Source organism: Zootoca vivipara, chromosome 2 (genome assembly GCF_963506605.1).
Source record: "Zootoca vivipara chromosome 2, rZooViv1.1, whole genome shotgun sequence".
Classification (NCBI taxonomy): Eukaryota; Metazoa; Chordata; class Lepidosauria; order Squamata; family Lacertidae; genus Zootoca; species Zootoca vivipara.
Genome location: NC_083277.1, coordinates 71,191,793 through 71,425,774, shown reverse-complemented (window position 1 = coordinate 71,425,774; position 233,982 = coordinate 71,191,793). Strand labels below are relative to the sequence as shown.

Sequence of the window (233,982 nt, the reverse complement as noted above, 5' to 3'; positions counted from 1 at the left end):
ATCCGGGGACTGTTCCCAGGAAACAGGGAAGTCTGGTAACCTTACTTTAAAAGTCTCCACCCAGCCATTCCTATTAGCACATTAATAACCAGCAGCCATTAGGAGCCAGATATACTGCTTCATCTCTTTCCCAAGGTCTCCCCACTCTGTTAATCGTTCTGTGCAGTGTGCAGAGGGAGTTGAGGGAGTGGAACAACTTGCCTCATGAATTCTCTCATTGCATGAAGCCTTATTGCACCACCAACATGCACAAATGCACAAATACAGGATGGGAGACACCTGGCTTGAGAGCAATACATGTGAAAATGATCTAGGAGTCTTGGTAGACCACAAACTTGACATGAGACAACAGTGTGATGTAGCAGCTAAAAAAGCCAATGCAATTCTGGGCTGCATCAATAGGAGTATAGCATCTAGATCAAGGGAAGTAATAGTACCACTGTATTCTGCTCTGGTCAGACCTCACCTGGAGTACTGTGCCCAGTTCTGGGCACCAGAAGAAGGATACTGACAAGCTGGAACGTGTCCAGAAGAGGGCAACCAAAATAGTCAAAGGCCTGGAAACAATGCCTTATGAGGAACGGCTTAAGGAGCTGGGTATGTTTAGCCTGGAGAAGAGAAGGTTAAGGGGTGATATGATAGCCATGTTCAAATACGGTATATAAAAGGATGTCATACAGAGGAGGGAGAAAGGTTGTTTTCTGCTGCTCCAGAGAAGCGGGCACAGAGCAATGGATTCAAACTACAAGAAAGAAGATTTTACCTAAACATTAGGAAGAACTTCCTGACAGTAAGAGCTGTTCGGCAGTGGAATTTGCTACCAAGGAGTGTGGTGGAGTCTCCTTCTTTGGAGGTCTTTAAGCAGAGGCTTGACAGCCATATGTCAGGAATGCTTTGATGGTGTTTCCTGCTTGGCAGGGGGTTGGACTGGATAGTCCTTGTGGTCTCTTCCAACTCTATGATTCTATGATTCTAACATCCCCTAGAAACCTCTGGATGTGAGGAACAAACTCCATGTGAAGCAGATGTATCTATTCTAAGCCATGCTATAGTACACCAGCAGTATGCAGATGTTGCTATGCAGAATCTATTTCAGTTGTGGCTGGGCTACACTTTACATCAGTCCAACAGACACACACACACAACTAAATACTAATTAAAAGGTTATCACAATTCTTGGAAAGCACATGCTTATACAGTCATACCTCGGTTTAAGTACGCCTCGGTTTGAGTATTTTCAGTTTAAGTACTCCGCGGACCCGTCTGGAACGGATTAATCCACTTTCCATTACTTTCAATGGGAAAGGTTAAGTACAGACTTGCGGAACCAATTGTGTTTGTAAACCGAGGTACCACTGTATATTAAAACCAATCATGTTGATTGAATTCATGGAAGAACCTATGAACCTACATTGAGCTGTAAATTCCTAGCCATTATGAGAACGAGATCTGACCCCAGGAGTGAGCTGTGCTTTGATAAGCAACAGAATGCAATTTCAGCAAAATTCAGGGTGACAAACCTATGGGCTGCCATGTTATTGAACTCCAGCTCCCATCAGCCCCAGTCACATGTTCAATGATCAAGGATGATGAGGGCTGTAGTCCAGAAACATCTGGTGGGTAAGGAGTCACCCTGGGATAGATAAAACTACTGGATCTGACGAAATAAAAATTATGGACACTTTGGAATTTGAGAAAGGCAATTATCAAGCAGTAGGTAGGATTGGAGTGGTGTTATTTTATGATAAGACTAGCCACCAGCCAGAATCTCTATTGTCAATTTGTGGGCGATTTGCATGCTATATTAGCAAAGCAAAAGCCACAACATGGATGATCATTATTCACTGACCGCATGTGTGAAGGACCTATCACAAATTGATATTTCAATATAGAAGTTCCGTATCATCATCCAAGAAAGAGCTCACATTTAGCTGAGCATTGGCTGACCAACTGATGTACAGGTGCCTTGTTGTGTACATAAACTTTCTTTATATATAATGTGTATATAATGACCAACCCCTTTTCCCTTTGTCTGCTGTACCAGATTTGAACACTAGTAAACCTGAACACTAGAAAACCTGGGATGCGAGTGGCGCTGTGGTCTAAACCACTGAGCCTAGGGCTTGCCAATCGGAAGGTTGGCAGTTCGAATCCCCGCAACGGAGTGAACTCCTGTTGTTCGGTCCTAGCTCCTGCCAACCTAGCAGTTCGAAAGCACGTCAAAATGCAAGTAGATAAATAGGTGCCGCTCCAGCAGGAAGGTAAACTGTGTTTCCGTGCGCTGCTCTGGTTCACCAGAAGCGGCTTAGTCATGCTGGCCACATAACCCGGAAGCTGTCTGCGGACAAACACCAGCTCCCTCAGCCAGTAAAGTGAGATGAGCACCGTCAACTCAAGTTGTCCATAACTGGACTTAACAGTCATGGGTCCCTTTACATTTAAACCTGAATAATTTTAAAGCTAGTGAGCTGGACTCCATGCCCAGGGCACCCAACTAGTCCATTTACATTGCCTCTATAATCATCAGGGAGAAGTCAGTACCAGCCACAAAGCGCTCTTTGCATGCACTTGGGCCTTAGGCATAATGTATCATCACACCTAGGAATAATTTACTATGAAATATAACTTAAGTAACAATGGATTTGCATGGGTGCTTTAACATATCTATCTTTTCCAGTATAAACCTAGTCTTCAGGACTATGCCATGTAACAGCCTAGACACCACAAGTAACATGGATGGGGTGAAAAGTAACTGGTTTTTCTTTTTAAAAAAATGATTTAAAAAAGCTTGTCCTCACCTCCCCTTCCTTCACAGTTCTCAGAAAAAGTGCTTCATGAAACCTGAGCAGTTAGGAATTGTGGTCTCATTATTTTATTCCATTTGTGAACCACTTCCTATGAAACATCTAAAAGTGATCAGCAACAATATTGTTATGAGTTGTAGGTGCCAGATTCCCCATCATTCCTGGGTCTGATAGGTAATGTAATCGATGTTTGGGGTGTTAACATTGCCTGCCAGACACTGGATTTAGCAAAGTGTTAAAATACAGGCCAAATCAGTTTCTGGTGTTCAGGAGATCGCCTGAGAGACAGAACAGACAACAAATACAGGGGAGATGGGGCATCAGCAAAGTCTTTGTGCCAGCCAGGAAATGTATGGATCCTGTCTCTGAACGACAAAGCAGAGTGGAGAGTTTTAGGATTACACTTCGGAATGATGTGGGCTGGAGGAAAATAGTAGCAATCTTTAAAACACAGCAGGCTTGAAAATAGTTTCAGACAGCAATGGCAGATTTCTGTTTGGCTCCAATGTATTGGGAGAGTTAATGCTGTGAACCCCACCGTTGTAGGCTCAGGTTGTATATGTGTGTGTAAATAAACCATGTATCAGAAAGACCCTGCAGTCTCCACTGTGCCTTATTTTCCAAAAGGAAACAGACTCAGGCAGGGCAAAGCGCTCCTGGAGATTGGGGGTGGTGTGTAACAATATCAACAGCTTTATACAGCACGCCACAGGTCAGGCCTGAAATTGTTGTTGCTCTAATACAAAACATAGGGACCCTTGTGGATTGCACCAAGCAGGTAGTGGTGCAGCTTGGACACACAGACCAGAGTGTGAGCCTGAGTCTGTGCCAACAAACTGTCTAGTTGTGCCAGCACAGCCCACGCTAGTTGCACAATTTGTGGTGCATGTGGCGCAGGATGCTCTCTGCCAAGTCATGGATAAATCGCTACGCACAGCTCACCTTAGCCAGGCTTGCCTTCACCACCTCCTGCTTCCGTGGCTGGGAACTCAGGAAAAATGAGGGGCCGCCCCAGTGAATGGCACTCAACTACAGGGGAGTCTAGGGGTGCTACAGTTGTGCAGAATGATCCCAAGATGGTGCCCCCATGCCTCGTCACAGCAATCCTATCCCAGAGGAACTCGGCAACAAAAACAGACCGCTGAATAAGCGCAAGGGTTCTGCACCCATTTTTACGGGACATTATTAACAGCAAGCATAAGAAGCTGTAAATGGGCATATTTAAAACATTTACAGTACAGTGGTACCTCGGTTTATGAACACAATTGGTTCCGGAAGTCTGTTCATAAACTGAAGCGTTCATAAACTGAAGTGAACTTTCCCATTGAAAGTAATGGAAAGTGGATTAATCCGTTCCAGATGGGTCTGCGGCATTCGTAAACCAAAAATTCGTAAACCGAGGTGTTCGTAAACCGAGGTTCCACTGTATTTAACAATCAAATGAAGAAGTGAGTAAGCACATTATTCTTCCATTTCTATACACAGTTTAATATATCTAGTGTTTTGCAGAAGGCTGGATGACCCAGCACTACAAAAATGCTCAATTCCTCAAAAGAGATGTACTCGCTAGTTCAAAGAATGTGTTCTTTCTTGGAATTACTTTAGATAACCAATATTGACAATTCTAGAAGAGAGGGTCATGGTGCCTCAGAACCAGAGGCTTGGGGAAAAGGGAGGGAGAAAGAGATTTAAAAAGAATCATCTCTTTAGAAACCAGCCTTGAAGCTTGAGCATTTCTGGCATGTTTTTGCATTCAGGAAAGCACATTAAGTATTTTTTTTTCAGAATTCACAACTTGGAGATATAAATGTGTGTTCTTATACATCTCTGGATCACATCCGAAAAATAAATTTCTAGATGCATTTTATTCAAAGCAGATTAAATTTGTATTTTAGAAGATTTCTGGCTCTCTGCCTATCCTCTTCTTTGCAAAGAAACAGTGGACACATACACTGCCTCGCCATGCCTCATGCACAGAAGTAATCCCTACTGAATTCCATGGGGACTGCTTCCTGTTATGGACAGGATTGAAGCATGAATCGGTTACGTCTTAAAGGTGCCACACAGAGCTGTTAACAAGGACCCTATAAATTTCTGGAACTATGGAAAAATATTTCTCATTTGTACCATTCTCTGCACTGTCCTACTTTTTTGCAATAGCATTTTAAGTTCACCAAACTTTTATAGTAGTTTTGGCGTCACAACAACCCATGATGCCTGCTACTAACTACTCTCTCGTCAACCTCAGTCCACAAGGTCAGATAATGGGAGTTTGGGTTCAAAAACATCTGTAGATCTACCTCTATACTAGAGGGTGCTGATGAATGAATCATAAATTATTTCTATGACTCTAATTATCATCTTCATAATTGGTGTAGAATGTGTTGTTACAATAAAGTCACGATCCAGGTCAAAACTACATTCTAAACATCAAGTAGTTATTTCCTACAGCATATTTTCAGTCAGTTTCAAAGTTTGCTATCTAAAAATTCAGAGGGAATAAAAACAGCTTCACATCCACATTTATATGTGCGTGATTTATATATCAGATGCGTATGTGTGTGCATTTTAACGATACAGATATGGGTTAAGTCATAATGGAATCACTAGCAACATTGTTCAGCAGCGCAATTTTTTCCTTATCCAGCTTTTGGCATTTGATGTGTGGCCAATTCGTATAGAAAGCCAGTGGAATTTAATCATGCAAGGGGAAAAACCTCTCCAAGGTTGAAGAATGAAGCACAACAACAGGGAAAAGATAGCCAGTATGTTTAAAAGCCAATTGCAAGCAACAGATTGGAAATAAATGGAGATTCCTAGCTTTTCCATAATATTCTCATTTCCTTTAGGTGCTAAACTGCATAATGTTCACACCAAGCTTCTTTTACTTGGCCTCATAATTTCTTATTCATGCTGTACAATGCACAGTGGGCACTAACTACCATCCTACAAGTTGTCCACTGGGGTCATTTGATTGTATTTTAACATATTTTTAAAACAATACTATTGGTTCACGAGAGCCAGGCAAGGCCTTCACTTCTCCACTGGCCTGATGCTTACATCAGCAAAAGAATGTCACCAGGCCTTGTTGACCCTTATGGCAGTACTAGCATGATGGAAGATTCAACTGCCCCTTCTTCCCAAGCCCAGATCATCTTCTTTTAAGTGCCCCCAGGAATTCTCCCTCATAATTCAAAAGCTGATTGTGATTATTCCCTGCATCTGACAACTCCTTCGATTGCTTCTCTGATTACTGTAGGTTTTTCAGTTTAGAAGTTTGGGAGATTATTGAATTCACATCACAAAATTAATATGAACAGGTAAGCATTTGGGCTGGGGGTTCATCCAGATGAAAGCAATGTCTAATAAATTTCTGGTTAAAATTGCCCAGTGCATACTGCAATGCTAATATTTCTTAGATTCCTCAGAAAAGGCTGGTATTTGCAGCTTAAATCAGAAAATAATTTATTTGTATACCCCACCCATATGACTGGGTTACCCCAGCCACTCAGGGTGGCTTCCAACATACATAAAAGGTAAAGGGACCCCTGACCATTAGGTCCAGTCGTGACCGACTCTGGGGCTGTGGCGCTCATCTCACGGTATTGGCCGAGGGAGCCGGCGTACAGCTTCCAGGTCATGTGGCCAGCATGACTAAGCCACTTCTGGCGAACCAGAGCAGCACACAGAAACACCGTTTACCTTCCCACTGTAGTGGTACCTATTTATCCACTTGCACTTTGACATGCTTTCGAACTGCTAGGTTGGAAGGAGCAGGGACTGAGCAACGGGAGCTCACCCCGTTGCAGGGATTCGAACCGCTGACCTTCTGATCAGCAAGCCCTACGCTCTGTGGTTTAACCCACAGCGCCACCTGCGTCCCCCAACATACATAAAAAACATAATAAAACATTATAAATGCCTTGTATAATGGTTGTTTGGGGGTTGTTTTTAGGATATCCTGATTCTTTGAAGGGCAGAGAGGGAGTAGAATCCCAGAAAGAAAGCACTGAGAGACCACACTTTATCAGGCTTTTCTGAGAGACCATAGCATTTAGAAACTAGTTTATTAAGCTCTACTGAACACATGGAAACTGGATACTTGGTCTGCAAAACCACAGAAGCCCCAAACACTTTGATGGTATTTATATCAAATGAAAATAGAATAGCTGCTTGAAGCTTGCTTCCGCGAAACAAATCTGAGGGAACAGTTTCATTTAAGCAAAAACAAAACAGACACAAAAAGACAACCAGCCCCTATCCTGGCAAAAAGTCAAAAATCCCAAACCACTCTGATTTGATAGTTCTAAATTCAGTATTTTGGCTTTCATGAGGAGTCTCCTTGTAAAGAGAGGGGTTTCTATCAGATATGACAGTCCTAAAAAAAAGCTATTTTATCAGAGCACCTGGGAAGGATTTAAACAGAAGAAATGCCATTCTCCTTGCCTTTTTCCAGACGAAGAGAAATAGCCTGCCTAGCAGTAGACACCTCCCTCCAACAGTTTATACTTCCTTAGTGCACCAGTGAGTTTTAGAGCATAGTTGCTGTTTCCATGCCATTTTTATGTGATGTTTATAAGCTAGTAAAAACTTCATTAGCTGAAGGGAGGATTTGCAACAGGCAATTGCTGGGTCCTGCCTGCGAGTCTCCAGACGGTGTGTGTTAAATTACAAGCTCCTTTGTCAGATTTTGCTTCAGTATCCAGGGAGTAGAATGAAAAGCACAGGTTTAAAACAGAGAAAGGATTTGCCTGCTAGTTGTCAAAATTAATTTCTAATTAGCACAAGCCTATTAAGATATAATTGCCTGAAGTGTTCTGATTTCACTCATTAAAGTAATTAACGCACAATGCACTTTCTAATCATAACACTGGGTTAGGATTTGGGGGGAGTTATTATTTGCCACCATTTGAAGCTGATGGTTAAAAAAAAATCAGTGTTATACTGCCCGTGTTGGGATTTTGTGAAATGAACACTTTTTGTAGGCTAAGTCTGAGTTTCTTCCCCACCCCTCCAGAGAATTGCTGTGGATGAAAACATGCAAGAGCACATTCTCAAAACCCATCTCGAGTGAAGTGAGGTTGCATTAAGAGGCCCAGAAGCACCTCCTGTTACCTAGAAAATCATTCAACATCTGATCCTCTGTGCTGCTGGGTAGTGGTGGCAAGGGCAGCCTTGGGCTTCTGCTCAGTCAGACCTTATGCAGGGGGGAAAAACCCTGCCCCATCCTTGGTTTAGGATCAATAATAGCCACAAGCAGCCTCCCACAACCTGACGCTCTCCAGGTGTCCAACTGAAAAGCCCCTCAGCCCCATCTGGCATGGCTACTGGCCACAGATGGGGGGGGATATGAAGGTCATCAGGTGGGGGAAGTCTGGCCTAAAGTGCTGGGGTGGGAACTTATATACTTCTGAAAATGATTGAGAATAGAGTGTGCTGGTTGCTCCTGGTTCCTGGCATGGGGCCACAAAGTGCTCATTTGAGTAGATAAAGAGGTACCGCTACAGCGGGAAGGTAAACGGCGTTTCCGTGTGCTGCTCTGGTTTGCCAGAAGCGGCTTTGTCATGCTGGCCACATGACCTGGAAGCTGTCTGCAGACAAATGCCGGCTCCCTCGGCCAGTAAAGTGAGATGAGCGCCGCAACCCCAGAGTTGTCTGCGACTGGACCTAAAGGTCAGGGGTCCCTTTACCTTTATGTTGTTGTTGTTGTTGTTGTTGTTGTTGTTGTTGTTGTTGTTGTTGTTGTTGTTGTTAAGGGAGGTTTTTAATGTTTGATGTTTTATTGTGATTCAATTCTGTTGGGAGCTGCCCAGAGTGCCTGAGGAAACCCAGCCAAATGGGTGGGGTATAAATAAATTGTTTAATTTGTTGTCATTATTATCATTATCATCATCTACCCACTTGCCTCACACAGAATGCTCAGGACCAAAGGCAGGCCCTGGCTGAGGTATTTCCCCAGCTGTTAAGCCAAGTTAGCAATCATCAGTTCGAAACGAGGACACGTCTCCAAAGAGAAAGTATCAGCAAGCAAAACACCTTGTTGCAAAACACCAAGTCCCTTTGGAGTTATCGGTTGCAAAGTCCACACAATACCTGTGGTCAGCATTTAGGGTGATAAGCTTCTTACACAAAACAAACTCGCCATTGGAGCAGCCAGGCAGAACACAAGTTGCCATTTACACGAACAAGCAGAAGTGAAGCAAATTGATCACCCAAATTTTCCCACCTGTTAAGGTACACCGAAGCAAACCCTTATGTCGCCTGGGTTGCGTCAGCTTATTTCATTTCTCTTTTATCAGCAGTTATCACAACCCAAACAACCATTTAAAGGGAGAGGCTGGCTAGACAGCTGGACTTTGACATGGTTAATTTTAGTTACGGTATTATCACTGGGAGATCGACAAGCAGCCACACTCTCTCTGGGTGGCTAATTCCCTCTCAGCTGCTCCCCTCTGAAAGAATCCAAGTGCTTCCTCAGCCTGGATACATCATCTCTAAACTATTCCCATGCACTGTATATTTCTTAGTAAGGTGTGCTTGCATTCTGTGCTGAGAAACCTTTTCTAAATGGAGAGGGAGGAAACGGGGGGGGGGGGGGGGCACCACTGCCTAGTGCAATACTACAGCGGACCCGTTTGCCAGAATGTAAAATGGATGCACTGCTGAGCAAACCAAGAGGTATTGTTCTTGCACAAACACCAGAGGTCCAGGAAGGTCCAGGCCACTTTCAGGTTTTAAGTCCCTTAGGCATAACCAAAAATAAATTACTATTTTATATATATATATATATAAAATTGACAGCACAGGAAAACAAGACAACAAAAAAGAAAAGCACACAGTTTTATTTTTAATTATTGACTGAATGCTTTTCTAGCTCTCCTGTGCAAATACACTAATTACTGAAGCAAAAGCATGTATTTTTATGAAGTCAAATCTTATTTGCTTCAAGGTGTGGCTCCGAGCTAAAAGATTGTGCCACATTATGTGCACAAAAACAAGCTGCAAAACTTATCGAATCATCTCTCCCCCCCCCCCCCCGTTCAAATGGAGGCCCTGGTAAAATGGCCGCTCTGCCCCACACCCCACAAACATGCCTCTCCTGCCACTGCAACATAACGGAGAAAGCCTCAAACAGCAGGCAAGTTAGCCACACCACACTCTCGAATTCTCACAGCAATAATAATGGATTATGCAGATCAGCATAATCTGAGCCTCCAGTGCTCTTGTCTGGGAAACAGCAGATGGCCAAGGACCTTGCTGCCCTCATCATTTAGCACAGTTCCCCTTAAGGTCCTGATCAATGTGGCATTAGAGAGAGGGAGCGGGAGAGAGGCTGTGGGCTTGGAAAGGTCACTGGCTCAACTGTTTGCTTTATGCTCTGCACTTTCTGCTTTGTGCGCCGTCACCTCTTTCCCTTTCCCTTTTTGATAAGCAATTAATAACGCAAATCAAACCAGAACGTGGTGCTGGCGTAAGTTCAATGAAGACTCACATACGGCTGGTTTAAAGAGCCCCTCACAGGAATACCTAAAGTGCCCTTTAGGAGAGGTACATAAAATACATCTAAGAACAGAAGCAAAAGTAACAACTCAAGAGGCGGCTGCTCACACACAGCCTGGGTGGCTCAGTTTATCCAGCTGCACATCACTCAGCTATCACCCCAAAGGATTTTCAGGTTTCCACGTTTTTTAGTCAATGCAGTAGAGAGGACTCAAATGTTGTTTCTCTGCATGAACATGCAGAAAAGGAGGGTGGGGAGGGAAAGAGGTCGGGATGACTCCAAATATTTGTTTACACCTACTGCCCACATAGCTAAGCTCTCTCCAGATGAATTTCTGGAGGAAGAAAATGTCGTTGGAGTTTGTTTAAAATATTTCCATAGCTGGGTAAACAGACGATGTCACAGACAGAAAGCTGCCAGACGTCACTTGCAAGGAATGACCTGACCAAAAGTGGAGCAATGAAGTCATTCATATCACAGGGGAGACACTTCTCTCGCAAGCCCTTAGCAGGCAGCACTATGCGAATGACATTCATTCCACACAGATTCACCACACGATTCTCATGATGAGCAAATGGAAAGGTAGCAGGAAATAAGGAGCACAGGTTAGCATTTACGCTTGGTCTGGCTAGAGGGCTCCTGCCAACTTCCTTTTCAGTTTCACAAAGGCTGGCTGTGGGGCCAACGCAGATAATTTTACAATCCCAACTTTTGTTTGTAAAAGGACAGTTGCAACCCGGAAAGCTCTATAGCCCTACTAAGGGCAAATATTAGCATTGCTAGCATAGGAGCTGAGGGGGCTCCGCCCGCCCCAATATAACATTTGAGGGTGCCAGGAACCAGAAAGTTAATGGATATTGCCATTCAAATGATGTGTGCGCACTGTGTCATGGGAAGGGCTTACCTGCCCCCACTCCACCCCCATTGTTTTATTCAAGTTGGCACCCCTGATTTCTAGTGAAAACCTCCCTTGAGAATATTTCTCCTGATTCTTCAAACTCTGCTGTGTCTTCACCCACTCCTTCCCCAAACAGGATTGTCTCACACCTGCAGGAGACGCTGCAATTATATTCAGGATATTCCAGGTTTATGGGAAGTGCCACAAGGCCTTCTGCTCTTTGGGAAAAAAATCTCTTGTGTGGAAAGTGATTGATGGCTCAACTTTCTTTTGTTGTATTTCCACGGCCAACATTATGCAAAGGCAACACAAGGAATCTCTGTCTTGTTTTAAGCTTTTGGCAGTCACAGCTACAGAGAAGCACATTATAGGGTGCTTCCAGATGCGAGTTTATTGTGAAATCTGTGCTGTTCGTACACACAAGATTTTGCAGCATCCACATGCCAGCATCAAAATGCCAACCTGTGTAATTTTAATTCGGATTTCTCCATAACAATCTGCAATCACTGCAGGGTCATGACACTGCATGTCTGTTTCCACGTACAGTACAGTTGCATGCAGAAAGCATGTCTGAACCTCAACAGGAGCTGTTCTCTCAAAATCTTCATATAGTGCATATGGGGATTACCTCATAAACAGTGATCAGAGTACATAATTAACTTTAATTAACAACAACAATTCTGCAATGGTTTTGCGCTACACTTCTGTATCATTATTATTCATTATGATCCAAATGGAAATGGCTATTCCTCCATATCCCCCAAACACAAGTCTCCATTTTATCCATTGTAAAATATATGTATGTGAGGGGTTTTTATATATAAAAAATAAGGTGCAGCTGCACAGGTACAAACATACCTATGCACATGCCCAGAACAGAACAAGGCAGCAGAGTGTGGAAGAACAGTGATTGAGGGGAAAGGAGGAGGGAACACAAACCTCCATCCACTATAGGAACCAATTCCTATATTGTAGGGGCTTTGGCCTCCACAATAAAATATTTGAAGTGGCTGGGCTCCAACAAAGCTCCCACAAAGCATTCCCATTCAAATGAGGTGTGTGCACTGGGTCATGCGATTGATTATGTGGGGTGGGGATTACCTGGGCCCCCACAATTTTATTCAAGTTGGCATCCCTGCCCCCCAACTGATGTGCAATAGTAATGAATATCTGAAAGCACAACTATTGAGTTCCAGGCCCAAGCATTTTTGTAGGCCTTTTACATAAGCGTACCTTCCTTCTAGACATACACAGTACCATGTTCTCATCCCAAATACTCTCTCTCATGAGTCATTAAAGAAAAGCAAGCTACACAAGGATACAGAATCCCTCCTTTACACAAGGACAGGCACGAATAGAATAGACTAACCTACCAGGACAATAATAGGATAGACTAACATATCAGGTCCTCCTTTACACAAGGGTACCAGGCCTTTACAGAATCCTTCATTTGCACAAGGATAGAATAGACCAACATACTGAACAAGCAACAATACCTCATTTCAGCAGTTGGGAGCCCCAGGGATGTTGCAGCAGAGTAGATCTCAGTCTGGCCAAGTTATACTGCAGCTACAGCATTTTAAGCCTTCCTCAAAGTTCACCCCCCTCCACTCCAGCTCAAGCCCTGTGTTTTTTAAGCTACCTTCACCTGTCTTGATTGTTACTACCTTCACCTGGCTTTGGGATTTCTAGGCCAACAGGCAAGCAAGGTAATTAACCTACAGCTGGGCTCTCTCTACACAAGAAGTGCTCCTGCAAGCAACCAAGTCAGCATTAGAATCACTGCTGTTGAGTTCATGGTGACAGGAAGGGTTAATTGTGCAAGGCCAGCTACACCTCCTTGATAACAATTCATTTTTCACATTGCTATAAGAACACACTCTCATGGGTCAGGGAAAGCCTGAGCAAGTTAGTGTATGTATGTCTTTACAAGCCATGTGAAGCAGTAGGCTGTGTAATATGAAGAGATTTTGTTGCCACCCATTGCCGTTTCTCACATTTTCAATTTAATTTACACTCCCTTCAACAGTAGAGAGATGGTTGTGAAGGGAAATTCTTACACTCTCAATGAAACAGCATATTGTATATGGTCGTGGCGTACAGTGAGTGTTGAAAACTCTCAAGGCAAAGAGCTCCTTTGGGTGTTTATCTGAAATTAAGATTTTACAATTTGCCTAACACTAACCATTTGTGCTTCTTGGGCCTCTAGCATTCTTCCACACCTGTTTTGTAAGCATATCAGCTTTGCGTTGACAGATAATTTCTTATACAGAAAATATTTCATGGGGAAAGAGTTACTCTCTTGTTTCGAATTGAAAGTCCACATGAGCTCTGGTGTACTTGTTTTCTGTAACTCATATTTAGTCAACAATCCTAAACACACTTACTTAGAAGTAAATCCCACTGAAATCAATGGAACTTCCTTCAAAGATCATGGTTCGTCTGGCAGTTGTATCTACATTCAGGCAGGACCTGTTTATTAGCATCACCAGGCAGTGCTACTTGAGCTCTCTGTGTTGATAACAGGTACCTCTGGTGTGATGATTCACGTTCAGGGATGCTGGCATGGTAACACATTCCAATTCACTGCTCTAGGAAAGATGGCAAATTTGTTGATGCTGTATCTTGGGATCGTTTAAGCAACTGGGACCATATTCTTGCCCTCATCTCCTGCAAGGATGGGTACAGCTGAACCTCAGCTTGTTGTACAGGTGGCTTTGTGAGGATTTGAGATCATGAATAAATTGTAGTCTTTGAAGAAAACCCCTGGAGAACCACTTTTATTGACCAGGGATTATGATTCATTATAACAATTTGCAGCGGGGTAGCCGAGACCACTACTGCACCACCCCAACAAAGTGTCTTTGTGGCGCCTTAAAGACTAACTCATTCATTAGAGGAAAGTCCATAGTTCCGTGGTACATTATCTCCTTTTATGCAGATGTACCCATGTCAATCCCTGGAATCGACAGGTAGAGTTGGGAAAGATTCCTAGATTCCTGCCTGAAGTCTTGGGGAATGAGTCAGAAATGCATGATGCTACTTCTAAATGGAAGTTGGCCTCTCTTTGCATGCATGGCGTAAGCCCTTTCCCAATCCATATAACTCTTTCCTTCCTGACAGCATTGTGAAAGAGAAAGAGAAGGAAGAGGGAGGCGGCTGGGCTCCCCCCCCCTTTTCAGTGCACTGATTCCATGCTACTTTGCTTCATGAAGACTTGTGTATCAGCCAGACAAAAGTAAAATAAAAAAACTGCTGGGACCACTAATGTTTATGATCAGCTCATGGTTATGGTTTGAGAAAGTCAGACTGCAAAAAATAAAGTCTGCTTAACAGCAACAACTTTACAAGCACGGTAATGTATTGGAAGTACTAAAGAAAACCAAATCTGAACTTTCACACACTGGTACTTCCTTGCAAATGTGTTCAAAACGAGGATTTCTGTGTTAGAATAGGCATGTATTAATCTGAGCATTTATGGCATTTTAATGAGAACTGAATACAGATTTCTAGGACTTGTATCTATTAGAAGTTCTTAGGAATTATGGAACATGCACCTTAAGTTATTTAATGTAATTTTATACTGTAATTATGTGATATAAAAATTAATGGTTTTAAATTACCAATTTGTTATTTAGCCAGTAGGATTTTCTCTGGATACCTCCCTCGTCTAAAACTGCAAGATAATGAAGGCAAAGTTATGATTAGTCATACTGTTACACATAAATATTTGCATTTTGGGGAAACTGCTGTGAAGAACCACAAAATATCTACTCAACTTGCAAAAATAAATCCTCAGTAACTTACTTACCAAACTGCCGATTGTGTTGATTTTGGTATGGTGTTAGCATTAATCCGCAAAAATATGTCCACATGAAAAGGTGAAACAGCCGAGGCTGCCATAAAAATTTTACCTGGAAAAATATTTGCTCAGACAGTAATGCTTCCAGTCATAACTCATGTTGCTGGTTCATATTTTTATCAGGACACAAACGGCTGAAAACATTTACCACCTTGGTTGTGTGTGTTGCCCTTCCTTAGTAGGATCCAGGTGCGGAACTATTTAAAAATCTGAGGGAGAAATAGTACATTCCTTACCATGAATTTCCTGTTCTCTGTGGTTACAGGAGACTATGTCCCCTCAGAACAGGAGACAAGGCCAAACTCTTGCATTTCAGCCACTCTTGCATTTTGTCCTCCAAAGGATCTTTGCTGCCAGCACAGACCAGGCTGAAAAGAGCAGAAGAAACCCCTCAGCCAGCTACCTCTCTCTCTCTCTGTGTGTGTGTGTGTTTGTATGTATGTATGTATGTATGTATGTATGTATGTATGTATGTATGTGTAGAGACCACTCAGCCAAAAGAAAAAAAGAGGGCAGGAGAGAAGGGAAAGGAGCCTCCTGAGTCTTCCTCTCTCTTTACATGCATAACGAGGCAGAAGTTTGAAGATGTGTTGGCCCAACATCAAAATCAGTGCTGAGGAGAACCCTCAGGGATTCAGAGAGGACAGCAATTAATAGCAATATATTACTTTTTCCTCACTAGGCGGCATTCTAAATTCTTGGTGATCTCCAAGCAGCCATGAGTGGGGCAGGCATAGTTGTAGATGGATGCGAGGAAAGATGCCTCCGGCAGTTGAAATGAAAATAAGAAAGCCGTATCTTGATTTAACTCCTGATAATATAATGCGTTGCTCTTTCGCTGCTCAGCAAACGATGAGGCAGAGGGAGAGAGGGAGGCATTTAACACATGAACATCTCACTAAGAGGAGCTACCTTTCAGTCAGGACTAATTTTCCCCAATTTCTATCACATTAGCCAAATAAAATGCCTGCCTTGGGTGTCGAAACCCAAACATTGGAATGTTAACTGTGTTCAGCTTTGTTTTCAAAGTGCTTTCTCCCAAATGTTATATTTCAGTAAACATGTGTCATACAGTATCTGGGGGTGGAGGGAGAGGGAGAGAAGAAATGCCAGAACTACCATAATAGTGTGGCTGTCAGAGCTTAATTTCCAGTTGTGTGTGTGTATGTCTGGCTGCCAAGAACCTAAGCTATCTTCCCCAAATATAAGATTGATGCTTAAGGAGCTGCCATTCTGAATTAATTTTCCTAAGGGCTCTTGTGATCTATAGACTTGAAAGGGAAAGAGGCACATTTGAGTTTTTGCTACCTAATACATCTTATTTTATATTTCTCTGTCCTGTGCCATTTAATCCGAGGGCCAGATTTACCTCAAGTCCCTGACTGTGAAATCTGGGATCTGATGAATAGATGGTTTGCAAGGCCATTCCATTATTATTTCTTTAACAAGCCCATGGGCTTTTCATTCTTCACTTGGTTTCAATGTGCATTGTGTATCATCCCCCAAAGCAGGCATCTCCAAACTTTGGCCCTCCAGATGTTTTGGACTACAATTCCCATCATCCCTGACCACTGGTCCTCTCAGCTAGGGATCATGGGAGTTGTAGGCCAAAACATCTGGAAGGCCGCAGTTTGGGGATGCCTGCCCCAAGGGCTTCATAGTCTTGGTTTTCAGGCTGGATCGCTGACAGGGAATTCTGCTGGAATATTTCATAGGTTTCTTGGACATCTTCTGCATATGAAGAATGAGGCATTGGAATTCTGAGGTGTTAGAATGGATGGCACCTCTTTAGGTTACAGGTAGAGGGTGTCACACCTTTGAATGCTCACCTGCATGCGGAGCCCCCATCACCCCACCTTATCTTTCAGGGGTTTAAAAGGAGGACTACATTCTCTCTCCTGGATATGCTAATTCTCTACTAGTGGACTTGTTGTTGTTTACATTGGAAGCCTAAAGCGGTACCATCAATTCTACCATGTCAGGATTCTACTACCTCATTTTCCTTTAACCACTGACCACACATGAGTTCCTCTTTTGAAAACCCTCTGCACCGGACCTGCCAAGCACCTCTGCAGTTTCAAGTAAGGACTCTTGATTTACTATGCGCCAAGAACATCTTAAAAAGAAAAGTTCAAAATGCTGTTGCTTGAAAACATAAGGTATGCTAGTAACTTGTAAGAGAGAAGAAATTTCTTACTTATTAAAAAAAATGTAGGAACCAATACGTTTCTATGTAAAAAAGAAGGCAGTCTGTGGTAGGATGGCATTCTGAGGTGGAACAGTATATTATATGTTGTTCTAAGGGTTTGGTTTTTTTAAAACTTAACATATACACAAACCAGCTTCTGAGGCCGCACTGAGTCCTTAAATCATCCCCACTTGTGCTGTTTTGTTATTGAGAGTACCTGATCCCATCAAACTGCTTTTACCCCCAATGCATAGTGTTTGAAGTGTGTGTGTGTGTGTGGGGGGGAGGAATCAGAATCATAGGGATAATAAAGGCAGTCTCTCAATTATGTCCACCTGAAAATAAGTGGGCTGATGTATTGGGAGCAGAGAATGCAAGTACCTGCACTTATCTCCCAGCAGCAATAAAAGCAGCTTGGTAGAGAATTTCAAAAAAATTAAAAAAAACAAATACACCAGTTATAGCATCAGAGATTGCATGGGTATGTGCTTGCTTATTAAAAGAGCACAAGAGAGAGTCTTAGCTGGCTCAGATGTCGCAAGAAACCATGGATAGGAGGAGCAGGTGAATGGGGGCCTCAGACACTTGTGCTGCCCCCTCCTCCTGCAGTACAGAAACAAGAAATTCAACAATTCTCTCTTCTGCCTTTGATTAACTACAGCTTGTCATGTTGTCAAATCAAACAAACTGTGATTAATCATAATTATGGTTTGGTAGAAACAAGCCAGTGTCAAGCAACGGAGCTGGCTTGTTTCAATAATGTTAAGATTAACCACAGTTTAGTGTTCAGATGAAATCTTAAGGAAAACCCCAGAGATGAAATATTGCATACAATACGTATATTATTTGTTCAATAAACACTAGAGCTTTGAAATGAACAAAACACAATAGAAAAATACACTTACTACTCTCCTTCAAAGATGCCTAAAAATATTTACAAAAATGGAAGATGTGCAAAAGCTGCTGCCAGCTATAGGTGCCAAAATGAAGGAGACCAGGAAAAATCATTTTCTCTAATGTTGGTGTGTAGATTTGTGCTTGCCTCTGCATCCCTTGTTAAATATGCTTAAATGCTGACTGAATACCTAGTTTATTACACTTCTGTTAAAAAAATCAGAATATATAAAAACTTTACTTCACAATATTTCAAATCATCATATTTACATCTCGAATTCAAAACAGTCAGTGAAACATACAGCAATGTGAACACTCAAGAATTTAAGATTAAATTAAAAAAAGCATACAAACATTTTAAAGCAGAAGAAGTCTATGGCCACTGAAATATGATAGCACAGCAGCTGGGGCAGGGGGCAGGGGAGCCACAATTCTTCAGGAAGTGCCAGTTTTTCCACTTCTGTAAGTGGGCCAACTTTTCAGTTTCAACTAAACACAGTCAAAACTTTCAATTTCTTTTTAAAGCAAAGCATGGTATCTGAAAAGTTTGGCTTTTAAATCATGTCATTAAGTGTAAATTATACAGCTATGCAGACAATATGCAAAACAACTTGAGAGCAATTTAGAACAAGGGTGCATCTTCCCCAAAACAGGTATTTCACTGAGAAAGGCATTACTGAAAGGCATCAATGAATAGGTGAAAACATCAATCCTAATACTTCATATATGTGTGTTTTCCAGCTTTTTCACTCAGCTGCACAATAAATACAATATTCTAAGACAGGTGACTGTGTAGAGGAGGGGAAGGGAACCTGCGGCTCTTGAGATGTTGCCAATGGGCAGGGATGATAGTTGTAATTCAGTGGGATCGTTAATGCTAAAGGTTCCCTGCCCCTGCAGTGTGTATCACACACACACACACACACACACACACACACACACACACACCAGGATACAAAGCAAGCAAGGGACATAATGACAGAAAGTATTGCTGTGAATGACAGAAGCTGCCCACATCAAAGATAGGCCCAAGTGCACAATAGGTTTTGGATGCTTGTTTCTACAAATTTGTGCTAGAGAAGGACAAGAGAAGGACAGCAAGTCTCTCAATTCTGTGCTATTCTACAAAAGCCACTCCTTGTCACCCAATAAGGAAATTCCTGTTTGAAGAGATTGCAGATATTTTAGTCTTAGCTCCTCTGTTGTTGTGTGGTTTTTTTTAAAAAAGCCTTTATGAACTTTGGTCCAAAACATTATATTCTTCATATTGCTGATGGATTTCTCTTTTTTGGGGGGGGGGAATCACAGTTGCTACACACACTCTGAAAAAACAGTCAGATTCTGCTGTGTGTCTTGCTTGGACATTAAAAAGTTAAAAGCATTACTGTAATGCAACTGCTGTATTGTTTTTGGTCTATGTAGTGAAGCAGTTCTCATTATTGGAATTATTTATGCGTTGATTGTCCAGGATGGCTAATCTCTGCAGAAGAAAGCCATTAGTGTCTTGATGTATATATAAACATTATTTTCACCTTCTGGAGATAAAAGGAACAGACATGGTTTCCTCCAAGCAAACCGGAGGTTTATTTTGGCCAGCTAGAGGAAAGCGCAGGGGGTCTAATTTTTGTTTATCTAGCATTCCCTGGATGTTACCTGAGAGGGCACCAACAGATCAGTCCCGCAATGACTTTTGTGATTTTGTGCAAGTAATTCCAGTTAAATGGGGCTTGGTATCAAGCAATCATTTTAAACCACCTTTACACACACACACCTTGCTAATATCGTGCCCTCTAAAACAAAACACAATTTAGAAAGTGGGTGCACACCTTTTGTAGAAGAGCGGAACAATCTCTGCTGAAGTTCCTCCCCCTTTCACATCCACCATTTCCTGCAGTGTCTTTGTACAAACATTGCATTACATAAGGAGCAACATACATTATTTACATAAACATTCATCTGAACAGGCACCAGAGTCCTTCACCTTTCTTTTCACAGTGGCAAACAGCAAAAGATCTACAATACTCTAATCGGCAGTTGTCATGGATACCATGTAAAGCTCAGCAATGTTGTGTGTGAATGGGTCCATAGTTATAGAAACTCCACATAGTTCTCAGGGATCAATCCTGTTTTTCCATTCAAGGTTCCTTCCAACCAGCCAGGCTCTTGAGATGGATGAACTGAGAAGAGAGTTGAAGGTTATTAAGTCTATAAATCCCAGACTTTAAAATAGAACTAGAATGTTGACTAACTTTTATATTTCCTGTTCTTCCTGGCTGTAGGAGAGTTTCCTCACCAGGATCGACCCTCCTCCTGGCCACAGACAGACAGGGTTATCCTCCAATTAAGTCTTTCTCTGAGAGGAGGGGCTCCACATAACATGCCTGAGCAGTGTATTTTCCAACCCAAAACAGCAACTTAGCAAACCTATTACCTGTATGTCTAAATAGCAAAGAGTTAAGAAAGAGTGAGGAAGATAGTTGAGAGACATCCCTGGATGTCTCTGCCTAACACCCTAAATCAGCTAACAGAGAGAAGAGTGTACTGCTGAAGAATGAACCAGACGACCCTGAATCTACCAGGAAGAACAGAATGTTTATTGGTCAGACAACATTCCAGTTTCTACCCCTAGTGTCCAGAGAGACTTCTATAGAGTTTACAATCACTGTTGTGATTGCAGATTACACAGGAGGAAAAGGAAAGTAGTAGTGAGGGTGACAATGGATATGATCAAACATACATATGCATTTACACTTTGCTTCAGTAGGAAGCAAGGACTAAGGGGTTAAAGTCTCTGGCAGCATCTCTCTCCATTCTCTTGCTGAAGAGCCTAAATGTTTATGGTTCCCCTTGCTCATTTCCCTTTTCTGTAGTGCTGAGGTTTCAAATTCCATCTTTCTTCCCTTGTGGCCTATTCCTCAGCCTAAAATTTCCTTCCATATTATCTTGCCTAGAATTCATTCCCACAATCTCCTTGTCCCCACCCTCCCCACCCTTTTCTTTTTTTAAGCTTTCTATGTTTATGTAGTTAACAGACATTAGGAAACTATATTCCTGTTTGTGAAAGCCATCGTGATGACAACAGGGTTACATAAGCCTGGTCATACATTCCAGCTCACAGGAGGAGGAAGGAAGGAGGAAGGAAGTATTATCAAGAGGCCATTGCTGTTTCTGTGCAGATAATGCTAAAAGCCACTCTTGGGACTGAACAGGGCTTTATGGGGAGAAAAAATCTGGAAAGATAACCTTCTATACTTAAGAAAATTAAAGCACTTATTCTCTTTCTGGCTTGCTCATTAATGGGATTTCCTATGCTCGACCTGGTAAATAGTTTCCTTTACTGATTTAAACTCTAAGATGGCAATAGACACGAGGACAGCCAAGCAGCATGAAGCATGCCCCGAGATAACTCCTCCCCCCTGCAAAAAGATGTTTAGGGTAGCGTGGGTTCCATGCCAAACTTCCACAAAAGAATGCTACCAATATATATATACTTTGGAGCAAGTAAAAAGTTAACAGCAGAAGTGTGGCAGTTGAACTTGAGTTGCGCACCAGCGTGCAATTTTGTGCAATTGAAACACCCCATTCTGCTCCCTGCCCCGCCCTTTTAGTGACATCTTTTATGACGTTTCTGGGTCAATTCCAGGTTTGGTGCTGTGCGCGTTTGCACAACTGTACACATATTGGTCATGCCTAAAACAGGGGTTGGCTGCAAACCTAAACCTGTGTTTGGGAATTAGGTTAATCTATCAAATGAAACACAAAACTTCCAGAGTAGATTTGAACATGATTTTATGCCAAGAGATGAGAGGTCAGCAAAGTAATAGTACTCTTCTTCCTCCTTACTTTTTTATCTTGCCCTTCCTTGAAGGAACTGAAGGCAGCAACCATGGTAGGAATCCCACCATATTATTTCCTCCTCACCCGATTGATAGGTTTTCAAAATGTTATCAAAATTTAACACAAACAGCAACCTTACAATGGCAATGGATTTATTATAACTAGAATGGTTAGTATGAAGGTTGCTTTTACTTATTCATACTCTATACTGCTCTCTCATTTTGTTCTAGCCCACTAATGTATATGAGGACAAGAAAAATGCTTTTATATTTATTGGGTGAGGGAGCAGGAAGAGGAATTTGAGTAAGTATACTTTTTCGTACAAAATTCAAGACATTTTATTTCAAAACTGAACATCGAAGTCCTTCTAATGGTTAAACAAGCAAAACAATGAGGCACTTGGGAACAATAGATCTCTAGGTTGGTTTGGAACAGACTTCCTCAAACTGCGGCCCTCCAGATTTTTTGGCCTACAACTCCCATGATCCCTAGCTAGCAGGACCAGTGGTCAGGGATGATGAGAACTATAGTCCCAAAACATCTGGAGGGCTGAGTTTGAAATTCCTGGTCTGGAATTTCTTTCTCAGACTTGGAATACAAATTTACTTTTTAAGAGGAAACTGTGTACATATCTTAGGAAAGGTTTTTAAAATGTCAGCATTAAGGAAATTCTTACAGTCTCTTCTTACAGCCTTAGTCAAATTTACATGTTTATATTAAAATGATTAATGCAATTGGTTTTTTTATTATCCTTTCAATTGATTTCCACATTGTTCCATTATTATATTTAGATCAGAACAGGATAATGTATAGGAGAAGGCCACCTGTATAATCCTTGTTAGTATTCTCAACATGTAAGGTTTTTTGGGGTTTTTAAAACAGTATTTAGCTTTAATGTCCCCCACCACAGTCGGAAAACTTCAGCTTCTAAAGAAGATGGTAAGAGGGGCGGATGAAATTTTGCAGTTAAACCAAGGAAGGCAGAGAAACATTTGGAAGGGAGCATGAGGGTAATCTCATAAACCCCCCTGCGATGCAGAAATATTTTGTACAGGGCTCAAACCCATGACCCTGATATTTAGAGTTTCATGCTCTGTTGACTGAGCTACACTTGGTCTATGGTATCGAAACAAGTGGCTGTGAAATTATATTGTGTGATATCCTGTTGTGACCATCTGCTAGTGCAGTAAAGTCCTGCTTCCTTTCTACAGTAATGGTTGATTGTGCCTGAATTGAGAAAAGTAGTCACACCACCTACTTACCCTTATGTTCCTCCAGTCAGTAAATGTTGGAGTTATGGAGACAGACCTTTCATGGCTTTTGGGGTGTGTGCCTGGATTTAATGCCTACTATTCTGGGATTCTACTCTTGTTGGAGTATAGAAGATTAAGAAGAACTACATGTTTGCCTGAGCTATGGAAAACCTTACTATTATGATGATTTTTTCCCCTGCAGCTAATGGTTGCTGCCATGGACAGTACCACCATCTCTATCTGCCATATCTTTACCCTGAATTCACCTCACAAACTGGAAGTTCCCATTCATTGTAGGGGTGTGGCATGACCCTGATGTCTCTCAAACCACCTCCAACCCCTCCTACTCAGAAACTGGGATGCCACACAAATGAAAAAACAACAACAACATTTGTTTGTTACATTATACTAGCTGAATAATGACCATGTTAATTGGCAGCATGCCAAAAACGGGGGGGCATCAACTATAAATGATAAGTGCTGAAAGGCCCTCAATGCTGACATTTATAAACCGCCTCTCCAACAATAAAATATACAGTATAAAGTATACAGCCCCCTACAGAGTTATTTAAACGCGGGAAGCAACACTAAATAGTCTGCCCATCTTTGCTGTGATCATATGGCAGGCTTAAATAAATAAATAAAACTGAACTGAAAGAATGGAAGGAAATTCTGTTGCACCTTTCACTGCATTAAAAAGATAAGGAGGTTTCCAAATACTTCACTGGTGTTATACAGTTAATAACTTTTGCAAAAATTAGAGATGTAAGTTAATCAACTCTGTAGTTGGCAAATTGTCGTTCTACATGCAAATGTAGCTATTATTATTATTATTATTAAGGAACCTAGGGAGGGAAAGGTACTCCTACGCATGATGATTTGAGCAAATGAATAAAAGAGCATGAAATAACGAACCACTGTTACAACTGAATGTGAAAAAGGTGAGCAATTGGCTGCTTTTCTCCGGGCCAGAGACGGGATTCTCATAGACCATACTTTTGCTACATACGGTCAGTTTGACTAATGAGAAGCAGACTAACATAGCTAGTTTGACTTGCTAACTCTCACGCACGATTATAGCTCCAAGTTGAAAAAGTATGGCAAATAAAAAATGTGCTTCATTTGACATGATATTTGTCTTGTTAAAAACTATTTTTAAAGTGTTTTCTCTTAATGCAGCAATTATAAAATGCACTTGGTCACATTCAGTAGGTCGACTGCAACATAGTCCTAAGTGAGGTAACTAGGCACGGAATAAGATCCATTAGCACAAGAAGACTCATTCTCCTCTCATCCCCCAACCTGTTCTGGGTTTCCCCCAACCTTTCACAGCATATTTAGGAGGCATGGGGACAGAAGAGGGGGGAAAGTCCCATTGCGCTGAGCGGACCTCATTCTGTGTACACAACAACCTATCTGAATCTAGTGAATATTATGCAAGTTGTCTCTCAGTGTGGCCCAGCTGATTTTTATCTAGCAACCACTGTTTGTTCAATATAAACAGCCTTTCTCCATTTGTTCTGCTTTTCTGTATGCCTAAGAGCCAGGAGAGAGCAGGCTACTAATCAGCAGAAAGTTCCAAGAATTCTATCTGAAGCTTGCAGTCTTATAAATAGATTTATTCTCTTCTTCAGCATCTTTCGTTTTTGAAAAAATGGTAAATTATGGCCACTTCTTCTCTCCCACTCTTCCTCACTTAAACCTGTTAAGAGTCTCTGTCCTCAAACTCACAGGTTTGTCCACCTGCCATTTGGTAATTTTCAGTGAGTCTTTTACTCCTGACCAACTGACCCATTAGCAGGTATGGATAAAGATGACACTGCTAACGTACCCATGTTGAATGAACTGGGCTGGTATTTCTAGTATATTATTATCAATCCAACTGAAATCTCTTCAATAGTAACTGAACTGACAACCTGCAGTTAGAAATACAGCCAAATACTTATGTGGTTGAATAGAGTTTTGCAAATTTCAACATCCAGAAATTAGCCATGTTTTCTCCTGTTAATTATTCCTCATTTTCCCACCATAACTGCCCTATGCCAGCAGCTCTCTCTCCTCATTGGGTTCAATTGAGTATTTACCTTTGCAACCCCAAAGATGCACAAACTGGTGTGCAACATATAGATTTTAGCCCATATGTTCCCAATTAGTAAACATCAGGCGGTCAGAAAGATGTAGTCTGTATCACCATTTGTAACAGGATGAAGTCTTAAGATTACTCAGTGGGAAACACAAGCCTTCTCTCTTGAGAAATCACCATTCACTCTTCTTTGTATTATGTAGGACTGGCCACACATGGATACTCACCATTATCAAATATGGTGCCTGCAGTGAAGGAGAGTTCTGAGTCGTGCTCTGCTTTGCAAGCATAGAGTGCTCTGGCTCTGCGGAATGGAGAACTGCAAAAATAATAACAAAAGAATCAGCACGCAGGAAGGTTTGACATGTTTTGTGTGTGTGTGTGCAGACTTGAGAATTTCTAAAGTATTTTCTCCTGAAGAATCCTTGAAACGTGGATCAAAACTGCCAGATGGCAAAATGTGGAGGAAAAGAGGAAACACAGGTCAAGGGAAAGATAAAAGGAATAATATTCAAGATAACAGCAAGCATATTTAGAGGAAGAGAGAGAGGGGGGGGGAGGGATGTAACATTTCCTCTCCAAAACCAAGTTTCGTTATTTTGGATTATTTCAACATTAACTGCTGCATTTGGGACCAAGGGAAGCCCATGGTTGCCCAATGGAATGAGCAATACTATGTCAGGGAGTGATGGGCATTTAAAAGAAAAAAAGAATTATAGGCAGAGAAAATGAATCAACTCTAAAGAGTCAGCTGGAAAAACTTTGTGTGTGAGTTTCTGATAAGAAACATAATCCAGAGGCCTGGCTCCTGGTTGAGGCTGACGTAACCAAACTCTGCTAGCAATCTTTCCTTGGCATTGTAAATCATTTGAACTGAGGTTTCGTTGGTAATTTTTCTCTCTAGCTCAGTTCCAAGGCTCCCATCTGCTTGAACAGTACAATGCAAATTTCCAACCCCGAGGAAGCCTTTCCTATAGTGATTTACCTGCAGTGGAACCTCCATGCCACAAACCACAGTCCTGCCTACTCACATGTTACAGAGGCTTGAGAAATAAAGCACCATCAAACTGGAGTGGCAGCTGCTAGTAAGCCCTGGACATGCTGCCCCATGAGTGATCTCTTTGCCTCTGGGGAAGAGTGGCAGAATGAGACACATTTTCCCCAACAAAGCTCCTGGTCCTGCAGCAGTCAACTGTTGCTGCTGTGACAATTCTTGGATTTCACCCAGTCAAAAAAGCTTGAGTGAAAGAGATGGAGCCTAGGTGAGGCACTCTGATTGGTAGAGCTATGGCAGCTTCCTAACTGTAACTGGAAACTAGCAGAAGGTGACACCTTTTAAGAAGAGGCCTTTAAGCCCTGCTTTCTCAGTCACTTTAGAGAGACCTTAAAACCCAAAGCATTAAATGTCCTTTTGCTTAGAGGGCATTCACCAGTATGATTAATCTGCATTTTAAAGGACAACTGGACAGCTAAACAGCAAGTAATGTAATCCACCAGAGAGCTCAGAGGCATCATCATCATTATTAGGTTGGATTGATTTTATTAGTTTTTTTGGACTGACAAATGTCCCATACTCCCCCCCCCCAAAAAAAAAATTCATTGAAAAACCTTTTGGTCTGGAATTTGGATACACACAAATCCTTCCACTGGTTTCTCATATTTATTTTTTTTCCTCCTTGCAGATTAGCCATATGCCTGACTGACTGTGTTAACACAGCATTTTTTCCCCATTAGCAAAAAGCACATTTGTTAAATTTGAGCGACTTTACAGTCTTTGAACATCCTCTGCTGACAAATGCATACAGGGAAAAACAGATCACCTGGACAGCAGCATAATTAATGTCAGAAAATGGTAGAGAAGTTTCATTCCATTCCAGATCAGGAGATCTACAATGGAAGTTTGTTAAAGCAGCCAACGATTATTGCATATTAACTGTAGTTAAGCAGAACCTCCATCTAATCATCTATCAAGTGTTTCAACTAGAAGGAAGGCCAATGGGGGATCTCCTAATGCAAATAATATCTTTCAGGCAAGATTGTCATCTGAGAATATGGTTAAATTCTCCCTCCTTCCCTGCTGTGATCACAATAATTATCACCACTAGTGGATGCTTTAAAAAAGAAGAAGTGTATGTTAACAACACATCTTGTTTGGTTCTTGTCTAAATTGAGATTAAACTATGAAAAAATCCTAGTCTTTTTCTGGCACTAATTAGTGATCCTTTATCTTTGTAAACATTATCAAGATGGTTAAGAGAGTTAAATTCAACTGCTGCAGTTTCCCATTGATTAGATATAAAAACTGACATTTAATGCACACAATCACTCTAGCATATGGCATAACAGCAGAGTAAAAATATATTAGTGTGAATGAATGGTAGGAACAGAAAGCTACACACTGAACATACCCAGTGATCGTTACAAAGTCTGTAAATCCAAACCTAATGAATGGAAGACCAACCCACCCAGCACTACTTAATGACTAGGACCAAATCATTCAGTGCCTCACAACTGGGTATAGAATTCACAAGGAGGCAATTTCAGAAGGAGGCACTTTACTAAAAACATTTCCAAGGAAAACATTTAGTTATGTAAAGAGATTGTGACAATTGCAGGCTTCCTACTTGTTTCCTGTTCAAAGCTTTGAGACCAGGAACAAGACACACTTATTTAGAATTTTTCCTCATCCCACAAAATCTCTAATTGAATCGTACTCACCACACCTTGGCAACAACAAAAGTCTTACATTCAATTTAGGATTCCTGTTTGAAGACCACATTAACAGGAATATGATAATCAAAAGCAATATTTTGCATTCAGATGGATTCAATGAATAATGGGAAAACATAACACCTGAAAACATTTCTATTGCAATATGTTTGTGTGTGGAAATTAATTAATACGAACCTTGCATTCAAGAGTCTTGCATGAAGGGTCCCTCCCCAAAAATGTTCAGAATACAACATTTTACTTAAGTCACTATGACCAATTATGGCTTATGTGCTCCATGAAACCAACATGTTGGGTCAAGTGGTCTGTCTGGATTTGTAGAACACCCGCAGGAACGAAAACAAATGAGAAGGGGAACTCCACAGAGACATTAAACACAGTTTAGGGAGATGGGAAGCAAAGCCGGCAGGGTGGGGGTCCACAGGGGAAGACCGTTCATTAATTGGTAATTAATACAAGTTACAAGAACAGCTTTGAACAATAAATTGCCACTGCCTTGTTCTTTTTTTTTTTACTGGTTTCTTTTCTTTGCTGTTATCTCAGTGTATGGTGCTGCAATGCCCTCCCTTTCCTGCTGCAGTGCCCTTCATAGCCCAGCCTGGATTACCAAGGGCATTAATGAGCCCTAGATATTTCTGATCAAGCTGCTTCTTCTTTTTTTAATTTCTGCCTCTGAGCATGGCACATGGCCAGAAAAGCACTCAGTCGAGTTTTGCCCATGTGACCTTGTACAGTTTATGGGAAGAGTGAGAGATTCCCTTGTGTGTGCACACACCCCAGACTCATAATGACAGCAATTCTGATTTTGTTACACTACACGCAGCATTGTATCAAAACTAAAATGTGACATAGCCACCTTGTAGGGGTATTTAAATTTGCAGATTTAAGGCTTGTGAGTGGCTTCCAATTAAAATTACCATACCCTGGCCAGAATGCATGTGTCTTTTCTGTGCCCTGTTAATAAACTATAATGTCTAGCATGCATCCCTGTAAAAAGCAAGCGAGAGAGAGAGAGAGAGATAAGGAAAAAGAACAAGGTTATTAGCTGATTGCATAGAGCTCCTACTCAAGGTTAACCCTGAAGAATTTTAAGACATCATGTTAACTTCACTGCTTAGCAAACATCTGAAGGAATGCAGAAGTCTTCATCATATTGTGTTCCAGAGTAAGGACGGGTGTTGCCATTTCAAGGTTACATACAGCAATGAATTTCCTTTGACCAATACAGTACCAGGCACCAAGGCTGCCCAGAAGTTCTGTCCCTGATCCAAAGATATATCTGTGGTTGCTTAGTAGTCAATTGCATCCTGCACATTCTCAGAAGAACAGATACTGAAATCAGGTTTCAGAATGAATCCTAGATACACATTACAGCACCACAAGCAAGTACTGTAACAATTTTTACACAGGTGGCAGACACACGATACACATTGTATGTGGATTTCCATCGCTGTCACAGAGCATCCTGCCACGGTTACTTGTAAAGAAAACTGTTTTCTGTCCAGTGTAACTTCATGATCATGAACCCTACGCTATGCCACTTAGTAAAGGGGTTTTAACTCCAGTTACAGTGGTGCCTCGCTAGACGAATTTAATTCGTTCCACGGGTCTTTTCTTATAATGAAAAATTCGTCTAGCTAATCCCATAGGAATGCATTGAATTTTTTTTGATATTTTTTTTTTTGCCCATAGGAACACATTAATTGAATTTCAATGCATTCCTATGGGAAACCGTGATTCGCTAGATGAATTTTTCGTAAAACGAATTCGTCTAGCGAGGCAACCTCCGCTCGAAAAATCCTTTCGTTAAGCGGAAATTTCGTTAAGCAGGGCATTCGTTAAGCGAGGCACCACTGTATTGTCAATGTAAGCTAAGCAAGCTATATAACAAAATATATTTTGAATATAATATACAAACAAGCTCAAAGAATCAAACCTACTTTGGGCTCAACTTGTTGAGTGGAAGCTAATCAATATAGGGTTGGATGGATTCGTACATTTCTGCTCTATGTAACTTTCACATGTGTTTATTCGCTGGTTCATCTCATCTGTCATGTAAGAATTAGTAACACAGCTCCAGAAGTGGTGCTTGCTTGTATTGATTTGAAAAAGAGAAAAATGTTCCTAGTAAAGGTAAAGGTAAAGGTACCCCTGACCATTAGGTCCAGTTGCGGACGACTCTGGGGTTGCGCGCTTATCTTGCCCTATAGGCCGAGGGAGCTGGCATTTGTCCACAGACCGCTTCTGGGTCATGTGGCCAGCATGACTAAGCTGCTTCTGGCGAACTGGAGCAGTGCGCGGAAACGCCGTTTACCTTCCGGCCGGAGCGGTACCTATTTATCTACTTGCATTTGACGTGCTTTCGAACTGCTAGGTTGGCAGGATCAGGGACGAACAACGGGAGCTCACCCCGTCGCGGGGATTTGAACCGCCGACCTTCTGATCAGCAAGCCCTAGGCTCAGTGGTTTAGACCAAAGCGCCACCTGCGCTGTGCAGAGTAAACTAATGCATGGATGCAGGCATCTTAATCAAGGCACACATCTTGCCATCATGGAGACCATGCATTAGCTGAGTTTGTCCTTGTGATTGCTCTTGCATTTTCTGCAGTTGTCCCCCAAAGTGGATCAGGACCCAGGTTCATTTGCAACTTGGGATTCCCTTCCTCTGGACTGTTTTGCACAATTTTTTAAAATTGGGGGTGGGATGCTTTCTCCTGTGCATTTTGTACACCTGAAAAATTCTCCTTGAGTATATTGCTGGATTAAAACTGCTAGAAAAACTGCAGCCAATGGAAATAATTAGTAAACCATGTTTCTAGCATGGGCTACCCAACTGTTGTTGAAATATAAGGTTAGCTTGTAAATGAGAAGAGGACACTATCTCACATAAAGATAGTCCAAGTCCTGGGAACCAATGCTGGGCAAACATTTGTGGCTGCCATTCTGTACTTACTTACCTGGGAGTAAGCCCCACAGAACTCAGTAGACATGTATAGGACCACTCTTGGAAATAAATGAAGACTGTAATACTATTGGTCTTTTGCAACTATATCCATTCTTTGGCTGAATGGGCCTGAATTTTAAGAGGTCAATTAGTTTTTGAATGTCTGTAAATGGTTGGTATATATTTACCCATATTAAATGTTCCAGTTCTCATAAATGTCACAACCTCACTGCCTCCGAAACCCTCTATTCTCACTGACACAACTGAATCTGAAAAAAGGAGAACTGGACTGTAGTTAAATGTCAGGTTTAAAAGAGATATAATGCATTTTTTATCTGAAACTATTCATATTTGGGGAATGGAAATGAAAGCTTACCTACTGCAGAGATGGTTTTAGTCAGTATCAAGCAATTCCAGCAATTTGGCAAATATAAAACAAAGTCAAACACAACTAAAGGGGATTCTCCAAAGCTGCGTTAAGAAGAAAGCTAAGGTTGACAGTGCTTAGATCACTCAACCAATCACTCCTCTGGAGGTCATGGAATGTTTAAAAGTTTCCTTTTCTGATGCCTGATGGCAGCTGAGGGATTGTGACAATCTGGTAACTAAAACAAGCTGGGCTGCAGTGAGGAAGCAACGTAGGGGAAAAAAAGCTTGTAAACATAAAATATGATAGCAGCAGTGGCAACTTAATTGAGCAAAACAAAACCCTCAAACCTGCAACAGACCTGATGGGGGATGAGTCGCTGGACGTAGAGGAGGTGGGCATAGGGCTGGATGGTGCGGAGAACATAGGCCAGGACGGTGAAAGGGGTGACGTTGGACTTGGATTCTGAGGGCTGCAAGACAGAACCGGATAACTCATCAAGACACAGGAAACCACAACACAGACAGGTACACACACTTAAGGTGCTTGGGAAATTTTTGTAGCATCAGAGGAAAGTACAAATGGAAATGTTGGGAACTCTGGAAAATTGTTCCAAGACTGGAGGTTTGTTTATCCACATGCAAACACCTGTGCACACAGCCACGCCTCCCCATTACACCTGGTTTGTCATTACCTGGCTGGCAATGACAAACCTTACCTTACCTTGCCTCATTCAGTAATAGTATTCCAAACTACAGAGGCCACCTCACTGCATACAGCTGCTTACGTTTTAATATTTCCAAACAACTAACAACATTTCCAAACAACTAATGCCCACAACTTTTGTTTCAGTTTGTTCTGGTGCTATGTGTGTGCATCGTGAAAAATGATATCCTGTTTACATTTAGGAGTAAATGAGCATGCTAGAAAGCCAAGGGAGCATACTGTTAAAAGGATGGCAAGGAAGGTGTGCTGCCTCTTCCACTCCATATGGAATGCTAGTAAGACAAGACAAAAACAAAAAACAAAACCTGCCACCCTGCCCCCACAATAAATCATGTAGAAATGAAAAACTGAATTTCCACTGAGATGGTGTTAATAAAAAGTACATTTAACATGCCCTCCGTCAGTAGCAATGAGCAGGCCTGTGTTGCTGACCTTGCTTCCCAAAGCTATGCACTGCTGCCGGTTACTGAAAGAAGGGGGGAGCAAGGCAGTAGAGAGCTCGGCACGGTGCAGGCGGAGTGTCAAGATCACTTGATACTGTATCCCACTGCTGTACCCGCACCATCCCAAGCTGCCTGCCACTTTGGTCCTCCCTCTCTCCCTCATGGCAACCAGCAGTAGTAGACTGTCTTCTTTGATTATCCAGTTTAGATAGTATAGTGGGCTTCTCATATAGAAGAAAAAAGGCACATATTTGAGTACATTTTCTAAATACACTTATCACTTCAGTACACAGCTTAGCAAATTTCTCTCAGTGCAGATATCTACCACCGGTCCTAAAGGATCTTCATTGGCTCCCAGTACTTTTCTGAGGACAATTCCAAGTGTTGGTGCTGACCTTTAAAGCCTAAACGGCCTCGGCCCAGTATACCTGAAGGAGTGTCTCCACCCCACCATTCAGCCCGGACATGGAAGTCCAGCTCTGAGGCCCTTCTAGCAGTTCCCTCACTGCGAGAAGTGAGGTTACAGGGAACCAGGCAGAGGGTTACCCTGTGTAATGCAATCCCGTCAGACATCAAGGAGATAAATAACTACCTGACTTTTAGAAGATGTCTGAAGGCAGCCCCTTTTAATGTTTGATGTCTCACTTTGTTTTGTTGGGAGCTGCCCAGAGTGGCTGGGGCAACCCAGTCAGATGGGCGGGGCATTATAATTATAATTACCACTAGAAACCAAGTTTAAAAGGTAAAGGGACCCCTGACTGTTAAGTCCAGTCGTGGACGGCTCTGGGGTTGTGGCGCTCATCTTGCTTTACTGGCCGAGGGAGCCGGCGTTTGTCCGCAGACAGCTTCCAGGTCATGTGGCCAGCATGACTAAACCGCTTCTGGCAAACCAGAGCAGCACACGGAAATGCCGTTTACCTTCCCGCCGGAGCGGTACCTATTTATCTACTTGCACTTGATATGCTTTTGAACTGCTAGGTTGGCAGGAGCAGGGACCGAACAATGGGAGCTCACCCCGTCGTGGGGATTCGAACTGCCAACCTTCTGATCGGCAAGCCTAAGAGGCCCAGTGGTTTAAACCTAGTTTAGGAGGTTCCAATAAGGACCAATCTACTACAGTACCATCAGTTTGCAGTTGAGGATAATATGGGTAACATCCAAGTAACTAAGACTGCTTGTCACTAATGGCCAGAATGTTGTGAAGAAATTTTTGAAGTCCCCTTCTCTTAAACATATCACCCCACTTGGGGGGGGGTCTGAATTACCTGGTTCTGGTTGAAGAGCAGCACCAATGGATTAGTTTCCTGTCATTCATTCAATTTGGATTTCAGAATTTTGTAAAGACTGCTGCACATGCTCAGTATGGTCTAAATATGGTTTCCTGCTGCTACTACTCATCTGTGCTATCTTTTTCCCTTGCAGATAAACCACACACAGGGGACAATTATGTACGATAACACACCATTTATTTTTATTCTATGGAAAACACACCAGTTGAATTGTAGCTTGTATATGGGCCTTGCAAATTCCCTGCTGAGGGACACAAGGATAAACAGATCAATTAGAAAGATCATGCCAGAAAAAGACAAACCTGGCTTCCACCTTTTCATGATGAAAAGATGTGTGAAATGTTTGTGAAAGGTGAAAGTGGGGAACATTTTCCCTTTAAATAAAAGGTTAAAAAAATACTCAGAAATGTTATCTTTCACACACACACAGTACCATCCATTTGGCATGCCCGCCTATGTCTACTTCTTTTCAGAGTGTATGGATAATATATATAAGACAAAGTATACAGAATGGTCTTCTATTACAGGAGCTGCATAAAAAGCTTTTTTTCAGTCAGTCTATTATGACAAGCATTTGGATGAAGATTTTCCTTACTTGGAGTTGAATGGAACTGTGCAACTGGTCTTGCTTTTCTGGCCAGAATTACTCATGGGTGTGGTTTACTTGCAAAGGCGAAAAAAGTAACACGAAGTGGAAGGAGCTGTATATACCTCATTCTGAAATTAATTGTAGAAATTCTCAGAGAATCGGGTGTTAAACAGTGCTGAACATGGGAAAACAGAGAACTGTCTAACACGAAGTCATATCATTAGCCCGCCGAGAACAGCATGGAGTGTCAGCAGCTTTCCAGTGTTTCTTCACAGCGGTTTTCTCCAGCCTGACCTGGCAATGCTGGGGATTAGATCTGCATATGAAGCCTGTGCTCTACCAATGCGTGTGGCTAGCCCTTCTCCTGGTGCATGGAGAAGTGAATATGAATAAGAAAAATGTACCGGTATTTACTCCTTAGGCTAGTGGCCTTCCAGCATACAAAGAAATGTTTTGTTGCTTCTTGAAAATAAGTTTGCTTTATTGGCATTAAATCAGGCACCAACATAATATATTGAGTTCTTTGGGTATCAGTATCATTTAAGCTCTTTGATTTTTCTCACATAATGTGAGATTGGTTTACAGCACATACTGGTAGAGTGATTAAGCTCCTACAAGGAAGAGAAACGCAGTATTTTCTTTCACTGTTAGAACCGAAGACAGAGATTGTGCACTGTACTGAATTCAGATAATTTTACAGTGTTGCTACATACTTGTGGTTTATAATGCTAGAGCTCCAATAGAAAAAGGAGGCAAAAAAAGCATGCTGTCATGCTGTTGAAGATCTACCAAATAATCTGACTGGGCAATTAGAAACCTTTTAAAAAAAATTGGGGAAGCTAGCACTCCAAATCACTGGTTGGCACATACACTTCCTCAACCTAGAGCCCTCTCATCAGCTCCAGGCAGTGATCATGGAATCAGTTCATAGGTGTTTGAGTTGGAAGGTCTTTCCCCACAAAACAGTTTGTGCATTTTCCATATGGATATTCAAGTGCAGCAGGAATGTAGCTCTACAAGTGCCATTGGTCTACAACTCCCATCATCCTCAGCATGGCTGTTTGTTAGGGAAAATTGAGTACTTAGTCCCAATCCCTGGAGGGCACAAAGTTGGTGAAGGCTAGTCGAGAACCTAAGTTTTACTACAGGTTTGCAAGGAAGATACGTGCCATAGTGTGAAGATGGAGGAAGAGTTTGCCCCTCCCGAATGCCACAAAGGCATTTGATTAGAGTTAACCTTCTAGTTGTTCTAGCTGGCTGTGTTGAGAAAGCTACCAGGAAGTAAAGTTTATGGGAAGTCAGCACTGCAAAGCACATATTAACGCAATAATTTAAGGTGCACTTCCAGTTGATTATTGTCACCAGCTGATAATAAATTTAAGAAAGTTTATTTAAAAAACAAAAACAAATGACAAACAGAAATTTACAAATATTGCACATCCCTGTTAACAGAGGCCAGAAACTGCAGTCTTTTGCTTATCACAGCTTTTGGTTTGGCCTGTATTCAAATACATCGCTGTGAAAGCAATATGTAAATAAGCTATTTAAGTCTGAATAGTTATTTAAGTCCGAATAGTTTAACCGAAAAAAATTATTATCACAGGAAAATATACAGTTACTTAGAAACATATTATGGTTAAAGTATATAATTAAGATATTTTCCCCTTTTCAAACCCTTGGATTTTTCTACTGTATAGAATCATTATTATGTTGAGGGAATAATGCAACTTTCTGTATTCACAGAGCACAGCCACACATTCACACATTACCATTCAGCCAACTTTCCTTCTGTACATGAAGATCAGTAACCAAACCAATGCTGGAATTCTCATTTACTCACAGTAAGGGCTACATCTTACTATATGGTAACTAAAATTGCATCCAGGGCTAAGCAGGACACATGTACCAGATTTCTAAGAAAATGAGTCTCCAGCGTATCTCCACATCACCACAAGCACTCACTAGGTGTGCCAGTTGTTGACAAGCCATTCACTGAGAACCAAATCTGGGTGGGAAGCCTAATCCCTAGGAAGACACAGGTAGGTAGCCGTGTTGGTCTGACGTAGTCGAAACAAAATAAAAAAAATCCTTCCAGCAGCACCTTAGAGACCAACTAAGTTTGTCATTGGTATGAGCTTTCGTGAGCATGCACACGTCTTCAGATACACTGAAACAGAAGTCACCAGACACTTATATATAGTGAGAGGGTGGGGAGGGGTATTACTCAGAAGGGTGGTGGGAAAGTCCTAATAAACTGCTGCTGTGATTGACTGACTGATAGCTGTTGACGGCTGTTAACGACTACAATTGGTCAATCACCCTTTCCCACCGCCCTTCACTATATATAAACTAGAATCATAGAATCATAGAGTTGGAAGAGACCACAAGGGCAATCCAGTCCAACCCCCTGCCAAGCAGGAAACACCATCAAAGCATTCTTGACATATGGCTGTCAAGCCTCTGCTTAAAGACCTCCGAAGAAGGAGACTCCACCACACTTCTTGGCAAAACTATATTTTGTTTCCTTAGGAAGATAGTTGCAGATATGTCTAGGTCAAGCCTACTTACCTTCACTGCATGTTGGCTTTTTGACTGTTAAAATGTGTTTCAATACCCAACTATTCTGCATTGTTTCATTGCTATTTTCTTTTTCAGTGCAATTTCCCTCCTCTCGTTTTGTCCTCACAGGCATCGACCTCATTTGTGACAAGCTGCCATTTAATTGTAGTGGCTATGATGACCTTACTGGTGTGATCACTTCATGAGTGCTTGTAAACACAATCCAAGGGGATCCAACTGAATTGAATGGCAGTGTGGGCAAATGAGACTAATGACTGCACAAACAAAGAAGAAACAAAATGGTTATCGAGCATGGAGCACAAAATGCTAGAAAACAAAAACTAGATATGCTGATGGCTTTTTCAGTAATGTGTGGCTACATCCAATCAGATGTACTGTCTCTTGAGCAAATGTATGATTTAATTTATACCATGCCCCACCTTCCCAAGAAGCCCAGTAATATTAACATATTTACTTGCACTGGAAACCCATTCCCCTCAAATTTGGTAACACTTGGGAGTAAAATTCAAAGACAGATTTCCCAAGAGCTTCAAATGCTCTTAGCGGAGGCTTGACAGCCATATGTCAAGAATGCTTTGATGGTGTTTCCTGCTAGGCAGGTGGTTGGACTGGATGGCCCTTGTGGTCTCTTCCAATTCTATGATTCTATGATTCTATGAAATGAAGCCAGAATTTTGTCCATAGTTTTCTACAAAATACTTGCAATGTAAGTAATGGCATTGCTTCACTCCCAACTGCCTGGGCATCATTTTGCTTGCATTTCTTAAGAACTGGAAGCCAATGTGTTGCCATTGTTTCCAATATTACATCAGATTCATGTGTCCTACATTGGAGTCCAAAAAAAAAAAAAAAAAAAGACAAGACAAGAAAACCCACAGTGGGTCGTGTATAAGGAGCTGGTGGCTTCATTCCAATTTTCTTGTGGGAAAATATCCCCATCATAAGAATCAACATCATAATTTGGCACAAAGACAACATTCTTGACCAGATTAGAACAGTTTTTAATGGAGGTCAGTTGTTGAGTTTTGTTGTTGTTTTTTTGGCTGCAACTGTCTGGGTTTATTCTAGGCAGCCTTAATATTTGTTTTATACAAATATAATGTAGACAAAAGGTAGTGGGGGGATGAACACTGCACTGAATTTTCACAAACACTTAATGTGAAGGGGTGACAAAAATATTTCCCCAAATGTCTACGTCTTTTGTTTCTTACAGAAAGTCTTCACAGTCCCAATAAACTGCTGCTCTGACACCTTTTTTTAAAAAAAGTATTTTCCCCGGTTTGAACAAATAAGTTAACCACAGCCAGAAAGACTTAGCAATATGTCACCCATTCCCATCACCCCCACCCTCTGAATATACATAAGGGTCTGGTGGATTCTGTTTCAGTGTATCTGACGAAGTGTGCATGCACACGAAAGCTCATACCAAAATAAAAACTTAGTTGGTCTTTAAGGTGCTACTGAAGGAATTTTTTTGATTTTGCTTCGACTCAGACCAACACGGCTACCTACCTGTAACTAGAATTATGTTCAAGAGGATATTGTTTCTTTGCTAATTATACCGCTTTAAATGTGGATCTTGACTGAATTTTGCAAATTTGATTTTCATCTGCAATGTTTCGATATTTTATAATGCTGTGTTTATGATGCCTTAAGATCTGCTGCAGTCTGCATAGAGATATTCCCAAAAATATAAATCAGTATAGAAATTATATCTAAATATAACTGTGGTTTATGGGATGGGGAGTCTTTGTGGCCTACAGATAAGGCTTTGAAGATGAGGACATTTAAGCTCAGTCTTAGTTAAAACCAAGTAGAGCTCACTTATTTCTAAACTGTTAACTCACAGAACAGTATACAGTGGTACCTCGGTTTACAAACACAATTGGTTCCGGAAGTCTGTACTTAACCTGAAGCGTACTTACCCTGAAGTGAACTTAACCTGAAGCAAACTTTCCAATTGAAAGTAATGGAAAGTGGATTAATCTGTTCCAGACGGGTCCGCGGAGTACTCAACCTGAAGCGTACTTAACCCGAGGTATGAGTGTAATTGGTTCCGGAAGTCTGTACTTAACCTGAAGTGTACTTAACCTGAAGCGAACTTTCCCATTGAAAGTAATGGAAAGTGGATTAATCCGTTCCAGACAGGTCCGTGGAGTACTTAAACTGAAAATACTCAAACCGAGGCGTACTTAAACCAAGGTATGACTGTACAACTGTAGCAGTGTATATTTATGAGAAGTGAGCATAGTGGGGGAAAAATAACAATTCCCTCCAACATAATGAGACATTGACTCCTGTCCAGGATCCTTTGCTTTGTGATGTGTAATTAGCAGCAGGTTAGAGACACATCTACATAGCAAGTTGGCCCATGCTTCACGTTGTGTATTGAGCTGCTTAACTACAAGGACAGGGTTTCACAAATCCTCTTGCCAGGGCGCCCGTTATTTGTAAACTGCAGAGAACACAGGGCTACTGGTTTTATGATTAGCAGATCAATGCATGAGAATCACACTGCTTCTGCTTCCTACAAAAGGGAAATGAAACAAGATCCTCTCCCCCGAGTTCTCTCACGTACATAGAGTGTTTGAGAGAAGGTCAGGAGGGTGTGTGGGGCTGCAGAGGACACACAAAGCTATACAAGTTTCTGGAGATGAAGAACCCTCTCCTACAGCAAGTCCTCTGCACATGATGCCAGATAACTCAGGGAAGGAATTGAGTCTTTTGCAGAAGGCAGAAATAACAAGTGCTTTTTAATATATGTTGCCCCGACCATTAAAAAAAAAAGAAGTGCTATAATGTGAAAAAATGACGCCAAAGTGTGAGAGAATGAATGCCATGCCAGCAATGTTCCATAGTCTCCATGAGCTGTAGGATGATTGTAGCATGGGCATCCTCATCTGCATTATAGTTAGGTGGAGTGGACCACCCTTGGCTAGAACACCAGCACCCAAATAGCTTGTGGGAGGAACTGTGTCCTTGATCCCACCAAAAGAAAACAGGTGGGTACATACACTTTGGGGAAGTTATGAGTCACAGATTCACTGCACTGATAAGTTCATTTTCTTGCAATACTAAGGCACATTCTCATCAGTGAATAAGAATAAACAACATCACTTAAAAATGCAAAGTCTGCAACCTCTTTACTTTGAAGAATGAACCAACCTATGTGTGTGCTTCCTAGAAGTACACGTAATCCTGTAGAAACATGATGTGTAAACAAGTCCTCAGGAATTCATGTGCAAGTTAACTTTTTCAGATTATGACTATGTCTACCTCAGCTTTGATCTGCCGCTGATGTGGAACTGACAAAGAGTGTGCAAGTCTGCACTGCATGCCTCTGGTTTTGTGTCACTGTTTGTGCTTCGACATTGTCACTGAAAAAGCACAAGGGCTTGCTGTGACTGGTCTGGGTGATTCCTGGCTATTGTCCCGTATTCTACTCCTTTCCTTTTTCATGTGTACCAATGTACCAATGCATCTGTGACCCCATTCGCCTGAATACTTTGCTAATTTCATATTCCAAGAGAAATGAAAGTCAGCACGTTTACTAGGGTAGGTTTGGATCACAGGTGCAGTTTTTAAAATATAGTACTTAATTGCTTTTAGGTGTGTGTGTGTGTGTGTGTGTGTGTGTATGACACAAACCTGATTGTGCAATTTATGAGAAGTAGAGAACATATACCGTGTATATATATATACATACACGAGATAACTGTGTTTTCTGGGACAGTGACTGACCAAAGTCAAATTAGATTAACTGTGACAGTGTTGAAGCATATTGAGTGAATATGCAAACAGAACCCTTTGAGAGTGGAAATTCTCATTATGTTCAGGAATAATCTTTTTACTTAGAACCCTGCTGGATCAGACAAAAGGCCCATGTAGCACAACATCCTGTTTTCCCCACAGTGGCTCAACCAGACGCCTCCAGGGAAGCCACAACAAGCAAGATGTGACGGCAAATAGCCCTAATCCAAATGGTTCACTTCTCCAGCATCTGGTATGAGTACAAAGCTCTTCCATTAAAAAACAACCCTACGTTAGTGCATTTGAATTGTCACCGGAATCAAAGTCAGAGAAATACACTTCAGGGGTGTTTCTGTAAAGAATATTTCCTTTGGCTATTATCTTATCAAAAAAAAAGACATTATGGGGGGAAATAGATGTCATATTAAAATTTGGTGATAAGATTCTGATTTTTTTAAATTGTTTTAAAAAGACACACATACGCACACACCCTCCAATAGCCATTGGCTTACTTGAACTTAGCACTGAACACATCGGCACTTTTAAAAGTCCAAAGTAAATAAGAGACCTGCACATTCTGTGCAGTGCCTGGACATGAGTAACTGCATAGTTGTTTTAATCTCAGTGTATCCTATGGGCCACACCATCCTTTCCCATAAGATACCAAAGGTAGAGAGCACGTAAGGCATGCACACATAGCTATAGAAGCCTATTTCTGCCCTCTAATGGAAAGAACATAACATTTCCACTCAAGTGCACATCCCCTTTATCAAATGAGAACGCAATGGCCTTTCTGCTTCTACCTTAATTTCATTTATAAGCTGAAGTATCTACTGGTATGTTTCTCTGTTCCTTGGACAGGAAGGATATTGCGGGAGGGGGCTAGTTGCACTGAGGCCTACACAACATAGAGCAACAACAACAGGGAGGGGCTGCCACAAAGGCAGAAATGGGTACATTACTGGGAGAGGAGCCTTTGAAGACAGGCGGCCTCCTCCTGACAACAGTTGCAAGACAAGTTAAAGTGACAAATTTGTTGGCTCTAAAATGTCCTGGAGGGGAAAAAATACTTGCTGGTCCAGTTTAGAGTCTTAACCTATATTATTAGCTCAAAGGGCAGATAAGGCTAGTAGGGAACTCCCAAGCTTAGTGTATAAACCTAACCATGCTAAGGATTATGGGGAGCAAGTGAGGCTTTTCAGCTGTTTCTCATTACCACCTTGATCCAGAGAATACTAGAGAGAAACCTGTACTCATGTAAGGTAGACAATCTGATTTTAAGAAGCAGAATGAATGAAGTTCTCTCTGTGATTATTTAACCAAGCAAACTGGTCAGGAACAAGGATAAAAACATATAAATTTATAGCACATTTCCCTTGGATTTTCACATATATTATATCAGTCATCCTTATACAGAGCCCTGTAAAGTAGGACAAGCGTTATGCACATGGAGCTGTTCCAGCACTTCAGTGACTGGAGAAGCTCATGCTTGCCAGGAACTCCCTCTCTATGCTAGTCCACTTACAGAGGTTTAGTCTGGGATCTCGTAGGCGTCCTATTAAGGTTGACAGTTTGAAGTTTTGGCAAACAGCATGATCTTATCTGGTGGACAATTCTATGGTACGCATGTGCTGTACAGGATTTATGAGACAACATGTGACAGATGCATCTGGAACAACAGAACTATACATTTCACAATTTTTAAAGCAAAGCACTACCTTCTAAAGTTAATTAGATACTTAATTATATGAAAGTCTAGACTGGTAAATTTATTGTGTACTGTGTGTAGTTTTACAAGAATGGGTGGCTATAGGTGGGAACTGATTGAGAGGCAATTTAGGACAGTGGATGTGCTTGGTAAGGTGGCTATGTATTGTGAGGGAAATGGGACCAGTCCTTTTTTCCCTTTAATTCCTGAGCAGGGGTGCTTATGTGGTAAAATTCTCCTTACCATTTGGCAGGCTAATATGGATTATAAATTTGCAATATACAATCTGGTGAACTGCTGCTTAGCCATCTTATCAAACTAAATGTGTTTATATATAGATATAGATAGCTATAGATATAGATATAAAGTACTGCCCTCTGAGCTGTCTTGATAAACATGATAGCAGGGAGTGTTGATTTTTTCAACTTCCAAAAATGGGGGGGGGGGGGGTTTTAAAAAGTTGTAACATGACTTGGAAATTTTGGTTACATGACTATAATTTAGTGTGATATATTATTTCTCCTTCTTAAACTTAACAATGCAATGCTATATTTATACCATCCGTTTTGTATCCTATTATGCGAAAGGAAACTGACCAGTTAAGCATGGCTTTAGGATATATTTTTATTAAACACTGTTTATTTGGAATAAATATTCTCCCAACCATGGAAGTGACAAAAGCACATTGCTTACATTTAGACAATGGTGTATAGTTTTACTTTACCTACATAAAAAGAAAGAAAGAAAAAGGAATATAAAGCATATGGAGTCCAGTCTCACTTTCCTATCTGTTGTTGCAGGAGATACTTCTTATGTGAAGCAGAGTGGGAAGACAGATATGAAAGATTACTTTTGACACAAAGATGCCAAAAGCAGGAAACAAAAAAACCCCAGCTAAAATTAGATTTGTTGAGTTAGGACATTAATCTCTCACAAATGGCAAACACTGTGAAGAGGGAATACGATGAGTCAGCAGCCCAAAATATCCCACGGCTTTAGAACAGGCTCATGTACATCACAGCCTATGGTTCCCAAGCAAACAAATCAGAGATGATTTCCAGAGGAATAAAGCCATGTTAGTCTGTTGTAGCAAAAAACAACAAAAATTTCATATGGCACCTTAAAGACTAACAAATTTATTAGAGGATAGGCTTTCACAAACTAAAGAAATCCATTTCATCAGATGTATGAAGTGCTACCCTGAGTTACAGGTGTGTATATATATACATATAGTGATGGGGACTGTAAACAGTGAGGTGAGAAGGAAAGGAAATACAGAAAGTACAGATGGTAACACAAGTAACCCACAGCTGTACAAGTCAATGGCAAAATAGTAAAGCAAAACTGCTGGTGTTTGGAATTAACATGCAACAGGGAAGCATGTATTTCTATCTTGTGAACTGTCCTGAGATCTTCTGATGAAGGGCAGTAGAATAATAATAATAATAATAATAATAATAATAATAATACTTCTCGGTAGTGGCACCCGCCCTGTGGAACGCCCTCCCACCAGATGTCAAAGAGAAAAACAACTACCAGACTTTTAGAAGACCTCTGAAGGCCGCCCTGTTTAGGGAAGCGTTTAATGTTTAATAGATTACTGTATTGCATTTCAATCTTCTGTTCTGTTGGAAGCCGCCCAGAGTGGCTGGGGAAACTCAGCCAGATGGGCAGAGTATAAATAATATATTGTTGTTGTTGTTATTATTATTATTATTATTATTATTATTATTATTATTATTATTATTATCATTATTATTATTGAAAAGCCTCAAATGTGATGGTGGAACAGGACTGATCTATACTTAAGGAGGAGGGCCTGCTTTTGGCCTAAATGTTAAGAACACATTCAGAATAACCTAAATCTTTCAGGATTTAGGCTGCCCAGTTGCACTCTGCAGGCAAATCTGTCTTTGACGGATAGTAAAAACTTTTTAATATAAAAATATAGGCTAGCTTTTAATCAGTAACCTGCTATTTTCAAGTTTTAGTTATGTTGTCCCTTATGAATATTTTGTTAATAATGTCTTATTTTTTCATTTTCATGTGTTATTTTATTATTATAAGCCACTTCAGTTATTATTTTAATAGAGTGCAACATAAACAGTAAATAACATAATGAAATGAAGTGAACAGAGATAACAAATGTAGCGTCACAGGTGATTTCTACCGTACTTCTGTTACACAGGAAAGTCCTGTGCTCCTTATCAGAGACAGAAGAGGAAGGCAGTCTCATTCTTGGGTAGCTTTTTTCCTCTGAATCAAACCAAATTGCCCTCCCCATTCTCAGGGTGCCCTTCTGACACCAACTGGGAAATGAAAGCAGCAAGAGCATCTCCCACAGCAACAGCTATTAAGACAATGAAAAACTGGCAAAGTATTCTGTGCATTCATGCTGAGCCAGAAGAAGCTACATTACTAACTTGCCAGGGACATAATTGCTAAAAAGCACAAAATGCTGTCCTAAATGTTTGTGAGGAAACACAGCCTCTGTGGAACACAAATTCAAGTATGCTGCTTATTAAGAACTTTCACAGTTCCTAAAGATAACTTATTTTATGGAGGATATATTTTGTAAGTTTTCTGCACCATCATGGGGGCATATACAGATCCATAGTCAGAGATGGAGGGGTTTCAAAGGCTACATTGCTATTGATTTCTAAGCCTACGCTGTGACTAGAGAGGAGGGTTCTTTACTATCATATACACACAAGTGTACATTTTCTACAAAGGAAAAAGATGGCAAAATATGTCTGTACGTACAAAATGCAAAGTGTCAAGGTTGATTACTTCCTGGAGAGAGTGCTGTTCTATACTCTCATCAAGAACAAAAAAAGCAAAAAGGGGATGTTTAAAAACTGATTAATAAGGATAGCTCCTACAGGGTCCTTTGAAGCAGTGGCATAACTTTATTTGGTGAGATATCCTCCTATGATTCAGGTATTATACTTACTAGATTTGTATAATCTGCTTAATAACATCTGTTATCTGGGTGGCTCACAGAAATAAAAGAATATAACATTAATATAGAAAATCATTAAAAATGCAGCAGGAAAAAAATCCCCACTGAAGAAAAGATTAAGGGTTGTATCCAGTGGTGGCCTCACCAGCAGAAAGCACCTGTTTCTGTGGGATCTGGCATTATTCAGCAACAACACGCCCTACACACACATTGTAGCTGTTCACACCATACTTCATACTTCTCCAGAGGCTTCCCTAACCCCTGAGAACAACCTGTGGGTAGAGTGGGGGGGGGGACACACAACAACAAAACCTGAGTTTCTCACACCGCACAAAGCCACCACCTAATAAATACCAGTATCATTAAGAAGGAACTGAATGGCAAGGTGACTTTGCTCAATATACCACATGTGAACAAAAGAAGGTGTCTCATGGCAAGCTTCACTGTTGGTCCATCCATTTATTTAAGCAGATTTCTATCTCAGCCTTCTGTTGTAATCAAATATTCAGGGCAATCCATTACTGTCTGCTCCAATAGCTCTTCAATGTTTTAGACGATGATATTTTCCAAGATTGTTCTTCAAGATTCTCTTAACTGAAATTGAACCTGGGGTCTTCTGCATGCAAAGCATCTGGTCTATCCCTGAGCTGTGAGCCCTTCCAAATTTTTAATTATTTTAACAATGCATTCAATGAACATACATACCATGCTGTATCCAACTAAGTTCTACTCAGAACAGACGCACTTAAATAAATGGGCCCAAGTTAGTCCTGTCCATTAATGGATGAACTCAGAGTATGACTAACATTGGGATACAACCCACAATCATCAATGTGCATAACTGTATTGTTAAACTAGAAAAATGTTAAGAAAACAACAACCCAACCCTAAAAACAGCTACTTTGCTGCCCATAGTTGTCTTTGTAGTTACAAAAGTTGTGAAAGGTTTCATGAAAATAAATGGAAGCACTCAAGAGTAAGTGCCTGGAGAATTATGGCCACAGTAATCTTAACTAGCTGCTTTCATGTGCTGGGCAGAAGCCAACATTAATACCCCAGCAATGTGCGGACACCTTGAAAACAAGATTGGCATAACCTTCTGTCAGAGTGGTTTACCAGTGATTGTTCCAGGATTTTCAGTGGAGTTTTTTTTCTGTAAACCAGATCATGTTTTGGAAGGGAGAATAAAAAACAGGACTACACATTAGTCTTCATATTATCTCTCCTCCTGGCCTCTTCCTTTAGTTCTGGCACTCAGTGCACCAGTTCTATGTTACTGGTGCTTCTGTATGCCTACACCTTAGCCAAGAGCCCATCTTCCTGAGTGTTAGCTGTGCAACTGATAAATGTTTGTATCTTCTTTCCCATATTCTTGACTCCTTCACTCAAAATTACAACAGTCAATGCTTGGAAAAAGAAAAAGAGGCAAAAATGTAGGTCTACCTAGCAATATAATGAACAAGTTTAGTAATTAGATCCTTAAAAGATATTAACAGCCAACCAAACCACAAAGTCTATGAAGGTGTATATAACAAATGTGGATAGGTAACTGGGAAGCAAACAAAATCACTGATGAGAGAGATGCTATTTCACCTTTTGATTGCCCTTGCACCCCCACCCCATCATCAACTTGAAATCAACTCACTGGATGAAGAGCATGTATTTATAATAAAAATGCTGCCTCTTCCATCTACTTTTGAGATGAAGGGGGATAAAATGTAGAAAAATAAAATAAACGATTCTTCAAAATGTAAAGTGTGCTAATTTGTGTGTGTGTTTTCTGGGTATGGTACTCTCATGGACACAGTATAACTCCCAGTCAGTCCACTTCAAAAGCAGTTGATCAACATCACTTGTCAATGCTGCCACCTTCCACAGATGTTTGGCTTGAAGTAGGCACATCTTCAAAGGCTTCAGTTGGATCAGGGGGGATTCTAAATATGAGAACATGGGTGAAAAAAATAGAGCATAACCAGAAAAAAAAGACAAGCAACCTGCTAGAATTCTTAGGCTATTGATAATTTCACAGCTTAGCACTCCTTTGACAACTCTGTCTGCACATCAGCTTCCTCACGACCATAATGCTGCCAAATGGAAAGGCTCAAGGGCATGTTAATTGATGGTTGGGATCCATTACAATGGCAGAAAGGATCAGAGAGATTATATTACCTCCATTTGGTGGTAAAGTGGTGGTGCTATAGCTACAGCTAATTTATGAAGTTAATTAAGCAGAGGGATCTCCTTTCAGAATGAGACAGGATGTCTTTATGACTTAAGGGTTCTATTTTTCTCTCTGGATCATTAGGAAAAATCTACAATTAATGCAGAAATGTGAGCCAATTGAATGACAAGGTGTCTTGACAAAGCCAATAGGAGGAGGTTAAGGCAGACAAATTCCCGTGATTGTAGTGACTGCTTCAGGTATATTTATTCACTGATGAATATGCATGAAGTATACTCATGATAAATATCAAAAGAGAATAAAGAACCCTCTAGGTTTGTCAGATTAAAAACAACAACAACAACTGTATCCAAAATCCCTGATATTCATAGCTGCCAAGTTTTCCCTTTTCTCGCGAGGAAGCCTATTCAGCATAAGGGAAAATCCCTTAAAATAAGGGATAACTTGGCAGCTATGGATATTGCTGACTCTGGGCCATAGAACATCTCCAAAATCCACATCAGTTCAAACTATAACATCTCTTATGTAGCCTATTAGACTATCTGGAAAATTATTGTAAACACATTGAAAAGTTAACAGTAATAGAGTAAATTCAGCAGTAACAATTAATGGTATATAAAACTGAGAAAGTGAAAATATGGGGAGAAAAATTAGAATATGTATTGGAAAAGAAAATATTGAAATGACCCATGCGGAATGAGAAGGGAAGTGGAAACCAAATGTGTGTTTTACATTTGGATTAGTGTTCATTGCTTTAATTGAAAATATGAAATTTGTTTTTAAAAAGTAAATGAGACGTTTTCAAGGGTGTAACCTGATTAAAGCATGAAGAAAAAATAAATGAGTGGAAGAGTTAAGACAGTAGACTAAGTTGAGAGGTGAGGCCAAGGCCACCCGTGAATAAAACATCATAGTAGTCAATACAAGGCCTTAAACAAATGCCTAAATAAGAGATTTAGAAGAATCAGCATGAATATTGTGTTTGTGTGTGTGTGAGTGTGTGTGTGTGTGTGAGAGAGAGAGAGCGGAGGGAGCGATTTAAGAATAATGCTCAAGTTTGTAAAAAATTGTTACCTATTAAAAGAGAAGAGGAAAACGAATCATTTGAGGAAAACACAATACATACTGATTCTGCATATTAAATCTGAGATAATGATTCGATATTCAGGTAAATATAGCAATAAGAAAGATACACAGTGGCTTATCAGTGTAACATCAATGTTGCAATCCAGAACAAGAAACCAAAGGAAGCAGGTAAAGACCAAAGAGGAGGGAGCCAATAAATGAAACCAGGTTGGATTGGGGGAGAGGCAGGACTAGAAGAGGAAACCTGAGAAGAAAAGCCATTGGCAGAAACTATAAACCAAGATGGGGAACTTATGTTGTTGGACTACTTTTGCATCAGCACTGGCCAGTCTGATCAATAAACAGGAACGATGGGAGCTGTAGTTCTGCAACATCTAGAGGGAGTTACATTGACTGACTGTCTTAGCTATTCCTGGGACTTCTTGACAATTTTTATTCTATCGCATAAGGCCATTGTTGCACCTGGGTCCTGTGTTGATGTTTTAAGCCTGTCAAAAGTGAGAACTTTCCCTTACTGGATTGCAAACATCTTGACAGCTTGTTACATGAACATTTGGACAATTTGTGAACATTTGGTGTCTTCACACCAACTCAGTCAATTGTCACACAGACTCCATTGAACAATAAAATATCAAATGTGTAGATTTCAAACCTTGTGGTATCTGTCACCTTGCAGTTGGTAAATTAAAAACAAAACGAAATTGAAATCTGAGACTGGACATGCTATAAATATGGAAGCCCTGTTCTGTCCTGCCTGTCTCTCTCACACACAGTAAGTTCTGCTGCTATGGAGCTCAAAGTTGTAAACACTCCATTAAAAGCTTCCCTTCAGAAAAATAATATCTAAACTAAAGCCACTGGGTCCTCTTTCAAATCCAAAGTGTGAAGATACCACTTATTTTGAGGAGGTGAAGGCAAGCGGCTGCTGTATTTGGCAGCAGACACACAATTCCCATAACGTTGTGCTCTGGACTCGGAGTAAGACATGTAGAAAAATGAATGGTTTGAACAGTGAATCTCTGTGGATTTTAGAGAAAAGTTCTATGACTCAGAGTTTTTCACTAAGAGAATATTTTGTTATAAATTCCCACATGTCAAATGTTACCCCCACAAAACCCCAAACCCCTGCCCCAAATAAAAACAAACTCAGAATGCTTCTCACTGAAATGTTGGGATTCAGTTTGGGGTTTATAACATGGAGAAGAGATATTGAAAGGCAAATGCAACTATGGAATTAAGAACAGCAAAAGCTTTCCAAAGCCTGCACGGCAAGTTAACAAGAACAAGAAAGGCCTATGCAACAGGACAACATATGCACAATATTTTTTGCATTAAAAGCAGAAATAGCCACAGAAAGTAGCCACAACACGTTTACATTCCCCCCCCCCGATATTGAATAGGATTCCCTTTTGACCAAGCAGGCTAAAATACTTGCAGTCTCCTCAAATTATGGATTGTAATTTTCCTTTTATGTGTACCCAAACAAGCCTGTTTCACTGATCCTGTGGTTTAGAATGATTGTTCTCCATTGTCAGTTCACGGCAAAATAAAAATCTTCAAGGATTAGGAAATACTCTGAAAACAGAGCCAAATGTTTGCAGAAGCCCTAACTGACATATATCTCACTAGATATTTCTTGTCCATATAGAAATCATTAGCAGAAATCATGCAGCAGCTGGTATGTACAGAGATCTGGATAGAAGAGGTAACACGAGTTTCAAAAATTCATACAATAAAGCATATAGCAGAGAACTGGCATGGGATGCAATCTGAGTTTCAAGACACACTCTGTGATACTGAACAATATGTGGTGCTCTTTTTCTACAGATGAAATTATTTTGATTTGCTGGTAAGCAGCAAGTGAAAAACAAGAAAATCAGTTGTGAATCTTGCCTGCCACCACTTTACCCTTTTCTCCCTATACTATATTTGCACTAGTCTGTCACTCTGCTGTTTTCTTTGGCTATTTTCCAACATTATTAAGGAAGGGGCAGCAAAAGGAAGGTCTGGAAGAAAAAGGTGGGGACTCGTGTCTGCAATAAACGACTTGGAAGAGTTAAGAGAAGGCCTTGGTGGGGGGGAAGAAGGATTTCTCTGTGTGTAACAGTTTTAGTCCTTTGGTGACACAGGGGAAGAGAAAGGAGGAATTGGTAAAGAAGCAGGTGGCATTGGACAGGGGTAAAGATGGCAATTAGAGGAATGAGGAGGAATATGAAAGGTAGTGAGGAAAGTAAATGTGTGTGTGAGAGAGTTTTATGCATAGCTGTCAAGTTTTCCCTTTTCTCGCAAGGAAGCCTATTCAGCATAAGGGAATTTCCCTTAAAAAAAAGGGAGAACTTGACAGCTATGGTTATGGCTCTGGAGACTGGGGAGAATAAAGCTGGGGAGGAGGAAGGAATTGGGATGGGGTGGATGTAGGTAGATGGGGTTCAAGGGTGCATTAGGAGAAATGAATATGTCAGTGTCCCTCCTTTCTTGCTGTACTCAAACTTCTGCCTCTTCCATTCTTCATTTGGCTCATGAGAGAGAGATAAAGGATGCAGAGCCATTAAATATTCCACAGTACCTTCACACAATACATTCCACTCTTGGTACCGTGTGATGTCTTCAACAACAAGTTGAACATAACCTTATTTAATTTAGTGACTTAAGTGGGTTGGTAAGATAAAAGGGGGGACTAGTAGTTGCATGTGCTGGGTGGGAAGGTGAAGCTCTAGGGGGTTAACATGAGGAAGTGGGGATGTTGATGAGAAGAAAGCAGGAGGACAAATCTCCCCTAGTAATAAATACAACTGTGCTGTATGCAGTACCATTCCTGAAAATCCAACCTGAATAAAGGTAGTCATAGAAACAGATGTAAGACTTCTGCCAGACCTCAAATCCTCAAAACAAGAAGAGGCAAATGTGAGGATTTGATGGAGGACAATGCTAGTAGACTATATTCTTGACCTAAAAAGGAAGAGAACCAAGGGGCTTAATTCCCTTCTGTCAGGGGGACTCCCTATAGGGAGCCTCCCCCCATCATCCTGACCAGCACTTCGCCTAGCAACAGCGCTAGCAGCGGGTCAGGGGAAAGTGGAATGGAAGGGGGAAGGCTCAGCGAGGCATCAGAGCCCTGGCAACACTCTGGGGAACAGACGGTGGAAGAAGGGCTCAGCAACGTATCAGAGCCCCTGCACCACTCTGACCATCTAGGGGAGGAGGGACGGCTCAGGGAGGCGTCGGAGCCCAGGCACTGTCCCAGCCAGCAAGGGGAAAAAGGGACACCGCTCCTTCCAGCGCCCGAAATGAGGCACACGCCCAAACGCAGGACAAAGGGGTGGCGTTTCGGGGTGCCCAGGTTATTATGCTGGCCCCGAAGCTGACAGGCGCCATTGCCGGGTTCTGAGAGTGACTAGGTGGTCATGTTTTCTGCTATCTCTGCACTGTAAATAGCATGCACAATAAAACCTTTAAAGACACAACGAACTGGAGCGTCTTTACTCAGGAGTAGCTGCAACAACTCCCTGACACCTTCAATTCAGTGTGAGACACAAGATATAAGACACCCACAAGAGACATTTAATTTAAGAGAAAAATGAGTCGTGAGTGTCTGAAAACCACATCAAAGGGGGGTGGGAGGAATCAATGCTTGACCATCAACCCAGATGTTCTAGATATAAAAAAAGACACTAAAACTATTATGAACAGTATTACACACTTAGGGATGCATCCTGAGAAAGAAGAAAGCCGCACGCTAAGTTCTTACAATAACCACTTTTACACATCGATCCATGATTAATGTCCTCTCTAGTTCAATTTCTATAGCAAAAAACTGAACCCTCATTATCCTTTCTAAGAGCTTCTTTCATTGCTGCAAGAGTACAGCATTGCACATGAACTGCAAAAGATTAAAATGAAATTGAGGACACATGACCTCACAACACAAAAGCTGTGTTCTTTCAACAGTTTCCATTAAAAAGGGTCATTAATGTTTCAACTTGGTATACAGATTTGTTCCCCTACCTCTCATTTGAGCAAGTGAATGGACAGCAAATACCTCTCAGCTTGATTCATAATAGATCAAAGCTGGATAAAACAGGAAATAAAAGTCAACTTTTAGTATCCAGCAGACTCATGCTGTATTTTAATCTTTGGTAAACAGTATATATTTGAAAAGTCACACTATTTTCTGTGGCTTCCTAAATTGAAAAACCAGGTAGAGAAAAAAATGAAGGCATACATAGAATCAAAGAAGGTGTTGTTTAACCCCTCTTAGCAGGGACTAATATGACAAATCACAGCTCACTTCAGAGTTTCTCAACAATGAGTAGGTGATTACTCTTATCTGAACCAAAATCTGACAATTCATGCTCCCATTTGTCACATTGCGTGATTTGTCACTATAGGGCCTGTAATTTGCTATGAATTAAGACGATTAAGGACCATGCATACAGCTATAACTCAGACTTAGGATCCTGCTGGCTGTGAGATATGTATGATTCAACTACATTTCTGTTTCTGAATTCAGAGTTATAATTCTAGATTTCCAATCATTTGTGATATTGGTAACAGGACATCAGCCATTTGCTAAGCCATGCTGGGTGCAAACGCTATGACTATATCATTCAGTACACATCAAAACAACAACAAATCCATCCCGAGGGGAACACACACACACAATATTAAGATGTAGTGAATCAATTTCCTATACAAACAATCTATCTGTAGAGAATCAAGTTCCAATACAAACAGTAGCTGCTTGGGCAGTTACCAAGAACCTTCAAGCTTACATGTTAGAGCATACTTACATATTACTTTGGGCCAGGGTTAAGGGTTTCATTCAAGAGAGTAACCTAAAATTGTACACCTGGACACCCATAGCTGTCAAGTTTTCCCTTTTCTCGCGAGGAAGCCTATTCAGCATAAGGGAATTTCCCTTAAAAAGGGGGAGAACTTGACAGCTATGACATCACTTCAGAAATCCTCTGCAGGATTTATTGTTCTGCCTGAATAAGAGCTCTGCGAAGAGTAAAAGCTTGCACATTCTCAAATAAGAAATTAGCAACATGCAATCTCTCACTTCTGATGTATGACATTGTGTTCAATGGCTGTTTTCTTAAAAAAGAGAAAATGTGTTAACACAAATACTTGATGCAGGGAATGCTCAACCACTAAGCTGAATTTGTGAACAGGCCCAACAGGAAACTAGGAACAGCTTAATATTTCTTTGTAGACTAAATATACCTTAAGGAACTGTCTGGAATCCCAAGACTGCACTCCCATAGTTGAGAGAAATTCAACATGGACTTGTTCTAATTATATAAAGGAGGCTAAAGCAACTACTGGGCACATAACCAGGAGACCAGAATCACAGGGAAGCTGTCTCTCAAAAGGAAAACTGCAAAGTTGAGAATGTTTTTATTTCAAATCCTCAACATCCTACTTAGGAAACAGAAACCTCTCATGCACATTGTCCCATTCCCAGCCCAGATACTTGGGCCAGCCAAAGGTATCCTTACTCCCACCCAAGAACTAGCAAAAAAGAAGTTGATATTGGAAATAGCCCCCTTGGAAACAGCAAAAACCAAGTCTTTTATCTAAAGTAGATCTTAGTAACTGTTTGGTGTACACACCACTGAATGCATACATAGTTTTTTAATGCTCTGCTGATACACACACCTTCTCTTGACCTACTTTCGTTATGACTGGATGCTGATAATGGCCAGACAGGATGCTAACAAATTATACATTCACGCACGAACAGTAATAAAATGCTTCTACTTACCAAAAGATGCACCTATCCTTTTCTATATAATATTTTCACATTGTTTCTTCCCCACTTCCTTGTTCTTTTTTGAAAACAATCAAGCTTTATTCTCTTAGATTTCTATAATGGTTCACTGTAATGTTTGCAATGTATGCTATAGAAAGTCAGAAGAATTTACGAACCTCCTTCTCTAGTACACCCAAGAAGTGCATCTTAGAATTCCAGTACATCATACAACTGAGCTTTTCTATCATGAACGAAATTTCTAGCCCCTAAGAAAATGCTGCAAATTCCCTTCAAATAAGAATTGCTTCACTGGGTGTAGGGAACTTTGCCCCAGATGTTGTTGAACTACCATTTCTGTCACCACTACCCTACCCTGGGTTTCAAGAAGATAAGCTTGCTGCAGTCAAAACTTCTTTAAAAATTCATTTTTAAAGTGATTTTCAAAAAGATAGCCACTATTTGAATAAGATTATGATCTTATAATACTGAACTACATTCACTTAAAATTAGTCATGAAGTATAGGCTAGTGTTAAACTATGTCCAGAAATGTTAGTTAATGTCTCCATCTTAAAAGGAACTTCAAGTGTTTTGTGATGGCAACAAAAACAACTATGTAAAACAGCATTTCAAAACAAACACAAACACAAACACACACACACACACACACACACACACTTCTTCCCAAGGCTGCTTATAGGTCAACATCAGTTTGACTATAACTCCTTCCTGAGCAATACTGACAAGTATCTGACAGCAGGCAAATCCTGTTGAATTGAAGAGCAGCTTCTGCCCAGACCTTCTCTGTATAAAACCAAACCCCAAGCCTAATAAATAAAATGCATTCACATAATAATCCAATCAGTTGCTAGACAGGAAATATATTTGCCCTTTAGCAAAATTACTTCTGAGAACTTCCTGACTTGCAATTGTCTACGTAGACAGGCAAAGCAAAAAATCTGAAAATTTCCCTGTAAGACAAAAGCCAGTGATTACAAAAACAAGAAGTAGGAACAAATATAAAATAAAATGCAGCAGATAAGTGCAGACCTATCAGAAAGTTTATATTTCATATTTTGTTTAAGTTGCCTGACCTTTCTAATGCGGCAAAGAATGTTGGTAAACTTTATAGTCAAAAGCAGCATGAATAACTCTTCTTGCAATATATGTGTGCAGAGAATGTGTTATTTATGTAGAACAGAAAGTGCAAAATACCACTTTTCATCCTATATACAGCACATTTATGCCAAGGTAGATTTTAAATTCATTTTACAGACACAAGAAAAGCATAAAATGCCTTTAGTGGTGAGTGCATTTGCAGACCCCCTGGTATTATTGCGTTATAGCCATGGGTCCACAGATGCAGCTGCCGACACACATCACCACACACTACTCTCCTTTGCATATGCCCTGGTTTCCCAGCTCAAAGTTCTTTGCAAACTTCATTGAACTAGGAGGGACTGGAGGCTTTTACGGTGCCAAGTTTGAGACACCAACTTTGCTCCCATCATATCCCCTGGAATGCACATAAAAACTCAAATGGCTTCTGCCTTCTTCTAAACCAAGGGTGAAGTGAGAGACTGTCTCTGCCCTTCCCTTGAATTATCTGCACATGTGATATGGGATGGGGGGGGGGAATCTATTGCATATTGAGCCAAGTTAATGTTTGTATTCCCTTGTTTATAACCTGTACATTGTTAGAAACAACATTTAAGGAACAGGAAATTGGATAAAATACAAAGGTTCTAAACTCTTGTTCTATTTAAAATTCACTCAAATTATTTCCTAGGAGAACATTTTCCTCCCTTTGGATGACATCCTCAACTCAGGCACAAAGCTGGGTGGCTCAGGGTCAATTATCACCTGTCAGCTTAATCTCCCTCTCAGGTTTGTTGTACAGCTTAAAACACTGGTGTAAGCTTCTTTGTTGAATGGGTGGGTGGGATATACATGCAACACATACAGGTGTACCCTAACAAGAGGCAGGTGACTAGCCACAATCTTGAGAAAAACAGCTGGGGTGAAAAAGAGTGGATGAAATCAAATGTCACAGATATACCTTAATAGTCTAGCTGTCAATTCTATTTGTTGTTGTTTAGTCGTTTAGTTGTGTCTGACTCTTCGTGACCCCATGGACCAGAGCACGCCAGGCACTCCTGTCTTCCACTGCCTCCCGCAGTTTGGTCAGACTCATGTTGGTAGCTTCAAAAACACTGTCAAACCATCTCGTCCTCTGTCGTCCCCTTCTCCTTGTGCCCTCCATCTTTCCCAACATCAGGGTCTCTTCTAGGGAGTCTTCTCTTCTCGTGAGGTGGCCAAAGTATTGGAGCCTCAGCTTCACGATCTGTCCTTCCAGTGAGCACTCAGGGCTGATTTCCTTCAGAATGGATAGGTTTGATCTTCTTGCAGTCCATGGGACTCTCAAGAGTCTCCTCCAGCACCATAATTCAAAAGCATCAATTCTTCGGCGATCAGCCTTCTTTATGGTCCAGCTCTCACGTCCATACATCACTACTGGGAAAACCATAGCTTTACGTATACGGACCTTTGTTGGCAAGGTGATGTCTCTGCTTTTTAAGATGCTGTCTAGGTTTGTCATTGCTTTTCTCCCAAGAAGCAGGCATCTTTTAATTTCGTGACTGCTGTCACCACCTGCAGTGATCATGGAACCCAAGAAAGTAAAATCTCTCATTGCCTCCATTTCTTCCCCTTCTATTTGCCAGCAGGCGACGGGACCAGTGGCCATGATCTTAGTTTTTTTGATGTTGAGCTTCAGACCATATTTTGCACTCTCCTCTTTCACCTTCATTAAAAGGTTCTTTAATTCCTCCTCACTTTCTGCCACCAAGGTTGTGTCATCAGCATATCTGAGGTTGTTGATATCTCTTCCAGCAATCTTAATTCCGGGTTGGGATTCATCCAGTCCAGCCTTTCTCATGATGAATTCAGCATATAAGTTAAATAAGCAGGGGGGAAATATACAGCCTTGTCGTACTCCTTTCCCAATTTTGAACCAATCAGTTATTCCATGTCCAGTTCTAACTGTAGCTTCTTGTCCCACATAGAGATTTCTCAGGAGACAGATGAGATGATCAGGCACTCCCATTTCTTTAAGAACTTGCCAGAGTTTGCTGTGGTCGACACAGTCAAATGCTTTTGCGTAGTCAATGAAGCAGAAGTAGATGTTTTTCTGGAACTTTCTAGCTGAAACTACCGTGTTTCCCACATTTTAAGACACCGTCTTATATTTATTTTACTCAAGAAAATAAGCCTATGGCTTATTTTCAGGGGGTGTCTTGGTTCTTTTATTAAGCAATCTATTTTTTATTAAGCAATCTTAGTTTTTAAAATAGCAATCCTTCCACGCGGAAGGAGGGTACCGAGCCAGCAGCAGCAACGCTGGCCGCTGCAATAGGAGGCAGGCCCCCAGAACCAGCGGCTGCTGCAGCCCCGACAAAGCGCACAGCAGCGCCGCTCGGTTCGAGGCAGCGGAACCCAGCAGCAGCGCCACCCTCGTCCTCCCAGTGCTATTGCTGCTGCTGTTGCTGTCAGGCCAGGCGGAGGCAAGGCTGCTGCTAGCCCCTGGGGGCCGTGGAGGCGGCTGGGCAGCGACAGCCAGAGCCCAGCCGGGCAGCAGCAGCAGGAGGAGGACGGAGGCAGGCGCTCGGAAGCGGTGGTGAGGCTGGGCAGGGACAGCCAGGGTCCAGCCGGGCTGACCCCGCCAGGGTCTTCGGGCTGCTGCTGCTGCTGAATCGGAGGTGGCTGGTGCGGCTGTGGCTCGTCTGCCATCACTGCCTCCATCTCTCTGGAGAACAATAATCCCATATTCTCCCTGCTTTGGGACATGTCTGGGGAAGGCAGAAAAATGGATGGCAGGCAGGCAAGAGTCCCACCAGTGGAAAGCTCCACAATAGGCCCTTGGAAGTAACTGGCTGGCTGGTGGAGGAGGAGGTAGAGGCGGAAAAAGGGAGGCGGGCGGAGAGGGCGCGCAGCTCACTCGCTTGGCTAGGCCTTCCCCGTCGCCGCACCACCAGCCACCACTGCAGCCCTCGCGGGAGCCGCCTGACTCGGCTGCTGGCTAGAGGGGCGCATACCCGAGCGGGAGCCGCCGACGCCGGAGAAGGAGGAGCCTACCACTGCCGTTGCTATGCCAGAGGAGGAGGAGGAGGGAGGCGCATCGCGGCCAGGCGTACACAAGGAAGGCCGGCCAATGGGAGCCCGCAGCCGCGCAGCAGCACCTCAGCTCTGCTGGGCTTAGCTTCTCCGCCTTGCAGCCGCCTGTGTCTGCCGCCATCACCGCTGCCGCCTCGGTCAGTCAGCCGGCCGGATAGCCTGCTGTGCGCGCAGCCTCAGTTGGCACGACTGCCCTCCTGTTGTCGCGGGAGAGGCAGGGAGCAAGCGAAATAGGGCGCGCTCAGCCCAGGAGGAGGAGTAAAGGCGTAGCCGCCTCCCCGCCTCCTCTTGTGCTCGGCCCGGAGCCCCTTGACGGGGAGAGATGGGCGCCCCCAAAGCGCCCCAACCGTTAGAGGTGTTCGCTGCCTCCCAGGCTTTTTCCCCCCCACCCCTCTCCCTGTGCGCTCAGCAGGCGGTGAAGAAATCAGCTGAGAGGCGCGTTTCCCCCCCCCACACCTGTCGCTGGTTCGCTGGCTCCCTGAGCATACAGGAGGGGCTGAGGAGGTGACAGGAACAATGGTGGCTTACTTCTCTTACTTCTAGAAAAACCCTCCCATGGCTTACTTTATGACTACGTATTAAAAAAGGGGAAACACAGTATTAGTCTACCGTAATAGCCCTCAGCAGTCAACCGTCCCCTTCTCCCATGGAGACAAACTACATTTCAATCATCCTGAATCTTTCTGAATCTTTCCAATTAGTGGCAAATCTGTAAATGACTTCTGCTTGCACTACTTAGGCCTGACCTGGTGATAACAAAATAAATTATGCAAGGTATGAAGCAGGACAGAAAAAGATATGGCAAGGGATCACCTATCTACTTTAAATTTTCAAATATCCTGGGCCTGATTTTTTATTTATTGAATTTATTTATTGAATTTATATACCACTCTATACCCAGAGGTGTCAGGGCGGTTCCCAGAAAAGACCATATGAAGTTGGTAAAAAAAATGCTTCTAATCACTGGCCATCCAGAAGCAGTGCTAGAGCAAGGAATGCTCCTAAGCTCCAAAACTACAAAGCTGACCTGACCCCATTTAAGGGAAACAAATCACCCACACATTTGATAAGCACATGCTACATTCACCCAAAAAACAAAGCAATTGACTCTTAAGGACACCTTGTTCTAATCTATTCAAAAACACCCTGCTCTCTTTATCACATCTCAATGGTAAGCTACTGCAGAAATGGGATCAACTGGCATTGTACAATGAAGAACAAAATTCAGAAGGTGGTGGCTATAATTCTGCTGTTATATTTCAGAAGCCGATAATGAATCTGTTCTAATTTAAAGGACAAATAAAAATTGACAGCCCAACAACCTTCAATGGCAAGCTCTAAAGATAGCAGTGATCATGAAAATAAATCAGAGAGCAGATTGAAAATGGCAAGTACTGGCTGAAAGCAATATTGTTTTATGGGTGATTTTTGTACTTTAACATTTAACTGATTCCCACTGTTTATTGACAGTGAAATGAATGAAGCAAGTAATCCAACGAAGGAGCTATGCTTGTTTGATTTGTAATTGAGAGTGCTTGCTTATTTCTCAAGTCACAATTCAAAAAGTAGTGACAGTAGACTTTTAGCTGATGCACACAAAATGCCAACATGACAGGAGTTTGTTGTTGTTTTTTTTAAAAAAAATGGAATAAAAATTGTTTTGCTTCATCCCATTAAAAAAAAAACCCAACATTCCCACTCTAGAAACTCTACTTGGGTGCTTCAAAAATGAGCGGAAACTATGTTTATGACAGCCATCAATTTCAGTGTTTTGCCAGCACTCATTCATTCTGATGATTTTTTTACTATAAAGTAGGCTGTGCTAGGAAAATATTTGCTTTCCTACAAAGAAACCAGAATTCAAAGCAGAATGTAGGGCGAAACATAATTATGTGCTCAGATATTTTATCAAAGTTGTCTGCACACTTTGGTGTAGCTTCCATCTCTCAAAGTTTTGACTGGGTTAAGATCCTTATTCTCTTCTTAACTTAAAGGCTATCTGGTAATATAACCAGTCTTCTTACCTTAAAGGCTACCTGGTAATAAAACCAGTCTTCCCACCATTTCTACAGTAAATGGAAAAAGACCACTTTATTGATTAAGGACTTATTCCTGGCACATTTCAAAAGGAATGTGATGTCAAGTTCAATGGCTGAACACCTTTTGAGCCAACATTCTATCATTCTTTTGATACATCTCCTCTTTATGCTTGTGTGTTTTTAATTTCACATATCACAAGAACCATCAGGCAGTCTATAGTTTAGGAATTAGAAAGAAGGGAATAAATTACTAAACAGACACACACAGAGAGTTTAGAAACTCAAACACCAGTAAGCCAATGAACACAACCTTCTGTGCCATCTGAGTTTCTGGGACGCCTTGACATAAGGAACATATTTGAATGATGGCAACATCCACTTGGTCAACTTGATGCCTGTAAGAATTCTGGAACAACAGCCACTGTCTTAACAGGAAAGCTTGCCACAGAGTCCAGAATTTGACACTGAAGAGGCTGCATAGCTGCCACCAAAAGCAACAACCTTTTTTCCTCTTCCATCTCTTTTCTCTGGTAATGTCTACTTATAAACTTTTTAATTTCTCCACCCTGTCTCAAGGAAGCAATGCAAGGATAAGAAAAACTCACAACACACTGATGTCATGTCAATGTCTTTTACAATGTAGACCTCATCAGGGGACAAAGGAGGAGGCCTCTGATGACAGCTGCAGGTGTTCTAAAACATTTAGTTACTACCACAGTTTGGAGTGGATTCTGTCTGTGCAGAAAGGAAGCTCAAGTGTGGTGAGGAACTTCTGCTGAACTTTGTTGCCAGACACAACAGAGCCTAGGGAAATGACTGATTTTTTTTTTTACCACACCAGAAGTCTGCTGCTACTCATGTGAGAAATCAGCTGTGAGAGATTAGGAACAATTCCTAGTAGAACTGGACCATTCCTCTGAGATTTAGGATTAGGCATTTCATTGAAACGTTGACAATGCACAAACAGCAAAAAGACAGGCACACAGTTAGCTGGTGAAGAACTGTGCCAAAAGCACTTTTTCAGTTTTAGCTACATAGGAAATCCTCTCTCTGATTCTGGGAGTGAATGAAACTAGGAAACACCCCTGTGTAGCCAACACAAAACACAAGACATGTGCACAAATGAGCAAGCTGGAGTGTAAAGACATAAAAAAAACCTAGATCCAAAGCCACCCCACTTATTCAGAATAATGGAAGGTAAATTAACAAACCCAAAACATATTGAACTTATGTACATTTCTCTTCAGAGTTTGAAAATATAAAGTACATATTGTAGCTTGTGGTTACAGTAGTATTAAACATTACTGAATCAACAGTCTTTATTCCTAATAAGCAGAACAGTGGGTCAGCAGAAAGGAAATACTGACATATTAATCAGGATTGTACTCACAGTGAGTTTGGCCTGTTGGGTTTAATAACTTCTAAGTCAGGGTCACTGGAGTTCATGTTAGACTGAGGAGTGCTGTTGGAATGGAGGAAACTGTTGATGTTCGATGATGTCACTGATTCCAGGCTGGAGTTGATGATACTGTTCCTGTTCTCCTCTGGAAAAAAAAGAACAAAATAATGAACGATAGAGATACATGTACTAAAATTCATTAAACTAGAGAGAATGCATTTGTCGTATTTTTTTGTATGGAGAGAGGATTTTTTGTACCAGTTAGCATCAGAAGATGATTCATATCCTATGCCCAAAAATTCTAATTCTAATTCTACAGTAAAGAGGTTCCATTTTTGTTCATACCTCTATGGCTATTCAGCTAAAGCTCAGATTTATGCTCAAAATATTTTCTTCTTTTGTCTGCTTAAGGGGCTAATTTTTTTGTCCTTTGTGACATGACAATGTCTCTTGATGTGGGGGCAGGTGCATATCTGCAAGTGAAATTATTAAGTATAATATAGAACTGACAGTAGTGAGCTCAGCATAATTCCACATGACTACTTCCCAGGGCTTTTGCTCAGCCGGAACTCAGTTCTGGCACGTCTCAGGTGGGGTCCATTGCCATTAGAAGAGAACAAGGGAGGCATTTGTGGTGAGTTCCAGCACCAATTTTTCTAGTAAAATAGCACTGCTGTTTCCTTGTACATTTTGAAAGCCCAATAATATATTCTCATGCAGTGAAGAGGTTAAATATTTGTCTTCATAACCATACTGGAGAACAGGCATTAGACCTCTTTTTCTTAAAAACTTTATTTGAGTTCTATTAATCAATCTGATCTCTGTTTTTAATTTCCTTTTCTCGATAAGGGATTTGTAGTTGAATAACCAAGATTAAGATTTTCTATCACACAGTTGTTTCTTTTTATGTTATTTTTTAAGATGGGAACTGTCAGATGGGACTCCCTACAGGGAGCCTCCCCCCCCCCCCCGTCATCCTGACCAGCACTTCACCCAGCGAGAGTAGTAGCAGCAGGTCAGGCAGGGGGAATGAGGAGGGGAGCGGAATGGAGGGAAGGCTCAGTGAGGTATCAGAGCCCTTGCACCGCCCAAGCCAACTAGTGGAGGAAGGAAGGCTCAGCGATGTATCAGAGCCCCTGCACTGCGCTAGCCCACAAGTGAAAGAGCTGCTTCCGGTGCCCAAATTGAGGCGTGCGCCCAAACACAGGGTGAGAGGGCGGTGTTTCGGGGTGCCCAAGCTATTATGCTGGCCCCGGATTCTGCGAGTGACTAGGAGGTCATGTTTTCTGCTATCTCTGCACTGCAAATAGTATGCAAAATAAAACCTGTAAAGACAGAACGGACTGGAGCGTCTTTACTTGAGAGTAGCCGCAACAATCCCCTGACAGGAACTATATGAATTTCTTATGTAAATGTTACCACAAATCTTAACTACATGTTCTAAAAACTGTCTTTCACCACTACAATCACAAGCAATATCAGATCTGAAAGAACTACTATATGCTTTCCTCAACTGCTTCAGTGCCATTTTGATGCATTAAGTATCATACAAATAGAAAACAGCTATTCTTCAGGATTCCTTGCAACTACAATGTTTCTTAAAAAAATTCCTTCAGTAGCACCTTAAAGACCAACTAAGTTTTTATTTTGGTATGAGCTTTCATGTGCATGCACACTTAAGAAGTGTGCATGCACACGAAAGCTCATACCAAAATAAGTGTGCATGCACACGAAAGCTCATACCAAAATAAAAACTTAGTTGGTCTTTAAGGTGCTACTGAAGGAATTTTTTTATTTTACTTCGATCCAGACCAACACGGCTACCTACCTGTAACCAGAATGTTTCTTAAGATTTCTTAGGTAATTCCTTCTTAAGATCATCCACATACCACAGAGAATCCCCAACAGAAAATGTTCTTGGCTGTCTGTTGCAAATCACAATTCTACGTTCAGAGCCAATATCATATTTTTTCTGGAGTTAATGCAGCTGTGTCTCTGCTTTCTATGTCCTGTCACTTAAATGAAATTCACATTACAAGAAACAGTTGACTCCCAAGTAATGGGTATCTCTGCCATGAAAGCATGGGCTCTCTCTACAAAAATGTAACTATATGACTATGACATCCACACTATCCTTTGAGAAGATTCTTCCAAGATGAGCGAGTACTTGATTCTACTGCACATTTTTTGTAGGACAGGCATTATCAGAGGGACCAGAGATCAGTGGGATCTCCTAAGGCAGAAAACACTTTTCATTATTAAGTCTCTCACTTATTTCCCAGCTTGTAACATTCAGATTGCAGAAGACAAACAGAAAAGAGGAAGAGACCTCTTCAGTGAACACTACTGTCCATTATTTATTCATTGAAGGATAGTTTAGATTAGAAGGACCACATACGAGTTGCAATGAATGCCTGGAGATCAGCAAAGATTGGGTTGCACGTGAAAACACAATGAACTGAACTGAGATTGCTTTGATAAAACAAAATTTGTACAAAACAACACAGAAAGTTTTAATTCTTCAAAGCTGAACAGAAAAGCCTGAGAATAGGGGAAATGTCTCTAAACACAAAGGAACAAGAGGGAGTCTCCCAATGGCAAAACCTTTTAATGGTGATTAAGTTTGACGTCTATTGTTTGCCTGGTTCTCCTTGCATGCTTTTCTTTTTAACTCACAAAAACTGCCATCCAGGGAATGTAAATTATTTTGGCATCAAGTCTGTGAAGCTCTAATGGAAATTAGACAAAAGAGCTACTTACCTATGAGCAAAGCTGTAACAAGGGTATCCTATCTACTGCTATGGGTAGGATTACATGACCATGGTCACAGACTGGGGTGGGGAAATGAATCTAGGGAGAATAGAGTGTAGTTGCTGCTTTTATTTTGTGCTGGACAATATAGGGCTAGGAAAACAACAAAGACATTAGAAACTTGAAGCCTTACACTTACAGGTGTGTCTCCTTCTTACTGCTGCTGAGAACCAAGTCTCTTGACCATCCTGAGACAAAGCAATATAATATGACAGCACAACCAATTGCACAGAGGATTAAGATACTTACGCTTTTCACTGGGTTGCACAGTATGGAAGAGAGTTAAGGGTCTCTCACTGCATGATGGTGGCTTGGAATCTGTACTCTTCTTTCGAGACAAAAGCAGCTGAGAATTTGATTGTGGTGTATCTGGAACGGTGTTGAATATCTATTGTGGTGGTGGTGTTTTAGGGGCGGGAAAAAGAGAGTCAGGAATGCTGAGGTGTTCAGTTGCTCCCAAGCTTTGCAATAGTAGAGGACAAGTATCATAGATTTAATGCCAATTCAACATGAAATAAAATGTGTGGTGGAGAGGAGTTCTCAACAATGGCTGTAAAGATTAGTCTAAGAATTTTGATAGGAAAAAGGAAACAAGTATTTCTTGGTTTATTCACCACTAACATTTCAAATGATTCCACTCCTGATTTGGATGAGCATCTACTAATGCTATTAAATTGCTCAGAAATCATTTAAATTTTCTGATTGCACAGACAATTTAATGGCCTGCATACGAGATAACTTGGCAATCCACATCAGACTGTAATTCAACCAGATGTTCCAGGAAGCGCCTAGCTGCAATTTCTTTGCATAAATCAATAACAGATTCAAACACTGCACACTGATCTTAAGATGCATGGATGCAAGTTCAGACTGAGGGCATGCATTGACTCATCAGAAATTTATTGATGACAACTTGACAGGTTAATCAATGACCTCATTGAACTGTCACTATTCCAAAACACCCATCTTCTTCCTCTGTTAAGGCCACAGAAACTGGATTATTATCAAAACACTTAAGTCAGAGCTTGGAAATTAACCAAAATTGTAGTTGCTGCACATCACGGAAAAGCAGGAGCCGATCCTTTTGAGGCTAGCACGTGCCTTTTCCAGTAATCTATATCTAGATGCAGTGTTGCAGTGGGCTTAATGGCCTTAGTGTGGGCTCTCTTTTAAGCTTTGCCACCCTCAATCCTTCCCTTTCCCCATCTCTTGGGGGGCACTCACATTTCACTGCCTTATCCGGAACATAAGATGGTACCTCATACCAAGTTAAATTGGTGGTCTGTCTAGATTAGTGTTGTCAGCACTGGTTGGCAGCGGCTCTCCAGGGTTTCAGGCAGCCCTGCCAGCCCTACCTGGAGATGCTGGGGACTAGAGACGCTGGGGACATTCTGCAAATTTCCCTGCCTTTAGGCAGGTCCACAACATACATTAAAAGCACATTCAACACGCAGTTAATTCAGATTATTTTCCTCAAAGTATATTATAGCAGATTAAGAGTGCTAAGAATTGTAGCTATATAAGGAGGAAACTACAGTTCCCAGGATCCTCTATGCTTCAAATATGCTTCCCTCTTTTCTACTTTCTCCCTCCCTGCTTAGCTGTAAACTTCTACTCTGATGCTGGAGGATAATGGAGTGTCCTTTGTGGTATCAGCAGCTATTACACTTTTTAACTTAGGCTTCTGTCACCCTTTCTCTGATGTACTGGCTCCTGGGCACACAAATCTAGCTTGAGTTAGAAGTGAGTATTAGTGTAATAATTATGATTTCCAAAGGCATCACTTTCCCGCCAAAGCACAGTGAATGTCCAGCAGCATTTGAGGCGCCAGAGGTTCCACACCTTGGTCTAAAGGCTTTAAAGGAGCATTAGGAGTAGGACATTGCCTAGTGAAAGGCTATAAGATTCCCAAACATTTTATTACCTTTCTCTAATTCAGCTAAAACCCCTTCCCCAAAATCAGTAAAATGGTTCCATATGTGGAAAGGCTCATGGAGATATGAATATTAAAGTTATTGTCTCTTCCTGTAACTCTGTGGATAAGGACAGCTGGGAAATATGCATTAGATTAGAAAGCATTTGCAAACAATAAAAAAGATTGGAAGATGTACAAATTCAAGCAAATTACCTTGTCATGGTTTTCAATTAAAATCTCAACCACAATATTTTGGAATTTGATGTCCATAATCGCAGCAACCGTTTCTTCTTGTGGCCGCATTAACGTTGGTCCAAAAACAACCCCCAGGTTTGCGACAGTCATTAGATTCTGTTTGTGGTTCTGAGCAACGCTGTAATGAAGCAAATAACGATTATATTAAACGGGCTATAAATAGTCTGGGCTTGCCCATTTCTCTAGGATAAAAATCCTACCAAATATTTGTGTGCTATTTGGAAACCTGCAAAGCTCAGCAGTGTGGAACAGCAATAACCCTGCTGGTAAAAGATAAATGAGTTATTCTACCATTTTCTAGATACTGGAAGCGGAGGTGGTGCATACACTGATCGCAAAAGGACTAGGGATGAGTAGAAATCTTCAATCACTCAATATGTGTCTTGATTGTCCATGCCCTACTCTGCATGCTTTCCAATTTAAGTGGGTGAATTGTTAGATTTTATTTCAGAATTCCTACACATAGTTCCATTTTTACCACGTAGCATTTTATACTTTCTTCTCAAATTCAACCCATAGTTAAGCTTGTGGGGATTCAGTTAGATAACATTATCATTCCCCAATTCTCATAGCCATTCATTCACACACACACACACACTTAAAAGAGCCACTATACAAAACCAAACCAAATGTCAGGTTGCAATATTTCTTGGCTCAATGATTTCAGAGGCTCACTGATATTGACCTTTTTCAGGGAAAAAATATATTGAGAAAAGAATTATTTTGGTATAAGCATTCACCTTCTAGAGGCTTACTTGTTAGATATATTGAGCAAAACAGCAAGCAAGGTGTGGCCAGAGAGTAGACTGTGACATTTCCATGCAAAATCCAAATGTTAGAGAAGCAGTTAGTGATGAAAATACTTTTTCTAGCTGGGCTACACTGATCTACATTCAGAAAGGAACCCAGGATTCCAATTAAGTCCAAATTAAATAGAATGAATTTGCTGGCAAATTCTAGATCATGGGTTGGCAACGTGCGGCCCATGGGCCAGATGCAGCCCATGAATACCATTTTACCAGCCCACAAGCCGCCCCCGAACCGAGCCGCCCGCTCAGTGAGTCCCCTGCGCGCTGTGCTAAACCGAAGCAGCGTGGCGCGGGGACTTGCAAAGTGGAGCCGGAAATTGTGTCTGCGCGCATGCAGATACCATCTGGGCATGTGTAGAAGCGATTTCCGGGATTGCACTGCGCCGGTCCTGCCCACGAACGATCTCCATGGGAGTGATCCGGCCCATGGCCGGTAAGCCTTGCCAAACCCCGTTCTAGATGGTGATTTTACACTGGAGCAATAACAGCAGCACAGAGCACCTGCTGGTTTGCAGTGAAGATTGATGTCATACCTATACAGTATGGGAAAATGCACTGGAAAATGTTCTAGGATAAGTAGTCAGATCTGTGGGCTGATAACAGTGTTATTTACTGTGCCCGAGCATGGTTCTTCTAGTACATGATGTTGATTTAAGGCATGTCTCTGACTCACCCAGGTCAGGGGTGAGACAGACAATTTCCTTTGATCTCACCAACAAAACATATCACAGTGAGAGAGACTATAACTCAAAACGAAAGCGTTATTCGGCTATGTACCTACTGGTCTCTGCAAACTGAAACCTCCAGTGAATGAAGAAATGACTCAGGTCCAGATTTTTCTTAACTGAAAGTTGTTTTAGTGATTGGGGAGGCAGTATAAAATTGTAGGTCAGAGAGGTAGAGAAGAGGTCAGTTCCAAAAGACACTCCAAGCAAATAAGGTAGATATAGAAAGAGAGGCAGATAGCAGAGACTTGCAGCGCCAGTTAATCAGAGAAAGAACAACAGGGTTATTTTGTGAGGTACACATAGGCGGGGATTTGTTACACACAGTCTGCTAACAAGAAGGAATTTATATAAGGAAGGGACAGACTAGCATTGTATTACAGAGAGGAGAAAATGCACAGTGGGGATTGCTGGTAAAAGCTACTTTGACCGTAAGAAATCTATTCCAGACACAGATGCAACAATGGCTAAGCACAGCTCCCAAGACGCACAAGGAAAGACAATTTTCCACCAGCAAATATGCAGTGAACATATGACTTTAATACACTTTCCATGTTTGAATGTGCAGTTTATTAGACAATAGCTTCCAGACACCTATAGCAGATTTGGGTAGCATAAACTGATGTTTATTATGAAGGTACTGATGAAGCTTCTCAAAGCTGGACTTTTCTGCAAAATACCTCTAGATTTTTAATCTCCCCCCCCCCCCCCCCGCACCCCCACACTCCTCTGCAAAACACATTTCTCTGCACACAGCAATATAGAATATCAGGAGGGGATACATGTTAGGTTTCTACAAGCACAACAGTAGTTTAATGTTGCAGTGTGGTGAGTTATGCAATGCCCCTATCTGCAACTTGGAAGTGCTACACTGCAGTCACATGGGATGGGATCAAGCGATATTTTTAAAAATATGCCTTGCCCCCAGTCTTTCTTTCCCATGGTCCCACAATATGTCATCTAGACTGGGAGCACCCTGTCAAGTTACACATGGACTTTGGCTTCTAAGACCAAGTTCTGATCTCTTAACTCCTTATGTCTGAGTAACGAAGTTCCAAAGAGCTATCTTGACAGAGACTGCCAAAAGATTATGATGAACTACACTGTGCCCCGAATTACATTAGCAGCTTTTGATCTACCAGAAAAATCACTGTCACGTTTTGTATGTACTGGAAGGGGCCCCAGACTTTGAGCTTTCATTTTTTTTAAAAAAGCCAGTCTCCAGCCCTCCTATAAAGTTATGCAGCTATTGCTAAAAGAGGTGCTTGGACAGCAGGAAATAGGAAGAGCTGCCATTTCCCCTTCCCCTTTGGTGCACTTTTCCTGCTTCTGTCTTATTTTCTAGTAGTCCTTGGGATCTCCACAGTTTGCCTTTCCTTTTTCCCTAGCAACCAGGAGGCATCTTTTTTGTGGTGGTATCACAACGATTTTCTGATTTTGTGTTATGCCATGGCTCCTACAGCAACCATTTTGAGACTGACTAAAAAGGTTGGCAACCCTAGTGATGTTAAATTCTCGAGAATATTCTCAAGAATATTCTCGATTAATGAGGTGTGTACATTTAAAGCAGCTGTGTAGACACAGAATTTACAGTTTGTGGAGAATATTCTCCTGAGAATTTTCTAGCAGAGAATATTCTCTGGAGAATATTCTCACCTCACATCACTAGGCAACCCATTGTAAAATATTCCAGTTGTCTAGCACCTCCAACACTTTATCAACCTCATATATCAGCAAAAGCTTTTTCCCCAAACCAGAACTCAGTTCCGGCATCTCTCAGGTGGGTGCCATTGCCATTATAAGAGAATAAGGGAGGTATTTGTGGTGAGTTTTCTAGAAAGATAGCACTGAGTAAAAGCCAAATTCATGCAATGTCAACAATGGTCCAGTTCAACAGGTAAAGCTGAACTGTGCAAAGGTGCCGGTATTCAAAAGAAAAAAAATGTACCCATTTCACTCCTCCCCCGGTCTCCCTACTGTCATGCTACCATGGTTCAGCTGGCTGTTAACATTTGAATTTGGGCTTGTAATTATCATCAACATCAGCTTCCTCAAGCAAAACCCAAGTGGTAAGCAAATGACAAACCTTGCCTATAGCTTGTGGTTTGTCTGGAGTGAGACAAAACATGAGCTCAGATTCAAACTATGCTTCAGCTCTGGGTAAAAGCAGGACTCAGAGCATCAAAGAGACTACATTTTTTCCGATGAGTGGTGAGTTTAGTGTTTGTTGTCAACCAGGCCAAGATGTCTATTCCATTTAGTAAAGGGTGGAATTTTGTGTTGTTTTACCTTCATATACTGATATTAGATGTCATTTTGCTCCTGCATAAAGCTTGATCGCAGTCTGAAGACCTACATTCTTTGTACATTCTGTTTACAAATGCTGGACAAAAATGTCTGCAATTTTTTATTATTCAGCCAAAGTGTTTTGATTCTCTCCTTTAGCTGTATAATTTAAATATAAAGTATACTGGCACCTGCTTTTGTTGACTGAAAAGGAACAAAAACCACATTGGAAACAGCTTGTCGAGCCTCACAAATTTCTCAGTCGTATAATGAAAGGTAACTGAAAGCTCCTTATCTGTTCTACAAAAACATATATTAGTTTGGCCAGCACACATCATTGAGTAGTGTTGCTTAACAAGCATTCTGTATGTACCAAAATATTTAAAATAACCAAGGAGAACAGGATAACTACATGCAAAATCTCAGACGTTGTGAATGCTGGCTGGTGGTGTACCAGAAACATCACTCTAAAACAGGGTAGTCCATCATGCAGCCCGTGGGTCGCATGCAGCCCTCAAGGCCCTCAGCAACAATGTCCTTATCTGCCTCCACACAGCCTGAGTAACAGTAAGCTCACCTCTCCTTCTTTGCCTCTGAGGGGTGGGGGGGGGGAACTGCCTTACACCACTAGCGCAGCAGCCTGCCATGCAAAGGGGGGGGGGAAGTGAGGGGAGAGAGAAGGTGGGTGAGGTAAAAAGTGGAGGAGAAAGAGAGCATGAAATATGAATATGAAGTGTATATAAATAAGGGCAAAGGCTGAGATTAACAATAACAATAATAACAAATTGAGTGAGCCAAGAGACATGGAGGCAAAAACAAGTGAAGTGTGGGTGCTGAGGTAAAAAGCCAAGGGGAGGAATGGACTAAAAAAACAGGAGGGGACTGAGGGGAAATGGAGTTTGGCAAAGGTGTGAAGAGGGAGGCTGAGGTAGAGAAAAGTGTTTGATAGATGCACAAGCCTGTAAAAATGGGAGATGCTGAGGCAGGAGGTGCTGAGAGGTTAAAAAGAAAAACCCAGGTGTGAGAGGGAAGGCTAGTCAGCAAGAATGGACAAGTGGGCTAAAAAGTGTTGGTCAGCAAATGTTTTACAAATGTGCAGGAGGAGTGAGGTGATTGCTTCAAATACGCTGATCAGAGGCCTTCTTTTCATCATGAATGAGTGTTGGCAATGAAAAAGGTTAGTGACATTTCGAATTACTGTATAAATCCTTATAAATCTCTGGTGTTTCTTTTTCTCAATTATTTTGTGATTTCTCTTTTGAATAAATTTATACTTTACTCATTAATTGAGTATTTAATTATATATATATTTAATTAAATATATTGTATACATTAAATAATATTAGCTATGTTGCGAACACTTTAATTTACAAGATGGAAATTTAATTCAGTGTGTGGCCCACAGGTTCTGTTTCAAAGTACTCTTGCAGTCCACTTGGTCTTAGAGGTTGGACCGCCCTGCTCTAAAAGGTAAACATTTTCCATTTTCATAAATGCCATGAAATGCAAATTTTAAAAGGGCACAGAAGAGGCTGAGATAAATATGTTTCACAGTGTATGACACTGAACTACAAAGGATATTGTGTGGTTTAGTGCCTATTTATAAAGTAACTGTGGAGGAAGGCTTGAGGTTTCTGTAATATGGAACAGATTGTCTCATGCAGGGGTGGGAAACGTTTGAACCTCTCAGATGTTGTGGACTCCTACTCTCATCAGCCCCAGTGAACAGGGCCAACAGTCAGGTATGATAGACTACAATTCCTAACAACTCCTGGGAGTGTCACATAGGGGTGGCCTGCCCCATTTCGCAACCTGAAACAGGCAGGTGCCACACGCCCCCAAAGCCTTGATTACTGGGTGATGGCTTCTGGGAAGATCTTGAGAGATCTCATGGGAGTTCCATGAGACCTTGCTGGAAAAGTTGCCAGTGCACAACCCCAGTGGTGGCAGGGCAGCCCGTGGGGACACCGCTGCATGCAATTCCTCCACCCAAGGTGGCTGCTTCAGTCTGCCTCATGGGTGGGCCAGCTCTGGTGTCACAAGTTCGCCATCTCTGGTCTAAAGGTTCTACAAGACTACCGTACTTGCAGGTCAGCTTCCTTGTTGTGTGACTGAGGGCCAAGCTGCATGTTGCAGTCCCAACCAAGAAACCGTAAGAAATATTACGAAGTGTGGAAACATGTAGCACAGATTCTCCACGTTATATTAGCAGATCCATTTGCTAATGTGGAAACTTTCAATGTGGGAGAGAATCTGTGCCATAACTGCTCAGTAGCAGTGCCACTGAAAGGAAAAGCCTGATACAGACAGTATCTGAAGTGGTTCTTACCATTTTGTAAAGCATTTTGAGAGCACAAAACACCTTAGGTGACTCCATTCAGAATCTTGCAATTTATTTTTATTTTTATGACAAGTGTAGGTTTCAAATCATGACACCTTCCAGAGATACCTGGAAAAACCTATATTTCACAATTCATCTACTATTAGTCTAACAACATGGGAAACCCTTTTCCAACTTCCCCTAATCTAGTAAATGGTTATCCGTTGTACTATGAAGGATTTAGTCATCGCTGCCAGAGGAGCGGGAGGAAATCGCATGAAACAAGCAGCAGCTCTTGTTCTCTATTTCTGTAAAGGGTCACTCTCTTCATATCAATTGCAAACAATCTGGGCATATATACGGTAATTGCTTTGAGTCATTGTTACATCCTTGGCCCAGGAAAAGGACACTTGTATAAGAGGAGCAGATGTCTTTCAGAATACACTTTATAGGAAAACAGATGAGAACATGACATGTACAAGTAATAGTACAAAACAAATACTAGCATAGATTCTCGCCACTTTTGCAATACAGTATTTGGCGTAAGGTGTTCCACTATTCCAAGGGAGAAAGTTCCCAGAAAGCCAAAGAGGCAATTAAGAGCGGCTAATGCATATCGCATCCAAACTTTGAAAACTAGTTATGCTATAAATGGCCACATTTAAGAAATATGTATATAGAAATATCAATAGAAGATGCAGCTTTAGACATAAAACCCACCTTACATTTAAATTCATTTCAGAAACCTTAATAAGGTACTTATTTTAAAAGTTATTAATATGTTGTAATATATTTAAATATAAATCACCATAATGGTTATTCATTATTCAGCCACATCATTACAAACAATATTAAGGTAGACACAGAATGAAATACAATAACAGCTGCCACAGCAGCAGACCCTTCCTTTCTGCCCTATACAGTACTGGAAAGTCATGGCAAAGTGAAAAAGATTTTGTCATGTGACAATCCTCTTCCTTAACTTCCTTTCTTAAACTACATACTGCATGCACATATGTGCCACAGGAAGAAAAGCAACACTTGGACTGTATTCTCTTAGGAGGCTGCAAACAAAAATCATTTATGCTTGCTTAGTCCCACTAACTTCAACACCCTAAGCCAGCTAAGTTGGAAAGTACAACAGCTTATCTGACTGTAGACTGGCCTACAACACAGGTAAAGGAGGAGTCAAAATCTAGGTAGAAGACAAGAAAATAGAGGTTTTGCAACTAAAAAGATTTTCAGAAAACAAATACAATGATTCAGCACACTCCATTAACTATGGGGGATGCTGTTCCTATAGGTTCCCAGTTATACCCAACCTGCTTTTAATAAGGGCAATGACAAAAACTGGACAATATATTCTGTCATATCTTCTGCATGACATTCTGTAAAAAGGCCAAGATAACTATCAACATTGCAACATCAAATGCACCATTCCTCAATGTCCTGGATTAATTATCTTGAAATTAATTATCATGGAATTATCTTCCGCGAGTTAGGCAACCATGAGTTGGGGGGGGGAATCTTGTTTTCAAAAAATGTAGGTGTGCATATCTCAGTTTAAAAAAATAATGCAGGTGTGACAGTGATCCAAATTTAACAGAACTAACATTAAGTGCAATTAATTTTCAGAGGCTTGCAAACTATGACATGGAAAGACTATATATAATTATAAATCACAGAGCCTAATAGGCTGCTGTACATTCCAACATAACAACATTGTCTACATATAATTATATGATTCTTTTACAGTAGTATTTTCAGGTACCAAAAAGAACCCTCAGTATTCTTAGGGAATACAAATCAACCTGGACTTATTTCTTACATTCTGGGCATCCTAGCCTCTTTTTTTTATTGTGTGTGTGTGTGTGTGTGTGTGTGTGTGTCAGAAGTGAACATATATGGAATATGGTTTTATCATCCTCTTTGTATGTTCTAGTACAGGCATCCCCAAACTGCGGCCCTCCAGATGTTTTGGCCTACAACTCCCATGATCCCTAGCTAACAGGACCAGAGGTCGGGGAAGATGGGAATTATAGTCCAAAACTTCTGGAGGGCCGGAGTTTGGGGATGCCTGTTCTAGTATCTATCCGTTAGTATCTGGCCCTTAGTGGAGACAGGATAGCTAAACTGGATGGGCCATTCCTTTTTGGCCGACAAAAACAGTTTGCATAATCCAACAAGACCCTTTCTCACAAGCGCTAATAAAAATACAGTTGTTTACTGTAAACGTTATCGTCTGAACGCTATTTTTCACTTTATACTTTGTATTTATATACAGGCATGTGATGTTGACAGAGCAATTTACCCAACTGTCAGGTGAGCAGCTTTCAAGGGAGCTGGTGATTATGAGATCAAAGTTCTTCCTTTGCAGCGCATGTAGGCAACTGCTAGAATAGGTGCACCTGATTCGCAGGGCGCACATGCAAACATTGAATCAACTCCTTTAGACAGAAATGGTTGCCCGAAAAATGTTTCCTAAAAGAGGGCATGTGATAAATTTTACATGGATACATATTTTCAGTTGAAGAGGGATATCAGCCTGTATTCTGTTTATGTATCTACCATTTTTATTTACTTTATTTATTAAATTTGTTTACTGCCCTTCATCCAAAGAGCACAGGGTGGTTCACAACATAAAAATAAAAAATAAAAACACATAATACATCCTCAAACCTAACTAAATGAAGCTCATCCAACACAACAGGACTAGACAATGCTCTAGACACCCCTTGAGATTCAGCTGCTGTACTGGATGCGAGCAATTTTATCCTCAAAATGCTATGCAAACAAGGCACAGTGAGTTATCATCGGTTCTGCCACTTCCTTCTTTGCTGCCTTCACTGCCACTTGATACTGAACTGCCGGGCTCGATACTGAACCCTCACCAATGATTGATTGCATATGACCAGGGTTTTCCTTTATTCACGTTTGAGCTGTCTCCCAACTTGTTTCCTTACCCTAACTCTGAATTATACCAGGCATATCCCATGTCTTTCCATTCAAAATCAACAGAAACCCCTGAATTTAAAAACACACAAGTTAAAAACAATTTAAAACTATACAACTGGGGCAATAATAACAGCAACAAAAGCCGCTTTGCAATAACTCAACCCAAAAGTCTGTTCAGATGCCTCAGCTTTTGTAACTGGAATAAGTCAGGGCCCCGCCCTCCTGGGCCAGGTGGAAAAGGACTGCAGGTCAGGGAGCAGGTCCCCCAAGATTCACAGCCAATATATATAACATGCAAAAAGAGAACCGCCCTTAACATTCTGTATGCAGCCACACATTTCAAGCCTTGGGTGCAAAGGGTACAGTGCAATTAGTATGCATTTTATCTCATTAATGTCATATGATCAGATTCATATGATAGTTTTCAGGTTATCAGAGAAGCTTGTCAGGCAGGTGCTTGCAGTTTTCCTCTTCAACCCTATCAGACGTAAGATATGTCATCATATTGTGAAGTTCTATCCAATGATGTGGAGCAAACACACAAACACACACACCATGATGACATCACAATGCACAGCATGCACCTCTATCAGTTAAGAGAATGGTCTTTTCACTGGCATCCCCATGCCACTTGTCATGCGTAGTGCTGGCTTAAATGACAGAGTTCAGCTCATAAATATAGGCTGCATTTTCACTCTTATTGCCTTTGCTTATATCCTACTCATTTCAATGGAAACTGTGTCCATGTACCTGAATAAAGTGCTCCAGTAAATGTTTGCAGAGATAACTGGTTTAGATGTCATATTTTCTTCGGATGCTGTTACTTTTCAAAAACAGGAACCAGGCTTTCACTGTGCTTCTACTTTTACTTTTGTTAAGGCTTATCTTTTTTTTCATACAGACTTAACTACATTTATTAACTTTCTGAGACTATAACACAGTTATATCGGTTTTCCTTCATAAATCACTGCAAGAACAAGCTGTGCACAAAACTCTTAAAGACAATCTCATTTCCAATAGCTTCCAGGAATGATAGATTTTTTTTAGTAGTGGCCTAGTAATTGCTGAAATAAGTACACTTGCTTTTAAACACACACACCAAATTTCTATACACGGTGGAAAACAAAAAACGATTTTGTGTACTTCAACTAGAAAAACATTATATTCTTGCAAACGTAAAATATGTTCAACTAACCATCTGGTATTCAGTTTAGTCCTGGAGTTGAGAAACTACAGGTGGTGATATGAATACAGAAACACAGGAAGCAGCCTTTTATCAAGTCAAACCATTGGTCCATCTAACTCATGATTGTCTATAGTTGGTTGCATTGGCTCCCCAAGGCTTCAAGACAGGAGTCTCTTCCAGACCTACCTGGAGATGACAGGGATTGAAGCCCACATCTTCTGCATATTTTGTATGCAGAAGATAGTGGCTTCAATCCCTATCATCTTTAGGTAGGGCTGGGAGAGAGCTCTGTCTTGAAACCTTGGGAGAGCCACTGTCACTCATTATAGACAGGCTTGTGCCACAGTAGAATATACGTGCACTTGGTGCTTAGACGTGTAAATAAAATGTCAAGTACATTGAAGGAGAGGAGGAGTTAGGACAGACAAAAAGGGGACAAGGGCCAGTCCAAATCAGCATGTTATGCTTAAAAACAGCTGGCCCATTGTAATGGGATTACACAAGTGCTAGGTTGCACAAGTGCTAGGTTGCACAAACCAATACTTAAAAGCAAGGGCAGTTCAACTACAGCTCTAATCAACGTGACCAATGGTCAAGGATGATGTGAGTTATTTACTATTATTAATTTACAGCATTTATATTCTACCATTTATGCAAAAAAGGCTCTCAGAGCAGCTTACAAAAATCAGCTCCAAGACAACCCATGACCCTGGGGCTCACTATCTACAAAGGCATGACACACTGCAACATTTGGAGAGCACCACAGTATGCTACAGTTCATTTCAACATGAGGAGGTCCTTCCTATGAACTTTGTTAGATTTCTTAAAATATGAAGGGTGGTATATAAATTTAATAATTATAATAAAAAGCACCCAACAGCAATTTAATGGAGGAATAGCATTGACAGGTGTGGACAGTGGCCTTGTTGGAGAAAGTGACCTGACAAAGGAGAATGAAGCAAAACCTAGCATTTTTCATGATTTTTGTTTTGTTTTGTTTGTTTTATCTCACATATAGCACAGAGAGAATATGACTGGAATCCATGATCAACTCATGCATCTACTTGACTGACTTACAAAGTCTTAATGCAAATCACTGAAAGGAAGTGACAAGAAATGGAAGTCCTTACAGTATATGACAGAAACCACCAAGAATGAATGGATGCCAATTACATATGTATGTTCCTTATTTTTAATTTTTATTTTCATGTGCAATCTTTTGTTAACTTCTCATCATGTATTATAGCTTTAAAAAAGAGGAAAAATTCAATAAAGCAGTTGCCGTTTTAAAAAAGATTTCATAACGTACCTCCCCATCCCTTCCCCCAACATTTCCTCTTCCTTGGCAGAAAGGCTTGATGTACAAACAATAGCCTTTTGAATTTTCATTAGCATTTGCCTGTTGCATAATGCTGGACAAACCAAGGAGAGTTCACTGAATGGAAACTGGTTCACAATGTATTTCCAGTGCTGTAGTTTGCTTCTCAGTTTTGGGGGGTGGGGTGCATAAGAATTAAAGAAATTGGTGTAAACTAGCTGTCCGTCCCCTGTCCCCCATTCATTTAAACACAATCTGGTAATGCTTTGAATAAAATTAAGTAACTGGCTGAAGCAGCTTCAGACCATCAGACCGAAAGGGGGGAAAGCAGAAAAGAAACAAACCTTATACTGTTGGTTAACTGTTGTTTCTTGCTAATTTATAGGATTAATACACAAAGGAATGAGCCCACAGCACAAGATGTATCATCTCACTTGAAGGAACACACACAACTCTTTTTCTGTGAACTGTCCTGCAAGGATCCTTTTACTTTGTCCATGATAAAAAGAATGTGTTGCAGAAAACTCTTCCAGCAGAGATTCAGCAGGCCTCCTCACTTTTGACCCTCAGGCATACCTTGAAGATTTTTTTCTGTCAATGGGCCTATGCAGTTGTTCAAGGTTTTCCAGTCATTTTATTGATTGTTTTATATAGCTTTTAATGGGTTTTTAATGTTGCTGTACCCTTCCCTGATGTTTCATGAGAAGGTGGTATATAAAAAACATCTATAAACAGACATAAAAACTTAGCCAACTGAGTTGGCTGAAGCCTCTGCACCAACCCTCAACACACTGAAAACAGTGTTACCCATATTCAAGAATACAAAACAGATTAGCTCATATAATCCAAATTACCCCCATAAAGAAAGGTTACCAAGTTTTGGGGGCCCATAAACACATCTGAAAACCAGATAAACGGTTCTGAGTAACACACATACACATTAGCAGCCAATCACACTCCACAACTCACCCTATAGGCTACAATAGAATGCTTCTTTCAAACCTAATTTTGAGGGAGGGGAACCCTGTGCGCACCAGGGAAGGCCTTTACAGCATCATGTGCACCCATGGGCAGTACATTGACAACCCCTGCCAAACATAAGGTAAAAATTGTGTGGTACATCAGAGCTTTTCACACGGGATAAATTTAGTTGCCCAAACAAGCTACTGCTTGAAGGGGGGAATCAATTAAACAAGACCTAGCAAGCTTTACAAAACACAGCTCATTTGAGGCATCAAAGATTCCAGTAAAAATATGATTACCAGCTTTAATGGAAAAACATTATGCAAAGTCAAAACAGAGTACTCATCACACTCTATTTAAGTCATATTGCAAGATGTATAAGAATTACCAGGCCAACAGGGCACGATTAAAAGAAAAGAAAAGCAGCAATCTATAAGAATCTTCTCAACAGTCAATCATGTAAATTGTTAATTATAATTACTACTACATATTTCATTTGACCTCTTACCTACCCTTCACCATGAGGTCTCAGTCCACAGCAATTTACATATAAAGTATTAAAAACAGTAAAAATAGATTACAATCAAAAGAATAGGATGGGTTCAAAAATATGTATTTCAGGGGTTGGAAGCTAAGTTAAAGAGGTACACACACATACACACCAAACTTGTGAAGGCGGTAGAACTATGAAGCGGGTTCCCTCTGCAAATCTAAACACCCAAGAGGGTCTGTAGGGAAGTAGGTGGTGTTTCATATATTTAGGCCTAAGTTACTTTAGGATATAAATGGTAATGTGGGCATTTTGCATTCAGCCCAGAAACAAAGCAGTAACAACAGCAACTGTTTTAAACCGGGGGCTATGTTGGTTCTAAATGGAATCCCAGCAAGTAAACTGGAAGCTGCATTTTCTGAATCATCTTCAAGAGCAGTCCTCTCCAGGGAAAAAGTAGCCTGCCATCAAGAATTATGGCTTCATGGCTGCTGAGGCCATGGAGATGACAGGTGATAGACAGGTGGGCAAACCGGGCAGACTCACCTACCTGTCAAAATGGCTCTTTGGGGATAAGAGTGGGCCTGGTCCTGTTCCCCACCCTGATTTGGGCTCTCCTCCATAACAGGCCTAAAATGGTTCCATATTGTTTAACTTATAATAGTGGTAAACAATAACGAAGTGACCTATTTTAATTCCAACCATCTGTGTCCGACACCTTTGTAAATGGTCAATGGCTGCGCCAAGGTGGCTGCACCAGTTCTTTCTACAAGAACACTGCCTATGAGTTTGAGAAGATGTTTCTTGGGTGTTATTTGACAAAGATTCAAGTAATTTAATAGATGCAACATGGAGGGGATTAGGGTGGGAGGGGGTGGCAGGTAATGCCAATGACAAATTAGAAACATGTGTGGCATGTGTGGCAACCTCCAGACAGCCTAAAGCAAGGCCCCAGCCCTCCAAAGTCTTAGAACAAAAATGAAGAAGCTTAAGAAAATAATGGTAGCTTTGGACAGTTCACAAATGGAAACATGACAATAAATTTAGGGGCTCTGAAGCGTCCGCTCTTCAAACGGCAGTTACGGTTTCAGTTAGGCACAATCAAAACTAGGCAAGCAGATTGGTTGCACAAGGATTTTGGGTAATTGACAGTATGCTCTTTCAAGCATTGCCCTAGTTTAACTTTGAAGCAAAACAAACACCACAGAAACTCAGGGCAACTGAGAAAAACATTCAAAAAAGTGTCATACCTCCAATATCAGAAACCAAGGGATGATTAAATCTGAGGTAAAAGCCTTCACTTCCACAAATATTATTACTCAAATTATATTAACTGTCATTGCGGCCTTTCCCTTTAGTTCATACCATGCATTATTTTATTATTTTATTATTGTACTAATTATTTTTTAAAACACCTTTATTGCTACCATCAATTCTTTTCTGTGGTTTAATATGGGCCGTGTTTACTCAGCTTCATGCTAAGGATATGCCCTTTAAAATAATCCAAAACTTCTCATTTATCAGATCCGGGTTGTTTTTGTTTGTTTTTCTACCTCTGGAACTCAGCATTCTTAATCCAACAAAGTGGTGCCACTACTCTTCAGATACTGTCCTGCTTCAACAGCTATAGTCTGTGAGTAGACCTTAAAACCTATACCCTCAAATACACTAAGGCCTCCTTACCTCATAAGCAATCCCTTACTCTGGAGATACTCAGCAACTTTGAACTCAGGTGCATACTTTGTTGTGGGCATACGGCTCAAGCTTGAATATTTAGAAGTGCCTGACCTCTCAAGGGCTGGGGAGTGGATCAGCCTCTCCTTCAGACTCTCCAGGTGTTCATCTGATGGCACTTGGACTGAAGCACCAAGAAACCCACAGCAGAATCCCTTGAAACAGCCCTGAAGAGGCTTCCTTACACCAACACTCAAGATCTCCAAGACTGGCGATGGGGGAACTTATGAGCTTTCTGATATCTTCAGTCAGTGTGTAGTCTGGGTGGTCTTCCACAGAATTTAGCACTCCTGGGATTATTTCTTAATCACCATGCAAGGATGACTATCCGGGAATTGACCTAATTCCCTAATTGTAGGGAATTGACCTAATTCCTAGTATTCTCCTCTTTCATTGCCACCTTTAATTCCCCTGTGCAGCAGCCACAGATTGCTCTATGAAATTATTCCAACCATTATTTAGCAATAACTTTTGGACATCCCAACCACCTACCATTTAGCAAAACCTTTCAAGGAATAAATTATATAAATTGCAGGGTGTGCACATGGGATAGTCATGGCTCTGCACTAATACACAGAAGAAGGGAATTCCAAGTGTGAGGTGGGATCATGATGGGGCAAGGGAATTCCCTTGTGTGGAGATTCTCTAGACACTGGAATCAGAACATATTCTCACAAACACAAAATGCACAGTGGCAGGAGAGGGTGTGGCTGTTAGGTGAATTGGCATGATAGGAGAATACTAGCCCATCAGGCTCCTCTCACACGTCCCCTCTGGGGCTTGTCTGAAGCCCTCTTCCTGTTGTACAGTCACTAAACTTAGGCCTCAAGATTAATATATCTTTATTACAGGCAACTCAAAATATGAGTGTGGGGTAAAGCTGCTCTTGCAGCTCACATTGTGGGGGAATATTCTCACTCAGTTGTGAATACTACTCTTTGAAAAAGTTGTTTTCTGGCCAGAGGTACACATTTTTTCCACGCAAGGTCAAAGCACCCAATTTGCTTTTAGGAAGGTGGGGAAGGCAATGTTTATGTAGCAAAGCCCAGAGAATTAATGTGAAGCCTTTTAAAGACTTTGGAGTTCAGTGGAAATTCCCAGACAATATTGGATTCAAACAGTTTCCTGGAAACACAAATTAGTCAAATAGCAACATAAACAGCCACCATAAGAGTGAACGCAGTAGGGCCTCATCCAGAACCACGAGCCTAGTGGGAAGAATGGTGGAGACATGGGGCAAGCAGTAACACTGCAGAACCTGGCGGACAGAGCTGAGGTAATTGCTTCTAACTTTGGAGTGGTCTCGGTTACTCCCAATAAGTCGTAGCAAAATCGCACCCCATTATCAGTCCAGTTGCTTGCTCTGCTTTCCAAAATCAAAAGGATGCCCTGCCAATAATACATTTGTGCTGACTGTCCATTAAGCAGGTGCCTTGTGTGGAGCTGCAGAAACACTATCTTTACTTTTTTGGGGGCTGTGAATCCAAAGGAAACACTGGATAGGAAGCAAGACTGCTTCTCTCAGGTCACAATGACTTTTTTAAAATTAGAGTCATGTGGTTTATTTTTATTTTTGTGTGCCAGTGGAAGGGTGGAGGTGAGAGGAAGTAGGAAGGGAGGGAGGGAGCAGGCTTGCTATCCAAACCAAGGCAAAGACAACAACCGAAAACAGAAGTAAATGCTATGACACAGTGCCATTGAGGGTTTTGTAACCTTCAATCTTGGCTGTAAATAACTAGCTATTGTTTTACAGAACCAGTAGGAACCATTTAGAACAAGAAGGAAACAACCTGTGCAAGAGATTAATTAAGAGATTGTTTGCTACAAATGTCTTTATTTATAAAAGCACCATTCCATTTATATAGCGAATATCATAGACAAAAGATTGAACAGCCCTTTTCCTAGAGGAGATTGCAATCTAAATTTGAGGGGGAAAGGAGCAAAAATAAGTAAATAAAAATTGATGAATATGATCAGTTACTTTGTAAACACACACACAAAAAATCAAACTCTTCAACCCTAGAAAGGGTTTCTGGAGCAGCTAGTAATTTTAAAAAGTGAACTTAAATATACATTTATATATATTATAAGCAAGTGGGAAATCATTTGTGGGAATGAGGGTAACTTTTCTTGAAATTGTGTGTGTGTTTAAACCCACTCTGACCCCTCCTAAAAACACCAGTAGGATTTAACACTTAACAACTTCTCAAAAGGATAAGGCAGGGGGGAGAAAGATTTTCACTAGAGCTTCTCTGAGTAAGGCATGTGAAACACAGCATACAACTCTTAATAAAGCCTGATGGCCACATTAATCCCAGAAAATAAGAGATTTAAAAACCTGTAAGATGATATTTTTTTTCTGACTGGGCCAACCTCTCTCGATGCTAAGTGTGTGCAAGTGTTTGAGTTACACAGAACTCTGGCAGAAGAGCTGCAGAAAATTCTGAAGAGAACGTTCTATATAAGGCAATGCATTTCACTAACCAACACGTACCAGTGAATCATTATGCAAAGCTCTGAATCCCATAAAGCTCTTCTAGCAAAGCCCTTGCTTCTGGGTGGGGGGTGGGGAATCTATTGGATTAACCAGGTGGTTGAGAAGGTATTATTGCACCAAAACAGGAGCTGTGCCACACTGTATGAGAATGAATGCTGCTGGCCATGAATCCACGTGTGTGTAGAGGATGCGGGGGGGGGGGGAGAGAGAGAGAGAGAGAGAGAGAGAGCTCACCCTACCCCTAGTTCAGATGTTCAACATTATTATTTTTTGGCCTTGCAAGAAAAATAAACCAATAGTTCGGGTGAGACTGCTATAAAACAAGCGCTCTGCATGTAAGGTGATAAGAAGCAGGATGAAGTAATGGCAACCCAAAAGCACATCCAAGAACCACTGGTGAACAGCAGCTGTACAAACTATTTAGAAACAACTGAAGACATTTTTTAAAGTGCGGTCACCATTTCAGAATAACTAAGGCCAAGCTAGAAACTAAAGATAACTATTTTGTTCCCTCATTACAAACAATTATGCTGAATATTCTGCTGCTGCCCTCATATGCCTCTTAGAAGACGGTTACATTATTGTATATTTATTACTTCTCTGCCTCATCCTGTCTTACATTTATATTCAATATGTAGTGAAAACTGTTGTACTCAAGAGAGTACAGTCAGAAAACCGAAGTGCCTATGAAATCATATTGACAAATTCAACAAGTGAATCAGGTGAGATGCAGAGATCAGCTTAATGCCAAAAAATGAACATCTTCACAATCTATAACTTTGATAATATAGGGTTATTTGCACAAGAACATTAACTTGAAAATATGGATTTAAATAATGATTTCCCACTATATAGCACTGTATATTTAATATGGCAAAACCTTTTCCCCTTGAACCTCACTTATGTTACAGAATTGCTGATTATCTCCTTTCTCTGCAATAATTCACAAGCAATTATCCAGATACCATGTCATGGCTAGTCATGAAATTTAGACTGCAATCTCACTTACCTGAGACTAAGCACCATTGAACTCAGTGCAATCCTATACTTGAATAGACATATATGGACTAATACTATTAATCCATTTACAGCTTTACTTGGACAAGTTTTGTTTCATGGACAGCAATATGTTGACTCAGTCACTTCTTACTTTGCTAGGGGCTGGGTATTGTTTAGGGCTTTTGTTTGGCAGGGGTTGTTACTAGGGCTGGGTGATAGCAATATTTCAACATCATGGTGTATCGCCAGCCAAACATCGTGGTTTGGCGATATACGGCGATATTGGAAAAAACAAGATGATTTGACTCTGCCCGAGAGACACCGGGTGAAACTGCCCCAACTCTCATCTCGAGAGCTGAGGCGGTTTCGCCCAGGCTCGTGGGTTGGGACAATGCAGCTTGTTTGTGCCGCTCAGCTGGAGGGAAGGATCATCCCCCCCAACTGAGACAGCATCGGGGATCCTTTAACTGTTTGTTGCAGGGAATGGCAACCGCACTCCCCTCAACTGAGCAGTTACATAGAGCCCCTACCCCACCGCTGGCTTGCAGAGCCAGCACCGGGCTGGGGGCTCCTTTAACTGTTCAACTGAGGCAAGGGCAGCTGCACACTCCTCAGTCGAGCAGTTTAAAGATGCAGAGGGAGGAACAAGCTGTATCGGCGCCTCGCCATCATATTAGGGCACAGTGGGGTTGCAGTTTCACTCAGTGATGTATTGCTGGTGTATCGCTGGTGAAACCGCCGCCACTCCTGAGTCCCTCTGCTAGCAGCACCCACTGGAGAAAGGAACTCTTGACTCCCTCCAGCAGATGCTGGTAGCAGGGGGACTCAGGAGCGCTGGCGGTTTCACCAGCGATACACCACTGAGTGAAGCCGACATCGTGGTATGCTCCTCATATCAATATATCACCCAGGCCTAGTTGTTGTTGTTATTTTTGGAATCTTTATTATGTATCTTATGAGTTGTGTCAAAATTGTTCAATTTGGTTGTGTACTTTTTGATATTTTGTTTATTGTTTATGACAACTTTTGTTATGTTTGTTGTGTGATTTTTATATGTTGTAAGCCACCTTCAGCATGGTTTTAACTTTGGAAAGATAGATAGATAGATAGATAGATAGATAGATAGTAGATGATTTTAGATAGATAGATAGATAGATAGATAGATAGATAGATAGATAGATAGATAGATGATGATTTTAGATAGATAGATGATAGAGAGATGACAGATAGATGATAGATAGATAGAATCTTGTAACATTCTGATACAAAATAAATGCTTGTGTAAACAGAGACATAAATAAAGATATTCAGAATAAATTGTGTACAGTATACTCAATTTTTGTTTAAGTATGCTTTTCTCTAGGTATTATTTTGTTGTTTCACAGTATATCAAATTCTTCTTTAAAAGATAATCAAGCTCTATTATACAAGTCCATTTCATGCCAAAAGACAATGGGTTTTTAAAAACTTTTAACAGAGGAAGAAAATTTTATTCATACTAGTCAATACTACCCCCCCCCAACATGCTGGTCATGAAACATTCCAGAGCTCCTACTTCAAGTATCCAACACTCAACTCCTGGCATCAGTCCAACACTACAGTGACCTACTTTGCAAAGCAGAAGTGCTTCTATTCAATTTCGGAGAAAACAAATATTTCTGGCCTTCGAGATGTGAAATTCCTACACTCACTTTATAGTGAAGCAATTTGTCCACACTGCAAGTCATGTAACAGCCATAAAATATGAAGGAGAGGCCAACTTTGTCTATGAAGAACAGGTTCAAGGTGCAACCAGTTTAAAAAACAATCAAGAATTTCCATTTTGGAAACTCCCCTATACAAACCTTATTCTCCAGAATATATCTTGAAATAATATTGGCTTAGAATGGTTTCATAAAATGGCAAGCCCAGGGTCACTAGACATGACCTAGATGTTGTTGGGCAACATTCATAAAGTCAAGACGTCATTCTTTGAGGCCTTTCTTGGCAATGTTTGGGCTATCTCTAGTGGCTCTTGGTAGTCTTCCATAATGTCAGATGTTCCAACTGCTCCCATCCTCCTCCACAGCATAAACCAGAGCCATTTTAATGCAGTGGTTAAGAGTGTTGGACTGGACCTGGGAGACTAGGGTTCAAATCCTCACTCAGCCATCTAGCTCCCTGGCTGACCTTGGACCAGTCACAGTCTCTCCGCTTAACCTATCTCACAGGGTTGTTGTGAGGATAAAAATGGAAAGGAGGAAAATCTTGCATATCCCTTCCAGCTCCTTGGAAGAAAGGTGGCATAGAAATGTAATACACGGCCCCCACAAAATGGTAATAAATGAGCAGGAATAAATATTTTTCTGATTTTTAAAATGTGTCATATTCAATAAAATGCTTTGACTCTGATTAAACTCAATCTCTTGATGCAAGCTATAGAGGGATTGAAACAGAAACAACAGGTACTTCAACTAGGTGAAGGCTGACAGAGGCCTTTAATGTGATAATTGTTCAAAATTGTGTGGGTTAATATCTATGCCAGCTTCATATCTGGTCTCCTTGGAGAGCTACATCAAACATCACCCCTTCCTGTCCAATCACAACAAATGTTAAATACATACCTCATACTATATTATCCTTCTCTCCTATTGACAAAAGAACTCACATTGGCCATTCACCTTGCAAAGTCTATATCTGGAATTTATTGAGGGATAGTGAAGAGAGACATTTTGTTCATCCTAAATTACCAGTACTGTACTTTTTTTCAAAATTTCCCCAGATCTAGGATTATGTTTGTTGATCTCGGTCACACCAAACAACAACAAAACCAGTCACCCTGTTTTGAACACTGAATAATTTCAAAGTTGCCCTTTAAAACAGATGGATAAGCAAGCTTTACAAAAACTTCCTAGATATTTATGACAGCTAGGGCATCAACTTGGCCAGATCTGTACAGTCCATTGGAGGGAACTATCATAATACTACATTTTATCTTTCCTGTTTTCACTACTCAGATGTGCATACAAATTCTATCTTACACACACATCAGAATGGATGAATCTGAATTTGTTTGAATCTGTGAAGTCTATTATGAGGAAATGTCTTTATAATAATATTTTAAAATCTTCTAGTATTCTGCTTTAATAGCCTGACCGATAAACTAATTCCAGGAAAACTTAGAATGAAGGTAAATAATGGCATGGAAACACTCCATGCAATGAGGACAGCCAATATGCCAGCGTTTCTCAACCGCTGTTCCGCGGCACACTAGTGTGCCGCGAGACGCTGGCTGGTGTGCCGCGACGTGCGGCGACGAGAAGGGCGATTTTGCAGCTGCAAACTCCACCTCCCTGGGTGTCCTATTTCTTCGCCCCTTCTAGTCTCCACAGACCAATCAGCTTTCATTATTTCCATTTTCCCCATGCCTCACGTGACAGGATCATCCCAGAATCCTTTAGCCAAGATGGCAGCCCCCAGCTAATAGTGTGTCTCTTTTTTGGAAAATCGAGCGGACTTCAAATAGCTACTTTTAAAATATTCAATCTCCATCATTCAAAAGGTAGTTTGTTGCTAATTCACGGAGGCATGAAGACCAAATCGTCCTCTCACAAGTCCGAGAACACGCACAGGGTAAGATACGGGACGGCAGGGTCGGGTGGGGTGGATCAGAAACCCGGATCTTTTAAGAACTCGGCAGCGCTGACCCGCCGGAAAGCAATATTTGGCAAGTGTTTCTTACAGTCATAATTATAATATAGGGCGGCACAGAGTTAATTTTTTAAACTTTTTTAATGGTGGTGTGCCTCGTGATTTTTTTCACAGAACAAGTGTGCCGTGGCCCAAAAAAGGTTGAGAAACACTGCAATATGCTATCTAGCTTTTCAAATTAAAGGTGTTGCTTGGCTAAGTTGCCATGCAGCGGCACCTGAAGGAATTATTCTGTCAACACAAACACATTAAAGCATTCTTTGTCATATTATCTATATACACCTGTGGTTCCACCTCTTCCCCTTCCTTCACATCCCTTCTGAAAACTCACTGATCCATTGGATTTGCAAAGCTCAATCCCCAACAAGCATCAAGAACCTTTGACAATATTTCACACATTTTACTGCACTGCCCTCACCCCTCCTTCTATTGCTTTGCTATTGCATGTTCCACAGTATGATCTCCTTGGTAGCAGGAACCTGTGTACACCACATATAAAATTGTGTAAGCATCACAAACACTGGTGGTGGGGTATAAATAACAAATACCATTACTTTTTTATGTGCAACAGTACAAAACCCTTCTGCTCTCTCTCTCTTTGCAACAAACAAATGGGATAGATACCACTCTTCCCACTTGACTTGCAGAGAACTACGGCAGCATGTGATCCAAGGGAACTCAGCAAATCTATAGCTATGCAGGGATCTGAACAAAGCAATTTTGGGATGCTTTTAGGCCAGGGGTACCCAAACTAAGGCCCGGGGGCCGGATGCGGCCCAATCGCCTTCTAAATCTGGCCCGCGGACGGTCCAGGAATCAGCATGTTTTTATATGAGTAGAATGTGTCCTTTTATTTAAAATGTATCTCTGGGTTATTTCTGGGGCCTGCCTGGTGTTTTTACATGAGTAGAATGTGTCCTTTTATTTAAAATGCATATCTGGGTTATTTGTGGGGCATAGAAATTTGTTCATTTCCCCCCAAAAAATATAGTCTGGCCCCCCACAAGATCTGAGGGACAGTGGACCGGCCCCCTGCTGAAAAAGTTTGCTGACCCCTGTTTTAAGCTTTGCCAAAATGCAGGGGCAGGGGAGCACTTAGTGAACATTTCCACTCCCCATGATGCCCCACGCTGTTCCATTGATACTAAAGACCTATTTGTGAAAGAGAAAAACTTCTCACAGGGAAATGGATATTAGAGGGAAATGATATGCATCCCTTTTTGGTGAGACAACTAAATTGATGCTTCCTTGTCACCAATCTAGCCAAGGAGATGCCATCTATTCACATTTCGCTACTTTCAACTCACCAGGCTTGTCATCCATTCAAATTCTGCCCCAACTAAGTCATGCATTAAGTGCACATACCCAAAACTAGTTTGGAGCAAACATTTGCTGCACAGTACTAGCAAGCAAAAAAATACTGCCAGAAACAAGATAGGAAGTGTCTGCCTGGTTACCTGAGTTACAAGCAGCTGTCTTCTTCCTCCCCAGCCCCCCACCCACACATTCAAAGTAGGCACTTGCTCTCAGCAATAATGTTAAGTATCTAAAAAAGATGACATTGTGACCATGTGGCCAATCCCTTTCACCCAGTGATCTCTGATTAACTGGATCGCAAAGTGAACAAGTTTTCCCCCCCAAGAAAATGACAATGAAGCTGAAGTTGAAGCAAGGAAAGAACATGCACAAACAGGTGTGGGAAAACACTCAAAATAGGAGGAGAGAGACTCTTTCACTTCCCCACAAATGGCAATATTTACATGAACAACTGAACCTCACAGTGCAAAATTACATTTGATCATGTGTTAGGCCTAGACAGCCCTATCTGTAAAGTCAAACACATTCTTTTCTTAATAAGATTTCATGTTTCTCCTTAAACTGCTTATCAATGACGCGTATGGTAAAAGAGAACACATCTTGAAGCAGCCACCCTCTCACACTCCTCCTTTTCCAAGTGTAACAAAAATCTTCTCTCGCTTTTGAATTTTCTTTTTTCAAATGAACTCATCATCACAACATTCCAGAAAAAGGTTTGGCTGCTAGAACTATCTGGAATTCCATATACTTTTAGGGAAAGCTTTCAAAAAAAATTTTTTTTATTACTAAGATCCAAACCAGCTTTCTGGTTTTAAAAGCCATGCTCTTCATTGCATGAACACATAGTCAAAACAGCATCTGGACTCTGTCTTCTTAAAGCACATTTCAAAGTTTGTTTGTTTTCCCTGTTTTATATTGCTATCTGTGTGCTGTTCCAGAAAGGTATTTATAGCCTAACTCATTCCAGCATTTTCCAAAGCCCTCTATGTTATTCCTGTACACATATTCCTCTGATACAGAGAGGAGGATGGCAAGTCACAGCCTACTAACTCTTGTAACTGACACATAAAGCTGCTTAGTCATTCCAGATGTTTTCCCCTTCAAATGCTAAGGAGTGTTTTGGCAGTTGAAGCAGGGGGAAGTAATTTGAATGAGTCATGCAGCTCTGTTTTGCCACTATAACCCACATGTCTACCATCGCCATGGCAGAGACGAATTTTCATGACTGTAAAAACAGATGACGAAAATGAAGGTGGATTAAAAGGTAGAAAGTGGAACAGCACTGTGCAGTGAGAGCTTTTATTAACAGTAGAATTTGCTGAGTAAATGCAACAAATTAAATTCCCTTTCAGACTCCTATGGCATCTATTATGACTACAAAAGTCCAGTTTATTAACAAATGCATAAGCTCAAATTGCAATGAAATGTTATGCAAGGGTTAACTGAAAGCAGCACCATGAAACCGTCCACGTGTTTCCTAACATTTTGGTTTGAGTTTCTCATTTTAAAAAATAGGTTTTGGAATATGCTTAGATTATTGTACTAAATTATAATTTCGCCTAAATGTGCATATGATAAGCAAATTAGTTATGATGTTGGGGGAGCATAAATGCATCTCTGGGATATGGGTGGGGGGCTAAAACCAGCCACAGGAGAGTCAGGACTGTGACACAGGTTTTAAATCACATGCACACATGTACACAGAAACAGAGGGGGGGGAAAGAAATTTTCCAATAGATAGTTTCTCCCCCCCCCAAGTGCGTCACAATCTGGGTAAACTGCAGAGGGGACAACAAAATTGAACAGTGTGGGAACGCCCCCCTCCCCCAGTGGCCAATAGCAGCTTTTAGGGGTGGTCTGCACCGGAGAACTGACAGAGGAAGGAAGGGCTCCCACATTCAAGTCTGGTGTTTGTTCTCGTTTGACCCCCTGAAAGAACAAGAAAGAGAACTCCTCATCAGGACCAGCCACTTCTTCTTTTTCTTATGATCTGCCAGAAGTTTGTCAAATATATGTATCACATAAAATGTCACGTAAACAAAGTGGGCTTTGCGACTGCATTACAACTGGGGCAGAGCAGCTATATCTTGGATTTTCCACACTGAACAAATGTACAGTTCCTCGTGCATTTTCACTCCCTGTTTCAATCTTGTTCCCCAATCTCAAACTTACATTTCTTGCAAGAGCAACGTGTTCCAAAACAGGGAACAGATCCTTGACCTCATATGCCCTAGTCACAAACCAACCGCCCAGTACCACAAATATGCAGTGCAGAGATTGTGAAAAGGCTGGGCAGGTATCAGCTGGGGATTCTTTAGATTAGGGGTGTCCAATTTTGGTATTGAGGGAGGCAGTTTATTCTCCAATGAGTGGGCCAGGAGACAGAAGTATATCCTTCATGGAGGGTCATGCTTTAATAAAATCAGTGACACACACTCATAGTTATGGAGCACATGCACCCAAGGCATGACTAAAAGCTCTGGTAGGGCTGTTGGTTGGCCACCTCTGCTTTTGATGCACAGAATCCTGTTCCAAAGCATGGCTTTAAACAAGATGCAGGGGGGCAGAAGAGCTATCCATACTATTGGAACAGCCTTCACCAACCTGCCACCCTCCAGATGTTTTGGACTACAATTTTCATCAGCCCCAGACAGCATGACCATAGTCAAAAATATTTGGAGGTTGGCAAAGGCTGGATGGTTATTCCATTTTTCCACTTTGAAGGCTGTAGAGAAGCAGCCAACCATTTCTTAAAGCCAATGCACTTACTTTGCCAAGTGATTCATGAGCAAATGGAGCATCTGCCTATTTTTCTCAGGGAGCCTGTGTACTAAGGTATGGATCTCCGAGGTTCGAGATTCTTGATTCTCCAGTTCTGCAACATGATAAGATATTTCTCAGAATAGATCTCTATGCAACAACAAACAACTTTACAATACAACTCTAAATCCCCGGATTTCCTTTAATTATATTTTTATAGCATGCACTAAAAATAGAAAGATACATGCAGAGCTGGTGTAACGATTACAATACAACAATGCATGCAGAACACTTACACTGTTCAAAATGCTAGGTACTACCATATTATCATTCATTCTGTCAGAATGCAGCAGAGGAACAGATGCAGAGCCACTCCATCAGTGCAACTGAGAGACCAGTAACTTTTGACCAGTAACCTCCTTTCCTTGAACTTTCCTAAACCCCAGCTGGTCAACTAGGAACTTGCAACTGGGAACATGTCTTTTGCTTATTTCCTCCTCTCTCCCAATCCTTTTGTGCTGTGTATTTTAAAACAGGATGCCTGAGGGCAGGGACTGTCTTTTTTAGTGATCTGTAAGCTGCTCTAGGAGATTTTAAAAATAAAATTAAAAATACATTGAAATAAATTAATACCACTATAACATTGTACTATTAATACCTCTATAACCAACTCCCAAACCTCCTGCCTAGATCTTTGTTCCCCATAAAAGAGGTGGGGAACTTTTGAGCATAACAAGGTGCTGAAGGAAGTCCTTTTTTCAACCTGAAAACATGTATAAAAGCCTCAAGTTCACTCACAGCTGCATGCAGATTTCTGCAGACCACTCAGCATTGTGTGGAAAAGCTGTCTGCTTAGTTAGAAGCCTGTAAAGGGCTCTGTGCTGCCGTGAATGAGTGTGGTCTTCTCATAAATGCTTTCAGGAGTAAAGAAACACCCGTCAACCATCTTGTTGTGTTAAAGGAGTAATCTCTTTCTCACTCATACACACACACCCCTGCCAAGCCTTTTGAAATGAAATTGACCTTCATTGACTCCCAGTATGTTTCCGAACACAATTCAGAGTGTCAGTACTGACCTTTAAAGCTCTAAATGACCTTGGCACTGTATACCTGATGGAGCATCTTCACTCCCATTGTTCAGCCCAGACACTGAGGTCCAGCTCTGAAGGCCTTCTGGTGGTTCCCTCACTGCAAGAAGTGAGGTTACGGGGAACCAAGCAGAGGGCCATCTCGGTAGTGGCACCCGCCCAGTGGAACACCCTTCCATCAGATGTCATGGAGATAAGTAACTATACAACCTTTAGAAGACATCTAAAGACAGCCCTGTATAAAGAAGTTTTTTAAACTTTCGATGTTTTATTCTGTTTTTATATGTGTGGGAAGTCACCCAGAGTGGCTGTTGCATCCAAGTCAGATGGGCAGGGTACAAATAACATCAACATCATTAAATTTTAAATTGAAACTTTTCACCCACTGCCTGCCCTTTGCCTTGCCCCAGCACTGTTGCCACAGTCTGCCACAGCAGCACTCTAATTACAGAAACTCTTATTATCTGGATAGGTGGACTCTTATTATCTGGATAGGTGGACCACTAGGAATTTGGAATATACAGTTGTTCTAGATCTCCACGCATCTTTTCCCAGATTTATGCACTTGGCTTCACATGTGCACCACCACAATCCGTTTCTACATACAAGTGTCCTTGTCACAATAGCCAAGTGACTAGTGGACAGTGGACAGAGTGTTGCGACTTTGGAGACTTGGCTGCAGATCCCTGCTCAGCCATAAAGCTCACTGGGAGGCTGTAGGGTAGCCTCTCCCTCTTAGCCTAACCTACTTTACTGGTTTGTTGAGACTGACTTAGGAGGGCCCCATGCAGAAGCAATAATAGTAGTATGTACTCTCCAACTATGTAACCCAACTATGTAACCCACACACATGACTTAGCCTACCTTCTCCTCCCACTTGCCAGTCTCATGAGAAGAGCTGGATAAGCACGAGGATTATTTTAAAAACCTGGTGCTTGAATGAAATCAGTTCACTGCCCATTCAAGGCAGGGACAGGGTGGTTTTCAGCTGTCTCAGTAAGTCTTAATGCAACATTCAAATTCTACTCTTTGGTCTGAAATACATGACATCAAACTTCAGTGAAAAAGCCAGAATGTCTTCCAGGGTGCCTGAGTCATGACACCACCCTGAAATTAAATGGATGCATTGTCCCTATTGTGGCACTCAGCTCCCAGATGAAATGATTTGATCATAGAATCATAGAGTTGGAAGAGACCACAAGGGCCATCCAGTCCAACCCCCTGCCAAGCAGGAAACACAATCAAAGCATTCTTGACATATGGCTGTCAAGCCTCTGCTTAAAGACCTCCAAAGAAGGAGACTCCACCATACTCCTTGGTAGCAAATTCCACTCCCGAACAGCTCTTACTGTCAGGAAGTTCTTCCTAATGTTCTCCTTGGTAGCAAATTCTACTGCCGAACAGCTCTTACTGTCAGGAAGTTCTTCCTAATGTTTAGGTGGAACTAAATTCCGAGAACTAAATTCCACGGAGAAACTCCATGAGCATAGAGGGCTCCCTGAGGCAGGCATTGGTGCTCTGGTGCTTGGCTTATTGCTACACCCTGGCGACAAGAATCCTATGAAGGTGTGGCAGGGCTAGTAAGCTCATCCTGCCTCCCTGGCTCTCTCACCCATGTAATTCTAATTATGTGGGGGAAGTGAATAAGTCTCGTCTCCCCAACAGGTACTGGAATCATGGAAAGTGGCACAGATCCATGTGGCCATGCAAGTGCTTCCAGAAAGTTCTGGCACATTTTTATTGAAGCAAGCTCATGGCAGGCAAGTTCTCTTGCACCACAGTACTATTCCTATCTGCAAATCTTACTTTACAAGCTGATGTGCCCCCCTAAAAAAAGTTTTGTCTCCTTCAAGAGGTTCTGACAAAAGACTTACTTGCTGCTTTGATGAAGCTTCTTTGAAACTGATACATCATGAGTGGTCCAGGGAGCATTCTAGGATACGGAGTGGAGCATAGACAAATCACAGCAACAGAACACAAAACAGAATGCCTTGATATGCAGTTGGGAGAATGGCATCACCATAAATTCATTCTTAATCATTTATTGATTATTCAATTATTTGAGTTCTATACCACTTAATTTTATTTTATTTTAATCTCTAAGCGGTGTACAAAATTGAAGCAACACAGGCAACTTAAACAAAATATTACAAAAATACAGAGTTGCATAAATACAAAGATACTAATATATATATATTTCATTATTTTTCCTGACATACCTTCCCTCTCAACCTGCAGGTTCTCACCCAGGGTCCAACAAAATCCCAGCTCACCCACAAAAGTCTAAAACTGAGTTCCTGGAAGCAGTGGACATCACCCTAGTCTCTCACTCTAGACTTGCATTTTATGGGCAGGTGGGTGGTACTTCTTCAGGCTGCCCACAGCTGAGTCCCATTCAGCAGCACTCTCCACACCCAGTTCTAGGTGCAGCAAGTTTGCTGAGTTTCCCAGGGGATCCAAAGGATGGGGGAAGGTCCCTCCTCTCCACTCACAGCTTTTTCGTCACTCTCTGTCCCTCCTCCTTCTCCAGCTGCTTTTATAATCAATACGGCTGAACATTGCCAGCTGTATTCAAAAATAAAAATAATAAATAGGGGAGGGGAGGGGGTAAGGCTTTTATTACTTTCTCTTCTAAAACCAAGCAACACTTCAGCATTAACAGATTGGGCAGCATGCCATAATTAAGATTTTTTAATACACACACTGCAAATACTTCCAAATGCAGTCAAAATACAATAACCCCAAAGGTAATGTGGTTATCATCTCCATAAAGTTTTCTTATCTTTGTCCATTTTGATACTTAAAGCTTTGGTTGGTCAGCTACAGACAAGCCAAGCATGAATCAGATCAACACTGAAGAACTGAGAGCAGACAGGATCAGATGTGTAACTAGCCCTCCCAGTGAGGTTCACATGCCCCAAACACTATGATCCTCCACCAATGGGTGTTTTAATCACCCAGGCCTTTTAAACTATATCAATTTCACAATCTGAGCCTCTCCTGATGGGAGAGAGGGGGGTGATGGGGTCTAAATACCTCCCCAGGGTCTGGAAATATTCTCTGCCTTCTCTCCTAAAGTTCAGTAGGAATACACAATGCTTGCTACCAACAAACGAATAGCTCTGTGTGGATAATCCTGCACTTTGGATAGATAACAGCAGCTCTAGAAAGACCTATCAAAATATATAGCGGGGGAAAGAAAGAGAGTTAGAAGCTGGTGCTGAGATTGGATATCCCTCATCATGCTTGTGGTTTATGACCTGCTGCCAAATAAATTCTCACATTATCTTTATTGCTGCATGATTAATAGTAATGAATTTCATTTGTTTTGAGAAAGTGCCAAAGGAAATAGTGTATGTCTGGCATAATGTCGCCCTCCACAGCTCCCTGAATTTCCTGGACAGGAGCGCCATTAAATGACATTAGCCACTCCTGCTTTATTGGCAAGCCAAGTTTTAAAGGAATGTTATTCATTTATTTTAAAATACAGCCACATGGAGAACTCTATGCTGAAATGTCAAGTGAGGTTTATTATCTGCTAGGAAATACTGAAAATAAGATGGGTCAGGGTTATTTTCCAACAGCAAAACGTCATAGTATGCTTTGGAATAGCACAGTCAAAAATGCAGAGTGCCTTTAGTGACTGGGTAAAATGTGGCAGAGTCTGTCAAGACTAACAGACTTGTACCATATACAAGATTCTCCATAGTAATGATTAAGTGTTAAAGTACTTCTTTTACCAGGTAGCACCAAAAGACATGTGAACTGGTTAATGCCAACGCTACCTGAGTGAGTAGGATGTGCAGGGCTGGATCAGGGACAGCTGTGAAAGGGCTGCTTAACTTTTCTCATGTCCACGGTTCCTGTCTCAAGTGTCCTCTCCAAAATAAATAATATTTTCCCTGAAGCCAGGCTTCTTCTGGTATTTCAGCATGGCTGGTAGGGAATGAACTATTAATGAGACAGCCCACAGCATTTGTAGGGGAGAATTGGGTGGTTGGGGAAATGTTTGGGGAAAGGCTGCAGCAGAAGGCCTTGGGTTTGATCCCTGTCATCTCCATGCAGCTCTGTCAGAAACCCTGGCCAGCTGCGGCCAGGCACTGTAGGAAATACTGAGCTAGATGGATCAAATTATCTGACTTGTCATAAGGCAGCCACCAGCATTAGGAGGGAAATGCAAGGTTGGGAACGCCATGGACTTCTGCTCTACTCAGATCATGGCACAAGCATGTAAGGAGGGAATCAGCCAGGGAAGCAAATCCTGAGCAGGGAGACTAAGGGCTCCTACTCATGGAAAGTAAAAAAGATAAAGTCGAGCAGGAGATAGGTATGGCTGTGTAGAAGCCACCAGAAAACTTCCACACGCACCTTAAGTATGTTTTCAGTGCACTGGTGATTGTTTTAATCTCCCACTCAGCACAGATGTCATCTTCTGTTTCGGCGGTTTTGGGATCTAAGGAGAGAGAAATGGAAAGGTAGGAAAAACAACAACATTCATTATCCACCATGGACTTAAACTGATTTTCTGCACTGCCCACAGTGTCTTCCTGCTGCAACTTCACAATGGGATAGTGCTGCTCTGCTGCCCCTAGGGGCAAACAGATGCAATTGAAAGGATGGCAATGGTTACCACGCAAATTCTGCTGCTTTGCAGGATGAGAGGCGGGGTGGACTGATTTGACTGTTTCCTCATCTGTCTGGGCATTGCCAAAGAAAGATACTGGGCAAGAGGGGATCATGAATCTCTTCTTGAAGAGGCTGATAAAACCACAGTATGTCATTGCCAAATGAGCAAAATTACCACTATCTGGCATCAATGGTTTGCAGATGCTCAGCAACAAGGGGAAGTGCTGCCATCAGTTTGAGGATGCGAATCACAGAAATGTAGAGTTGGAAGGCACCCCATAGGTCATCTAGTCCAACCCCTGCAATGCTGGAATCTCAACAAGCGGTTCCCCAACCAATTTGAGACCATACCGAACCCTGCTTAGCTTTGCAAACTGCTTGCAGTTTTATTGCTGCACCAGAAAAGCAGGAGCAACATCATTTTGGGTGTGCAACATGCATATATGTGCCACACATACCAATTAAGGGCTTGTAAAACTTAACACAGACATAATAAATCACATAAGTGGAATCAGTCAGTCACTTTTGTGAAAACCCTACTGCCCTACCTCTCAATAAATAGGATGCAGTGCAATACCAAATTGTATAGTACTTGTGGGATATTGTGATACATGGGTAAACAAAGAAAACCCTGACCAGTGCCTTGGTCCTTGGAATGGTGAGGTTTACGTCATGAAAATCTGTATCTGATACACCAGCCTTCCCTAGCATGCTGCCCCAAACCCCAGTGTTGGTGGACTACAACTCTCATCATTCCAGACCACTGGCCATGATAACTGGGGCTCAAGGGATTTAGAGTTCAAAAACATATGGAGGGCACCAGACTAGGGAAGGCTGAATACAACCAGTATATGCACAGATATAGAAAGGGGTGTGTGGTTACACGTTACAGGGACTACACATGATTCAAGATTTTTTTAGAACTCATTTTAGGCAGACAATGGATTTAAGCAATATTGTGGTCTAATGAAAACACTTATCAGGCACTAAAGAGGCATGCATATAAATAACTGTTGAGTAGCGTAGATATGGATACAGATTTTTGTTAAAATGACTGCCCATAGCTGCTGGAAGCAAATGAAGCACTGTGCTTGGGGGATTACACTGCAGTAGTAGCAAAGAGTGCTCTCATCATGCCTCCGGCTTGATGGTCCAGCAGCCCCCACTGGCAGGGAATCCCTGGGAGCTGAGAGTGTGAAATACAAGCTCACTCTCCACATATGCCCTGCCTGTCATAATGACAGGCATTTTTTTTCTACTAATAATTATAGGTAGCATGGCTGCACTGTGTCGACTTATGTGAAATAGCTTGTGGGTGACTCACTTCTGGCAGACTGGCATGTGTACTTGTATGCTTGCCCAGTGCAGAAACCACGCTAGACTCATCTTTGCTAAAAACAAATAAAAAACAAAGATAGACATACACACACACTCTATAGCCACTACATCCAGCAGCTACATTTTGTTTGGATTGCAAAGGAGAAAATGAAGTTCTCACACAGTGCCGTATAATGGGACTTTGGCACAGCAGTGTGTCAGCAAATTATCCGCTGAGCTGCTTGACCCGGTAGACCTTAAGCTCACAACTTCAGAAACCTTTCGCCAGATAAGCACTCGTGCCAGACTGACATTTGCTGCTAGAAGGCAAGGAAATTCTGCTCATGAGGTTCCCACTGGCTTGCAAAACAGAAACAGCTGCAAAGAGCCTCGGGAGACCTGCTAAGCAGCGTTCAAGAGCAAGGAGGATTGAGGCCAAATGACTTTATCTTGGCCAGTCATGATGAAGTATACGCAAAGGAAGGAGAGAAAACCTATATTTTAGTGGTGAATTTTAGCAGAGAGCTAAATACTTACCTAAATAAATTCAGTTAGCCTGTTTCAACTTATTGCACAATACACTCTAAAAAGCCAGAATGGGCTGGGCCGCTGTTGGCTTCTAGATGTCTAATTTAACTTTATTTTTCTCCTCCTTGCCTTTCGATGCCCTTGCATTCTGTGGTGTTCTTTCTTTTTGCCAGTTTATATCCTTGGAGCCTGTCCGTGGCTTCTTTATTTTTAAAGTTCTTCTCCACTGCAAAGTCAGGTTAGCTCTTCCAACCATGAATGTGGAAAAGTTTGGGGGCAATGCCAAATCTCAGTTAAAAGTGCCAAAATTTCAGAGAAATCTAATTTCATGAGCTCCAAACAGCTTCAAGGAAGTGTTATGAACTAGAGGAGCCAAAACAGGGGAAGCTCTCATAAGAGACTTGCCATTTTGCCTGTAAGTCAGCTTTTCAGATTCACAAAACAGCCATATACAAGTAGAGGGAGAGAGAGGGAGAAATTACTCAAAGCTGCTGGAAAACACAACTATTTGTGTGTGTTTAAACCTATCCATTTAAAATAGATTTTTTCTTCTTGCTCCCAGTCTCATGGAATCTCCTAACAATCTCGTTTTCAGCACAGCCTGCCAGTCACCACACCTCAGAACAGATCTTCCCAATAGGCTGAGCACTTGGCTATTCTCATTCTCAAGCATTTCGGAAAACAAATAAAACCTGAAGTCATTGGGTGGATAGAAACTTAGTAAGAATTTCCTTACCCATGCTGGCTTCCATTGCCAACACAAACACTCACGCCATCACACAAATATATTGATTAAGGAACATATCAGTGCTTTGAATGGGTAAACAAATATTAAGACCAAAACTAACATTATTTTCGTGGTGTTTAATGGCACACACAAAAATCACAGAATCCTGTTTTAAAACAGAGGATTGCAAACCAACAAGAAATATACTTGGTCCAAGAAATTCATTTCACACTTTGTGCATTGTAATATAAAAATGGGAATGCAAGTTTCTGATTCAGTATCAGTTTATCTATTGGATAAGGTATTACAAAAGATCCTGAGCCTTGAACTAGAATACTAGAATCCACAGCAGTTGTATTATTTTTATCTCTACCCTTTTTCTACACTCACCTTCCCCTCCAATCACTGTATGTTCTGAACCCAAACACCTCCTGGGTGAAGCAAAATAAAAATTCCTTCAGTAGCACCTTAAAGACCAACTAAGTTTATATTTTGGTATGAGCTTTCGTGTGCATGCACACTTCTTCAGATATCTGTATCTGAAGAAGTGTGCATGCACACGAAAGCTCATACCAAAATATAAACTTAGTTGGTCTTTAAGGTGCTACTGAAGGAATTTTTATTTTGCTTCGACTCAGACCAACACGGCTACCTACCTGTAACCTCCTGGGTGGTTTGCTAACCCTTTCTGCCTTGCCCTTCTCAGTAATACATGTAACACAAAGCTGTCTTAAATCAGAAATTTGTCCATTGTGCCCAGTATGTTCTACTCCATAGCTGTCAACTTTCGGAATTGAAAATAAGGGATCAGCAGCCTCACCTGTCCCTGGGACAGTCTACAGTATATCTAACAATCCAGGATAGCAGCAGGGAAACGGCGCTGGAATCAGGGAGTTTCCCGCAAAAAAAGGGAGGGTTGACAGCTATGTTCTACTCTGATGGCAGTGGCTCTCCAGGGACAAAGGCAGAAAAGGTATTTTGCATCACCTGCTAACTCTCAATTGGAGTTATTAGGGATGGAACCTGGTACCTTCTACAGGCAAAGCATGTGCTCTACCACCGAGCAATAGGCCTTACTCTCAATGAAAGCACACTGAAGTCTTCCGATCTTCTCTTTTGGCTCCAGTGTTTTGCTGGGGGGCAGGGGAGAGGTAAGGTGCAAATCTATGTTGTGTTCCAAAATATGTAGGGGCTAGTCACTTGCGTCCACATATTAGTTCAGCTCAGGTGTTGAATAAGCTTCACAAGCCAAGGTTTAGCACCATGCTGTGGCTCTCAATTGAGTTATCTCTGTGTTATAGTTGTAACCACACATACACCATCTTTAGGGAGTGGTTAGATTATTGGTTTGGGTAGGAGAGACATAGGTTAAACTCCCCAAGCAGTTATAAAGCTACAGATTGAATTCCCTTCTCTTCTCTGCCTCACAAATGTGCATTGATTCTATTTTTTATTTTATTTTTGAAATGCTGTTCAGTTTCTCTTGCACATGCACTTCCTCTTGGCAAGTTCTTCTCTTTTGGACTCATGCCTGAACCTCTATTTTCTATTTATCTGATTATCTTAAATAAAAATTCTCACCTCTCTTGCCTGATTTAGATGCTAAGTCTGGGCACAGGGACTATCTATATGACTTTGGCACAGTACTTTCCACACTGCCACAGCAGCTCAGAGCCAATCGAAGGCAACCAAAGTTCTGTAAGCTCAGGCGCAGAAATGAGCTTCAAAGGCTTGATTATGTTTGTCTCAAAGGTGAAAAGGGATTTAATAGCCCTTGCATATTTCTCCATCTGGAATTAAAATCAACCTGGAGAAGACTTCCTGGCTTACCTATTTTGAAAGGCTGTAACTGGAAAAACTACAGCTAGAGGAATAAAATCCACTCCATCCCAAGGTATTCCTTTTACCCAAAGGGTCCTCTACAGGAAGTGGGTTTTTGCTCCCCAGCTGTGGTTTTCAGAATGCAGCCTAAGAAGCAGCCCCTGTGCAAAAGAAATTAGAGTATTATCTGCATCCATTTACACAGGAGCATGCATTTTGAGGCTGCATCCACAGAAAATGATGCTGGGAGACAGGACTAATTTTTCCAGCCTCAGATAGGCTTGGAACTCATCTGAGTTAAGCAAACAGTCATTGGATTCCCTCCACCAAGTTTCCAAAACTAAAGGCCATATCTCCTGTGGGGCAGTGCCAAGAGCCAGTCAACAGGCTGCCCCCCCCCCACCCAGTTTTATTTTTAAGTGTTTACGAGGACGAAGTACAAACGTTCTTAAACAAGCCACCATGAAAGAACAGGCATTCAGAGGTTCCACTAAAGTAGTTAGGAAAGAGTGGACAAACTACTTCAGAACCAAACCTTTGACCAAATCACAGAGACCTAAGTCTTTCAAATGAGCATGCATATTTTCCCTGATGATCCCTTCCTAGCTGTGCTGTGATGAATGGCCACCTTCCAGCGCTTCCCTTCAGGCAGAAGAGAAACAGAAATGCCGCTTGGTCTAACTGGCACAAACACAGCCAGAGGGAATCCATAGCTTACAAATGTCTGCATAGCTGCAGCATGGAATAGCTTGAGTTTCCCTTTAAGGTTAACCTGAATAAGAAGCAATGATGGAAATGGATGGGGCACATAAACATGCATTAACCAATATTCTCACATTTCCTTTCTGTCCCTTTGATCAATTTCACATGGGTAATTTAAAGAACTTTTTAGTCATACTGGAATACATGTGTGAAAGACAGAAACAAAAGGTTTTAATGCCCCCCCCTCTAGCTGTGTGTGTGTGTGTCTCCATGCGGAGAGGTGGATTTCCAATTACATACAGGCTTTCAGTGGTTGTATCATTGTGAGCAGTTTGATTTAAAGTTCATTTTCAGTCGTCCACTTGCCTTTCCTCCTCGTAGCACACATTTCAGAATACCTCTCTCCCCCCCTCTCCTCTCCTCTCACGTATATATGAGCATGCCTCTTTACAGAGATTGCTCTTCCATTAATGGACATGTCTCTTTGGTCACTATTAACAAGGATCATATTATTTAAAACACGATGTTTTAAATAACACGCCAGCGGGACTACATCTAGAGCCGGGGCTGTCTGCAGCCTGATGAATCAGGGGATTTTTAAAAATTATTAATCTAACCGATTTATCAAATAAATATCATAGATACATGCCTTAGGGCAGTGTTTCTCAACCTTTTTTGGGCCACGGCACACTTGTTCCATGAAAAAAATCACGAGGCACACCAACTCTGTGCCGCCCTATAGGTACGCGACGCCTTTTCCTCGGGAGGAGACCGTTGCCTATTGTTCTTGCCTTCCTGCCCCCCTCTTCCCACCACCACTGAAGTTGTGCGACAGACACCCTCGCTGCTTTGTGTGTGAACCTGGGCAACTGGCGTGTGTGTGTGGATGTGAGTGTGCACGCACACGAAGGGGAGGGGGCAGCTGGAGCGCAATGCGCGCTGCTGACGCCGGGCCGGCTTGGGCCCACCGGGGAGCGACCGGCTTGGGCCCACCGGGGAGCAGCCGCCGCTTCTTCTCTGAGCCCCGCAGCCTCCGCAAGGCGATGGGCCTCGAAGCGCAGCCCCCTCCGCCGTCACCACCACCACCGAGCTCCCGCCGCCTGAGGCGAGGGAGCGACAGCCGCAGACGAGGCTGAGGAAAGCCAGGCGAGAGAAGGGATGGGATCTCGGCCGCCGCAACTGCCGCCTTGCCGGGGACGCTGAGAGGGGGAGCTGCGGGAGGAGGGGCTGCGGCGAGGCGGGCGGGCGGCTGGCCCCCGCCTGCCTGCCATTGATCGCCCCTTCCCGTCCGATCGCGCTGGAGACTCGAGCTCTGCTGGAGATCTGGGGGGAGGCGGACGTGCAGAGCGCCCTGGACGGCAACTTTCGCAACAGCCATACCGGGACGTGGCTTGCCGCCTGGCCGAGCTGCAAATCGCCCTTCTCATCGCCGCACGTGGCGGCACAGCAGCCCGCGTCTCGCGGCACAGTAGTGTGCCGCGGAACAGCGGTTGAGAAACGCTGCCTTAGGGAACATGGCTCTTTTGAAGGTTTTTCCAGGTTCACTCAAGATGGATAGAGATTCCTTATCCAGCTCTGTTATATAATCCTAAAACTACCCACCTGCACTAACTAACATGACTGTGGAAGTCCACTCAGACAAAAAAGAATTAGAATTATGCAAGATCGTGTAAGCAAACAAACTGTGATTACAGAGTGTTTGAGACACTGAAATGATTAAACCAAATATATTATCTACCTATTTATTTTTCCATCCATCTACTGTATACACATTCATTCATTCATACCTATATACACACACTCCGGTCATAAAGAGAGTACTTTAAACAAGGGCCATGCCAAATGTTTTATCTGTCTATAGAAACCTACATCACTAAAGTTTATTATTTACTGATAATAAAAATATGAAGAAAGGGGATGTTTTCAGTTGATATGAAGAGAGTAAAATGGCCCCTAACTGAAAGATATGGAATTGAAGAAGTGCCTTGAAAACAGCATACAGACCTTATATTAGCTACCACACACAGCCATGCACTGGTAGGGAAGATAATTTTACTACACACTGGCAATAAAATCAAAGCAGATCACAGCTCAATGGCTCATTTTCCAGGTGGTATCAATGAATTGAGAAACAGTCACTTAGCAGCTAATTAACATATATATTAACAATTAGGAGTGTAGAAAATATTTTACACAAGCATAAAGAAATGAATCTATATCCATTACACCAGGGATTCTCAAACTTAAGATGGCTGAATATTTTGAGTCACAAAATGGTGGTGTAGGGGCAGAGGCAGAGCCAGTCAGAAAATGGTGGCAGATGGAGACAGAATTTGACATAATTTGATAGAATTTACTGATTAAAAAAACAAACTGTTATCTAATCCAAATTTGGAAATTGTTAAATTCTTTGCCACAACATTTTCCTCATGGTTCGAAATTCCATAGTTCAGTTTTCCTCATGCCAAGTACAGACATTTGCTCTGGTGTCACTGCGATTCAGCCTCCCCATTTTAGGAAGAATTTGCTCATCCAGAGGCTCTAAGTGGAGGCAGCTTTCTCTTTTATATTTTCCGCTTTCCTCCACCATCCTGCACATCCCTCTCAAATGATTGTTTTCCTCTTGCAGTCACTTTTTCTTTGTACAACAGCTTTCTTCTCTTAGCTACTTCCTTTCTAGCTGTGGCTTATTTTATTAATAATAATATAATAACTGAAATGAAATATGAAGCATTTATCGTTCTAATTTCCTTCGACATCTCCTCTGCCCCTTCCCCCCAGAGGAGGGAGACCTATCTTCCTCCCCGTCCCCAAATTCCTCTGTATCCCAGTCACCTTTGCTCAGCATGCAAGGAGTTGCTATGGCATGGCCGTGGGGCAGGACAGGTGAGTTAGGAGGCACTGGGCAGGCTGTGACATCAAGAGAGAAATAGTGTATTGCACTGTACACTTAACAAGGTGCACCACACATCCATCAGGCAAATATTGTCTAGCCCTCCCCTTAGAAAAATGTGTTCCAAACATCTCACTGTCTTGTAAAAAGTTTTACTTTTTTATGTCAAACATTCAGCAAAGTTTCAGCTACAGTGACACTATTGTTTAACTCTTTTCTATCTTGTCCTGCTTCCCTGCTCATGTTACTGCCCTTCATTCTTACTCTTAACTCCCTGCATTCAACCTTGCTTCTCCTAAACAAAAAACTGAACCTACACAAAACACATTTTCTAAGCCACCTAGTATGTTTCTCAGAAGGTACCAGCCAATCTAATGTTGTGGTTTCTTGGCTCACTAGTGGTTTATGGATTCCGATTTGGAATGTTAGCTTAACCATGATGGAGGTGAAGACTGCTTAAAGCTGACTACAGAGCACAATAAAATGTCTTCCGCGTGCTCTAAGCTAAAAACAAGAGTTGTCTTTGTCAGAGTAAAACACTTAGTTTAAAAAAGAGGACACATTCATTGCCTTTATTCCTAAGCAAGACAGTGCTATCTAAATAGTTGAAGAACTGGACTTTCTAATTTAATTCATTACATGGCTGGTAATGCAATTTTACATGTCAACTCAAAAGTCCTTGTGTTCAGTGGGATTTACTCCCATGTAAGTGTGCACAGGATTTCAGCCTAAAACTTCTAAGCTACTGAAAGTCCATGGGATGCTTCCTTTATAAGACTGTGTTCTGTTCTGCGGCACATTGACAGTCCTCATTCCATGGCAAAACAACTGAAGGAACAGGTTCTTACGAGAATGAGCTGGATTATGACTCACTCCACATACTAAGCAACTGTCCTTCAAGCATACACCTGGTGAAGATGGCTGTAGAAAGGATTGCTTTTGTTTAGTTCCAAGGGAAAATTTACAGACTAGACACTGAACAAGGAAAGTCTCACAGGGAATAATAATTCTGCGTTTTGCAGCAGGGAAGCTGACACCAACTTTCAAAATCGCACAGGATATCTGCAGCAAGCCCTCTCACAGCTGCTGCTCATGCAACACTATCCACAGAGGGCTCCAGGTTCAAGCCACATCAACTGAATAGTGCTTCCTGTTTAATAAAGAAACGTCACTCCATAAACTCCTATGGCACTGTCACTTTCAATATTAGCCGTAGTTTGCTGAAACCTGATCCAGCTGCCATTTAAACTATATGTGAACCTGTCATGCTAACCACATCTGTTTCTAAATATAGGCCTGAAGTTGTGAGTAAAAATCTGTCTCATTTGCTCCCAGATTCTGACGTGAACAGTGGAAAAACTTGAAGAGGAGGTGGGTAGTCACTTTCCAGACCCCATAGTAATTATAGCACAGGTACACTGAAATGCAATACTGAACACAGGAAGCTGCTTTATTGCATGTCAGATCACTGGGTCTGTCTAGTCCAGTGTAATCTACTCCAGAGACAGGCAAACCTCAGGTTTGTGGAATCTACTTTGTTGGGTTGTGGGTTTTTTTTTACCAGAGCCCCGAGCTCTACGTCAGATGCAAAATGGCAGCTTTGGCATTGCCAATTTGCGATTTAGTACAAGTCACCCAGAGATCTACCAATTTACCTTCTAGCCACTCCTGATCAACTCTGACTGGTAGCAACTCCCTAGGTCTCTTTTGTTTGTGCTACTCATGTGACAAGATCTTCCCACATCCATGTAATGACCTATTCCTGCCACTTCTGGCTCTTCAACATCCCCAGGGCCCAATGTTAAAAACCATTGTCCATCATCTCAGACTCCTGCAAGGCCACTGAAACCTTCTATTTTCACATTTCCCACTCATCAGCAGATTCATGAGCCTCTGCTAAAGCAATCAGTATAATTTCCTAAACATCTGTATAGGATGTTGACACTGTCCATCAACTGAAGTCCTGAACCTTGCAACCTCTGATTTTTCCCCAGTGCAAAAGAAAGAACAATTATTTTGTGTCAAGTTATTTTGAAGTGACAGACCAGTATTTTTCTATTTCTCACTTTTAAAGCTTCTCTACTGACTGTATCTCCACCTACATCTTCCTTTATTTCCTCCTCTTGCCTTCTTCTCAGTTAAGGTCATCTGTTGTCAGCCTACTCTGCCTCCATCCTTGATGCTTTGCTATATCTTGAACTCCTTATCTCCATCAAAACACTTCCTTCCCAATACCTCCTTTGCACAGCTTTTCTTCTCTGGACCTCCACAATCAATATTACCTAAAACAGTCAGTAAGCCTTCAGTTTTAAAGAACCATTGGTCATAACAAATCCAGTTGAGACAGGGATAATCCAGTTGAGAGATACATTTTAGCATAGGTGATTCTCAGCACACTGAACCCCATTTGGGGTGCTAAAATTTTGTCTAATGTGCTGGGTTGCTAGGGCAAACATATTAACCTTATATGGCCGAACCTAAGCAGGTCTGAATCAGTACTTGGATGGGTGACCATATGGGAACCACATTTATGCTGCCTTGGGTCCCAGGGCAGAAGAAAGCAGGATGTAATTGTAAGAATTTTGCTAGATTTTTGTAAGGCTTCAAATAGAAAGAAAGGGATTTCAATACAAACAACACAATACAATACACAACACAAACACAGTTAAGCACAAAATGAGGAAGGAAACATGGAAAAGGAAATACTAAATCCAAAAGCTCAGAAGCCTGAGAACATGCATAGTTCTCAGTTCAGGAATAAATACTAATACTAATTTCTTATTTATACCCCGCCCATCTGGCCGGGTTCCCCCAACCACTCTGGGCGGCTTCCAACAAAATATTAAAATACAGAAATCCATCAAACATTAAAAGCTTCCCTAAACAGGGCTGCCTTGAGATGCCTTCTAAAGGTCTGGTAATTGTTGTTCTCTTTGACCCCTTGTGGGAGGGCATTCCACAGGGTGGGTGCCACTACCGAGAAGGCCCTCTGCCTGGTTCCCTGTAACTTGGCTTCTCATAGCGAGGGAACTGCCAGAAGGCCCTCGGCGCTGGACCTCAGTGTCCAGGCAGAACGATGGGAGAGGGAATCCAAAGGTTTGATTTGGGGATGCAGACATATATGTAAACTTAAGCAGAAACCGTAGTGATTAATTTGCAAGTTAATAGATTTACATGATTTCTATGACTGAAAATTCCACTCCAGTGAGAGCTTCAAGCGATACTAAAATAAATAAATAAATCACCATTTCTTTTCACAGCAGATGGTCTCAGTTCCTCATTAAAAGCATCTACCATCACACTTGGTGTCAAAGAAAAACAGCAAACTGCTTTCTTCCAAATGTACTTACCCATTAAGATACTCAATAGCTTTTGAACTCTGGAGTTGACACCAACCACTCTATAGAGTCCTTGCTCATGGATCCCTAAGAGGGAGAACATATTTTATTTAAATTAGTAAAATGGTAAAAATAAATTTAATATTTATTTTAAAATAAAGTATCTTCAATAGTAACATGAATTAAATTGCCTTCACAGGTCCACATTCACTTTCAAGGCTGCTTGTTGGGGAGGAAATAGTTCACGGGGTTCCCCACCCCTTTAATGTATAGGTTTTCTACACAGGGGAGAAGTTCTGCATACCATCAGAGAGTTTCAAGAAGAATTTAGTCTCTCATATCAGTCAGCAGCAGGAGAATGTGAAGAATGGGACACATCCCATCAAGTTAAAATCTAATGGGGGTGAGGAGTGATCTCATGCACCCACAATCGTATAGGGGACATCTCAACTTTTTTAATAGTCACAAGTTTGGTTACATAGCTGAATAACAAAGATTCAGAGAATAGGCATTTCCTATTTAACATATTCATTTAATGAAGACCAATGTTGTTAAGACAATTTTTGTTAAGGACATCGGATACCTAGTTACAAGTAGGTAGCAGCCGTGTTGGTCTGTCGTAATCGAAACAAACAAACAAACAAAATACCTTCCAGTAGCACCTTAGAGACCAACTAAGTTTGTCATTGGTATGAGCTTTCGTGTGCATGCACACGTCTTCAGATACACTGAAACAGAAGTCACCAGACCCTTATATATAGTGAGAGGGTGGGGAGGGGTATTACTCAGAAGGGTGGTGGGAATGGTGATTGGCTGATAGGTGTGGTAAACCTGTTGACAACTGTTAACGACTGCAATTGGTCTTACAGGAAAAAGCAAGGGGTGAGATAGCTAAAAATAGCTTTATCGTGTATAATGAGATACCTGTGTATCAAATATGAATGTGGCCTTCTAGTAATACATTATTTAAACTATGGATTAACAAGTCCTTTAAAAACCTATAGAAGATTATGAATACATACAAATCTGGGAGCAGCAGATCAGAAAACATAACAAAGATGCATGTATATAAATAAGTAGGTTCTGGATCCTAGCAAGATACAAACAATCATGAAAATGTGTATGTAAAATAGGCAACTGTCAAAACTGAGCAAGCTAAGGATGGAGAGAAATCTAAGAAAGGCGACTTCTTTATACAAGTGCTAGAAAGGCTGATATTTGGGAACAGGACTTCAAACTATATGTATAAAGAAGAACATCTGGTGGTCCCCATTACCTCTTGTTTCAACAGCATGAATGCATTTCTTGACAATACTGAAGCCCATAATATCCAACTGGGCAGCTGAAATGAGAGAAAACAACTAAGAATATACAAGGTCATAAAATGGAAATAAAATACCAATGTTCTCAATAAAATATAAAATCAGATTTAAAGTGGATCCCAACACTCCACCAACACGTTCTTTTAAAATCTGGAAAAGGTAAAGGATCAGTCAAATGTTTCTGTTGTGCTTGCAACCAAAAAGTTCCTTCTCGACACCTGTAAGGTTATGGGACTGTTTCCAATATGCATGTTGATCACTCACACATGAACATCAAATACCACTTATAGAATTTTCATATCATCTCATAAAACTTACAGAACTTTCATATCACCTCATACCACCGAAAACTTTATGATATGCTGAATAACTGTGTGACAAAATATCAAGTGGAATTTGCACTTCAGGAAACCTTGTTGACATTGGTATTAAGTAATCAGATACAGTACTTTTAAAATGGCTCAAAAAAGACATAAATTATTCTCATGTAGCCCAGTAACCATGATTCATAATATGTAAAACTTGTAGTAGGACATGGAAAACAAGTAGACATTGTATTCAGGAGAGAAGTGAAAAGGGGATCTGGGTGGGAAAGTTTGCATTAAATCATAGTTAAACATTAACATGTCGTGCTAACCAGGCCAGTGATTATGGATGGTTCTACAAATTAGACTGGCTCCTTCAAGAAATTCCCATGTATCTCATGCTGTGTAAACATATTGAGGCTATTTACTTCCCTGTAAGGACACCAGATACACAGCTGGAGCTCTCTCTCTGTCATTTTCAAAACAAAAACTCCCACAGCTGATAAACAAACCACTTTTAAAACTGTAGCTGATCTTCTATTTATGAACAGTTGGAATACAAGGTAGAAAGACCACAGACAATCTTCTGTATTATTTCCATTTATATACCGGTAATTAATATATGTTGTTTATGAAGTCCCCCCCCCCCATTATTACTACAATGAGAATTGGTTGTTCTCTGTCTCTCTCCACCCTCCCAAATAAATCACTGTTTACATTATTTAGGGGATTTTTAAACGTATTCTTGTTGTTCCTTTTATGTTGAATTTTATTGTATGGCTTCGGGCACCAGTCCCATTGGCAGACCAACTCTTGTGTTACAAGGATTTCTGCAAACAAGACATGAAGGCTGACAACATAAACCTTCCCCACCATGGTGGAATCCCTTGTAGATGAAAGGAGAGCCTGGAGACAGATTTTTCCAAAGCGACGGAAGCCTACAGAAGCATGGGGTGGGGGAATATCAATGTACAAATCCAGAATTAGCAGCCAGTGACTAACAAGGGAGATCACAATGGTGTGCCTCTCCAAAGGTAAGCACATTTAATAATAATAATAATAATAATAATAATAATAATAATAATAATAATAATATTTATACCCCGCCCTCCCCAGTGAGAGCCGGACTCAGGGCAGCTGACATCAATAGAATTACAATAAAATGTAAAAGAAAGAAAAACAATTGATTAAAATGCAGATTAAAATACAATTTAGATTTAAAAATTGTTTTAAAATGCAGCCTCATTTTTAAATGGCCCAAATCAAAACCCAAAGGCCAGGCGGAACAGCTCTGTCTTGCAGGCCCTGCATAAAGATGTCAAATCCCGCAGGGCCCTGGTCTCCTGTGAGAGAGCGTTCCACCAAGTCGGGGCCAATACTGAAAAGGCCCTGGCCCTAGTTTAATATTATGTGCCAAATTACTGGTAAACAAAGGCTGCTCAAAAATCCCATAACTATTTCAAAAAAAATATGCTTTTCAGATTTATTATTCTGAGCAGGAACTATTCCACAAAGATTCAGGATTCTGCCCACATGGTCAACGTACTTAAAGCAAAATCATCAGGTGACATTCTTGTAGCTTTCATGTCCTGAAAATCTCTCTCCAATCTGAAAGATCTGCAATCCTGGGTGATGGAACCTTTCCCACCTCATCTGTAGTATCCTTCAGTTGCCTAGGTAGATATTCTCTAAATACCATTTTCCTCCAAGGAAGGCTCCTTAAAGGGCACCAACAAGGCTTCCTTCTTCATCATGTCTGATGAGATTTCTAATAAAAACTGCAAGGCTCATCTAAAATCTATATGATACCTGTCCCTTTTGGGGGGATGAATTAGGAGGACAAACATTTGGCAAGTGAAATTCTGAAACCTGTAAAACAAGTTCAATTTCAGATTGAGTGCTGGATCACATCCAGAAGAGCAAAGCCACATCCAACAGGGCAAGGGCAAGTCCAAAACGGCAGAGGCAATATGAGCTACGGAGAATCATAACAGGCAAGGCAAATCATGGTCTGTCAGGAACCCAGACAGATCACTGTGGCTGGATGGCTTTACTAAAGAAGAAGAAGAACTGTTGTCTCAGCAGCATGTTGAGGCCTTTCAAAGCCTAGCTGGTCTTTTTCTTAAAAGGTAATTACCTAATTCTGTAGCCACCGTATCCTAGAGCACCAGTGGTCCATCTAACTCAGTACTGTCAACACTGACTGGTAACGTCTCTCCAGATTGAATTTCAAGTAGACGGTGTCTCCAGTCATACCTGGTGATGAAGGTGATTGAACAAGAGACCTTCCACATGAAAAGTGTGTGCACTACCACTGAGGGGCAGCCCTAAATATTAGGGAAGTGATATGACAATACATTTGCTGCATCCCGAGGGCGTGATCAAACCTCTTCAACCATGTATGCCTTCCCCCTTAGGGTCCAACTATATTATGTGGGAGACATACAGTCCTTGGCAACTAAGACAAAATCTCATCATCATAGGTAGTATAGAACTCTGCATGGGGATGCTAAGGAAAATGAGGAACCTTGACTGAAATCACTGACATGCCATGTTAATGAGCTTCTAGAGCAGGCATCCCCAAACTGCGGCCCTCCAGATGTTTTGGCCTACAACTCCCATGATCCCTAGCTAACAGGACCAGTGGTTGGGGAAGATGGGAATTGTAGTCCAAAACATCTGGAGGGCCGAAGTTTGGGGATGCCTGTTCTAGAGGCATCTGGCTGGTTGCTGTTCCAGTCCAGAAGGATCCCAAGTATAAGCCAATGAAGAGTAGGAACTCCTTTCACTCTTATGCATTCACAAGCAGGACCAGTCTGCCTGTTAGCCACACCAAGACCTCTGTCTCAGGCAGCAGATTTGAATACCTTCTCTAAGCCTGCCTGCTTGATGCCATTTATTATTCTAGGAGTGCGGTAAAGTAGTCAGTGGCACTCCTACTAGGCTCTCCAGTAGCAGTGGGTCACCCAGGATTTGCTAAGAGGCATCTCATGTGAGGCGGCCCCGTAGATTACTTGCACCACGGCTGCTCTGCCATAGCAAATAGTACTTACATTTTAATAGTAGTAACCAGTCTTTAAAGTCTAACTAGTACTTACTGCCACCTCACCCTGAATATCTCACTCTAGAAGAACCCTACATTCACTAGGACCTTTTGTCAGAGCCAAGCACTGTTGAGACAGCCTTGGAGAGCCTCAGCGTTCAATTGCTACTAAGGCAACAGCAAAAGCAACAATAAAAGGGTAGTGAGAATGCCAGTGTTTGGGAGCAGTGAATGGATCAGCAATAGTTCTGCCTCAGGCAGCTGAAAATCTTGCACCATCCCTGAACACAAGTAACTTGACAGTTAATAGATCATGAAAGACTAGTGGGAATGGGGTGAGAGAGGAGAAAGAAGGTGGCTGGACAAGATTTCCAAGGCTCCAATATACCCTTTGGAATTCCTTGACCCCTCTCTATGGTTATGATAAGGAGATTTACAAAGTTAAAGGAACACCAGACATTTTAAACATTTGCATAACATATATAAGGGCCCAGCACCCAGTTTTTATTTCAATAGAGTTTAAGTCATTTAGGTTCATTTCGGGCACATAATATGTTCAGAGCTAAGACTGTTTTGATGTTGCATAAATACTTTACAGCACTTTGGAAAGAGATAGATCAATCACCTCAATAAATGAGTCGTGGTAGTGTTGTACGGACAGGAAGTAGATGAGCAATCCCAACAGTGTTTAAACAGACAAAAAATTAGGAGACATTAACTGTGGCAATGTACAAATTAATATTGGCAAGAGCTCTGATGCTTAGCTAATCTATTTTTCATCAAACTATATTTATCAACATTTCGCAAGCACCTCTGTTTTTATTACTTATGATGTTTATGCACTTAGGACTATAGCTTCTCTGTGTCAAAACCCCTAACTGGATCAGTTGTATCCAGTTTGCTTTTTTTTTTTTTTTTTGGTCAAGAGCTTCTTAAAAAGTAACTTGCCGGTAATCGGTCATTTAATGATTTTGCAACTAAGAAACTGATGCACTAAACAGTATAGGATGATGCCATTGCATCAAAATGTATGATTCAGTAAACCAAAGTTGTGGAATCAAAAGTGGTTCCTCTGCAGAATCATGTATCCAGTTTTTGCCCCTTTAGAAACTTTAGTAATCTTTGGAGAGTTTGAAAGAGAACGACCACTAAAAATGTTATGCAAGCATTATGAGACAACAAGTTATTGTTTGAATCTATCACTGACACAATGTAAAAGCCTTGAACTTTTCTACTGCACAGAAAAATATCTGAGCCAACAGGAATGCTTTATTCCTTCCATGATGACAAGAATACATTGCCTGTGTGTGAATGTGGATGCAGCAATACAGACACACATCAAGTTTTAGGCTAAAAACCAGTTCTGCTGCAGATTCTGAACATTCCAATTATGGTACACTGGGGCTTCAGAACTGAACACAGGCAATTGTGGGTCATTCTATATGTTTGCACTGTTGGTGCAGGAATACAGAGTAAAAAATACATTTGCTAAGCATCAGATGGTAAGGATGGCTTCTGCATACAAGAATGCTACTTGGCAAAGACTAAGCATTTTGGGATCCATGTTGCCAGCAAGTAGCTCAGAACAACTGGAAGCCTGCAAGTGCTCCAGAACTGTGTTTGTGATTTTACTTTGCTCTGAGCAATGACAGCATCATTGTGCTAAGTCAGGGAATACCCTTATGGAGCAAGCCAGTGCAAGCAACAGTTTGCAAATGCCCTAATTAATTTTGGAATCAGTTTCTTGTCTGATGCAGACAACACCTATTATTTCATCATAAATCCATCTCTTATGAATGAACGGGGGCCAACTGGCAAGGATATCCCATCTTAATTAAAACAATTTTTGCATTTCCTGAGAAGTACATCCTCTTCCCAGCAAGGGCAAAAGCACATTATTTAAATAAATATTTGAGTTGTGGAGACACTCCACAATGCTTGGGCTTCAGAGGTATATTATGACACTTTGCTGGTCTGCCTCAGGATATTCCAAGCCCAGACCTTCAATAAAAAGTCCTTTCAGATTCAGGATAAATCTTATATTGTGTAATGTGGTGACTAGGCAGACATTATGGGAAGCTAGTCACTAAACTGCCTTATCAAAAAATATACTACTGTATAACAGATATTAAGCAAGACTATTCCATTTCCTCAGCCTTTGGGCCTCCTTAAATTGTCACCTAGAGGCAGCCATTGCATCAGGCTATCTGACTTGTTCATCTTAAAGGTAAAGGTAAAAGGACCCCTGACCATTAGGTCCAGTCGTGACTGACTCTGGGGTTGCGGCACTCATCTCGCGTTATTGGCAGAGGGAGCCGGCGTACAGCTTCCAGGTCATGTGACCAGCATGACAAAGCCACTTCTGGCGAACCAGAGCAGCAAACGGAAATGCCGTTTACCTTCCTGCTGGAGCGGTACCTATTTATCTACTTGCACTTTGGCGTGCTTTCGAACTGCTAGGTTGGCAGGAGCTGGGACCGAGCAACAGGAGCTCACCCCATCCGGGATTCAAACCGCCGACCTTCTGATCGGCAAGCCCTAGGCTCAGTGGTTTAACCCACAGTGCCACCCGTTGGTTTTAGCTGGTCCTTATTTTTTTAAAAAAACCTATAACTTTAGAAACTGATGCTTGAGCTTGCTTTTCCTCCTTCCGAGAACAAGGACCACCTTACTACCGCTTTTTTTAAAGCTACTCTGTGAGCCTTTTTGGCCACAGAGTGGTGGTGGGGAATGTTTTATGTGAAATAAATGCCAAGCATGGCACTTTCTATGTGTTTATATGTTTATGAGAGGAGCAGATCTCTACGTAGAGGAAGAAATCACAATGCTTCTACATTCTTCCTCTTTTTTAAAGAAAACCCATTGGTAATATGTTTCATATCAAATCCCTCTATTATATCTAATTCAGCATTCTTAGTCAATACAAGCAGCAGTGAATAGATCACTTTGCGGGGGGGGGGGGAGACTAAGTTGACAGAATCTCACAGCCTACAAAGATGTAATTGCCTCTAATTGCAGCATCTTGTATCACTCACTGGTTCTATTAAAGAGATGACAGGTATGTAAATCTTGTGCTGAGGAGGAGTGAAGAAATCTAGGGGAGGAAAGTGCGGATTTAAAATTATGTGCCATTTATCAATAGCAGATAAGAAGGGAAGCTGAGCTACTGTATAGTGTTCCGCCAGCCAGAGTGACCTAACAGCTGAAGAAGTTATGCTGCCTCTCAAATTTACTGGGGACAACATTCTATTTATAAATAGACACACCACCAGTCGGGATCCCTTAGAAAGAAAAGGAAAGATGAGCTCACAAGGGTTTTGACTGGGTGCTGCCTGCCTTAAAAAAAAATTTAAAAAGACAAGAGGACTCCCCCTCTTGTTGGTCTTTCCAAATATTCCTGAACTTCATGTTTAAAAAGAGGAACATCACTCTTCAAATATCCCAAAGCTGAACACATACATATATAAGAATGAAAAACCAAAACAACTTTGTAATTCACTTGTAGGGTAAACAAGAGCTTTGCTGCAGCATCATTGCACATAGTAATGCAGGGTGGGGAAAGGCAGAGAGAGAGACTGGGCCAAGCAGACATTTGCAAGCAGGTTGGGCTGCTTAGAAACATGCTGGATTTTGAACAGCAGTGGGAAGAGGCTGGGGACAGCCAGCAAAAGTGCTCCAGGCACTTTGCTTTGTCCAACCACTTGGAGTCAAAGGATGAAAATATTTAAATAGTGCTACTTCAGTGTACAAAAGAGTCTTTCATCCCAACAGTTCATCTCCTTGACAAAAATCCTGGGGCTGGCTGGAGGTTTTGACCAATTCCTTTTAGCACAAAATACTGAATTTCTATTAATTATCGTTTAAGGAAGGTAAAACAAGGAACTGAGATTCAGAAATTCTTTTAGTTCTCCTTCTCGCTTCCCTTCTGCAAAACTTCTGCGCCTGGGTTGTGTACACCAAGACAAAAGGCCGTTAAGTAACTTGCCAAAGGAAACAAAGAATTTGCCACAGAGCCAGCTCCAGAATGACTCTGCAGCTCTTGGGCTCCATCCAGTACTCAAAGTGCCTCACAACATCTTAAACCATATTGCTCTTGGGTTTGATATTTAAGCATTTCACTATGTTATAAGCCACACAATAATTGTAACTTTTTAGCGTTTTTGTATTGCTTTAAAAAACTGCTAAATGACCAGAACTTTTAAAGTTTCAACATATGTGATGGCCAAAATCTGTCTGATGACTAAAGCAATATACAGTAATCACTTGTTGCTTTTACTACTTGGGAGAGCCACCTACTGGGTTATAAGAGACAGGGATGCAGTTCTACAAACCACTTCCTCAAACACACAGTCTTGGATGAAAAATAAGCTACTTACTGCCTTCACTTTGGCTGTCTTTGTTTGAGTTATAGACCTAGAAAGTAAAGAAGAAAGCATTTAAACTTTTGCAATATTTGTACCCTAGATATACCCTAATATAGTACCAAACACTCATCATAAAATCACCTATGCAGCATGCCTAGAAAAGTCTTGCAACCAGAAGTATGGATTGTTATCTCCCATTTAGACAAGAAATATAGAGAGATTAAAAGGGGGGTGTCTCTTATACCACTTTACAACAAAACATAATTAAATGGCAACTGTGGCGATGAATTAACACAAACAATCCACACTGTTTACATAAAACAAAACTTGCAGCTATTAGGAAAAGCGGTGAAAAGTGGTTTGGTGAATGCAGTATGGTGTGTAGGATGACATTGTGAACAGTGGACTTTTCCCACATTGATGGGGGGAACAATCTTTAACCGCGGCTCCTCAAATAGGCTGCTGATTTAGGGCTTACTTACCAATAACACATAATGAAATTAACAGACTGGGTACTAGAAAAAATTATTCAGCATCTGGCTCATTAAGTGAATAAAGACTGTCCCTTTTTTGAGCCACAGCAGTTGCCTATGAAGATGCTGGACACAGCAAACCAGTAGGAAAAATACTATTTCCAAATGTTTGCAGTGGTGTGTTAAACTAGTGCACGGGCATGAGGTGGGACACTCCAGAGATTTCAACAGCTCTCTCTAAATATGGATGAGAGAAAAAACTGAGTCACCCAAGATGGAATCTAAGCCCAGGAAGTAATCACAGGAACTAGCCTTTGGTGAAAAATAAATGTAAGGCTAATTGCTTTTGTTCTAAGAATTCTAAGCGTGCAGTTGCAGTTATATTTTCGAGTGCCGCAAGTTTCCAAAAAACATGAATAAAGTAGGTCCCTTGAGAAGCATCATTCCTAATGAAACTAGGAGCACATGGCAAGTGCCACTAGACCACATGCAGCACCCTGAAAGCCATCTTTCCCATCTGAACAGTTTGATGTGGCTATTTCGACCACAATCACATTTTATGGCTCAGAGCACTAAAAAAATCACAAGGCCTATAAAAGTTCAGCTGCCTCTCAGAGTGAACAGCAGTGTTTTTCAAGTTACAACATTTCGCCATCACAAAGGCACTTTTGCAAAGCAAGAATGCCACCACAGTTAACTTTGCCAATGGTTAAGCTATTTTTGCTGGTTAATTGCTCTCATTGGTTATAGGAACCTAGCTCTGTATTCTGCCCTATAAAATTGCAGCATGGTGTTAATAAGTCTAAAGCAAAACTGCCAGGTTACTGCAGAGAATAAAAAAAACTACAAGTATGGATACATTCAATATGTGGCCAGGACTATCCAAAGCCCTAACAAGATTATCAGCCCTCAACTCTACCATCACAAATATAGACAATCATTCACACTCACAATTCTACAGACGTGAAAACATGAATTCACAACGCACACACACACACCAAAGATCTGTCTCCCTCACATGTTTTCCTCTGAACCCATGGCAAAACTAAGAGAGGGGGAATCTGCACCTCCCTGCTGTGAGGACAGTGTTTATATATTTTTTTGGTACTTCTTCTTTGCTCATTGTTTACTTTTACCATCCCTCACCATCTTAGAGGTTCAAAAGAAAACTGACCTGTACAATACACAGGTATGCCTAAACCAGTCTCCCAATTGACTCAGAGATAAGATACAAGGCTAGGGAAATAATTTTTGCAGACTGTGAGTGTAGTGTAGGTTAATTTCCTCCCCCCAAACAGGAAGAGTCATAGCTCAGTGTTGGGAGTACATTATTTACATGCAAGAGGACCCCACTTCAATCCTTGTCATCTCCAGGGAGGGCTAGGATAACCATTGCCAGGGCTGGCTCAAGACCTTTTGAAGTTTGAGGCAAGATGTGCCACCGATGCTTTCTGCTCACCTCATTGGTGTGCCAGCCATGCTAGGGCAGCAAGCTAGCTAGGGGTTGCAGGGCAGACCACAGGGCATACCATTCCAGCCACTTTCCACCCCTCTAAATTTGCCACCTGAGGCAGTTGCCTCACTCTGCCTCATGGCAGGGCTGACACTGTTCACTGCCAGTCAGAGTAGCATAGAAAATACTAAGCTAGATGGACCATTGGTCTGGACAATAGTTTTTCTGGGTTACTCAAGGGTACACAGTACAAGAAACTTTTCTTCTAGAAGAAAAGCACTGGGTCTGGTTCACCAGAAGGCAGATTCCTATGTTCTTATACTTTAGTGACATTACATTTTTATCCCAACCTTCCTCAAAGGAGTTCAGAATGACAAATAATATTCCATGATAGTGACAGTTCAGAGGGGTGACTGGCATGCTGGGCTCCCCAAACCTAGGCAGTCATTTTTCTAACTTCTACAAACTTGCTCAAACGACTTACTAAATCAGGTTGTGCTTTTACAAGTCAGCTATTACACATCAAGAACATTTATACCAAGGATGTAGAAGAACTCCAATTGCCATTCCCCCCCAGCTAGCACAGCCTGTGGGGCAGATGTCCATCTTACAGCTTAACACAAGTTCCCACAAAAATAATATTAGCTATTTGTTGCACCTGGGGAGAACAGAGTTCATACTGTTCTGTTCTTTTTAGTTACATTTTTCTTTTTATTGTCCATATGAGCAAAACCAAAAAGGTTAAGTATTTTTAATATAACCTTTTTAATATCTGTGTATGCATGTGTGTTAAAAAGAATGTAAGATTTGCTTTTCCAGATTTTTAGCTTTTAGTACTTCATGAAGTTTGAAATTATATACAGTTGGAATATGTGGTGAAATTCAACTTTTAATATCTAGATATGGGACTATTTCTACTGTCAACCAACCTTTTTGAAACAAGAAATATACTCAGACAAAAGATATCTATTCCTGCCTTTGAAGCCCAATCTCAGAACACTAGCAAAATATTTAGCTTTGAATAATCATAATGCAATACAAAAAAAGACTACAGATTCCTTTTCAAAGAAGGCAGAAAGAAATTACTTGTTCAGCTTTGCAAAGCTGGTGGAATGACACAGTAGGAAATAGAAACGGCTGCTGTCAGCAAAAGCATTTTCTTCCAAGGCATAACATTTATATTGTTAAGCATTCTCCACCAACCTAAGCGGTGAGAAGTCCAAGAATAGCACTACACAGTTTAGTTTTCTTTGGAAGAGAGCACACTGGAGACTTAGTGTGTCTCTGTAATATTTGTTTTATTTACAAACATACCAGCAGAACATAGCAGAAGCTGGTCCTGCCTCAGATTCCAAAAGACAGCAACTGCTTGAACCATCACTCCTTCCTCTCATTCCGCCACAAGCTGCTCCACAGACCAGCTGAGCTCCAGTTCAAAAAGCTCCCAGATCTCTTGCCCCATTTTAATTCCTGTGCCCCTGGCTAGCTCAAGGGTGCCACCTTCAAAAGGCAGAGGCACAACGTCCAATCTATTAGCTCCTATTCATCATTCACACCTGACTATTAGCAAACCTTACACAGTTTGGTCATTTAAAACAACTATTATATGAACTCTGTCAAAACTAGCAAAGAATTAAACAGAATTATTAATTGATTGGAAGTTCAGGGCCTACAATGGTCTGCTGCTGAGGCACCGATCAGCTCCACATCTCAGCTTTTTTTTTACAGATGCTTCCAGAGCAAGCAGGGAATCCTATACTAGCTTTGTTCATTTCATTTCAGATAAAATGAAGTGCCGCAAAACTTCATCTAGCTTTTCTACCTTACATTGAACCAATTTCTAGGACCCTTACATACTCTCTAAGGGAGCTATAGTGGTGGTGAGGAGGACTCAAAATTGAAAAGCAAAGTGGAAAACAAGAGCTAATAGGAAGACTAAATGCTCCTGGAAGAAACAGTCATTATTTACAAAATACCAGAGTTTAACATCAATTGTCCTTTAGTTCACAAATCTACCAACAGCTCCAATCTGCTATACGAGAGACACACTTCCGCTCCAATTACTGTATCCAAGCTAATGAAGCAGAAAACAGAAAGTGAGACGATACTTCTATTTCCAGCTATGAACTGCAAAAGCCTTGTGAACTTGCAAGCTGACCCTATGTTGATGTTTGCCACAATTGCATGTGCCTGAAAGAGAAGATGGTTGGTCTATATATAGAATGTCCTCTTCCCAATCGATAGAAAACAGGCAGCTTTAGTCTATGTGTCACCCTGAAGGGGCTGACTGATGTTCTTAAGGACCAAGGGACTGATCCTCTATTTTTCATGGGTTTACAGAACCCTTGCTTACAGGCTGCACCACCAGCAATGGACAGGGGAAGATAGCCCAAAGTCACACTATGACTTCTGTTCAAAAAGCAAAGGATAGCTGTCTATGAAAGTGAGGGAACAAAAGAGAGGTCACCACAACACCCGCCCCCCCCATCCTCTGAACATGATGAAAGAATGTGTAAGGAGCATCGTGGACCCATGCTGGTTGATGCCATCCATGCATACATCCTGCCATTGCCTATGAAGAGCGGGGTTCACAAATTCAGCAGGTCTAATCAGGCTCCCCTCTCATGTAGAGGAACCCAAATGCATACATTAGTAAGTGTCCGTAGGGCAGTGCTATTCTGCACACGCATCCTTTCTACATGTGTTGCAGAGGGCCATTTGGATCTGGCCACTGGTATGCTGCTTTGCCAATATTAGATGTGTGCTGGAAAGACGTGGACAGAGATGAAGACTGTGACACAAGCAGGGAGGGGACCATGTGCTATTCTGGGGATTCAGCCCCCCCCCAATGGCAAAACCCATTTTTTTTGGAGGGCCCAAACCCAGGGAAGTGACTGGATATTTATCCAAAACACGAGAGGCTATTAAAAACAAATTCTAGCCATTTCCCACAAGATCTGAAGAGGCTCTGTGGAGCTCTTCTCTGAAAAGCTTGATCCTGTTTTCCCATACACCTTTATTGCCATGCTGGCTGGAGCTCATGTGAGTTGTAGTCTAAAACATCTGGACGGCACCAGGTAGGGGGTGGGAGAGGTAGTAAGAACAGGGTCTGTCTGCAAAGTTTCCTCTCTCACATAGCAGGTGTGAAATGCAAATCTTTCAGGAGATACTTTACAGGGAGCATTTCCCAACTCCACTCCACTGCCAGTGCAGCTTAGCCCTGAAGGTGTTCTCTGGTATCTCTCTAAGGAACAGAGCAAGATGGATCGAAATTGCATTTAGAACAGCATCTAAAAAACTTGGAAGACAAAAAGGGTTTTAAGAGTGTAACATACTACAATGAATTATTTAGTGCTTTCTCTCTCTGATGATGATGACAGAAGACCAACTTGGCTCCTACCCAAAGCGTTTTATAGGAATGTTGCTTTTCTAGCATGTTTAACTGGCTGAGCTGAGAAACAGACATCTTTGCGGGGGGGGGGGTTGTATCAATCATCTAACAGGTCTAAAACTGAGGCCATTACTAATTTTACTACTCTTCCCTTTTCTTCTTTCAAATAAATCCTCAACCAGGTTAGGATGAGCAAGGCATGCATAAATAGACAGATGGTATCGTTAAATAGCACAAAGTGGGAATTCCTTTAACGAGTTTATAAACACTGGAAACAAGTACATTTTACACCAGTGCTGCAGAAAGTGATTTGATCTTTATAGGCCAAATAGTTTTCTAGACTATGAAGGCAATGGTATATTTATCAGGATATAAATCAGGTAGTTGCTCAAGGAAATCAAAATGTTTGGCCACAGATTTATATTACAAGTTCCATTGCTGGCATATTGTCGCATTATTTTAAGAAATGGAAACTCTGTGGAGATAATCACTGGAAATGTTTTGTTTAGATGGAGTTAGAAGAGCCCTTTGCCTTTGGCAGCACAAATAAATAAATAAAATACACTGAAGTCAGCCCATGAGCAAACCCCCACTATCAGAGAGTTGATTTTTATATCTGACACCCAGACAGACTTGGCACTCTGCCAGAAAAAGGCAGCCAACCTTGGATGGCAGCCCAGCAGAAGGATGCTGGCACAACACAGAGCAGTGAAGGTGCAAGTCCAAAATAGCAACTCTCCTTTTCTGAATGCAAGACACCTGGCAACCTTGGTGAAATCATTCCTAAACTGCTGGCTTCATCTTATCAGCTCTGTTTTCGTCTTGTCTGCAGGCCAAGTTTATATGTTCCAGGCCAGACTCTCTACCTCCCACCACCACCACTACCACCAAGGCCAGCCTTTGCTATTTGGCAGCTTAATTTTGTAGCCACAACAAAAGAGTTTTCTGAGCCAGATGCATCTATTACTAGGAAGAAAGTCTCCTATTTCCAGAGAAGTCCAGTCACAACTCCCACCCTAATATCAGCCACACCCACACCAAGGAGAAAAACAAAACAGGGCATCGATTCTAACGTAGGGAGCTTGGAAAGCAAACTGATTTTAATGTGGGATTGTCCGAGAAATATCTGCTCAGTCCTGTAATCACCTGCAGAAATCCAAATAAGAAAGCAGTCCAGCACTTCTAGATTCTATTCCTATGTTTCACTTCAGCTTCAGTATAACCCACATTGTCTGGTTATCCAAAATACAAGCATCCTCAACCAGATGTCAAGCTTGGGTGTTGCATTTGAGGTCATCTAAAATGGCAAGCAGCCACCATGGATCAAAGTCAAGCACCAGAAAGTCTCTGATGCAAACGTGGTGGCAGCAGCAGATACCACCACTGACCTAGGAAACACATCCGGTCCTGGGTGAAGTGAGTGATGGGTGGCAGCGGTGGTGTATGATGGTGGCAACGCACAACAGCATCAGATTGGGGACCAGGCTGGAACCAGGTTCAGGCCATTGCAAAGGACCTCTAAACTCAGATGCCACATCCGAAGTGGAGAGAGTCTATGTGCATTGAGCTGCTACCTGCGCAGCCAAATGAAATGAACACATGAAGGAGGAAGGGCCAGGAAATAACATTGAGCATGGCCCCCCTTTCCCCAATTCAAGTGTACAGTTCTATATTTTCATCAGAAATCTCAATGGTTATTTTTAAACAAAATATATAAGGCAGAACCATTTAAATATCTTTTGGGGAAGTTGGTGCCTGTTTGAATGCATGGCAAGGGTAGCGTAATAAAGGAAAATAGTTCTCTTTATTATTATTCAGTCATCAACTTAGTATCTGGAGACAGGCCAGAAATAAATAAGACACACGGTGCATTGTTGACTCCCCAGATAATACAGACAGTGCTCTCTTCTTGCTATTCGTCATCCCACAAGAACTTCAGAGTTGTGCTAAGGTTTCCTTCCAAGTCTGACTCCACCCTTCCCTTCTAAAAAATGAGACAGTATCACTAAGTTAGGAACCAAAAGCCACACGCCATTAGCTGCAAAGGCACCCCCACCAGTATTCAAGAAAGCATCTTCAGATAAATTGGCCTTGGCTTCAAAATGAAAGCAGACAGTTATTCCAGTAATAACGTCATATCTGAAACAGATACAAATGCGAAGAATTCTAGTACGCTGCATTACCTTCATCTTTCAGCACCTGCACCACTGGGGGAAACGCAAGTGCAGTTTTCCCTCTGTGCACAGGTCTGAGTTATGTGCCACTCCAAAAGGGGAGATAAGAAGAACCCAGTGCACATTGGGAAGTAGATCTGTTGAAAAACATGTGCATGGCCAATACAAACTATCATGACTAGGGAACCCTAGACAGAAAGAATGAAGGTGTATCCACCACCCAGTGAATTTCTTGATGCATGTGTGAATACTTCCAAGAATTCTGTGTCACTGTACTTGGTGTTTCCACAGCCAGAACTGGCTGGCTGCAAGCATTTTTAGGGCATGGAAACCTTAGAGTTAAATAAAGTCCCTTCGCATAGAAATTCAGTAGGTCAGCTTAAAAAAACAAAACAAACCTTTTTGGAAGTTTATCATGACTTTGGTGCTTGGAGGAAAATGCTTGTTTTAATGTGAAGCTGTCTGCTTTTATGTTTTAAGGGTTGGGGATTTCTTTTCTAAGCGTTAGATATTATATTTATTGTAGTGCTTTATGTTATCTTTCAAGCTGTGCCAAGGGATTGAACCCTGAGGCAGCACAGAAATCCCAAAGCTACCAGCAGATAAGAATAAATGAGCTCAATTTGTCTTAACGCATTTATCCTTGCACATTACCTGAAATTGCGTCAGACTGCGGGGTAGGGTGGGGATGAGCAGTGAACATCTGTATACTGTATTCCAGGGGTCAGTAAACTTTTTCAGTGGGGGGCCTGTCCACTGTCCCTCAGACCTTGTGGGACGGACTATATTTTGAAAAAAAATACAAACGAATTCCTATGCCCCACAAATAACTCAGAGATGCATTTTAAATAAAAGGACACATTCTACTCATGTAAAAACACCAGGCAGGCCCCACAAATAACCCAGAGATGCATTTTAAATAAAAGGACACATTCTACTCATGTAAAATCATGCTCATTCCCAGACCGTCCGCGGGCCAGATTTAGAAGGCGATTGGGCCATATCCCGCCCCCGGGCCTTAGTTTGGGAACCCCTGCTGTATTCTAAAGCATTGGATGAGGAAAGCATGTATTTGGGTTTTTTTGCGGCAGGTTCAAGTGGGAAATATTAGATGGCACAAGGCTTAAATTTAAAAGAAAGAAAAAATTAATGAACGAATGAAAGAGAGAGAGAGAGAGAGAGAGAGAGAGAGAGGAGTGTGTGTGTGTGTGTGTTTCAAGGCAATTAACATAAGAGCCCCACTGGATAAAGCCAATGGCCCATTTAGTCCAACATCCTGTTCTCACAGCTGCTAACCAAATGCCTGTGGGAAGCCCACAAGGAGGACTTGAGGGCAGCAACACTCTTCCCACATGTGATTCCTAGAAACTGGCATCGGGAGGCATACCACTGCTGATATGGAGGTAGTGCACAGCCATCGTGGCCAATAGTCATTGATAGCCTGATTCTCCATGAATTTGTCTAAGCTCCTTTTAAAGGCATCCAAAGTTGGTGCCAATGACCACATCTTCTATTTTCCTACAATTTCAGTGCAGCCCGATTATGAGAGGCAAATGAAATACCGGCCGGGGGGGGGGGGGGATCAGATGGCAGAGCCAGATGTTGTTTACTAATTTACCATGCACAGAATGAGGTACCCATCATTGTGACCTCCTTTTCCAGCAGAGCTGTCAAAATGCAAACCCAACACACAATGCTGTTTATATTTGCACTGTCAGCAAATAAGGTGTTCCAGATCTAACCAGCCTATAAGCAAGCTGAAGCACCTGTGCAGGCTGAATCTGAAGTTCAAGCAAAGTTCAGTGGGTTTTTTGGGCCAGACAAGCTAAATTAAACAAATAGAAAGGGAAGAAAAACCACAACAATAGAGAGGAAGGAAAACAGTGATTTGGAGCACTGAACAGGAATGAGTATGAGCTCTCTCTCTCTCTCTCTCTCTCTCTCTCTCTCTCTCTCTCTCTCTCTCTCTCTCTCTCTCTCTCTCTCTCTCTCTCTTTTAAAGTGAGTGAGAGAAAATACTGTGAAAAGGAACAGAAATTCCAGTTGGAGGGAGGGAGCAACTAATTCAAAAAAGGCAGATTAGTTCCAACAGGAAAAAGCTCACCAACTTCATACAAGAAGATGTAAATCTACAAAAGCTTCTTCCTTTACCTCTTACAAAAACAAACTCCAAAGCCAAAGTGTTTGGAAGAGAATAGAGAGGAACGAACAATGACAAATCACAGAAGGACAGCAATTAATAATGACGGTGAAGGCTGTGAGCGCTGTCTCACTTGCGCCAGACACAAGAAACCCCGTTCACTAGAGACTTTGCCAAAAGCAACCCATGCAAAGCTAGCAAGTTCCAAAAGGAGAAGGTCAGAAGGGAAGACCAAGATGTAAAAGGTTTATGCACGCTTAAGGCTTGGAAACGTTCAGATGCTGCTTCACAATTCTTTGCACCTCGGTTACTTATTAAAAATTACTGTGCCTGAGTTATTTACTTAAACTCACAAATATGATATGTTAGAGAAGGGAGGCAAGCAAACCAAGTCATTCTTGGGGAAATGGGACCTTTTAAAAATAAAAAATAAAAATCCACTGCTGAGATGATTGAAAACACAATGCAATGCAACCCTATTCTATTCCAGTTGCATCTGAGTGATGGCATACTATTGGGAGATAATTTGAATTAAAATATTTAGCATTAATATCATACTGCTAGAAGTGACATAATTAAGCTCTTGTTGTTTGATCAGACAAAAATGTCATATTTGTCAATTTTTATTTTATTTTTCTTGCTCAGTTACATTATTGTCATTGTGTGGGGAAGTATTGCTTCTGTTTCTTATTATGTTGCGTATTTTTGTGTTTCTATATTGTAAACCGCCCTGTGATGCTCAGCTGACATAAATAATAGCAATAAATAATCGCTGTTTATCCTAACTATAATCTATTTTTGCAAGGGGATTTATATAGATGAAATATTATTTTGCAAATTGTTGTGGATCTTTTGTTATCCCCTGAAATAAATCTTAAAAAATACTCTGTCTGCATATGTGCAAGCACAAGCTTATACATAAGTTATTTTTAGAACATTTTCACACTGTGTGTATATACTGAAAAGGTCAATTTGGAATTTCACTCTGCAGTGATTTATTGGAAACCCTCTTTGGTTTCTCCTGGCCAGTGAGGAACTGTGACAAGGGTGCTGGTTCAGCAATATGCAACCAGGTCCAACAATCTTTATCCTTCCTTGCCTGTGTTTCAGAACATTTGAGGAGGCATTTTTCAGGCATCTAGAATACCTGTCAATCTCATCCTTATTTCATTATCTTGTTGGAGGCTATTGGAGCACATGGGGTTGACTAGGCTGGATAGAGCTCACAGCCAGCACAGCAAGAGAGAGTTTCAAGAAGCACACTACGAGAAAGAAATGGTCGTCGCATCTATGGCATGTTTTGATATCTGAGTAGCAATGTGAGATAATGTTGATCCCGCACACAAGTGCAGCGAGCATCTTAGGTAGGGGGACATGCTGCAGAAATGCTATGAGATGGATAGGAAAATACAGAGTCCATGGCGTTCTCAACTGTCCTAGTGTCAATTCGGCATCAAGCTTTCATACAATACCCAGGCTGGGGATCAAGATTTTTTTTGAGTTCAACAAGAACAACTTAGAAAACATTAGAACAGCAACTGCTACGCAAGGCTTCAGAGCAGACCCAATACATTTTGCTTCCTGATGTAATGGATGAAATGGTGTGCCCCTCATTCCTCTGGCTAGAATGGCAGTTGAATATTTCAATTCTGGTGATGGGACAACATTCTCCACTGCACTTGAGGGCAGCAAACTAGCTTAGGGGGCGCAGGGCAGGTGGTGTGTACACTCAGTATCTTCTACCTAATACAGGCACCCCATTCTACCCTATGGTAGGACCAGCCCGGTTTGCTTCATTTGGGTGTTGCTCAACTTTCTACACCCAATTCCATGTTTCTGACTCCATGTGATTATTTTCCATGCGCTCCCAGAAAGTCAGCTCACCAATTCTACACCACGAGCAACAGGCAATTATATGGGCCTTTGTACAAAGTATGCATGCCAAAGACACGGGGGAAGGGGGGATAAATCAATAATTAAAGATCAGAAGACAAGAGATTATTTATCCTGTGCTATAAGTAACACTTCTAGCTATCGTGAAATGCACACACCACATACATGAAAATATGCTGGTGGGTTGCTGTTTTTTTAGCACATCCAAGTTAAACTTTGAATGTACAGGGCCTTATGAACTTTCTGTGTTTTATTAAGGATGGATAAATGAATGGGTATATTTCCAATGCAGTCCGTTCTGCTGTGTTTCCTCAAATTACACGTTTTTGAGCATATTTTTGTTCAAAACACATCTTTAAATACGTTTTCAACAGAGCCACACTGGACCATTCAGGAAGTTCAAAAGCTAGTAGATAATGAAGGCATTAGGGAGATGTAGATCAGGATTTTCAAAAATCAAATCACACACACACACACAAAAATACACCACAGTCACATCCAAATGGTCTCTGCTTGTGTGGGATCTACTCAAAAGCTCCATTCTTAGCACCCTGTTGCCCACATTTGCCAGCGGGGTGGGCATGAGAAAGAAGCCGACAAGCAGTTCAAGAGGACACCAGCAACAGGCATTCACTGACTTACTGCCTCTGATCCTGGAGATTAAATATAGCCACAATGACTAAAAGCCACTGATAGCCCTATCCTCCACAAATTTACCCAATCCCCCTTTAAAACTATATACACTGGTAGCCATCACTACATCTTGGGGCAGCAACTTCCAGAAATTAATTGTGTGCAGTTTGAAGTCCTCTCTCTCGTCTGACCTGAATCTCCAGTCAATTAATGTCACTGAGTAACCACAAGGGCCGGTATTAGAAGTAACATTAGGGAAGGATATAAATAAAATAAGTAATACTATGAGAAAGAGAGACAAAAATATATTGATCCTCTTTCTCCACAGTGTGCATAGTTTTTATAAAGTGCTATCATGCCCCCCCTCTAGCCATTTTTGTTCTCTCTTGAAACCCGAAGGAATGCTCAAAGTTACCGGTAGCACATAAAGAAAGGAAAAGCCAGGCTGAGATCTGGGAACTTCAGACTATTGGGAAACATGGTGTCTTGATGGATGTGAACTTCACATTGGATGTGTGGGATCAGCTCTTTGTTTCAAGTGAAAATTACTCTGAGTAACAGCCAACCTAATACCCTGCCTGAGGTAAACTTTTGATCTGCCATACTGTATTGTATTTTGAGTTCATATAATCATTCTTGCTTCCTTTGGTCCAATCTAATATGTCTGGGTAAAGGTAAAGGTAAAGGGGCCCCTGACCGTCAGGTCCAGTCATGTCCGACTCTGGGGTTGCGGCGCTCATCTCGCTCTATAGGCCGAGGGAGCCGACGTTTGTCCGCAGACAGCTTCCGGGTCATGTGGCCAGCATGACAAAGCTGCTTCTGGTGAACCAGAGCAGCGCACGGAAACGCCGTTTACCTTCCCGCCGGAGCGGTCCCTATTTATCTACTTGCACTTTTGATGTGCTTTCGAACTGCTAGGTGGGCAGGAGCTGGGACCAAGCAACGGGAGCTCACCCCGTTGCAGGGATTCGAACCGCCGACCTTCTGATCAGCAAGCCCTAGACTCTGCGATTTAACCCACAGCGCCACCTGAGTCCCCAATATGTCTGGGTAAGGACCGGGAATACTGTGGAACTAAAATCAATCAGCTGTAGCAGCAGCCATAGTCATAATATTAATGTTTATTTATGACAGGAAAAATAGTTTTCCATTCTGTCAATATTCTATCCAGCTTGAAAATAAAACATAATTAAGGCTACCCCCCCCCAAAAAAACATGGTTTTTGGAATGCGTTCCAGCTAAGTCCAGTATTGACATAATACTTTCTCATTGACCAAGCAGTTACGAGACCAATAGCACCTTGCAGGTTCACATCTACGTCTTCTTTGTCACCTGTCCCCACCTCCCATTATTGAAGTAACCACACTGCTCTTTTTATTAACTTAAGTTTCAAACCAGTTTGCAATGCTGATTAAAACATGAGTTGGCAAACTGTGGTTTGTGCTAACTACTGTTACAGAAATCACCTATACAGATAGAACATTACCCATGTTTAGCTCTGAAAATGAAAAGAGGGTGAGGATTTGCATGTAATAGAAAGGAGGAAAATGAAGGAGGATGAGACAGCAGCACAGAAGCTTGCAGGACGTTACCAATTATGGATGCATCAGGTTTCATTGGTACAGCAGATTTTTGTTACGGGGGTATAAACAATGCTGAATATATAAATGAATGCACAGATCCCCTTAAAGAGAAAGGCTATCTTCAAACAACTGCTTACATTCAGAAATCTACTCCTGAAACCCTCAGTGTCACCGTAGATTGTCCCCAAAGCTCGTATATTGCCTACTGTTCTACACCCATTTTTAGCCTCTGGATTTCTAATCCACTTTGTGAGATAAATCTCACACGCCACACCATGCTTACGCCACGGGGGCCTGGGAATTATGAATTACTGCCCTATACAAATCAACCAAATGTCAGCCCAGATTTATTTAAAGAAACTTGAAGTATGACCCTAATCAAAACACGCACGTCAAGTTTGGGTCATGTTAAAAGATTCACATTTGTTATGCTCGGTGAAAGGAGAATAAAAAGAGATCGTTTAGCAACCTGGGAAGCTACAAAAACACCGGAGAAGAGTTGAAAGTCATTAGTATGGCGACAACAGATCACCATGGAAACATTCAAGCCTAACAGCGACTGCATCCACAGAGCCCAGTTCTCATTGCTGCTTCTTGAAACCAGTGAGGGGTGAGGTTCCATGGAAAAAAGAAATCAGCACCAGCTTCTTATACCAAGCAAACTTTATACTGCCAACACTTCAACTTATTCCGACAAAAACAAAGCTAGGTTGAATAAGGGAATGGGTAGGAACATGGTTGGCAGGAGGGGCTGGGGAAGAGGAGGGGACATGCACAAAAGAACTGAGAAGGCGAAGGGGGTGGGGGACCATCTATCATAGGAAAATAAGCACGGGGAAGAAGAAAAATAGTCAGAAAAAATCCCGAACTAAGAAGTTTCGACAATTGCAAACGGACTGAAAATAATTAGGCACTTTAAAGAAGGGTGAAGATCCCCCCCCCCGCTTCTGCAGGAGTTTATGGTTTCACCACATATTTAGGTTTTGTTGTGTATTTTGTCTGTGCTGCAGATGCTAGGCAAATGAAGTGGTGCTGTCACAGAGAGTATAACCAGGGCAGTCAGAGCAAGAGTAGAAAATTTAACTTCCAATAGCGACAGAAGGGTTTTATAAAAAAAAACCCCAAAATGTTGAAGAGGTCTGGCTTGCAGAGGAAACACGCTACACAGGGATGGGCTGGCAGCTGTGCACACAAGTAGTCTGTTCTCATCTGTCACTGTTTGATCATTACTCAAGAGGCAAAACTGGCGGGGGTGGGGGCAAGCTTTGCGAGTGGAGCATTTATACAGAATACTCAGTGGAGATTCCTGGGGCTGGAGAAGGCAGGAGGGCTCCTCCATCTCCCACAGGAGGCATTAGCAATACCCATTTGGTGCTGACATTGTGACGAAGGAGACTGGAAGGAATGGGATTCATCAATACGTGGCACTTTTCTACACACTCATTTTCCTCAATCACATCAAGGGTTTAAACACAAATCAGGTGGACCCAATTTGACCCCAGTGTTTTGCTTCAACCTCCTTTTAAAGCTATAAGATACTAAAATTGTGGGAGAAAGAGACCTTATAAAATACAAATATTAAAGCTACTGAATTCTGCCCAACACCAGAGCTCTCACGTGGTTCAAGACAAGACATCAACGTAAGCAACCAGAAAGTCTCACTTCACCATCTAGTGGACAAAAGCCTACACAGCAGTCACAGTGAACACTACTCTCCTGCCTCCATTTTGTGCTTAACCCACAAGCCTCATTTCATCAATCTACATTCTACAGCTGTTTAGATAGAGCTTCTTTCCCGGCCCTCAAAAGATCAACAGGCCAGAGTGCTTGCAGCTGAATAAGTAGGAAGATTTTATTCCACTGGACCAGTCAACATGGGGCGCTTCATACTTTTTCTGCATGTACAAGGACTGCATGTGGTAAATAACATCATATTTGTATTTCTGAACACATATGCACTACAGGCAAATGTTGTAGGGAACTCTTAAGGTTGTAGCTTCATATGATACATGCCTTTAGCACCTGTTTTTCTGACATAATATATGAAGCAACTCTGAGTGAAATATCCCATCATCATCAAGAGGCTCTGGACGGAAAGGGATTATATGTAAAACCTTAGATAAAAAGCACATTTAAATATAAATGCATCACATATAAACTTGGGTCTATACCACTCAGCCTAGGGCTTGTCGATCAGAAGGTCGGCGCCTCGAATCCCCGCGACGGGGTGAGCTCCCGTTGCTCGGTCCCAGCTCCTGCCAACCTAGCAGTTCGAAGGCACATCAAAGTGCAAGTAGATAAACAGGTACTGCTACAGCAAGTAGGTAAACGGTGTTTCCGTGCACTACTCTGGTTTGCCAGAAGCGGCTTAGTCATGACCTGGAAGCTGTATGCTGGCTCCCTCGGCCAGTAAAGCGAGATGAGCGCTGCAACCCCAGAGTCATCCGCGACTGGACCTAACGGTCAAGGGGTCCCTTTACCTTTTTACATGTTGAAACTGAGCTCTCCTTGACACCCTCAGATTTCTGTAACAAGATTTGGTGTTACTGCTTTGATATTCCTGGTTTAATCAAAGCAGTTAAGAGCAGAAGGCTAGCTGAATCTCTTGATTCAACCTCGCTTAGAGAAACAAACACCACAGTTGGTCAGGATTGCCTTCGCCTATATGATTCAAAGTCCTTTGCAGAGCCCCTCGGCCAGGAATAATCCAGTGAGGGACTACCTGGAACAGGGCATTCAACATCAGCACTGAATCTTTGGATCTCCCTGCCAAATGAGGCTCAGCTTGCTATTTCTCTATCAACGTTCAGGTGGCTGGCAAAGACAGCTCCTTTTCAAAGAGCCTTTGAGTTTCCTGATCCCTGCTGAGATTTTGCACACTACTCCATGTCCTCTCATGTGGAGAGGCTGGTTTTTTGTCTCTGCTGTTTGCTTCTGATGCTGGCTCTGGAGCCATGGGGGCCTTTTGAGCAAAAGGCAGGATGAAAGTATTTTAATTAATTAAATTATTATACCATCCCTTCACTTAAGAATTAAAAAAAACACCACCATGTTAATTGAACACAGTTGTGTAGCTGACTATGCTACATAGATTCACCTCATCTATAGTAAGTATGCTATTTTCAAATAATTCCCTTTCTCATGCCTTATAGCTTCTTAAAACCAGTGCAGAAGTGTTGTGTATTGATTCAAAGGATATTATATCTGTATTACTATTGTCTGTATTCGCATTAGGGTAAAGTAATTGCTTTCGGTTCCAGTTGGAACAGCTACTATTTGTTCATTTAAACTGCTGTATTTGGATCCTCAGTCCTATTGGCAGCACTGAGATTGCTTGATATTGTTCCCTCCAAAATGTATCCCTTTTAAGCAAGTTCCCCGTCCCTATAAATGTAGCTTCCTGCTCCTCAGAACTCAGTCTTGTTTGCCTTAATAAAGAAGAGTTACTTAGAGAACTGTCTCCAGCATACTCTACTATGCCAGAGAGCGGTAATACTTACTGAAATCACGAACCCCCACGTCACAACAACATAACCCATCAAAGAAAATACAAAGGAACACAGAAAGCTACTGTATATAGAGTCAGGCCATTCAGCTCAGTACCGTCAACTTGAACTGGCAAAAGCTCTCCAGGATTCCATACAAGTTACCTTCCCGCCCTACCAGGAGATAACAGAGACTGAATCTGGAGCCTTCTGCATGCGAAGGCAAATGGTCTACCGCTAAGCTATGAATGGACTAAAATAGTAATAGTATATGATAAAGAGTAGTTCTGTTGTCATCAAAAAGAATCAAGGATGCCCAGCACCATTGATCTCATTCACAATAAACATGCATGATATTGGTGGAGGACAACGGCACTCTTTACGGAATGAAAAACTTATGTGGCCCTGCAGTAGTTTGCACAAACAAGCACTTCCTGAGAGCAAGCTTTAAACAGGTAGTTTCTTTTGCAACTATAGCAATCTGTATGCAATAAGCATTATCTGCTGATCTACCGATAACTGCTGACCTCAGGTTTCACATGAGGGTGTTCTGGGACATTGAGGCTCTTGGTATCCTGTGCTATTAGGATATTAATCTGTGTATGTTTGGTTCCTCTCCTGGCTTCTGCTGGCTCTAGTGTAGATATATCCATGTTAACAGTATGTCTGAATGGTTTGCTATATTTGCTGGCAGAAACAAGGTGCAAAAAATTATAAATTAAATTAAAATGATAAAACGGCCCGTGGTTTGCTGAATGTGCGCTAGGGATTTTCATACTTTTCGGCAGACAGTTACACATTGCCACAGAAAGCATAGCTGTTTTGTAACTTTTCTTCATTTCCTTTATTTCATAAGGTTATCCATTGTTTATGTTGCAATTAGCATTGCTTTCGGAATCAATAAAGGCTTTAGGTTTAGGTGACTAATTTGAACTTTACAGGGCCCGGTGAATCAGGACTCAGCAGCTCACCATCAGCATGCAGAGACGTGTAAATATGATGGTCAGCAGCTAAGGGACACAATGCTCTGAGCACATTTGGAGACAGGCAATGAGAATCTCGGAGCAGGGGAAATTGCTTTGCTACATTTTGACCAAACATCCAGTACTACTGGGTATTGATTTTACACAGAATATTCTGGAATATGTCACTGTTGTTTATATAAAAACATCTATTAAGTTGCCAGTGAGACCAGCACCAGCCGCCTTGATATTTCCAACCTCCTCTGGAGGACAAATGAGAGAGCCAGCTGTGAATCCCAGAGCTCAAAGAGAATACCCCTTCCCCCTCTGAATTGTATTAATGTTTTAAAAGAAAATATCTAAGTACGGATCAAAATAAAAATTAAGTTCAGATTATTTCCTTGTAGTTTGAATTTAGTCCGTGTTCGTTGAATTGTTGATTCTGTCCAATTTCTTTTCTTGATATATTTTGTACACTGGTTTATAGTCCCCAGTGTTTTGTATTTTGACGGTAAGTGGACATTTGTTGTAAGCGACTCTGAGTGCAACTCATTGTGGGAAAGCGGCATATGAATAGAATTATCAGGCAAAAAAACAGTGTAACTTTGTTTCCCTTCTTCTGTACTTCCCCTGCCCACAAGAAAAAATATCACTTAGAACACAATATGCTCACTAAGTGATATATTACATAGTTACAGTCAAGGAGATATCCAGGTAAATTGATCAGGACTCCCAATACATTTGCAGGGATCAGCTAGGTGTTTCTAGTCTGTAAATATATTTCAACCACTGTACTATATTTAAGTCCCTAAAGGGACAATCTCAGAAGCCATGCCCTGCTCAGCACTCACTCACAAGACCAGCCCAAGTTGGCTCATTTCTAATACTGAAGAGACATTACTTGGATTGCTTCAGAACAACTGGCTGATTTCAGTGCATTTCCTTTTCCTGCTTAGTTTACTTTGCATATGAGAGAACCCATGCTCAGAAATTTCCCTCTTCACTCTTTCCACACTATTTACAGCTTAAAGAAATTATGACATTCATCCAATTGTGCTTTTTGTGAAGTCAGCACAGCCGCCAACATCCTGCAGAGAGGTTTGCTTCTGCTTTGTATATCCATCTAGCATTTTAATTTTTAAAGTGAGAACTCCTTTGTTCAACACTAATGCTATCTGCCTGCAATTCTGCTGAATGTTACTGTAAGCAAGGTGCCAGCTGCTTGTGTGGGTGGCTCTCGAAGAACTACATATGCTGTACAATGTCCCCCTGAAGTCATTCATATCTTCACAGCTTCCTGTACTATAATAGTGGGGCAACTTAAATTGTTTGCTATCAGGGTTGCATGCGTTTTGCAAGTCTATCGTACAAGAGAAAAATCTCGTATCAAGCACAGAGTATGTCATCCCAACGATCTCATTTTTATTTTTGTAAAGATGATCCGGGGGTGGGGTGGGGATTCAAGCATGTTTTCCCCAAATATTCAAAGCTCAGGCGTCAAATTGAAAGCAACATAGCCTCCCCTGGCCATTAAAAGGTTTTGTGGGTTTTGAAAGGAGACAGAGAGATATGACACAATGGCACAACAATGTGCTTCCATTTTTTCTTAAAAAACAACCTTTCTGCATTAAAACAAGTGAACACATTTATAGAGGGGGGAATACATTGAAGATACAAAAATCCAGTAAATGGGTGAGACTACAATTGACCTGAGCCCTTTCATTGGGGGTGGGAAAGCTATGGCTCATCGGTTGGATGTGAGCCATGAGTTTTCCCTATGCAGTCTGCAGCTCCTCTTCCTCACCCATGCAGGCTCCAACAGAAGGGTTTCTCCGTACAAGTCTAATTACTACATGGCGAATAGGGATATTTACAGTAAAACATGTTTTCACCTGTGAGCATATGCATGAATGCTGTATGTGTGTATGGCAGTCTGGGCTGTAAGACATATCCATTAGGAGACATTAGGTTGTGAAATTTAATGTGGACCTATCAGTCTTTAGCAGCTGCTGACTTGGCAGATTTCAGAAAGTTTCAAAAATGGCATACTGTATTGTGATTTTTGTTCCTCCCCTCCTCCTTTCTCTACAGCAGCATTAAGACAATGTTTGAACTATTCTGGGCTACATTCTGCAATTTCTCAAAAACATTGACAGCAAGAGCTTTCTCACTATCCTAGTAGCACAGGAGATTAAGTATGTCAAGTATTTAATCAAAGTCTCAAAGCGGGTTATTTACGGAAAAAAAACCCAAAAAACCCAAAACCCTTTCTTATTCAAGCACTCTTTCTTACCGGTTCCCGGCCATCCATGGCCTCCATCCAGAGCCTTCGATCTTCTTCAGAAAGCGCCTGCATTGTGATCACTCCAGGCCTGCAGAGATTGATGCAATGATACTGTGAATAGCAGGTCTAAGAAGATTAAACTCCAAAGTGACTAGGGGTGGGGGGGTTGGTAGGAACAGGATAAGGCCCACTTCACATAGTCTAGGAACCTGCACATTTGCTTGTTTGCACTAAGTCATGGTTAGTGTTATATGTGAACTGGGTGACATTCATCAAAAGCTGTTATAATGCATATTTCCATGTCCAAATGCAAGCTTAGGAACAACTGGAGGAGACACCCACTTCAATGAAAAAACAGGAGACCCAAACTAGGATGTCACTAATAGCAGACGTTTCCCTCAATAGCAAATGTTTAGCAAATCACAAATCTGCATGGTTGTGCATCCAAATAAAACTGAAGGTGGGTTGGCAAGCCATTGCACCCAAATGTGCTACCTAAACTTCACAGATGGACAACCAGCCAACAACTCTCACTCCTTGAAATCCAGGGATTTTAGGGTACTGTCACAGTCTGACTAGGCAAGTACTTAGGGCTGCTTCATGCAAAATGTTTTCCTGTACGCTTCAGGAGAACCATCTGGCACAGAGCATGTAGATGAACTGTGTTATTTCTAGGTATGCATTCAAAGGGACAAAAATAAATATGCCTTGTTGTTTAGTCATTTAGTTGTGTCCGACTCTTCGTGACCCCATGGACCAGAGCATGCCAGGCACTCCTGTCTTCCACTGCCTCCCACAGTTTGGTCAGACTCATGTTGGTGGCTTCGAGAACACTGTCCAACCATCTCCATCCTCTGTCGTCCCCTTCTCCTTGTGCCCTCCATCTTTCCCAACATCAGGGTCTTTTCCAGGTAGTCTTCTCTTCTCATGAGGTGGCCAATTGGAGCCTCAGCCTCAAATATGTCTAGATTCTAACAAATACCTGATAATGTCAAGGAATGCAAAATTCTTTTTCATCAGTAATACTTTAAACAAAAATGTCTGAAGAATCACCTAAAAGAAGTGAAAGTTGCAACGAAGCCAGCTCCAAAGACTGTTGCCGTGTGTGAAGCCTCTAGTTATTAGTAGAAAATTTACATATATCATAAAAAATGGCATTTGGCCTCTGCCCTAGGCAATAGAGAAAGGGTTTAAGAATTCCATATTCTAATCCTGTGATATTAGAAAAGGGAAATCAGATGGCAAGGGAATAATAATTATATACACAAAGCAGCTCACACAATTTACCCAGGAAAGGACACAATCTGTTCTGTCTTGTAGTACATTTAGATAATAATCTAGGCATATTATGTGTCATTTTTGCTAATCTCTTTGTGCAGAGAATCAGTTGATGCTTACATGCTTAGTATTCTAGAAAAATATACCTAAAGGAAAACTACTTTTCAGCCAATTTGAAATGTTGTACTGAAAATTTCGAAAATTCCATGGGTTTTTTTCCCCTAGTGTAAAAATACCTCTCTAGAAATACCAATGTAACCTTAAATTGGTAAATTAACGCTATATGCTCTTTGCCAATAGAAATTCAGACAGCTTACAAATTGGATTGTGCAAATTCATGGAGGATAAATCGATGGCTAGTAGTCATGATAGTTAAATACTGCCTCCAGGGTCGGAGGCAGCAGGTCTCTGAATACCAGTTACAAGGGGACAACAGTGACAGAAGAGTGTTGTCCTCATGTGGGCTCCAAGAAGACATCTGGTTGATCCACTTTTCATTACATATATTTAGGATCCAGGCAAACACATTCCTCTTCTCCCAGGCCTTTGGCTAATTAAACAAACCATGGCCTTTACAATTGTGGGGGAGGGGGGTATTGTTTGTTACTATGGTATGTATTTTAATTTGTTTAGATTGTAAAGTGCCCTGTGATCCTCAGATGAAGGGTGGTATAGAAATTGAATAAATAATAATGTTTGTAGCACCTCAGCCCAGGACTAATTGCAGCCATCAGCAGCCATTAACACCCATCTACAGGTTTACCACTCCCATCAGCCCATCTCCCATTCCCACCCACCCCCACCACCCTCTGTATATATATAGGGTCTGACACTTCTGTTTCTAGTGTATCTGAAGAAGTGTGCATGCACACGAAAGCTCATACCAAAATATAAACTTAGTTGGTCTTTAAGGTGCTACTGAAGGAATTTTTTTATTTTGTTGCTGTTGTTGTTAAAATCAGGATGCTGGACTATGCAGGACATTGGTTTGATCTAATAGGGCTTTTTTTAGGTTCTTAAAGTAAAGCAACCCTTTGCTGAATATCACAACCACAAGAACCTGACTTTTTTTAAATAAGTGATCATGTGTATCTTTCAGTCCATATATTCTTTTCAATTGTTCCATACCCACACAGGCATTAAGAAATTAAAAAATTAAAAAAATGGCATAAGAATATTGTAAACACAGGCTTTGCCAAGCAAAATAACTAGAACTAATTTCATGCACTTCAGTATTTGTAAGATAAATCAATAAAAAGTAAAAAAAAAAAGACAGAACATCTGTATAGCCTGCCAACCATTGTGATTTTATCAAAGTCTGTGATTATGTTCTCAGAAAACCTCACAAAGCCTATAAAGAGAGTAATCAACCATCTGTTTGAAAAGCATTTTTAATATGCCTGTATTTCTTCCAACTAGGTGATAAAGTTGAGGGGAAATGGTGGGATATAAATGTTATTATTATTATTAAACAAAGCAACCTTTAAAAAAATATAGCTGTGTTTAAATATTCAGCAGAAAAACTTTAAAGTACCGTATCACTGAATCCCTAACTCATGCATGAAGACTTAAGTGTGAGGGCATCAAATGCACTCACATTGACCCTGACTTTGTCCCCCATGTACCCACAGTTTCTGGGCCTGCCCTCTTCAGATAGTCTGAAAAGGGGTTGTATGCACCACTGAAACCCTGAAAATGCAGCCCCCTTTGGACCTTCCTTTTCAAAGCAGAATGATCAGCAAACACACCCTCCCACTCCCCAGTTTAAGTCCCCTTTGAATGTATGTACAGTGCCTGGATGTAAGGAAGAATCATTCACGAGAAGTTTAACCTTCCCAAGTTATCTTGTCATGTCTTTAAAATAAATGCCATTGGTTTATGTCCTTAAAAGCACTGCCTCTCCATTTTTGTACTGCTACTTGCGGTTCATGTGTTCGGGACTAGAAGTTCCTCAAAAGAAGAATGATTAAGACCTAAACTTTTGTTTCACTTCAACTTTGTATGAAAATTGACTGTGAATTAGTGTCCATTCCATTTCCTACCTACCTACATTAAAAGGGTGAAAAGATGACAGAAGAACAAATGTGAGCCAGTCTTTTAACACTGGTCGCAAGGTCTGAATGTTGGAAAAAGCGTGTTCAACTCCAATAGTAGAAATGAACGGAGGAAGTTCCTAAAGATCAAAAACTGGTTCCTATCCTATAGTGAAAAGTAGACTTTAAACCCATGGCTTCTTAAGTAGCTATCAAGATATTACAGATAATATGTTTTCAAACACAGGACACAGTGCATCCTTTCCCTACCATCTAGGAACCCTACATTCTGGATTATATTTACTGTACTGGCAGCTCACATACAAAACTCTTGCCAGCTTACTCACAGGGAACAACCATTCATTTGGGAATCACCACTTGTACATCTCTAGAAAACAGTACACAAGTGGGTGGGTGGAGGAGAGAGGCAGAATGCAGCTTAAGTTTACATGGCATTAGGCATAACATGATAATTTCAAGATTTCATTCATCTATAAAGGTCACTAGTAATGTGACACAGCAAAAGAACAAGTACAGGTTGTATTGCATTTGACCAGCACAGAACTCATCCAAGAGAGGAAAAATAAATATATAACAAAGCTGAAGTGCTGCAGGTAGGACAGGAAGCTAAATTGTGAGTCTGCTTCATAAACAGCATCGATCTGCATGGCCAGTTCAGGGGTTTAGTTAAGAAACTGTTCCAAATCACCATCACCCAAATTATACATTTTGACCAGGTCAGTTAACTCCCCCTGTCTCCAAAGGTCTCTCCCACACCTAATACTGCAGCCTTGTGGGGTAGAACATATGCCACTAGTTATATCAGTATGTCAAAGTTGGCCCAGCCACTAAAAGCAGTCACATTGCACATGTTACTACAACAGGAGGTTTAAAAAGTGGGCAGTCCACACTACAATTATAAATTACAAATGTGATGGGGATGTAGAGCTCTTTTAGCAGATCATGATCACACAGGACTGCACCTGTGTTAGGATTAACAATAGTTAATATGGGAATATGCATAATAAAGTATCAACACTTAAGGACAGGTGGGAAGGAGGGGCAAGTTCACACATGAGAAGGGAGGGAGAGTGATCCTGTTGACTATTGCCCATCTTGGTTAATCATTATGTTTGCACCTGCCCTATGTGTCAAAGATATGGATCATGATAAAGATAGCAATAATAAGGATTCAAATTTCTATTTGTTTTTTGTTTTATTTTTTAATTAAATTTCTATACTGTCCTTCATCCAAGGATCACAGGGCAGTTTACAATGTAAAAACACAAAAACACAAAATGCAAATAATAAGCAAAAACAATAATACCCCCAACAGTTTAAAAGACCATAGATTGTCTAATTCGCCAATGGCTTACCAAATGCGATTTAAGTTTTATTAGGAAGTTGAGCCTCTGTGCCTAACTTTTCTTTTAGATATATACTCCATGCTAAAAATGTACTTCCTGAGGAGTATTAACAAATTTATGTGACTTACACCTGCTGGGCCATATTCAACTAACTAGTGCCACTAGCAGAAGCCCAAGTAAAGATCTCTGCTAGCACAACAGGGTTTCCCCCTCCTCTCTACTCACATGCCTCTTGAAAGGCATTCAACAGCTTCAGAAGGCTGTTGGGGAAACCCCAGTACAGCATGCAGGGGGGAAAGAACAGAGATTGTTCCGTCGAGAAAGCTAAAATGCTTGCACTTATAGAACAATTAGCAGAGCACAACACTGAATTCTCCCCACAGTCCTGATATATTCCAAGCTTCTTACTAGTGACACTTCAAAATATGACAGCTTAATGCAGCAGTGGATTGCTACTAAATAAGGAGGTTATGACTGAAAGCAGAATTACTACATAGACTAAATGAGGGGTGGGTAACATATGACCCTCCAGGTATCATTAGATATCATTAGACTCAACTCAACACGGCCAATGGTCAAGGGGTGGTAAGAGTTGTAGTCCAGCAAAGACTTGGGAGCCAAAAGCTAATCACCACCCCCGGACATGATGACAGCTTGATGATAAAAATTACAAATTTTCACACTGATTTAAAGAAGCAGAAATTTAAAACAGTACCACAGAAACCTTGTCCTAAGCGATGTGAACAACCGAACTCCACAACTGCAATGGAAGTCTCCTTATGCACAACACCTTTGGGCAATGTTTATTTTCTAGCTTAATCCAATGTTGTATCCTCTAATAAATCACACACGACTGCCACCTACAGGCTATGCAGCAAATCTTTAAATGGTTCAGTTCTTACTGTGCGTATGAACAATTTCAGGCTTTGTGCCCCAGCTGGGTCAGAAACAGCCATGCTAATGTTTCCACAGCAATGCTTTAAGAATTACTGAAGCAACCATCTAGAGAAGATGCTGTGTTTGCAGAAAAGCTTTCAGGCCATAAAATGTCGTGTTCGACAAGTTACAGAGACACAAATCAGGGAAAAGCATTAACCCACTTATTTATGGGAATGACATCATCGGCAAGCTGTTTGCATTCTTCTACAGCCCCAGCTTAAGGCTGCATAGTAAAACTTGTGCATATGCTGCAGTCCAGCATTCTGTATGAAGTAGACGTTGCTGATAGTGTATTTTATCTTCCCTTGCATACACTGCTTCCTCTCCCCTCATACCATTCCCCAACAAAAAAGGTATGGCCTCCACTTTATTGATGAATAATAACAGGGGCACAGAAGTGGAAAGCGGTTTGGCCATATGGCTGGCTGTGATAAGATTCTCTGAATTGAAGACATCATCCCACTTCATCATGTCTGTCCTATCAAATTGCTCTAGCAAAACAAATTCACACAAATGAAGCTTCAATCAGCATATCATTTTTTTTAAGCTATGAGGTGTCAAGTCTTCAATTGATTGGACATAGTTATAGGCACTTGATGTTATTTAGGTTTCAGTGTATTATTGTAACAATTTTTTTAAAGACATTAAACTTGACTTGCTGTCTTATCACTGTGGTAAATGTTGTTTATTTACTTGTAAGCCAAAGTAATCAATTACAGCAACACACCAACTAAAATAATTAAGTAGCTGGAGACTATCTTTAAATATATTCATTCAATTTCTGGGGGGGAATGTTGCAATTCTTGGGGTGAATTTTTGTTTAATAAAGTCTGAACAACAACAACAATCCACAGTCCTTATATTGCACTCATTTCACAATGAATATAATATGGATGTTTATATGCTTGCTCCATAGTGTCAACATCAAAGGGAATGGAAAAACCAAAGCCTGCCTTCCAGGCACTACTGTTATTGTTTTGCACTAAACACTAGGTATGGCAAAAACAAAACTTAAATGTATTAAGAGTTTAATTTGTGAGGTTCACGGTTTCTTTAGGATAAGAAAAAGCACACTTCCAAACATCATAGCTCTCTTACCTTTAAGAGGAGCAGATCAGAGATTTAAAGCAAGCTGCCTGACTCAAAGCAAAGGCCATTTATGAGCGCAACACTGTTTTACCATGTTGCTTGTGAGTGGCAATATTTTGAAGCCACATGAATGAGAGGATTTTATGGTATTAATGCTTGGAAGCAACAAGGAATCACTAATGCCATCTGTCTAATGCCTCTTGAGCACCATTGCTTAGTGGCACGAAATGCAAAACAGGAAAACTGAAACAGATTGCCTGTGTTTCCTGGTCCGACTCCATCCATTCCCAATTCACTCATTCCTGCTACAGCCCAATGCCAATCCATTTTATCTGTTCCCCTAGTTTATTTTGTAATTGTAACAGAAATTCAGTTGCACGTCAGCAGGCATAAGAGACGTCTGGGGAAGAATGCCAAAATAAATACCCTCTATTCTGTTTCCAACTAGGTTGCTACAGGTTTTTTTTAAAAAAAACCTTATCAAGGACTTCTCTTTTTTTACTCTCTTCCATGTGACTACACATATGACTTCTGTTGTTAAAGAACTTAGCTTGAACAAGGTGAATATTAAGCATCTACAATTCCCTTATCAATATTCCAGTACCTTTCTAAATAATGTTTCAGGAAAAGAACTTTTATTTCATATTACCTTAAAAAATATGTAGACAATTTCAGGTATGCACTTTTAGAGATAACACATGAGAACAAGAGTACTAGCTCTGCCTTCTACTATCATCATTACCATCACCCTTCGACTTGCAGAGGGTGACTGTCTGAAGCTGGAAGTCTAAGGGAGGCCCCACACATTTCAGAAGCCTTCCAGTGTTCAGTGTTCAGAAGTTTCCAGTGCTTAAAAATGTCCAGACAGCAACTGCCACAAGTAGGTTGGGGCTGCACCAGTGAGAATGACAGATTGGCTCTGCCAATGCATCTGCATAGCCCTGAACACACTGTCCCATCCATGGAAGCTTCTAGCGATGTTGGTGATGGGAGGCTCCACTCCACCACATAGGTCACTACTGATAGGTCCACATTTGCACAGGCTTAGAGAGATCTCACACTGAAATAATTCAGAACTTTCCAGTTCAGTTGTTCACTTCCACCCAAAAGGAAGCAAACAAGCATGAGGTCTGCTCCCTGGGCCCAAAACACAGACAGCTACTAAGGAAGACACAAGTTTCCCAAAGACCCATCACTAATTGTGTCTTTATTAAACTAAAGAATATAGTGTCAGCCAAAACTTCTATCTGGTTTGCTATCGGTAAAAAAAACAAAAAACATTGCAGACAATTCTTATAAGAATATTCCATGAATCTAGAGAATTAGAGAAAATTAGGATAGCCTCTATCTCAATTTTTCATTGCCTTGACTATCAGTGTTTATATTGGTAACATACAATTTAATAAACAGGAACTGGCACACACTGGGCCTACTGACAGAAAGGCAAAATACATGTGCAACTCACCGATCCACTGCTTCTACATCAAAGCAAAATCTTTTCTCTATGGAATCAGTTTTTCGGCGTGTGCAGGATTTGAGAATAATGGCTTCATCATCTCCCTGGCATAAGATGAAGACCAAACATTAGACCAATTTACAGATATATTTTAAAACAACATACTGTTATTGTTCCGAATGTCACTTGTCTTAATTTTGTAAGTAGGATAGGCCCTATGTGGATTACTGATTAAAACTAGGCAGTACAGAAAGGTCTGTATACAAATATTAAAGGCACTTGATCTAGTCCCAGAATTTGGTCTGAAGGCACAATAAAGCCACCAACTTGCTGAAGCTAAGCAAGTCTGGGACTGGTCAGTATCTGGGTGGGTGACTGCCTGGAGACAACATATGCACTGACCTTGGGTTCCATGATGGAATAAAGGTGAGGCACACTGATCTCACCACAGGGAGTAATACCAAGTGTGTTCCATCAATGTAATAATAATAAATGAAATTTATGAAAATGCACATATGATAAATTAATTAAGAATATTTGACAAACCATCCACTATTCAATATGTTAGGATGGGAGGTCCTGGAATGGAATGTCTTCAGAGGAGAGTGACCAAGATGATCAAGGGTCTGATGAAGAACGGTTGAGGGAGTTGGATATGTTTAGCCTGGAAAAGAGGAAACTGGACAATGAGATCCAGCGCCGAGGGCCTTCTGGCAGTTCCCTCATTGCGAGAAGTGAAGTTACAGGAAACCAGCCAGAGGGCCTTCTCGATAGTGGCACCCACCCTGTGGAACGCCCTTCCATCAGATGTCAAGGAAATAAGCAGCTATCCTATTTTTAAAAGACATCTGAAGGCAGCCCTGTTTAGGGAAGTTTTTAATATTTAATGCTGTATTGTTTTAACACTTGATTGGGAGCCGCCCAGAGTGGCTGGGGAGACTCAGCCAGATGGTGGGGTACAAATAAATTATTATTATTATTATTATTATTATTATTATTATTATTATTATATATCAGAAGGGCTGCCACATGGAAGAGGGAGCAGGATTGTTTTCTCCTGCTGTCAAGGGTAGGACCCAAACGTGTGTGTGTCTGTGTGTATAATGAAAAGAGTAAAAATCGGGAATTAGGGCAGTTTATTTATTACAAGTGAGACATTTCAACACTCAGGACTAGGTTGTTAAAAAGGACAATATTACCTTGACTGAACAGATTTTCCACAATCCCCAAATGTATTTATTAAGTATTATTATTGTTAATTATTGTTAATTATTATTATTATTATTATTATTATTTCTATTAATGTAGTAATAGTGGTAGTAGTAGCAGCAACAGCAGCAAATACACTTAGAACTGTCCACATAGCTAGATACTTGCATTTTCACTCACCCCCTTTCCACCAGACTTCTGGTCAAAAGGCACCATAGTTATTCGTTTAGATTCACTGTGATATGTGCAATAATGCTTCACCCACGTTGTTGTTCCAAAATGACCTAAAATAATTGAAATGGGTTGATGTTAGAGACAGATATAAAAAATAACCAATGATGAAGTAGTTGTACTCTAAAAGCCATGCTTTTCAGATGCTCCATCCAGTTGACTTTACACAGGGCCAGTCCAATTGCTCAGGTGGAAGACCTGAGGCTCCTTTTCTACAGGTAACACTCACTCCATGTCTGGTGGCAACTCTAAATATTTCTTACACTTAAGCAATACATTCTTATGACTCAGCTCTATTTCTCCATGACATCTGAGGTTGAACCGGAGCAAGATGGAGGCACTATGGATGAGTGGTTGCTATGTTTAAGAAATTGGTCCATCGCCTGCCCTGGATGAGGTTGCACTCTCCTTGAAGGAGCAGGTACACAGTCTGGGGGTGCTTCTGGATCCATCCAGCTATGCCACTTGAGGTCCACGTAGCCTAGGTGGCTATAAGCACCTTTTACCAGTTTTGATCGATACAACAGCTATGACTGTTCCTAGACCCAGAGATCTTGACCACAGTAGTTCAAGCATTGGTAATTTCAAGATTGGATTACTCCAATGTACTTCCCTTGTGCTTGATCTGGAAACTGCAGTTAGTGCTAAATGCTGCAGCACAGTTGTCAACATGTGTGAGACCATGTGAGCATATAACATGTCTGCTCAGAGATCTGCACTGGTTGTCTATTGTTATTGGGCCAAGTTGGTATATAAAGCCCTTAGCAGCTTGGGACCAGTTTACATGTGGCATTGCCTTATTACATTTGTGCCACTCAATGATTTTGATATGTGGAACTGACATGGTTACATATGCCACATACTACTTATTGCACACAAAACACAACAGTCTTTAGTGTAGCAGTACCTACACTTTGGAATTCCCTGTCTATTGACATCAGACAGGTGCCCTCAACATACTCTTTTTGGTGTCTGCTTAAAACATTTTTGTTTAGGAAATCCTATTCAGAAACATAGGTGTTCATTTTTAAAATCTGTTTAGCTAATTAATAATTTAAATTAGCTTTTAATTTTTAAATTGCTTCTTTCTAAACTGTTATACAGTATATTGATAATTTTAATATTTCTTGTAAACTGCTTAGAATTTTTATTACAATCAAGTGCTATATAACTTTTGTTAAATAAATTAAAATAATTGGCCCTGCTCCTGATTTTTTTTCCCATTATGGAAATCAAGGCTGTTTCAACCAGAGCCAGGCTAACCAGGCCCTAGCCTAAAGCCCATGATTTTCATAATACAGCACTGATGCAGTCTACTAATTTTACCCTAAACATTTGCCAAGAACCCTTCTTAGAAATCTGGCCAAAGGCTCACTATTTACATTAATGGTTACAGGTAGGTAGCCGTGTTGGTCTGGATCGAAGTAAAATAAAAAAATTCCTTCAGTAGCACCTTAAAGACCAACTAAGTTTTTATTTTGGTATGAGCTTTCGTGTGCATGCACACTTCTTCAGATACCTTCTTCAGGTGCTACTGAAGGAATTTTTTTATTTACATTAATGCAATGCTGGTTTTGATGGTGATGATGTCAGCACTGAATGTTTTAAAAAAATAAATAAACAGTTATCTAAATGTTTTGATTTGAAAAAAAAAATAACGAAGTGGCCCACTGAGACCTCTAGCAATTTCCCACTAATCTGCAGGTGGAAATGTCTGAGAACTGCTGTTGCAGAACATCAATTCAGAATCACCACAACTGTACTCTGAAAAGGGTAGCATGATGTAGCATTTTTGTCTAAAAAGAAATGACTCAACAAGCATCCTTTTCAATATGCTTAAAATAAGGGAGGATCCATTTAAAGCTTTCAATAAAAGTTTCTAAGCTAGAGATAACTGGGGCCAGTAAGAACTGTTGAAAAGAATCTTTTAAAAACCAATGTTGTCCATGTTCTCGGTAGTGCTGCCTCCCTGTGGAATGCCCTCCCATCCGATCTCAAGGAAATAAACAACTATCTGACTTTTAGAAGACAGCTGAAGGCAGCCCTGTTTAGGGAAATTTTTTAAGGATTGATATTTTTATTATGTTTTTAGATATGTTGTAAGCTGCACAGAGTGGGGTGTTGTTGTTGTTGTTGTTGTTGTTGTTGTTGTTGTTGTTGTTGTTGTTAGGGGAACTACACACCTTGACATTGGGGAGGGGATTCTACCGCAGGCAACAAAAGAGCTTAGGCCAGCCTTGTGCATGCAGACAAGAGAGGCTCATCCTGTTTTCCTAACTAAAAGAAGAACTATCACCATACACTTAGTAGTCAATTCAAAAGTCCACTGCATAGCAGCTACATGATCCCAGGGGAAGCAACACATACGCTTTTCCTGGACATAGAGATAGCCTTCCATTGTGAAAGGGCTGATGTTTTTGTGCTCGTGGGGATTCTCCTTCATCTTCCTCATCAAGGACTCAACCTCTGATCTTGTGCCTTCAAAACGATTTCTCGTCTGCAATTAAAGTAGACGGCAAAAAAGTGGTGTTAGGTAGCCTTTACCAGCCTTAAAACACACAGGATCCAGAAAAAGAAGCTGCTACTGCTCTGGGTGCAACAAAGGAACCAACAGCTTCGTATAAACTCTTAAACTCACACATGCTTGGGATCACATAGAGGTTTTGTGAACCAACAGCACATTTATGAACTCTCACGTGCGATTTTTATATATGAATAAAAAGTACCATGTTTATGGCAATCTGAATAGAGATACACTCATCTATTAGTGTATGCATATAGTTCCAGTTCAAAGTATGAGCATTCCATAAATACACCAGAGTTTCTCAAAGACTGATGAAGAGGTAGCTAGTATCAGTATTTTGAGAAACACAGGTATGCAGTGACATAACTATATACACCTAAGAACCTCCCAAATGTAAATCCTTCCACATAAAACCACAAGGCAATTTTCCAATTATGAAGCAATTCATCCTACATGAGAAGTGGAGGCTGAAAGTTGCCAACATCAACTTCTGGCAGTAACACTCACAAATGATGTCACATTCTTGAAGAAGCAAACAATGGTTTTAAATACTTACTGAAATTATTGCACACTTGGGCATGGACATGGATAGACAGCTGGCTCTCAACATTCAGAAGGAAACAAGCTGCTATGGAGGCTATGTGTTAGGCCCCCATGTTACCCCCTGTCCACTGGGGGAGTGGGGATTGCTTGTGTACAATTTTAACCTCTCATTAACATGCTTTGTGAAAAGTTGTAAAAGTTGCATTGTCTCTGTTAAGTGACTCCACTCTGTGCTTACATTTTGTATGCTAATTGTCAGCTCCGTCTTGAAATCGCTGAAATCCTTTGCAAGCTCATAGCCATGGTGGTAGAATGTGAATAGCCCTTGCAGAAATGCCAGCAGCTGCAAGAGAGAAGAATTTTTTTTTTAAAAAAAAAAACAAGTTGCTGAGGTAAGAGAGAGACATAGACAGACATGCACTCACTGGATTCTACAGTCGTACCTCGGCTCTCGAACGCTTTGGGAGTCGAACGTTCCGGCTCCCGGAAGATCAAAAAACCAGGAGTGTGTGTTCCAGTTTTCAAACGTTCTTTTGGAAGCCAAACGTCCGACAGGGCTTGCGGCTTCTGATTGGCTGCAGGAGCTTCCTGAAGCCAAAGAGAAGCCGCACTTTGGAAGTCAAACGTTTCGGAAGTCAAACGGACTTCTGGAATGGATTCTGTTCCACTTCTGAGGTATGACTGTGTTTACTCAAGGAGCGAGTTATTGCTACTGCCCTTTCTTCCCATTCAACATCACACTGCACCCCCAAAGGAAAAAAGAAAGGAAACTGCAGTTATTCTGTGCACACACAGCTGGGAATTAGTCCTATTGACCAAAATAGGAGTTACATCCATAGGCTTGTCCAACATGGCTGCACACTTATATTGGATGAAGCACTACTGAACTCAATGGGACCTACTTCTAACTAAAACATGGGTCACCGGCACAGTACCCATGGGCACAGATCTGCTAGCAGAGGCATTCTCTGATGCCCACAGAGTTCTGTCCCTGCACTGAAATCAGGCTTAAAAGAGGCCTTCTGTAAGTAACAGAAGGCTTCCCCACACACACACACACATATCTGGGGGAGGCAATTTTAGGGGATTACATCTGGGGAGAGTTGTAGCACATGTGTGATACCCACAACCGTTTCTATGCCAAAACAGTTTGCAACCTCTGAACTAAAGCATCCCTAGCCTAAATCAATGCAACAGCTTTGCTTTTTTAAATCACCCTTTTACTAGCGTTATTGTATGACACTGTGCAACCTCTGGAGTTTTCAAAACTTCTCTTCCGATACAGATCACAGTACTGACAGTAGCGGACAGCTTCTTTAAAGCATTTTCATCCACTTACTGCAAGTCTTTAAATTTAACTTGAAAGGCCTGGTAAGATCTTCAGTGAGCAAAAGACTCAAGCATATATGTAGCCATGCCTCACTCTATCAGGTGCGTGATGTCCTGCTCAGTCTCAAGAGGAATACATTATCTTCTTCTTTGGCCAACTGCATCTGGGATTTGTGCATTCAACTCAGGAACATAACACATATGTAAAACATGCCACATTTTAAAGAGCTTCTTTAATTCACACCCCTTCTCCCGCTTGCCACTCTTTGCCCCATTTTAAATAAATAGTCATTCTGTACTTTCCCTGTGTTTATGTGTGCACAGACACACTATACACACAGAATGTGGTTTGGAAACATCCCACAAAACAATTTAAGCAACACATCAGCAATGCCTGATGCCATCTGCAGGACAGATACAGAAGTTACACAAGAATTTTGTCATTTTATCTATACTGGTAAGAGTACTGTACTGTGGTAAGAGTACAGGATGGAAGGAAAGGATACCCTCCCAATCTTCATTTTACAATAATGGAAACACAGCTCAGATGAAGTCAGTGGTGTTCCAGGACCATAAAGTCACAAAAGTTATTTTGAGGAATACATGAAATGAACGGGTCTATTTTTTATTATTTGTTTGGAGGGAGTAATAGGCAAACCTTTCTGTTCAGAAGCTACTAACATACACTTTCAGAACGTAAAAACCTTGCATACCAATGATGATGTTTCTGCCTAACAAAAGTACTGCCAGAAGAGTATTGACTGAAAATACTGCTCTGGTTTGCCAGAAGCAGCTTAGTCATGCTGGCCACATGACCTGGAAGCTGCACTCCGGCTCCCTCGGCCAGTAAAGCGAGATGAGTGCCGCCCGCAACCCTAGAGTCGTCCGCGACTGGACCTAATGGTCAGGGGTCCCCTTACCTTTTACTGCCTAGGAAAATATGAGGTGTGGATCAGACAACTTATTAAATGTTACCTCAGCCATGAACACACTAATGTCTCAGCTTCAGTTCTCTACACAAGCCCTCTCAAGAAGCCCTCTCAGGATATTTCCCGGATAGTGTTGTACATTCTCTACTTGGGTAAGGTGCTTGAGTATATGGTGGCGGCCCAGCTTCAGGAATTTGTGGGTGACCCATTTCAGTCCTGAACTGCTTTCAGCATTGAAAGTGGCTCTGGTTATTTGATGGTTACAGAAATAGTTCAGGAACGCAATACCTCAAGGACCACCTCTTCCCATATGAAGGGACCCAAGCCCTGTGGTTATCATCTGATGCCCTTCTTTGTGTGCCTCCTCTATGAGAGGTCCAGAGCGTGACAACATGAGAACAAGCCTTTTCTGCAGTGGCTCCTCGCCTGGAAGGTGGCTGCAAGCAACTCTCACAGCCAGAAAAGTTTCTGATCATCCGCTTTTTAGTCAATATTTACAGAGAGAGGCTTTGGAACACAACCTCTTGGAGGTTCTGAACCACGGACTGAAGTCAGTTATAGGCTGAATGTGGTTAAACTAAGGTAAAGCGGTAAAGCTTAACATTGAAGTCAGAAGCTGGCAGATCCAGTAATAGAGTCTCAACCTGTTTTGGACTGAATTATAACCCACTGCCTTCTCATTTCCTTTAATTTATTTTTACAATTCAGTGGACCTAAAAAAATTACAGGACTCTACAGATTGTGTAGAGTCAATAACACAAGATGAGTGAGATAACTCGGCCAATAACGCGAGATGAGCGCCACAACCCCAGAGTCAGTCACGACTGGACCTAATGGTCATTTACCTTTACCTTTACAGATTGTGCTTGTCAATTAGTGTCTATGGGTTTTATCTGAAATCCTGTGAGGCAATCATATCAAGTACAGAAGAGGTTAATAAAGTCATCTCTGTTTCAACCAACCATTGCAAGAGGGAGGAAAACTGGGAGGTACTGTGATATTCACATGCACACACTTTCAGGTGATTTGAGACCACACCACAAAAGGCAACAGGTCCCATCCTACTTGGGTGTGAGACTGATGAAGCCCACATTAGTGATCCTATTCAAATTCAGACTATAGCCTCACAATTTATGAGAAAACAGAAGGCACTCTAACATCGTTACTCTATCATTAATGCCTTTTTGGAAACTCAATCACTGTGACAAAATTGATTTTATTTTATTTTTAGTGTAGGAGACTTCACAGCAGCTGTTTGTCAGTTTTCCCATCTGAACCGCAAGCAAGCAGTTGGAACCATCTCCAATATCTACTATACCGTAAAACAGTTCACAAGGTAACCATGAAAAGCCATGACGGTCTACTTACTGGTTCCACAAACTCAAACATCTTCCTCTCTTGAACTTCTTGTACTTTGAAGACATACTCAAGGGAGACTTCATAGAAGTGCTGTCGAACCAGGTCCACCTGGCTGTCTGCCTGTCAAATCACCATGTAGATTAAAAAAATACAAAGCAGTTATTAAATGTTAACATTTGGCACCAATATTATGCAAAGTGCTGCTTGCACAGTAATCTTCACAAAAGAAGGTTGAGTTTCAGAACAAAGTAAATAGGACAGCCAAACATTATACCAAGTCAACAAGAACAATTACTCTCCATCTCATTGAGGAACCCTTGGCTCTGAAGGAATTTCAGGGTTTCCCAGAATGAATCTCCTTTTTAAAAAGAAGAAAGGAAAGGAAATAATTCCTTTTCTTTGAATTATTCACAAAGAAACAGAATGAGATCTAAATTGGCACCAAACAGCTACTGCTTAGATTTCTCACAAGCTGTTGTTGCATAGGAGTTGTTGTTTGTTGGTAGTTTAGTCGTTTAGTTGTGTCTGACTCTTCGTGACCCCATGGACCAGAGCACGCCAGACACTCCTGTCTTCCACTGCCTCCCGCAGTTTGGTCAAACTCATGTTCGTAGCTTCGAGAACACTGTCCAACCATCTCGTCCTCTGTCGTCCCCTTCTCCTAGTGCCCCCAATCTTTCTCAACATCAGGGTCTTTTCCAGGGAGTCTTCTCTTCTCATGAGGTGGCCAAAGTATTGGAGCCTCAGCTTCAGGATCTGTCCTTCCAGTAAGCACTCAGGGCTGATTTCCTTCAGAATGAATAAGTTTGATCTTCTTGCAGTCCATGGGACTCTCAAGAGTCTCCTTCAGCACCATAATTCAAAAGCATCAATTCTTCGGCGATCAGCCTTCTTTATGGTCCAGCTGTCACTTCCATACATCACTAGTAGTTGGTAGTGTTATATTAATTTGCATAGGCATAATTTGTAAATCTATCTTCCTCTAAGGTCAGGAATGCATACAGTGCATGCTTCTTCTCCCTTTTAACTTTACAACAACCCTACAAAATGTAGGTCACTGGACCAAAGTCACCTAGTGTACTTCATGGCTGAGAACCAGGGTCTCTCAAGTTTAAGTAACTCAAAATGCAGCTTGAAGGCCTCCTTAGCACTCGTGCCTCAATTATGGGATGTTCCCCCGGTTACCCACCTTAGGATCTTTTGGGCACCAAATGAAGACCTTCTAATTCTCCTAAGCATTTGAATACATTTATAACTATTTAGTTTTCCCCTTGCTGATTTTATGCTGCTTATTGTTTGGGTTTATGCTGCTTTTTATGAACTTTTGAGCAGGTTGTTTTAAATCTATGACAGCTGACATTATTTGTATCTTAATTATTTAGATTTGTGAAAACACCCAAGGGATATGGTTAAATTGAGCAGCATATGAAATATAAAGCATAAAGTAAATATTAATGTTCACAAGGGTCCAGTGTACAAAAAGTGGGATACTCTTAAGTGAAGTCAGTAGGACGTGGTGCCATATTAGCAGGCTTGCTAAGCAACTAAATGAATTCCAACCTCCCAGATGTTTGGCCAGCAGAAGAAACTCTGAGCTCTCAACACATGAACTATTGTCTTTGGCTGAGCCAGACACACCCGCGAAGCAGCTGTATGTTATTAATGAAGCACAGCACCCACTCTTCTAAAATTACCACGAACAACGAACCTCTCCACACACATTTGTCATTCTTCTGGCATGCTTCCCCTTCTGAAATCCTAGCTGAATAGCTAAATCCTCAGACATTTCAAGGCCGAGGCACTTCTGCTTCCACATGGAAGCTGGATACATTTGGACACCTCATTCAAAATCCAAGGCACCTAAACCAAAATATCACTTAGGCGAAGTTGTCACTCAGTCAAAGTAGCTTGAGCGTACTAAAAGCTTGTAAAGGTAACATTAGTGAGGGTTCAATGGCTATCTGGCATTCTAAGCACCAAATACAGAGGCATGTCTAAAATGGAAAGCTCAGAGATCCTTCTGGCAAAAAAAAAATATGTTTAATGTACTGTAACTTCTTTTCCTAAACTACCCAGAACTAAAGCTGAATATGAAAGATGTCCACAAGGTGGCACCATTATTCAGTGGTTACATACAAGAAATATATCTGAAAGGAGGCAAACAATTAGCTAGTTAGTTCTAATTGATAGACAAAATTCAGCACTCCACTGTCTGACTGCCCTCAATAACTCCTCAGGTTTCTCAGGTGAAAACCGATGGAGTAATGGTGGAAACAATGACTGGCAGAACACGTGGGTGGGTGTGCTGTAAGGCACAAGGGGCCTTTCAGGGTCTACACCAGGCCCTCTAGCTCCCTATCCCACAACCCAGTGTTTTTCCTCAGTCATCCCTGCCATCCATCTCTGCCTTCCCTCAGATTAGTGTACAGTACAGTCATACCTTGGGTTACCGACGCTTCAGGTTGCGTCTTTTCAGCTTGCGTCCCGCGCCGAACTCAGAAGTACCCGAACAGGTTACTTCCGGGTTTCGGTGCTCACACATGCGCAAAAGCACTAAATTGCGCTTTGCGCATGTGCAGAAGCACTGAATCGCGATCCGCACATGCGCAGACGCGGGTTGCGAACGCTGTGGGTTGCGAACGTGCCTCCCGCACAGATCACGTTCACAACCCAAGCGTCCACTGTATATTAATTCAGTCCACTGCTCCGTCTGCCTCTTTCCTTCAGCGATATTGTATGTACACTCTTTGTTCCTTAGGTTTCATTAGAGTCCTCTGACTTTCTATCCAGGCCCTTGTCTGCCCTTCAGAACTCCTCCTCACAACAATTTTTTTAAAAAAAAATCTCAGCAAACTAGCTAATGTTCCTCTCTTTCACAAAACAGAGCTTTTTGTTGCCAACAGCCTTGCCCTCTTGAGTAGTCAGGATGATCCCAAACATTCCATTACCTCAGAAATTTCACTACACACAGGATACAAGTTCACTAGTCCAATATTCACCACAGTTACTGCACAGCAGCTAACCACCAAACAGTTATTGGCTGTGTTCCCCAAATATTAGAGATCGGCTGGGTAGATCTTGAGATTCTAATAACTGGTTTTTTTTATTTTTAAAAAAGCAAATCAAATGCTTCCTCAGTCTGCCTATCCTTAGTTTATATAGACTGCAGTTCTCAAAAAATTCAGGCAGAGATCTTGTGCTCCCTCACCTGCAGATGCTGGAGACTCAGCCTAGGTCCTTATATATGTGCTTTGCTACTGAACTGACATGCATGTGAACTGATTAACATGCCACTGTCTTCAATATCGTTGTTGGTTTTTTTACATTATCGAAGGATCACGTTCTTTTGGCTACAGCACATTCTCCTTCCCCCTTTTACACTTATTCTCCCCTCCTCTTTTTTCATTCTGGAGGTGAACCCCTGAATCTTAAAATTGTTTATTTAGGAACAAACAACACATTAAGGGGGGGACGGGACAATAATGGCTTCGATGTAAAGGAAATCATTGCTGGAGACAAACAGGAAGAAGGAGTTTTATTCTTTCCTACTGGCAAAAATCCCCCTCCAACAATGCTTTCTACATCCGGAGGAAAGCTTCCATTGGCACCAACAGCAGCTTGACTCCAGCAGCCAATATGTATTTCACTTAACATATTTATAATCCATGCCCTAACAAAGCTCAAAACAAGAGCTCACGTAGTCTCAAATTCAAGAGTTGTTTTTGTTTTTTAAAATTAAAAAAAAGAAAAAAAAGAAAAGCGTTTTAACGTATTGTGTTGTCTGGGCTCTTAGAACCAAATTCCAGAAACTTCAGAAAGGACTTTCTTCCTCGTTGCAGCCTGAGCCCTGAAGTGCATAAGCCCTGAAGTGCATAATTATTGGGGACCCAGGTGGCGCTGTGGGTTAAACCACAGAGTCTAGGGCTTGCTGATCAGAAGGTCGGCAGTTCGAATCCCTGCAACGGGGTGAGCTCCTGTTGCTCGGTCCCAGCTCCTGCCCACCTAGCAGTTCGAAAGCACATCAAAGTGCAAGTAGATAAATAGGGACCGCTCCGGCGGGAAGGTAAACGGCGTTTCCGTGCGCTGCTCTGGTTCGCCAGAAGCAGCTTTGTCATGCTGGCCACATGACCCGGAAGCTGTAGAGCGAGATGAGCGCCGCAACCCCAGAGTCGGACACGACTGGACCTGATGGTCAGGGGCCCCTTTACCTTTACCTTTATAATAGGACAGCGTGACAAGAAAACAAGAAGCCAATCTCACCTCTTGAAGTTGGGATTCCTTCTTCTTGGAAGACAGGTTTAAGTGCTTTTCTAACACACCACAATATTTCTCCGTCTCCTTGTCGTATTTTTTCTTGGCTTCCTGCCAAAATATGTCATATACGTATCAAGAACAATTGGATTGCCGTAGTTCTTAAGGACAATTGCATTGCTGCAGTACTTCAGCATGTCAAAGGAGGGTTGAGCCAAATGCTAACATGTTCTTTTATTAATTAGTTATAAAAATTTAACAAAATTTTTTACTGTACTACAACTCCCACCATCCTCACTCCAGTCATGCCAGCTGGAGTCCAACTACATCTAGAGGACACCATATTGACTACCCCTTTTTTTAGTTTATGGCCTTTGCTAACATCAGATTAATTCCACCGCCTTGTCGTGCAATTCGATTCCAGCTCTGGTGTCACTCCTAGGTGACGTTGTAAATCAAACACCAAAATCAGAGCCTCTTCAATAAAGTTTACAAGAAGCCTCTGTTTTACAAGAAGAAAGGCTGAAGGAAAGTGAAACTGGCAGAAGCCCATATATCTTAAGAGCAGCAACGAGTTGTTATAGTAACAAAGCAAGACAAGACAGAGGACAAAAGGTACAATGCCTCACAGAAACCGAGTAAAAATTAGAGCTGTGCCTAATCTCAGAAATTTCTGAGAGACTCCCCTGAAAATATAGCAGCAGGCTTCCTGCTGCTGGTCTCCTGCTTTCTTCTTCCCTCACTAATGTCAGCTAATGAACAAGCCCATGAAGAATGCTATGGCATCATGGTACAAAATACATAATACTGTAGTGTAGAACAAAAACAAACCAATAACCTTCCCCTCCCCAAAACCCATAAAATGTTGATCAGCCAAAGGCCTAGTGATAGAAAAACCTTTTTGCCTGGCACCTAAAGATACATAATGCGGGTTCCAGATGAACCTCTCTGGGGACACCATTCCACAAACGGGGAGCCACCACAGAAAAGGCCTGTTCTTGTGCTGCCAATCTCCTGACCTCTCATGGAGGAAGCACACAAAGAAGGGCCTCAGATTGCAGAGTCGGGATCAGTTCATATAGGGAGAGTCGGTCCTTGAGATATTACAGTCCTGAGCCATTTAAGCCTGTGTGGTGTAGTGGTTAAGAGCGGTAGACTCGTAATCTGGTGAACCGGGTTCGCGTCTCCGCTCCTCCACATGCAGCTGCTGGGTGACCTTGGGCTAGTCACACTTCTCTCAAGTCTCTCAGCCTCACTCACCTCACAGAGTGTTTGTTGTGGGAGAGGAAGGGAAAGGAGAATGTTAGCCGCTTTGAGACTCATTCGGGTAGTGATAAAGTGGGATATCAAATCCAAACTCTTCTTCTTCTTTATAGGTCAAAAACAGCACTTTGAATTGTGACCAGAAACTAATTGGCAGCCAGCGCAGTTGGGCCAGGATTGGTGTAATATACTCAAACCATCTTGCCCAGGTGAGCAACCTGGCCACTTAATTCTGCACCTGCTGCAGTTTTCAAACTGTCTTCAAGGGCAGCCCTACATATAACATGTTGCAGTAATCTAACCTAGAGTTGTACCAGGGAATAGACAACAGAAGTTGTAGTTTGCTATTGCTATGGCTGGCTGTTTATCTTTACTGACTGCTTTTCAGGGGAGGGGGCAATTTGACAGTTTTATGGTTTTATTATTGATATTCTGTAAATTGTCATTGTGGTAAGGTGTCTTCGGTGGGCACTACCCTGTAAAGCAGCCTTGAAATATTTTTAAAGTGTAAATAAATAACATGAATTTACCTTATATAAAAGGTATACGCTTAGACAGAGACTTTGCTTTGCTGCTGTTAAACAAGACAAAGGTCATGCTGGACATTACAGGATGCAGCAAAATACTATAATCAAGGGATTCATACAGTTTCCAAAATCCCAACATAATACGTCTGTTGTGACTTTCAGACCGCCAGCATAGACAAAGGGTTTCCAAGATTATCATTCGCCATTTCTCTACTTACCTTAGCAGCTCCAATTTGCTCCTTACGAAATTTCTCCAGAGGTGTGATTAAGACCTCACCAGCATTCTCAATCTGATGACAGTAAAGAAAAAAACATTCAGACTCCTTCATTCTGATATAAGCTTCCTAACTCCTGTACTCAGTTACTAGACTTTGGTTTGAATATAGGATATTTTTCCTTCCTGAGAAACTTGTATGACTCAGAAATTTGCAGACCATATAATTAAGGATGCTGACATAAAAATAACTGGCATTTACATGTAAATAATTCAGGGAGGAAGAATTCACAAGCAGTACAATATGCCTGAGAGTGTGATCCTATATGTGTTGATTCAGCAGCCCCACTGAGTTCAATAGGACTAACACCCAGGCAAATTGGCATAGGATTACAGCCCAGTTCACACAGGCCCTTATAAAACAGAAGGAAGTTGTGGCATTCAACGGTTTGAGCAAATAGCTCAACCCTATTCAATATATTGTTTTGTGATGCAGATTTTTTTTCTTAGTTTAAAACATTTATTTACTTAACAAAAAAAATTATACGCCGCTTGCTTGAAACTTCTAAACAGTTTACAACAAATAAACTTTGAACCGTTAGACAACAATAACAAGATGATGTGATGAAGTCACAGAACAGTTAGGGTAAATCTTAGATCCTGAAACAACACACACACACACACACACACAGAGAGAGAGAGAGAGAGAGAGAGAGAGAGAGAGAGAGAGAGAGAGAGAGTACAGTGGAACCTCTACTTACGAATTTAATCCGTTCCAAATGCGCATTCGTATGTAGAAACATTCGCAAGTTGAAACGCGGTTTCCAATAGGAATGCATTGGGAACGGATTAATTCGTTCCAGAGCCTCACCTCCCTCGCTGCCCTGCGCTCGCCGCCACCGCCGCTGGATTAGGTTCTCACTGCTGCTGCGAAGCCGGCCTTCTGCCGGCCTCGCGGGATCGGGCCATCGCCGCCGCAGCTGCGAGGCCGCCTCTCCTGCCCTCGGCTTCTTCGCTCAGAGCGCAGCCGGAGCTGCCATGCGGAGGAAGCGCCCTCTACCCCTCGCCACCGCCCCGGCCTAGGCGCCCGCCCGGTACTGCTGGCCCCACTAGGAGAGGCTCCGCATCGCCACCGCTGCCCACAACGTGTCTGCGCGAGCCCAAGTCCCACATGGCCACCCGTGGGTGCCCTGGCTCAGCCTCTGACATTGCCAGAACTGCAACTGCCATCACCCCGTCGGGAGAGGTGGCGGCGATCATTGGCGGGGTGATGGGAATTGCAGTCCTGGCGACATCAGAGGCTGAGCCAGGGCACCCATGGGCGGCCATGTGGGACTTGGGCTCGTGCAGACCCTCTCCCGGCGGGGCCAGCAGTACCGGGCGGGCGTCTAGGCTGGGGCGGCAGCGAGGGGCAGAGGGCGCTTCCTCCGCATGGCGGCTCTGGCTGCGCTCTGAGTGGAGAAGCCAAGGGCAGGAGAGGCAGCCTCGCAGCAGCAGTGGCAGTGGCGAGGCCCCGATCCCGCGAGGCCGGCAGAAGGCCGGCCTCGCAGCAGTGGCGGTGAGGGCCCGATCCGGCAGCGGCGGTGAGCGCAGGGCATCGAGGCCGTTTGGATGTTGAAAATTTCGTAAGCGCGGCGCCATTTTTAACTATTTTTTTTGTCTTCGTAAGTAGAAAAATTTGTAAGTAGAGTCATTTGTAAGTAGGGGTTCCACTGTATTCTAAATTTCCGAAGTGGGGCACTAACTGAGGTAATGACTCTGGGCTTGTCAACATGACTGATGAATCTTGCTGAGAATTCAGTTTTCCCCTTCAAAATTTATCTCAGCAGTCTATACTTGTGAGAGTTTAAATCTGATTCCTTCCATCCAAATTTACAGTTTAACATCCGTGAATGTCCATACGTACATCTGGGCATTTACTAGCCCAATATACTCACAGGACTGGACCTTCTTTGTTGCAGTGCCCAGCTTACTGAACTCCGTATGTGAAGATCTAATTGGCCCCCTCCTTAGTCGTTCTGTTAGCACCTCTCTTTTTTGCCAAGCTTCTGGGCTGAGATTCTCCCCCCTGCTAGTGTGAATTTTAGCTCTTCTACCTTACCGCAATTTATATTGTGCTTTGCTTTTCTAACAGTGTACTGTACATGTGTACACTGCTCATGTGTACATGAGCTGATCAACAGGTGTTTGGAAACAGTAGCAAGAGAAACTGGGGTCTAGCTCTCGAAGAAAGAAAAAGTGTGCAAGTACCAGAGGCATACATGTGTGTGGGTGACAGTGGCATCTGTCTGTCGCTGAGTTATTGGAAGTATCTGTGAGGATGGAAAATGTGGACACACTCAGCACATTTGGCCCTTCTCTACAACAACTTCTACATTCAATGCTATCAGGGAAACTTTACTCCAAGCGAGAGCAAAAATGTATAAACAAGCTGTACTGGATAATTGGGTCTTTGTTCTCTGAGTGCCAGACCAACTGGATTCAGTGGCAGGCAGTTCATCGTGGCTTGCCCTCCCTGTTATGCTGCCAAGACTTACTCCCAAAGGGATGAATATTGCTATTCTTTGAGGAACAAAAGCTGACAATTCTGGCTGTTGAGCTATACCATGGCCATTGGCCAAAGCAGGCAAGAGCGGCACAGAAATTCTCCAGCATTCTTCCCATGGCCGGCAGATATATCAAAGCCTCGACATGGCACAATGTATGCCAGGGGGTGAGGATTCTATGGCCCTTCAGATGATGCTTGAGTACAGCTCCCATCATCCCTGACCAGCCTGGCGGGAGCCAATGAGAACTGGAATCCAACAGCCTCTGGAGGGCCACGGGTTCCTGAGCAAAATGCACCACCTTGCCTTCTAAAAATAGCACACTTACAGACCCTAAATCACTTACTGTATGCCAAGGAGACGCTCTGCTCAAAACAAAATTTTACATGGCTGCTATTTCACCTAGACCAGACTCCACGTTTTGCTAAGGATTGTTCCTTCCCTGCTTCCATGCTATAACTCCCAAAAGCTCATCATCAATTTCCCTCACATTATTTTGCAAGAGATTATACACAAAGTCCATACCATGCGCATGCGCTCATCTTCTAAATTTCTAAGAACAGCAGCAAACTCTTGCAGGGATTTTGCTGTTGGGGGGGGGGAGATAGAAAAACACAAGTTTGGTTACACAGAAGGAGCACTTTCAATATATGCTACCACACATTTCAATTTTTGTAAGGCACATGCACATTAAAATGCAAACGAGGAGAATTTCTGTTTCACCCAGCAAGCAGAAACACTTGTGCTGGTGGAACAACTGTAACAGTGTGGTGCTCAATGTTTTCCAGCAGGAAAATGAAGAGCAACCCATCCCAAAATGGCCCCTTGAAGAACGAATCATAGAAATCCTACTTGTCATTTTTTCTAATCCAAATATCAACACACTACCTGTATACCCCACATGACAAACAGATCCCTCTGGAGGATGGGGAATAGAATGAGAAAGGGGATTGAAGGAATGGTCTTTTCTGTCCAGTCTTGAATCAGGGTCCCTAGCCAACTACGTTTGCCGTTTGCTCTTTATAAAAATAAAACTGTGGGAGAGCCAAACATGGCTCACCTGTAGTCTTGCCAAGCTGCACCCTTAATTTTTATCTTCCAAAAACAGCACAATAATGCTTGATTCAAAAAGTCATTTGAAACACAGGGTTGAGCACACATGTGCAGTATTCACCTATTTTAATTACATATCATTCATCTTATTAGTGTAACCACTCTGTAATATTCTGGAATAAAGCAGGCTAAAAAATATTGCTTTCTGAAACAATAACTAAAGGAGCTAATTCTGGTTTAGGCAGTAGGTAAACGTCATTCCATTCTTCATTTACATTTACTTTGTTTTATCTGATAGGTGTAGAACTGCCCACACAATATTACAGCCTGAACTTTCAGATGGGGAATTTATATTCAACATCTATTCCAGGGGCGTACCCACCGCGGGGCAGGGGAGGGCCGTTGCCCCTCCCTAGAGGCAGGGCCAGTCGGGCAGCTGTGGGCAAGAGTGGCGCTGCCAGCAGGGCTGGTGGGCAGAGGCGGAGGACAGCCCAGTGGAGCGTGAGTTCGGCGTTCCCGCCCACCCCGTCGCACCCTCCAGCTTCCCGTCGCGCGGCGGGGAGCTGGAGGGAGGGCGCGGCGGGCAGGAACGCCAAACTCGCGCTCCTCTGGGCTGTCCTCCGCCTCTGCCCACCAGCCCCGCCCCTTTCCCTGCCTTCGTGCGAGGCTCCCGCTTCTTGTGTTGCAGCGGCAAAGCCTCACACAGCCGACACGTTGAGGTTGCCCGGCGGGCAGATGAATCAGCCGCGCCCTCCCTCCAGCTCCCCATCGCGCCCTCCGACAAGGCCAAGCGCGGCGGGGAACTAGAGAGCGCAACGGGAAGCTGGAGGGCGCAGCGCGGCGGGCGGGAACGTCGAACTCGCGCTCCACTGGGCTGTGCTCCGCCTCTGCCCACCAGCCCCGCCGGCAGCGCCACTACGAGGAAGGCTGCGTGGAAGGAGCCCAAGCCAGAAGAGGCTCGCCAGCCGTGGAAGAAGCAGGTAGCAAGGAAGCGCTGCCCGCGCAATTCGGACAGCGCGAGTCCGGGGCGCACTGGCCGGCGGGCAAGTAAAAGCGCTGCCCTTGCCGGGAGCACTTGGCAGCTCTGCCCACAGCCAAGGCCCTGCCCATCTCGCGCTGGTGGCAGAGTTGGAAGGAATCACAGTAGCCCACTCTTTGGCGCCGCGGGGGCTTCAGCCCTCACACTAGAACATCTGAGAGGGTCGGGACCTCACCAAGTTGATGAGCATTCCCATTCAAACAGTGCGCGTACACTGCGTCATGTGAAAGATTGTGTGCGCCGCTCCACCTGGGCTCCGTAGCCCCGCCCACACCCACACTTTGTGCCCCCTCCCCTCCCGTGCCTTGGCCCCGCCCCTTGCCCCCCCCCCTAGTTTTGATCCTGGGTACGCCCCTGATCTATTCCCTCACGGACCTGAGAAGCTAAACTAAAAGCAACCAGTGCTTTCAGACCTAAATCATCACTTTTGGACAATTTCTGTTAACCAGCTGAAAAAGTGATGAATAATCATTTACATACTCATTATTTGCTGGTCTACTATATGTGGCATTTCACACATATGGGGAGTCCTCCTGCTAAAGCAACTGAATTACCCAACTAGTACCAAATGCTCCAGCGGCTACTGAAGTCTGTCCACACTTACCTATGCAAATTTCATCATCTGTTTCTGCATCTCCTATACATCGAAATTTGAAATCGTTCAAAGAATCTGCAAACTTCCGCTTTGCTGAAGAAAGATCTAACACACACAAACACAAAGAGAAGAGGAAAAAAATTATGCATCCATATTAGGTAATAAGATGCAGGCTACAATAATATAACTTCCTGACGAATTTAGATTAATCTCCTTCAGCTCAGTTATGCTCAGTTTGAAAGCACACAGTGCTTTAAAAAAAACCTCTGAAGGGAATTGTATTGGCACATTAATAAGCTGCAAACTAGACCCCATGTAGAATTGGGGATGTAGCATTCTCTTACTACTAAAGCTTGATTTGTGTACACTGCCACACTACTCAAGAACTGCAAGACTTTTTAAACATATTCTACCATTTGACATATGTAACTATGCACTAGGATGGAATTCTTGCTTAAATCTAAGCAAAAATAAATATTGGAACAGGAGCAGCTTTTTAAAATGTTCTAAAGAGGCAAATACAGTGGTACCTTGACTTACAAACGACTCGACAACCGAATTTTTTTACTTATGAATGGGGCAAATGGCCACACGCTTACGAATTTCTCGACATCCGAACGGAAACCGTGGCGGTTTTAGATAGGTTTTTTTTTTTACTTACGAATTTTTCCGTTTCCAATGCATTCCTATGGGAAATCGCGTTTCCAATGGCGCTTTTGGACTTAACGAATTTTTCGACAGGTGCCTTTGGAACAGATTAAATTCGTAAGTCGGGGCACCACTGTAAGCATTTTTAAGCCAGCTGCTTAAGTCACTAGCACTCATTCCAAAATTGCCTTGTTCCAAACTGGAGAAGTGCAGGTTGCTAATGCTAATTTTCCTATTACTATACTAATACTGTATCAAGGTGGATAAAAATCAAATTACATAAAATAGCTCAATTTTTCAATAATGAGAAGTCCATGCATAATTTTTTAAAAAGTTTCTAAAGGAAATCTGGATTTATTATATTACTAGGGTCTTAAAAGAGAATAATTTATACCTAAAAACTAAATCTTTGAAACAGATTGGGTAATAATTACAAACTTTTCCATTTTCCATAGAAATGCAACAGCTGCAACAGTTGTAGCTCACAATCTCTGCTGTTATGAGATAGGAAACAACCCAACACTGCCCTTTTCAAGAAGGGAAATACCAGCATGGGGAGCAATGTAAAAAGGGTCAACACTGTGAACACCCATGGCAAACAGAATTGCCCTTAATTACTTAAAATAATTATTCTACCTTGCCTTATCCATCCAGGTTGCTTGCTGCAGTTCTTCCCACCCCCCAAAAAATACTACTATAGTGTTATTTTCAACAATGGAAATAAAATAGTTCGCGCGTTCTACGTGACCCCAGTCTGATAAGGACAGGAATGTTCCTTTGATAGCAATATTGAAATGTCACACCATTCTCAGAAAGGCTTCTGAGAAAGGAAGACTTTAGTGGCAGGCACAAAACACACACTGGACACCTACAGACTGATAACTCCAGCCTTCATCCCCTGCACAAATGTTTGCGCTTTTCCCCACCACCACACACATCAATCTTCCTTATATATACCATAGTTGTGAAGAAATTAATAGCCCAGATATCAAAAAGCACTGAAACTTTGATTTCTTAGGACAAAGACCCTAGAGGCATTCAGTGCACTGCAGAAAGCTGAATTCAGGATGCAGGTGCAACATCCATCTGCACAATACATTTAGAACAGTATCATACAGTCATGGCTACCCCACAAAGAATCCTGGGAACTGTAGTTTGTTAAGGGTGGTGAGAGTTGCTAAGACATCCCAATTCCCCTCGCAGAGCTACAATTCCCAGGGTGGTTTAACAATCAATCCCTATTTCCAGGGAACTCTGAGAATTTGTAATTTTGTGAGGAGAATAGGGGTCTCCTAACCAGTGTCTGAAATCCCCCAGGCGCCAGGTGCATTTTGCTACTGGCATAGGTCCAATTACAACTACATGGAGATTTCTGGGCGTCAGGTTGGCGGCTGACATCTCCATCGAGCCAGGACTTGATTACAGTCCTCCCATCATCACATCAAGGAAAGGAAGTGCAGGGCTGAGCACAGATATATTTGAGTGTGCTGCAACCTTTCCACAAGCCACTCAAACGGAACTAACAAGCCACAGTTTAAAAAACTCTGCCTTAGTCCATTTCCATTTCCACCATGCGTGTTTCTCCTTCTTGCCTACTGGGACAAGTGAATTGTTTTAAGGACAGGCTCTAGTCAAGCGATGTAGCTGAGACCACAGAAGTGGAGAATTGTAGTGCTGGAAGGTCTCCCCGAGGGTCAATCTAGTCCAGGCACCCCCAAACTGCGGCCCTCCAGATGTTTTGGCCTACAACTCCCATGATCCCTAGCTAACAGGACCTGTGGTCAGGGATGATGGGAATTGTAGTCCAAAACACCTGGAGGGCCGAAGTTTGGGGATGCCTGGACTAGTCCAACCCCCTGGCGAATAGGCATTCAGTTGTGGCAACTGTAACCTAGGTTTAAGGTGCCATTTGGCACCCAGCATATGTCTATATGTGTATATATGGACGCGGGTGGCGCTGTGGTCTAAACCACTGAGCCTCTTGGGCTTGCCGATCAGAAGGTCAGCAGTTCGAAACCCCACAATGGGGTGAGCTCCCTTTGCTTGGTCCCAGCTCCTGCCAACCTAGCAGTTCGAAAGCATGCCAAAAAAGTGCAAGTAGCTTTACCTTCCAGTGGGAAGGTAAATGGCGTTTTCGTGTGCTGCTCTGGTTCGCCAGAAGCGGCTTAATCATGCTGGCCACATGACCCGGAAGCTGTCTGCGGACAAACACCGGCTCCCTCAGCCAGTAAAGTGAGATGCTCACCACAACTCCAGAGTCGTCTGTGACTGGACTTAACTGTCAGGGGTCCTTTACCTTTATAATATATATATCTGTGTTTCTACCGTAATACTGTTTGAGGGTCTGTCCAAGGAACAAAGAACCATAAGAAGGAACACAAATTTGTATCCTTTTTTATTATCTAAGATGTGTTTCTTTTCCTTTTTAGTCACTCTATTTCCAAAGATCAGATATGGAAAACAGCAAAGGAAACAGCAACCCTTAAGAGCGACCTGTGATTACATGGCATGGAAGGCCATATGAAGCTGTGTCAAAAAAAATAACCACCTTTCAATAAATGCAATTAAGTCACATTTAAAAAACAACAACACTAGCTCTTCAGTTGCTACCAGATGTTATCCGGCAAGCCTAATTTGAGTGGAACAACATAATCCACTTAATAAACCAAATCAGATAATCCCCAAGCCTTCCAAAAGGTTTTGTTTTGCAAGCAAGACCCACTTCTATGTCGCGCATATAGAAGAACTAAACCCTCTCCGAAATGGAAGGGCTCACTAGGATTCAGAGGTTAACCTAGCTACTCAGAAGCTATGCCAGCTTTCTGTCGTTCCATTTATAATAAGGAAGCAAATGTTAATTACACACAGAGTCGTTTCCTTTTCTGTAAGATGTATGCTGACCTCATGCCACTGAGTTTGTTTGCAGAGTATTCTGCTACACTTTAGTCTTCTATGCACACACATCCATAAGCTCGAGTGATGGTTTGACTATATTATGTGTTGTGAATTCCTATTCAAAATGGATTTACTACAGCATCATTCAATCTTGTTGGCTCCTGGGAGGAATCCAAGTGCCACATTCCACTAGAAAAGGGAAGAGTGGAAAAAGACTAGTGTAATTTGCCAAACACACAAAGTGGAGCTCAATAAACTCCTTTAAAAACAAAAAAACATGAGCAAGCAGCAACCAAGACTCAGCAGAATTTAGGAATTAAACAGTCACTATTAAAAGGGGGAAACAACATTCTCAACAAGTGCAGTTCAATGGTCAGATTTCAGTAATCAATCTAGAAGACATCTGAAGGCAGCCCTGTTTAGGGAGGCTTTTAATGTTTAATAGATTACTGTATTTTATTTTTCTGTTGGAAGCTGCCCAGAGTGGCTGGGGAAACTCAGCCAGATGGGCGGGGTATAAATATTATTATTATTATTATTATTATTATTATTATTATTATTATTATTTTTAAAAAAACATATTCAAAAGCAAAGCCACTGAGCACCAGTATAAAGACTCTGAGATGCTCTTCAGTACTCTGATAGGGCAGGAGGGAAAAAACATTTTTTACTGGACGTGAGCTCTATCAGTTGTTTATGTGGAAGTAAGCTTTTTCTGTTCAACCAGGTATTGTAGTTAAGTGTGTTGAAGGACTGCAGTCCTGATTTTTATTTTTTAAAGGTAATTTGCATACCTGGTTGAGACAGACTCTTAAGCATCCAGGTTTAGTCTGTGTGCAAAATGAACCTAAATACCCAACAGAAACATTTAAACAATTGTTTTACTTATTTTTATTTATCCAAAACACTTATACTCAGAAATAAATGCTTTGTTATAAACCATTTACAAGTCAATAAAAGCAACACAGATTCTACCAACAGGCTTAAAATCCATTTAAAAAAATACAGGGCACAGGGAAAAAAGGAGTGGGTATTATAATTAATAAACATTGCAATAATATACTTGCACCAAACTTGGGAGGCATGGGCAGATTGCAGTAGCATTTTGGAACTCAGCCTAATGTGGCACTTTCAATTCGTTCCATCTACTCGAAGCAGTATGGGAATTCTCTTACTTTGCCACTAGATGGCAATCTGCTACACCAATCATTAACATGGGCACACACAACTGAAAATTATAACACCCCAATTTCCAGGTTGGCCTAGTATTTAATTTCCTTTAATTTAGTGCTTCATATTTTCTCAATTTAGAAAAAGAAAGAAAGATGCAATGCTTTATAAACATGTGTGCAAAGTCTGCTTGTGGGCAGAACACACAGAGATGCAATCACCCCAGTGACTGATCTCAAGGGGGGGGGGGGGTTGAAAAATCTTTCAGTGGCAATTTGCAGTCTCTCTATCCATGTAATAATTTGGGCTGCACCAAGGGGCAAAAATGTTCATTCATTCAGGGAAGGGACAGGAAGCACAATTCTTACTTTTAATTTGCTTGGGAATTTGCTTTGTGACATCAACACACTGCTCTCTCTCCCCCTCCCTCTCTCGCAACCAACACACAGCGTAATTCCCAGTTAGGTAGGCTCACTGTTCCTAGGAATATGTCAGTGCAGTGGAAGGATTGCAGGAAGGAGGGATAATTAAAGTGATCAGTCAAGGAAGGGCAGCAAATGGCTTGAGAAAAAGATGGGGGCAGAAACTTCAGAAAACGTCTAATGCAGGCATCCTCAAACTGCGGCCCTCCAGATGTTTTCGCCTGCAACTCCCATGACCCCTAGCTAACAGGACCAGTGGTCAGAGATTATGGGAATTGTAGTCCAAAACATCTGGAGGGCCGAAGGTTGGGGATGCCTGGTCTAATGGCTCACAAAGCGAGACAGGTGCCTGTATGTTTTGACCCACAAAAAAAATGAAAGAGAAGTTAATTTGTTCACCTGGGGTGTCAATCTGAGATTTAGTGGCTTCAAAATATTCTTTAAAACATATCAGCAAACATATTTTTACATAGCAGTTTGTTACTTTCTTAGAATCTCAAGTTTTCTTGAAAGTGATTTTTACAAACACGTGGAAATAAAATAAAGACCAGTGTCATTTCAGGCCTCAGACTGCACACTTAGGGAGGTTCCCCCAAAGAAATATTTTTTCTCCTCATTAATATTTTCCATTATTCATCTGGTTTTCATGAAAAGAAGCAGTTTTTTCCTTAATGAATGGAAGAACTCAATTATAAAGTTATCCAAGAGACCCTTAACCAGAGCTGTGGAGGGGTTTCCACACAAAAACACAAATGAAACAGGATATAAAACACACACACACAGAAAACGCTTGCACAATCCTGACTGTTAAAAGCCAGATAAAACAAGACTTTACGAGATCATTACAGATTTCAGCACTTCTTCAAAATGTTCACTTTTTGATTCTGACATGTCACAGACCACCTTGCTTTTATGGAATGGATGCAGAAGTCCCTGGCTTAAATGTATGAGGGAGGGAGAGAGATCTCACATGTTGCAGCATGCAGGAGTTCAGATGAAGAAGGGAGGGGAGGGGAAGCTTTAAGGGCCCTTTAGAAGAAGGTGCAAAAGTGACAAGAAGCTAGACCTAACAACTCATCTACTTTAATTATGATTCAGGTAATGGTAGTTATTTGGTCTCTCTCTCTCTCTCTCTCTCTCTCTCTGTGTGTGTGTGTGTGTTTGTGTGTAGGGCTGTTCTGCAAAACACAACATGCATTTTTCGACAGAATCATGAAAGGGAACTCCCCATTTTCATTTACAGTAAAAGTTAGAAAAGGGTACTTCTGCAATGTCCGAGTTTCAACACATTTTGAAGTAATTGCTGCATCACTGTGTTTTCAAGCATCCGCCCCTACAACCGTGAGGCTCTTCCGATGCTTTAAACAGGAATTAGAGAGAAGAAACAGAACTACAATTATAGCACCTACTGCGCTGGAATGAGGGGGACACAAACTGGGCCTTAGCACCAGAGAATACTTCTGCATAATTATATCAGCCACAGCACTTAGGGAGTTGCACACACCCCAGCAGAAAACAAAGTTTCCTACAGTGAAATGGATTGATCAGCCAAAATTTCTTTTATTAAATGCACAATTATTCAGCATTTTCATCAAAAGATAGGAAAAAATGACTTCTTCACAGATGTATTGGGGGCTTGTGGGAGTAGGGAGAGAGAATACCCTGAAAGACAAGAACAAAATTAATGGATATATATTTTTACTAAATGTTTTTGAGTATTATCAGGTGTTATGAACTTTAAAGAAAAGGATTTGCAAGACCAGTGATCTCTCACTCCAGCAAGTTTTGCTAAAATATTTAAATGTGAAGTTTTGGAAGAAAATAGGGGATTTCCCTAGAACCATTGCTGGGTTATTTGTTTTACTTCCTGACATGTGCATCACTCACTTCCTCCATCAGGGGACTCTCAACATGGCAAACATGTGGCTCTCTGGTGGAGTCTCAACCAGGCTCTGACCAGAACCAGCTCAGCAAGGTGGTGGGTATATACACCTTCATACTATACCCTGGGACCTGGGAGTTGACACACCTGCAAGTAGCAATTGCTCTCACAGTTTAGAACTTCAACTTCCACCTCTCAGATTCCTCTTGAACAGCCGCCTTCCAGAAGTTGTGCAGCTACAATGTCCACCAGCCCCAGCCTAAGGCTCCCCCACCTGAAATATACTCGGAGTCGAGAGTGAATTTCATGCTCTTTATTCAGCTTGTAGTAGCAATAGAAGAAGAAGAAGAGAAAAATGGCTCTTTCCCCAAAACGTCTGCTTATATACATTATTTACACAATGGGCCTTGCGTGATTGGCTACTTCAGGGCTGCACCTGCGGGCCAATCAGGTTGCGGATTCACTTCCACCTGGAGCTGGATTGGGTGGATTCTGCAGACCAATCAGCATTACATAACACTACCCCAGTGCCAATGGCTATGAAATCGCATCTGCCTGTTGCTCTCTGGGCTAGCCTCTTCCCAGTTTTGCGACCCAGCATGCCCATTGAAAACAATGGGAAAGGTAGTTTAACTCCATAGCCGAGAATTCATAGTTCTCTCAGCAAGATAATAAGCAAGAATATTCTTCTAGTTAAAAGTCCTTTCAGAACTGTCCTCCTTTCAGGACGGCTCACATACAGTATAACTCAGGCATCCCCAAACTGCAGCCCTCAAGATGTTTTGGCCTACAACTCCCATAATCCCTAGCTAACAAGACCAGTGGTCAGGAAAGATGGGAATTGTAGTCCAAAACATCTGGAGGGTGCCTGGTATAACTGGGTTATTATTAACATGGCCACAGGGTACAGAGCTGTAAAAGAGCAGCCATAAAGCATCAGGGCTAGGCAGAAAAGCTTGCATAAAAATTCCTGCGGAGCAGGTTGTATACACTGCGGCATCCAGATCCATTAATACTAATTATAGTGTTTTAAAATGCAATAAAATAGAACTGCCCAGGGATATCGTTCTCCAGCAAGAGATATCTCTCCAGCAGGAGAAACTCCCTTTTGTTTTAATTATTAAGAGGGCAACTGGCCCAAAGCAACAAAACCGCTGTTCAAGAAAGAGAAAACTGCGCAGAGAGTTTTCACTGCATAGGTGTTGGACAAGGCTGACACTAAACAATGGCTTCTCTCTTGTTGTTGTTGTTTAGTCGTTTAGTCGTGTCCGACTCTTCGTGACCCCATGGACCATAGCACGCCAGGCACTCCTGTCTTGCACTGCCTCCCGCAGTTTGGTCAAACTCATGTTCGTAGCTTCGAGAACACTGTCCAGCCATCTTGTCCTCTGTCGTCCCCTTCTCCTAGTGCCCTCAATCTTTCCCAACATCAGGGTCTTTTCCAAGGATTCTTCTCTTCTCATGAGGTGGCCAAAGTATTGGAGCCTCAGCTTCACGATCTGTCCTTCCAGGGAGCACTCAGGGCTGATTTCCTTAAGAATGGATAGGTTTGATCTTCTAGCAGTCCATGGGACTCTCAAGAGTCTCCTCCAGCACCATAATTCAAAAGCATCAATTCTTCGGCGATCAGCCTTCTTTATGGTCCAGCTCTCACTTCCATACATCACTACTGGGAAAACCATAGCTTTAACTATACGGACCTTTGTCGGCAAGGTGATGTCTCTGCTTTTTAAGATGCTGTCTAGGTTTGTCATTGCTTTTCTCCCAAGAAGCAGGCGTCTTTTAATTTCGTGACTGCTGTCACCATCTGCAGTGATCAAGGAGCCCAAGAAAGTAAAATCTCTCACTGCCTCCATTTCTTCCCCTTCTATTTGCCAGGAGGTGATGGGACCAGTGGCCATGATCTTGGTTTTTTTGATGTTGAGCTTCAGACCATATTTTGCGCTCTCCTCTTTCACCCTCATTAAAAGGTTCTTTAATTCCTCCTCGCTTTCTGCCATCAAGGTTGTGTCATCTGCATATCTGAGGTTGTTGATATTTCTTCCGGCAATCTTAATTCCGGCTTGGGATTCATCTAGTCCAGCCTTTCGCATGATGAATTCTGCATATAAGTTAAATAAGCAGGGAGACAATATACAACCTTGTCGTACTCCTTTCCCAATTTTGAACCAATCAGTTGTTCCATATCCAGTTCTAACTGTAGCTTCTTGTCCCACATAGAGATTTCTCAGGAGACAGATGAGGTGATCAGGCACTCCCATTTCTTTAAGAACTTGCCATAGTTTGCTGTGGTCGACACAGTCAAAGGCTTTTGCATAGTCAATGAAGCAGAAGTAGACGTTTTTCTGGAACTCTCTAGCTTTCTCCATAATCCAGCGCATGTTTGCTATTTGGTCTCTGGTTCCTCTGCCCTTTCGAAATCCAGCTTGCACTTCTGGGAGTTCTCGGTCCACATACTGCCTAAGCCTGCCTTGTAGAATTTTAAGCATAACCTTGCTAGCGTGTGAAATGAGCGCAATTGTGCGGTAGTTGGAGCATTCTTTGGCACTGCCCTTCTTTGGAATTGGGATGTAGACTGATCTTTTCCAATCCTCTGGCCATTGCTGAGTTTTCCAAACTTGCTGGCATATTGGGTGTAGCACCTTAACAGCATCATCTTTTAAAATTTTAAATAGTTCAGCTGGAATGTCATCACTTCCACTGGCCTTGTTATTAGCAATGCTTTCTAAGGCCCATTTGACTTCACTCTCCAAGATGTCTGGCTCAAGGTCAGCAACCACACTACCTGGGGTGTATGAGACCTCCATCTCTTTCTGGTATAATTCCTCTGTGTGTTCTTGCCACCTCTTCTTGATGTCTTCTGCTTCTGTTAGGTCCTTACCACTTTTGTCCTTGATTATGGTAATCTTTGTACGAAATGTTCCTTTCATATCTCCAATTTTCTTGAACAGATCTCTGGTTTTCCCCATTCTATTGTTTTCCTCTATTTCTTTGCATTGCTCATTTAAGAAGACCCTCTTGTCTCTCCTTGCTGTTTTTTGGAAATCTGCATTCAGTTTCCTGTATCTTTCCCTATCTCCCTTGCATTTTGCTTGCCTCCTCTCCTCCGCTATTTGTAAGGCCTCGTTGGATAGCCATTTTGCTTTCTTGCATTTCCTTTTCCTTGGGATGGTTTTCGTTGCTGCCTCCTGTATAATGTTACAAGCCTCCATCCATAGTTCTTCAGGCACTCTGTCCACCAAATCTAAATCCTTAAACCTGTTCCTCACTTCCACTGTGTATTCATAAGGGATTTGATTCAGATTGTATCTTACTGGCCCAGTGGTTTTTCCTACTTTCTTCAGTTTAAGCTGGAATTTTGCTATAAGAAGCTGATGATCTGAGTTACAGTCAGCTCCAGGTCTTGTTTTTGCTGACTGTATAGAGCTTCTCCATCTTTGGCTGCAGAGAATATAATCAATCTGATTTCGATGCTGCCCATTTGGTGATATCCATGTGTAGAGTCGTCTCTTGTGTTGTTGGAAGAGAGTGTTTGTGATGACCAGCTTGTTCTCTTGACAGAACTCTATTAGCCTTTGCCCTGCTTCATTTTGAACTCCAAGGCCAAACTTGCCAGTTGTTCCTTTTATCTCTTGATTCCCTACTTTAGCATTCCAATCCCCTGTAATGAGAAGAACATCCTTCTTTGGTGTCATTTCTAGAAGGTGTTGTAGGTCTTCATAGAATTGGTCAATTTCACTTTCTTCAGCACCGGTAGTTGGTGCATAAACTTGGATTACTGTGATGTTAAAAGGTCTGCCTTGGATTCGTATCGAGATCATTCTGTCATTTTTGAGATTGCATCCCATTACAGCTTTTGCCACTCTTTTGTTGACTATGAGGGCCACTCCATTTCTGCTACAGGATTCTTGCCCACAGTAGTAGATATGATAGTCACCCGAACTGAATTCGCCCATTCCCTTCCATTTTAGTTCACTGATGCCCAGGATGTCGATATTTATTCTTGTCATCTCATTTTTGACCACATCCAGCTTACCTCCACTCATGGTTCTTACATTCCAGGTTCCTATGCAATATTTTTCTTTACAGCATCGGACTTTCCTTTCGCTTCCAGGCATATCCGCAACTGAGCGTCCTTTCGGCTTTGGCCCAGCCGCTTCATCAGCTCTGAATCTACTTGTACTTGTCCTCCGCTCTTCCTCAGTAGCATGTTGGACGCCTTCCGACCTGAGGGGCTCATCTTCCAGCGTCATAACTTTTATATGCCTGTTGTCTTTGTCCATGGAGTTTTCTTGGCAGGGATACTGGAGTGGCTTGCCAGTTCCTTCTCCAGGTGGATCACGTTTAGTCAAAACTCTCCACTATGACCTGTCCATCTTGGGTGGCCCTGCAAGGCATAGCTCATAGCTTCTCTGAGTTATTCAAGCCCCTTCGCCACGACAAGGCATTGATCCATGAAGGGGGGCTTCTCTCTACTCCTTTTAAAACAGAAACTGAAGATGAAACTCCCTCCGGAATAGACATTTTTAAAATTTAATCAACTCTGGTAATGATTCCTCCTTTGCACCAACACTAAAGGGAATGAAAATAATGTCTCTTCGTAAGCATCCTCCCAGCTGAACCTATTTAGATAAGTGGCATGCCTGGCTTCTCTCTCTATGTCTGGATTACAAGAATATACTGAATTTATCCCACAAACCAGCATTTGCGTGCAAGTTGTGCCCCATTTTACAGTCTGTCTGAAGGAACTGACTCGGCTCAAGGCCAGTTCCAGGTTTTAGCAACTACTAGAGAAACAGGGAGTCCTGCTGTATGGTATCATTACTATTTCCAAGACCTTGCATTCCAACACTATTTCTTCCTCGTGACCAGCTTCCTTCCCTCCAAAATCAACTGCAATCCTTCAAATCAAAGCATGCTGCCGAATATCATCTAACAGGGATTTTCATTGTGCGTCAGGAATAATAAGGCTTTTAGAACTGGGAGTTCATTTCTCCCTATAGGGCCGTCATATTTGCCCCAACAGAACTGATTCTGCACCCACTCAACCTTCGAAAGTGCATAGTAACTAAACATCAAAAGGGAGGAAGACTTTCCAATTGGTTTCAGCTGAAGATTTCAAAGGGGGGGGGAATACTACAGAGCAAAGCAAAACAACAAATACCCTTTCAATACATGTTTGTGACAAATATGATAGATAAATGAGTTGGGGCAAATGTGGAGAATTGGCTGCTTCAGAATGGAAGAAGAAAAACATAGAAGACTTCAAATACAGTACCCATTTATTTTCACACAACATAAAAGAAAGACAATTTGAATATTTGCATTCCACAGTGTCAAACCTTTGGCCTATTCAGCCTGGCGCGGTCTTTGACTCTTCAAGTTCTCTGGCAATGAAACCACTGCTCCACCACAGTGACCAGAGGAGGAATGACCGCTGGGGGGAATGCAGAGAGAAAAAGCACAATAAAACATGCCTCTCTCATACTGGTCTCTGCAGCCACAGCAGGCACCGTAACCTTCCAACAGTTTGACTTCACCCCCAATGGCGCACTCTGCCATTGTCTCTCGAGACAGACAGACAGACAGCGGCGGAGGAAGCCGCTCCGGCACCCAGAGCAGCAACCTGCAACACAGTGAGCATGCGCAGTAGCGCTGCGCATGCATGCTGCATCGTGATGCTGCGCATGCATGCTGTGTTGCAGGTTGCCAGCGGCAGCAGCAGTGCTCCAGTGCCGATCCCGGTACCGTCTGTAGAGCGCTGGGGCGGCGGCGGCGGCAAGCCGCAGAGCGAACTTTTTTTACTGGGTGGCTTAGGAAGCGCTGTTACCCTGCCACCTGGTAAAAATTCTCGCTCCACAGCTTGCTCGCTTGCCACGGGCGGGCAGGCAGAGGCAAGGGGCAGGCCAGGGAGGGGCGGGCTGAGTGTCACCCCCAGGGTGGCACCTGGGCCGGCCCGCTCCCATCGCCCCCCCTTGCTACGCCCCTGCAGACAGATCCCAACCAGAGAGTCAGTTAAAAGAAGCAGCCAGAAATTGAACCTGGAATATTATGCATGCAAAGCATATGCTCTTTGTCACTTTGCTGAGAAAGCAATTTCTTCGTAACGTGGTATTGTTTACATTTTTTCCATGTAGCAACTCTTTCACTCATGTGCCGTACATGCAAAATCTGTACTGTATTCAAATCTTGCCCACTCAAAAATATGGGTGTGACATTCAGTGGAGGGTTGTACATTTCCAATGACATTATCCTGTTAGCACAAGAACTTCCGCCTGTGCAACAGGATTTATTTTCCTCCTCTCCCAAACACTCCTCCAAATCTGCTCCAGGGAGGGAAACACATACCATGGGGGTGAGGCACAGCACAAGGAGGGTAAGTCCCATTGTGAAAGTGGACTTCATTGGATAAAACCGTAAGACAGATTCTGGACTATGGTATCAGGAATTACAAGCAGTACACAATTTACACGCAGAGAGCATTATCTTGGCATGGCACTGAGATAGGCAAGAACATGGGGGGTGGCTTTAGAATCCAAAGAGTTGGTCCACAGTATTTTCCACGGAAGGGGGTACAATATCCATTGTCCAATTAGTTACACTGGGCATAAATCCAGGACATCTGGTTCAAGACATTAACGTTTTATTAGGCATTACTGATGCAATGGGAAGCCAAAATCCATTTGAGACATGACTGACCTCATTATCTGATGCCAGTTTTATTTCCACCCTCTTCCTCCATCAATCAGGTTAAAGAAAAATCAACTGCTGTTTAGAGCAGCAAATCTCCCTTTCCAGGGCTGGCTTTTACAAATGGGTGTCTGTAAAAAGAAGCATACAGGTTGTGCTGCCATTGAACAGGACTGCTTATGTATCTTGGACGAACAACTAACTGCACTCAGAACACTAAATTGCCACTGGAAATTAATAAGGTTTATTCGTTTTGATTAAGAAAGTTTCTGGATAGGTTTTTAGAATGAGACAACCAAGGGCAGGTATTACTGCAAGGATATCACGTAAAAGAGACAATAACCGCTACACTAAACTGGCAAAAGCCAAACAAACATGAGAACTTCAAGCGTGCTTACTCAAAAAAGTACATGGCTCTGTAAGATGCACAGATGTTATTTCTGTACTTCCTTTCAACAAATTACAGTGAGTTGCTTAATAGCCTTCTATTTAAAACAGGAAATACACATCTTCCAGAGTTTATCCTTCCTTCCCTTTCTTCCTTTGAAGTCAGAAGGAATGGGAAGTTGAAAATTCGTTTGCAGCAAAGAAAGTTAAAATAGTCTTTTAGAATAATCACCCACCAACACAGAGCCTTCTGCACCATATTTTAACCAGATGAGTACTGTGGTGGAGAACTGTAAACTATTAGAAGCGATACCACATTTTCCCATCCATCTACCAGGCAGTAGAAAGCTGGAAACAGCCTGAGGTCTCCATGTTAACACCATAGCCATTGGGGCAAATCGATTTAGAGTAAATAGGGTACTGGACCACCAATCCCAGTCTGTCCACAGCCAGTCTCCACCAGCTTGCCTTCCTACTTTCAACCTGTCCAGGGACTGGTACTGTCTGCAAGCCTCCTCAGCAGGGAGAAAGATGGAAACAAAGATAGAATTAGTTGGCAGTTCTGCTACAGTAGGTCTCCAAACCTTCTGAGCCTGCCAGTCTCAATGGGCACCAACTACTATTGATCATAACACACTCAAAGGAAATAGAGCATGGCTTCAGAATGATGGTAAACAAATATTCACAGGTTCTCCTTGAGGACTTAACCCTGTATTAAAGGCTAGACCTAGTTTGATGAAAGGCAGTTCAGGTCTGCTCAAATTTCAAACAAAATTTCATTCCACAATTATTTCAGCATGATTTCCTTTTTCCTCTAACTGCATTGAACACTATCCTCTTGTTCCTAGGAGGCAGACATCAAGGGAGCCACTCAAAAGACTAGAAATCAATTGGTTGCATTGACTGAACCACTCTGTTTAGGGCAGGGGTAGGCAACCTAAGGTCCGGGGGCCCAAACGCCTTCTCAATCCGGCCCGTGGATGGTCCAGGAATCAGCGTGTTTTTACATAAGTAGAATGTGTCCTTTTATTTAAAGTGCATCTCTGGGTTATTTGTGGGGGCTGCCTGGTGTTTTTACATGAGTAGACTGTGTGCTTTTATTTAAAATGCATCTCTAAGGAATTTGTTCTTTTTCCCCAAAAAATATAGTCTGGCCCACCACATGGTCTGAGGCACAGTGGACAGGCCCATGGCTGAAAAAGGTTGCTGACCCCTGGTTTAGGGAATGGGAAGATTGCAAGGGGCAAAAGCACCTGTAATGTTTCAACTAAAGAATCACAAAAGCTCCTCCCTATCACCCAGCGATCATAGCTGTTGGAGCACATGTTAGGACATGCCTTTTCCCATAGGTTACAGTCTTAAAACAGAGATTATATTTTGAAAGGTAGGCTGGTTATTGCTTATTTGTAACATTGCGCTTTGGTGCAATCTTTTGCACTGGGATCTGACGCTATCATGCATTCAAGGGTCACGTGAAAAGGTCTAAGGGCCATACAGGTTAGCACCCCATGACCACGAAACTCAGCAGCTATGCCTACAGCTAAATCACATTTGGTGCATGCACTAATCCACCCCCTTGCTTAGAAGAATTCTATGCACAACCTACAGTACACAGTGGCGGCAGTGTAGCATGGGGCTAGCCCACACAGATCCAGAGGCCTTCACTTCTTCAAACATGTGAAGGGAACATATGAGCCTCTCTCTAATTAAACTGCAAAGCACATCTTGAATCACCATTTTTTAAGTCTTGCAAATTGACCTTTTTACTATACACCACAAGCAACTTTCTTCTTCTTTCTTGCCTCTGTCTCCCTCTCCCTCTCAGTTCAACAAGAGCTTCCCAAAAAAAAAGATATATGTGCAACTCAAAAAGACAGCTCACAAATTTATGATTTTAAGGGGGCCTTTTAAAAAGGTACAGTGGTACCCAGGGTTAAGAACTTAATTCGTTCTGGAGGTCCGTTCTTAACCTGAAACTGTTCTTAACCTGAGGTACCACTTTAGCTAATGAGGCCTCCCGCTGTCGCTGCGCCGCCAGAGCACGATTTCTGTTCTCATCCTGAAGCAAAGTTCTTAACCTGAGGTACTATTTCTGGGTTAGCGGAGTCTGTAACCTGAAGCGTTTGTAACCTGAAGTGTCTGTAACCTGAGGTACCACTGTATTGCAATACTATTCCTATGGCAGGCGGGGATTAATACATACATCATTTTATTTGTTGTATGTTGCCTTTCCAAAAAAGAGTGCTCAAGGCAGCTTACATCATTAAAAAATACATAAAAATCACATAATTACAAGTGTAACAAAAGTCATGAGCGATAAATAAAACATCAAAAAGTACATAATCAAATTAAACAATTTCCACATAAACCATAATAAGAACTAAAATAAAGATACACAAAAATAATATCAGTAACAGCAACAACTCCCACTGCCCAACAAAAAAACCCTAAACAATGCACCAGCTTCAGCTTTTGTAGCTGGAGTCAGTCTGGGCCTCACCCTCCAAGAGGTGGAAAAAGGCTTGCAAGGCAGGGAGCACAACCGACAAACAAGATGGGTATGAAGGTGTGTTTGCACCTTTTGTTTATACACAGACTCTCCTACATTTAGCTCATTTGGAATTGAAACTATTAGGAAGTTTTGATATCTCTAGAATTTCCAGTATCAGGTCTGTCTTTGTTCCATAAAGTCACCATTTAAGTCACAGGAAAACAATGAAAAAGGAGAAACCCAACTTTTGCAAAGTAACAACAAGCTTACTAATTAGACATGTCAATTTCCCAAACATCTCTGTTCCCAAACCATACTGTAGCTCTACATAATTGATACAGTTTCTTAAGATTTTAGTAACACTCTGAAAGAAGAAACTAAACAATAGTTCAGGCACACCCTTAAAGAGATACAGTATACATTGCCAGTAGTCTGAACTCCTTCACAGTTGGTCAAGCTCATTTTCTGAAAAATGGAAATGGGATTTTATATACTGTATAGTATGGCATGTTTAACATGTGGTCTTTCTATCACACAGGTACCTTTTCTGATAGAAATTCCTTATGACTAAAACCTTTTTTTACACCTTGTATAAAATCTAGGAAGGCCACTGGGGTCGGGGCAGATAAAATGTTCTGTGGGCCAGAATAAGCCACTTCGCGCTCTCTATTATAAACCAATTCTGACTACAAGAATAGGTTCCAGTATTCAGGAGGGTGGGGAGCATATAAAATATGTTAAGGGCATACCAACTGCTCCATCGTGCCAAACTCTATAATGAGAAGTAGATGTTGGGGATTTAAAGCACATGGGAAAGCTACGTACAGAATCCTTATGCTTCTCTTCTTCCCTTCCCATCTACGGTATGAAACCGCTTCTCTCCATCCCAGTAGGGCTTCAAGACCAGAATTAACCCCTATCAGGAAGAGCACCGAAAAGGAAGGATTCAACACTCCTTAAAAGGTGTATGAAAATCACCCCCGCCTCGCTTTGCAGGGATTTCTAAATGTAAATGAAAGATTTCTAAATGTAACCTACCATTTGCTGTTTTTAATACCTAGTTTTCAATAGTAAGTTTTCTGTTAATTCTACTGAAGATTGCTGCATTATTTGTTGTTTTAATGTATTCTGTACACAGCCCTAAAAAAACAACCTGCCTACAGCCACTTCAGCAAACTAAAGATGCACTGTACACATTAAAATAATGAAAAGAGCAAAAAGCCTTGCAGAACATCAAGCACAAACAGGTAAAATGCTGTAAAGGTCACACAAATGCAGCACAGGACATGTAAGCAAAACACTTAGCCTTCAAGTTGCAGCATGAGTAGACAGAGAAAGCATCTCAAAGATAAATTCTACGCACCCTTTGCACTGAATGGTACAATACATGCCTCAGTGATAACTAGGAAACTGGAGCAAGCAAGCAATAGAGGACAGGTGCCTATTGATAAATGCTACCATGCTTGCATCTAAGCAGGTACAGTACCAGTGTTAGGGGAGTGAGGGAAGAGAGTGATGGGAGACAGAGCTGTCTTGATGAAGAGAGTATGGGAAAGGAATAATTCATTCCCTGGCTGACTTTTTGACCCTACCAATATTTATTAGTGCTAGTTGCAAAGTGAAAGCAATACACATTGCAAAAATCTTCCCAGAGCTGGCAGAGTGAAGCCCTCTAAAGACTTGAAAGCAACAATGACTCACCACCAGATCTTCCCCCACTCAGCTCTCTACTTCTACTTCTACCCTAAAGTTCAGCTTTGCAATGTAGTTTTTTTCATGTAGAGCTGCTGTGAAAAAGCTGGCAATGCACTTGGAACTTCCTAAAGCAAAAGCCTTGGCAATGCAAGGAGAAATCACAGTAACAGCAGCACATGCAAGCAGAACTGAGTCATAATCATATCAGCCATCCAGGCCTCTTGCTAGCGCTCCTGATCACCAGGTCCAAGTCGCTATCCATTTTAAAAACGGAAAGTACAATTCCAGCTCAAAATCAGTCGTGACAGAATATTCTAGAAATACTCCAGTTTCCATAGCAATACAAGGCAATGCAGGACTTAAATGAGGAGCGCTGGGTGTTTTACACACCTCATACCTGCATATTATCAACTCTCTGCTCACTTTAGTCAGCTGACTATGGCAACCTATTTAAAAACAAAACAAAGAAAAAGGACAGTATTTAAAAGCTTCCTGCTGCAATTGCATTAAGTGATTCTGACTTGTCGGAGGGAACCATTTGAGTGATGATCTACAAACGCATCTCCTAAGAATGTAGCAAGTGAAAACTGAAAGGTGTTGGGGGGGGGGCGAATACCAATATCCTTAGACAAGTATAGAAACTAGGGTTATTCTCAAGCTAGCTGCTATAGAATTGCATCATCTCATCCTTCCCTCATGTCCTTTCCCTACCCATCTCCTTCATAGCTGAAGTGGCTCATCTCCTAGCAACATTGGTGTAACAAAAGCATCACCCAGGAATAAGTAATGCTTCCAACATCTTGCTGCATTTTGGTCTTTTTTTCATCTAATTTATCCCTGCCGTTCAGGTTTCCACTAGCTCCAAAACAAAAGGAACTTAGGGAAGGCATTTTATTGAAAGCTTTATCCTGTAATCTTCGAGGGAGGCCTATAGCTGAAGGAAATAGCACAACTTTCCACTCTAAATCACTGCACCCCATGAAGGTTTAACGTATTTGCTCCTGGCTTCACCAGTCAACAAGATTCCCAAATTCTTCTTGGGAATGCTGTGAAGATGAGAACGATATGCAAATATGTAATTTTTCAGAGCAAGAGGAAGCATTCTATTTAAAGAGGCTGAAATATTACAAATATTAGATCTTATTAGGCTAAGCAAATCTAAACCCAAAGATCTGATAGGGAGGGTATTTCATATAGGCCAACCTTTCCCAACCTGGTGCCCTCCAGATGTTTTTAACTACAACTTCCATCAACCCCAGTCAGCATGGAGTTAGGAGTCAGCATTGGGAAAGTAAAGACTTGAACTAAAACAGAAAAGAAAAAAACTTTAAATAGATGTGAAGCCCAGTCCTAGATATGATTGTCTCAAAAGTAATTCCATTAAGTCCAGTGGGACTCATTAAAGTTCAGTGGCAGTGCTCATAAACCCAATTTTTACCTTTCTCCCAAGAACTGGCAGAGGAGAAGGATAATTTCCTGTAACAAATTTTGAGACTCTAATTGTTAGCATATTAATTACTAAGGAGTTGGCCTCACTGAACATAGCGGGACTTATGTCTGAGTAAACATGCATAGAAGCAGGCACTATTTGCATATTAATCCAGAGCTTTAAAGCACTGCTGCCATTCTGAATGGAGTTATCCATGTAAATTTCTGACTGACTAGAGTAAGTTATGGTTGCAGATTCAGAACAAAACACTGTTGTACTGGTGCATTAGAACGGAGATAGATGAATGAATCGGAAAGAAGGGGAATGTAATTTCTCAAACCTGTATTAGAGAATTTAAACTAAATATTTGGAAGCAGCACAAGCAAGATCCAAATTTGTGCAGCTGTGAAATGTGCTGTAGATGATGGATTGAGCAAAAGGAGCTTCTGCATTTCACAAGGGACAGCAACATCCCTAAATAAAGATGAAGAACATTAGGTCAGCAGAAAGTACAGCAAATTATTTCATCATTTAGCCAGACAGTCTTTGGTAATTGTCATAATTTTATTCCAGTTCCAATTTGTAGAGAACATTTTATGAGGTATAAGGAAATTAAATTAAACCCTATTGTTTGCTGAAAGTCTCCTTGTGTGCCTGCACACAGAGTTTTTCATTGTTTTTTAGGGGGGGGAATCAAGCAATCTTGTTAAAAGAAGAGGGGAATGGCAAAGAATAGCTTGTCTCTTATGGATCTTCTTAATCTATGTAGGCGCTGGGAAAATGGAAAATACAATAATCTGGAAGAACACCCAACAAGTAGGTTGGTGAAAACAATGGAAAGACATGAAGAGTTACTTGGGAAACATCTCTCATTCCTGCTTAATTGTTGTTTTGCGAAGACCTGAAACTTTCCAGGCCAAATTTCCTATGCTCAACTCAGTAGCGGAAATTCTCATGAGGTCTTTACTCTTGCTTTTTCTTTATCCAGGAAGTTTAAAGTGAGGCGGCTGAAATCATCCCCCAGCAACAACAACAAAAAGACTCCAGAAATCGCCAAATCTTGGTACTTAATACCTAAGGCTCAAGGTAGAATGCAAAAAATCCCAACAGCAAAAAAACCACAGGATTAAGATCTGATAGGTAAGTGCCTTGTCTGAAGTAGTCCCCGCATTGCCTCTGTCACCAATGCTCATTCCTCAAGGCCAAACAATTTCTTCTTTAAAAACAATCAAAAAAATGAATTTGCATTATTTACACAGCTCCCACAGATGGGCTTCTGTAGGCAACTCTGAAGATTAAAGGGCTACTAATTTTTACAACTGAGGAACATCCCAAAAAAAACAAAAGCAGGCATGAGAAAGTTAGAGCACAGCAAGCGAAGAGCACAGCAAGTGAAACACCCTGTCCATTGCACCAGCAGCTTACATGTACAGTGGTATCTCCTGTTTACGAACTGTTCGGTTTACGAACTCCGCAAAACCGGAAGTAGTGTCCCGGTTTGCGAACTTTACCTCGGTCTAAGAACAGAATCCGAACGGTGGAAGGGCACCGACGACGGAAGGCCTCATTAGGGAAAGCGCACCTTGGTTTAAGAACGGTTTCGGTTTAAGAACGGACTTCCGGAACGGATTAAGTTCGTAAACCGAGGTACCACTGTATTCTAGAAAATTAGGATTCTAAAACGTGTGGGGAGCCTACATAGAGCAGGCTTCCTACTGCAAACAGTCCTGCACAAACTAAAACTCATTCTTAGTAGCTGGGAAGAGCAATTAACAGAAGTCAATAGCTGCTAATTAGAGGAAGCCACAAAAGGAGGCCAATCCTCTATATCAGGGGTGGCCAACTCCCAAGAGACTGTGATCTACTTTCAGAATTAAAATCTGGCGGTGATCTACCCCCATTTTTGGGGGTTCAGCTCAAAGTTGTTGAGCTTTTTTCAGGGAGAAGGAAAGGGGGGTGACCAGATTTGGTAACCTTTTGGGGGGGCAGCACTGCCCAAATACTTTTCTTACAGAGGACAACAGAAACTTTTAGAGATTTCTTGGGAGAGAGTTGCATAAAAGCACCCACAAAACTGTACGCCGCACAAACTCCTTTACCCACTCCATTAACCTACCTATCAAGATTTCTTAAAAAATACATGCCTTCATCCATTGTTAGTGTGACATCTGTGTCACCATTTCGGTAACCAACTGTTTGATATCAGGCGAGTACTGTGTCAGGGCCAGCTTCAGGGAATCTGTCATGTTTGAACGTTGTTTACTCTTTGTCATTTTTAAATATGAAAGTGCAGATTCACAGAAATAAGTACCAGTAGAACCAAAACATGAGTTCTAAAGGTGGGAAGCAAATACACACACATAAAGACAATTGTTGCAGTGTTGTTTTCTAGGCAGACCACCTTAAGATCATAAAATTGTCCCTATTAAACTCCAATGTATCCAGAAACAGCAAAGTACCCCCCACAACAACAACAACAACACAGCAGCATCCCCCCTCCCAAATGCCACTCAGGAAATCCCAATACACATAAAATTATTACTTGTGTTACCAGCATAGGATAGTTAAAACAACCTTTTGAGGGTTCAAGAGGAGGGAAGGCAGGCAGGTAAAGGGGATGATGTGCATTTCACGGGGAAGTTGAGAAGCAGAATCAGCGAGACTCCTGCCTAGAGTGGCAGCAGCAGGCGAGTGGTGGTGGGGTGATAGGAGAGAATATTAAGGAGCTCTTGCCTGGTGGAATGATCAGCGGTTTTCACCCACCTGGTGCCCCTGTGTAAGTTTTGGACTACAGCTTCCATTGGCCCCTGGGGCTTCGTAGTCCAGAACCCCCTGAAAGACAGCAGGTTGGAGAAGACTGGGATAATGCAAATGCTTCCCCAGAACTTGCTGGCTTTATAAGCAGTGCATTCAAGGGGCTGCAGGGTGATCACAGAAGAGTGAGACCTGTGCCAACAGAGTGTACCCCATTCATGCCCAAGGAGAAGGTTATTTGCCCCCAAAGTTTGCAGAAGTACAAAAATATTCTAGCGGGTGCGGGAAGTCCTGAGGGGAGGATATATAATGAAGACTGAGTAGTGAGTCTGTTGCTGCTCCTGTCACCTCCTCCCGCCTCAGCCTTTCCTGCCGGCTTCCCTCCCTTGTTTGTTTGTTTGCTTGCTTGCTTGCCTGCCTCCTCCAGCCAGGAGCACCGGTGGCCCCCACCCCCGACCCCCAAGTACCCAGAGCCCTTGCCGGGGCACTGGCAAAGCTGCGCAGGTCATCCTCTCGTGGCTCCCCCGTCCGCCCCCTCCCTCCCTCCCTCCCGGCTCACGGAGGGGGAACTGTCTGCCTCTTCCATAGCTGCCAAGTTTTCCCTTTTCTCGCGAGGAAGCCTATTCAGCATAATGGAATTTCCCTTAAAAAAAGGGAGAACTTGGCAGCTATGGCCCCTTCCTGGCTCCGTGCTCAGCATTACATGCTTATCCATTTGAATGTAAAGAGAAGAGGAGTGGGAAAGTAGACTTGGTTTTTTTAAAGGGAGCCGGGGATCTCTCTGCTGGCATGAGGGAGCAGGAGCAATCCAGCCATTATGCGCAACGCACTCACACACACATACTGGTGAGTTCTATATCGGCAAGAGGGAAGGAGCTCTCCCTGCAATTGCCCATGGCTATTGAGCTTTGAGGGTGGGGAGAGACAAGAGTTGTTGAGGGTTTTTTTTAGGGGGAGAGCTCTTTTTTTCTTTTAGGCTGGCAAGCACTAAGGAACCCACGATCTACCCGCGAGCTACCAGAAACTTCCTCGCGATCTACCGGTAGATCGCGATCGACCTGTTGGACATGCCTGCTCTATATTAAGAGACAGACAAAGAACAAGAGCATTCTAATCCCAAGGCCTCTTTTCTGCTTTTAAACAACTTTGCTAGAACAGCAGTTATCTTACAGGGCACCCAAACTGCAGAAGAGGGCATGAACATAAAAATGCAGGAGACTTAAATCGTCATCTCACGAATGGCACACATTGTTTATGTGGCTACTATTCTGCCAAGGAGGTGCAATGCTACTGTACTATCTGTGAAAGCCAGTCACCTCTGGAGTGGGTCAAACTATATGCAACCCAATATGGTGTTGTTTGTGCAAAGGCACAGAGCAGTCAGATTATCACTAAGAATCTTCAGAGTTCATGTATATCACAAGTGCAAACCGGATAGATCCTTTTTAATTTAAATACCGTCCTGTTACTACTATTACTACTGCACTGCTGTCCTTGAATATGTAAAAACTCTCCCATGCTCCACAATAATTACAATTCTTTATACAATACAGTCTCAGTTAGGAATTAACACTTTTGCTACACAGACTGGCAACCTAAATCCTGTAAAATGTTTGTCTGTGTCTGCAGGTGAGCACCTATATGCAAGTACTAGCAGCGGGGATAAAAAGATCCAAATGAATTTGATTCAACATATCTGCCTACCAGTAAAGCCACCTAACTTCCCTATGAAAAACTGAAGGCCAACGTTAAAATGTTGTTAACCAATGTTAGAAGTCTGTGAAAAGCACAATGGAAATCAAGCCATTTGAGCAAATTTTCTGTTGAAAACAGCAAAACACATTCTCTCTGGATTTCCAAACTGTTCTCTGCTTTAACCTCTACAACATGTTTGCTGGGGGGGGGGGGTTGTTTTGCAAAGCCTAGTCCTATGGTTCATTTCACATACACACAGGAAGTAGTTTCATAGCACAAAATGTTTGCTTGTCAGACTGAAAGGGGGGGGAACACTGCGCAAGTTGAATACTCAATGGATTTGGATGACAAAAGGACACATGACTAACACTGTGCCATTCAATGAAATAAAATCCTGCCCTTTCCAAAAAGCAGCAATAGCAGGCTAATCGTTTTTAAAGCATGAATACTTTGTTCCAACAAGAACAGGCTTTGGATTTTATTTTAAACTCCATCTCCTCAAACTTAGCATTCAGATGTCATATTATCTCTGAAGCATCATTACATAGTCACAAGCAGATAATTTTGACATTTAGTGTTGGTAGGACAGACAGGAAATGAACAGGTGTTTATCTTACAAAAAACCATTTCAGGTACATCTTAGAGCATGGTACAATTAGAGTATTGAAAGTCGAAGAAGCCAGATCCTTGCTCAGGCGATTAACTTCTCCGATTGGGGAAATGGGCCAGAACAGGAGTCTTTGTAGTAACAGGAAACCCATAGGGGTCCCCTTGTGCAACTGAAGAACTGCTGACTAGAAGCTCCCATGGCAGTGACTTACAGCATTTCCCTCTGGGAAGCCATCATGGCAGTGCAGGGAATAAGACAGCTAGATCCAGTTGCAATAGTATCAAGTTCAAGAACCGCCATGTATTACAAGTGTAAGCTTCAATCTGTTGCAACCCCAACTTTAGTGCCCCAGCCCCATCACAAAGCCCAATCTCCATGTGTTTGAAGGTCCACTTGCACAATCACCTACAGACCCAGAACCCGATGCATTTACCATAGGTTTCAACTGAGCAACCTGTGCTCTGCACAGATGGGTCTGCAAGCATATGGAGGTTGATTGTGAGAAGGGAGACAACACAACAGGTACAGCTGACCCCAATCCACCCACCCACCTACTTCTGTCATCTGCATAGGGTGCATCTTATACAAGCGTAATGCCAGAAACCTCTCCATTAGGATTGGTTCACATGCTATGAGGCAGCCTTAGCTTGAATATTGAACCTCTCAAGCAAGTAATCCAATTAAGCATTAACGTATGCATGAAGAACCACAGCAGTTGCTTCCACGAAAAGGATTTGTGCATTCATGCACACCTTGCTCACAGAAGGAGCCACATCAGTCTTGCAGAGGTGCCACCAGCATGAGCATCTGTTTTGCATGCCAAAAGGTCTTTAAGACTATCCCTACCTCCATCCATGAATTGATCGTGGATCTGGAATGTGTGACAGAGACTTGGTTGGATGAAGCAAATGGGCCTGTTCTTGCAGCTGCTTGTCTACCAGGTTTCTCTTATGCACAGAGGCAGGGAGGTTTTTTTTTACAGTGATCTTCAGGAAGTCATTAGCCTGCACCAGGCGTCCTATTGGGAAGACCCAGTTTTCTGAGTGCATGTTCTGGAAGTTGGGCAATAGGGGCAGTACAGGATTCCTATTGGTGTAGCAACCTCCCCGCTGCACCAAGGATTCCCTGCCTGAGTTTCTTCATGCTGTGGAGGATGTTCTCAACTTAGTTTGGTTGCCCTGGGGGATTTTAACATCCATGCCTACGTGGCCTTACAAGGGGCAGCTCAGGACTTCGTGGAAAGCATGGCCTCCATGGGGCTGTCCCTGAATAAATTTGGCCTAACTCATAGTCGCAGGCGTGCCTTAGACCTGGTGTTCACCTCTATGGATGTGGGTGATCTGACACTAAGTAAAAGCGAAACAAAAGACGTGCCATGGTCAGATCATTTCCTGGTGCAACTGGACTTCTCTGCGACCCTTCCCCTCTGCAGGGGATGATTCAGATGGTCTGCACCCACCACTTAATGGATCCAAATGGTGGGTGGTTTCCAAAGAGTAGTAGGCGATGTTTTATCCCATGTTGATGGCCTTTCAGCTGATTCCCTGGTGGCCCACTGGAATGCGGAGTTAACCAAGGCTATTGACTGTCTAGCTCCGAAACACCCTATCCGATTGCATGTAGCCTGGAGCTGAGGGCAATGAAACAATTGCTGAGATGGCTAGAGCACTAGTGGATGAAAACTCATTCTGATTCGGACTGAACACAGGTTAGAGCTCAACGCTAAGCCTAACAAGTGGCAATAGTAACGGCGAAGAGGACCTTCTTCGCTGCCTCTATTACATCTGCGGAAAACAGCAGCAGGAGACTCTTTCAGGTGGTCCACAATCTAACAGAACCACTTTTGCCATCAGTGTCTGCTGAAGACCCCAAGAACTCCTTCAATGATTTTGCAAAGTTTTTTGCAGACAAAGTCGCTCAGATTCAGAAAGAGGTATATTCCACCATGGTAGCAGGGCCAGGGTGGGAGAGTGCTAACATCCTGTCTGGTCAAGTGGCATGGGATCAATTCCAATCTGTTACCTCTGAAGATGTGGACAGGCTGCTTGGACAAGTGAAACCAACCTCCTGTCTCCTTGATCCTTGCCCATCCTGGCTCATAAAAGTGACCCAGTGCATTTCTGAGCACAATTCAAAGTGACCTTTAAAGCCCTAAGCGGCCTTGACCCAGTATACCTGAAGGAGCGTCTCCACCCGATCATTCAGCTCGGATCCTGAGTTCCTCCTCTTCTGCTGGTTCCCTGAATGTGAGAAGTGAGGTTAGGGACCCAGGCAGAGGGCCTTCTCGGTAGCGGCACCCTTCCTGTGGAACACCCTCACTTCAGATGTCAAGGAAATTAACAACTATCTGGCTTTTAGAAGACATCTGAAGGGAAGTATTGGGAAGTTTTTAATGTTTGATGTTTTAGTATGTTCTGATATATGCTGTGAGCCGCCCAGAGTTGCTGGGGAAACCCAACCAGATAGGCAGGTTGTTGTTATTATTATTATTATTATTATTATTATTATTATTAGGTTCAATCCCTGGCATCTCCTAATAAGAGCTGCTGCCACTCAGTGCAGACAATACTGAGTTAGATGTAGTCTGACTCAGTACAAGTCAGCTTCATATTTTCATGCACTATTTATTGGAAGAACTGTCCATTCCTGAAACACTTAAGGAAGCAAAACTAAAGCATGCTTAAAAGAGCTGCTAAATTTTATACTGGAGTTTGTTCAATCAAGATATGAATACACACAATGAAGCACCAGAATTAATCTTTCTCAGAGTCTTTTCAACACTGACACAGGTCTATTGCAATAAAGACTGAAGTGGGGCATTCACAACCTTGAAATAGCTTGCTTAGGTTTCCCAACATTCGTTTCAACTCTTGGCAGTAGCTTAACAAGGTAGAAGAAACATGGATTTTTCAGCACCCTTCAAACATGAAAAAGTACTCTGAATACTGCAAGGAAACCTCTTTCTGGTAAAAGCATTATCAAAGAAATCAGGAATCACCTGCTTGCAACCAGATCTGGAATTACATTCAGCATCTCACCACTTTGATCAAAGTATCCACTCAATGTCTACAAAAGTACAGCTCTGAATTTTGCAGGCATCAATATGGTTAAGTTATTTACTTACTCTGCCATATACAGCATCTTTTACTCTCAGGTGAATTAGATCTGATAGGACAGTCTACCCCAATGGACTCAGACTTGACTATTTATAACTTCATTTTTGAGAAAAGTTTAAGTTTCTAATCCTCAGTGTTAATGCTCAAACATTTAATCAATATAGCATGCTCTAAACATGCAGAAACAAAAAATGAATGTAGTAGTGTACCAAGAGAGGCTGAAAAATTGAAGGCAGAATTAGATGGGTGTCAATTAAAATACGTTAACATAAGACAGCAGTACTCTTTGCAATGTCCTCACTTTCTTCCATTAAAAACCTAAATATGTAACATCAAATGTCATGTGGTGTTATTATTTAGTCAAAAACTCAAAATATACAGTTTCAGATGCTGATTAATTTCTGTGTCAGGGGGGTGCTCAGAGAGATAGGCCACTTAAAAAGCTTCGTAATGAACATATATACGGTAGTAATGTCTTAAACTACTTCTGTCCAAAATAGACCAACTTGTACTACTATTAGGTCATCCATGTTTGATGCAACAGCTATTTCACAGTCCCTTCCAACTCTGTTGTTGTTGTTGTTGTGGTTGTTGTTTAGTCGTCTTAGTCGTGTTCGACTCTCCATGACCCCATGAACCAGAACATGCCTTGAAACTCTCACTTTCTTCTCAAAGCTTCTCCTTTTTTATGTCCATGGAGTTTTCTTGGCAAAATACTGGAGTGGTTTGCCAGTTCCATCTCCACAATTCTATTATTCCTGCATTGCAGGGGGTTGGACTAGATGACCCTCAAGGTCCCTTTCAACTCTACAATTCCATGATCCTATGAAATGTCACTTCCAAAAAAGAACCGGCCTACTTTTGCTGTCCACTACTCTTTCTTCCTTCTTCCTGGCATCCAACCAGGCTTTTGATGCAAGCCAGTCACTCCGGAGTCAAACTGCCATTGAGACAAATGGGAACCCCCACCCCGAGAGGACAATCCAGTGCCAGCCACCAAAATCCATAGTATAGTAGTGTGCTAGACAAAGCCTTTCGTCCTATCCTGCAGTCAACAATGCTGTTGAAGGTGCTGGTCAAGTGCTGCAATGGGCATATGCCCATCAGTCTGCCATTGCATTGTCGCCTCACTTCTTGGCCCACTAGAAATACTATGCTACGCAGTGAGAAGGAGGGGAGAGGCAAGATTTTGCTCTGCAAGCTACACAAAAACAAAAATGGTACCGGTAGCTTTATTTCCTGCCCAGATTACTTGGTTTTCTGCCCTGTGTTTATTCTCATTCATATCCTAACGTAATCTGAAAGCTCTTTGAAAACCCCCATGGACCAGCTAACACCCCCCCCCACACACACACACATGTCAATAAACCAAGCCTCTGCAGGAAGTCCTTTTAGCATGTGGAAGCACCTTCCATTTGAGAAAAAGGGGCAGCCACACTATGTAAAGTAGGTGGATGTGCAGTGCAACCTTTAAAGGTGATAGTTGCACCCTAAACTATCCCATTTTGCCCTCTTCCTAGAATCACTCTTGCTTGAGAACATAGATCGACAAACATAACATTTTAGTTTCCTGTTAATCATGTTGCTTTGAGAGTGTCTACTTTATACTGTATTTGACTTTCTTCAAGAATGCTTTATTCTTGATTGTTTTATTCGATGTTTTTATGTTTTGTAAACCACTTTGAGGCTTTTCCTTAAAAGTATGAAGTGTTATAGGAAAGGAATAATAACAACAATAATAAATGTACCTGCAACTTCTCACATAGTCATGCTTTGTGGATTTAAGGAATCAAGGCATTATGCCTCATTCAGTCAGGGAACTCGCAGAGGGTGGCCGGTACAGTGGTACCTCTGGTTAAGAATCTAATTCGTTCCGGAGGTCCGTTCTTAAACTGAAACTGTTCTTAACCTGAAGCACCACTTTAGCTAATTGGGGGGGGGGCTCCTGCTGCTGCTGGGCCGCCGGAGCACGATTTCTGTTCTCATCCTGAAGCAAAGTTCTTAACCTGAGGTACTATTTCTGGGTTAGCGGCGTTTGTAACCTGAAGCATTTGTAACCCAAGGTATCACTGTACTACATTTGGAGAGTACCTTCTCTCCAGCACTTGTGCAAGAGAAACAATGCCTTTTCTTAAGTGGTGCCTGCTGCCTAACATATGTACACAATCTAAAAAAATGCATTTTGCCTTGTGATTTAACTATCGATTGTTTTTATTTGATTAAATCTGCACAATTATACAACTAGCATTCCTGTATTTTTTTACCTAGTAACAGATGCAATTAAATGGCGATGGTTTTTCAAAGAAAAGGGCCTTTTTGTGATCCAAGAGAATAGTACAGAAAGGTGTGCAAGACACTAAATTTCACCAGCAACTTCCCATTTGTGCTTGCTTCATAGATCATGTATTTCTGGAAGTCAGCATTTGTGCATCTAATTTAATATTTCAGTTGACCAAGAGTGCCCCATAATTGTGTTTTCGAATTCTAATACCTATATACATCTGCAATATATATCTTGTTGTTGTCATTGCTGCTACTGCTGCTGCTGTTGTTGGCGGCGGTGGCATTCGTCTGGCTCAACAGACAATGGAGTGCATCTCCAGGGGTGAAGTCAAACTGCATTAGCAGCACTGAAGTGACCTCCCCGGGGCGGAAGTCTGGGCAGTGTGTATGGAGGTCCTGGGCTGCCCAGCCAACAAGACCCTGCTCTCGGCCATGCTGATGCGGTCCAAAGACGGCAGAGTAATACATTTGGCACCAGCTTGGCTGGAGGAGTTGCCAGAAGAAGGCATACAAGGCGCCATCCAACCATCTTTGGGTCTCCACTCTAGATTTGTGTAGGGTTTACTCCTTAGCTTCTTCCTCTCCCAAAGATATCCTGCAAGGCACCTGAGGTTTAGGATCAGGATTTTCCTTCTTCTGGATGGGCTACCTTCCCAGGTTGATGGGTCCTGTCCGCCCCTCACTTCCCTCTACAGCACATGCAGAAACAGCCTTCTTGACCAATTCCAACCCAAATCTCACCTTCAGGGGATTTTTGATACATGATACACCAAAGTCACATCAAGTACGCAGCACAACTGCTATAAAACACCCCTTCTACATAAAGCTATAATTATGACAGACACTCGGGCCTGCTCAGCAAAACAGTAGACAATGTTAATCCTCTGATTACAAAAATGAGCTTTGGTAAACTATGATTTCTAAAATGAGGGCTCTTCATGGATGCTCATTTAAGATCTTTAAAGGAGAGCTTTAAGCTCTCGGTACTTATTTTTACTTCATGCCTTTCATCTAGGACTGAATTCTGGAATTATATACTTAAGAGAGATTTGAATGCCGTGGCAGAGAATAGGCTGAGCTATCCACAACAGAATGCTTTTCCAGCATCAGCAATTTTTAGCTTTCTTTACGTGGAAACACATTTAACTGATTTTTAAAAAACCAGAGGAATGAACTGACACTGTGTCATTAAATTATTTCCAGGAGGGTAAACTGAAACAGAGAATGCGAAACAGTTAATAGACTGTTATATGGCTGGAGAAACTGTGCAATGAACATCACATCATCACTATTCTTCTGCAGAATGGGGTACCTTGCAATTAATGTGTCCTTGCTTGCTATTATAGGGCTTTCATTTTGTTATAAAAGCCATGCAAAACCAGTCACCATTTATAGAAGCTAGAAGTGGAGTAGAGATTACTTCAGAAAATAGATATGCCATGGGATTAGATGTTATTGAAACCAATTAGTTGATGGCTATCTCAGCAGGGAAGCTAATTTGATCCTTAAATGTTGCTCTGGAAGTGCTGCAAATAAAGTGAATGATATTCGATTACCAGGAAGCCAGAATTTATAATGCCCACAAAATTGATCCCAACAACAGAGATGCTCCAAACTAATATTCAAATACAGGAAAGCATTTGCTTCTTGATAATGATGATGATAAATAAAATAAAATAAAATGGATTATTCAAGTACCATGCAGAATAGCTCCAAACAACACAATACAGCAAAAGGTTGCACTCTGATTTAATTATGAGACAGTAAAACATTAAAGACAAGTCATAAAGTAGATGTAGAGGATATAAAGAGACGTGACTAAATAAAGAGACGCCTGAATGGACTGTATGCCTATGTATTGCAGGCAGCACTGGATTTAGGGTGTGGCAGGCAGTTTCCCCCCACAGGATGCTGAGTTCAGGGAGCACAAAACTGAACCATAACTGAGAAGATTCATTTAGGGGCACCACATTTTGACCTCGCACAGGGCACCATATTAGCATAGATTACCAAAGTCCGCCCCTGTTGCAATTCCACATAAAACTGATAATATAGAACCCCAAAACTGTGTTTCAACTATTAACTGAGATACCTGAAATGAGATAACTGAAATGAATCCGTCCAGTATACCTGAAGGAGTGTCTCCACCCCCATCGTTCTGCCTGGACACTGAAGTCCAGCGCCGAGGGCCTTCTGGCGGTTCCCTCGTTGCGAGAAGACAAGTTGCAGGGAACCAGGCAGAGGGCCTTCTCGGTGGTGGCGCCTGCCCTGTGGAACGCCCTCCCATCAGATGTCAAAGAGAAAAACAGCTACCAGATTTTTAGAAGACATCTGAAGGCAGCCCTGTTTAGGGAGGCGTTTAATAGATTATTTTATTTCATTTTTCTATTGGAAGCCGCCCAGAGTGGCTCGGGAAACCCAGCCAGATGGGCGGGGTATAAATAATAAATTATTCTTAAGTATTAATATTATTAATATTTTATTATTGTTGTTGTTGTTGTTGTTATTGTTGTTATTTTTTATTATTATTATTATTATTATTATTATTATTATTATTATTATTATACTGCATAAACTCTTCCGTTAAGTTTATTTGCCACCTTGTACATGCCTTGGCCTGCACCCCTGAGAACAGAGTTTGCAGCCAGCTTTTTACCAGCATGACCAAACAGAAGCCACTGCCTCTGCCATTTCATACACGGGACAAGGGCATTTAATCTCAAAGGGGCAGAGCGCTTTAGAATTCTGTAGTTTTGCTGTAGCACATTTACAGAGCAATCCTGTAGGTGCCTTCTCAGAAGCAAATCCCACCAAGTTCAATAGGGCCTAGTCCCAGATAAGTGGGTATTGGATTGCAGCTGTGTTCTCATTTCTGCCTTAAGTACGATCAGGTGTGTATTATTTAAGGAGATTACAAATATTTATACCATTGTGTAAGCTTGTAATTCCATACAGAACTTGGGGCTTCCAAAAATTCTGAAAATGATTAGGCTGCTCCTAGACAGGACAATATTAGCAAAATGGAAAGCACACATCCAAAAATGGGAAATGCTATAATGACAATAGCATCTCACTCATTTTTTGTTCATTCGTGCTGTTTATCTTATGTCAGACACCAATATTTGCCTCTCAAGGCTGTTCCATACACTACAGAGAAACCAATCCAGGTTTGCTATTGGGTGTGGGGCAGGCCATGTGGGGCAAGTGTACCTGCATGATACACATTTTCCCCAACACTAGTTTGTTACATTAACACATTCCATTTTAGGTCTACCCTTAAAGCAGTGGTCAGCAAGCATTTTCAGCAGGGGGCCAGTCCACTGCCCCTCAGACCTTGTGGGGGGGCCGGACTATATTTTGAAAGGGGGGAAATGAACGAATTCCTATGCCCCACAAATAACCCAGAGATGCATTTTTTAAAGGGCACATTCTACTCATGTAAAAACACGCTGATTCCTGGACTGTCCACGGGCCAGATTTAGAAGGCGACTGGGCCAGATCCAGCCCCCAGGCCTTAGTTTACCTACCCATGCCTTAAAGCTTTCAAGTATACACTTTAAAAAACAGCTGCGTCAAGTACCCCTTAGTCATTAACTTTAAAATGCTTTCTGTGCTTCCACACACTGGGTTTCTTGTACAATAGAGGACAAATGGTTTGAAACATGCAGTAGGTCCGATACCATGAATCTTCCCCCCCTGCCCCTTGTACTTGATTTGAACTCCTTCAATCATCATAGCCTCAGACAGGAGTTTTGTGTACCACTGCACAGCAACACTGAGACCCTGGCAGTGAGGCCACAGCAGCTTGCTGGTGTCCTCATTTATATTACTCTTTGCAAAAAGACAACAAAAAAACCCCATCACTTACCATTCAGAAACAAGTTTCTTTTATTGGCAAGGAATAATTAGCATCCCCCAGAGAGGGGAATTTGAAGTTGGACAGGATAATCCAACAACTATTATAACAATCTTAGTCATAAATCAACTTTTACTGCAATTCCAAGGTTGGGGGGGGGGTTGGAGGGGAGAGCCCATATTACTGAAAAGAACTTGCTTCCCCATGAAGGTGATTTAAAGAATGAAACTACCCCACACAGTGTCAGATGCTATTTTTGCTACAGCATCCCCAGCCTTTTTTCTTTTTCGCATTTCTAGTACAGGTTTCATACAAAGTACTGCAGTTTCTCTCTCTTGAGAAACCTAAACTTACCGTAAGTGTGTCAATTGCCTTTCCCATTCAGTTACCGTAACTCACGCTAACAGGCATACTTGCTGGTGCTATGTTTTCCTTCCAATTTGGAATGCCCTTCTGACAAAGTCAATTGCTAACCACTTCCTCTTCTTCATTTTCCTTCAAGGTATAGAACCTGATAAAAATCTGAGCACCTGTCCAGAAAGACAGTAAACACTAGGTACTTTCTGACATATTACGGGGCATATCCAGAAATAGGAGCTTACTTCCTTTTCTTCTCATTCCAGTTGTGAAAATAGTAAGAAATAAAACAGGGAAAAGGGGTTGTTACCAAGTTCAACCTCTCCCTCTACTTAATGAGTGATTTAATGAGCCAAACATGCATAAGAGAGACATGCAAAGTAATCACAATGACCACTGGGACAGCTCAATTGGTAGAGCGTGAGACTTTTAACTCCAGGGCCATGGGTTTGAGCCCCACATTGGGCAAAAGATTCCTGCATTGCAAGGGGTTGGACTAGATGACCCTTGTGGTCCCTTCCAGCTCTACGATTCTATGATTTTCTGTTATGAAGGTACAGTAGACTTTGACCTGTTAATCAAGCCATTACCCCTGCCCTGGGTGTCACTGTGATACAAATGTTCCCTTTGATAAACTGGTTGGCTCTTCTGAGTACAATTTTATGGTTAGTTAATTCAAGCATGTCAAAGAAACTGCATGCAAAGTCATAGGATACACTCTAGTAACAACAAACAATGAGGTACTGTATTCTATTCCTAGTGAAGGCAATATACATTAAACAGTCTATGCTAGCCAAATGCTGCTCTGGGAGATATAATTTAGTGCCCCTTTGACATCAGATGGTAGTTATAGTTACATACTCTCAACACTGGGCAGGGGATCCTGCCGGCTCCATCGGCCTGAAAGCGAGATGAGCGCCGCAGCCTCATAGTTGCCTTTGACTGGACTTAACCATCCAGGGGTCCTTTACCACTGTCAGAAGTTGATTTCTTGTTCCATTCTACCTGCTAAGTTTTTCATAGTAATAATTTATTATTTATACCCTGCCCATCTGGCTGGGTTTCCCAAGCCACTCTGGGTGGCTTCCAAAAGAAAAATAAAACGCAGTAATCTATTAAACATTAAAAAGCCTCCCTAAACAGACCTAAACATGTTGAGAAGGCTATTAAACAACTTTACTTGCATCCATCAGTAAGGGGATGAGCCAGAACATTGTTTTCAAAGAAAAACCAAGGTTAGCTCCAGAGGCAACTCTTCCTACCAATATGGGAAAAGAAGTGCAATCTGGAGCAGACGGATTCCGAAAAGGGTCTCAGCTGAATATCAGGGAAAGGATAAGGCAACTCTTTCCTGTTTCAGTAACATGCCATACACCAGGTATTGGTTGAAAGCTGTTGCGGGAAAACCCACTGTAGAGTCATAGTCATTACCATCACCTCTTCCTGAATTATTCCCAAGTTGTTGGGGAAGTACAGAGGCATTATCATCAACATCACCACATTTTTCCACATTGTTCCCAAATGGTAAAAGCATTTGGGATTTTAGTTGGGGGCAGGGAGAGAGAGAAGATAACTATATGGGGATATGATGGGAAGCTTATAAAATGACTCATGTGGTAGAGAGATTTTCTTCTCCCTCTCTCATAATACTAGAAACTTTGTTGTCACCCAATGGAATCAACCTGAGTTCAATGGGTTTCCTCACAAGTAAGTGTCCATAGGATTCCCACCTTAACCACTTTTTGCCTCTTGATGGAGATCTTCTCTTCTGAATCATAGTTTCAGCCCTACTGCTTTACAGCCTTCCAAAAAAAGTTTCATATATTTTCCTCCCTTAGTTAGTGTAAAATGCGTTATTCAAGAAGATTCTGAAAGAGGCTATGCTTTTAAACATACCGTACTCAAACAATATATGCAGTAATCTCTTGTGATTACTGCAAAACTAACTGGAAGTGGCAGGCGTGCTGTGCAGATCAGGCAACGCTATCTATGGTTACATTCTCTCTCAAGTCAGAAACCTAGAAAGCAGGAGGGGTGAAACGCTATTTTCAAGCAGGCCATTCAGAATGATCAATAAAACTGTCTATGCAGAGGCAGGCGCAAACCAAGAATGCCCCAAACCTAAGAATGTGCGTGCTGGAACTGGGTAACACAGGTGGTGGGCAGGGTTAGATGTAAGGGAGAACCAGTGCCTGCATAGCGTACTTATTTCATCTGGTGAAATGGTTTTTCCCACAGCTAAGCTTCCAAGACCCCTAGCTATATGGAAATGTGATCAGATGAGCGATGACAAGTGAAAAATCAGCAGATAGATCCCTTTCCAACTAAGCCTCCCCTAAAAATTCCAACCCACCTTTCCTCCTCCATCAATTGGTAGAATGAATTCAAGTATAGTATGCCAGAATGCTGGTATGTAGGTTCCCAGCATTAAATTGTAAACTTTCAGATTCCTAGTAAAATAAATAGATAAGGCCTGTCTTCGCCAGGAATGAAAAGATCGTGTTTGCCAGAACCCCTGATTCAAGTAAGGGTGAAAAAGAAACCACTTATTCCCCATCCCAAATAACTGAAGATGCCTGCTTGTGTTTACCTCTCCTACACCTTGTTAACCTTGAGTAACAGAGCTGCAGCAACAACAGTTCTGGCCCACGAAGAATCAGAATAGAGATCAATGCCCTAATTATTAGCAGAAACTGTTTTGATTACTGAAATACCTTGCATTAATTTTTCTACCACAGTTGCAATGACCAAAGTTGAGTTGGACATAGCTGAGGTGGTTGCCATTCAAACCAAGAGAGGGAACAAGCACCCCACCATCCCACAGAACATTCCCAGACTTTCAAACTATGGCTCCCTGAGATGGGTTAATATTAGAATCATAGAATCATAGAGTTGGAAGAGACCACAAGGGCCATCCAGTCCAACCCCCTGCCAAGCACCTCCTGATAATTATTATTATTATCAGGATCAAACCGGGCATGCAAGCCAACCCAATATGAAAAGCCGTGTTCGCATTGTTAATTGGCAACTTTTAGGATGAGGTGTATTTTGGGCTTTGGAACATTCAGAGAACCAAATTTAATATAGTCCTGTATGAGGTTCATCTCTAACTATACCAGAGATAGCCAGACCAGTGCATGCCTCTTCAGAAGGAAGTCCTACTGAGTTCAATGGGAAGCACCTCCAGTGAAGTTTGCATAGCAGTGTTGGGGAATCTGTGGCCCCTGGTTGTCGTGCCTTCCAACAGCCCCAGCCTGCATGTCCAATGATCAGTTGGCAGTTCTGCTCCTGAACATCTGGAGCAGGCACCCCCAAACTTTGGCCCTCCAGATGTTTTGGACTACAATTCCCATCTTCCCCGACTACTGGTCCTGTTAGCTAGGGATTATGGGAGTTGTAGGCCAAAACATCTGGAGGGCCGCAGTTTGGGGATGCCTCATCTGGAGGATATTGTGTTGGCTATGCCATTCTTCCCTAGCTCCATGGTACAAAGGCGGCCCTAATAAGCTTAATGAGGAAAGCACTTGGCAGACTAGTTTTGATGGATGCCCTAAAGGTTACAAAATAAAAGAACTGGCAAAATACATTTCAGAAGCAGAAGCCTTGACTGGAACACAGGAAAATTACCCTTCCTTCCTCTCCCACCTCCCCTCTCTTGCAAGAAATGGACCGAAAATGTCTTTATTTCCTGTAATACGCAGCCGAGTAGCAAGAAGTTTCCATATGGCTGAGGGAGCAGACAGGACAGTTATGCAACTGAACAGGACTAATTATACAAGTAAATAGTTAATATGATCACCATAAAGACCCTCAAAAATTAAGAATTTCCAGCGCGCTAGTGGGACTTTCTTCCAATGTAGAAATAGGGAAAAATAACAAGACAATGGCCTCTTTAGAAGCAAGGAACAGGAAGTTCAGGAAAGTCTCTAAGCATCACTCAAGAGAGGAGACAGGGCTTTTTTTAAAATAATACTGTACATGCAAACACAAAACAGGTCATGGTGTACGGTGATATCTGAATGCAATGATTTTCTGGCATCCATTTACCAATACTTATACGATACCCAAAGCAAGAGCTGCTAGTCTACCACAAATTACTTTTAAGGGCACCAGTTAGTGGGGAAGGGGGGTGCTACTTTAAATGAAAAATAAGAGGCAGGGCTCCCTTAAATGTATAAAATTATTTTAAAAATAAGCTATCATTGCAGGCTCCATCAAAAAGATTTATTCAGGCTCCATCAAAAAGTTCATGCAAAATTTTGATGGATGCATCAAAAGCCATGTGTCTTAAATTGTGATTAAGGCAAAGGAAAATGAATCTGCAGTTCCTCCTACCCCCAGCTCTCCTGCTTTCATTAATTCTCTTTCCTCCCTCTGTTCCCTGCCCCACCCCACCCCACCACAATATTTCACATACTGTACTTCTTAACACCATATGTAGCACAGTTTTGCCCAACAGCTTAGCATGCAGAAACCACACAGGCTGCTGGCTTATCTAGCACCCACAAACTAAAAGGAAATCCTATTCCTAACTTTCTGTTTAAAAACATGCAACTTCCTGCATGTAATAGGAAGGTCTCAAGTCTTATGCTTCCCCCACTCCCCAAACTTTCTAGGGTCGCAACAGTGGCGGGAGCAGCCCATGAACTGTCACCTAGTAGCTATCCCAACACTAAATCTGATTTACAAGAGAGAGAGAAAAAAGTTATTCCAAGTCACCCTTCTCCCTTCCTCCTGCAATTCCCCAGGAAACAGGTGTTGAGGTCTCTGGGATTAAGTTTTAATCATCTGTTGCCGCCAAGGAACACAACCCAAGAAAGCAAAGTAAGAAAGCAGAGTCAGTTTTGCTGGTAACAGCTTTCATTGTGACAGCTTGCTCAGACGTGGCGGAGAAAGGGACAGATGATTCATTAGAAATGCTGAAGTGAACAAGCTGTACAGATTTTGGTACAGCTTCCACCCCCACCCCCCCACCTTCCTGTCACTTCCACCCGCAGAAGGCCATACTAGTCCTATTCATCACACTGCATATATAATTGGTTCGTTGCTCCATGCAATTAACAGGCATTAAAAAAAAATCCCAAAGAAGTGTGTCCACCACAACAAGGTAGAAAGGTAGCCAAAGATGCAATGAACAGAATGCAACCGTATTTGTGGTAAAAGGCTTTGCCACACACTTCAGTTCAAAAACACTGGGTCTTAAAATAAAAATTTTTAAGCACTGGTGCCTTCAAGACAGATAACCAGAGCAGTTTTTAACATCAAAGATGATCTATCTTGGGCCCTGAAAATGCCCCCAGCATGGCTTTAAAAATAGATAGGCAGTTTCCTGTTTAAATATAGGAGGAAATCTGACATAGCCAGTTACCAAGCTATAGAAGTACCAATTAAACTCCCACAGTATAAGTAATATTTGAGATCTTAGGAGAGTCACTTCTGCTCTTTTGCACCAACTAACTCAACATGCCGGATGTATGTTTCACTAGACTCTGTCGAAGTTTGAACACATTATTTTAACTGAGAAGCTACAAGTTATCAAGCTTAACACAGAGCACTTTATCTCTGATTAAATGAATCAAAGAGTTGGAATGGACCCTGGAGGGTCATCTGTTCCAATCCCCTTGCTCCATGTAGGCTGCAACTGCAGTATGCCTAATAGCCGAATGTCCAGCCTCTGCTGAAATAGCCCCAGCAGAGGGGAGCCCACCACTTCCCACAGCAGGCTATTCCATTGTCAAAAAGCTCTTGTTAGAATGCTTAGAAGAAATCTGCTTCATTGCAGCTTCCACTAGTACTGCTCTCTGCAGCAACAGAGAACAATAAGGCACAAGGATGCTCCACTGGTCCAGCCAAACGATGTAGCAGAATATCAAGTAGATTACACCACTTCAGACTCCAGGTTGTAAGCATTATTTACAGTATTTAGAAAGGGTGTTTCCCCCACCTTTTAAAAAAGAAAAGAAAAGCAGCAGCACTTGCTTTTGTTAAGTTTTCTTTTAAATATACATATAAGGTAAACTTTATAAAAATGTGGTTTTCCTACCTGCAGTCTGAAATGATGATGTGGTAAAGTGATCTGTATCATTTCAGACTGCAGGAGGACATTTCTTGAACTCTGCCTTAGGTAAAAATAACCCTGTAGGTAGAAAAAGAGGAAGTTGTGGGGGACATTAAACATGGCCTCCCCCACTTGCAAACTAAGTACAGTAATACGGTTTGTCTTACCACCTCAAGACACCACCACCTCATTTGCACCTCATTCTGTTTCATGCACAGATCCAGCCACGTCCAGGTTCACAGGAAGGACAACCAGTAGCCCTTTAACCTGTTTCGCTGTTTGGCCTGACCTGATGGAACATGCAGGGGATTTCCAGGAAGTCACACCCAAGGCTGTAGAAACAAGTTTGGTTCTGCCGCCTTTGTTAGCTGCTGGGAACTTTACTCCTTACTGGACTTGGCAGGGGAAGAGAAGAGAAGAAGGAGCACAGACTGATTCCAGTTTGAAGCTATGCTGCTTGCGCTCGCTGGCACATCCTTCCAGTTGTTTTGCGGGGTCGGAAGCAGGGTTTTCACAAAAGAGAAGTTTTCCCCATGTTACCAACACAATGGAAACTGCCCTTGCCCAGAGATTTAACTGAACAGATTTCCACCCCGCCTTAAAAGTCAACAGAATTATTTCCAAGATGGTCATTCCTGAAAAGAACACGTCTGAGAAAGGAATTCTAGCAGGCTACTAGTTAAATGATGATTTGCATTTCCATAACCAAAAGGTATCTCAAATCATTTTTACCTATCCCTCAGCTAGTGTTTTGTTCCAGTCACTTTACAGCTTTGCATGTTATCAGCTTGAACATGGAATGAATCAGCATTGCACTCTGTGGATGATGAACTTGCACTCAAACTCTTGACAAATATTGGTCAGAAAACATAGCTGATCCAAAGAGACGTAGTAAAATGCCTCATGCAAACCTCAAATTTGATTAGAACACAAGTATCTGATGCAGTATCGCCACCACTACAGGTGAGGTCCTGCAGGTATACCGGTAGCACACCTTTCTTGAAGCTTGGCAGTCCTGTTGATTCTACTTTTATGAATCACCTGACTCTACAGAAAAAACCAAAAGCTATGTTATATGTTACCAGCTGGAAAGATCATGTGATATATATATATATATATATATATATATATATATATATATATATATATAATATCTGCTCTTTAATTACACAATCACAACTGCAAACCACTCAAGGGACTAGAAAGATAAACATAAAAATGCATCAGAGCCAAATGTTCACAGAAAGATGCACAGAGCAGAAAGCAACATTTGAAGAAGTCTGTGAAATTACAGCAGGAAAAGGAGTCAGAGCATACAAGTTTGTCATGTCTGTCACTTTCCCTCTCTCCAGGCTCTACACATAGCCAGATAACTGGCAGGGAAATCCCAGTTTAACACATTGCAGAAGGCAGTGAATGACTACCACTCATCCCCAGCCCCACCCAAATATAGCCAGCCACTGCATAATCACATAGTTAGCTTGGCAACACTCACTTTGGGGAAGTATTTTGGAGAAGCAATGTGGTGGTATGAAAGATCTGTGAGTTATTTAGTACAGTATCCTGAATTAAAGTTGTTTTAATTTTACTTAAAGTTGTTTTAAGTTTACTTTCACTTAAAGATTGTAGATCTACTTCCCCTAACAATGTTCCTCAAAATTGGGTCTCCAGCTGTTGTTGGACTACAGATTCCATCATCCCTGACCACTGGCCCTGCTAGCTAGGGATGATGGAAATTGTAGTCCAACAATAGCTAGGGAGCCAAATTGGAGAAACACTGCCCCAACAGATCTCCAATTCAGCAGTTGGCAAGAATGTGTTTACTAGGAGAGCATTAAACTGAATTCTGAGAGGGAGGGAGATAATATTTCAGAGGACAAAGGGACATCAAGTGGTGGGGATAATAACATCACTGGTGTACAGGAAACTGGGGCAGCGGAACAGGACCCTGCTATCGGGCAGCAAAAAACCAATAAGGAAGTAGCCGGAGGGAATGACTCATGGTTTCAACAGTCTCTATACTAATGCACAGAGCATGGGAAACAAAAAATATAAACTTGGGAATGGCAAATATGATATACAGTAATAGACATTGCTGAAACGCGGTGGGATGGGACTCATGATAAAGCATCTGGAAACCAAGCCTTATGAGGAATGGTGTCCCAGAGGGTAGGACCCAAACCACTGGATTAAAATTTCAAGAAAGGAGATTCCAACTAAACATTAGAAAGAACTTCCTGACAGTAAAATAATAATAATAATAATAATAATAATTTATTATTTATACCCCGCCCATCTGGCCGGGTTCCCCCAGCCACTCTGGGCGGCTTCCAACAAAACAGAAATTCTAAAATACAGAAATCCATCAAACATTAAAATACAGAGATCCATCAAACATTAAAAGCTTCCCTAAACAGGGCTGCCTTGAGATGCCTTCTAAAGGTCTGGTAATTGTTGTTCTCTTTGACCTCTAGTGGGAGGGCATTCCACAGGGTGGGAGCCACTACCGAAAAGGCCCTCTGCCTGGTTCCCTGTAACTTGGCTTCTCGTAGTGAGGGAACCGCCAGAAGGCCCTCGGAGCTGGACCTCAGTGTCCGGGCAGAACGATGGGGGTGGAGACGCTCCTTCAGGTATACCGGACCGAGGCCGTTTAGGGCTTTAAAGGTCAACACCAACACTTTGAATTGTGCTCGGAAACGTACTGGGAGCCAATGTAGGTCTTTCAGGACCGGTGTTATGTGGTCTCGGCGGCCGCTCCCAGTCACCAGTCTAGCTGCCGCATTCTGGATTAGTTGTAGTTTCCGGGTCACCTTCAAAGGTAGCCCCACGTAGAGCGCATTGCAGTAGTCCAAGCGGGAGATAACTAGAGCATGCACCACTCTGGAGAGACAGTCAGTGGGCAGGTAGGGACTCAGCCTGCGTACCAGGTGGAGCTGATAAACAGCTGCCTTGGACACAGAGTTGACCTGTGCCTCCATGGACAGCTGTGAGTCTAAAATGACTCCCAGGCTGCGCACCTGGTCTTTCAGGGGCACAGTTACCCCATTCAGGACCAGGGAGTCCTCCACACCCGCCCGCCTCCTGTCCCCCACAAACAGTACTTCTGTCTTGTCAGGATTCAATCTCAATCTGTTAGCCGCCATCCATCCTCCAACCGCCTCCAAGCACTCACACAGGACCTTCACCGCCTTCACTGGTTCTGATTTAAAAGAGAGGTAGAGCTGGGTATCATCAGCATACTGATGGACACCCAGCCCAAACCCCCTGATGATCTCTCCCAGCGGCTGCATATAGATGTTAAAAAGCATGGGGGAGAGGACAGAACCCTGAGGCACCCCACAAGTGAGAGCCCAGGGGTCTGAACACTCATCCCCCACCACCACTTTCTGAACACGGCCCAGGAGGAAGGAGCGGAACCACTGCATAACAGTGCCCCCAGCTCCCAAGCCCTCTAGACGGTCCAGAAGGATGTTATGGTCGATGGTGTCAAAAGCCGCTGAGAGATCCAGCAGAACAAGGAAACAGCTCTTACCTTTGTCCCTAGCCCGCCGGAGATCATCGACCAGTGCGACCAAGGCAGTTTCAGTCCCATGCTGAGGCCTGAATCCTGACTGGAAGGGATCCAAATGGCCCGCTTCTTCCAGGCGTGCCTGGAGTTGTTCAGCAACCACTCGCTCAATCACCTTGCCCAAGAATGGAAGATTTGAGACTGGGCGATAGTTGGCCATATTGGCCGGATCTAAAGATGGTTTTTTAAGAAGCGGTTTAATAACCGCCTCTTTCAGCGGGTCTGGGAAGGCTCCCTCATGGAGAGAAGCATTTACCAACCCGCGAAGCCCATCGCCCAGCCCTTCCCGGCTAGCTTTTATAAAAGCTGTTTGACAGTGGAACAGCCTACTTTAGAAACTAGTGGACTCTCTTTCACTGGAGATTTGTAAGCAGAGGTTGGATGGCCATTTGTCAGGGATTCTTTTGCTGCGATTCCTGCAATGCAGCAGTTGGACTATATGACCCTTGGGTTCCCTTCCAACTCTATCATTCAAAGGAACCGACACAAGAGGTATTTTCCATCTCCCCACATCAAAAACAAAAATACTTTGGATATTAAATATTACAGATTGCCTTTGCAATGTATTTATGACAGTGGATACAGCTGACAAATATTGTAGACACTGCCACATATTTATGGTGTTGAGGAATAATTCTCAGTGATCAGTATATTTGACCCTGCTCTATTCAAAGGGCTTATTCAGGAATGCGATAGTTTCGGGCAGGAACCTGACTAAGAATTAACACTTCTTGAAAGCTTTTGACCGAACAACTATGAACAAAAAGTCAGATTACTATTATGCAAGTTACGGCTGATGCGTAGTGAACTTTGCAACGTCCGCATCACCATCATGACCAAATAGGGATAGAAAAATCTCTCTCCGAAGCAAAAGAATCTAATACAACATATTACTCCAGGACAACAGTATTCCATGGCAAAAGTTCAAGGACTGAGAATCTGAAGAAGCTGCTAAATAACCTTCATGGTTTGACAGGAAAGTTCGCAAAATTAAATGCACCACAAGCCAGAAAGTAAACATGCATATATCACTAGCTTCCCATGAAATGTCCCTTTCTAAAGGGCCTGACTCATGATGTTTCTGTGGGGGGGGGGGGTTTACTGGGGGTTTCAATCAGCACAGCTGACTCAACTCCATCTTGTTCACAGCCAGGAACCTGTGGGAGGAAGGTTCCTATCTCCTATGCTTGAGCACGAGAGGCAGTTCCAAGATTAGATTTTTTAAAGATGTTTTTTAGACATCCAAAGGAAATCATGCTTTGGTCCAGAGAGGCAGATTCCCAACATCCTGTTTTTAGCCCTGCAGTTCCTGGTTCCTATAAGAAGCAGAACTTGAGCAACCCACCTCAGCCAGCACACACACATACACACACTGCAATCTGTACCTCCAGCGCACCCTGGTGCTGCAGGGAGTGTGGGTCAAGAGCTGCAAGACTCAAGCAGATTAAAGGGACATTTCACACATTACGGCAAGCCTGGCTCTGCTACCAGGTGTAGGTAAAAAGGTAAAGTACCCCTAGACGGTTAAGTCCAGTCAAAGGCGACTACGGGGTTGTGGCGCTCATCTTGCTTTCAGGCCGAGGGAGCCGGTGTTTGTCCACTGACAGCTTTCCAGGTCATGTGGCCAGCATGACTAAACCCTCTTCTGGTGCAACGGGACACCGTGACGGAAACCAGAACGCATGGAAATGCCATTTACCTTCCTCCGACAGTGGTACCTATTTATTTACTTGCACTGGTGTGCTTTCGAACTGCTAGGTTAGCAGGAGCTGGGACAGAGCAACAGGAGCTCACCCTGTCGCAGGGATTTGAACCGCTGACCTTCTGATCAGCAAGCCCAAGAGACTCAGTGGTTTAGACCACAGCGCCACCCACGTCCCCCCTCTACCAGGTGTATCCACACTGAAAGATTAAACCAGTCACAGTTCCCCAACGAGTGTTACCTGCATGACAGAAACAAAATTACGTGTAGGTGTCGTGTTTGTGTGCACCTAAAAACGTGCCCTGTGAAGGGGACCTCAAGTTTTACGTCCTCATCCTTCCACCCACCTGCTTCTCACCCCCCCCCCCCGGGTGTGATTTTAACATAGCTGCCAAGTTATCCCTTTTTTACAGGGATTTTCCCTTATGCTGAATAGGCTTCCTCGCGAGAAAAGCGAAAACTTGGCAGCTATGGATTTTAAGTATCTCTGTGGTGGTACCTATATGGAAAGGGTCTGTACAAACAAATCCTTCTCATCCCAAGCAACTTTCAAGTCCAGCAAGCAGCAAACTTAGTTAAAAGGAAAATGCTACATTTTCTGGCCTCTCCACCTTCCGCTCCCTTTGATGATGCCCAGCTACCAGTGAATTTCCCTCATCACCAGCTGCAAGTTTAAGATAAAATAAAAAGCTCTCACTGCTGAAACTGCCAAATATGAGGTAATTCTTCCCCCTCTAATAAGCCTCCCCCCTCCTCCGCCCCAAGAGACCAGATCCAGCTATTTCTTCTTATGTTAAGGCACTAGAAAGGATGCAGAGTTACAATTACAGGCTGTTAACAGGATGATTACAGGCTTTTTTGATTAGCTAATAACCAATCCCAGTAGAAAGGTACATTTACATTGGCAGTTCCTCATATGACCTAACACTAGAACTGCCCTACCACAGTGGGGCTTAAATACATCCCACATTAGATGTGTATTTTAACTACTGAATAGAAGCTTGCAAGACTTGTAATCCCCTGAAGGCAGGAATAAAAATCTCTGCTAAAAGTTGGAAGCACAGGAAGGAAATACTGCTGCTGCTTGACAAAAGCTGGATGTCTGAAAAGCCACCCGTCATTTCTCTCCAGTCAAGGCTGCACAACCAAGGATTGCAAGAAGCTAGAAGACACCTTAAAAGTGGCTTCCCTTGGACAGTGGGCAGATGCACGTACTAAGCTAAAGAAAAAGGCAGAAGCATCAGCTTTAATACTGTGATACAGTACAATATGCAAAGGGCTTTATACAGTGCTATTTTCCTACAAAAAGAGGTACTGGAACTCACCATGAACTCCTCCCTTGTTCTCTTATAATGGCAATGGTGCCCACCAGAGAGGGGCCAGAACTGAGTTCCTGGGGGGAAAGCCCTGGCTTTATATGAGAAACTACCTTGCACACAGCTCACCTGCACACTATCCATTTAAAGCAGTTTTATACAAATCCTGGGAACCATAGTTTGCAAAGGGGGTTGAGACTTGTTCTGAGACCCCTTCACAGCACTACGACTCCTTTCAGTGTCACTTTCTGGCAAGCATTTTCCTGCCTCTCTAATCAGGGTACATATATACTTAGGTAGGTGGCCACTTCATCCATGTTTCCAGTGGATTCTGGCCCAGAAAAAAACTTATGTCACAATATGGCCTGTTGCAACTTATAAGGTGCCACAATGTGTTGCTGATTTCCTGGAAAAGACACACATAAAAAAAGATCCCTTCAAAATTTGGTGCTCCTTTTCCAGCTGATAAAGGCACCTGCAAGAGCACTGCATCATGAAATTGGGCAATTAGGGTTTAATTGGGCAGAAAAGACCATTGTAATGATTCAGTTTTCCCATACTCCATTTCTTTGTAAGTCTACATCTGTCCTGCTATATAACCAGGGTAGGCAGGGAAGCACAGATGCATCATTATCCTCATACATTTGTATAATATATATTGAAAGAAGGACAACCAATCGTATTGTTCTTTTAATGGGCATGGGCCCCTTCTATCAAGGCACTTCCACTCCACACTCGCCTCTCAGGGTGAGGGGACACTTCACTTAAGCCCACTCTACAGTTTTGTTTTGCTTCTAAAAGGGGTGAGAAAATCAGTTCATGGCACGGGACCAATATTAAAAAAAGAAAAAAGGATATAGCATCATGTCCTTACTATTTCACCGAGAGTAGCTGAAGAGGAAGCTCCGCCAGTAAAAATGAGGCAACTTGTTTTTATTGAAAAGCAGAAGTGAGACAAACCAAAAAGCAGGCACATACAGTACCTACCACAACCTCCAAAAAACCCCACTTTGCCTAGAATTCATGCTGTGGTTATGTGGTATGGACAATATACATCAAAGCCCACAAGCCAGCCATCTATCCAGATCTCATTTGAACCAAGAGAGAGTATGACTCCCAGGACCAAAACTACACTGTCTCCAAACACTTGACAATGCATTGCTGGTGGGTTGGGTCTCAATGACATGGACAAGTGAATGTTCAACAAAGTGAATGCAGCTGTAAGAGTAAGATTGGGGAACTGGTTGTCCACCCTCTGCTCCCTTTGCCTACACGCACCCTCCCTATTCTCTTCTGCCACTGCTCTGGTTCACCAGAAGCAGCTTAGTCATGCTGGCCACATGACCCGGAAGCTGTACGCCGGCTCCCTCGGCCAGTAAAGCAAGATGAGCACCGCAACCCCAGAGTCATCCGCGACTGGACCTAACGGTCAGGGGTTCCTTTATCTTTATAAGAACGGTCAGTGTCCACAGTAACAATACTTCATGAACTATTTCATTTTATATGTTTAAGTAATTGAGTATCAGGGGATACAAGTTACGTTCAATTTGCGGAAGACTGGAAAAGGGTGTGCTATAATAAATTTGTTAAAAAGTGCCACAATATTCCTTGTTGTTTGTGTATACAACATAAACCTTCGCACATTAAGACAATGCTACCATAAAATTAAATTCACTTTTAGCGAGAGTGAGTCCGACACAATACAAGCTTTCCTCCTAAGTTTTTATTTCAACTCCCATGAAACTCGCTAACAAACATTTTTATTAACTGCCAGAACTCTTTTATCATCTCAGACATACTTTTACAAAGCCAGACTTGCATGCATGGCACACAACCCACAGAGAGGAAATGGCTTCTTCTTCCTCAACTGGTGGCTAACCAGTGACAAGCCTCAGCTAAGTGGGGTGACAGGCAGAGAATTAAGCAGCACTGCACTGTGCCATAAAGGATGCAGCCAACCCACATAATACACTGCCTAGGGATGGCATGAGGTTTAAAAGAAATGCGGCAGACAGATGTAAGAGACAGCTGCAGAAGTTCCAAAGACATAACCCATGTAGTAGTAGCAAAGCTCAAATTCTTATACAAACTATTGTTTTTTTAAAAAAAAAGAAAGGGGTGGGCAACAGAAAAGAGCATTGCACTTTTGGAGAATGTTTGTTTGAAGCCCTCTGTTATTTAGGACACCTCTCCTTGCTCCCACTTGCTGACTCAAAACTTGGACTCTCAACTCGGGTGCTGGGATTAAAAAGCTTTATTCCAAAAATCAGCACACCATCCCAACGAAGGCCGAGCTACAAGCTACAAGATCATAAGGTGTGGCAGAGCTCCACAGTACATGGCTGGGCATAAGCTAAGACGTTGTTCCAATGCTTGGTGTGCCCTCTAAGGTCCCCTTTTGAAGAGTAGGGTGGGCAGACATTTATGCAGTTGCTTTCCCGAGTACAGTGGTACCTCTACTTACGAATTTAATGAGCTCCGAACGCACATTCGTAAGTCGAAAAAAATTGTAAGTCGAATCCCATAGGAATTCGTAAGTCGAAGCAACCCTATCTAAAAATTCGTAAGTAGAAAAAATCCTAACTAAACCGCATCCAATATGGCGGACAGAGCTCCGTTTGTAAGTAGAAACATTTGTAAGTACTGTAGAGTTATTTGTAAGAAGAGGTACCACTGTATCACGACTGGGCAAGCAGGCAGGCACTCCTACCAGTAAGCAGTTTTCAAGGTCTATTCATGTCGGCATGGTCAACTCCATGTTCTTGGAGACAGAGGTGGAGACAAGGGGACAAGCTCACTTGGGATGTACAATGGGATATACGATGGGATTGGGATATACGATGATGGCGAGGCAGGCCACTCTTCTGAAAGCCCGCTCAGCACTTTCTCCAGATCCAAGGAGTTTAGGGAGATCTTCAAAGCAGGAAGCTTGCAGGTGGAGCAAACTCAGCCTAGTTACCATCCCCTCCCTTTCGGCTTACCTTCCTGGCCTACGCTGATAGAGTAGTTTAGGAAGAGATGGAAGACAGGTATAGATTAAGTACAGAAAGGGATTGCTGTGGGACCCAAGCCAAAAGCCACAACTGCAGTCTTCCATTACTATTAACAGAATGCAAGGGAATCTGTGGAGATTCTGGTAGAAAATTAACCCCATTCCCAAATCATTGACAGCTGTTACATAACGTGAAGCCAAGGTCTTTGAATGTAATCTATATCCTTTAAAGCCATTTGCTATGTACTCCTCTGGGATGTGCATTGCAACCTACAGTTTAGCAATTCAGGCACAGATCTGATGTTGCAACTTTCCTTTCCCAGCACAATTTGTGTGCATTTTTTTCCAAATGCACATCTGCATTCGCTCCTGAGTGTCCATCACAAGAGTGCATCCCGTATTACTTGCAGAACACTGCACCACACAGAACACTGCACCACACACATGAACAGAGCAGAATGGACTTGATGACTCCTGTTGCATTAGCAAAGCCGCCATTAGAACAGACCTCCAAAACTTGTGTCCCACCAAGCTAAAGACAATACATCAGCCATATGTTAGGGCCTCCTTAGTGCTTGACAACCTCCACCACCTTTGCAATCCTAAACAAGCAACAACAAACAGAAGGTTTTGCAGCTCCCAGTGGACTGCCTACCATACATGACTAGCTACAAGTTGTGCAGGCCTGGGATCAGTGCAAGCACTAGTGTTCTCTGCTGACACAGTGCTGCAATTTGTGGGTTATTGTAGTGAATACAAAAAGAAAGCTTTGCAAAAGGATTAAAATCCCATTATTCAGAAAACCAAGGGAAAATGCTACCCTTTGATGATGATGAACTCAGAACAGGTGGGAATTGTGCATGCAAGGTGTTGGTTTTTTGTTTTGTTTTTTGCTGTAATACACAAAACCTGCATAATGGTTGTTCTCATCTGTGCTAACCATCACCCACATATTCAACAATCAGTCGTAGGCTGGAATCTAGCTAAGCATGAACAGCAAAAGATAAAGCAGAAGGAGGGAGGGAAGTAATGGAGCATGATCAGAGTATAAAACAAATCCCTTTAATCTAGAACAAAATTAACCCTAGTCGGGGATGAATCTTAAGTCTGTACTCATAGGAAAGGCAGAAGGAATGATTTTAAAACAGCAGAACAAATACAAGTTTTCAGAAGGTGCTGTAGATGTTTAACTATCATAAGAATTAGGTCAGACCCTTGTCCAGTTTACCACACTGATTATCTAGCAAGCTTGGCAGGATCTGAGCAGGATAATGGATCGCAGGAGGACAGGTTGGCTCCAAGAACCAGCACAGCCTAGTTTTATAATGTGACATCTGTAGATATTTGCAGTTCAAACTGCCACCATGCAGATCTGCCACAAATTCCAGGCAGGAACAGTTCCAGCAAACACAGAGTCTGCTGGGTGGTGGGGTGATCTTGCCTTGCCATAATGGTCTCTGACACAGCAGCGTGGACCTCCATGCAAGCATTATGTCACGGCTAAAAATTGGCCGCTGTTTCTTTAATGCTAAAAGAACTAAGTCAGCATGAGTCATGCAACCTTTCTCCTAATTGTACTGCATATATATATAGCGGTCAATGTTAGTGGGTTGGGTTGGTTGGTAGCATTTGGTGTTGATCGTGGTTGGAGGAGTTTTTATCATAAAAGCAACATTCTGCAAAGTTTTTTTTCTCAAGGACTCTTTGTGTCGACTAGGGTCCGAGGACCAGGCAATGCAGGTCAGAACCTTTGCTATATTTTTTCAAAACACTGACACATTATACCTGGAATCTTGATTGGTACATACATTGATGGTTTCTCCTACCTGACTTCCTGTGCACTTGAGTGCAGAAAAGAGATTTGAAGTCTTCCTTTCTGAAACGGTACTTTGGAAATTCCCATCTGTGTCCCATTTAATTCAACAGAACATTCAAGGGGGAAGTTTCCAGTGGAGTCAGTGCATTTTCTATTCCTAAAGCACGGAAGAATTGGCTGCTGAATTTGGACCAGTTGGTCTTAAGGCTACTAAACAGAACAAGCATCTGCCCTGTACATTCACATTCGGGTCTGGGCATCTTATTCCTTCCCATTGCCATGCCAGAACTTACATTCTTGTAGATGCAAGGCTAGCAAAACCAGGTCTTGAAGGATAGCTCTGCTCCTTTAATAGTAGCATATGTGCAAGTCAATGCAATGTGTTCAGAAACTTGCTGAGAACGGAATGGAATGTGATGGAAGAAAATATATTTCCCCCTTTTAGTTAAAAATGCCAGAGCTTTTTTAAAAAAATCTGGAGTTAGCAACTAGCATTAACACAACAAAAATATAATACAAAAATACATAAATCAAAAAGACTAGATGAAAGTATTTGGCTCCTCGTTGTCATTTGTGCAGAAAAGGGCAAATAAAGTTACCAGGGAACTTCCCTATGAAAAAAGCTTGCAACATTGAGGCTTTTTGGTTTAGAAAAAGGGTTAAGATGCCATCCTAACCCCTGGCAAGAGAAAATAACTAATTAGAACTACCCTGCTCCACCAGTGGAGATTTACCAAGGAACATTAATTCATGCAGAGGTTTGTATTCTTTCCTGACAGTTAGCTATGTGGAAACCTTTAATTTAAACACAAACGTACTTGTGCAAACTAGTTTGTGTGCTAAAACAGCAGAATGCACTACAAAAGACTGCAAATCTCACACCTAAAAACATTCAAAGTGTAAGGTGGGGGGAATCAAGGATAGAATTCAGTGTCCCTTCTCCTCCTCTCCCATGCCCATTAAACCTGATCTGGGGTTTCTCCCAACCCTCCAGAGCAGATTTAGAGGGTGCAGGGAGCACACAGAGACAGGGGATGAGGGAAATCCCATTGCATGACCAGCCCTCATTCCATGTACACAACAACTTAACTGAAAGCCACCCCTACTGCTGTAATGTATTAGCTGTCACCTGTTACACCTGATGCAGAGATGCAGCAGTATTGTCAGCTTTCAGTGGAGCACCACCTTGTGTTTCTTCATGAATCTCTCTTTAGGTCTTTAGGAAATGCTCTTCTGCATTGGAACCAACAGTGCAGAAATCACTAATCCAAATCCCACCTGCTGCAGAGACACAGAAAGTTTATGGGTGGATTGATGGCTGGTTGTTTGTTTGCAGCATGAACCTCCATTCCTTAGAGAATGCAGCCGAGAACAGGAGTTCCCCTTTCTTCCAAGTGCAACAGCGGCCATCCCAGTGACTCAGGATCAAGACTAAAATTTCACACCATTTACACTGGCATGTATGGGTGGGCAGACAGGCTAGTACTTTTTGTGGGCTAGTGACTTCTACAAGGCCATCTACAAGTCTGGAGCAAAAATAATGTAACGTGCGTGCATAAGGCAACATCTGTTTCATAACAACCCAGCCTCTTTACGCATTTCCAATGTGGCCTTTGGGTGCTGACTGAGTTGCCCAGCCCTTTTTTAGACTGTTCCCTGCTGTTGCTGCTTGTCATATTTGTTAATCTTCAACACCCACTATTCACATTTCATCTTTGAGTCTCACTTAGCATTTGCAAAATGTTCCGAATAATTTACACATGTCATTATGAGCAAAAGAAGAAGGACATGTGTTGACGAAGAACAGGCCACTCTGAGTATCAAGGAAGTGATAAATGGAGACGAGAGAAAAATGTCACATGCCCTATTATTCAAAGGCTGCTCCTTATACATCAAACCTCAGTAAGCCTTAAGAAATATCCCTCAATGCAGATACAGCAACTCATACACTATTTTTAAAGTAATTTGACTGTCCTATTTGTTCTCTACATCTTGTTTCATCAGGAGCTGTGTTCAGTGCAGTACTTGTACTATCTTGGGAGAAAAAGCACTATCAGTCAAATACAAAAAGGCTAGTCTAGTGGTACCTTGGTTTACGAACTTAATCCGTTCCGGAAGTCCATTCTTAAACCAAAGCGTTCTTAAACCAAGATGTGCTTCGCCATAGCAGCGGGGGGGGGGGGTGGGACTCAATTTGCACTCAACAGAAAGCGGAGCATGTTCTGCTTCCAAGCCAAAGTTCACAAACCAAAACACCTACTTCCAGGTTTGCAGCATTCTTAATTCAAGTTGTTCATAAACTAAGCTGTTCTTAAACCAAGGTACCACTGTACAGCTCATATACAACAGGTGTCTCCAACCACACTAGAAAAGTAGAGCTGTGAGTCAACTTCATTCCTAATTCAGCCTCCGCATTCTCACTTTGCTTAATTTGTGCATATAGCATCTATGTTGAAGATTATGTCATGTCATCAACAAGAAATTTTAAGAACTGCCAAGATAGCTATATGTCTCATCCTCAAACACATCAGAGCCTAGAGAGAGGATATATTGGGCCTGAAATTCAAAGGGCAAACAGTACTGAACTGGTAGGATGCTTGCACTAAATTCTATGGCATCAAGTCCAGATTCTTGGAGTTCTTTGAATCTTGATTTTCACACCCAGAAATGGGGGTTTGCCCCACCCCACCCCACCCCATCTGAATTTTGGGACATGGGGGACAGGTGGAATATCTACAGAAGGAGAATACTCTTGAACATTAATAAAAGGTTAAATAGGCATTTTAGGTTTGTGTTTTATTCTTAGGTTTGGTTTTACTGTTATTCTTATTCTTACATTGTGAGTCTGGTTCAAAATTGGGAAAGGAGTACGACAAGGTTGTATATTGTCTCCCTGCTTATTTAACTTATATGCAGAATTCATCATGCGAAAGGCTGGACTAGATGAATCCCAAGCCGGAATTAAGATTGCCGGAAGAAATATCAACAACCTCAAATATGCAGATGACACAACCTTGATGGCAGAAAGTGAGGAGGAATTAAAGAACCTTTTAATGAGGATGAAAGAGGAGAGCGCAAAATATGGTCTGAAGCTCAACATCAAAAAAACCAAGATCATGGCCACTGGTCCCATCACCTCCTGGCAAATAGAAGGGGAAGAAATGGAGGCAGTGAGAGATTTTACTTTCTTGGGCTCCTTGATCACTGCAGATGGTGACAGCAGTCACAAAATTAAAAGACGCCTGCTTCTTGGGAGAAAAGCAATGACAAACCTAGACAGCATCTTAAAAAGCAGAGACATCACCTTGCCTACAAAGGTCCGTATAGTTAAAGCTATGGTTTTCCCAGTAGTGATGTATGGAAGTGAGAGCTGGACCATAAAGAAGGCTGATCGCCGAAGAATTGATGCTTTTGAATTATGGTGCTGGAGGAGACTCTTGAGAGTCCCATGGACTGCAAGAAGATCAAACCTATCCATTCTTAAGGAAATCAGCCCTGAGTGCTCCCTGGAAGGACAGATCGTGAAGCTGAGGCTCCAATACTTTGGCCACCTCATGAGAAGAGAAGACTCCCTAGAAGAGACCCTGATGTTGGGAAAGATGGAGGGCACAAGGAGAAGGGGACGACAGAGGACGAGATGGTTGGACAGTGTTCTCGAAGCTACGAACATGAGTTTGACCAAACTGTGGGAGGCAGTGGAAGACAGGAGTGCCTGGTGTGCTATGCTCCATGGGGTCACGAAGAGTCGGACACGACTAAACGACTAAACAACAACAACATTGTGAGTCACTTTGAAATGGCTACATGTAAAAAGTGACAAATAAATATAATTATTAAGAAGTAGAAAAATTAAATAATGAATAGGGTATTTATGCAGATAGTTCCAAGTAGAAAAGAACTACAATTTGTAAAGTTCCAGAAAGCTCCAAGGACTTTATTAGAACTGGAGTTTCATCAACCAGGCTACAGTATTTCAAATAACACGAGTTTTATGTTCCATTATCTTACCAGAAAGAATTCTGTGGAACTGCAGGCAGTTTATTCCACAATAAGATGCTAATTCTAAACCAGATAGCAATCTCTCGCATGTGGAAAAACACAAAGGCTGTGATTATACTGCTGGTCACGAGCTGGCAAAATTGTGGCTACATTCTCCATTCAAAATATAAAAAGATAAGTTCAAAGTAAAATTCTGAACAGGCATGATCAGGACCTCTACAAGGAGATTTCAGATAAAAAGGCGGCACAGAGCTTGCACGCTTCAAATGTGACCCAAAAGTGGGAGGAAGGGTCGTGAAATCAAACTCCACAGCTACAGCTGGGTGCTTCTGAGCAATCCTACAACTGTAATCCCAAAGAACACGGGCCATGAATAGTCGGGCCAGCTGCCCTCCTTTTTGGATGAGCAACTCAATGCATGCTAGTGGAAGCCAAAAATAAGTTGAGGCATGCAAAGCTCCCAAGCTGCCGTGTCAAGTGGGAATGCAGCATCATGTCACGTGGCACCATCTTTATATCTGTCAACACAAGGCTTTATCCCAAAGGAACCCCTGCAAAGCAATAAAAATAAAAATAAAAGTCTACATATGTTCAACCAGCATGCCTGGAAGGACTCAGAAAAAGAAGCTAAAATGAAATTAAAGGGGCTCGTGGAACTGTGCTTTCAAAGAAGCGTAGAAATACAGTGGTACCTCGGCTTACAAACGCTTCAGGTTACAGACTCTGCTAACCCAGAAGTAGTACCTCGGGTTAAGAACTTTACCTCAGGATGAGAACAGAAATTGTGTGGCGGTGCGGCGGCAGCAGAAGGCCCCATTAGCTAAAGTGGTTCGGTACCTCAGGTTAAGAACAGTTTCAGGTTAAGAACGGACCTCCAGAACGAATTAAGTTCTTAACCCGAGGTACCACTGTAACTGCATAGCAGAACCGAGAAATGACTTCATAACAGTCGAATTTATATTATGGCACACCCCCAGTGCCATACATTCACCTGTACTCACTAGACTCCTACACAAATACATTGCACATTTCTGCCAGGTTCAAGGATTGGCAGATCCTTTTGGCCAATCCCAAGTAGGGATGAGCCAAATGGCAGATGGTCCCACACAGGCTGATGGAGGGGGCCCTCTCTGTCTCCCTCTGGTGCCGTCAGGTAGAATGGAGACAGTTCTGAGGAGGCCCTAAAAGAGTTATAGCAAAATACTTGAACTGGTTGCCTTGGCCTAGGATGCAATCAGCAGCAGAAACACCAGCAAGTGAAGTTGTGTAGTATTATTTGGTTAGCCAGCCATTAATGCTGCATGCCTATCACATTACCAATCATTCACCATACTCTTATAAATACGTCAGCACGATAATGGCCCCCACAAGATTACAGTTGGTTTGCTTGGATCTCTATTTAGGTAATAAAAATGTCAACATATTGGCTTGGATCCTAAATTAACTTAAGGAAGTTCAGGCCACACCTCCCCAAAGGTGCTCTAGAGAGCGGGGGCTGCGGGGGGTGGCTTCTGAAAATGCACAGAGAGGGTGGTGGGAAACTTTCCTTCCATGAGCTTCCTTAAGTCAACTTCTTCAAGTCTGGTTTTGAGCAAATGCCTCTACTTTTCAGCAGCTCCCCACATCCTACTCCACAATCTTCCAGAGGGCCTTTTGGGGAGTGCAAAGGGCTGGGAGTTTATCCTTCCTTCCCACTGATAGGTATAATACTGGTCCAACATACAAGAGTAAAACTCTAGTGAGATAATGGGAAGCAAAGAGTCAATTCTGGATACCTAGACTGTTGCCTCTTGTGTTCAGATAACTGATACAACTTCTGTAACTTGTTTTCCATAAACACATGAAGAAAAACAAATGCAATTCACTCAAATGGTCCAAAGTGTGATACATACGCTCTCCTTAGATATGAGAAACTCTAGATTCCATGGAATCAAAGGAATGAAGCCATGTGAGGGGTAAATCTGTGTCAGAAAAAAATGGGCAGGGCAAAGAGATGTAAGGAAGTCCCTCCTATCCAACCTGTGATCCTGCTCCAAGATTTCATTCAGTAACTTGGAGTGTACAGATGTACACACTTCTACAAAATCAAGGCCAAGGTGTATCAATACTATTGTACAGTTTCAAAGTTACTGGCTAATAGAAAGTCACCCCAGGCATCGAATACTGTTGCCAGCCTCTAGTTTTCAAAAGACTTCATTCCCAAAATCACACTTCCCAACAGGTTGGGATTTTGCTGGCTGCAACAGCCAGGGTTCTACCACACACCTTTATCTCAATGGGCTTAAGTTCAACAATTGAATTCTGCATGATCTATATAAGATTGGGACTTTGCCTATAAGGAGACTATTTTATCGCTTGGGGCCTTCTGAGCAACTCTCTCAGGTAGGCAGGTTCTCCTGTGCCTTGCCATACCCATACATTTCCCAAGAATGCTATGTCACTACCTCAATGACAAGCAAGTGAGCACAAACAATGCCAGTGATGAGACAGACAAAGCCCTCAAGGCTTGTTTAGTACAATTAATTCTTTCAAAGAGCTCATCATAGGAGTGCAATTATTTGCCTTTGGCTCACAAAGAAGCAGACCAAACAGCAGGCCACCACTCAATACACACCACTGGACTGCTTCAGAATGAACCATTTCAGCAGACACGTAAGCAAATTGTGTCTCAAGACCATGAATTCAAAGGCTGTGTACACACTATACCTTTAAAGCACATTCGAAGCTCGCTCTTTCCTGCAAAGAATTCTGGGCACAGTATTTTACCTCTCACAGAGTTACAATTCCCAGCAACCCTTAACAAACTCCAGCGCCCAGAATTATTTGAGGGAAAGGATTGTGTACATGAATGCCTCTGGAATTTTGAAGAGAATGGGCAACAACCGTAGGGAGTAAAGTTATTCAGGGGACATGGCCTAGTAGCATTAAAAAAAAATTCTTTAAGGTTCTTAAAAGTTCACACAATCTAGATGCTTACAAGCTAGTCCCATTGTTCTGCTAGTTTGCCACTCTTGGAAAATAACAGGGAACCCGAGTGATCTTAAGATTTCCATGGAAATTCCAAGTGAGTGCACATAATGCCTGTAACGTTTGTTTTCCTGGTACTCTGCCCTCCACCATTCCACAACAATATCCTGTGACTGAAGAATTTCAGATGCAAGGACAGCTCTGCCAAGTGCTAGAGATAGAGGGAAATACAACTGTTTTTAAGCCAAACTGCCCAGTCTATAAAACAGCAGTGGGGAACCTTGGGGTGGGGGCCAAATGCAACCTTCCAAGCCCCTCTTCCTCTGGCTCTTGGGGCTGTCACTTAGGCAATACTCACAAGGAGCCCCACTTTGCACACTTCTTGTGTGTTTTTGCCTGGCAAGAAGATGTACATGAACTCCAATAATGCCATTTGCTTTCCTGAATGAGGATGGCGAGAGGTGGGTGTACATGCATGTAGAAATCTCTTCCTGGGATGTAGGCTACTGTACATTCACACCCACTGCTCCTTCCAGGTTTTCCCCTGGTCATGACCACCATTGGACTATGACCCACATAAAGTTGCTCAATGAGGAAATGTGGCCCTTGAGCTGGGGGGGGGGAGTTCCCCATATTTGCTGTACATCATCAGTTCTTTTTGAATTGTTATACACACAGGCCTTTCACTATCACAAAAGGACCAGAAGGAGTCCAATGATCAGTCAACAATAGCAGACATGCTTTTAAAACTATATAACCAAAGCAAAAAAGCCAGTTAGTCTACAATCAGACTGCTTTTTATATAATGCCACTATGTAAAGAAAGGCTGTTCTTATCTTCCCTCAACACCTGTGCACTGTGCACATGTTCAGAGATTCACATTAATACTGCTGTTCCTAAGAGAAGGATAGCCATTAACTTCAGAATATGAACTCTCTCATTAGGTTTGTAGTCTGGTATTAAACAGCCAGGTTTTCTCTGTCCTCTGTGGGGTTTTTTATTGTTTTTCCACATGCTTCTCTCTCTACCTGTGCTATACCAATGCAGGTAATATTTCAATAATTCTAATACTACTGAGTCAGATCTGATTCACGGTTTCCCTTTCAGATTTAAGACACCATAACAACCACAACCCCTTCATCACTCCCCCTTGCCATTCAGATGCCTGACACCACAGGGAGGTCGTCACTCACTCTTAAGGGCTGCAATGAGCGACTTCCCATCTTTTATGAGCTCCTTGATGAACTTGTTGGTCTTGTCCAGTTCAGCTTCGTGAGACTTCAGCCTCTCTCGGAACTGAGGGCTGTCCAAACAGCAGTCACTAAATTCCAAGGCAGGTAGACCCATGGTTCTAGGGTGGATATATGTGTGTGTGTGTTTTCAGAGCCCTTCCAAAAAGAAACCTTTTGCAAAAAGCAAATCAGCTGGAAAAAAGCAACACACACGGAATGAACCGTCCTTCCCAAAACGCTTCAAAAACAAAAACAAAAAAACAGCTTGTAAAACTGAAAGTATATGCAGTTCATTCAACAAAATTAAAATATTCACCCACTGAGCGAGCAGCCTTTATTCTGCTCTACCTGGAGGTCTCCCAGGTCAGATTTTTCAAAGCCCCCGGAGGCAAGGAAGGAAAACAATTGAAATGATGATGGTGATGGTGATTATTAAGAGCAAGCAGGTCAGGCAAGGTTTTGCACCGAGAAGCAGCTGCTTCAGATGCCAGGGGGAGAGGACAGGAGGCGTTTGGAAGAGGGGGGCGGTGGTGCTGCTGCTGCTGCTGCTGCTGCTGCTGCTGTGGCTGCTGCCGCCGCGGTAGTAGTAGCAAATGCCGCTACCGCCCGAGGACTGCTCATGGCGAGAGCTCCCAAGCACGCTGCAAATTCAAGGCGAGGCGACCGCTGCTGCCGGGTCCTTCTCCCTCTTCTCCCTCTTCTCCCTCGACCCGGCCAATGCTGCTGCTGCTGCTGCTGCTGCTGCTGCTGCTGCTGCTCCTGCCCCCGCCGCGTAAGATAAGAGCGCCCGGCAAGGTCTCGCGCGCGGCCTCTAGCAGCGGCTCCTCAGCTCAGCGCAGCCACCTCCGACGGCATCCGGGATCCGCCGGGAGACTCCACTTCCCCATTGGAACGCGGAGCATCTTTTTTTTCCGACCGCGTCGTCAGGAGGCGGAGGGGGGGGCGGTGTTTGGTGTGTGTGTGTGTTTTTCTTTTCCCCCTCTCTTCCCCCCCTTCCCTCAGAACACAGCCCCGCCCCTCTCGCGCCCGCCGGAGCCAATCAGCGCCGCGCCTCCTCGCGGGGCAAAGAAAAGGGAAGGGAGAAAAGATGTCCCTGCGATGACAGGCCGGCGGGGGAGGGCGGGGCCAGAGTTCTGTCAAACCGCATGGAGCTCCTTCTCTCTCTGTGTGTGTGTGTGTGTGTGTATGTGCGCGTCCTCCCACCGCCGCCCTCGCTCTTTCCCGCCTTCTTAAAGGCACAACCTCCAAGGGAGGGGAAGGCGAGGGTTGCTCAAGGGCAAAACCTGTTGCTAAACACTGTTGCTAAACACTGAAGGGAGCCCAGCCATTTTCTCTGCAGGGAACCAATTAAGCAGGCCCCTTGAGGCATGTTTTTGGCACGGAGAGGTAATGGGGACTGAGCCTAGCAGTCCTTTGCAAACAACCACAAGCCACGTTTCTTCTGGCCTCGGTTCCACACACAAAAAAGGTCCTTTTCATAAGGGGTGTCACCTTCTGTTTCCCCTCCTTCTTTTTGGCCCCTGCGTTCCATATCAGCTTGAAACACAATTATTTTCTGTGTTTGTTGGGTCTCGTTCTGCCTTTTGACCAGACGGGTAGAAATTTCCCCCAACTAGAAAACGCTTTACCTGTGGAGCTTATGCCTGGTTGGTAGTATGACTCCTCCGGAGCAAGCTTATTGTGAACTTCCGCGTCCATTTTATAGGTGGCCGACAGACACTTTTACAGCTGTAGTCAGACACACACTCAGTCTCTGTCTCATTCTTTTGCAAACTGGCTATACAGTAGTTCTCCTTTCCTCCCCCTCCCCCCCCCCCGTCTGTCCCCTCCCTTTCTCAGCTGTAAGCTCTGGTTAATAATGCATTTCAAAAGCCAGAGATTTTCAGCTATTAGCTTCCATGGATAAAACATTAGCCAAACACCCTGGGCCTGGGGGCTATTAGCCAGTAAACACACCAACGAAGAAATTATCAGCCAGCAGCCACTATAATTGGATAACCCAATTATATTTGCCCAACATATATTAAATAATATGGTCCCAACCTTTAGCACACATATGTATGTAAGAATGCTTATAACATGAACCTTGCTCCAGGAAGAAGAAAATGACCATGAATCACTAGGGACTACTACATGTTATCTGATTTATATGTAAGGAAATTTACAATTGCCTACTGATTTTAAAAAAAAATAGCAAATAGAGAGGGAGACTAGACTGGCTAAGAAGAGCCAGATGGCAACCCTAATTTTTCAGGGCTTTTGTCGGGATTAAGGCATATGAAAGGGTGGCAGGAAGTTGATTTTATCATGTTTTAACATAAATGAAGACTTTTCTTATCCGGTACATTTTACACACCAAAAACACTGTAGAAACCAACATTGCACCAGACGTTCACTATTGTCACATTATTGAGAAAATGGTGTGATATATTTCTAACAACAATCCTTGAATTTTTTCATCATATTACTATGTCCCTGATCACCCTTCCATCTGTGTTTAGGATTATCTCTTCCATGAAATGAAGGAATTAGTTGATTCAGGTAATTTGCTGTGCTCTTCGAAACAGATGGGCAGAGTTAGCACGATTCTAACCAACTCACTTAATGCTTCAGTTGTTTCACTTATATGCCATCATACGCCTTCGCTACCAACTTCATGAACAAGTCGTGTATTCTTGTAAAGTATCACAGTAAAGTCTTAACTGTCCCAGGTTTAAGATACCAGCAGTATCCCACTAATCCTCATCTTACACTATACTTCAGTTCTATCTTCTAATGAAAGCTAGGCATGTGTGAGGATCAGTGCAATCCTTTTCTTTTACCTGTCTACTTAGAAGTAAACCCTAGTGCCCTTAGTGGAATTGACTCCAAGGTAAGCAAGTACTGTACAGGATTGCAGTACTATATTGTCCTTCCTTCACTATTCTGCCAGTATACAAAGAGATATTTAGATATGCAACAACAAAAGAGTCTCACCCCAGCCCTAATTGCCCTTTAAAAGGTAAAGGGACCTCTGACCATTAGGTCCAGTCGTGACCGACTGGGGTTGTGGCACTCATCTCCCTTTACTGGCCGAGGGAGCCAGCTTACAGCTTCCAGGTCATGTGGCCAGCATGACTAAGCCACTTCTGGCAAACCAGAGCAACACACAGAAACGCGGTACCTATTTATCCACTTGGGGATTCGAAATTCGAACTGCCGACCTTCTGATCGGCAAGCCCTAGGCTCTGTGGTTTAACCCAGAGCGCCACCCACGTCCCTTTAGATTGCATCTAAAGTCTTTGTACATGTGGTGGTATTATTGCTGGTCTCGCAGCAGTGCAAAGTCATATCTCTACAGTATTTTGGAAAAGAAAAGTGCACAGGTACATAAAAGCAATGTCTAGGAAATGGAGCACACAACTCAAGATTAATGGCATGAGCTATATAACACATTTAAAGGAAAATGTGATGCAAACATTATGACTCAGAACACAAACACCAACCTGTCTCTACTGCAGCAACTGAATGCTTCATTTCAGAAGTGAGGGTGTGTATATTTCCTTATCCCTCCCCCTCCCAATGGAGATATTATCTCTAAGCAGTAGAAGTGGTCCTCGTTTTACAGTGGAAGCTGATGTCTTGACATGTCTTATTGGGATTCAGGGTCTTAATTCCCACTACATATTTCACCCCCCCCCCCACACACACACCAAAAAAGCCACTTGTGGCCCAGTCCTATGCATGCATTATTTGAACTACAGTTCAATAGAAAAGTGCATAAGATTACAGACTCACTGCATTTCCTATACCACAAGCAGAGATAAAGAGCCTGCTGGGTTGCAGAGCCATTTAAGTTCACTCATGAACAGGCATGAAGATTGAATAAACGGCTAATTGAATTCCCTTTGTAAGGGCTGAAGAGGGGGGAAACTGTGAATGAGAAATGTGAGAGCACTACTTTGCCAGATTTTTCCTTTCATCTTCCAACTAGGAGACAGATAAAGGAAGAGAAGCTTCCAAGAGTTATGCAATATAAGTGTGTTGTTTTTAAACTACCTTCAGGGAACATTTTTCATATCAACTTGTCTGCCATGGAGTTTTTTGCACATTGCAGAAATTTATCGGGCAGACTGTTAGGTGTATACACAACTTATGCAAGGACTAGACAAGGTATGAGAAGTTAAAACTGTCAACCTTTGCAGAAGCCTAGGGGCAAGCCTAGCAGCACAGTAAAACTTATTCTACTGGCTGCCTTCTAGGACTATAGGCATCGCCAAGTACGGATGCAAACAGTAATCAACAGCAAAAGCCACTCTCTCTAGTATAGAGGTAGGAAACATTTTCAGCCCAGTGGGTCCAATCCAGAAGTCCCTCACCATACCCAACAAACCACTTGGACCCATTTTTCCTTTGCAGTGCAGTTTGAACTCAAGCCACTCTGCAAAGTCACTGCCAATCAACTGATTGTTGGGGACTTTAAGCCTTGCTCCCGGGAGGGATCAGCTCCACTGGCAAGCTCCTGTTGGAAGCTCCCAAGTTGAAGGAACCCCAGAGGGGCTTGCATTTAGTACCTAATTTCACAGACACCGATTGCAAGCCTGCCATGGAACAACTTTAAGTGCACTTTAAGGCTCTTAATAGTTCACTTGCTGCCTTATCTTTATCTGTCCTGCAGACCTGGATTTATTTATTTATTTGCTTGCTTGCTTGCTTAGAAGATCTGAAGATCTATGGATGGTTCACAGCATAAAATTACAAAATAAAAACATGAAATGAAATAAAATCAAGAACAAAGACAAAGCAGCCAATAACCCCTCCTTTCGCAGTAGGAAGACCCTACCCAGTAAATACATATAAGAGTTGTTTCCCTTCCTGGAATCACCTTGCTGCCCTTGCTTCTGTTAATAAAGAACTGTCATGTGGGACGGAAGGAAGATCTGAGGACCATATGAGAGCAACAAGGCATCAGTCAGGAGCCAAACACAGGAACCAGAATATTAGGTGTGAGTGGATGGGTGGGTGAGCAACAACAGACGTTCAAGATCCAGATTTCACTGAGAGGAACAGTGGATACAGGTATCATGTCATGGGAGAGGATAAAGACCTGCTGAGATTATAGAAACCACAATGCCCACCAGACCATATGAGGACAAGACCTAGGGTGCAGTGCGGAACATAATACTTTATTTAGGATATTGAAATAGCTAAGGCTAGGCTTCCTTGGTTGTCCCATATTTGTTAGGGGTTAAGCCGGGAACATCAGGACTGGGATGGCTACATAAGCAAATCACACCCAGAGAGAACGAAACTAAACTCTCTAGAGACATCTTCTGGCTGACTCAGGCATGGCTCTGATATGTTGCAGAAAAGTCGGGTTATGTGTGGCTTCAGAGAATGATTTCACCCAGAAAAGATGGTGAATAGAAACAGAAACAAATTAATTTAAACCTATGGACCATAAAGATTTGCTGATCACATCAGGCTACTGGCATCCATCAGGGAATCGTGCCACCTTCAAGCCACATTACACTGTTCAGTTTTTTTAAAAAAGATATACTACGGTAGTTAAGATTGTTTAACTGCACACCTGAAAATGTACCACACAAATGTGACCATGTGTTTGAAAGCACGTGTGCCATGTAGGAACAAGTCAGGTAGCCACAATTAGTTATACCCAAGGTAACCAATTTCTGAACCAGCCCCTGCTGCTGTTGCTTTTACAATATTTTGATCTGCAACAATTTGCAGAATGGTCTGGGTTACGCAAACTGAAGCAATCACCTCAGGCACTGCATACACAGCCAGGCCCTCCGCCTCTAACTCCTCCTTCGCTGACTTGCTCTAGGAAGGGTCAAGAGGCAGGGCAAGAGTGTTCATGCTGCAGCAGCTACAAATGCTGTCTAAAGTTGGAAAGGGGGGGGTTAAAGTAGCAACAGCAATGCGGGTACGCCATCATGGTGAGCACGATTTGCGGTGGGGGCTTAACAAACCACTCCTGAGTCCAAAGGTGGGGGCATGAGTGGTCACTCCTCTGTTGCTGGGCAAAGTTGGATGTTGCGATTTCTGAGGGTCAGCCCCTTGGGTTTAAAAGCCAAGGAAAGAGGTTTCTCTTTCTCTTTGGCTGCTTTTCGGATCCCCACCCTCCCTCTGCTGTTTTTAGGCCTCTGTGTTGACATTGCTGTGCCTCTCAAGGGGTCGCCTGTATTCAGGGGCCTGGTAGGAATTTTTCCATTTGGCTGATTGGCTGGTGCCATCTGGTTTTTGCCTACTGCATAGCAAATAAGTCACAACTTGTAAGGTTGGCGGTTAGGCATTGGTTATTGGTTGTACGTATATGGGGTCTGTTGACTTCGTTGGCCCCTTGTGTTAATGCCTGAGTTAGGGGAAATTCTGGTCAGGAATACAGGGGCTCTATGCACTGTCCATATCCCCGGTAGGGGACCAGCAACACGCATGAGCCCCTGGGAGCCTGAGGGGAGAGCCTATTGGACCAGACTCCCTGTCTCTCCCTGTAGGGTTTCCCCTTGTTGACAAGGCGAGTTTATTTCTGTCCTTAGGTGACAGTTGGAGAACCAATGCCT

The 233,982-nt window shown here is 42.2% G+C and overlaps 1 protein-coding gene across 3 annotated transcripts; it reads right to left on the bottom strand.

The window, feature by feature from the left end:
- Positions 1 to 18,366: 18,366 nt before the first annotated feature.
- ARHGAP26 (Rho GTPase activating protein 26) lies at positions 18,367 to 228,382 on the bottom strand. Of its 3 annotated transcripts, none has more exons than XM_060271691.1 (23): positions 227,381 to 228,382; positions 167,399 to 167,494; positions 165,228 to 165,289; positions 162,161 to 162,232; positions 160,162 to 160,263; positions 155,911 to 156,021; positions 152,523 to 152,627; positions 151,585 to 151,714; positions 149,151 to 149,270; positions 147,787 to 147,877; positions 139,625 to 139,703; positions 119,157 to 119,193; positions 111,387 to 111,452; positions 110,123 to 110,197; positions 98,527 to 98,611; positions 96,033 to 96,091; positions 93,080 to 93,185; positions 66,980 to 67,139; positions 65,101 to 65,239; positions 62,032 to 62,185; positions 31,723 to 31,833; positions 25,548 to 25,639; positions 18,367 to 20,324 (listed from the first exon to the last, which is right to left on the bottom strand). In XM_060271691.1, the coding sequence occupies exons 1-23, from the start codon at positions 227,532 to 227,534 to the stop codon at positions 20,236 to 20,238; spliced, it is 2,295 nt and encodes a 764-aa protein (XP_060127674.1). In that variant the 5' UTR covers positions 227,535 to 228,382; the 3' UTR covers positions 18,367 to 20,235. The 3 variants fall into 3 exon arrangements, with proteins under 3 accessions (XP_060127674.1, XP_034961251.1, XP_060127675.1); XM_035105360.2 differs by having other exon boundaries at positions 147,787 to 147,881; positions 149,167 to 149,270; XM_060271692.1 differs by lacking the exons at positions 18,367 to 20,324; positions 25,548 to 25,639; positions 31,723 to 31,833 and adding an exon at positions 43,057 to 47,342.
- Between the last annotated feature and the right edge of the window lie 5,600 nt (positions 228,383 to 233,982).

What these genes read in the sequence shown, in the direction of transcription:
- ARHGAP26 (XM_060271691.1), bottom strand. Translation starts at nt 227,534, where the DNA reads ATGGGTCTACCTGCCTTGGAATTTAGTGACTGCTGTTTGGACAGCCCT. An exon ending in AAGATGAGCGCATGCGCATG is followed by an intron (nt 162,233 to 165,227) that starts GTATGGACTTTG and finishes TACTGTCATCAG; the next exon opens with ATTGAGAATGCTGGTGAGGT. An exon ending in TCTCTATGTCCAGGAAAAGC is followed by an intron (nt 149,271 to 151,584) that starts GTATGTGTTGCT and finishes CAATTATTTTAG; the next exon opens with GTCATTTTGGAACAACAACG.